The sequence below is a fragment of the Phocoena phocoena genome, chromosome 14 (assembly GCF_963924675.1).
Source record: "Phocoena phocoena chromosome 14, mPhoPho1.1, whole genome shotgun sequence".
NCBI classification, from domain to species: Eukaryota; Metazoa; Chordata; class Mammalia; order Artiodactyla; family Phocoenidae; genus Phocoena; species Phocoena phocoena.
This window is the reverse complement of record NC_089232.1, coordinates 75,072,366-75,360,723: the sequence shown is the minus strand read 5'-3', so window position 1 is coordinate 75,360,723 and position 288,358 is coordinate 75,072,366. Positions and strand designations below refer to the sequence as shown.

At 44.1% G+C, this 288,358-nt stretch overlaps 4 protein-coding genes, 1 non-coding gene and 2 pseudogenes across 6 annotated transcripts; all 7 read right to left on the bottom strand.

Moving 5' to 3' along the window:
• Window positions 1-112,430: 112,430 nt before the first annotated feature.
• Window positions 112,431-118,844, bottom strand: TTC32 (tetratricopeptide repeat domain 32). The gene is made up of 3 exons (XM_065891659.1): window positions 118,576-118,844; window positions 113,902-114,068; window positions 112,431-113,155 (listed from the first exon to the last, which is right to left on the bottom strand). Exons 1-3 carry the CDS (start codon window positions 118,725-118,727, stop codon window positions 113,028-113,030), a joined length of 447 nt encoding a protein of 148 aa, XP_065747731.1. The 5' UTR covers window positions 118,728-118,844; the 3' UTR covers window positions 112,431-113,027.
• Window positions 118,845-125,494: 6,650 nt separating this feature from the next.
• Window positions 125,495-185,889, bottom strand: WDR35 (WD repeat domain 35). Of its 2 annotated transcripts, XM_065890986.1 has the most exons (28): window positions 185,866-185,889; window positions 184,840-184,957; window positions 177,647-177,718; window positions 176,513-176,605; window positions 174,831-174,959; window positions 171,419-171,552; window positions 170,373-170,538; window positions 170,107-170,252; window positions 166,802-166,927; window positions 163,808-163,993; window positions 161,152-161,184; window positions 160,732-160,792; window positions 154,746-154,890; window positions 151,990-152,059; window positions 150,904-150,957; window positions 148,659-148,768; window positions 147,966-148,176; window positions 141,963-142,043; window positions 137,145-137,281; window positions 136,403-136,606; window positions 135,398-135,544; window positions 134,656-134,788; window positions 132,520-132,630; window positions 131,448-131,612; window positions 130,326-130,466; window positions 129,501-129,657; window positions 125,945-126,185; window positions 125,495-125,645 (listed from the first exon to the last, which is right to left on the bottom strand). In XM_065890986.1, the coding sequence occupies exons 1-28, from the start codon at window positions 185,887-185,889 to the stop codon at window positions 125,495-125,497; spliced, it is 3,546 nt and encodes a 1,181-aa protein (XP_065747058.1). The 2 variants fall into 2 exon arrangements, with proteins under 2 accessions (XP_065747058.1, XP_065747059.1); XM_065890987.1 differs by lacking the exon at window positions 161,152-161,184.
• LOC136134103 (E3 ubiquitin-protein ligase RNFT1-like) lies at window positions 179,671-184,819 on the bottom strand (annotated as a pseudogene).
• A 3,148-nt stretch (window positions 185,890-189,037) lies between the features above and the next one.
• MATN3 (matrilin 3) lies at window positions 189,038-209,324 on the bottom strand. The gene is made up of 10 exons (XM_065890857.1): window positions 209,298-209,324; window positions 208,305-208,585; window positions 207,916-208,184; window positions 203,868-204,434; window positions 200,969-201,094; window positions 200,055-200,180; window positions 198,308-198,433; window positions 195,445-195,570; window positions 190,753-190,863; window positions 189,038-189,093 (listed from the first exon to the last, which is right to left on the bottom strand). Exons 1-10 carry the CDS (start codon window positions 209,322-209,324, stop codon window positions 189,038-189,040), a joined length of 1,815 nt encoding a protein of 604 aa, XP_065746929.1.
• Window positions 209,325-219,330: 10,006 nt separating this feature from the next.
• LAPTM4A (lysosomal protein transmembrane 4 alpha) lies at window positions 219,331-238,390 on the bottom strand. Its single transcript, XM_065891092.1, has 7 exons — window positions 238,110-238,390; window positions 228,827-228,947; window positions 225,748-225,824; window positions 224,886-225,008; window positions 221,859-221,954; window positions 221,243-221,341; window positions 219,331-219,942 (listed from the first exon to the last, which is right to left on the bottom strand). The coding sequence occupies exons 1-7, from the start codon at window positions 238,218-238,220 to the stop codon at window positions 219,868-219,870; spliced, it is 702 nt and encodes a 233-aa protein (XP_065747164.1). The 5' UTR covers window positions 238,221-238,390; the 3' UTR covers window positions 219,331-219,867.
• A 3,668-nt stretch (window positions 238,391-242,058) lies between these two features.
• On the bottom strand, window positions 242,059-243,409 carry LOC136133824 (nucleosome assembly protein 1-like 1; annotated as a pseudogene).
• Window positions 243,410-275,702: 32,293 nt separating this feature from the next.
• On the bottom strand, window positions 275,703-275,775 carry TRNAR-UCU (transfer RNA arginine (anticodon UCU)). The gene has a single exon. It is a non-coding gene; the product is annotated as a tRNA-Arg (tRNA).
• Window positions 275,776-288,358: the final 12,583 nt, after the last annotated feature.

Below are 288,358 nucleotides of genomic sequence, written 5' to 3'. Positions count from 1 at the left end.
AAATAGGCTTTGCGTCATATGATTTTGTCCACCTGAAGGCTAACGTTAAGTGTTCGGAGCACATTTAAGGTAGTCAAGGCCAAGTGATGTTTGCTGGGTTAGGTGGATTAAACGCATCTTCGACTTATGATACTTTCAACTTATGATGGGTTTATCGGGACATGACCCATCATAAACCGAGGAAGATCTGTACCAGTACTGAGCTGGGTACCCTCCGGACTCACTCCCAGCAGCTTACCGGGCCAGGTCTGAAGGCCTAGTCCACGCAGAGGCCCAGACCTCTCCTCGCCTGGCCCCCTTCTCTCCAGCTCAGCTGGCCTTGCTCCACTCCCACACCAACACCCCAGGCTCACTTTAGGGAAAAGAGCGAAGTCAGAAGCATCTGCGCAACGTGGACCAGAAGAGGCGACAAGACAGAGGAGCCAGTTGTCCCGACAACGCACAAAATCCACAACATGCGACCAAATGTGCAAACCAAAGGGCTCCAAGGAGGATTTCTCTTGGCTGTGTCCAGAATGGCTGTGGATACTCAGCCCTGAGCCAGGTACCAGCCTCTCTCCTGCAGGCCTGAGGGGTCCCTTCCCAGGCAGTGGGCCTGGGCTTCTCCACTTCTGGCCACAGCGCAGGACCTGGCACTCCCGAAGTGTACCCTTCCCTTGCCCTCTCCTCCCCTCCCATGAGAGCCGCAGGATGTCAGGGCTGAGAGAGACAGGTCCGGGGTGGAGAGGGGAGACCCAGAGTGCCCCATTGCACAAAAGAACCCAAAAATGAGCATGAAAAAAGATTTGCCCAAAACACGCAGCAATCCGGTGGCTACCACCTGCCCCGACTTCCGCTCCCCCATTACTTTCCAGGTGGCCTCTTCCAAGTCTAGGCCGTTTCTGACTACAGTCTTTTCTGCCTCTCTATGTTGCTATCTCTTGTCTCCATCCACGTATCTATTATGGGAAGTGCTCGAGAACCTTCCCATGCTACAAATACTTCAGATGATATCACAGTCTCAACCTTGGCCTCCTTGCAAATCTCCGATTCCACACCTGCCATTTTTCAATGTGCATCTCACTGCTTTGAGGAGCTGCAGCTTTTAAATCGCTGTAAAAGTTGCTGACAGCCTTAACACCAGCAGAGATGGCTGTAAGAAAGGAGGCTAGAGCCACAGAGGACGGCAGCATGCACATACAGTCTAGGAAGACAGAAATCCATATCATCATCGTCGTCGTCATTGCCATCTCTCACGGTTATCGATGTTCCTGTATGTCAGGCCCTGCGCGAAGCACCTTACACACATTATCTCATTTAAATTTGACAGCAAACCAACGAGGAGGGTCTGACTATTTTCCCACTGAGCAGATGAGAGAGAAAGGCCGTGCCACAGCCTTGCCTGCTCCCCATTCCAACTTTTTCACGCCCACAAGTGTCTGACCCACATTTTTTAAACTGTGAGAAGCAACTCATTAGCGGACTTATGAAATATAGTGGGTCACAAGAAGCATTTTTAAATGAAAGAATAGAATCGAATGTTCCAAGTGCATCCTACATAGTAGGGGTAAGCATTGTCTCATGACACTTTTGCTTCAGTTATATATGTGTAAACATCGATGTATACGCATGCACACATAGGATGCAATGGGATATGATTTTAAGCATACTTCTTAATGTGAGTCACAGTCAAAAACCTCTAAAAGCCGTTGTGCTAGTCTCTCCCCCCGGCGTCTGAGTTTTCTATCCGGGTCTCCCCACTCTGCGCGCTCTGGGTGTTACCTCGCCGCCCTGCACGGCACCTGCTGCCCTGGTTTGCCGAGGAACAGCTGCTAAGTTCCACGGACGCTGCAAGCCTGTCCTGGGGGCAGACTAACGGGCGGGCTGCTGGGACAGAGTCCTAAGGATGTCTTCACCATCTGCCTCCTGCCTCAGTGAGGTGCTTCTGTCTGCCCTGCAGGATTGATGTTTCCCAAAAGAGACTTAATGGCCCCTTACTCTCTGAGCTGTCAGGTAAGTGCCTTTGTCAGAATTAGCACAGGTGCACCTGCAGGCGGGCGTCCTCATTAAACTATTTTCTGCGTCTTGATCCCATAAGGATGGTTCCAGGGGACCTTTCCAAATAAGCACTTCATTTGCAAAGCCCTCTCCAGATTGCAAAGGGTGATCCCAGTTCCATCAGCAGAGGTGGAGGGAGGCCTGGTCCCCTCTGAGTTTTCCCTGCCAGCCAACTGCAGTTGGACCAGCTCACAGAAGTGGAGAAGTCAGGAGAGGGAGGTCTCTCTGTGCCTTCTCTTTTCGTTGCAGCTCCTAACCTGTTACCTGCTAGCATAGCAGGGGTTCTCCTAGCCATAGACAAGCCCCAAAGAATAGCATGACCCTCTATTTTAGGCTACTCCTACTTGTCAGTGGGAAGAAAGATTCACTGATGGTGACACTCCAGATGGGGTATACGGTATTGGATGGAAGGTTCCTAAAATCACCCCATATCAGTGCCCACCTACTCCACTTCTGGGAACCCCCATCCCTGTTCTCTGTGCAGCTCTGGGCCCAATTTTCCCCGAGCAGCCTCTCATGATGACCAGTCCAAGGAAGAAAAGACTCCAAATATCCCCTAAGCACTTGCCAGGAACCAGGCTGAGGAGTCAGGGGGACACACTTGGGTCTTGGACTAGCGATTCACTTGCTGTTCTCCTGGGGATACAGGACCCCAAGGGGGACATCTGTCAATGACAAATTGGGAATGTTAAGAGACAATATGGAAGGTCAGAGTTAGAACCACCAAAATTCAGAGGCGAAGGCAACTTTCGGGCAGAGGAGCTATAGAAGTGCAGAATTTCCAGAAATAGGGGCTGGACTAAGGTCTTAGAAAGAAGGACATGAAGAGGGTCTGCAAGCAGTGAATTGGAGTATACCATGGAGATCATACCCCATTGCCTACAGCTGCACCCCCCCAAATCAATAAATCAGTCACCCGCACACTCTAACGTACACAAAAATATTTACTAAGTGCCCAGTCTACTGGTATTGTGCTGAGTTTTGGAATTCAGCGATGAATCAGACACCACCTCTGTACTCAAGGATCTAGTAAAGAAGACAAGCAAGTACAAATTCCATTTCAATAGAACACAATCAGAGGTAGGACAGGGGTATGTACGGGACATGATGGAAGCTCAGAGGAGGCATCTAACTCAACCTGGGGGCCACGGAAGAGTTCCCAAAAAGCTGCTAACTGAATTGAGTCTTAAAGGGAGAGGGGAAGTCAGCTGGGGAACAGGGAAAAAAGGACATTCCAGGTCAAGGGAACAGCATGTGCAAAGGCAAGGTGTCCAGGAACCATGAGAAGTGCAGAATGAACTAGAAACAGGTCAGGGCTGCTGGAGGGAAGCCAACGCTGAGGGCTGCCCTGCTGAACGGTAGAAATACGTTGGAAGGAGGGAGATGGGGGAGCAAGGGAGTCTTCCCCAGTGCCAGATCTATTCCTAAGGAAGAGAAACCCACACCCGAGCCAGGGGAAGGTGGGCATCCCTTAATGGGGGAGAGGAGCCAGGTGGAGTGGCATTGGGCCCCCAAAGGCTGGGTTTGCTGCTGACACCCCAGCTCCCCTGGAGGGTGCAGTCCCCAATGAAGGGCTCAGGCCCAAGCACGCAAGAATCCTTCCAGAAAGCTTATTCTTAGCAAAGGTTTTCCTATGACCTTTCTTGGAGAGGAAAAGACAAACACTCTTCACCAAACTGTTCCCTGTCCAGCTTTCCAAAGAACTACTCCCCTGCTGGCCTTACAAGGGGGTGAAACCCCCAGGGATCAGGGTTAGGAGAAGTAACTGCAGGAAGATTTCCAGGGAACATAGAAGAGGGATCTGATTAAAGTCTATCAACTACGAGGTTGTCCTCAGGGCCAGTGCACTTGGCAGGAACATTTCAGTTCACTTAGGTTGTTCCACTGGCAGACCCTTTTTTTAAAACAGGGAAAAAAAATAACCTCCAGAGATGGTGAAATGTAATTCATTAGGACCACCATAAAGCATGTATTGAATTTAGAGGAAAAGTGAAGAAAACCCCACCAATTTCACACACGGAAAAGCAAAAGCAGATTTATCTATATCTCTGATACCTAAGTATTTATAAAATCTAATATTTGGGGGGACAACCTTATTTTTTGACGGAAGGTATAAAATATGGGCAACATACGAATAATTAGGAGAAGTGAAAGAACAGCAGATATAAAACCAAGACTAACTCACCAGGGAAAGTGGACGCCTCAAGGGCGTGTGGTTGCCAGGTCCCGGCTCAGCTCCATCATCAGCTCCAGCAGATGCCGTGACAAGCAGCTCCGATGGGATCTGAAAGAATCACCCCCTTGTCTGAGCTCCAGAAGTCCCACTCGCTGTGACACCCTAGCCTGTGTGGCTCCTTCTCTGGTCACACATCTGTGCCCTGCTTCCCAGAGGGACAGTAAATACTTTGAGAGCAGGGGTCATGTGGAAAAATGAGTCAATGTGGGTTTCCAGCCATCTAGTCCCGACCTGGAAGCTCAGAAAGACGCATCACACAGACACACTTGACAAGCCCTGCTTCTTCTGCCAGGCCTTCTGCCTGGCCCCCAGGTCCTCCTCCCTGTGCCAACATCCTGGTGCCTGTGGAGACGGTTATATTTTCAGGTGGGATGGCATGTGTTTGCAGAGAGGAGAAACTGCAGTTCCTGCACCAGGAGGGAACTGGGCCAGCAGAGGACCCCTAAGCCCCTTCATTCCAACCTCCTGCAGGGACCTTTTGATCGGAGACCTCAGTTTTTCTAAGGATATTCCTGAAAGCTTAAACAACTCCTGCACATTAGACCTACTACTTCTGATTTTTCATTATTTTTCCCTCCCTTATTTTATTCCACAGCCCTTTCTTAAATTCAGTGTGGGAACAGAGTCATGGACACCTGCCTCCTTCCTAAGTTTATCCCAGTAAGGAAACAGACAAGGAAATGAACCCAGGTATGGACTGGGTCTCCTTCCTTGTAAATCGAAGTAAAGTGGGCACACACCCAACTGATCCACCCGTTCTGTAAAGTTCAGTGGCTTCTCTGAAGTTCCTGTGTATTCCAAGGAAAACGAACACCCTCGTGTTAGTTCATCCACCTGTGACGTCCTCCCTCCTCTGAATTCTTGTTCTTTCCTCTGTGTGTTATGACTGTTTGTTTATTTCCACCGTGGAAGAGACCCAGACATGAAGCCACCTCCGTTTCTGGATTTATACCACACACCCACACAAGTTCTTAGTGCGTAGGGTACATTTTACAGGAGGTCTGGGGAGGCGAGGGATGCTTGTATCTCAGAAATGCCTGTAACTTTGATTGAACATGAGTTACGCTGGTCTTGAAAATTCTTGGCCAGACCATCATGCTGATCATCCACCCTCTCCCGCCTGATTCCCCCAAACTGACACCTGTATTCTCACATGGTTCTTATACACAACAGTTTAGTGGTCTCTTCAGTATCCTTGCCTCCTGCTAATCCAGGTCCCCAGAGTTCCACCTTCTAAACCAAGTGGCTTGTCAAGGTATTTTCCTAAACAAATTCAATTCCTTCCTCGAGAGAAATTCTGTACCATTTATGAAGAAAAAATGCCTTCCACTGCACAGATATGCATTTACTACGGAGTGTGATCAGACGACGGTGTGGGAATGTACTGAATGCTATGAGGGCACAGAGGAGGACAGGCCTAGATTGAGGACACGGAAAAGATATCCCAAGGGAAGCGACATCTAAGCCGAGACCAGGAAAAAGGGTAGAATTAGCCAAGAGAAGAGGGCAAGGGGCAGAAGGAGAGGAAAAGCACACACAATGTCCTAGAAGCAAGAGAGAGCTTGGCACGTTCCGGGCATCACAAGAGGTTCCCAGTGGCTGTTATGGACAGGGCGGGCTGGATGGGGCAGGAAAGCCAGTCGGGAGGCTGGGCCAGGCCCATCTTATCTGTCAGGCAAAGAGGTCTGGACTTGATCCAGGAGACAGTGGGGAACCATTGAAGGCTTCAAGCAGGATACTGACAAGGCCAGATTTGCACTTTAGAAAGATGAGCTATGGCTGAAGGATAAGTCAATGATTAAGAGGCAAGCCTGGAAGGAGAGGCTGGTGAGAGTTTATGACTGTGGTCCATGTGGGAAGGATGATGGTGGCCTGGATAAGGGAGATTCTGGTGGGAAAGAAGAGGTGGACACGACTTCAAGAGATATGAAAGAGAAAAGGAGTTGCCATCTCCTGATGCAGAGCGGAAAGGTGGGTGTATTGGGCAACTCCAAGTTCTCCAAATTGGGAAGCCAGGGGGCAGGTAGTGGCGTTTGCCAAGGTGGGGAACACAGAGGAAGAGCAGGCGAATTTGGGAGAGATGCACCTGTCTCTCTCCCCTGAATGTTATGCAAGGCGCACGTGTTCCCATCTTGGCACCGCACCCAGCCCTCGGAAGACACTGGACAGAAGGGGACCAGCGAGGTCTAAACAGGAAAAAGCAGCTACATACTTTTCTCAAATACTATGGGGAAACAATGGAGGAATCTGGCGGCCATGGAGTGGGCCAGCCGAGTCCCAACACTTCCCTGGTGACCGTCTCTGGCCCCGATCCTGCAGCCTCCCTCAGAGGGGAGTTCCGGGTCCAGCCACAGCTGCCCCGAACCGGGTCTCGTGAGTTCAAAATCACACACCGCTGCTCTCCCCTGGCCTGAGAGGAGACGCCTTGTTTGTTCCCTTGCACACACACAGCCATTCATCAAGTCCAGGAAAGCCAAGCACAAAGGTAATATCACTTAGCCAGGCGGCAATTAGCAGATTAGCGGCTTGTTGCTCTTGTCCTGTGTCCCACACTATGACCTCACAAAGGCCCAGTGCGTCTCAACACTGGGCTGCTCCAGGAAAGGGCCCATCGACTTCTCTGGCAAAAAAATCCCCCAGCCTGTCACCGTGAGTTTCCCCGTTGTAGAGCTAAACTACAATTGATGTTCTGTCTCTATCAATTTCTCAGGAATGCTGGGACGTGAGCCCAGTATTAATGAAGACAGCAGAGAGGAAGGCATGAGACTGGCTCCGCTCCAGAGCTGACGGAGAGCGTGGATCCTGAGTAATTCCTGGAGACCCGGAGAGGCCCGAACGAGGCAAAACAAGCGGGCCCTGGGGTCACACACAAGGCTCGGTGGGGCAGACAGATGCCAAAAAGGCTCAGGAGAGAATTTCTGCTGGGAAAAAATAGCCTCAACCTCGTCCCTTTTATCACCACGTATCGTTTGCATCATCCGAGAAAGGCAATTTTACTCCAGATTAAAAGGACATCCTCCTAGGTAAACACATATGGTAGTACATGATCACACACACCACACACACACACACTCACACTCACATTCACACACTCTCACACACACAGTTTATACAACACATTAGAGGACCAGGGCAAAGCCAGAACTACCTTTCTCAAGAAAGGGGCTGATGCTATAACCCCATATGTTTGACCAAATCCCTCAGCACCGCCCAGAATTGCCTCTCCAATCAGAAGCCCTCCCGGGTCACGCACGAGCAGGGAAGCCTTGATTGGCATGGGAGACCACAGTGGTATCAAATTAAAAGCCAGTATACGTCTTGTCTTCATCTCAGTTTGAAAAATGAATAGAAACTGGTCCTTGGCTCCTGTTTCTCAGACAGTGTCATTTGGGGGCTTCTGGTTTCGGAACCTTTTTTTAATCACATATAATTCCTTAATCCTTCCAAACTGACCAGCTCCTTTTAAGGTTTAACTGGCTCCAGTGAAGCTGGAACAATTCAGCTAAACCATAAACCCTGTCAAACCATCTAGGATGTGGCTCTCTGAGGATGTGGAAAATACAACAGGCTCTGTGGGTGCCCAAAGTAACCCAACAGTGATGGTGGGACAGCTAGAGCATTGCAGAGAAACATACCCACCTCACAAATTCTCAGGAGAATCAAAATAAATAAATGGAAAGCGCTCCCTGTGTTTAATAAAGGAGCTCAGTAAAGGAGAGCTGGTGTTATTATAGAATAGGATCACTTTAAGACTGCCCTGAAGTGGTTGGGGGAACGGAACGTATTCATGTGCCTCAAAGTCCTCAACCCCTCCTGGAACGTATGAGCTGTGATAGAACAAAGTGCAACCACTTTTCCTACTGCAGCCCCTCCTGAACCACTCACCAGCAGTGTACAATAGACACTACATGTTCATAATAATGCAACACTTCTTATGTGTGCTCTTAAGGAATGTTCATGGGAATTTAACTCATAGCAGTTATAATAGCTGTCACACTGGTGTTGTTAGAAAGGGAAGATAGAAGGAAGAAGGAGCAGAGCTACTAAAAAAAGAGGGGAAAGGAGGAGAATGCAGAAGAGAACATAAGTCCTTACATGTAGTAAGTGCTCAACAAATATTTGAGAAGGCAAGTTAAATGAACAAACACCATGTCAGGAAAATGCACTAGACTTAGATAGAAGTGGATTTTTCTTCCTAGCTTGGCCTTTTCTACTAAACTTGCAACCTTGCAGAATACTTATGTCTTAGTCAATTTGGGCTGCTATAACAAAATACCATAAACTACGTGACTTATAAACAACAGAAATGAATTTTCTCATAGCTCTGGAAGCTGGAAGTCTGAGATCAGGGGCCCTCGTGGTCAGGTTCTGGTGAGAGCTTTCTTCCTGGTTTGCACAGGTCCACCTTCTCACTGTGTGCTCTCATGGCCTTTCCTGGGTGCATGCACACAGAGAGAAAACTCAAGCTCTCTGGCGTCTCTTCCCATAGGGGCACTAATCCCATCAGACAAGGGCCCTGCCCTCATGTCCTAATCACCTCCCAAAGGCCCTATCTCCCAATACCATCAAGTTGGGATTGGAGCTTCAGTGAATTTGGGAAGGGGGACAATTCAGTTCAATACAACTTCTTTAAGCTTCCATTACCTCATTTACAAAATGAAGCTACAAATAATTCTTACATTTGTTTAATGTATTTCCTTCTACTCCATAATCTCTCTTGTCTGGAAGCTATACATTCTGGGATGTTGCTGACAACAAATTCTGAAACTTCCTGATGGGTAAGACACCTGGATGGTATGTGCCTTCTCTGAGCATGTGTGTTCAGAAGATGCAGCCCCGCAATGGGGCTGCCAAAAGCCAGGGGGAAGCCAGCCGAGGAGGCACTGCTGCAACAAGGCTCTTCAGGCACAAGCCACTGTGAACACACCCTAAAGTCTTATGAGTGTCCAAGAATCTCTTAAGATTATTTCAAAGAGCAGAAGTGGAGATGCTGAAGTGAATGACAGGTAGCACTTAGTTATGGGAGATCACAGACTTATATTCCAGTTCCTTAGAGGAGATTTAAAAAAGCAATCTTATGTTAAAGAGATATGTAATGCCTGAAGGGACCCAGGACTATTTTCTGAGGAGTGGGGACTCGAGACGGAGAGTGGGACCACACAAAGAATTCCCGCCCTGAGCTCTCGAGGGGGCCACTTCACATGACGTTCCCGTAAGTTAGAGCTCTGTTCATCCGTGAACACTGAACCTGGGGGAGTCTGGGGTGTCTTCGTTGCCCAAAATGCTGCTCAGGCGGAAAGCTCAGGACAGTATGTGCCCTTCCCAAAAGGCCTTTCCTAGGGGAGCTCTGTGGAAAGACCACTCCCACCAGGACCCAGACCTCTGATGCCCCGCTCCTCCCTCTTTCTGTTCAAAGCACACTCACCATCATGGGGCTGATCAGCTGAATGAGGTGGCACAGGGCACCCCCTGGGCAACACTGTCAGGGAGCCTGTGGCTCTGACTACACTTTTTTTTTTAATACATTTATTTATTTATTATTTTTGGCTCCGCTGGGTCTTCGTTGCTGCGCGCGGGCTTTCTCTAGTTGCGGCGAACGGGAGCTACTCTTCATTGCGGTGCACGGGCTTCTCATTGTGGTGGTTTCTCTTGTTGCAGCATGGGCTCTAGGTGCGTGAGCTGCAGCAGATGTGGCACATGGGCTCAGTAGTTGTGGCGCACAGGTTTAGTTGCTCCGCGGGATGTGGGATCATCCCGGACCAGGGCTCAAACCTGTGTCCCCTGCATTGGCAGGCGGATTCTTAACCACTGCGCCACCAGGGAAGCCCTGGCTACACTTTTCAGCGCTCACTCTGGGCAGTGAGCTCTCCCCACCACCGTGATGAATTCCAAAGCACCTTTGCCAGCATCAGCTACACTCTATTCAGGGTCTTTTGCTGCCTAAGGCCCTGGGTGCGCTTTTCCTCTAACCCCTTCCTGAAAGAACACTGGTCGCTAGTGTGTGTAAATGCTGAAGGATGAATCCTAGTGTCTTTAACGCTTGAACTGGGGCTGGAACTGGGCGTTTCCCACATCAGCTGTATTGGTGCTATTTCTTCAGACTCCACACCGTGCCTCAGTGTGTTCTCTACTCTCATCTTGTTGGTTTTTTAAAACATGTCTCTTTGTCCCCACAAAACCATGGGCAATTGCACGGCAGAGATCAGGTCTCTCACCTCTGTATCCCATTAGGTATTATTTTCATCTTGAAAGAGTCACAATTTTGTTAAGAAAACAAAATATGCATTAACAGGATGGGGTGTGGGACTTCACCTGCTGTCTCAGAATTGTGGCTAAGGCCCAAAGTGATGGACGAAAGGTGCTGAGCAGCCCATATTCTAAATTCAGAGATGCACCGTCTCCCCTCACTGTTTGCTTCAAGGTACCAGAACCAGTTTTACCACCACAAACCACCAGCCTCAGTCAACACAAAGAGAATTGGAGAAACAAATGGGGTGGCCTACGTATTTAAAGTGCAGTGCTCAGGGAGAAATGCCATGCCCTCCTGCCGAAGCAAGGGAAGAGAAAGTCTCCAAGGATCACTTGTAAAGGTTGGAAGTTGTTAAGGGTTGAATTGTGCCCCCAAACCCCCAAAACTTCATATGTTGAAGTACTAATGCCCAGTACCTCAAAATGTGACCTTTTTGGAAATAGGGTCATTGCAGATAAAATTAGTTACAATGAGGTCATACTGGAGTAGGATGGTTCCTAGTTGAATATGACTGGTATCCTCATATAAGGAACACAACGTGAAGAGAAACAGACACACACAAGGAGAATGCCACGTGGAGGCTGGAGTTATACTGCCACAAGCCAGGGAATTACCAGAAGGTAGGAGAGACGCCCGGAACGTATCCTTCCCTGACACCTTCAGAAGGAGCGTACCGCCAGCACCCTGATTTTGGATTTCTGGCCTCCAGAGCTGTGAGACGAAATACTTCTGATGTTCTAAGACAGCTGGTTTTTGGTGCTTTGTTAGGGCCACCCTGGGAATCTAATGCAGAGGTGTCTGCAAGAACAGGAGACTTGCATCTCATTCATTTGTTTAATTCACTTTGGCATTAGACTTATTGACCTACCCCTTCGCTACCTAAGCAGGAGAAAGAAAACTGGAGAGAGCTGTATGGCAGGAAGACGGCGGGAGGAAAGGAGAGTGGCAGAAGTGTCTGCCTGATTTCCTGGGTTCCAAGGGGTACAGAAGATGCCTGCTACCCTGGGGTTGGCTGCAGGAGGTAGATGAGTTTGAGAAACACCCAATGTAGGAAGAAGAAAAATACACAATCGATGGTATGTAGCCTAACTACTGCCACCTGCAGACGGACCAGAAGTGCAGGGCCAAATCCCAGAGGGACCTCCAGGGCCTCATAGGGTCTCACAGGAATGAGCCTTTGTCAGCAGGGCTCACTGGAGCCACTCACAGTTCATGAGCTAGAAGAGCAGTTACAGCCGACCTAGAAGACCACGCCTCCCCCAGGTAAGGGAGATGCTTGTCCTCCCAGGGCCTCTTCACCCCCTCCCAAGACATCCAAGGGACTAAATGTTAACTATGTGTGCTCGCACGCATACACATTCTCTTTCACTGGAGCCAGCTAGTGGGACTAAACACTGCTGGGTAGAAAGGGAACAGCTGTGAGTCAAGTTTGAGACTGAAGGGTTTCCTTTTTCTTATTAATTATTAGGAATAAATCTTAACTCACAAAATGAGATTCTTCTGATAACCAAGTGTAACTGAAAAGTTATGACATCTGGACTAGATCTTGTTAAAGGAGCCACAACCTTGTGTGAAAAGGAGATTCCAGATGGTTCCATTGAAAGTCATGACTAGAAAACATAAAATAAAAACTGTTATTGAAGGAAAACTGAATGGGTGGAGACTTTTCAGTAAACCAGGTACTTGTATATAAGGTGATGAAAAACAATATCAAGTGGTCCTGTGAGAAGGCGATGGAGCAGGGGTCAGAGCAGGCCTCTCTGGGCGGGAGAGCCAGGAGAAACATGGCCAGGCACAGCTGGAGCTGAGCCTTATCCAACAGAAGGACGGGCCTTGGATAAGTGGAGAAGGAAGGGGGAGGATGGATTGACATCTTTCTTAATGAAGTAACTAGCAAAGGCCTGGCACTGGATGGGTGCTTGGAAAGGACCGGGGACTCCACGTTCTAGGGATGGGGATGGTGTGTGCAAAGACCCAGAGTGGGCAGGTACCAGGTGCTGAGGTGAGGGGGTCAGATATTTTGAATAAGGGAACCACGAGGAAGAGTGGGGAGAAGGGAGAAGGGGCCTCCCAGCGGAGGTTGTCAGGGCCAAGCTAAGTGGGATGGATCTAAGTCTGAGGATCTGTCCTCAGAAAACCAATTGCCTGCCTGGGCTTCCGGCATCTGAGGGCTGCCCTGTCCTCGCTCTGTTTGCTCCCCTTGCCCAGGTCTGACCACTGGTACTTTGGAGTGTCCCTGTCCTCGCTCTGTTTGCTCCCCTTGCCCAGGTCTGACCACTGGTACTTTGGAGTGTCCCTGGACTGGGTGTAGAGATACCCAGAAGGGACAGCTGGCCAGGTCTCAGGGAGCAGCCAGAAGCCCCAGCTTGGCTTTGCCAAGCACGTCAACTGCCAGAGCCCTCAGGAGGAGACTCAGAGCCGGCAGGGTGCCCACGGCCCCCACTCAGCTTGGAGGGGCAGAGCAGGCTGTTGAAGCTGATGAGACAGTGTGTTTTCTCTGGCTTCTGGCCACCAGAGAAAAACGCAACAAAGGAAAGAGAAGAAGATATGGATTATTGGCGTGGAAGGCCTAATGACAAACACATTTGCATGTATTTCCACGAAGAGACCCTGCCCTCTCTGTGGCCTATGTGGGTTTTCTCCTGTGCTCCAAAGGGCAAAGCCAGGTGCTAGTTCCAGAGAGAATGTCTCTCCTCCCAGGGCCCTTGGTTTAACATAGTTCCAGGTCTAACATAGTTCCAGGTCCCAGAATTGGGACTGCTGCCCCGCATGCCTGACCAGCCATCTCCTACATGTGGCTTCTCTGTCCACACGGAGGTTGGCTGGGCTTCCCCAGAGAGCATGGATCATACTTAATTCTGGGGTGAAAGGCACAAAAGACATATCCTTTGTTAGCACCCATGAGCCGTGTACCATGTTAAACACTCCATGTATACTGTTTCATTTGATCCTCATAAGTCTCTACAGAGTAATGGATCTTATCCCCATTTTGAAGATGAGAAAACTGAGACTCAGAGACATACTCTTTCTCCTCCCCCACGCTGCCTTCCAGTGTGAGAGGAGAGCGATGGAGATTATTAAAGCTAATGAAAATTAGGATCCATATGTCAGAGCTGAAATAAATAACCTTTCCCAATCTCCTTACCACACAGTTCATGAACCTGAGGTCAAAGGGGGAAAACTGACTTACACAGGGTTGCACAAAGCTTGGAAGAGAATGCTGTGTGTGCACTCCAGCCCCCAGCCCCATCACAGTTTGGAGACATTGTAAACAAAGGCAAGATTAAGGATAAAAGAAGGGGCTGTTCATCATCAGGGGTCTGTGCATGACTGTCTGGGGAAAATCACCCAGCTCGCTAATCCTGCATGCCCCAAACCCCTGGGCACGGGAATTTCCGTGAACATCATAAAGCTGTTGCTACTTGCGGGTGATGAGTAAACACCCTCACATGGTGTCCACACATCTGTCACATTCAGACCCTGGTTTTGTCAGCATCCTGGCAACTGAAGGCCTGACCTTTGCCCTCCTCACTCTACAATCCAACGCCAAGCACGCAGAGAGAGCACACTGGCCACAGTCAAGAAATGGAAGGACCTTGCGAAAGTTGGAATGTAAATTATAAATTAGAAACAGAGTGTCAACTTGGATAAACTCTTTTAACTTACCAGTGGACCTTGTCCACGAAGCTAATTAGGAGGAAAATAAAAGATGGCCACAGGAGAAACAGTGAGAAAAAAGGAACAGAGAAGCAGAGGGAGGAAAGATAGCATCTAAAAGCCTTCAGAAACTGTCACACAGTGATAACCTGGGTGTCTGAAGTTCAGCCAGTGGCTCTCTCCAGTGACATCCCAAACCCACCCCATCCCAGTTGGACCAGTAAACCTGGAGGGAGGGCCTTGGTGAGAAGCGGGCCCAGCAGCAATGTTTCAAGACCAGCAACACCAGATCCACCAACCCCCATCTCCCCCACTTAGATCCTAGAAGTCTACTGACACCTATCCTAAGATTCAGCCACTTCTGGTTGACCATGCCCAGGCCCGGAATCGATGAGAAACAGACTGGGCATGTATGAGGTCCCTCTACCCCACAGAAGGTGAGGCCATTCTGTCCTATGCCCAGTATCCAATTGGTCTGGTCAACTATGCGCCAGGATACAAATAACGTACATACAGGGGCTGGCACAGTGCTTGGCACACAGTGGGGCTCACGGTGTGATAGTTATGCCTGTTTACAGTCTACGCCAGGCACGGCAGAGACTGACATACTAAAACCTGTTCCTTTTCCCCTAGGCACACAGACTCTACTCCCCAGCCTCCTCTGCAGTTAGGCGTGGCCACGTTTGAGTTCTGGCCTGTGGAACGTGGGCAGAAGTGCTCTGCTCCACTTCTAGGCCTGGCGCATTAAAACCTTCCATGTGTAATCCTCCCTCTTTCCCCCATCTGTCCACCAGATACGGAAAACCCAGCAGAGCCATCCACAGTCCTCGGGGAAGACAAAATCACAGGACAGGGGAAGTAATGTCTCTAAATGAACATATCTGATGCCACTTTGGAGAGATCCCAGGAACGTCATGTTGGACTTTTGTGTGATGAGAAATAAGCCTTCTACTATAGTAAGCCACTGAGATTTGGGGATGTTTGTTACAAGCGTTAATATTACTTACGCTAACTAACATGCCTAGGTCTTACTCCTGGTTTCCTGAGAAGACTTCACAAGGACTGGAGTCCTGTTCTGTCTGACTCCCAGTTCTGATGGAGCTTTGACTTTCTGTCTAGCTCCTGGAAACGTCTCTGTGAGGTCCGGAGAGACCACTGCCAACAGTCCTTTTGCCATTGGGACAGACCCTCCTGACGTGACATCTTATCTCCTGCTAACCCAAGAGCAGTCTGCCCAAGGACAAGCTGCTGTATCGCCACCGCCCACCCCCACCCCAGCTCCACACATGGTGGGCTTAGCTGACTCCTGGGTTACAGTGACAATCCGTGTCCTTGCTCATAAGAGGCAGCAGGAAGTAATGAAAAGAATGCTAGATCCCAAATCAGTCCAAGTCAAAAGGAAAAAATGCCAAGGCCACATGTTATAATGTTAGATCGTGGAAGCACAGGTTGTGATCCTGAAGCAGAGGCGTGGACACATTCATCACACACACAGGAAGGCATCAACACCATGGAGTCGGTACACATCGCCGGGGGGTGTGGTTAATTGAGTCCCAGGTGTGTTTCGCTGTAAATTTATGCGCTTCCTTCCTTCCCTTCTCTCTCCAGCACAGGTGTTTTTAAAGCTCTGTTTTTATTACTTCTAATTAGCCTTAGTTGTTCATATATGGTTAGTCTGAGGACCAGCATGAATTGGAGAATGCAGCAAGTGGGAAAGCTTAGGACACGTGAATTCTTCTTTAAAATCCTTGTCCGCCCTTGTACCTCACACTTTATATGCACCCAATGACTGGATCTTCTACTCCTGTGACTTCTCCCTGCCCCACGGATGCTGGCGAGTGTTTGAGTGGCTACTGTGTATACCACCGTGCAAAGGATATCTCAACTGGAGTCTGTGTCCTTCTAAAGGACTCTGTTGATTCACCACCACACATCAAACTAGCATGGTCCTCAGCCCCTCCCGGGGCTTCACCCACAGCATCCATGGGCACACCATCCCGAGTCAATGTGGAACAAACGGCTGCAAGCAAAGCACTCGCATTCGGAAATCAGTCTTAACTCAGTACAGCCACCAGCAATCCCTGTATGGCGGCAGGAAGTCTCGGTTCTGGTTCAAGTAGCAGCTCTTTCACTTACCAGCTGGGGATCATGGCCAATCAGCTAACCTATCTGAGCTTTCATTTTTGTGATGTGTTACGTTATGCTTTCATGTATAAAATGGGGACACGAGTGTATCCCTTGTATGCTTAGTGGTGTTGTCTGGCGATCAGAGTAGATGAAGAGGATGTTCTCTGTAAACTCTGAAGCAGACATGCTGGGACAGTGTAGGGGTCTCATTAGGCCACTTCCAGTCTTGGTGTGCCCCTATCCACGTCCTCACAGCTACTTCTGTCTCCATCCCTTCTTCAAGGCCCAGCACAGACTAATTTCTCCCTCTTCTGTGTTAACTGTTGCCTTAATGGTCCATTTGTTTACTTCTCTCTCTAGCTTATTGGCATTGCACAGCTGTATCTCTCAAGCCCTGTTGGCTAACTGAGGGGTGTGTGTGTGTGTGTGTGCGTGTGCGTGTGTGTGTGTGTGTGTGTGTGTGTGTGGCTTGCCTTCCACACCGGCTGGCAAGAACTATGTCATACTCATCTTAGTGATTTCCCCTAGAAACTAGCATGCACAGCCTGTAACAGGGGTTCACAGAGAAAGGGCATCTACAAACACCTTTGGAGTGGGGGAAACTAGGAGACTTCAGGAAGGATGTGGCGCTTGACTTGAGTCTCAAAAGATGTAGAGACGTTAAGCAAACAAGTGATCCGCACGTGCAAAGGCCCGGAAACTCAGAACATCTCAGAGGATAACACTCGGCGAGGGTGGGACGACTAGGGTAGGCTGATAGTAGGGAAGGGTGGATCCCGCAGGTGGACAGGCGCAGGGGGGCAAGCGCTGCAGCTGCCCTTGACTCATAATGGGGACAAGATCTTCAGCATGGGCTGTGGCTTTTTTGCCACCTCTAAATCCTGTGACTCTGTGTCTTTTTGTCCCCAAGACAGTGACTCAGAAAGCCCTTAAAAACCACCCTAAGTTTTTCACATCCTGGCTCAGACACACAAGTGAGACAAACATGGGCCCGGGCAGAGGTAGGCTGCCCAGGCTGTCCAGTGTGTGCTGTCTCCCTGCCAGCCAGGGGACGGGCCCACATCATTTCAGCCCTGCCTCCTTTGTGTTCCATATTCATATTTTCTTGACACAAACCATACAAAGTTTCAACACTTGGAGACTGCAAAGTAAACCATTTGTACATACCAGGTCTGGTAACACTTTAAATAATAGGCCAGTTAGTTAATTCTGCAGTACAATAAAAATTCCCCTCCGAGTACACATTACGTCCTCATTAATGCCAAGTGAGTTCAGCATGATTAATGTTATGACAATAAATAACTGGGAGATCGTGATGACCTCCAGGCTGCTGCACCACAGTGAGGCCTCGGGCGGCCTAGGCTCCTACCATCCTCTGAGTACACTGGGCGCTGCCTGCCCCTCCATCGCACGCACCCCAGCCTGTCCAAAGCACAGCTCCAGCGGGGACGGGCCGTGCAAGGTAGCCCAAGCCTAGCCAGCCCCACACGCAGGGCCAGTCTGGTGACAGCTGGGAAGAGGGGCAAGGAGTTCATCGGAACATGGCCTTTCCTCCCAAGAAGAGACTACCTTCTGGGAGCTGGAAACCAGGCCCTCAGGTCCACAGGCAGAAAGAAGCCCTCCTTACACTACTGGAAGAGATCTGGGCCAGGAGAGCTGGGCAGCTCTAATTGTTTCAAGCACCACCATGAGAGGCTCAGGGAAATGAGTGGCTCTCTCATGGTGACAGCCAAGGCTGTGCTTAGGGAAGGGGGACTTGGTCATCACCACTCAGTGCCTGAGAGGCCCAGGAGAAAATGTGGGTCCCCCACCCTCAGGATGCCTCCATCAGAGCTGAAGAGGGAAATCCACACCATGGTCGATGAAAGAAAGGGGATGCTGTGCCCTTTCTTGGCAATTCTATGCCACGAGGGGCCTGGCCATGGGATGGGAGATCGGGGAGGGACCGTTTTGAAGGTGGAGATGCTAGGTTAGCAAATGAGGTGTTGACAACAGGGGAATGAGAGCCACTTTAGGAGGCAAGAGACCTTGACACACCATGGAAGCTGCCCTCTCAGCCCTTGGAGAATGGAGAAGACTTGGTAACCCAAAGGGCAACCCAAAGCTCCTCCTCTAGTGCTCTGGAGTTGAAGTGACTCACCCTGCAAGGCCCACCTCGCAGCCATCGCCCAGATGGTTGTGGATTCTGCTGTGGCCTGTGGAAGGCCCTAGGCTGCTGGCCCACACCAGGCCTTACTCACGTGCTGGCTTCTGGCTTGCATCCTCCTTGGCTTTGCTGGGGTGGGTCTGGCCTGGCTCGCTATGAACTCCCCTAGGCTTTAGAGCCTCTGTACTCAACAAAGTACTTGGCGTATAATAGACACTCAGGACATGGTGGAACTGACGCTGCATGGGTAGCCCGAACTCTCCATCCTCTCTTCCATGGCAGCAGCTACCACCTCCAACATCACTGGCCCTATAGTCACATCTACCCAGTGTTTTCTCAAAGCACAGGCCCTCAGGGGTGGGCATCCGGGCTGAGACTGGAGGCCTAGGTAGACATGGAGGTGAGGAAGGGTGAGCTGCCATTCCAAGTTAGGAATGACCAGCTCAGACTTTCCATTCAGGCATTAAAAGCCAATGCCATTGATTAATGGGATGCTGGATTGACCAAGAAGTAAGGACAAGAGTGGCTAGAAGTGGGTGTTGACTTTTCAAACAATCATAAATTCCATGAGGGTGACAAAAGGGCCTGTTCGGTAATTATGTTCATTATTTACACTAAAACCTAATTAAAGTCATTATGCTTTTTGCGCATTGAACAAATGACTGGCGTAGACACCAAGCCAGCGTGAGTGCTGCTGGAATCACTGTGCAAGTGGAGGGCTTCAGGTCCAGACAGAGCCCAGCACCCAACCATTCTGAGTCACATTTCTCTGGAAAGGAAGGCTCTGGCAGGAGAAACAGAACAGGACAGGGAAAGGGGACAAGGAGACCATTACAAAGCTCTCCTGCAGCCTCTGTCCTGCTTCCTCTTATGATGCAAGACCAAGATTCCTTCCTAAAGCTCCATGGCCCTGCAAGGAAACTGGGTCCAGGCCAATATGGGGACAAAGCCAGGCACTGCCAGGTATCCAGGGAAGACCAAGCCCCAAGGATAAGGATGAGTCTGTTTAACTGGTCAACATTTCCAGATGTCTCCCAGAAACAGGGCTCGGTGGGAGGCTCTGGGAAAAAAATGAGCTCTATCTATAGTCACTCACATCCTACTAGAGATCATGAGAATGTCATCTATCCATAACGCAAATTGAAAATCCTTAGAAAAATACAAGGAGATGTCACTAGAGGACCAGAGGAAGGTTGGAAGTTTCTCTGGTTGCATTCAGAACAGCTTCATAAAGAGAGTGGTTAGTGATATAAGCAACATGGCAGGGTAGCAGGCTCCCAACACCTGTCTCTTCCCAGAAACATTGAAAAGTCAGCCAGAACCTGTTAGGACCAACTTTGTCAGAACTCTGAGAAATAGTCAAAGCCTTATGGCAATCAAGCAAACACTGAATCAAGAAAAAGGCAACTTGAAAATGGTAAGAAAATCCCTACCTTACTCCATACCAAAAACTCAACTCAAAATGGATTAAAGGCTTAAACTTAAGACTTGAAACTCTGAAGCTCCTAGAAGAAAACATAGGGGGAAATCTCCTTGACATTGGTCTTGGGAATGATTCTTTGGCTCTGACACCAAAAGCATAGGAAACAAAAGTGGGACTACATCAAAGTAAAAAAATTGTGCAGAGCAAATAAAACAATCCAAAAAATATACAGGAAACCTATGGAATGAAAGAAAATATTTGTAGACCATTTATCAGGTAAGAGAATATTATTCAAAATATATAAGGAACTCTTACAACTAAATAGTAATAATAATAATAATAATCGCCCAATTTTTAAATGGGTAAAGGACCTGAAGAGATATTTTTCCAAAGAAGACATACATATGGCTAACAGGTATATGAAAAAAAAACGTTGACTAGCAAGGGTGAACGTGGGCATCCTTCTCTTGCTGATCGAAGGGGGAAGCTTTCAGTTTTGCCACTGAGTATGATGTTAGCAGTGGATTTTTCACAAGTGCCCTTTATCATGTTGAGGAAGTTCCCTTCTAGTTTTAGTTCTCTGAGTGTTTTTCAGCATTAGATTTTATCAAATGCTGTTTCTTCATCAATTGAGATGTCTCTGTGTTTTTTTTCCCTTTTGTTCTGTTAACGTGGTGTATCACATTGATTTTCTTATGTTGAACCATTTTTGCTTTCCTGGGATAAATCTCACTTGGTCATGGTGTATAATCCTTTTAATATGCTGTTGTGTTCAATTCACTAGCATTTTGTTGAGGTTTTTGCATCTTTTTTCATAAAGGATATTGGCCTGTAATTCTCTTTTCTTGTGATGTCTTTCTCTGGCATTGGTATCAGGTAATGCTGGCCTCATAGAATGAGTTAGGAAGTATTCCATCCTCTTCTATTTTGGGAAAAGTCTGAGAAGGATTGATGTTAATTTCACTTTAAATGTTTGGTAGAATTCACTAGTGAATCCATCTGGTCCTAGAATTTTCTTTGTTGGATGATTTTTAATTACTGATTAAATCTCCCCTTGTTATAGGTCTGTTCAGATTTTCCATTTTTTCTTAAATCAATTTCGGTAATTTGTGTGTTTCTAGAGACTTGTCCATTTCATCTAGGTTATCTAACTTGTCAGACATGCAATGGTTCATTGTATTCTCTTATAAATCCTTTTCATTTTGTTAAGGTCGGTAGTAATGTCCTCACATCCATTTCTGACTTTATTTATTTGCATCTTCTCTCTCTTTTTTTAATCGGTCTGTCAATTTGTTGGTATTTTCAAAGAAACAACTTTTGCTTTAATTGATTCTATTGTTTCTCTGTTTTATGTTTCCCTTATATCTGCCCTAATCTTTATTGTTTCTTTCCTTCCAATAGCTTTGCTTTTAGTTTGTTCTTCTTTTTCTATTTCCTTGAGGTTAGATTATTCATCCAGGACATTTTTTCTTTTTTAATGTAGGTATCTGCTGCTATGAATTTCCCTCTAAGCGGTGCCTTCATAGTATCCCATAAGGCTTGTTATATTATGGTTTTGTACTTACTGGAAGTTCTACCTAGAGCAATTAGGCATGAAAAAGAAAGAAAAGGCATCCAAACTCGGAAGAAGTACAACTATCTTTAATCACAAATTGCAAGATCTTACATGTAGAAAGTCCCAAAGATTTCACAAAAAAAGCTATTAGGGCTAATAAGTAAATTCAGCAAAGTTGCAGAAAACAAGATCAGCAAACGCAAAAAAAACAGTTGGCTCCAACACACCAGCAACGAACAATAAAAAAGAAAATTAAGAAAACAGTTCCATTTACAATATCATCCAAAAGAATAAAATACCTAGGAATAAAGTTAACAAAGGAAGTAAAAGACTTGAACACAGGAAACTATAAAACTTTGCTGAAGGAAACGAAAGGAGACAAATAAATGTTAAGACATCTGCGTTCATGAACTGGAAGACTTAATATTGTTTCGATGTCATTGTTACCCAGTGCAACCTGCCATCACATTCCTACAGGCCACTGGAATTTGTATAGTGAGCATCTGCTTTTCTAAATGGTTCCTGACATTCTGTCCCTGTAGGAAGCTTCTAACAAGAACCTTGATGGGCATCGATAGATTTGTTTGTGTGGTAAAGTCTGGAGGCAACAGTGAAGTTGCATCTTAAGATTAATTTCTAAAGTCAGTGTGTACCATACATGCATACAAAATGAGAGTTCTCCACATACAATTTGAGACCAAGTGAATTTGTTCCTATCTCATGTCTGTACATATCATACACAGTAGGACTTTGGCAATAGATTACAATACGCTCCCAGAGACCTTCAGCAACCCACAAATACGTGAAAGCAGACACGTTTGAACAGGCTCCTGGCTCTCGTCTGGGTTACGTTTCTGAGAAGAGCTCATACACTTGATGCCCTCTCTTCAAATCCTGGTGAACAGCCTTTTCGACTTTCACTGGAGTTTTCATCTCTCACTTGATGAGAGACAGATTTGCACGTGAGTTGGAGAACTGTTTGCAAGAGCCTCCCAAATCCCTTCTCCACTGGCCCAGATCAAGTGTGTGATGGACTCCTCCACATCACAGAGCTGAGCCAGTGCTTAGCTCAATAGTCTACCCTTCAAATGTTTTCAAAATTCCACTTTTTGGCTAAGTCAGAGCTGATATGCTCGGGGGGGCAGGTTCCTGCACTACACAGTTCTAGGGGGGCCATTCAGCTAGAATGCAACATGAGTGACCTTTGTCTCTTTGTCACGATCTCTGTCTGTCTCTCTCTCATACACACACACACACACACTTTTATACTCTTCCTCCAGGGTCACAGTGTTGTGAGAGCAGAGCCCACACTGCATGGAGATGTGGATGTCAGCAGCCAGCTCAACTCTGTGTCCGACTGTGTGGTTCTAATGGCTCAAGGTCCACTCCAGCCTCGCGGTGAGTCCCATTCAAACTCTTGTCTCCCAAAGATTATAAATGACCACATGCCTTGGACCTCTAGTCAACACTGTAACTGTTAACTCTACAAGGGCATGCTGTAATCCCAGCTGGTTCTGGCATCAATCACCCACCCCCCCTCCCTAGGGCACAAGTAAAAGCCAAGGCCAGTGAGGGCGGAGGCGCCCCCCTGTGTCGCCCCAGCCTGCTGCTCCTCCACCATCTTTGGCCTCCCCTATCCCCTCTGCTGCCACGCAGGTCCCGGTGCCTCTCTGCTCTGTCTCATGCTGGTCTGCATGTCTGGCTGCACAAACCCAGTCCGGTCCCTTCGCTGTATCACGCCTGATATAATTATTGGACTGAATCCTCAGCCCATCTGTCACTGAACTGAGTTCGGTTTTGAAAGCGCAGAACCTTTTGGCCCCACCTACCCTGCCTGATGTACTGCGTCTCGATGGGTCCAGGAGTCTGCGGCCAGGTACTGACCACCACTGACCCAGTCCGCACCAAGCAAGGAATTCTGCAGGCGTGGCTCTCCTCCGGCACAGACTCGCTCTACTCGTGCCCCTGCAAGAAAAGCTTCTGGGGATCCCATGGCCTAAAACACCCTCTCACACGATCCGGAATCCCATTTCTCCGGAACTGTTTTCCTCCTCCCTCACCGAGACATCCCTTCTCCTATTAAGAGATGCCTCAACAGGGTTTTTCTATATAATCACGCCATTTACCAATTACATAATTCTCCCTTCCCTTATAGGGGAGGAAAGCTGAAAAGGAGGCTTTCCTCCTTTGAATCCTCTGAATCCTCAGGTTCCATGATTTCTACTTCAGTCTCTTCTATCCCAACAACACTAAAGTTCTGACTTAAGGGATCCCTGGACTAGCAAAAACACCACCTGTAAATGTCACAGAGCAGTCCTCCCACTTCAGAAGCCTGATAACAGGGTGTGCACTGCAGGCTACCCTCGAGGACCAGGCGGGTGGCCCCAGCCATATGCACTGGGTCAGCTGAGAAAACCCCCCTGAGAGGACCCACCAGAGCATAAGGCCGCGCTCACAGGCCCTCTGAGTGTCATCTGTACCAAACAGCCTCACCTGAAGGCCAACACTCCTGTCCCCAGCAGCCCTCACCTCCTAGCCCCAGAGGAGCCTATCTGGGCATTGGCAGCCCTGGTTTTGTGGCCAAGCTAAGCCATGAGCAGGAAAGAAAGGGTCCCTCTGGAGACTGGTCCCTCTGGCAACCCTGGCTGCCTTGGTCCAAAGCAGAACGGACTGGCTCTGATGAGGTCTTCAGTGAAGAATCTGAGGGCTCTGAGCATACCAAGAGCCATGATGGGGCCCAAGTGTCCTCTGTGGCCATGAAAAGAGCCAACTCAGTCCCTACTTCCTGGTATGGCCTCTTCCAGGATAACTTCTGTGTACTGTTTTCCCATCACAACCACCTGAGAAGGAGGCCATGCATCCCCTAAGCCCTCCAGAGAAGAACTGAGAGCAGATCGGAAGACTTCATCTGCAAAACTATCTGTTGCTTCAGCCTAGTTGGTGGAGCCTGAGACCATGGCCTGATCCCTGGGAAGAGCATTTGGGGGGTGAGGACAGTTTTAGCTCAGGATTTTGGATTGCTGGACCCAGCCCTGCCACCTGCTAAGGGTCTAGGCCAAGTCCCTGCCCTTCCAAGACCCCGTTTCTTCAGTTCTAAAAGGAGAGGATGGTCGAAATTGGTGGTTCTTAAACAGAGAAAGCGCCAGAATCAACTCGGGAAATTTTTATATATATGTACACGCCTGACCCCACCTCCAGACAACATCAATCATCAGATCTCAGGTGGCCTAGGCATGGTAAGCAAGAAAAGTTCTCCAGCTGATTCTGATGTAGTCCAACAACCTAGAGTTCTATGAACAGAACCTAACACTCTATCCCGGGTGAAAACAAGGCCACAGCATGATGTTCTAGACCAGTCTGTTTCCTGACACGAGCCTGGTTGAGGTGCTTGGCTATGCCCAAGGCCAGCCTGCACATCAGAGGTAAAACCATTCCCCCAAGGCCAAGCATTGTGATCACTGGCCGTCCAGTTGGGCCACGGCCACCTCTGCCCAGGCCAGCACAACTCGGCTAAAGACAAAGGTGTCTTTCACCTGTCCCCTTCCAGGGCTCCCAAGGTCCCCTGTTCTATCCCTGCCCCATCCCACTGGACAGTGTATTACTGTGGCCCTTCTCCTGGTCACTCAGTGATGAAGGGGAATCCATTTGTCTTCCATTTTGATGGCACCGAGTTCCATCCCATCACCCAAATGGGAAAGCCCAGAGTCTTCTTTTTTCCTCTCCTCTTTGCCGTCTGAATCCTCAGGTTCCATGATTTCTACTTCAGTCTCTTCTATCCCAACAACACTATCTTCCTGGACCAGCTTCTCCCTTGCCTGGGATAAGACAAAAGCCCATAGGCAGGTGTCTCTCCAGCCACCCCCTGAATCTATCCTCTTGGATACATTTTTCAAACTAAAGTTCTGACTTAAGGGATCCCTGGACTAGCAATAAGACATGGTGGGGAGGAGGGTATTTGTACATTTGTACAAGCGGATCCACTACTTCCATCAGAATCTCAGTCAATTTATGGTCCAACAAAAGCGGATAGACACTGTCTACTGTGCCGCCAGCATGATTTTTCTGCACCACCACTCTGCTTTCTGACCAAGATGACCTTGTGGGCAGGAACCGTGTCTGAACAACCTCTGTTTCTCCATCATTTTCTTTGGAGTCCGGCACAGAGGAGGAAGTTCCATGCATATTGAATTGCATTACTAGCCACAGCCCAGTATGATCTCAACAGCATGGGAGCGACGCCTTGAAGAGCTCCCCCTCAGGAGCTAGAAACCCAGAGAAAACTCTTGGCTCTCTCCTAGCGAGATAACAGCCTTTAACTCTGAAAGAAACATTCCACGTGCATCAGCTTGGCCATTGAAAGCGAGCCAAGCAAAGGTGCCTCCAGCCTATGGGAGGGACTGGGGGACACAGTGCCAACTACAGCAGGTGACTCACACTCAGGCGTGACCGCACACCTAGTCACGGCCAAGCCACTGCCTAGTGAACCAACTACAGAAACGAGGTCTCCCCATTTGACTCAAGCAACCAGATCCCCACATTTCCACCAACCCCAAAGCTTTATGCCAGTCATGACTCCAGTCTTGGGCTCCCCTACAGATGTCGAGCTGTATGCGTCTTGTTCAGAGATGTTTAAAACTCAAGCTCCAGAGACAGCTTGGAGGGCTCTCGGGCTGTAATCTACTTAAGATGAAAATCCATGACATCTCCTTGGAATCCTGCAGCTTCCAGGGGGCACTGCAACCTGAACTTTGGGTGTTTGATTTTCCTGCACGTTGTGTGTCCAGGTGAGAAATCCATGAGGTAAGCCACAAGGCGACCGGACCTGCAAAAGTGCAAAACATCTATTTGCAAAGGGAAGAAACAAGGATCGTGGAATCCCACTCCTCAGATGGGTTCCAGCGGCGCAAGCCAAGTGCAGAGAGATTTACAAGGAGCCAGTGTTTGCCTCATCCACCTGGTGTCTTTCCCCCAGAAGGCAGGCAAGCGGGACCAGTTTCTTGGCCTATAGCCTGGATATTGCTTTCAGTGCCCCGGGATCCCTGAGTTCAGCTCCTCCCAGGCCACAGTGGTAAATAGCAGGGGTCCCAGCTCAAGCCTACTGGGGATCCAGACACGCTCGGGTCAAACTTCCCAGAAATCTAAGAGCATAAGAGACTGAACCGCTTTAAGGTAGAGAGTTTGTCCTAAAGCAAAACTCAACAATGTTGACCTGGATGTAAGGACTCCACACCTTAGCAAAGGAGGGGTCTGAATGGTTGTGTCCCTCCCCTGTCTAGTCCTATGGATTCATGTCTATAGTCTTTAAATTCTTTAGGACAAACTGCTGGCCAAAAAGGGCACAGACCAGGGCTCAGCTTCCACACCGCGAGGACCCTGCCCGCCAATGCCCTGCGTGGCTGGTGGGACCACAGCTCCTGATGGGAGAGGCCGGGGCAGCAGGAGTGACCAGCGGCAGGGTGTGGTGACCCACAGGTGACAGTAGTCAGAAGCCACACTCGGGCAGCATGCCAGGGCCCTGTGGTGAGAGGGACACACAGGGAGAGGGGCCTCAGTTCCTAGAAGAAGTAGAGGCACAAAGTAGCAGCCAGACAGGCTCGTGAGCACATGCCAGACATGCCGGAGGATCCAGAAATATCTGGTGGGAGCCTCGCGAGGGAGCTGTGACCCTATAAACTGTGGCGGGAAAGGAGTAACACTTCAGATTATCGCTCTTAATGTGACCTTGTTTGTGGGCATGGGTTGTGAAGCTGACAGAATCTCAAGTTATAAGAGAAAGAAAAAGCCTAGGCGATGGGCTGCTCCTTTTGCAGTCCCGGATCAGCCTCCTGTGACCTTATTTTTCTGACCCAAAGACGGGAATTGCTGTTTGAAAACCCGTGAGCCCTGGTGGATCCACTTCTCCGTAAGACACTAGGAGTGAACCTCTGAGTCACTCAGGGGATTTGGGGGATGAGGAGGGTTTGGGGTGAAAGTCCCTGGCTACTGGCTCCATCCCAGGTCACCAGCGGGGTCTCCAGGGTCCTGTGTGGGTCAGAGCCCCAGCCCTACCTGCAGAGCAGGGGCCAGGCACTTGTGAGCACTGTCCCCGGAGCCCTTGGTTCCTCCTTGCCCTGCCCACAAAATTCTGGGAGATGAGGGAAGGAGAGCGTGATCACAGACCAAGAGCAGAGCAGGGATCCTTTATTTTGTTCTTCTATTCCCACGCGGCATGCGGGATCTTAGTTCCCGACCAGGGATCGAACCCGTGCAGTGGAAGCGTGGAGTCTTAACAACTGGACCGCCAGGGAAGCCCCAGGGATCCTTTATTCAGTCCTTCAACAGTCATCAGACACCTCCACACGTCAGGTACTTTGTCAGGCACTGAGCTCAGTCAGGCAATCAAGACACATGCAGCCCCTGCCCTCAGGGAGCTTACACGCTAGTGGGGCCGACAGGCATTGAACAAGGAAGCCGTAGGAATTACAAGGCGTGGTGAGGACTTCCAAGGGAAAGAGAGGCCTCTGCGGGGAGGGCAGGGGCAGGGGCGGGGAGAGGCTGCCCTGCACTGGAGGGTCGTGGGTGCGCCCGGCGGAAACGTACCTGACCTGACGTGGAAGGTAAGCAGGGCCGGTGTGGGAGAAAGTGTGGTCGGGCAAAGGCCTTGGACAAGGCGGCGGGGCGCCAAGCCCCAGCAGGACACGCGGTGAGCACAGGCACAGCAGCAGGGGTGAGGTTGAGGAGGACGCAGGCGGGCCTGTACGAGGCCTTGGAGGTCCCCAAAGGACCGCACATCCCGTCCCGGTGCAAAGGGAAGCCAACGAGGGGCCGTGCACAGTGAGGCGCCACGCTCTGATTAATTTTGATGAAGAGCAGTCTGGCTGCCTGGGGACAGTGGATTGGACGAGGCTCTGGCAACAAGGGGATCCGTGAACTGCAGAGAAGTTCAAGGGAGAGATGATGGCAGCTAGACTAGGACAGAGTCCACAGTGAAGAAATGGATAAGTTTGAAAAAGATCTGAAGATAGAACCTACAGAACTGGTGACGAGTGAGGGAATGAGCAAGGGGGCGGGGAAGGAGGACACCTTGTTTTCCAAGTGGAGTAACTGGGTAGTCGGAGGGGCCATTTATTGTAGCCATGTATTGAGGTGGAGCAGGCGTGAGAGAGAATATTCGAGTTCTGTGCTTGGGATGCGTTTTAAGTCAGAGTCTTTGGGACTTCCAAGTGGAGATACTAAGGAGGCAATTGTGTGTGAGGCTCGAGTTCAGAAAACTGGTAAGATTTGGGGAGTTGCCGGCACATGGTTGGACTGGGGCAGGAGTGGTCAAGCTTTCTGGGCACCTGCCCACCTCACAGCACCTGAGCCTCACAGCGACCCCTGGAGGTAAGAAGGCACAGTGCCCTTGCTTTCAGCCAACATCCTTTTCTTTCCTCACATTATTCCTCTGCTTAAAGGCCTCCATGGGCTAACATGGGGAGCCCAGGGCCTGGACAGCAGCAGCTCGCCTCTCTGACTCGGTCTCCTGTCATGCTCCCTTAGTGCCAACCGTGGCAGCCCTGTCCCCTGCCTTCTCTGCCCACCTACCACCTGCCTTTCTCCATGCCCACAGCCCTCCTGGAAATGCTCCCCCAACCTCCAGCTGAGACACAGCTCTGGTCACTGGCCTCCCCAGGAAGCCTTCCCTGACCACTGCCCTCCGAGCACAAACATGCACACATACACGCACTAGAGATGAACACCCCACACGCACTATACACACAACACACGTACCACATGTATGCACAACACACACAGTGCACACAGACACACCCACACAATACACACAACACACACCGTATACTCACTGCAGCACACCATACGTTAAACATACCATACATAATACACACACACACACACACACACACTCACTCACTTCCAGGCGGCACCGATTTCCCCTTTCCCTGAAATCGCTTGGCACTGACTCTGCTGCCATCGAAATAAAACGATACGTGCAAAACACCTGGGCGGGAACCTGGCACACAGGGTCCTTCCTTCTCCCCACCAAGGCCCTGAACACAACTGGTCTGGCACCAGGATGGGCCAGAGGGACAACAAGTGCCTGCAGGGCTTTGGGCAGAGAATGAATAAACGGCCACATCCCGGGGAGCTGAGAAAACTCCCAGGAACGAGCTGCCTGAACGCGGGGGTGGCTCGCGGCCAGTGTGCGGACACCGCCACCCGCCCCTGCGTCCATGCTTCCCGCACCAGAGCCAGCACGGCCCCAACTGCTCAACAGTATTTTACGGAAGCAACAGAGAGGCAGATTCCCTAACAAAACACACAACGAAACAAACTCCGGGACCGGGAGTACGAGATTGGCTCTAAGCTGGCTCTGCCGTTAACTCCCTGAATGACCCTGGACAAATCACTTAGTGTTCCAGCCCTCAGCTGCCCCATCTGTCAAATATGGATCATCTTTGCCCAGAGCCCCTCACAGGATGGGTGTGAATCAACAACTAAGGGCTTGCAAATGAAAGTACCAGACAAATAGCCGTCTAGGAGAGACGTTGCCCTTTCCTCAACCCCTGAGAGTTGTCAATGTGGATGCCACCAACTGGACCTACTTCCCCATCTAATTCCAGGGATATGGATCCCCCAGTGCCGCAAAGAGACAGAAGGAAAAGAAATGACTTTCCCCCTCAGGACTCTGAGCTAGGCATGCAGCCAAATATTTTTACTTAATGTCAGAGGAAAAAATTCAAAGACCTCCACACTCTTCACAACAGTGTCAAGACTAGAACAGTCTTGGCGCACAAATCACTTTTACTTCCACCGTCCCTGGACATAGCCCTGCATGGGGCGTGAGGCACGTGCATGTCCAAAAACCAGAATCACGGAGCTCCTGCTTTGCCGGGGCCCTCGCAGAGATCCGGGGCCCCTAAGAGTCCTAAACACCGCCCAGCTCCCAGCGGCACAGCAGGGACTGACCACAGCCTCTGTACTCGGGGGCTGCATTGAGTGACATCTACGTCAGAGTGTCTGAGACCACAACGGCCCCTGGACGTGAGGCTGATTAAGGAGGGTTACGTGAATTGCCGAATTAAGTCGTCCAAAATTGGATAAAGCGATTGTGAAATCTGTTTTGAGTCAACCTATACATGTCTCATTGCAGGAAAATGTCTCAGTAAGAGTTCATGGAGGGGAAAAAAAAAAAAAAAACCTAGCAACTCATTGTTGGCTGACCTTCCTGGGCTCCTAATATTCGGTTCCCCAAAAGGCATCTTAGCCATGTAATTTCCAATATGGGAACGATTTGAGTTGCAATTAGGCAAATCTCAGAAGGTTCTGCCACTGATTTGTTCGTTCTCTCAATATTATTCTACAGGACACACTCAAACGCTGTGCCAGGTTCACACAGAGGGCAGCTGGGAACAGCACATGTGGGTTACGGAGGCTGGGTAAACACATCCCTGCTCAGTAGTGGTACCGCCAGACCTCCGGAGCTGGGCTCCTGGCCCTCCACCCCCAAGGGCATCTACTAATGGCCCTGCTGGGGGCAGGGCTATTAGCAACTCAGAGCTTTGCGCTGGGGTGATAGTCTGTCCAGGCTCTAGGCAGTGAGCGGGGAAGTGGTCAGGGTAGCTACCAGCTGCAGTGCAGCCCCCGGGGGCTGCAGGTGAAGGAAGAGCTGACAGACTCTGGCAGTAACAGGAGATTTTGCTACAGGCCACATCTTTCACCGAGCACCTCTGCTGTGCCAGGCCCGAGCTAGGCCCTAGGGACACTGAGATGAGAAAGACACAGCCAGCCTTGACCTCAAGGAGACTGGTGGGAGGACATACCAGCAAGCAAACCCAATTGTTTTATAAGACAAAGAGTTACAATGAAGGTATTATTTTCAGAAGTGCTGTGAAAGCACAGAAACGGAAGAGATTCAGTCTACCTGGGGTGTGAGAATAAGCTTCATAGAGAAGGGCGTATTTGAGTGGGCTGAGACGCATGGGTAAGAGTTTGGCAGAGAGGGAAGAGGCACTTCCTGAGCTGTGCAGTGCCTCCCATGGGCTAAGTCATGATTCTCTCTCTCACCAAGCAAAATAAGCTGGTCTTCAGTGTTAAACTGGTGTCTTCTTCCCTTGCCCCTGGTCTCCAGGGACAAGGAAAAGTCATTCCAGCCCTCTGGGACACTTCTGGCCTGCCCAGGATTCCTATTATGACCTGTCCTTTATCCTGAGCGGCTGGTTTGCTCCCAGTGACGAGGAACACCTTCATCTTCCTCGAAGTTCTGCAGCGGCCATCTCGCCCCCTTCCTGACCAGACCAGAGCTCACGCCTGAGACCAGATCCTGGGGGAACTCACGCTTAGGTGCAGGCAAAATCAGCCTTGACTGGGAGGCCCTGGAGGGCAAGGACTGTGTCAGCCTGATCCTTGATTCCCCTCTGTCCCCAAACCTGCTCAGGGTACAGCTCTCAAGAATGGATGAATGAGTGTGTGTGTGTGTGTGTGTGTGTGTGTGTGCCCGTGCGCACATGTGTGTGTCCGTGTCTGTGTGAACGTGCACAGGCGTGTGTGTGTGTCTGTGTGCAGGAGTGAGTGAGTGAGAAAACACAACCGATAGGCAGGGCAGTGCTTGCATATCTGAGGTAGAGCTTAAGGCTGACCCTTGGGGCCAGATTAAGGGCCGGGTCTGTTAGCAGGACAGGTGGGGAAGGTAGGACAAGAGTCACAGAGCAGGAGCTGAGAGGTGAGTTATGACAAGGCCACGTGCAGAGTGAGATTTGGGATCAATGTGGGATCCGGAAGTCAGGAAGGAGAGTGGGTTACAACCAGGCTAACGCAGCTTCCCAGAGTGAGAAAACCCTTGGGAGCATCTGGGGAGACTGAGGGGCCAGAATTTGGCCTCCCGCAGTCCTCTGTGTTAGTGCTGGCCCGCCCACTGGTGATGTCAGAGCCCAGGAAAGCAGCCCCCACGGTCCCCAGGACTTGGCGGGTAGAGTGCCCCTTGCTCCAAACACAAAGGCAGATTTAGGCAAACCCAAGCAGAGCTCCCAGAAACTGGAGTTTCCCATCCTGCACTTGAGTAAAAGGGCCTCAGGGAATCTGGGCTCCGCGTCTGGAGAGAGGTCTCCCGGCAACTCACTGTGCTGGGTAAGGTTCCTCCCCTGGGCCTCAATTTCCTATTCTCTAAAATGGGAATAATATCCCAGCCTGCCTGCCTCACAGATCTGATGCAAAAAGCAGATGAGATGAAATATGAAAGTATGTGGGAATATTAAAATATTGAACAAACAAAGGAGATGACAATGAAGTTGATTGAGAGTAGGCTATGACCCACCCCAAAACTATCTACACAGCTCATGGGTGGATCCTCCCTTCTCTGTTCCAAACCTCTGAGGCATCTTTCCAGCTCCTGAAGGAGAAAGTCAACCACCAGTGCAGCCCCTCTTTCTCCCTGTGCCACCACCGGAGCCACTGCTGCATCTCCAGCAAAGAGCAGGCCGGATTACCTGCGCCTCAGAGTCCAGGCCTGGCCTTGCAGTTTAAACGATCATTGCTCAGCTTTCTGGGTAATTGTTTTGTCTCTGCAATCAAACGTGAGCTCTGAGAAGGCAAGAGGTGTACATATACACACACGCACTCGCATGTGTACATATACACACACAAACACACACACACAATGCCAGAATCAATGCCTCTGAAACTCAGCCTCTGTGACCATTTAATTTCTCCCCCCTCACACCCGCAACCCTAGCCTAGCCTAACCAGGCCTGGAGTGGCAGACCCCACTCATTGCCGACCCAATATCCATTCTCCCCTCTTCCTCACATAAGAAACTCTGTGGTGCTCAGTGTAGGAAGCCTGCCTTTGCAACCTCCCCTACTGCTCAGGGGCCATGGGACGTAGTTCTGGCCAGCAGACCGTAGTGGAGGCCATTTGCCATCTGTGTACAAAGTTTCCTTTCCTGGGCTTCCCTGGTGGTGCAGTGGTTGAGAGTCCGCCTGCTGAGGCAGGGGACACGGGTTCGTGCCCCGGTCCAGGAAGATCCCACATGCCGCGGAGTGGCTGGGCCCGTGAGCCGTGGCCGCTGAGCCTTTGTGTCCGGAGCCTGTGCTCCGCAACGGGAGAGGCCACAGCAGTGAGAGGCCTGCGTATTGCCAAAAAAAACCCCAAAAGTTTCCTTTCCTGACACATGAGCTTCCTGCTTCTCCACAAGCTTCCTTAGGCATCTTCCTGCCTGTGATATGGATGGGAGGTCAGGCTACAGCTGCCACCCTCTGACCGTGAAAGAACCCTGAGGATCAAAGTCATGCTCTATGTACGCGGGGCAGGTGCCTGGAACACGGGTGGTATCAAAACCCCTGCAGCGGCCCTGGACTCTACCTCTGGGCTTCGTGTTTAACTGAGAAAAATAAGGCCCATTTCCCTAAATCAATCGTCCCCTTCCTGTTACACCTGGCACACAGCAGGTACTCAGTAAACGCTCCTTGGTTCTCCCAAGGAATGAATGACGCCCACATGGTGCCATTCAATTCTCAAAACGTCCCAGAGGGACCCCTTCTTCTCTCCCTCCTCTTCCTTCACACACTCATGTCTCCTCTGAGAGCAGAGGAGTTCCAATGCCTGCTACAGAATCCACCGTCTAATCCCAAGGGTACTTGTCAGGGTACCACTTAGGCCAGGATAACTTCTCCATGATGTCCTGGGAAGGACAGATCCAGGGTCTCTCAGTCACCTATGATTCCCTGGGCAAGACCTTGTACACCTCCCAGCCTTAGTCTCCTCATCTGGGAAATGGGCTGAAAGTGCTCTACCTGCCATAGACGGGAAGGAGCGCTCCGATGAGAAGCAAGGGTTTATCTCTGCTGTGGTTAGTGTTGTTTGTTTCTGGCTGAACGAAGGCCTGCTGCTTCTTAAGGATACTCCCAGCTTATGAAATCATTCTGCCAAGATAGTCATGGCTCTGTTTGGGGGCACAGCTCCCCTGAGGCAGACAGTCTGTTGTCTGCTGTCTCCTGAACCATAGCCCAACCCCAACCAGTCGGTGACTGGACCCGCCCCTTCTTAACCTGAGTGCGGACTCTCAGGGTTGGCTGAGGTCAGGACAGGAGCCTGGACCTTCTTACAGGTCTCACTGGCCAGTGCATGAACTCTCCGGGGCCTCCACAGGACTGGCCTCATAAGGAAAACACGTAACAATGGACAGAGCACAAAACTCATCTCAAGCCACCCAGATGGTGTTGGCCATTTTCAAAGGCCCACATTTGACAAGGCTGTACCCCCAGAAAGCCTAAGGATTTCAAGAAGTACCACTGCAGGATTGATAAGATCTGATTCCCACTGCCCCTAAGCTGAGTGTCCAGCCTGTGTGGATGCCTGGATTTGGGCTCAGTCCTGCCTGCAAGGAGTCCCTGTGCAGAGGGGAAGCTAGTACATAAAGGACTGGGTGCAAGGAAGAGCCTGGAAATTAGGACCAACCGTGCAGGGGAGGGGCCTAGAGCAGGGAGGCAGCACTTCTTGCAGGGAAGCAAGGAGGGCAGCCTGAATATTTCTCCAGCAAAGGTGATTCTGTAAGAGGCATCAGCATTAGCAAGAGTGGGAGACCAGGAAGGCAAGCAAGGTGGGGTGAGCCTGGCTTGTGAGAGGAGGTGGGGAAAGGGGGCTGGAGGCCAAGGGGTCCAGAGGTTGGCTTTCATCTGGAGGATGCCAACAAAGAGTTATTGATCAAAGCCAAAGCCAAAGATGGTCCTTGAGAAGACCAATCTGGTAGAGGATGGGTAGAAGGGAGGAAGCCAGAGGCAGGGAGAGCTTTGGGGTGGTCCTGGTGGGATCTGAACTAGGATGGCAGCAGCAGAAACAAGTAGGAGAGAGAATTTGTGGTGGTAGAATTGATCAGCTAGAGCTGCATTCTAGAAAAGGGGAGCAATGGAAAGAAGGCAGTCAAAGACAATGCCCAGGATTTAGCTTGGATGCCTAGGGGCACAGCGGTTCGGTGAACAAAAATCAAGAAGAGAAAATCTCAAATGGGGGGAAGATGGTGAGAGCAGCCAGACGAAGTAGCCCCCTCCCCTGCCTCCTATGGCGCCATGCTCTCCCTGACTGTGTAGAGCACCTCCTAAATGTAGGAGCTATCTGAACCCAGTCTCTTCCAGCTCTTACTCAGGGCAGCACCCCAGTTCTGGCCCAATCCTGGCACATCCTTTGGCAGGCAGTCAACTCAGGGATGCTTGATCCTTAATGGGTTGAGGTCCATGGAGTCACTGTACTTGACAGCAGCACAGATATTTGTCCCCCTCTGGCAACCAGAGCCCAACCCCCTCTCCAGGTGGGATAATGAAACACTTCTCAATGGCAGGGGGCCACCGAGCTCCACGCAATCAACCATGCTTCAAGGTCGCTACCAGCTGGCGCAGGAAACTATCTGAGAGTCTGTTTACTTACAGGCATTTGCCACAGGGATTGCTCTTGGGTCAAGAACCCAGAAACCCACGCCAGTATGATTTCCAGCTTCTTCTCACTGACGAACAAGCCCCAGGGGAGGTCATGGATGAAGTGAATGCTACCGCAGGCCCGTTAATCACAGCTCCCTCTAAGCCAAATCAGTGGCAGGTAGGGTGGCCGACTATCCCGGTTTGCCCGGGACTCTTTGGTTTTAATACTGAAAGTCTCATGTCCCAGTAAGACACTTACTCCCAAGCAAACAGGGATGGTTGGTCACCCTGGCCGCAGAAGGGTCCTCTGACATTCAGACATGGAGCAACCCTCACGGCTGCCGTGGAAACACACGCCAGAGCCAGCAGAGGCACTGCTCTCTGGGCCGCCCGGTCTCCCAACACACCTCCGGCCACCTCGGCCTCGTCATTGGTCACCACGACTTGTCCCCAACCCATGAGGTCTGGCCCGTCTTCGGCTGCCTGCCAGAGGGCTGGGTGCACGGCATGTGCTCCCTAAAGAAATGCCAATTGTCCTACAAAGTCTGTCCCTCAACCTCTCTGATCTTTGCTCTTCTCTTCTTCAGGCCAGGCTGAAGGGACTCAGGTGGGCATTTGATCCCAACAACCAAGAATTCCCAGGACAAATTCAGGTTTCTGTTTCTGATTCACTGATCCTCAGCCCACCCAAAACCAGTTTGGTCAAACATTTAATTATGAGGTTTGTATAGGATAGTTTTCTAAAAGGGACGTTTTACATCCATTTTCTAAGATGCCCTCCTGCCGTTTCCGAGTTTATCTAAGAAAATTCTGTGTTGTCACACTCCACCACCCAAAGGTGGAGGGGACCTCAAAGTTCACCTAATCCAACTACCTCGTTGTACAAATGTGAAAACGGAAACCTGTTCAGACGAGACACATCCAAGGTCACAGAGCAAGTGAGTGGCAGTGGGACAGGAACCCAGGAGTTTGGACCTCTGCTCTAGTGATCTTTCCACTATGTCATAGTTGATTGCATCATGGAGAGAACACTTATCTTTCTGTTACAAGTAGGTTAGAACATAAAGTTCCCACACAGGCACTTCTCCCATACAAATAGTACCATGAACTGTTTCTGATTTAATCACCACGCATCTCAGAATTTAACCAAACTAAACAAAACCCAGGTTGGAATAAGCACCACGTTGAACATCATACCCAGACCATCCACGGCTCCCCCTTCTCTGTGCACAGCCCAAGGCCAGACGTGGGCCTGGAATCCATAAGATAAACCTTACACGTTGGGATTATGGCTCAGTGGTATAACTGCTATTGATGTGGGAATGCAAATGACGTGTCTGCAGAGTTCTTGCGGCCTGGAGCGAAGGGGTGGCAGCCCACTGACTTAGTCTCACAACAAGCAGCCCCCGAGCTTTTGGGACCAGGGGCAGGGTCAGCAGGGTCACTGGCAGAGGCGGCAGCATCCCTCCGGGGACATCGCATGGGCCCCGGGGGTCCTTCAGGCAGCTGAAGCCGAGAGGCTCTCCTGTGAGTCTCCAGATGGCCAGCACATCTGTCTGTCTGTCCTACAAGCCTTTCTGCTACTTCCTGCATTCACCCAAGCAGTGTGGCAAGTCTGGAGGAGAGCACGCAAGCAAAGGCGGAGGCTCAGCATCCAGACCCCCTAGGCTGGGAGGGTTTGCAGCCACCTCTGTGGTACACAAGGTACCTGCACATCGTGGGAAACTACAAAGATGTTAACGTCATCGTTGAATGACTCTGAATACGTTCCACCCACGGGACTGGCGTGGTCTGGCTAATAGCTCATCCTTTGGGGAGCTTGCCGGAAGTCACACAGTGAAGAATACCATTCAGATGTTGTCATGGTAGGAACTCCTCAATGCAGGAGCACTCAGCAGACCACGTGGGCCCCACCTCGGTCCCAGCAGGGACCCTTCATGCTGAGTCTGGCAGGACTGAGGTGCACTTTTTTTTTTTTTGCGGTACACGGGCCTCGCACTGTTGTGGCCTCTCCCGTTGCGGAGCACAGGCTCCGGACGTGCAGGCTCAACGGCCATGGCTCACGGGCCCAGCTGCTCCGCGGCACGTGGGATCCTCCCGGACCGGGGCACGAACCCGTGTCCCCTGCATCGGCAGGCCGACTCTCAACCACTGCGTCACCAGGGAAGCCCCTGATGTGCACTTTGTTCTCCACATCCTGACAGACAGCTAAGCCGCAGGGCAACAGCTTCTAAAAATAGCCAACAAATTTTCCTTTCAAAGCATAGAATCCTACAAAATTCTAAAGGCTCTCCATTACCATTACAGATATCACATACATTCATTTGTAAATCTTTCTACAATCTCAGCTCAACTCACTTTTTCAGCCTGTGTCCTGTCTGCTCCCCATCATTTACTCTGTGCTACAGTCACACCAGGCTTTCCTTCCTTGCTCTTCTGCCAGGAGTTTTCTTCCTCCATCACAAGCATCTCCCTTAGCTGATGGCTGAGCTCTCACTCATCCTCCAGGCTCATCAGAAGCTTCCTCTAGGAAGTCTTCTGCGTCTCCTGATGAGTGATGATTATCTTCTCAAAACTCCCAAAGAATGCCTTCTGAATCTATCTTATGGCTCTGATGCTCAATGAACATCAAGTTGTATTAACATCAGCAATTTCCCTTAGGATCTAATTTCCCTTAGGATCTAAGCTCCAGCTTCCAGCCACATAGACAGCAGAACAGAAAGATCTGAGTCTTCAAGACCATAAGGATAAAAGACTCTCACACGCTTTTATTCACACTGTTATAATTCAGCTCCATTTTTAGTCTTAATAAAAAGCATTTGCAATGTCGCTCTTGTTCCTCTGGGCCTGTAAACATTTTTGCTCCAAACACATAAGCTGCAAAATGTTGGAGCCCCACTCGAGCTCCAAGAGTAAGAAGCCCACATATGCTTTAAGCCGACAGCCAGGAGGTGGGAGCGGAGACCCCACTCTGAACAAGCTAGCTACCCAGCTCCTGGGTGGGCATGTGAAATTCACAGGCAAAATCAAACTAGTAAAATGAGGGGGGAGGAGGGGATTGTTTTATTCTTTTAAAAAAAGTACCCCCAATGTTAAATATAAAGCCTCATGAAATATTTCACTGCTCAAATCAAGAAGTGGAAAGCACTGAGATGTTTGGACACTTCACGGCTACCACAGCCCAAAGCAGGTCACACCTCCAGCGCGCAAAGCCAAAAGTGAAACTTGGATGCCTTTCCCCAACTTAGCTGCCTGGCCGGGGAACAACTAAATTAAAAATGTAATGACTTTACGTCGGGAGGACGTTTACCCATGCCACACGTGAAAAGCAGAATCGTGATTTCACAGTCACACCTCCGGACTCCATGGGGAAGGACCAAACGCTAGCAGTTGTGTAAAGTAGGGAAGAGCCACGAGCAGATTCATGAACCGGGGTTTCTGTGTCCCAGCAGTCTTTTCCCCATTTTAAGAAGGCCTACCTTTTCTGAAGACGTTAGTATGTGAGACCCAGGAGGATTTGTGTAGATTTCAGACATACTTTACAGCAGGAACCCTCAACTACATAGGTCTCGCAAAAGTGAAAAATCATTCGCTTTGACAATCGACCTATAAACAGAAGACAGGGGAGTCGTGAATATGCTAATGGATTTTCCCTGCTATGGCCTTGCAGTATTGAGGTTTCGGCCCTAACTTGTACTTCAGTTGGTGCCAAATCTAACCTGCTTTCGATCTTCAGCAGGAATCCCTGCTTTACATGAAATAAGTAGTATGAATCACAGATGTTATGGGAGTATTTCTGAATAAGAAAAGTGTCCCTGCAGAGTTTTGCTGATTTTGTAGTTGGGGAAATGTTTTCCCTAAAAATGGAGCAGTAACCTGATAGCTGAAAGATTATGAGTACAATAGAGCCTTAAATATTTTCTAAATTAACACGTTACAGAAGGATAAATCAGCCAGCAGATATTTATGGACACTTGGAGCTTCTCGACAGGTCCTAACTTTACTGGAATGTAAGCTCCAAGAGGACAGGGCTGTGGTTTTGTCCACTGCTCTATCTGCTCTACCTAAAAAGAGGGATGGGCATATGGTGCATGTCAATAAATATCTATTGGATGAATTGGATGATTAATTAATTAAACTTCATTACTGAAAAAGAGTATCACCTCAGGGGGACCCCAGCTGTTCTAGGAAATCTGAGTCCAACAAGATACTTAGAACTTGGCTGTGCAGAAAGCCAGCAGAAATAAGACTTGTCTATCTGGTGCAGAAAACATCTACCATTGTGCATATCTTACGTATTTCCAGTACAATGACTCTGCTGAAAGCAGCAATTGTGGACAGTCAAGGTACCCCATCATTCATTCACCCACTTATCAACTGAGCACATCCTGTGTTCCCAGCCTTGGGTCAGGATGGGAACCATAGAAATGACCAGAACACCACTGAGAGAAGTGGCATCTTGAACCCATCCACATGTAATGATCTATAGAGCGCTGAGTAGATTTCCAACCTGGCTGAAGGCTAGGGAGCTGGCAAAGAAGCACAGAGCCCAGCCGTCCTGCAGGAGCTGAACATCCAGCCAAAACACAATGCAGGGACAATGCAGACACATGTGTCCCTTTGATTCCTGCTCTTTCTCACGTCCATGTGTTTTGCCCCAGGGCTGTGCAGAAACCTGAAGAGAGGGTCACAATGCAGTCCAAGAACAGAGTGTGTACGTAGCAAAGCAAAGGAAGGCGTCTTAGAAAGCTGGCGAGGAACAGGTTTCAGAGGTCCTTGGACATAGGAAGAAAAAAAGAAGGAGGCATTTTAAAACTACAAAGGACTTTAAGCAGAGTGGTTAAGAAGATCGACCTGGATCAAATCAACCTGGGTAAGAATCCAAGTTTTGCCGATTAGCGGTCATGGGATGTTGAGCAAGTTAAGCCAGTTGAACCTCAGTTTCCTTGTCCGCAAAATAGAGGTAATGCTACGAACACCTCATGGAGTGTCGGGAGCATCCACCGAGATAATGTTGAGCCCATTGCTCGGTCCCAGGAAGCTCGAAATAAACTGCAGCTACTTTATAAATGGTAGCTTGAGATCAGGGAGCTGAAGGGGCATCCACACCCTGTCTCACCCCACACACACATGATCCGATCCTACTTACATTCATGCAGGACACGCTACCTAAATCACAGGCCCTCTGTCTACCGGAATCAAGCCGTCTTCGGATGCCTTCTGCCGTGCGAAGGCTTCCTTGGTTAGCAGGACAAGGTGTGGTCGCCTCCCCTCTCTGAGAATCCATAATGCCACCTTCCTACCCCTAAAGCAATTCTGCCTCGTGCCACAGAAACCAGTGTCCTCTTTAAATCCGCCCCGTCAGACCAAAAACTCTCTGAGGGCAGAGGCAGCCCCTTTTCCCATCACGGCCCCGTCCAGGGGCCAGCCTGCCCCGTAACTGAATCCAGAACTGAGTTTCATAGGTAAGGAAACTGGACTCGAGGTCTTTCGGTCCATTGGGGTAAAAGTGGACCTGGGATCTGTCACTGGTCACTTGCTCTCTATGCGGAAACTCTGTTCCCAGGACACCGCTGTCCTCTCTGGGGACCAGGGTGGCGCTCCATGCCTATCTCTTGGTGGAATGGAGCAATGACTGCAGACCAAGCTCCGTCCAGGCAGGAAAGGAGGCTGTGGGAAAGGCCGACAGCCCCGCTGAGGTCCAAGGACAACAATGCCAAGATCCCAGCTGGTAACAGCATGTTGGCCTTGGCTGTGCCTTGGCTTTGGAAACCAGGCCAAGGAAGTCCCTCCCTGATGGCCAGCACAGGCCGGTCTGGCTGAGCCTCTCACCCCCCGGGGAGCTGGCCAGCAGCACCCAGACAGCGCTTGAGCAACCAACCCAGCTGTATCTTCCCCACCAGAGCCCCTCCCTCCGCACTGCTCCAACCACCGGCTCCGTGTGGGTGATGCTTCTCAAACACAAGTCCAGCCACTTGTCTTTACTTCCCTGGCTCCATGCTCCTGCCCTGCCCACCTTCATAGTTCCTGGAACTAAAGTAAAACACTGTGAGGATAGAAAACGGGGGTCCCCATCTGTGGTCCACGGGGATCGCTCTGTCTCTCCACACCTGGGCCTGCTTGACTCCCAGCCTGTGTCACCTGGAAACCCCTCATGCATCTGTCCACCCGGACATCGATCCATCAAACCCAGACTCGCTAGGAAGGGAACCTCAAGGATGAAAGGGTGGGAGAAATGAAAAGATGATAGATAGTATTTGAGCTGGACAACAGGAACCTGGAGTCTAGCCCTGGCTCTGTGCTAATTTTCCATGAATTTTCTTATACTGGTTCCATCTCTTTCTGACTTGTGGTTTCATGGATCTCTGCCTTCAAACGGTCACCTGGAGCCTCAACTCCCAGTACAAACCAGAGGTGTCCTCTTTGAAACGGGGGTTGGGGGAGGGCTGGTGACCACACCACACAGCCCCCTCCCTTCCTCTGAAGGTTCTAAGGACAAAGGACCAGCCAGCTTCTGCTCTGCCCATGACGGCTGTGATCATACATGACCCAGGCGCTGGTCATCAGCTCAGCTCCAAGGAGGAGGTATTTTCACAGCGGAGCAGGGGCTGTCGACTGGGCCTCTCTGACCCACCCAGCTAACCCCAACTGGCACGAATGAAGTCACTCCCACACCTACACCCTCCCAGAAAATGCATAAGGTATGCACAATTGCAGATGTTTTCTGCACCAAGCAAGGTTGCCACCTGCACCCAGCCCAGGACATCTACCCGGAAAGCAGCCCTTCTCACCTGGGCAAACGCTCTACGGGGCTCAGCCAGCTGCTTCAGCACGTCCCGCAGGCCGGGCCCGAGGTCAGGGGTTTCCCCACAGCAGGGGGAGGACAAGACGGGGAAGACCTGGCCCGGCCCCCTTGGAGCTCGTGGGCTGAGGAGGCGAGCAGACAAGACCCAAGGAGCCCAGCAGAGCGTGGCACGTGGCGTGACGGAAGGGAACAGCGGTGCTAGGGACAAGGGAGCAGACAGGCAAACTGCCGCAGAGGAGCCAGGGCAGGAACTACAAGGCGGAAGCGGCACTCACGGCTGAAATCCACCCCTGGGGCCACGGCTCCCCCGAGAACCACAGCGCCCTCTGCCTATGATGGGCTGCACAGGGGACATGCCTGCCAGAGAGGCCAAGGGCCCAGCAAACCTGCAAAGAACCCGCACCCTGAGCTTAAAATGATCAACTAATTAAAACACAATGGAAAGAGGAGACTGGTGTTTGGGTCCTGGTCATACTGGCTGTGTGACCTCAGGCAAGGCATTTGACCTCTCTGATCCTTCCTTTCCGTGTCTAATAATACGTAGTAACATCCTCTGTTTTTTAAATGTGTAGATCACAACATACCTTTACATCAACTATCTTGATTTAATTCTCACAAATCCCTGTGAGACAGCAGCTGTCTCTTCATTTCACAGATGAGGAGAAATGGGATCAGAGGTAAATCTTTCTTCAAGTAAGGGCTGGAGTCGGGTCTGGAACCAGATCTCCTAAATGGACCTTGCCGTCCTGGCTCCATCCACCTCCCTGGGACAAGCTTCCGGTCAAGGCTGCCCAAACCTCTCGTCACCCGTGGAGGCTTTCTGCCTCTCGTGACTTAAATGTCTGGTTTCCTGCGTCCTGATTTTCTGCAGCCTGGATCCCTCTGGGGCAGCTGGAGGGGACAGTCCTCTAGCTCCAGAGAAACTCACTTTTCAAAGCCCCCCACATAGAACATTGTCTTCTAGCTCAGCCAGACCAACCACTCCAGCAGCAGATTCCCCGGAGAGGAACAGGGGGAGCGGGACAAGAAGGTTGAAGGGTTCATCTAGAAGCAGATAAACTTTACAGGAAAAAAGGGGAGAGGGGCGCGACCACATCAGCAAACTCCCAAGTGGGCCGTAGCTGACAACACCAACAGCAGAAGGCATTCTGCGAGGTGCAGGGGCGGCTCCCAGGAGGACGAGGTCACACCTGGCTCTGCGGCCTGCTGGGCCCACTGCCCGCCTGGCCTCGCAGGCAGCACTGACTCACGGGGGTGCCTGAGGGGCCCAGCTCTCAGCACATCTGACTCACCATCTCCTGCCTGAGCCACTGTAGGACATTCCTTCTCCCAGAAACAACAACCATCTTTTTTTTTTTTTTTTTTTAAACTGGCAAAGGAGCTTTTTCATGTTCTTGGGACTGTAAACTGAGCATCGAATTTTCCTCAACTTTTCCTAAGAAGCATGCCTTGTGGGAAAGTGAAAAACAAGTCCATCTTAGGGCCTGAACATTTTCATAACTTTTGAGTTGCCTTTGTTTCTTCCAACGTCGTTCATCCAGGGGACGTGCAAGGTGAAAATGTTTCCAAGGGGCCACGGACCAAAGTAAGGACAAGGTCCGGTGGCCAGATGCAGTCTGATGAGTACTTAATACACAGTAAGCTTAAAAAGTCAGAATTATTACCCACATTTTACAGTCATGGAAACTGAGGCTCAGAGAGGTTAAGCAACTACCATAAAGTTAAGTGTTAGAGCCAGAATTCAGGTTCAGTTCCCAAAGCTCCCACACCTTGACTACACCACACTCTATGTCCAGGTAGAGAGCAGCCCGTTCTCCTGCAGTTCACAGGTGTGCCAAGGTGTTGCACTAAGCAGAATCCCCGGCCTCCTCCATCTCTGTGGCCAGGCTGTCTGCTCGCGCCACTCCTGCCCTCCTCCATCTCTGTGGCCGGGCTGTCTGCTCGCGCCACTCCTGCCCTCCTCCATCTCTGTGGCCAGGCTGTCTGCTCGCGCCACTCCTGCCCTCCTCCATCTCTGTGGCCGGGCTGTCTGCTCGCGCCACTCCTGCCCTCCTCCATCTCTGTGGCCGGGCTGTCTGCTCGCGCCACTCCTGCCCTCCTCCATCTCTGTGGCCGGGCTGTCTGCTCGCGCCACTCCTGCCCTCCTCCATCTCTGTGGCCAGGCTGTCTGCTCGCGCCACTCCTGCCCTCCTCCATCTCTGTGGCCGGGCTGTCTGCTCGCGCCACTCCTGCCCTTCCCAACTCCTGAGGTCAAAGCCCCCAGCTGCATCTACTGGGAAAAGGCAGAAGGTGAAAGAGGCACTGCCATCTGGTCAAGCGTCGCGTCCTCCTGGGAAATTACTGACCTCTACTGAGCTGTACCAGACTCCACTCCTCAGATCGCTACATGAGCCCACCCGGGCACAAAGCAAAGCCTTCTGCAGAAAGGCGCCTGCAGGGACACAGCTGGTCCTTGGAAGTACACCTGCGCATCGGCAGACGGGCCTACCAACATGCAGGTGGCCAGGTGGGTGCTGCCCAGATGCAGCGAGCCCACGCTGGGTATTGGGTTTGCCCCTCCAGACCCACCCTACACCCTGCTCTGTGCCCTGGAGGCTGGCCTGAGGCTGCAAAAAGGGGCTCCCTTTTCCTCTGGCTTCCAGCTGGGTTTGGCCTGTGGAAGGTGCTAGCACCAGAGCAGAGGGCAGGTCTATACCTTCAGCTGCTCCCCCCCGCTCCTTGCTCCCCACTGCCCCTTGCCCAGGCCACTTTGTCACCCCTTTCGTGGACCTTGTCCTTCTCACACTTTTTCAGTAGTCCCTTCATTAAACTCTCCCCTGCTACCTCCATCTGTTTCCTGCCAGGACCCCAACTCATTCAAAGCCATGTAGGGCAGAGTTGCTGACCTCAGTAGAAGGAAGTGCGGGGTAAGCGAGGGCTACTTCTGTGGCTTTTCTGTGGCTTTTCTGACCATCAGAGCCTGGACTTTTTTTTTTTTTTTTTTTTTGCCGTATGCGGGCCTCCCACTGCTGTGGCCTCTCCCGTTGCGGAGCACAGGCTCTGGATGTGCAGGCTCAGCGGCCATGACTCACGGGCCCAGCCGCTCCGTGGCATGTGGGATCTTCCCGGACCGGGGCACGAACCCGCGTCCCCTGCATCGGCAGGCGGACTCTCAACCACTGCGCCACCAGGGAAGCCCGAGCCTGGGCATTTTACATGCTGCTCTTAGTACTGTTCATTTAAATAATTGGATACAATCTATAAGTACCCACATTCCTGCGAGCCACAGCCTCAATCCCCTGGCAGCAAATTCCTTGAGGACTAAAGAGAGAGAGACCTTGGCCTTGGAGCCTTCCCAAGAGCCACAGGTGAGCACCCTCACACTCACTACACATGCCAGGTAACGTCATGACCCAGGGTGACATACTGCACATGGCATGGCTTTGGATTTAAATGTAACATTTTTACTGAAACCTGTTATCTTCTCTGTCTCCAATAGGATTGACTTGTTTTTAGTCAGTACAGGTTGATTCTTGGTGGGAGAGATAAAGATGCCCAAGTCCCACTTCCTACCCTCAAGGAGCTCGTAGATAAGAGAATATAACGTGTTAGGAGCTATAAGCACACAAAGGTGACCCTAACACTGTCTGGAGGTAGCAGGGAAAGATGCACATTGGAGGTGGGACCCAGATGATTTTTGAAAGGTGGTAAAGGAACTCCTCAGGTGAATCAGATGAATGAGGGCCCTCCAGGCAGCAGGAACATCGTGCGTAAGTGTAGAGAAGCAAGGAAGAGGAGGTCAGGTTCTGTGTACCATAACCAGGGCACGATGACCAGCGCTCGGCATATGTGTAGGGAGCTGATGGCCATCAAACTGGAGAGTGAGGCCAAGGCCTTGCAAACACGCTCATAATTCAGAAAGAAGTAAAAAAAACACCAGTAAACCAAACAAGAAATGACTCTGTCAGCAAAGACCCATGTGTGAGGCACTGCTAAAAGACAAAATGGTCTTCTTAACTACAAAGTACTCCATGGTCAACTCATTTCAAATGTACGCTCCAGAAAAATGAGACCTGAGAAGTAAGAAAATGCACGTCACATCTTGGAAGCTGTTTAAATACTAGCCATCGTTGAGCACATGTAGTCCATGAACTAGAGTGTATCTGTACCAGCTGGTCTTAAAGATGGAGATGTGGATGGATGGAAGGAAGGAAGGAAGGAAGGAAGGGAGGGAGGGAGAGGGGAAGGGGGAAACATGGATGAGATAGAATTAATTCATACATAAATGATATAAATACATAAATGACCAAGAGACAGGTTAAAAATAAATAGATGTTCCCCAAACACTCATCTGCTCTCCCTCCCCCGCCATCAAGCTTCATTCTAACTCAGTGAATGGGCCCTGCCTGCTGCCACAAAAACAACAATAATTTGGGAATGATGGGCTGAATTGGAAGCCAAGTTCAAAACTCCCAGAGCCTTGAGAACACACAGTGCTGACCCCTACACGATCCCACAGGAAACTGGGGAGAGGACCAGAGTGCCCATCTCTGCCTCTTATTGGCCCTGCTCCCCTGGTCTATGTGGGGATCACATGTGGGGATCCTGCGAGAGAACAGTGCTCTGGGGAACATCCCAGATTGTAAATTCCAAGGAACATTTCAACCAATTGAAGGAAACTCTTGCAATTTTGTGAGCCACAAATGGCTCCAAGGAAAGTCTGGTTCAACTTTCAGACCTGGCAATACCTTCCTTCATGGCAGAAGGACAGTGGCCATGAAACGACCAGTTTTTCCTTCCCCGTTTTCCCAAAGGAAAGGGCCCTGAGCTGGGAAGGTTGTATTTTCCCCACCTGCGGTTTTATGTTCAAGCCAAGTCAATAAACTGAAATATAGCTTGGGTTCAGATGATTCTCAAAGAGGAAAACAGCAATTTTGCCTTCAAAGGGACAGAGCTTGGAGCCAGGAAACAAGAGTTATGTTTCCGGCTGAGCTAGGGGAAATCTGGGCTGCAGGCTTTGAGAGGCCAAGCTCCCCCCAAGTCTAGGGGTGGCTGGGGATGACCAAGGCTCTGGTGATGGTGGGCATCTGTCACATAAGGAAGACAAGAGTTCATTCGTGGGCAGAGCAGACACTGAGAAGAGAGCGGTTCCTGCTGGGAAAGTCAACTGAACCAGGACACAGCTGTCCGCTGGTGCCTCTAAAAGAGGAGAGAAAATGGGGCAAAGCACCAAGGAAGGAATGGTCAGTCATACAGATGAGTGGTAGTGGAGTGAAAGGGTGGCCACGTGAGAAGCATGGAAGGCTGCCCTCAAAATCGTGAGGCTCCCATTCAAGTCTCTGCTTGACCGCAAAGTTCCTATGTGGCTTCACGCAAGTCATTCTCCATTTTCTCATCCATAAAATGGACATAAGCATATCTGCCCTGCTTATCTCAGCAGCAGGAAAGAATGTGAGACAGCCTCAAGGTTTCAGCAAAAACCACTTGATAGCATGTCCCGGAACAGGAGAACTGCCCCCAAGGGATCTTGTTATCACTGACGTTCCTGAGTCTTCTCTGGCATATAGCAAGCCAGATCACCGCCTTCCTGCTCCAATAAATGCAGCTGCACTCCTGGCCTTGCCTGATTCCCCCATAACCAGCTCCGAATGTGGGCCTTCAGCTGTCCCAGTGTCCAACCCCGGAGGATTGTATACAGTGTCGACACACCCCAACACCCAGCCGCAACTGAAACATGACAACGTGTAACACGGACCCTGTCCAATTCATCACGCCTGTATCTTCCTAGGCACAATGCTACATAGAGAGACATTTAACAGCTTTCAATACACATGGGAACCCACATTGCTCTCCACCCGGGAAAAATCTGCCAGATGCCAAGAGGTTTATTTTTCTAGGATTAACACAATGACAGGGAATCAGCCATATATATTGTTGAATATGACGAGCCAAATATTTTTCTGTAATTTCTACGATAATATGAGGAAAGCTGAAAAAGAAAAAAAAAAGCAGTCGCCGGTGTTAGGCTGGTCTTTGCAGGCGCCAGCCTCCAAAAATAACAGCCATTCCTACGAATTACCAACAAGGCTGTTTGCAAGACTGTTGCTTGATACAAGAAATGGAACGTATTAATAGGAGCTTCCCGGGAAGAAGGGGCTTAGGGAGGACAGACTGACCCAAGACAGAGGACTCTGGGGAGGGCGGGAGCTCTCAGCCACCAGTCCCTGGGATGTGCCTTCCCCGGGGCTCCGGCAAGGTCACAGAAGATGCCGCCCTACATGCATGCTGATTTAAGTACAGGCCGGGAGGAGGACCTGGGGCTGCAGCCATGGCGCGTCCTACAGCACTTTCAAACAACCTAGTAACTGAGTTTCACTCTGCAACTTTGAAACCTGATGGAGTGGTGCTGGAGGGGCAAACAGGAAACCAAAATTAAAAGAGGATCAGAAAGGAAGCTCAGTGAGAAGAGAAGCCGAGGGTGAAAGCAGACGCGTCTGCCTTGTTCACGTGGCCATGTGGTCAGGGAAGCGCCCTCACCCCAGGCTGGCAGCAAGGGCTTCTAGGGCCTCCAGGGGTGAGAAACCGGGGCAGTGGAGTAAGTGAGGTCATCGCGGGAAGGAAGAAAGAAAGCACCTCAGGCTGGGAATCCAGGGAGCAGAGGTCCAATCTCTCTGCCTCTGTGGTCTTAGACCGGCCGTCCCTGCCCCGGGCCAAGGTGTCCTCAGTTCATAAGGCTGTTATACAAACGAGGTGGGAGAGAGAGAATGATGAACAGCAGTGGGAGGCTGGAAGCCGGGGTCTGGGGCTAGGCCCCTCGGTCTTCAAACCCTACTCTCCGGAAGATCACCTGGGCAGCAAGAAGAGAGCCCTGCCTGGACCCAGCCAGGGGGGGCTCCCGCTCTGGAGGCCGCGTCCAATCGCACTCAGAGGGGTTATCTGCCACTGGCCCAGGAAGGCAGTTCCAGAGCTTATACGTTCCCAGCTTACAAAACAAGCAGATCCCAAGCTGGTAAGAAACCAAGAAGTGGAGGCTGTGTCAGCCCCAGACCCCCAAGAGCAAAGTGATGGTACTGGCGACGCGCCCTCCCTGGGAACTGGAGCCCCGGCTGATTGTTGCTTGGGTAAAGTGATGGATGGTACTTGTTCAGAGCCTCACAGGACAGAGCCAGAGGGTGCTTCCTGCAGTCAGACATCTGCGAAGTAAAAGGAAGAACTTTCTACCTGTCAGAGTCACCAACATAGCAGGTGGCTTCCTTCCCCACCCCCTCGCTGGTCCACCCAACTTTGTCCTCACCTCATAACCTCCTTTCTCCCTAGGGCCTTATTTAGCAAAAAGGGGTCTGAAATAAAGGAAAAACCTTGCAGAGGGAGCGGTTGGGGAGGGAGGAGTGGATGGCCCTGTGCTGGAGGAGCGCTCGGACTAGTGGGAGAGTTGAGGCAGATGCCAAGACGGGCTCAGATTCTGAGAGCAGCACAGACCCAATAACCAGAGGACACTGTGGCTGCTGGGGTTAAACCAGTGAGAGAGACGGAAGGGCCAGCCAAACAGGCTCCCAGCAGGAGGCCAGCAGCAAGCCTGGCGCTGGCTTCAGCTGCCCTCTCCTCCCAAGTTTTGGGAACCCAATGACATGTCGCGCAGAGAAGATGGCAAACACTCCAGGGACGGGAGACGGGGTCCTGGTACTCCCTGGATCCCCTGCATCCTCTGTTTTCTCCGCCCCAGGGCAACCCCCTCCCCCATTCTGCTCTCCTTTGCCCCACACCTGCCTGAGAAACTTGTCTGCTTTGTCCTTCCTCCGGGGTCCAGCCAGGAAGGATATGCGAGGAGCTCTGGGGCTCACTCGGCCATGCCTTGACTCTGCTCTGTTAAAGTCCCATCTGGTCACTGAGCACCTCGTGGGTGCCGCGACCTGGAGATGAGTGGGACCCTGCCAGCCCTTGGGGAACTCCTAGTCTGGGGTGGTGGGAGAGTCAGGGAAGGGAATGCAGAGTGCTGTCCACCCCGCACCTGGCCAGCAGAAAGCCGTTTCCACCAGGGAGCCAGGGATTTGAGGGAACCATGAGACGAACACCAAATGCTTTACCACTGGAATAAAACTGAAAATGTCCCCAGAACCCACTTTATCCAGAATTTCCAGGGGAGTTTGGTGCAAGTGAGTCACCAAGGACACAATGGCAGGTTCCGAGTGTCAGGACAGCTGAGCTTGGTGGATATTTAAACAGACCTTGTGGAAAAGATGGTCCAAAACACTCAGGCTGTGCCTGCCCCAAAGCCAAAAGGGTTGCCTCCGTCCTTTCCAACCCAGCCAGCTGTGGGCAGCCCTGCAGCCCTGTGCCCCTCTCCGAGGTTGGCTGAGGACAGGAGGAAACCCAGAAAGCAGAGAGGGCAATAAATCTTCACCTGCCGTGACAGTGCTCTGGCTTGCCCAGCGTTCTTTCCCTCCGTGAGGGAAAAAAAGAGGCATAATGGATAACAATCTCCACGATCGATCTGAAGATTATTAGGGAAGTTTGGTGCTACTTCCCACTCTCCTTCCCACAGATGAAACGCAGGCTTTCCGACAAGGCCTCCAGCCACTGCCTTGGGAAGCCCCCTTCTCCTTCGTGAAATGAGCACAGGACACAGGCCGGGGGGGCAGAAATCATCCTGTTCTCTTCCCCACGTGTCCGTGCCGCTGGGAAAGAAAACCCAGACCCCACGTGGGAGAAGGTGGCTTGACTTCTAAGGACAATTTCCCCTTAACAGCCCAAGAAACTGTTCCAGAAAGTGAGAATAATGATAACTGTAAGTTACCACTAAACATCACTCATGTGCCACCACTTAAGTCTGACAACAACCCCTCCAGGAAGAATTCCCATTTAACATTCTGGGCTCTGACAGACTGAGTGCCCAGTCCCAGGCAGCATCCGCAGTGAGAGGGTGAGTGCAGATTCACGCATCCAAATCCACTGCTAAAGGCCACAATCCTGTCATTTTCCTGCCCCTCATTCTTCTTGACCTCAGTAAATACCTGATACCTAACAGGAGTGAGCTCCCAAAGTGCAGAGACTGTGGAAATGGCTCTAACTTTCGGGAATCACCAGAATAGCATCTGTACAGCCTGGGTACACCTGGAAGTGGGGCTCATTCAGGCCCAGCGGCCACTGCAAAGGTAAGGATCATGATAATATGATAATAATATTATGCTGTCGTTACTATGAAGTCTTCCTTGGTACAGCAAAAACACTGGGCTTTTGGATATTCCCCTGTAGACAGAGTCCAAAACCTGACACTGAGGTCCCAACTCACACTGCGGGGAAGGCAGGATGCTTCCTTCTAGTGAGGACTTCCCCGGTGAGATGCTCTGAACAGGTAGAGAGCTCTCAGCTCCCCACAGGCCCAGGACACAGATCCACACAAGGCCTGGCCTCCTGCCCTCACCCCCTGGCCCCGGCCAGAGCCCCCCTCCTCCGGGCTCCTCCAACTGTCCCCCTGGGAGCCGAGCAACCCCCCGGAGCCCACGTAAGCAGCAGCTTCCCTGCTCAAGGGCAGGTGCTGGGCTCAGAGGTACCCCGATGCCGAGCACACCCCCGGCAGGCCTCCCTCTGAAGGGCGATGCGCAGGGTGGTCAAAAGCTCAGACAGGGTCACAGATGGGCGTGTGAGTCCTTGCCGTGGAACTCTGAGCCTCAGTCTCTTCTCCTGTAAGTTGGGAACGGTATCAGGCACCATCACAAGAACTGTTGCGAAGATTCAAACATATAAATGCCTCAAAGCTCTCAACATGGGGTCGGGTCCACAGTTGGTGCTCATTAAATTCTACCTATTCGTATGAGTATGATTAGATCCAAAGATTCAACACACGAGAAGGCTAAGGCACGTCTGCCCCAGACCATACCATTTTCTGCCGTTTTGTCCCCAACTGTCCTGAAACCCCCTCCAGGCCTCAGCCTGGCCCTCAGGTCCTCGACACATGCAGCTCCACTCAGAATGAAGCCACTCGTTCAGCCTGCCTCTGACACGGACAGGGCCTGGGGCGAGGGAACAAGTGAAAGCCTGTGGCCCACCCTCCTCCCCCATCCCGGCTCTGCTCCGTCCTACAGCGAGGGACTTCGTGAGGCTCCAGACCCAGGGCTGCCCATACTGGGGCTTGGGAGCAGGTCTCAGGGCCGTTTGGTCAGAGGTGACTGCGGGGGGAGGGTTCCTGGCACCAGGCTCCTGTTGGGAACATCGCTTTGAACTCTTATCTTCTGGGGAAGGACATGGCCAGAGGAAGACCAGGGCACACAGGGCACGTGGCCAGGACAGTTGCACTCACTTGTTTATCTAGTACATTCACGGGGCACCCTGTGCACCCCGGGAATAGAGAGACAAATAAGACCCAGGGCCTACCTGCAAGGCCCTCACAGTCTAAGAAGAGACTCTTCCTCGTACCTGCAGGAAGGTGAGCCCTGGGGGAGAGGTGTCGAAGCTGGCGGTGGGGCAGCCCCAGAGAGCGGCAAACCTGGGAGCAGAGGATGAAGGGGTGTCCCAGGGACCAAGGGAGGCCAGGGCACACCAGGAGGCGGAAGCAGGCATGAGGCTGAGAGGAGGGGAAGCGCGGGCTGTGGGGACTGGCACAGTTTGGGATGCAGATGAGGAAGAGAGGGAGATAAAGCACAGAAAGCAGAAAGGGCTGATCCTGAAAGGCTCAAGGAGCACATCCAGACTCTAAATCCCAGCGCCCACTCTACTGCCACCCGCAGTGTGACCTTCGCTCCTCCCCGCCCCCCGGGTCTCAGCTCCACCATCTACAAGGTTCGGGGGTCGGGGGGGCGCTAAGCTGATGCTGGCATGGGGCTGGCTGTTATATTACCCCCAGTCCCCGCTTTCAAGCCTCTAAGAGAAGCCAATTAGAGCACATTTCCAGACGGATCTCCAGCAACCCCAGATCCACAAAGGAACAAGTGTGTAAAGCAGTTCCAGTTCTTTCCTTCCTATAACAACCAGAGAAAAATCACTCTGGCCTCCCCATACCCCACGGCCCGTAACCTGGCCAAATCCTCCGCCTCCTGCTGGTCCCAGCTCCTCCAAGGAGCTTTTTCAGCCTGCTTCACCCACCCCTCCTGGTGCTGGGCCCCACCTATGCTCAGAGCCCAACTCAACTCAGTCCTAGGCCACGGGGACAGTGGCTGGTCTGCCCCTCCTCAGTACACAACCTTGTCCCCGCTCGGCACGGCTGGCACAGAACTGGACACACAAGGGGCATGAGCAAACGAACGTGTGCTAAAGAGAGACACACGGTGCCCCAGAGAAGTGCAACGTCCATGGAGCGCCCTGCCTAGTGTCCTCAGGCCCTGAGACTGTGGGCCCACCAGCTACTAGACATGGCACTTCCAGAGGCTGAACACAGTGGTAACAGCCAGCCCTTCTAACCCTTTTAACCTCTCCATGTCTTATCGTTGTCCCTGAATCGGCCCTGGTAACACGTGTGGACCATCAACTTCATGGAGGCCTACAGCCAAGCAACAGCAGAGCTGGGAAGATGCTCAGAGAGCAGCTGGTCCCACTTGTCACTTTGCAGCTAGGAGAACAGAGGCCCTGGGTGGTGAGGGCCTCGCCCAGTTTACTCCAGGTACTAACGGAAAACGTCCCCTTGTATCTTCTGCCCCCATGGCTCTATCCTGCCTCCCTGCTCAGTGCCAGTGTGGCACCAAGAACATCCATGTCAGCTTCAGCCACTGTACACCTGCAGCTCTGGACAACACCCAGCCCCCGCCAGCCTGGGGCTTAGGCTTGCTGAGCCGGAAGGGGCCGGGCCCAGGGCTGATCGTGGCAGCCCGGCTGGCCCCAGAGCCCTCCAGAGCCAATGCCCATCTCCTCCAGGGGCATAGTCTCATGCTACCGAGGAATCAGCTCAATCCATTAGCACCCCGTCAAAACCATTAGCACCTACTTCCCTTAGCTCAGGGAGTAACATTGTGAAACAGCAAAAGCAATTCCTCCAAAACTTGGGGAAATATCAGAACTACAGATTCAGAAATCCCTAGAATGTGGAAGGCAGAGGACACATGACCTTTTCAGGCCTAGCTTCCTGTAGCTGACGATTCCCTCAACTGGGTAAAGGGACGTCAAGACTAGGGTATAAGGAGGTGGGTAACATACTGACCACCCTCTTCCTCGAATCTGTCAACCCCAGTCCTGCTGCATATTTTTCCAAAACACCACCCTCTTCTCAGCGTACACCTACCCCCAAAATCTCCCAACCCTGTAGCACACGGCTCCTCTGACACACACTGAGGCACTCAGAGGGGTCTCCTCGCTACTCAATGCCCTGCTCATGCCTTCATAAATTCAACACATTCACTGAGGTCCCCGGGAAGGCAGTACCCTAGGTCTCAAAAAGAATCTGGTAAAGGAAGGCAACCCGAGAAGACAGACCAACATGCTCACAGGTGAGGAGATGCTCAGGGAACAGCAAGACTTGGCCCAGTGTGGCAGGGTACGGGGGAGAAGCAAAAATCAAATGAAAATAGTATTTTGAGGTCAGGTCACCAAGAGTCCCCAGTACCAGGCTGAGAATCACCCACCCCAACCCTTGCAAACCATAGGTTTGGGTTAGAATTCAAGATATACTCAGAGAGGGTAGGGGTTACCCGAGGGTATCCTCTGGAGTCCTCGGTCATGATCGCGGCCCAAGGACCAAGGCTGTCTAGGCCTAGATGACAAACATACCCTCAGCTTCCAGACCCCAGCTTAAGGGTCACCTGTTCTCTGAAGCTTTTGCCCACTAACTAGATCCTTCCTTGACCCAGTGGACCTATGTAGAGTCTGTTATAGCACCTGTGACACTTCACTGTGCTTGATGGTTGATATTTCTATCTCCTCCCACAGTTTAAGTCTTTCAAGTGAAAAGACCATGTCTTATTTATCTCTGTATCTCTAGAGCCCAGCAAAATGACTGGCATGACATACTTGGTCAAAGGATGGATGGATGGATGGATGAATGGATGGCTGGACGGATGGATGATAGAGCCTGACTTGAAGAGTCAGAATTCATAGGAAAGACCTTTATTTCCAGCAGACATAAACTCCATGAACATATCCTAAAATTACCGCTTGCCAAAACTCTACAATGGATACAAGTATTTGACCCAATTTTCTTGGTTTTCCCAGGTCCTCTTCCCTCTGTCTTTCTATCCCATTGGTGCCCAAAACCCTTGGCAGGCTCCTCACTAGAGCTGAGCTGGGGCGTCAGGCCCAGCCTCCCAAAGACATCATGGGAGAGGAAGAGCCACGACTGGATCCTGGCACCAGAACATCCCTTTAGTAATTACATGGTTCCAGACAGACATAAATAGACAGATTAGCCTTTCTGCATTTTTCTCATAAAAATAACAACAGTCCCTAAGCACACTGGCATGAGTGTGGACACTAAGCATTGCAACCTGCTGTTCTTGGCAGTCGAGGGCTGGCCTTCCTTGCTGTTCCCCCCACCACCTCCTCCTCCTCGGGGCTCTTGGAGGACTCCTCACGCCTGGCTCTGTCCACCCCTATTGCCCCAGAGCAGGTTGGCAGCCAAGCCCTGAGACTGGCTAAGGACTTTTATGAGCATCTTGTCCGTGGTTTGCTGTTCTCTTGGCTGAATCTTTATCTGCTTTTAGTCATTATGTAACTAGAAATCCTGTACACACGGTGAAATGATTACATGTCCCATTCTGTACTAGAGGAACTAAGGAGAATATTCGCTCTATTTCTGCCCTGACCTAGAAGAAGCACAGTCTCGAAGGTGAACCCTCTTGCTTTACACACACAGTTGATCTCTCCCCCTTCCCCTCTTCCTCCTCTTCCTCTCCCTTCTTCTCCTTCTTCCTCTTCTTCTTCCTCCTCTTCTCCTTCTTCTCCTTTCTTTTTCTTCTTCTTCTCCTTCTCCTACTTCTTCTTCTTCTTCTTCTCCTTCTCCTTCTCCTTCTCCTTCTCCTCCTCCTCCTCCTCCTCCTCCTCCTCCTCCTCCTCCTCCTCCTTCTTCTTCTTCTTCTTCTTCTTCTTCTTCTCCTTCTCCTTCTCCTTCTCCTCCTCCTCCTCCTCCTCCTCCTCCTCCTCCTCCTCCTCCTCCTCCTCCTCCTCCTTCTTCTTCTTCTTCTTCTTCTTCTTCTTCTTCTTCTTCTTCTTCTTCTTCTTCTTCTTCTCCTTCTTCTTCTCCTTCTTCTTCTTCTTCTTCTCCTTCTTCTTCTTCTTCTTCTTCTTCTTCTTCTTCTTCTTCTTCTTCTTCTTCTTCTTCTTCTCCTTCTTCTTCTTCTTCTCTCTCCCCCTCTCTTCTTCCCTCCCTCCCCATCTTGAGCTCACACCTCCTCATTATTTTTTACTTCCCCTCAGGTGCCCATGCTGACCTTGGATCATGACTATGACCCAAGGACCAAAGCACCTATGCCTCTGGCTTCTCTCCATCTTCCTCTCTCTTCTACACCTGACCTTGCCTCCCTCAGGCTCAGGGTTCCAGAATCAGAGACAGGATATTGGGGGCTGAAGTATTGATTCCTGGACCCTCCTCTCTAAGGTCCATGAATTCCCCAGGTGGAAAGTAGTCCCAGCCTCATTCTCCTGGCAGATACCAATCCAGCCAGGCTTCTGGCCACAGGTCAAGCATCTGGATCTGCTATCAGATGACCATGGCTCCTTCTGGAAGACAAAATATGACCGAGACTGCTTGCAGGCCACAGAGGACTTCATTTACTTTTCAATGTGATGCTACTACTCCTCCAGAAAGATCCAGAACAAGGTATCCGAGGTTGATCAGGCTACGTTCCGCACACACCCAATCAACGATGCAAGGCACCTCTCACGAGGGTCATGCCACTAAATGAGAAGAAAGGGGGATTTGAAGTCAGAGTCCTTAGGTTCAAGCTGCAGCTCCACCACTCACCAGCCGTAATATAAGGTTCTGATCATTGCCAAATGCTGGTGAAAAATAGTATCTTAGTATGATTCGCGTTACTCTTGCTTTTAGTGGATATGAGAATCTTTTCATAGTTTTGCGGCCATGTGTATTTCCTTTTCTATCTGTTTGTAATCTTTGCCCGTTGTTTTATTGAGTCACTGGATTGAGTCACAGGATCTTTACCCTGGAACTTCGGAGGGTCCATAAACCTCCCAAAATTGAGTATAAATGTTGTATAAGTAAGTGTGCATTCATCTTTCTTGAGAATGCGCTCATTGCTTTTATCCAATGCCCAAAGGGTCTGTGAAGTTTCAAAATTAACAACCTGTGGATGAGGTTGCCACCAAGAACCTTCCAGGAGTTAACAACAATTCTCATGGATCCATAAATGCATCAAAGTTTAGGCCCCGAGCGTCAGTAAACACTCATCTGTGCCCAGCACTGGCTCTATGGGGTCAGAGGATACTCGAAAGGATTAGCTTTGCAAATCTAAAATGAGTCAGCTACCCATGTTCAACTGGCAGTTGAGGTTATATTCCTAGGTGGGAGGGTGGTGCCCAAGTTATATCATTACCAATCACTTAAAAAACTATAGTTCCCATAGGTCTGGAAATTGACTGAGAGACGATGACTTTCCATTTGTGATGCCCCAATTTGGGACTTTGTTCACTAGATCTAAAATCCCTTCCAGTTACACAGATCAAGTAAAGCTCTCATTGGCTACGCACCTATTCACCCCTAGGGAGACCATGATCATTAGACAACAGTGGGATTCTGATTACCACTCCAGTTCTGCTGTGGGCTTCATTAACCACAACTGCCTTGTTTCTAGAGGTTAAATACTGACCATTGACATTTGCCACTCTGGAATTCCATTACCCCCAGTGAAATGACGAAAATATTTGCAATGGCAATCTCTGCCCCCATCAACCCCTTCCTGCGGAGAATAGTCATCACCGAGCTTTTCAAGCCTCCTGATACTTCCATCGCAGAGGTATTTCTCAATGACTTTGTGAAAAGAGTAGTGTATAGGTGACCTCTCCTATAAGGGCGGGGGGGCGGGGGGGCGGTGTGACTAGGTTGCATATGATAAACCCATTCCAACATTCCAGTCTCTTTAAGCCTTTGGATTTCTTTGTAGAAAGGAAGTTCTGATATTTCAGTTTCATTTAGCGCAGGCCACCACTGAGTCCAGGTTTAAGTCAAAAACAAAGCAAATTGCTGGAATCACTCCGAGCTGCTCAAGCTAACACATTAAATCAAGAATCTCTAGTTAGTGCATACATCTTGATAAATCTGGCCCAATCCAACACTACATAGCCTCCTCCCCTGCCTGTCACCTTGTAATTCTTCTGGTATGTATGCTTTCTCCTCCTGAGTCATACTTCGTCCTCATCCCTCTTAGGCGTGCTAGGATCTGCCTTAGTCGTGGATATGGAGGCAATGAGGGGCAATGAGGGGTGGTGGAAATATGTCTTAAGGAGATTTAGCACCACGTGGTCTTCAATCAAGTAGAAAGAAGCCCCCTCAGCCAGTGATGGAGAAGGCTGCGTCTAATGGCAAAGTAGGCACAGAGAGCCTGGGGGAGTGGGTCAAGGTCCTCTGAGCTGAATGCCCAGATGTCCCCATCTCAGTTCTCACTCTTTTTTGAACCACGTCCTCACTTTCCCATAAGAAACCTGCTGCAGCTGTGGATCCTATTGTACTATCATCTACAACCTCACGATCACTTTATGATACATTAAGCTACAAGGCAGTTAAAAAGCAATACTTTTAGGGCATTACAGAAGCACTCTGGTTCTCTGGCCATAAACTGCTCTGAGAAGGTAAAACCCTGAGATGATTCGTTTCTTTCTTTCCAGTGCAATCAGAAAGAGCCCACCCACCCCCATCCCAGCAGCTCTCACACTCTGTGTTTCCACCATAACATTCTGTAGCAGTGGCCATTTAATCTGCCAAAGCTTTGTCCTCCATAATACTTTAATTCCGGGCAACTTTAGATGATGAATTTTAAAACCATTTGTCAACATCAGCCTTGCATTATCTGTATTCCAGTTTCTATTGACAAGAAAGTCATCACCAGCTCCAAACCTAACCTGAACAGGTAACCCACCATTCTTCCCATCTTCAAAGGTCTGTTTGCTGTAAAGCTCTTGTGATGTCAGTGCTGAATCAGGCAGGAGCCAATCATGAAAACAGAAATCGCTCTAGGTATATCAAGCAGGATACAATTTCATACAAAAATGTAGACGTTTATAAAAACTGTTAAAAATACTGAAAGGAATAGGATCAGGGAAAACCACCATCAGCTCTTAGGCATACCACTAGTTTTCAGAGAGTCTGGAAGTTGTAGGAATCACAGGAAACCACAAAAGACGATCTGGGTAGGAAAATGTGCCCCGGATCTCCCTTCTACCTAGGTTCAGTGGAGTGAAAGATGAATAAACTTTCCATTCTCTGTTATGATTTTTCAACTGAAAAGTTAAAATACAATTAGGAATCTGGGCAAAGATACTAAGCTGTTTTCACATTACATACTTAAAAGGACGATATTATATATAATACTTTAGAAAAGCAAAGACGAAAACGAATTGACATGGTTATCTCAGGCTACTTTGGGCCTCAGAGCTAGGAAGCACTCAACTTTCTAAAATCTTGAAGTGCTGTTCGCTTGTCACCTACTTTGACTTTGGTTTTGGACTTTGGTTTTGTTTTCACTGTTTTCACTTGGACCCTCAACTGGCTTGTCCATGGTTCTGGGATTTCCAGCAGTTTCTCAGTCTTTCTTCCACCAAGGCCATCACTTTCCTAGAGAAAAGCTTTTATCTTTGACAATCACTTCCACTAATTCCTGAAAAAAAGTCTTTGATCTCTCTTCATAAACCCCAAATTGGGTCCATACACCAGAATGTTCTATCCTCTTGTGCATACATCACTCTGCATAACAATTCACAGAAACTAGCAATGACTTCTCCCAAAGTATCCTCAAGCATTGATACCTGCAGTCAGGTTTCTCCAGAAAAGCAGAACCAGCAGGATATGTGTATATGTAGAGAGAGATTTATTTTAAGGAATTGGCTCACACAATTGTGGAGGCTTGGCAAGTCTAAAATCTGCAGGGTAGGCCAGCAACTGGAGACCCAGGGAACAGTTACAGTTTGTGGCCAAAGACTGTCTGCTAAAAGAATTCCTTCTTGCTTCAGGGAGGTCAATCTTTTTCTATTAAGCCCTTCAAATGACTGGATGAGGCCCACCCACATCCTGGAAAGAACCTACTTTCCTCAAAATCTTCTGATTTCAATGTTAATCTCATCCAAAACTACCTTCACAGAAACATCTAAAATAACGTTTGACCAAACATCCGAGTACCATGGTCTAGCCGAGTTCACACGTAAAATTAACCATCACAACACCTCCTCCGGGAAGCCTTTCTAGGTGCTGACCCACTGAAATGCCTCAGAATGTATCCTTCCTCCCTTGCAGCATCCCCAGGCCTCCTGGGTGTTAGGGTATTTTAGAAACATGTCACATCTCACCCACTTTGAGCCTCTGAGCACCTCAAAGGCAGAATCACTTCTGTTTCATCTTTGCAGCCTACTGCCCAGCCCAAAACGAGCAGAGGTCACTCAGTAAGTGTGAAATGAAAGAGTGAACGATCTTTGCAAGAGCTGGGAGCTTACGGCCCAGTGACTGGTCCTAGCTCCTCTTTCCATAGGGTTTTGCCCTCTCGAAACATCTTTTCAACAGACATTTGAATGTACGAAGCAGAATTTCAAGGTAGACCCAGTGTGATTTCTTCGTCAGAGGTGAGACATACATGAGACCAACTGAAGATCACAGAGCACCGAGCTCACTTAATATCAAGCCGGTACCACAATCGGTGCCTTGGAAAAACCTCTGTGGGTCTTTCTGCTGATTGTCACTCGGTGGGTTGCTACGAAGGGACAGGTATGCTGGCTAAAACCGCCTGTAAGTCAGAGTGCAGACACTGTGATTGGAGTCCTCGTGCTTCTCACTCTTCTATCTGAGGATAGAAGCTGAATTCTTCCTGCAAAGTAAACGCATCAGGCCCCCAAATCACACCCCTGCCGTCAGAAGGGGCTCGTGCAGGGAGGCATTCGCCTCGGAGCTCCCACGTTTCCCAGCCCTGCCAAGTCACTGACTGGCTTCCCCAGACACTGCTCATCCCGCCAGCAGGTCCTGCTGGGAGCCGAGTCTCCTCATGTCCTGAGCCTCAGACAGACGCAGGGAGGAGAGCGTGAGCATGACACATGCAGCCATGTGGCCATCAGCCAGGGACATCCAGGGCCCAGCCTGCTCTTTTAGGGGGTGAAGACAGACATGGCGTTCATGGCAGTGGGATGCTAGATTTCCCCAGCCAAGTCCAGACCTCTTTGCCGGGAGCCTTGACAGCTCCAGGCTCCAGGGTTACTTGACAGGTGTTAGGGGTAGGACCAAGGAGCCGCAAAGCCAGGAAGGAGAGAAGGAAAGGGAGCTGGTGAGGGAATGGCCTGAGGGGGAAGGGACATCCCCCCAGATCCTGGGCTCTGACGACGGAAGGAGCAAGCATCGCCCCTCACTGGTGTGGGAGAACCAGCGCATATCTGGAGTCAGGCCTGCCTCTAATCAGCCGGGAGACTCTCAGCAGGGTCTCTGGGTGTCCTGGTCTGTGTCATGATGGAGAGAAGGCAGTCTGGCGATTAAATGATGCCTGCGTCTCTACTTCCAGGATCACGGCTCTAATTCTCATCAGGGAACTGCGTGCTACCTCTCACTCCGCACCCCAACAGTGCAAACCACGCCCAGGCCCAGGCACCCAGATCTCACCGTCAATTGCTCTTGGATGGACCAACTAAGAAAAGTCTTCCAAAGGGAAAACATGGTTTTGCATTGGCCGGTGGGTTAGTAACCTGAGGAAATCCCAGGCCCCTGAACTCTAAACCGCATCTGAAATGGGTCAGGCGCGTTCCTCAATCGTGTTCTGCTGGTAAGTTTTCTCTGGACCAGAGAACAGGGCCTATTCCGTCCTCTGCCCCACCCTCCTAGCCAAGAACAGGACCAGACACCAGCTGGGTGCTTTGTGAAGGATGGGCAGACACAGACAAATGGATGGAAAGGGAGTCCAGTCTCTGCAGATCCGCCTCGGCCCAGACTGGAATTTTCGTTCCCAATCTCCACTGCTGAGCTTCGTTTCACAGGGAGATATATTGGTGAGCTCATAGCTCCTTCACCATCAATCTCTAGGAGGCTGGCTCCCCAAGTGGCTCCATTTCCAGTTTTATCTAAAACAAAAATAGACTCTTGCAAACATTCCAGCCTCTGGGTCATCAGTTCACAGACTTCGTCCAGCCCTGGCTGGGGTTCCTCTCTCTGAGCTCACTCGGAGCACCAGGCCTGCCTGGGCACAGACGGCTAGTTTACGCTGTAGGTTGATTCCACACAGCGCGTTCTTCCTCCAGACCTTTCCAGCGGTCCTTGGATACGAAGCTATTCAGAGACACTGATGTCAACCAGCCAGACACCACCGCCAAGGGGCAGGCCCCCGGGGCCAATCACGTCCCTCTTGGGGCATGACTCAGTCATCACTTAGGAGAGAGGCCACCCTTTCTGGGGGCCATCGGGGCGTGCTATTTGTGGTCCTCCTGCATTTAACTCACTCTACTCTGTGGGTGTTTGTTTATTTATATATCTTGCCCTGTGATTGGAGTGGAAGCTTCTGGTGGGTAAGAGCCAGAACATATTCTGCTCTAGGACCTTTGCCAGAAAATATAACCAATATCCCTCTTATACAATTTTCATTCAAAGAGACCTCAAGGGACTTCCCTGGTGGTCTAGTGGTTAAGACTTCACCTTCCAATGCCGCGGGTGTGGGTTCGATCCCTGGTCAGGGAGCTAAGATCCCACATGCCTCGCGGCCAGAAAACCAAAATGTAAACAGAAGCAATATTGTAACAAATTCAATAAAGACTTAAAAAAAATGGTCCACATCAGAAAACAAACAAACAAACAAAAAACCAAAGAGACTTCAAGACAAGAGAAATATTTCTTGAAGGATTAACCAAAGAATAGGCACTGGTGCTAGAGATTCTATAGAGCTCATGCTGGATTAGACCCAGTGATCAAGAGCTACTTACCCAGGGTGCTTTGCTTAACCGTCACCCTTCCCATCAACTCCCATTAAATTTTCCTGAATTGAACAATTGCCATTATGTCCTCTGCTTGCATTGAGAACTAAGATAAGAAAGAGCCACGTGAAGCACTCTGATTTATTTATGGACGGAAAGTTGTCTAATACTGTATGTGACAAGCTGTCCCATTTTTACGTAAGGTTTTTCCCAAGCATCTTATAGGTACTGTTATACATGTAACATCACATAATACATATAGATATAAAACACTGTAACGTTTGTTGCTATATTATATGTGCTGTTACTGGTCAAATTTCCCTAGTTACCTTGGCCACTAAGATCACAGACTAAATGCCCACCCACCACTAGGAAATACACAGAAGTTCATTTCGAGTAACTTTATCTCTGACTTTATTTTTATACTCCTACTTTCCCTTTACTCAATCCCTATCTTTTTATTTTATCCTGCTGTTTATAAACTGCCCTAAGTTCTTTTAGGACAAATAGAGATATAAATCAATTAAGCAATAGATTAACTTATTTCATAGCTTTATCAATTAAGGTAGGTTAAGTTTTGCTACAATAATAAATAATCCCCCAGGTATCAGTGACTTAACACCACAAAGATCTATGTCGTATGTATGTGTGTATTTATTTCTCACACTCCCATCATTTATTTCTCACACAGCATCACTGGGAGCTGTGCTCCAGGCCATCATTGTTCAAAGTTGCAACCTGACCCATGTTCCTCCTTGACATATGCTTCCGTGATGACTACAGTGGGAGAAAGAGGAGAAATTGTGTATTGGGTCTTAACAACATCTCACCTCACTTCTGCTCACATTTCACTGGCCAAAATAAGTCACATGGTCATAATTTGTAATTTTGACTAATTACAAAAAGAGCTGGGACAGACAAAACTACCACTGGTCTGAAAGATGAAAAACCAGAATATAAATTATAAACCAGAGATAAATTTGAGAGTGAAAGAAGGAACTAAAAATAATAAAATTTACATAATTTGTAAAATATTTATATATTAAATAACAAATTGATTTTATCTTATTGATGGGCCGTAAAGTTATTTTACTCCAAAACTAATTTCAAAAATAAAATGCTTTCCCTCCCCACACATCCATCCCCAGAAAATAAAATAAAATAAAATGCTCTCTAAAACTGTAATATATATAGCTGCATACATCAAATTTAAAAACCTTTATGTTGATAATCTGAACATTAAAAAATAATGTAAGCAAAATAATTTATTCTTGGTCTATATCCACACAGTTTCTTAGACATACCACTCTTTAATATTGTATCTCTGAATTTCTCTGAAGAATGTAATTTTTTCAATACGATCTTATCATTTTCGAATTTTCCATAAAATTGTCTGCAGTTTTCTTCAGTGTTGCATGTTATGATTAATAAATTTGAAATTATTGACTCTCTCGATTGACCCTTCTTTGTAGACTACAGTTTTTTAATTGAGACAGCATTCCGCCTCCTAGTGCAGAGATATCTGGTAAGTTTGGAGAAAATTTGGCTAAATGGAGGATATTGTCAATTTCAATTATTTTTCAAATGGAAAAGAGTAAATATTTCACTTTGAATAATTTCACAGATGCTGTCCTTTTGCCTCAGAGTAGTTTTCCTTGACAAAACATGTCAAATAAGTTGTCTCTATTTATGACTCTTTTGAATGGTTCACCAGTTTTAAATGCTGCAAAATTATGGGCCGGCTCAATTTCACTCCATTGCAGAGGAGGGTAGAAATTCACTTTACTACTCTCTGAGCACCACCACAAGACTATTCCGTGAACCAAGATATCCCAGACACTCTTACAGAATTTGAATATTAGATGCTGTGCATCATTTCGGTTCTCATTATTTCATTTTTTTCATCTCCTCCTTCTCTTTCATAGAGATAAATCTCCCTCACTTTGGTAGAGATAAAGCACGCAGGTTTTGTTTTCAATCATTGCAATTCACTAAAAGATTGAAAACCTGATGTCATGAGGTGAACCCTTCATTTAATCTTGATTAAATATTTCCAGCTGGTTTTGAACAAAATGAACCAAAACTTAGAGGGTTTGTTTACACAAAACCTCAGCAAATTTTAGGACCCTCAAGTTGGTTCACAAAGGAGTTCTTTAAAAGTTCAGATACTCAAAATCTGATTAATGATAGGCAGCAAAAGGAGAAAGTCTATACTGCCATGCTGAAGTAGTATTTTGTACTCAAAATCAGTTTTGTCACAAAATTTTTGTAGTTCCGTTTCTCTGAGCATGTATAAAATGATTTCATTTTTTACAACTACAGCTTATAATTCAATTGATAGAACAACACGGTTATTAATTATGTGTACACCCAACCAATTCCAAGAACATTCCTAGTCTATAAACGTCTTAATCTAGTAAGAATATCATTTGCTCTACAATATTGTGTTCCATCAAAATTTGTATTTTTATTATCACTGAAGAAAAAAAAACCCTTCAATGTTCAACTTCTTGACAAATTCAATTGTATTCATTTCAGCTATTTCATCTTTGACAGAATTAACTTCCAAAAGCTTTACTTTGATTCCACAAATTGGGTGAAAAGTTGAACCAGTGTTAAAAATTAACTTGGTGGAGATTCTATTTGAAGCATCTGATGACACTGATATAATGCTGGCTTCATACAACTCTTGGAAAAGTTATTCTTCTGCTAGTACAGCCAACACGTCCACTACTATCACTTCACTTTCCATCCATGCCCAGGAAAACTTGGAGTTGAAACTGAGTAAAATTAACTTAGTAAAACAGGCATTTGGTCTAAATGAGTCATGAAATGATATGTAAACACACCTTTTGTAGTTATTTATCCTAATTGTCTTTGAGCACAGACTTGACTACAAACTTTTCAGAGGCATCAGTCCCTTCAACAGACTCCTTTGTGTCTTCTAGTTTCCATGTGGTCAGTGGGATAACTACACCGATGGTATCAACAAACTTTTTGCAAGTTATACATTAACCATTCACTATCCTGAAAGAAAAAAAAATTGTTCTTTATTTTGTATTAAGTATGTATTTGGGGTTTTTGAACTCATTGTTACAGAGATTATGTTCCCCCCTCCAAATTTCTAAATACCAAACGATAGAGTAAATACTTAATCGTTGACACCAAAAATAAATGACAAGACCATTCTAGAAAGAATATCCAAATGTCTTATTCACTCTACCACAGAACTTCTCAGCCTCGATTTTCTACACATTTCACGTGTAGCTAACGTATAATTTTCCTCATTTTCCAGTGACCCCACTTTGTGGCCTGGCGGTCTTTGTGTACTTGCCATATCATAACTGGCTGGTATACCAGGTAAATTTCCCCCATCACCACCCAAGACCAGGATTCCAATCATGCTCAGTTGTATCAGGAAGCAAAAGTATCCCGCACACTGCCCTTAAAAGGTAGATGTTACTTATGCTCTGTCTGGAAAGGGAGCTGGATAAATAGAAGTTTGCTATAGCAAGGGACCTACCTTTTACGTGAAATCATACATTATTAACTCGACCACTAAAGCAATAAAGCTAAAAATGCAACCGCTAAAATAATATTGCAAAGTATACAGCTAAAAGTTCAATAGTAAATAAAAATAGAATGCTAAAATATATTCAGTTAACCCAAAAGAAGGAAAGAAAGGAAGAAAAGTGGAACTTAAAACAGATGTGACAAATACAAAACAAATGGCAAAATGACATACCTAAATCCAACTATATCAATCATTACACAGAATACCAATGTATTAAACAGTACAATTAAAAGGTCAAGAGAGAGTGAATTTTTAAAGTAAGTCTCAATTATATGCTATCTACAGGAGACACACTTGAAGCAATTTATTTATAAATAGTTGAAATTAAAAGAAAAGAAAAGACAAACTACGCAAACATATATTATGAGGACCTCTAAAAGAGTTGCATTTCCAAAATCACAGGGCTAAAACACAGGAGACACACTTGGTACTTGCTCCCACCATGGATGAACTAGGTCAAGGGCCAGAGTTTCCTCACACCACTCACCTTCCTCTGAACTTCACCTTCTACAGGTATACCAAAGCCAGCAACCCCTCTCTCCCTGGATCTCTGAGAACATACTCTTCCTAAAAATGCCACTAACTGGCTGCTCTCCTGGACCACGGCATCCCAGGATGGTTTCGGGAGCCAATGGATGGGCCCACACTGGAGCAAGATCCACCTAGAAGAGTAGTTACATAATCGAGGTGGTTTGGTTTGGTTTTATTTTTTTCACTCAAAAATATATCACGAATATCTTTTTTCCCAATTGATTTGAAGACACTTTATCTTTTTGTAATGACTGCATCATTTTCCTTTGTAGTATGAGCCATACTTCCGTTAACTGGTCCCTTAATAATGGCTGTTAAGAGGCTTTTCCAGTTTTCCATCAATCAGAAATTAATGAATATTCCAGTTCATTCTAATACAACTTTCCTCACTGGAACCATCTCCTTCTTATGGTAAATTTTCCAAGCAGGGTTGCTGGGTCAAAGGATATGGGCATTTTATGTTCTGGTATTTGTCACACTGCCTTATAAACAGGTTCTACTAACTTATACTCTTCTGAACTAAGTATCTCTCAAAACCTCAACTAATACTGTTACTTTTTTTCATGCAATCTGTTCACCTTCACTAATAGGCAAAACATGATATCTCAATCATTAATTCGCTTTTTTTCATCATTACGAGGGTTGAACATCTTTTTATATGTTATGACCACTTTATTTCTTCTTTTTGTAAATTGCCTATTCAATCTATTTGTCCATTTGTCTATGTGGGTTTTCTTTTTCTTTTTCTTTTTCTTTTTTAAGGGTCTTGTAGATACTGAGCCTATTAACCCTACTGGAAATGCTGCAAATACCTTTCCCAGTTGGCCATCTGGCTTTAAATCTTAATCTGATTTTCGGAGGGCAGATGCTTTTGTTAAATGTTAAATAAAACTTACATATTAGGAACCTATAGGGTTTTCTGATTAAATGATTAAATATTTAAATTAAATCAGATCCATGTCCTCCTAAATAGCCCACAGGTAATGCAACCTTCCCTCCAGGAGCAATGATCTAAGCTCTGGGGCCAGTAAGATGTCTTCTGATGACACTGTGCTTCTTGCCTCTATACTTTTCCCTTCCCAGCCTCTTCCCCTTGACTTCCAAAGCTCTCACTGAGGCATAATAGAAGCCATCTGCATCATCATCCCCTTCCAAGGCTCCTGTTTTTTTTGTTTGTTTGTTTTTTTTGCGGTACGCGGGCCTCTCACTGTTGTGGCCTCTCCCGTTGTGGAGCGCAGGCTCCGGACGCGCAGGCTCAGCGGCCATGGCTCACGGGCCCAGCCGCTCTGCGGCATGTGGGATCCTCCCAGACCGGGGCACGAACCCGTGTCCCCTGCATCGGCAGGCGGACTCTCAACCACTGCGCCACCAGGGAAGCCCGGATCCTGCTTTTTAAAGGTGATGTACCTTCAGAAGTTTAGTCTTAGCATTGGAATCTAGCCCTCTGCCTTTGTGCATTCGTTCAAATAATCCTTAGGAATCACAGCATATGTTTGGCCTGTGTTGGATGGCAAACCCCTTGAAGTGCCTCTCCGGTCGCTAGTGGACTTGCTCGGTTCCATCCCAAAAAGGAAGAAAAGACAGGAAGATCAGCAAGGGGAAAGCCCATGGCAGGACTCTGCAGCTCAAGGTCTTACCCCAGCCTCCTTGTCATGGCTGTGGTTGAAATAGAGGTTGTCATCTGTGAACAGGCCCAGCCTTTTGTCAACAAAGCCCAGTCGTTGCCAAACCTCAACCGCCTCCAAGTGCACCGTGGCAAGGGTTTGCTCAAAGAGATGACTTCACCAGCCCAGGGTAGAGCCAAGAACCGAAATACTTTGTCTTCTGCCGTTTATTTTTAAATCATGATTATGTGTTCCCTCTTCTTTCAAGGACATCAAACATGTAGGAACATTGTGCAGGAACTTCTGGGAGGCCTGGCCACTGGCAAGAGCACAGAGGAGATGTCAGACAGGTGCAGGGAACACTGTATCCATGGAGGAGGTTCAAAGCGCTGACCACACTTGGCTAGACTTGCTATTCCATAAGTGTGTCTGGTCCCAAGGCTGTGGTCATCTGGGAAGAGTCATGGTGCACAGGGTTCTCCTCTAAGAATAATACTTCTCCCGCTGCATCCCCCAAAGGAAGCTGCTTATCTTCAAGATCAGGAGGTGAACCTGACATCTTCCTTGGTCTCAGGCTCTTCCAAAGCAACATTTCTTCACTCTGTGCAAATCCCAGCTCTCTGGAGGCTCATATCTTCAAGCAATCTACCCGTTACCACTCCCTATCACTGTTCATTCATCAGAGACCCCAGTGTCAGGTGAACAATTACCTCCACCAACCAAAGTCCCTAGTTGACCTCAACATCTGCACCCAGCACCTGGGCTGCTTTTTTTTTTTAAGTTTGTCTGTTTTATTTCCAGACCAGTATCACACACACTCACACGCACACACATACTGCATCCACTCGAACTTGGCCTGGGCTGCTTCTAACTCTCTTGACCTTCCAGTCAACAGTGGCCTTTACCTCCACCCACCTTAACCATCATTCCTTTTGTGACTCCCTAGACCTTGTCTTCATATGTGCTGCTTCACCTCTGAAATCTTGAATTCAGTCACCCTGATTTCCGACCACAGGCTGGAATTCTTTCAGCTCACTCATTTTTATGCACTATCGCTGTACAAATACGTTCCTCCTACTTTGCGCATTTTTCAGCCGTATAGGGACCTTCTGCCCTCATTTCTTTGGCCTCTTCTCCCTCTCTCCCTTCCTTCCTTCTACTCTTCACTTCCTCCCCCACCCACCTGAAATTTCATGGTTTAACATCAAAATCCCTCTTTTGTCAATACCCTCAAATCAGACCCTTGTCCCTTTGATGTTTCACCACATCCACCCAGCAGAACTGCAACCCTGGGTCATTTTGACCGATTCACTCCCTGTGCCTAAAGGTAGGCAGCTAAACCCTTCTGATGAAATTAGCTCAACCCTAGGCTTGGAGTCATTATAAATGTCTGGCCACCAACTAACCCAACACTGCTCTCGTCTTCCCAGAGAGCTGGTTCAGATCTTCTACACTCTCAAACCTCTGCCTCTGCCTCTGTGCTCTTTCACCTCTCACTCCAGGGAGATGACTCCCTCGCCTCCTTCACAGAAGAGACAGCTGCCAGTGGGCAGGAATTTGCCAGATATTTACCATCAAACCTACCAATTGTCCTCTCTGCCTCCTACCCTCCTCCCTCTCACTAAAATGCGAGATTTCCTTCTTTTGCTCAAATCTAAGCCTTCCACTATTCTTCCTCTGATCTGTTTCCACCTGAGAAGTTTCCTTCTATTGACTGTCCACTCTCGCTCTCACCTCCAAATCCTCTGTCTTGCTATTAATTCCTTGCCATCAATACTTAAACGTGCTCAAGTCTGCCTAACGTTAAACAAAGATAAAACAACCTTCCTCGACCCCAAGTACCACCTCAACCCTTCTCAGGCTCTCTTCCCCGGTCATAGTCAGTCATGTTTAACCTTCTTTATTATAAAATAAAACACAGATACAGAAACACAACGTAAACGCATAATGTAATGAATTATTGCAAAGTAAATAAGTTTGCCAAGATGTTCAAGAAATGGTATTTTTCTAGCCATCCCAGAAGCCATCCAGGCACTCCATGTCAGTCATAATTTCCCCTTTCCCAAAACGTAATCACCATTTTGACTTTCACAGTCAAACACACTCTATTACGTGTTTTTATAGTTGTATCACCATAGTTGTGTCCCTAGACACTGTAGTTTAGTTTTGCCCGTGGTTTCCTTGATACCTCTTTTGAATATCTATTATCTACATGTTCCCCCTTGATCCCTTTCTTTTCCTTTTCTTCACAATGTTTCAGTTAAAGAACCTCGGTCATCTGACCTGCAGAGTTTCTCCCAGTCTGGATTTTGCTGACTACATACTCTTGGTGAAGTTCTACATGGTCCTCTGTCCTCTGTTTTCCTGTACATTGGCCCCTGGATCTGGAGGTTTGCTCAGGCTCAATTTTGATCCGTTCGACAAGGCTATAGGTTGTGGTGTTTCTTTCATCAGGAAGTGTTTAAAGTCTGGTTGTCTTTCTTTTTAAATGTTAGCAATCATTGAGGCACAATGTCTAGACCCTAATTCTATCATTTCCTTTTGTAGCTGAAATTCTTCTGTAAAAGATGTGTCTCCTCTTTCCCAACTTGGTTACATGGTGGTATCGCTGATATGGGACAGACAGGACAAATGTTTGATTCTTTCCTTACCCAGTTGTTAAGATAATAAATTTGTTCCATAACATCCTCTCAAGATGACAAGTAGTTTTGGGGGGTTTTAAGTATTATTATGAACTCATGGATTCCTCTCTTTTGCCAGTGGAATCCTCTTCAAAATGGCTCCTTTGTCCCTTTGACATAGCTTTAGTGGTCTTTGATAGCTCCCTTGCTATCTGGTATGACAAGATGTTCCAGGCTTATCTTTTATATTTTCTATCCCAGACCCAGAAATAGCCATTTATCCAAGAAGCCTTGATTTGTCTTAATGGGAAGCGATTTTTCAAGGTCACAGTCTTGGTGAGGAGGATGCTCGTGGATACTTAGGCAGACTTCTTAAGAGAACGATCTTCATTCCTCCGTCCCCGTTTACTCCTTAGCCCATCCAGCTTAATTTCTGCCACCACCACTTCCTCAAAAATATTCTTACTAATTGCTAAATGCAACTGGCACTTCTGAGACTTTATTCATAATTGACAGAATTGACCACTCCTTTCTTCTTGAAATAGTAACATTGATATCCATGACACCACCTCTTTTTCCTCCTACCTTTTCAAGTGCTTCTTCCCATTCTCCATGGTGACCCTTGCCCAGCCCTTAAATTCTGTGGCCCTGAAAGGACTGAAAACATCTTAAAACTTTTCTCTTTTCACTGGACCTCTCTCTCTGACCTATACCACCGATCCCATGGCTGAAATTAATCTACATGTTGGTAATTCTCAAATCTCCTATCATGATCTGTCTCCAGAATATAAGGCTACACTAGCCAGCTCTTCACTTGGGTGTCCTACCCAGATACTTGTCATGTCTCCATTCCTCAGCATGGCCCTGCTGTGATGATTCTTATCTCAGTGATTAGGGGCTGCGCCTACCTAGTTCCCTGAATCAGAATCCGAGCATCCACTTTTGACTCATCTCTAACTCAATCAAAACCTGAAACTGACTCAGTCCATGCTCCCACCTAACTGTCCAGCATCTATACACTTCTCTCCACCAACACTACCCTTACTTCAGCTCATGCTGCCATCACCCAGCAGCATCTAAGCAAAAGCCTCCCTACCTGATCTCCTGCCTCTGGTGTGGCCCCTCCAGTCCATGTCCAATCCTTCTAAAACACAAACTGGATCATGTCATTCTACCATTTAAATGTCTTCACGTCGGTCTTGAAATAAAGTCCAAAATTTTTCTTAAGATATTTTTTTTACAAGACCTCTGCTCTTTTCAGAGAAGTGAGCTGATAAGTTCCCTTTCTGCTTAAGGTAGTTTGGATTGGGATTTCTGTCCCTGGTAAACAAAAGCACCAAATGGATATAATCCTATTGTGACTCAACCCACCTCAGGTCTCACCAGTCCACGGCAGACGTCTGGTCACATTAACAACAGTACGATGGCTCTTAGTTTCCACCTACTGTACAGGGAATCAGCCCCACCCTCCCAAGACTCCCTCAGTCATTTCATGGTAGCAGTTTCCCCAATGGGTGCCTCACATGTGTTCAGGAACAGTCCTGGTCATGTTCTATTATAACACACTCTTGTCAAATGACTGAGGCCAGAAGAGTGAGATAAATCAACTGACTCCATTATAATCATGGGCAGAGGTGGGAGGAGAGTGAGTGTGGTTGGCAGCCTCCACTAAAACCACTCGATCAGCATGGAGGAGAAGCCACCCCATAGAGAAGGGAGAGCTGTTATCAAAGAACAGGGGAAGGAGAGCTGAGCAGACAAGACAACGGGGACCACCAAGGGCAAGGAGGGCCAGCATCAACCACTGATGACAAAATGAAGGCCTAGGGAAGGGGAGAGATGTGCCCATGGTTATGGTCACTGGGAGAGAAAGTTGCAGAGCTCAAACTTGAGCCCCGGGATCCAGGGTGCTTCCCCTGCACACCCACTTCCTTTACAGGAGAGCTGGACACAACTTAGGAAGAGCCAGGAATATTCACGACTTCTCAGGCCAGTTCTTTCCAATCCACTGTCAAGTTTGAGCACATCCCTGAACAGTGGGGCAAAGGCATGATCTGTTTAACAGCCCAATATCTCCCCGACATGAGCACCAGGCTCCCAGGCTCTCCATGATGGAAACTGCCACGAAACGGAGGCCCAGACCACTGCAGCCTTCCTCAACTCAGAAAATGGCCATTTTATGGAGTTGAAGCTTGGCCCTTTTGCCCCAGGCTTGATCCAAATACCTCCTGACTCACACCCACTTCAGCCAACCCTGTGACTCTAAGATCCTGAAATTCTCTCACGTCTCATTAAGCAAATGATCCTGGTCCTTTAGACTTTTCTCTCTCTCCATCCTTCCAGAATTCCCTTTCCCAATTCTATAACCTAAGAGCTCTCCTTTCACTTCTTTCTCTAAGATTTTTCTCCTTTAAACCAAGCCCCAACCCAACCTCCAAATCCCAGACTCCTCAACAGAAAGAAGCCTGAATTGAGAGCAGGAACCCGGAGGGTGGAGCATGCTGGGACTGCTTCCCCGGATGAGGCCAAGCCAGTTCCTCCTCCTCTTGGACTTCAGTGTGCCCTTCCCGATGCCAAGCACACACATGCCAGGCTTTCCCCCATCTTCTGACCCACTATAAGCGTGAAAGATACCCTCTCTTCCCCCTCCCCCAGCCACAATCCTCATGACACCAAATTCTCCAGCACACACACTGGGGCTGCATTCTGCTCCCAGACTAGACCTGAATGGTGGGAAGAGATGGTCTTGGCCCTGGAGACACAGGGGTCCAGGGCTGTTTTTGTTTTAAAAATAAACCACATGACTCTTTCAGATTTGGGGAATGAAGAGCAAAGGGAAAGGGGATATAAGAGAAGCTTCAGGGCTGATTGCCAAAAATGTTTCCCAGCCCCCAATTTCTTTAACTGGGAGAATCTCACGGGGGAGCCAGCCACATGGTCTTGATTTATTACAACTTCACTCATCAGGCTGGTATCCTTTCAGGCGTATTGAACGGCCAACAGGCAAGAGCCTTTTCAAAGCCCCTTCCACTCCGTCCTGGGGCTGGCCGGTGGCCAGGAGAGAGGCCCTGAAGCAGGAGTCTTGCGCAGCCTCCCAGGAAGCTGCTTCTGCTGGATAACATCCCCCCACGGAGCCAGAAGAAAGCTCTGCAGAGGATCACGTGTGACAGAGATCACACAGGGACAAATGGTTCAAGGAGTCAAAGTCAGAATGGAAGCCGTGGGACTGGACATAGGTGTGACGGACACATGTGACCATGGGTATGAACGACAGCGTGGACAATACCACACACAACCAGCCTCCTGTGGGCATCAGCCCCTCCCCCCGCACTGGTTCACACTCACATACAAGGGCCACCGTCCCTGCCTGCTGGCGAGACACGCCCAGTGAGCTCTGTCCCTGCCTGTGGCTGGGACACCACTGACTCCCAAGCTCCCTGTGAACTGGCTGTTGAACCCGTGCACACACTCTTGCTACAGACATACACATACACGCAGACTCCCAAAGAGCCCGTCTTCAGGAAAAGCCATTTTAGCTGTGCCAGGAGTTCACTCCCCGATCTGGGTGAAGAGTAGGGATAAGTGCATCTGCTCTCCACAGCCGCCTGCAGGACACAGTCTCTTCATTGAGGCCCTGAGCTGTGATGGATCCTTGCAGCTGGCACCTGTGCCCAGGTGTGTGTCTGTGGCAACAAACATGTGCAAACATGTACAAACACCAAAGCCGTCAGACACACACAGACGAAGAGCAAGTTCCTTCTGGAGTTGGCCATTGGAGGTCAGGGGTGATCTCTGGGAAGTCAAAGAAGGGGGCACCACACAGCTCACCTGGTGGCTTTTTCTAAGCATCATCCTAAAGCCGGCAAAGGCATAAACCCAGCCCCAGTCTAGCACCAAGACGCATTTTCCCACCAAAGGATCCTTACTAGACGGTCCTTTCCCGAGAGCCAATCAGGGGCCATGTTTCCTGACTTCTGAGCAGAGCCGGGCCTGAGCGTGTCTCCTTTCCCAGCCAGGGGTGCCTGTACCCCAGATGCCCAGCCTTCACACGCTTTTTTTTTTTTTTTTTTTTTTTTTTGCGGTACGCGGGCCTCTCACTGCCGTGGCCTCTCGCACCACGGAGCACAGGCTCCAGATGAGCAGGCCCAGCGGCCATGGCTCACGGGCCCAGCCGCTCCGTGGGATGTGGGATCTTCCCGGACCGGGGCACGAACCAGTGTCCCCCGCATCGGCAGGCGGACTCTCAACCACTGTGCTACCAGGGAAGCCCCCCTTCACACGCTTTTATTCACAGGCTGCAGATAAGCCCCTCAGATCTGTCCTGGGGCCCAGCCTGGCTGGTGGAGGACTTCCGAGCTCTCTGGGGCTCAGTCTACAACCAACCAGGAGACCCACTGTGTGTGCAAAGGATGAGCCAGCCTGGGTATCCCAAAGGACAAGGTCTCCGACCCCCAGCTTAGGGAGGGGACGCGTTTTATGATTGGGAAACACACCGATGGTGACAGAGGAAAGAGTCAAGCTCAGCAGCTGGCTGTGCTATTCCCCAGACCAGGAAGTTCTAGGACATGATGTTGTCCAGTCAGGTGGCTTTGATGCTTCCCTAAGCACCTCCCAGCTACACTCAGTTTTGGGAAAACTCCAGGGTTGTTGGTCTTCACAGATGATCACAGAGGATGGCTCTGGAAGAGGATATAAACCAATACCTCATTTTCCAAATGGGAAACTGAGGCCAGAGGAGAAGACTGTCCTGTCCAAAGCAGTGCAGAGCTGGGCCGTGAAACCAGCCTGGTCCAGCAACTGAGAACACAGGCTTTGGAGATAGGAGGTCCTGAGTTCAACCCAAACCCCACTGTGGCCAAGGGCCAACACCAGCTTCTCTAGAACGAGCATCCTTGCTGGTGAAATAAGAACCCCACTAGCCCACGGAGTTAGGTGAGCACTAAACAGGACGCTAAATGGAAGAATCCAGCATGTAGTAGATGCTTTGTAAATGCAGAGTCTGCCCCTTCCTGCTTCCTCATTCTTCCACCCCTCCGAGCACAGACTTGGCTGCTTCCTGACCATTTGATCAGATGATGCTTTGGAGACCTGGCCCAAACTGAGACGACTGCCCCAGTGGATGCGAGCACATCAGCTCAGCCTCTCCCAGGGTCAAGGCCAGCTGGAGCTCAAGATTCCAGGAAGACCCCCTCCTTCCAGTGAGAGCCCAAAGCCTGCATCACCCTTCCCCTTGTGCTCCAATCCATCACAATAGTAGTACCAAGAGGGGAGACCCCTCCTCGTTTGGTGGCCCTCCCCGAGAAGGAAAGAATCCTGATTCATAGCGTCGCACAGCCCTATATGTGGCTGAGGACCCGGGCAGTGCCCTTGCCGTCCGTGGATCCTGCAGGGCTTCCCTGAGCTGGAGGAGCACACAAGCTTCGTGGCCCCAGAAGGCAGAGCCAGGACCCAGGGCAGCTACAGGCTGCTGAGAGGTCAGGGGAGTATCGTGCCTGCCACGCCTATACCACTTTCCAATATAAAAAGCATTACAACATGCTTCCTATCTATCTTCTCAACTCCGAGTATAATGGGCCCTCTCAAAACATGATGACTCTTGGGCTTCCCTGGTGGCGCAGTGGTTGAGAGTCCGCCTGCCGATGCAGGGGACGCGGGTTCGTGCCCCAGTCCGGGAAGATCCCACGTGCCGCGGAGCGGCTGGGCCCGTGAGCCATGGCCACTGAGCCTGCGCGTCCGGAGCCTGTGCTCCGCGACGGGAGAGGCCACAGCAGTGAGAGGCCCGCGTACCGCAAAAAACAAACAAAAAACCATGATGACTCCAAGATGAATCTTAGCAGGGGAGGACCATCCGCCAAAGACTATACTAGGAATTTCCCCAATGGGTAAGCGAGGAAGGAGGCGGCTTTGAGGTCCTCCCCAGAGACGCCTTCCAGGCACCAGAGGGTTCGAGTCTAGCTCCATCAAAGTTTCAGGACACTGATGGACAACCCCAGACATCACATAGTGAGAAGCTGGTTGCTTTTATGGGGCTCAAAAGGATACCTCCTAGGCCAGGTATGTCCAACAACTTAGCTGCAACTCCCCAGCCCAGAAAGGCCAAGCTAAAATGCCAGGCCTCCCTCCCCAACCCAGAAATTGGAAACTCACTTGCCACGTGAATCTAGCAGAGCAGGACCTACTGCATTGACCCAGTGAGAGAACTAGGCCACCCACTGGGGGGCTCCCTGTGATTGGTGCCTGCAGTGAAGCATTCCAGGCTGAGCCTCCCAAGACACACACTCTGTCTGTTCAGTCTCCACGCCATTAACAAGCAGAGATTTCCCTAGGCTGGTCCTCAGCAGGCTAAATGGGGAGGAGGAAGGCAGATTTCCCAGGACAAAGAAAGTCACTTTGTCCAGGAACTTGTCATAGCCAGAGTGGGCCATCTCTCCTCTCTGGATTCTAAGACCTGCCACTAAGATGTGCTAGGGGTGGTGAGAGAGAAGGGGCACTGGGGTCCAGTATAGTCCAAGCCCAGGGAGTGGAGGGAGCCCGGTGGTCCACAAAGAGTACTTCAAACCACAGAGGAGAAAGAGGAAGCTCTCATGAAGACACAGGACCCCTCAGCTCTGCCTTAATTCTTGGGGCTTATGGACACTCTGTAGCCATTTGGTTTTATTTTGTTTTGTCAAGGTAGGGATGGAGTAAGAATCAGAATGTCATCTATCACCATGTCCTTACAGGTGACCCACCCTGGTGGTTTTCAAACTATGCTTGAAGGAGCCCCAGGGTGCACAGGTCCTTTAAGGGGCGCTGGGGAGCAGACTGAAGGGGCAAGGTAGGGCCCTGCTACCCTCCACCCCACCTTAAAAGAGTAATTCCGAGCTTATCTATTCTATGTGTGGGGCTTTTCGTTTGAAAAAAGGCTCTCACGGATCCTTAAAAAAAATTTTTTTTTGGATACTTCTTGCTTTTTACAAGAGAAAATAAAACCAAGGCCCAGAGAGAGAATGGAATTGGCAAAGGCCACCGAATGGGATGTGATGATCTCCTGAGTGTCCAGCCAAAGTTCTTTTCATGCAATTCACCCAAACTTTAGCGCTACTTTAAGGGAAAAGGCACTACATAGGAATATTGAAAGTGAGAGGTGAGGGGCAATTACTCTCTAATTGTGGATCATAAGAAGTGCAAATGGATGGGTTTAGTTCCCTGGACAGAAACCACACACAATCCAGGCTTGGACAGAGCACCTGGGACCTGGGCAGGTACCCATGCTAGATTGTTCCCAGGTCAGATTGATGGCCTCCACATCATCAGGCCCAGTTTCAGGGCCATCACAAAGCCCAGTAAATGCTTCACTTTCCTGAGCCTGTCCGTGAACTTGAGCATAGAGACAATCCTAGGGGATTTACCTGGCTCAGGTATGGAATCTTTCAAAGCCCCAGACGAGAAGGCCCCAGGCAGGGCCCCAGCGGGGCTGAGTCAGTGTCAGGAGGAGACATGGTGTCAGCGTCTAGCTAATGCGCAAATAGATCATGAATAATTTGCTGGAAGCAGCTGAAGGCCATACGCATTCTACAGCCATCAAATGTAGACTGTACATTGTTTTTAAACTTATTTCATTTTCTCTTTTGCCAAAAAAGGGGGGGAAAAAAGACACAAGTTTTGGGCCATGAGATCAACCCACTTCATCTGCTCTATGTCCCTGTGTTTCTCCAGGCCTGGACTTTTATTGGTGTTTTGTCTGTAATGGGCTTTGGCTATGTAAATGCAAACAAAATGAGGTAACTCACACTTAAATCTTCTGGCTATATCGTGGCTGAAGGCTAGAGCCTCTGAGTGTCGGCAGAGATAGACAGGCAGGCAGGCACCCCAATCAAGTGGTGGCCATCAGGCCACAGATTAGGGGTTCAGACCAGTGGTCTGGGATGGGGAGGCTCGGGAAGGCAGGACAGGATGAACTTAGCTACAGCCTGCGGGGTCTGCTTCACGACACCGGGCACTGAGAGTCGCTATGTCCTGAGCTACAGTGGGGCCCCCATTCTGAGTGTAGCACCAGGGGAATTCACTGCCCTGAATGGTCCACACAACCCCTGGTAAGGAGAAATGGCCAAAAGGAGACCACAGCCCGTCCTCGCTCATCCTCGCAGAAGTGAAGCTGCGGGGTCTGCTTCACGACACCGGGCACTGAGAGTCGCTATGTCCTGAGCTACAGTGGGGCCCCCATTCTGAGTGTAGCACCAGGGGAATTCACTGCCCTGAATGGTCCACACAACCCCTGGTAAGGAGAAATGGCCAAAAGGAGACCACAGCCCGTCCTCGCTCATCCTTGCAGAAGTGAAGGAAGAGAGAAAAGCAGGAGGGGGTCGGGCACGGGGACGGGTGCAGTGGGACACAAATAAGGAGAGACATGGGACGTCCAGCGGCCAGGAGGCTGGGGACTGAGCCCAATTTGATTTAGAAAAATAAATGTGACATTTCTTATGCCCAAATGACACGGATCAAATTCACACTGGTTATACTTGTTTTAAGTGTATCAAGCTTAAAGTTTGCCAGCTGTCCACACCCACAGATACTCAGCACCCATTTTTCTATCAGCTCTTCTGCTGTGACTGCTCAGCCCCAGCAGATTCCCTACACACCGAGGCTCGCTGACACTCCAGATCCTGCAACAGGGGATGGGCAGGTTCCTTCTGCCACAAGGGAAATTTGGGGCCTGGCTGAGGCCTTTGCATTTAGAGAGCCATTGGTAAACACCTGAAATGCTCCCAGGTGAAGAGGAAACAGAACCCTCCCGTCGGGGGCAGTGGGATTTTCTCTCCCTCCATGTATTCACCTATTCAACCAAAGTTTCTGGGGCCACTTCACTAGACACATCCAGTGCTCACCAGTGTCTGTTTCTTTTCTTCTTCCTGGAAGTAGAAGACCCTCTCACAGTTAGAGGGGGCCCCGCAATTAATTCTAGCCAATGGGCTGTAAACAGAGGTGATGAGTGTCACTTCCAGGCTGGAGCGGTTGGGGGACCCTCCTTCATCCCCTTCTACCACAGCATCAAGAGAGACCATGCTCCAGACGATCTAGATGCAAGTGACAGAGCTTCCGGCAGCTTAGGACTTCGAATGACTGCATGGAACAGAGTCTCTGCCCCTGATCTGTGGTGGACAGAAAGCAAGAGCAAGAAATGAAACACTGTATTAACCCCTGAGATTTCCAGGTTAATCTGCAAGCTAACCTAACCTAGCCTGACTATGACAGTGGCCAACCCCATAAAACCTGTCCCAGAAACAGGAGTTTTGGGGGGAGGGTCAGAAATCAGCAGGATGGAGAGAGAATGGAGAACATAGGGAGAAAAGCCACGGAAAGCAGGGCCTGGGGGCTGCCAAGGGGAACTTTGCCAAGTTCATGGTCTCTGGAGGTCAATCCCGCCCTGTCCCATCTCAGCCAGCAGCTATCCTCCACCACCCGGAAACGCCCTCTGCTCTGCCCCCTCCCCAGCCCTCCCGGGTCATCCATCAGAGCTGCGTGAGGGGTGGGAGAGACCACCTGAGGGTGGAGACGTGAGCAGCTGCATAATTCAGGGCGCCCAGTGGGAACTGAAATATGAGTCCTCTTGTTCAAAAGTTAGGAAGAGTTTCAGGATGGTGATGGTGTGAAGCCCTTCTAAGCACGGACACCCATGGAGTGGGGAGGTCCCGAAACAGAGGTACAGGCGGGGGCGAGAGCCTCACACGGGGTCTCCGAGCCACTGTGGCTGAGTCACGGCACCCTGTTCCTAAAACACCCCCAGGAAAAGCAGCAGCTCCTGGAGAAGCCCAATGGGACACACAGCCAGGGCATAGCACACGTGCATCCCCCGAGGCCAGGCCTCCCCCTGCACCCCGTGTCAGATGGGATGCTGGGGGAGCTGAAGCTGTGAGCTCAGCCCCATGGAGGCCCCAGAGGTGCAGGCGTGAGGTTCAGACCCGCCACCTCCCAGGGGCTGCCGCCATCAACAGAGTGAGGAAGGATGAGTCACTGTCACATGGCCAGGCCAGGAAAGAGGCCGCCAGGGCTGAGCTCTCTGGCAATCCCTGGGTGGCACTGGGCAACCTCAGGGGAGGCACTAGGACATGTCAGCAGCAGCGGGCTCAATGCCAGGGGTGGGGGGAGGAAGTTACAGGCTGGGACGGTACCCAAGGGCTCAGAAACCTTGCCCACCCAGGAGGACCACATCCCCACAAGCTCAAGGCACATTCCCACCCCTCGCTCCCCCTCTCTTTGGTCCAAAGCCGCAACCTGAGGTAGGGAAGGAGGTCTGGTCTCAGCCCCAAAGCCAACCTACTTCATGACCCTCGGCACAGCTCCCCTCTCTCTCCCAGCTTATTTCTTCCACAGTAAAATCCAAAATTGGGTTATATGATCTCAGAGGCACTGCTGTCTCCAAAATCATGATTGTTCCTGAGAGGACTCTTCCTCGAGTGGGACAAGTCACGCTAGCCTTGGGGACTGAGTTCCAAGTCCCCCTAAGAGCAGACAGGGAGACAGGGCTGCATGACTTTACCTCCTTCCCAGCTTTTCTGGAGCCAACCTCCGTGCGGGGTCCTGGGGCCCCTCTGCTCAGCCACAGGTCGTGTGGTGTGATTTCACACCATGGGGGCACCCCAGGCTGGGGCTTTGCCGTGGAATCAGCCAGAAACTGTCGTCCAGCTGGCAATGTGTGGGATCTCGGACAAAGGCCATGTGTAAATCACCCATAAAATCTCTCTCTTGCTCCCCACCGAGCTCTAATGGACCCCACAGAATAATTTACGAAGCCCAAGTGGGGAAGACTTCATCCCTCACCCAGGGCCATAAAGCATAGGGTGTCCTCGTCCTTCCCCAACAGTTCCACGGGCCCCAGGCTGGAACAGGGGACCTCCCCTCATGCACGTGCTTCCAGTCCCAACCCAGGGGTCTATTTCGGTCCTGTGAAGGCTCGGGTGTCACGGCCTCAGAATAAGGACGTGGGCAGACGCACAGGGATCCCAGGGCTATTTATCACCATCGCTGCCCCCAGGATCTACAGCATACTCATGTGGAATTTCAGAAAATTTTTCCAGATATCTATTTCATTATTAAAATCAAGGCGATGACTATATAGAGTTAAAAAGTCAGATAGCGCAGAAACTTACACAATGAAAAGAAAAACCCCCATCTGACATTGAAATAATCATCTCATGAGTAGAATCTAGTCCCCTCTACAGATACAGAAACTGCAGGAAGAGAGATCAAGTGGCTAGTCCAGGGTCACTCCGCTGGTCTGTAATGGAGCCCAAGCCCTCCGACCACCTGAGGTGACCAGTCCCTCGGGATGGCATTTGCTACCCCTTCTGGAGCTGGGAGCTTCAAGGTGCCTCCTGTCTAATTCCTGAGCCCCACACAGACCCGGATGCACGGCCTACCCTAAAGAAAGATGGGACTGAAGCTGGTTTCTGGCCCCTCTTGTGCCCATGTGGAGTCCCTAGCTCCTCGTGAAGCTGGCTCCATCACGTCCCCGTGCACGGCTCACACTGAGAGGGTCTGAGCTAGGGCTGGAGGGACATGGGAAGCAAGAGGGAAGAATTGTCCCACCTGGCACCCGGGGGATGGGGGCCCTAACCTTCAGAGCAGACTCCAGGGGAGGGTAAAACACAGACCGGTGGCTTGAATGAAGAATAAATGAATGAGTATCTCATCTGGGGACAAATAAACTTGCAGTACCATTGGGCCCTGAGGTAAAAGTCCTGCAGGCCATGAGGAAGGCAGCCAGAGACCACCAGGGCCAGACCACCTGTTGGACGTGCAGGGCCCACCCCAGCTGTGGCAGGATGACAGTGTCCGGGGGGGCTCACATTCTGAGCAAGAAAACCTGCACCACCTGGGCCTGGCCCAGCCAGAGCTGTGTGATCTGGGACGAATCCCAGAATCATCCGAACCCCTGAAAGCACCCAGAAGTCTAGGGAACTGAATGTTAGGAGAGCCCAGGATAGAACGTTTTATGTCCTTAAACAGAATCGCAGAGAGGAGGAGAAAGTCATCTGTGATGGTAAACTTCTCCCCACCCCAGGACAGGGTCCTCTCAGCAGCCATCCTCACTCACCTTAAATACTTTCACCAAGGGCATTCACACCCCTAGAAGTCTGCTCATTCCTTGGTTCAAATTTGTATTTTTTGAAAGTTTTTTTTTTTAAATTAGACTAGAAACTGCCTTTTTGTAATTTCTGCTAACCAGCTCACGTCTAATCTCTTATAGCATATTTTTGCCACATTTTCTTCCTCCATAACATGTAACTGTTGGCCTCCAAATGTGCCTCATGGGCATTCACGCATGCGTTCATGCAACACATTTTATTGAGCATCTACTAGGTGCCAGGCACTGGAGCAGAAGAGAGCATGAAAAAGACAAAAACTCCTGCCTCACAGACCCTATATTTATTACAGTATTGCTTATAATAATAATAATTAAAATACACAGTATGTCAAATGGAGATAAGGAGAAAAAGAAACAAAGCAGGGAAGGGGGGTTAGTACTCAGGGTAAGGTTTTAGATAGAATGGTCAAGAAAGCCGCATGGAGTAAGGACCTAAAAGGGGGGAGGGAGCAAGCAAGTCATTCAGGGGGAGTGATAGGTGCAAAGGCCCTGAGGCAGCAAAGGCTGGGGCACAGATGGGCTTCAGGACAGGCACGATTCTACGGAGTCTAGGGAAAACTCCACCCTTAGCGCTCCACTCAACAAGGAAACGGGAACGCAGGGGAATGAGGAGGACGTCTCGGAGATGAACCTTGAATCCGCTCTCACTTCTTTTATAACGTACGTTAGTACTTTATTATCTGCAACAGATTATGCTGGCAACACACCTCACAATGAAGACGACCCCCCAGGGCAGTGCCACACCATGCTGAGAACGCTCTCCTAGCGACCAGCACAACCAACACGGCCCTCTCCTTGGAGAAGAGAAGGGAGCTCACATCCCTCACTGTCCTGTCACCCTCCCGGACCCCCTCCAGCCTGTCTAGGTCAATCAATCAGTCTCCATCCTTCTTTACACCACGAGCTCACAACATGAAAGATGGAGAAAAATACACACTGCGTATCCGTTCACACGCAACTCAGGTTGCCCTAACCCAGACGCGTGACCTCCATGTTGGGGAGTCCGCACGCGGGCCCGCCCTCCCCCCCGCATCCACGTCACCTCCAATACCAGAAACATGAATCACTCGGATCCTTTCCCTTTTTTTAAGATGTTCCCAGGAAAATCTGTATTTAATTTATGGGCAATTTATAATGGAAATAGACCATATAAAATGTATACAAATGTGTAGGACTGTATATAGGGCTTGGAAGGAGACAGCAATTAACGTGCAGGGTCTCTTCCCTGCTGCCAGGTAGACGTTTGGATTGCCTGTACTTTCATTAAACTTAAACCAGAAAGGGCTCAGGGGCCGAGGTCCAAACATTCCTCAACTCTACAGAGGACGTCAGGACACAGAGCCGACGACAATACATTTCACCAGGATTGCCAAAGCCCTGTTTAAGTTTAGAAGATGTCTGTATTGCATTACTTGGACAGAGAGAGCCAGCCTCTGCACCACAATCAATTTTCCGGAGAAACAAAACCATTTCCAACCAAACCAACCCCAAACCAATGTGAGGCCGCGAGGGTTTGCAAGGCAGTCAGCAGACACACGGCACACCTGTCTTCTGTCCCCACTCTGGGCTCCTTGGCCTCCAAAGGCAAGACAGCTGCTGCTCCCAGCCTAGGGCCGCCCTGCTCAAGTCAAAGAAGAGTTACAGAGAACTTCAGAGTTGCCAAAAGTTATTTCCAGGGGACTTTGATCAACTGATGCTGTAATCTCTGAAAGGAAACATACTTCATTTAGAAGGTATTCTTTGGTGTCATTCCCAAGGAGAAGGCATACTTGTTTTTGGAAGAGCAGAGCACTTTCTTTCTCTCTCTCTCTCTCTCTCTCTCTCCTTCTTCTTCTTATTCTCTCTCTCCCTCTCCTTCTCTCTCCCAGCCATGAGCACTCGAATTATGATGGTGCACAAACAACCTTGCTGAATACAGGGAAAGATCATAGAACATGCTGTCAGCCAGAAAAACATGTTTTCAACAATGCCCCATTAGGAGCCAAAATCCTAGATGGCGACAACACCATAGCCTAAGGGCCAAATCCCAGGCTCCAGCCTTTCCCGCCCACCCCCTCACTGGTCTCCTGCAGTCCCCACCCCCTGAGGATTCCTCCTCTCTGACCCCATTCAGGGTGAGACCCGAGTGTAACAGAGGCAGGCCCCCCTAGAACACATATGGGTCCCTCGAATCCCTTGGATGCCATGGTGAAGGGTGGTACATTTAAATAAGTTTTTCCTGGCATATTCTGACATGGCTTAGATCAACTACCTCATTTTTCAACAATGAAAAGATTAAACAGTTGTTAAGAGTTATAATATGATTTAGTATGCTATTAAGCAGAGATGTAAACTATCAACGTTTAAGTTTCCAGAGAGAGACTTAAATATCAATTATATTCGAATCCAGTTTGTATCCAGCTGCCCCCACGTCCCCATCCAGAAGCCCACATCAGGGGCAGCTCCCTGCCACTGCCATGGGCACACACAGCCCCTCCGAAAACAGCTTTGGAAATCCAGTTCCCGTGCGCTGGTTTCATGAGAATTTGTCGCGGCCAGGGAAACCAGGCTCAGGCTGTTCACGACACTTTTTTTCCTTTAAATGGGGAACGATATCAAGTTTGGGAGACATTCTGGGGATATGTCTCCGCACCGAATGATGGGAAAGGACCGTTAAGTACCTGATTTGAAACCAGAGTAGGACTCTTAACTTCTGAACTCTTACTGGTTCGGTGCTGACAACTTTTCAAAGTGTTTTTGTTTGTTTGTTTGTTTTTTCCAAATTACCTTGTAAGGCAAAATGCAAAAGAAAAAAAAAATTCTTTTCTTTACCTGTTTCCTCTCCTTGCATTCACGTTTAAAAATATGGGTTCTTGTCTCACTTTACTCCCCAAACCATTCAGCCTGAAAACCCGCAGCCCCTGCTGTTGACATCTTCCCGATTCGCAGAGCCCCATTTACATAATGCATCGACAGCCGTGCATCCTGCCTCAGTTCACCTCCAGGCCCCTGGACAGGTTCCGACACCGTGGGCCTCATCAGGCGGATGACTCCGTAACCCATTTTATCCATGGCAACTGCAGGATGGAAGGGAAGGCAGACCCCACTGCGGGAGGAGTTCTGGGTCAGCTTTCACAGAACACAGATGTGCCCTCACCTCCTGACTGTCTCTCTCCCTGTTCACTCCAACTAGAGCAGATCATAGCGGAACGGCACCAGCAAAGCAGGCTCTTGACACTGCCTTGTGGTCCAGCCAAGCCCCCTGTCCCGGCCAGACCCACAGGCCCCCACCTCCCTCCATCGGACCCCGGGCAGCTTTAAAGATGATAAAGAAATCTGTGCGTGGGGAGCATCACCGTCCTGCTCTTGACAAGCGTCCGGGGGAAGCGGCTGAAAGAACATGTGAGAAAATGTTTTGCAGGGTGACTATCTCCTGACCCCAAACTACTGCTGCCCAATATCCAGGAGACCAGAAAGTCCTTATCAGGGCAAGATCGTGGTTGCAATTATTTAAAAATGCACATTCCATGTTTTTCAAGGGGAAGCCAGACTCCCCAAAGTAACAGTAAATCAAAACAGAAAACCACGGCCGGGCATGAGGCAAGCACGTAGCCGCTGATGCGTCTTAGAGGAGAGACCTTCCACGGCTGCTGTGTGTGTGCCTCCACCGTCAGTGCAGCGACTCTTCCCCAGTCGCCAGGTGTGAGGCCCTTGGGGCTGGTGAGACGCAGCCCGGTGACCTGGAAGTTTCCCGCCTCTCTGCCTGCTACTCTCTCCAGCCTGCTGCAGAAGAAGAGACCCGGGGTCCATTTCTTTTATGACTTGTTTGGCTTTCCAGTTGTGCTCCTGGACAGCTTGTGATGAGCAGGGAGGGGTCTCTGACCCTTTTCCTCACGTACCCCAGCTGGCTGCACCTGCCGGGCCTCTGGCTCCAAAGGATGGGCCTGTATCTGGGTGAGAGGGAACCTCGGTGTATCAGTCACCGCGTCCCGAGCACTGTTGCCAGAGGCCAAGATGGGTTCTCGCCCTGAGTAGGTCTCCCTGCGTGTGTGTATGCACACCACACTCACACACGCACACAGCCACACACCTCCCAACAGGCACACTCACACACCTGCCGGCACACGCGTGCAGGGCTCTCTGAGTGACAGACCCTGGCACGGCTGGCGGCAGGTCACCCGCAGCCTCGGCCTCCAGAAGAACCAGGGCTCCTGCCGTGCTTCCTGGGCCGGGCGTGTGTGTGGGAGTGTAAGGGCTGGATTTGGGACCTGGATAATATAAATAACGGACCACCATACTCAGATCGTCTTGTTTCCATGCAACCACAATCCCATGACCCTCCATTACTCTCCAAGCCACTCTTGTCATATAATATATGAACTATGCATAAACATTTCTGGGTTATGATGGGTTTCCTAAAACTAAGAGAATTTCAGCCATAACACTGACATTTTGTTTCTGGAAATTAAAGCCTGGGAACAGTGGAAATAAAGTCCGTCGATTTATGAATCGTGTTTCCGCACACAGCTCAATTCCCAGCGCCTGTGGGGAAACAGAAACGCGATCTCATTTCTGATGGCGTGGCCACTGAGGCCAGCAGGCCTGACTCTGCTCGGTTTTCCACTTCATACCAGGAAGCTGGACTCTCCAAATAAGGGCCCTGCTGAAACCCAAGTGAACAAATACTTCAGGAAAGGACAAGGACACACCCAAGTAAGAGGGGCCTGTTCATTGCTCCTGGGACACGGGCATCCCCTACCACTGCCCGGCTGTGGCACGAAGGGGACAACAATTCAGAGATGCTGGGACAGGAGGCTGGGGCCGTTCATCTGGGCCGTTCCTCAGACACCAGGTCTGCACCCCGCTGTGAACCAGGCCTGGTGACATGGTGCGGGGACTGGTTGGTGTGTCAGCCTGTCCCCTGGCTGTGACCTTTTGCTGACGGCGGACACGGACCCCCGACACCCAGCAAGCTGGAGGCCCGACCAATGTTTGCAGAATGGTCACTAAGGGAGGTTTGAAAATGGCTTCAGGGAGGCAAAGAGGGAGTGGTGCCTGGCATGGAGGGAGGGCTGAGAGAAACCGGGAAGCTTAACACACAAGGTGGGATCTGGGTATGGACGCGAGGGTAGGATCTCAGCAATGCCGGCGGGAGAACAGACTAGGTGGAGGGAACCCAGGGCAAAGCTAAGGGGTGGGGCCGGGGGGGGGGGCAGAAAAGGAAGAGCGGGAACGGCGCTTTGATGAGTGCTTTGGAGATGAGAAGGGAATCAGGGATGCAGCAGTTGGGATAAAGACATCCCTGGCGATATCTAATAAACGTCCTTTATAAGATTAAGGAAGTTCTGTTATATTCCTTGTATGCTCAGGGATTTTTTATAATCATCATAAATGGTCATTTAATTGTATTATATTTTTATTAATTTATCAACATTATACTGAAGGTACTAGCTAATGCATTTAAGAAGAATAAATAAAATATGTAAGCATTAGAGGCTTCCCTGGTGGCGCAGTGGTTGAGAGTCCACCTGCCGATGCAGGGGACACGGGTTCGTGCCCCGGTCTGGGAAGATCCCACATGCCGCGGAGCGGCTGGGCCTGTGAGCCATGGCTGCTGAGCCTGTACGTCCGGAGCCTGTGCTCCGCAACGGGAGAGGCCACAACAGTGAGAGGCCCGTGTAGTACAAAAAAAAAAAAAAAAAAAAATTTAAGCATTAAAAAAAAGAGAGAGAGAGAGAGACCCATGGTGATGCTTCTGTGCTAGAAGGGCTCTGGGATGGCCTGGAGGGGCAGCCTGCCACCTGCACGTCTCACTCCCGCTCCTTCCTGGATGCTTCTGTCTGCAGGGTTTCCTCAGCCAGGATGGCCTCTCCACCCCTTCCTCTAGGATAAACCTATCCATCCCTCAAGGCCCTGCTCAAACTCCACCTCTTCCAGGAAGCTTTCCCTGAACTCCTCGGAAGGCAATAATGTTCCTCTTCCTCCCCTGTTCCTATTTCTACTGAGCACAGTCTGTTCTGCCCAAGCCAGCCATCAGTTTAGGGCCGTGACAAGGCGGAGGAAGCATTTCAGGGCTCACAGTATTGCCGCAGAGGGCAGCGCTCTACTGGAAGAAGGGCCACTTCCTACACCATCAGTTGCACCCGTGGTGTGACTTAACCCAGGCCGAGCACACAGGACTGCAGAGAGGGACCTACCAATCCTGAGGAAGACTGGCTTGGGAGGGGGTGATCCAGCCCGCCTAGCCCCTCCCCACTTCCCCATCCTGCAGGGACCCTGCCTGCCTTCCCAGCCCTTGACCCAGGAACCAGGACTTCAAGGCTCCTGTAGAAAGAGACTCCCGCACCCAGTTCAGGGGGCAGCCCTTCCTTCTGCGCCTCCCCACAGAACACCCAGCCACCCGACCTCACCAGCACTCCACAGCTAGAGACCATAGTCAGCACTCATTAAAGCCAGGCAGTGTGGCCTGCCCAGTGCCAACACTTTCTGGCCACCATCATGTCCAGCCAGCCCAGCTCCCAGGAGGCCAACTAGGCCTGCCGGCTGGCACCATCCACCCCCAGGGGCAACCTGTCTGGTCAGAGCATCTAAAAACTTCCCTAGCTCTGTGAGCAATCCCACTTTTACAAGCTGGGGGGGGGAGGGGGGAGGGGAAGGGAGGGGGAGGAGAGGGGAGGGGAGGGGGAGGAGAGGGGAGGGAGGGGGAGGGGGAGAAGAGGCAGGAGGGCGGCAAGAGCTCTGGTCTTGGTCCTTCCCACTGAGGAGGAAGGTGGGAGACTGTCCCTTGCCTCTCCTGGTGGGGTGAGGCGTGGGCCTACAACAAGGCCCCCCACCTGCGAAGAAGCCAGAGCCCGCCCCAGGCCTCTGGGTCCACAGCACAGACACAGGCCCCAGGCCTCTACCCTGGTCCTAAGGAAGACACAGAACACGTTTCATGGATTATTTACGGGGCAAACACTCACATGACGATTCTTTTTTATTCATTTTTATTGGGTGGTCGTTTTGCAGTGTTGTGCTGACCTCCACTGGCCTCCACGGCACAACAAAATGGATCAGCCATCGATGAGGATGATTATAATCTTTGTGACTTTCTGTTTGAATGAATAAAAAAAAAAAAACTTCAATTTTCTGCCTGGCAAAACTTCCCAAGTACCTAAATAATTCTAAAAAGTCTAGTAAATTACCGAAAATGTCCTGATGAGATTACACACACATATGTAAATATGCATATACATAAACATATACTACATATATAAAACTCATAGAAATATGAAAAAAAATGAATCAGCCATACACATACAGATATCCCCTCCCTTTTGGACTTCTCTGCCATCAGGTTGCCACAGTGCACTAGGTAGAGTTCCCGGTGCTGTACAGTATGTTCCCATCAGTTGTCTATTTTATACATATTATTAATAATGTCTATGTGTCAATCCCAGTCTCCCAATGCCTCCCACCCCGCCTCTTTCCCCCTTGGTATCCATACATTTGTTCTCTATGTCACATGACAAAATTATTCTTTATTCAACAAAGGGTCCTCTTAGGAAATTAACAAATTTTTCTCCAACACCTAAGCGCCCCTGGGAGAGCTAAGTAAGGCCTCACCCCAAATTCACACCACTGAGGTGTTAGTCACTCACCCCTTAGTATGAATCTTCTGCCTCTGGTAGATTTCAGCTTCCTGAAAGAATGGATTCAGTGGAGGACTGATACAGGCTGGTCATTTTGGAGCAAGGGCCACAGTATGAGGCTGGGGAGAGCAGAGGAGAGAAAGGGGACTTGTTCAGCCAGAGTGTCGAATAAGGAGATAAAAGAAGAGCCGGCATCAGTCAGAGGCCCAGCAGGAAGAAAGAGGGTCTGAAACAGCCTCTCAGATCTGGGTACTGCATTAGTGTGCTAGAGCGGCTGTGACAAAGTACCACACGCTGGAGGGCTTAAACAACAGAAATTTATCATCTGCCTGTTCTGGAGGCCAGAGTCCAAGATCAAGGTGTCTGCAGGGTTGGTTCTTTCTGGGGACTGTCAGGGAGAACCTGTTAGCCGCTGGTGGTTTGCTGGGCATTTTCGGTGTCACTGGCGTGTAGAAGCATCACCCTGACCTCTGCCTTCACCTTCACATGGCCTTCTTCCTGAGTGCTTGTCTGTGTCCAAATTTCCCCCTTTTATAAAGGACACCATCGTATTGGATCAGGGCCCCCTCTAGTCCAGTACGGCCTCATCTTAAGTAACGACATCTGTAACAGTGTATTTCTAAATAAGGTCGCATTCTGAAGTTTCTGGGGGTTAGGAATTCAACACGTGAATTTGGGGGCATGCGATTCAACCCAAAAGAGGCACCTCTACCATATGACCCAGCAATCCCACTATTGGACATATATCCAGTGAAAACCGTAGTTCAAAAAGACACGTGCATCCCAATATTCATTGCAACACTATTTACAATAGCCAAGTCATGGAAGCAACCTAAATGTCCATCAACAGACAAATGGATAAAGAAGATGTGGTACATATATACAGTGGAATATTACTCAGCCATAAAAAGGAATGAAATTGGGTCATTTTTAGAGACATGGATGGACCTAGAGACTGTCATACAGAGTGAAATAAGTCAGAAAGAGAAAAACAAACATCGTATATTAACGCATATATGTGGAATCTAGAAAAATGGTACAGATGAACTGGTTTGCAAGGCAGAAATAGAGACGTAGATGTAGAGAACAAACGTATGGACACCAAGGGGAGAAATGAAGGTGGTGGGATGAATTGGGAGATTGGGACTGACATATATACACTACTATGTATAAAATAGATAACTAATGAGAACTGCTGTATAGCACAGGCAACTCCACTTCGCTGTACAGTGGAAACTAACACAACATTGTAAAACAACTATACCCCAATTAAAAAAAAAAAAAAAAAGAGGCACCTCTTCGAGGATGGAGCTGTGGTAGAAGGGAACTCAGCCGCGACCAGCTGAGAGAACTTGAACAAGGCACTCCCCTGCCTGACCCTCAGTCTATGGTATGTGGATGGTGGGTCCCTCCCACCTGCCTCCCAGCATGTTGAGAGGGTCCATGAGGACGGGCCTGTGCTCTGCAGGCACCAGGGCAGTGTCAAGGTCTCAGCAGAGCCTCGCCTGCCTAGATCTTCGAGGCCCTTCCATCCCTCAAAGAAGGTCATGGGCCTAGCTTCCAAGATTCCCAAGCCCCTGGGATGAGGGCGCTGGGACACTGCAGGTGCAGAAGTACGGCCTGACACCAAGTGCCCTGGAGACTTCTTAAATGGGTAAGCCTCAAGGACCACAAGGCAGAGACTTCCACAGAAAAGTGTTCTATGAACAATCCCAGTAAATTCCTGATGTTGCCTGCAAACAGCTTGTGCGACCAGGAAGGAATAGCACTATCTCTGCCCAAGTCAGGCCCACCCACTGCCTTCAGAACAGAACCAGATAAGGGAACACACCGCCCCAGCCCCTACCACTGGCCAGCACCTGGTAAGCCCTTAAGGAGCCTTAGACTGCAGGACGGAAGACCCACTTGCGGAGCGAGGGCGACACCCAGTGGTCATTTAGAAAATGGCATGCTCAGGCCCAGTGGCTGGACAGGAGAGAGGGAAGCCGCCCCACCATGTTTACCCAAGCGGCTCTGCCAGATTTGCGTCCCACATCCTCCGGACTCCACGTTGAGACGCCAAGTCCTAGGAGGGACAGCAAGGTCTCCTTCACCTTCACAGGGCCATCTGACCGCCTACACAAATATTTAAAAGAACAAAACCAGGCACGAGAGTGGGGCAGCTGAGCCCTCCTATTCAGACCACTCGTGCCAGCTGTGGACAGTCGAGCTGACCCTCTAACAGGGTTCTGTTCCCCAAGGGACACCCGCAGCAGGGCTCCCAGGCACCTCCCAGCAGGCCTGGAGTAAGGGAGCAGGGGGAACTCAGCGGCGACCGAGGCTCCAGGCCTGGTTCTGCACCAGGACCCGGGAAGCCCTCATCCCCACCGGGACTCGCACATCCCATCCCTGAAGTCTGGGCGCAAAGGGGATACAGCAAAGCACCTCTGAGGGCATTTGCAGCTCATATGCCCTCTGGGTCGTTGTGAGCCACTTACTTTCAAGACCCTGAGCCTTGCTGGCGTCAGGCAGAGCTGGGTTCAAATCCTGCCTCTGCCCTTAACCAGCTCTGTGGTCTTGGGCAAGTCCCTTAACTCCTAAAAGCCCATTTCCTCTGATCTAAAATAGGCTTTTAAAAGAACTTGCCTCACAGGGTTACCAAGAAGATTCGATGATACAGTATATGGAAAGCACCCCACACTGTACCTTTCCCATAACAGGTGCTCTTAGTATTTAAAATAAGGGTTCTTTTAAATATATATATAACATGAAAATAAAATAAGGGTTCTTCTTTTAGCCTCAGCTCTACGGCACGTGTCGAAGGCAGCTCAGTATGGAATTAAGTAATGGAAGATCAGAGAAGGCATCTACTTCCTCTGCCCTTCCGCAGAGCCTCTCAGCCACAGACACCACCCAGCCCTGATCGCGCGCACTCCCACCCAACACGAGGCCCAAGACCACTCCCTGACTGCCTCAGGGCCAAGTCCACATTGATCCCGCCCTGCATTCCATCCGGGAACCCCCTTCTGATGGAGGTGGGAGAGGGGTATTCCTGTTGGGCTGAGGGTTCTGCCCCTGCCCAAGTCCAGCCTCCCTGTGTGACTGGAGACCATCCCACACCCACACCAAATGTCAGTAACAGCCCTCCGACCTCAAAGCTGGCCGCAGTGTGGGGTGAGCACAGAGGGTCTTTCAACTCAGTGATTTTAGATAAAGGAAAACAGCTGCCCAGAGCCAGTAAGTGGCAGAAGCAGGTGTAATTAAATTTAAGTGTATTTAACTTGACCTAATCTATCCAAATATGTTATCTTTTCGACCCACAGTCAACATGAAATATAATTCATGAGATGTTTTACATTATTTTATTGGTACTAAGTTTTCAAAATCTGGTATATATTTAACACAGCACATTTCAATTTGGACACTAAATTTTCATCAAAAGTACTTGATCTGTGAATCTGTTGTTCCAAACATCTTTTAAATTTTTCCAACAACTGAACTGAGTATTTTTAAAATTTAAGTTAATTCAAAGAAAATTAAATAAACAGTTCCTCAGCAGCAGCAGTGACACTTCAGGTGTTCAGCCACACATGCTAGTCTACCAAGTTGGGCAACACAGCTCTAGATCCTTGGAGTAATTCTTTTTTTTTTTTTCTTTTTCTTTTTGGCCACGCAGCTTGAGGGATCTTAGTTCCCCGACCAGAGATCGAACCTGTGCCCCCTGCACTGGAAGCCTGGAGTCCTAACCACTGGACCGCCAGGGAAGTCCCAAGTAATTCTTAAATGAATCCACACCCAGAGACACAGCCCTTCGAAGTCCATGTCTTTTCTTCTTGCTCTGCCTGGGAACTCAGTGTTTTTGACCTTCATACGTTATTGGGCTGGCTGTGTGTCCCAAATCCCTCCTGACGATCCATGGGTATGTGTAACAGTCAAAGCATCAAGATCGGTATCCATAGAATAGAAAGGAATATGGCGCAACTTCTGAGAAAGTAGCCAGTGCCCCAAAGAGTCCACGCTTGTAAAGAATCAGAGGGATAAGTCCAGTCTGCACATCTCACAGACTCGAGGGACCCGAGAGGAGGTGCCATCCAGCTGCCACGCTGCTACTCAGATAGCTGTGCAGCAATGGAAGCCCACACAGAAGGGTGACTGGTCCAGACCACAGAGGCAGTAAGTGGCAGAGCCAGCACTGGAGCCCAGGTCCTCGAATGCTCAATTCTGAGCTAATAGGTGAGACAACTTCACCAACTCCATTTCCTGCAACCTTAGGTTTCCCTAGGAAAGCCGAGTCCTCCGCCACGGGGGCACCTGGGGGCAAACGTCCCACGTGGTCTCTAGCTTGGCAGACAAGATCCCGACCCTCAGCAAGCCCTGTCCCCACTCACACTCATCATCTGTGAAAGGAGGGGTGTGTTAGTTTCCTGAGGCTGCTGGAACAAAGGACCACATACTTGGTGGCTTAAAACAACAGAAATTTATTCAGAAGTCAGAAATCAAGGTGTCAGTAGGGACCATACTTTCTCCAGTGGCTCTAGGAGAGGTTCCTCCCTTGCCTCTTCCAGCTTTTGGGGGTTCCAGAAGCTCCTTAGTTTGTAGCTTCATGACCCACCTCTCAGCCTCCATCCACATGGCCTTCTCCTCTTCTCTGTCTCAAATCTCTCTCTGCTTTCCTCTTAAAAGGACACTTATCGTTGGATTTAGGGTCCACTCAAATAATCCAGGATGCTCTCTTCATTTCAAGAGCCTTAACTTATTCACACCTGCCAAGATTCTTTTCCAAATAAGGTCATATTCATAGGTTCTGAGAGTTAGGTCTCAGGCATATTTGCAGCAGGGGGGTTCTGGACCAAATGAACTCCAGGTCTCACTCAGTTCTAAAACTCTGACACAAAAATGTCAAAGGGCAACTATTTCAATATCTCTAATGCATCCAGGTAGGCTAAAAAAAAAAAATCAACATCCCAAGAGGTAAATGGACAATTTTTACATACAATTTGGAAGATACTCCAATTAGTAAGCAGACATACACGGATGCTCTACCTTCCTAATGTCAGAGAGATGCAAACCAAGACGAGGCTTAGATGTGTTTATTCTAAGAAAATGCAAACCCAGCGCTGGCAAGGATGTCATGAAACTGGGACTTACACATGGACCCGCCATTTCTTCCCAGGGAAAGAAAGGGAGGCACGAATTAAATTGAATTGAATTGTAGGTGGGTATGTAAATTAGCAAAACTCCTTGTGGGAAAAAGCGTGGCAATATATTCCAAGAACCTTGAAAATAAAGATGTCCATTGGCTGAAAATTCCACAGCTGAGAATTCGCCCTAAGGAAATCATCCTTGGAAACAAATGTCTGTCTCACATTATTCACAAAATCTGAATATTGCAAACAACATACACTTTCAAGAGAATGGGAAGAGTTTTGCATGGACACTCTGTAGCCACAAACGCAACTTTAAAACCAGGAAAGCAGCTAAGGTGAATAAATCAGGATCACCGAGGATGAGGGAAGGGAGTCTTCAGAGATGCAAGCCTTGTTTAGTTGTGGGTGATCAAGAGCGTGATGTGTCTGCTTTATAATTATGTCATAAACTGCATCGGTTTTAAGCATTTTTATACTTAAATCACATTTTTAGGATGGATGGATGGATAGACAGATATATAGTTGTTTGGGGTTTTTTCATTTTGTTTTGTTTTGTTTTGCTTTTCCTTTTTAAGAGGTAGATCCAAGAACCGTTAGGACACCAACTGCCCCAGAAGCGGAACTCCGTCTGGGAGAGAGCCTTGAAGGGCTCCCAGAGCTGGAAGATGAATCGGCAGAGATTTCTTCGTACTTCCATGAAGTCCACAGCTGTTGACACACACGGTCCTGAGCGAGGATGAATGGAAGGAGGTCCCTAGGTTTTAGGTCCCAAGAGGTGAAAATGTCATGACCGTGACTCCCGGGCCACGCCCTTGCCTCCTAGGACGCGCCCCTCACCCTCCCGTGGGAAGCCAGGCGCGGGGAGCGGGCGTCGCTCTGCAGCCGAGGAGCCTCCCCTGACGCATCACCCCGGGGGCGGCCGCCCGGAGCTGCAAGGCCGGTGGCACGCGACACACACCTGCCCCTCCGGGCCACCCCTCCTCTCCCCGGCGATCGCCCCGCGCAGCCCACCCGGCTCACCCCAGCTGAGCGCGCAGCCCCTGCCTGCGCGGCCCTCCCACCCAGGTCAGCGTGCTCCCGGGATAGGTGGCCCCAGTTCCCCTGCCCCTTGCTCCTCGCCGCCCTCCCCACCTGCCCGCTTCTCTGCCACAGGCTGTCCTTGCTGTTCCGGACCTTCTCCCCACGGCCGGGCCCGGGAGACGCCCAAACCGACCTCTCGCTGCCCCCGGGTCAGTGAAGGAGCGAATGGAAGTGCTCGCGGGGAGTTCCCGTAGGGGCAGCCGCCGGGCCCGCCTTTTCCAGCTGACCCTGCACCGCGTCTTCCCAAGCTGCTTCCCCAGAATCTTCTGGATGAGGCTGGCCTGGGCTTTCTGAAAAACAAAGCCTACCGCTTAGAACTTATTGCTGGGGACTCCCCTGGTGCGCAGTGGTTAAGAATCCACCTGCCAATGCAGGGGACACGGGTTCGAGCCCTGGTCCGGGAAGATCCCACATGCCGCGGAATAACTAAGCCTGTGCGCCACAACTACTGAGCCTGCACTCTAGAGGCCGCGAGCCACAACTGCTGAGCCCAGTGCACCACAGCTACTGAGCTGCGTGCCTAGAGCCCTGTGCTCTGCAACAAGAGAAGCCACGCAATGAGAAGCCCGCGCACCGCAACGAAGAGTAGCCTGTGCTCACCCCAACTAGAGAAAGCTGGCATGAAACAACGAAGACCCAACGCAGCCAAAAATAAATAAAATTAAATGTTAATTTTTTTTAAAAAGCACTTATTGGTGGGAGGGGAAGAGCTCTTGCGGCTTCTTATGGCCCCATGTCCCCAGAGCAACCTCCTGTCCCCACCCCACCACCCTGACCAACAGGGTAAGACTGGCCTGGCCTGGGGCAGGGGAGGTAGTGAATTGAGGGGCCTCCCAGCAGAGCTGCCTTCCGGCATCGCCTGTCCTTCCATCTGTGGGCCCTGCCCGCCCCCCCGACATGGAGGTGAGCCACCAGGGCCTGGGAAGCGTGAGGAACGCCAGTCAGAATGCGTGTCTCCAGGCCTGAAACTACTTCATTCATTCCTTCACTCTGTGAATGTTCGGTATTTACATGGAACACAGTCCCTTCGTATTTAAGCTTTATCAGCCATGAACTAGATCCTTTCCTGGAGGCAAGCTCTGATGAGGTCAGTCTTGGGTCCTCACTCCAGGAGGGCGGCCAGTGCACCCACAGCCACTGCTCAGGGGCCTGAGCTTCAGAGACCGTGGGCGAGTTTCTCTTCATGGACACCTGTCAACAAGTAGGCTTCCTTATGTGGCAGGTACACACAAAGGGGAGCAAGGCTCTGCATCTCATGGGCCCTCCTGGCCCACAGTCAGGCATCACCTTCACTGCAGGGACTGTGCGGTCCACACACATTCCCAGGACCCAGCCCAGCCAATACCCACACCCAGTTACATCTTCCAGAGCAGGGCATCTGCCCAAGGCCACGGGTCCACCATAGGAATGGCCTTTCTTGTTGGGACCTAGATTCTCTTGAGACATCCTCAGGTCTAAGGGCCTGGTTGGGGCACCGGCTTTGACCCCACCTCTGTGCCCCAGGCAACAGCAGGGCACCACCTGGCGGTAGTGACTGCATACAGCCTACCAACCTGCAGGCCTGGGTTCCTGCCATCTAACCCCTAGACCTAGACCGAAGTGGCTTCCAGATCCCAGGCCCCCAGGCTAGCAGACGACTCTAGAGGTCCAGGGCCCGACATGCACGAGTTACCAAATCTGCCTCTTCCAGTAAGGAAGCTGAACCCAGCCGTGGGGTGAGTCCCAGAACCTTTCCCTGCGGAGGACGCAAGCCCAGTTTGAGGTGGCTCTGAAGAAGGCTCCAGAAACCTCTCACAGAGTGTGTTCACCCCTCTTCAGGCTTCATTCATGAGTAGCCAGGCCTCTGGGCTCTCCAGTCACGTGGCCCCCTGCTCGGTGCTTCAGTCACGTGTGGCCCCCTGCTCGGTGCTTCACGAGGGCTCCTTGGCCTCCAGCAGCCTTGTGTCCTGTCTTCCCCGTGATCTCTGCCTGCCTCATTCCACCTTCCAGCCCCGTCTTAGGCCTCCTGCTGGCTCGAATCTAAAGCCACAGCATCTGCTTCCGTCCTGAGTAAAGAAGACCTTGAGCGTCTGCCTTGGTGGAATCCCTTTCCAGACTCACTGATTTCTCACTTCCTCTGTGGAAGATGACTGAGACGGTCACAGCTCAAACTCACCTCCTGTCACTTCCACACCTTCGTGAAAATCATCCCATCTCTTCCTATGTGAGTTCTCAGGCTTCAGAGTGCATTTCAAATGCTGCCTCTTCCACAAAGCCTTTCTGGTTCTCCCTTCCCTCTCCCCCAAGCCTCCTTCCTTTTAATTCTTATGATCAGAGTCATAATTATATTCTGCCTTGCATGGTCATTTGTCCCTTATTGTTTGTCCTTAATTTCCTTTCTAAATGGATTTCCTTGAAAGCAAGACCCATGATCTTTGCCTCTGGTAGCATTCAGGCTTGACAGTCAACTCCTAAAATGTATGTGAAAATGAGTAAATTCTAATATTTGTCCACTCATCCTAGGTCAATGCTATTCTGCTGCTACTTGGGTAAAGAAACACTAACCCAGGTGGGCAGGCGTGGGGACAGGCCAAGGAGAAAGCTGTTCTGCCACCAGGAGATGGCTCAGTGGCGTTGCAGACCCAGATTAGAGGTCAGTGGGGGACCGAGGGAGAACGTTCCTTAAGTATTTCTACCTGGTTGCTCTAGGCTTGGCATTCTCACTCAGTAGGGCCTATGAGGGGGCAGACAGACACTGGAGATGCAGACAAGTATGGCTAAAGGTGAGGCTATTCCAGGGTGTATTCTGGGGGAAGGAGGGCAGAGGAGAAAATTCTCCCTGAGTTCACCAAATGCTTCCCCTCCTAAGATGAATCCTTCACTGAGCTCTACATTGGGAAAATGACCACCGTGAGTCAGACGTCAGAGTCGGGGGTCCTTTGAGATGGAACTGATGTGCTTGGTGGATATCACAGCAGAATTACTTCCAGGCAAGTGCTGGGTGTCAGTGTCAGCGGGATTTGATGCTGGAACACAGTGAAACATCACTGTAAATGGCGAGTGCCCTCAGACAACTTCTGCCCACGAACAGCTTCATCTTTCCCCTCCGTTGCCCAAGATGAGCCTGGCCTTCTGACGACTGCCTCAAGGCCTGACCAACCACAAACTCGCCTTTCTGTCGAGCTCTCTGAACAGCACGCTGTGAATCACGGCTCCGTCTCAGCCGGGCCCATTTTGTTCACTCAGCCCAAGGAAGAGGCTTTGTCTACAGATCTGTGTGAGTTCTAAAGACTCTGGCCCAAACCACCTGGCCCTCACCCACCAGGCTTTTCTAGTGTCTGGCTATGCTCATTTTCAGGCATTTTATGAGACGTTTAACAAGTCTGGTTATCCTTCTAGAAGAAGGTGGTCCTGGAAGAAAGTCCACATGAGCCAAGAAACCTTAGTTTTCCCTGCCTCGGTGACGTCCCCTCTCTGCACGCACCTTGAACTTGGGCCAGGAAAGTGTACTTAACCTTATGGCCTGGATTCTCAGTCAGGATCTTCCCCTGACTTGCTAGCAGTTCCCTCCAGCCCCACGCAGGCTTCCTCGTGTGTAACAAGGGGCCGGAAAGGGCTGTAGGCAGATGTCGATGGACGTAAGTTTCTATGGGGCCAGAAAGTCAAGATCTGAGAGGGACCCTCGGAACACATGTCACCTGCGACCCTACCTTCTTCCTCCTCAGAGGGTGGCACCCAAAGTTCCCGGCTGTGGTTCTGCCCGGCTGTCTGCTTCCTCGTCACGGAGGTAGCCACCGTGCCCGCACCAACCAGGATGACCTGTAAGTCATTCCATAAATGTCAGCAGGTTTCAAACTCCAAACGCCCTTAACCAAGGGTGCGTCAGCCCCGCTGCCCTGACACTGGTGTTCCAGTTCAGGGATCTTGCACCCTTCCTTAAAACAGGGAGAATTCTCAGCGCGCCGCGGCAGGGGCCCTCCAAGTTTGTTACCTTAGAATGTGTTTTATGACATGAGATGAATGACCTCATCCCGGTTGTCTGGTTTCCTGTCGGCAAAGAAAAAGCATTAGAGACAAGGATAATCACCACCTGCAGAGTCTTTTTGTGGAGGAGAAGAGCTGCTCAGTAACTAAGTTCTCCACAAGCATTTTCAACAGCTCCAGTCGGTCTGTCCCCACTTTCTCACATGTCCTAACCTGTTAGGAGCAGTTGTGGTCTCCATAGCAGCACGTGTGAGGCCCGGTTGCCCACTTCTCCAGGTAAGAGTGTTTTCCAGTGATGACCATGTGACTGTCTTCACCCCCGGGGACCAGTATTAACCCCACTGTGGGAGTTCACGGAACACAGTCTGACTTTGGAGGTCATCTTTGGCATGGCTCTTTCTTCCTCCACGTGTGATCTAATGGCCTCAGATGTAGGCCTACAGTTGTGGAGCCCTTCCTGGCCAGTCCTGCAGCAGTCTCTGAGGAGGGCAGCAAGAATGCTTCCCCTGGGCCCAGTTATGGAGCTTGTCTCCTCTCCAGAACATGCCGTAATGGACTGAGCCCTCAGCTTGGCCCATTCTCCCCTTCCTGGCCCCCGTAACGGTCTCAGGTGGGCAATGTTTCTCACTGTAAAAATGGGAGGTCCGTCCTGTTAACCTAGCTGAATGTTATGGGTTGGCTAGCTATAACGGCCAGGGTGGTGTGAGTGAGTGTAGTTCTTGGCTTTGGTGATAAACAGCCCTGGCCGCAGAGTCCCTGCTGGTGGCCGGACCCCTGCTGGGCCACAGGCGCTGACTCAAGATGCTGGCTTCTCCCCGCTGAGGACCTTAGGCCCCCAATTCATTATGAGGATTTTAGAAACACCAAGAGCATCAAAGAAAAGGAAGAACACAGTTTAAGTGTAAGTATTGGCTCACATAAAGGAGATCCTTAAAGGGCCCCTAAGAAGACAGGATTTGCATGTAACCACTGACTAAAACTTGAACTGCTTTAGAAAGCAAAAGCCCCTAAGTAGTGTGTATAAACTGATGGGCGTAAGTATTCAGAGAAGGGACAACAGCTCCGAGGAGAGTGAGAAAGTCTTCAGGAAGGAAGTGGCAACCCTTCTTGGAAGGGGAAAGGGCTCTGAACTTGAAGAGCAGAGGGTGTAATGTGCCCGTAGGGTGGATGGTGGCCGTGAGCCAAGGCTGTTGCATCTGGACTATTGGGAGAGAGAGGAAAGGCTTATTCCCCACTCCTGATGCCTCCTTCCGTGTGGGAAGAGCTCTAAGAGCAGTGACACACAACATTTCTCCACCCCCTTACCCCCTCCTCCCCAACCTGGGGTAAAGTGATTCCCCTTCTTAGTGGGAAAAAGAACCAAACTGCACAGCTGTGGCCTCCCTTCCCTTCCTTCCTCTCCTGGGAGTAGCCTGGGTTTCAGAGTCTGTGTTTCTCTGGTTTCCTCCTGGCCATAAAGTCTTCCCTGGGCCGCAGCAGCAACCCACGTCTTCCCCAACGATGTGGCAGAGCAGCGGCGGGTTGAATAAATTGTCCTAATTCTAAGTCACTGGTTGGAGGACACAGCCTACACTCTCTGTAAGCCCTATATACTGGGCTTCCCAGAGAAGCCCAGCATCCCCCCTAAATATGCCTGTCTACACTACCAGTTGGTTCAAAGCCCAGTGCTATTCCCTTGGGCCCTCAAGACTGGGGGCAGCTGGCAAGGGGTGGCCACTCCCATCCTCCCTCCTCCCCAAGAGCCCATGTGAAGCTCATTCTTGGATCCCATGAAACTTGTATCCTTAAAATAAAGTCCCTTTTGACATGAGTTGAATCTGAATAAGTTTTTGATCCTTGCACCTAAATTTGTCCCAAGGTGGAAATGGCAGGGATTGGCTTCCTCAGTGGCTGAGCCACTAGTCTTCCTGTTTGTCATCCTCTCAGTCTGGGCTGAAGCAGAACCAGGTGGATAGCGCCTCCTGCTGGCCAGTGCTCCACAGTGAACTGCAGCCTGACAGGGGTTGGCGGAGAAGCCAGCTTGGGGCCATGGACCCTCTCCTACCTCCATCCCAAAGCAGGGATCTTCTTGCCCAGCTGATGGGCACCTGGCAGGACAGGCCAGGCTCAGGCCCTGTGGTGCCAGGATGGCTCCTGCCAAGATGCCTGTTGCCTGGGGACAAAAAGAGGGAGAGGGCTTCCCTGGTGGCGCAGTGGTTGAGAGTCTGCCTGCCAATGCAGGGGACGCGGTTTCGTGCCCCGGTCCGGGAAGATCCCACATGCCGCGGAGCGGCTGGACCCGTGAGCCATGGCCGCTGAGCCTGTGCTCCGCGACGGGAAAGGCCACAACAGTGAGAGTCCTGCGTACCGCAAAAAAAAAAAAAAAAAAAAAAAAAAAATGATAGGCCCATTAGGCAATTCAAAAGGAATTATGTCTAGAAATTTGATAGCCAGCAGCCAGCCTGAGGAGGAAGAGCACTTAAGGAAACATTCTGGGACATTCTGCTCCCCCCCGGGACTGTTGGCTGTGGTGGTAATTGATGGTGATGGGACACAGCAGTGTTTTATGAGAGCCCAGGAGTAGTGAGCCCAAGAAGGCTATACATTAGTCATGTCTGAAAATCCTTCTCGCTGATACTGTGTGCCAGAAGAGCTAGCCACCGCCACTTGCCCAGATGAGGGACTTAACTGATCCAGGGAAAGGAGCCTTCAGCCAGCATTGTTCTACTTGCTCAATGGCTATGACTTTTTCCAGGGAGGAAAACCCACATAAAACTGTTGGAAGTAGAATTCTGGATCCAGTCAGGCCCTGATGTGTTATTAACCCATTATGCACAATTACATGGTATCCATTTGGTCTCCAATTTGAGAGAAGAAGCTTAATGCCCTCCCCCCCGCAAACTAAAATCCTAGAGAAACTCAGGAGAACAAAGGGAAATCTCCCTGCATCTTCCCTTTCACCCTCTGGCCTCCTCTCCAGTCCCCACACTCTTGAATAGAGACACTGGTCAGTTACTCTGGACGTCAGTCATCCCATGCTTAGACCTGAGCTAAGTGCCAGAGAGACGTACAAACACTGCTCCTGTCCTGAGTGTCCCCAGCTTGAGGGGAAGGACAAACACACAGGAAGGGAAAGAGCATAATTAGATGCTGGACTGAATGATACAGACGAGCAGTTCGCAAATTCGAGTGTGCATCAGAGCCCCCTGGAGAAGGCTGGGCCCTACTCCCAGGGAGTCAGGTTCAGCGGGTCTGGGCTGGGGCCCAGATGTTACGTACTGACAAGTTCTTAGGTTATGCTGGCACTGCTGGTCCAGAAACCACACTCTGAGAACCAGCGAAACAGACCACCTTACACCTTGCTCCCTACACCTTAGTGTCCAGCCGAAGCACGTGGGGAGCTCATGAAAATGTAAATTCTGAGTCCGTAGGTCTAGCATAAGGCCTAGAATCTGCGCTACTAACAAGCTTCTAGGTGATGCCAATGCTGCTGGCCTGTGGACCACATCCAGTGGCAAAGGTGCTCTGTCTAGACCATCACGGAAAATGGGAGAACAAGGAGATGAGTTTGGGGTGATCTTGGCAGGGAAGGGTTAATGGTATTTGCTGGGACTTGAAGGAGGGACAGGATTTAAATAAATGAGGGCAAGAGAGCATTCTGGGAGAGAATGCCGGAGTAGAAGCAGGGAGGTGGGAGTGAGAATAACCAGGGTAGATAAGTGGCCCCTGGCCACTGTCACGTGCTGGCATCAGTGACAGATGGAGGCTTGGGGCTCCGCAAGAAGGCGCCTCGCTCCATTCACCCTCCACCCCACCCTCCGCATCCAAGAGGCTGTCCCTGTTGCAATAAGCCTACCAGCAGCTGGTCTTCATAATGGAAACGATTATTGTTCTGAAGGCCCCACTGACAGCTCCCAGTCCTGCCAGCTTGGCCAACTTGGATGCCTGTCACCTGGCTTGTTGTAATGGCTTGTTGTTTGGCAGCCTGAAGGAACTCCCACTTTTCTTTTCCATTCTTGAGCCAGAGGAGGCTCTGTCCTCCAAGAGCTGAGTGTCTCAAAGGCACAGCGGGTGGTTAGGAACTTCTCAGCAGGCAGCCGGAGCAAACCAGCCTGTTTCTGTAGGGAGCTTACTCCTGGGTCCCTCTCCTGATTCAGTCAAGGTCATGACCAAATAAGGAAATAAGAGCCCTCTCTTTCCTCCCCTCCCTTGTTCTAACAAAATGTTCACCCTGTTCCCACAGAGCTGCATTTTGTGGGTGCAGGAACACGAAGGCATACGTGTAAAAAGTTTGGAAACGGAGCTAACGTTTACTGGGTAGTCTTTTAATTTTCCCAGGGCTGCCATAACCAAGTACCACAAACTGGATGGCTTATAAGAAATTTTTTCTCTTACCGTTCTGGACACTAAAAGTCTGAAATCCAGATGTCGGCAGGGCCATGCTCCCTCCAAAGCCTCCTGGGGCGGATCCTTCCTTGCCTCTTCCGGTTCTGGTAGCTGCAGGAGATCCTTGACTTGTGGCAGCATCACTCCCGTCTCCGTCTCCATCTTCACATGGCCTTCTCCTCTGTGTCTGTCTGCATCCAAACCTCCTTCTTACAAGGACACCAGTCATACTGGATTAAGTGCCCACCCCTCTCCAGTATGACCTCATCTTAACTAATTACATTGCAAAACCCCAAATGGGGTCATATTCTGAGGTGCCAGTGCTTAAGACTTCAACATATCTTTGGGGCAGGGGGGACACAATTCAGCCCATAACAAGAAGCCCCTGTTACAAAAGCCATATTAAACCATGAAGTCCTTGCAGAATTTGACCTTGTCTTTTAGAGAGCTTTGGTCCTCTAAGTTAAACTAGAACTATAAGCTGTTTTAAATGAAAACAACTATAAATCAGGCCCTTTCTCAAGAACAATGTTGAAACAAGAGGTCAAACACCTGTGCACCCCATACCTAATAGCCAGGGATGAATCTGCAAGATCTAGACAGCAAGTCAACTGGCAGATTAGGATCACGAATTCATCTATCCGTTCAACATATTGGAGGCCCTTCTGTGTGCCAGGCACTGTTCTAGGCGCTGATGATACAGCAGCCAACGAAACAGACAAAAAGCTCGGCCCTGGTACAGCTTACCTGCCGGGGGGCGAGAAGACAAGCAGACCAAATCAACAAAAAGGCGGCATATGGGTTGAGAGGGGAAAATAAAGTGAAATGAGGATTGGGATTTGCATTTTAAGCGGGGTGGTCAGGGGAGGCGACAAGCAAGCAAAGGCCTGAAGGACACGAGGCTCTGGCCTTGGGGCGAGGGGTACAGACAGGAAACAGCAAGTACAAAGGTCCTCAACAGAAGATTTTGTGAGAACTCTGCTTCTTACTCTGTGATGAGCCACTGCATGCTTTCAAACACTCACATGACAAGTGTTTACTTAACTGAAGAACCAGAGACCCACCAGGATGAGAGCCTTTGAGGCACTGAGTAGTTATAGTCAATGAGGAAGGTCCCAATTTTACCTGGGAATAAAGTTACTGGGTTAAAATCAAAACTGGTTAATGTCCTCCGGGCCATAAAAACCATAAAATTTGGGGTTATCATTTCTACCAGGTTAAAATCATTTGCATCTCCCCTGGACAAAAATCTTCAAGTTAGGGCTTCCCTGGTGGCGCAGTGGTTGAGAGTCCGCCTGCCGATGCAGGGGACGTGGGTTCGTGCCCCGGTCCGGGAGGATCCCACATGCCACGGAGCGGCTGGGCCCGTGAGCCATGGCCGCTGAGCCTGCGCGTCCGGAGCCTGTGCTCCGCAACGGGAGAGGCCACAACGGCGAGAGGCCCGCGTACCGCAAAAAAGAAAAAAAATCTTCAAGTTATGTGTAATCTCACAGGATCCAGGCCCTAATCAAGAGTAAATAGGAAATAAAAGAAAGACGCAACCCTGGAGAATTTAAACAGATCGTGTGTAGGTCTGTTAGGCTGTGCTCAGTATGAAACTGAAAGGCTATGCAGTCCTCCTTTTGCCTTCTTCATAAGTGTTGGACCCTTTTTCTTAACATAAGACACAAATTTACATATTGGCAGCTGTGGCTTTCCATTTTCCAAATGCAGTGTGCTATTAATATTAATCTGCTTTTCACCATCTTCTGTGTCTGTTTTCAGTCAGGCAGGAAAATTAACAACAAGCAATTCTAGAATTACAATAATGCTCCATTATAAAAACGAAGTATATTTTAATACTCTTTTGATACTCACCTTTATGGATACTAAAACATTTTATGAGCGATTTAAATTTTGTATCAGGACCAAAGAAATATACACATATCTGCTTTGAGTTGAAGCCAGCAACAAAAAAACTAATTGACACTAACTGAACTGCGGTTTTGAATTTTATATGGAATTTCGGCTTAACTTTGGGCAAGTTACTGAATTTCTCAGCCTCAGCTTCCTCCTCTGAAAAATAAAACCTTCGTCACTTCACTGTTGTCCATGTGATTTTGCTGACAGACACAGAGCTGGGATTACGCTGCTGTGTTCGTTTTCACTCTGTTAAATGCATATTCACAGGTCATAATTTCTGCTCTTTGGGCTTTATTGTAGGTTTCTTCTTTTTATCATGTCTTTTGCTACACGGATGTGTCCTTTCATCTTCTGGTGATTGTAAAAAGTAAAATTCAGGTTTTTTAATCTTACCAATTGCTTTTTTTTTCCCCAAGGGAAAAAAAAGTTTTACTCGTATTTCTCATCCTTCTTTCCTTTTGTAAAGAATGAAATGGTGTTTTCTGAAGTACCCTTAGCATTAGATATGAAATTCAACAAATCTCAATCTCTCTCAATCTCCTCTCCGTCTCTCTCTAAATGCCATTTTTAACTGGAATCCCTTTCCCATAATTGAGTGTCCCATTTTTGAGAAATACAGAAAACAACACAACGTGCATTTATCTAGAAGCTGTTAAAATTACACACTTAGCTCATGTACCAACTGTTCTGTTAGCTCTTCACTAGGTTCTTGGAAAGTTACACCATATGTTTGTCAATAATTAGTTTTTTAAAATAACAACCTGTTCACCCAAACACATTAAATAAATATGCCATAAAAGTGAAAGTTCCACATCACGGCTTCAGGCAGAGATGCACCTCCCGTTTACTCCACACAAGTTTCTTGTCAGAGAACATCACATGAGCCAAATTGGAATCATGCTACTTATTTGGATGGAAGCAGAAGAGGCAGCAGTTTTTAGGACTCTTGCATCTGTGTTGTGTGTGTGCTACTAGGTGTTTAGAAACACTCTCATGTTTAGCCTTTAATTTGCCCAAAAGTGCTTTTCTGTGTTATAACTTCATTAAGTGCATTTTGCATGCCAGAAGACCATGAGACCCGAAAAGCTTGAAAAAGTTAAGAATGGTACAGAAACTCTGAATATACTTAAAAACCACTGAATTGCACACTCTGTATCTCAATAAAACTGTTTTTTTTTTAATGGTACAGAAAAAATAATGAGTAAAGGAAGCATTCATGCCATTACAGTTTATGTAACTGTTGTAATTATGTAATTCCAAATTATTACTTATATAAACTTGTCTTTATCAGTCAATTGATATATATATATATATTTTAATTTTTATTGGAGTATAGTTGATTTACAATGTTGCGTTAGTTTCAAGTGTACAGCAAAGTGAATCATTTATACGTATACTTATATCCACTATTTTTTAGATTCCTTTCCCATATAGGCCATTATAGAGTAGAGTTCCCTGTGCTATACAGTAGGTCCTTATTAGTTACCTATTTTATATGTAGTAGTGTGTATATGTCAATCCCAATCTCCTAATTTATCCCTCCCTCCCCTTACACCCTGGTAATCATAAGTTTGTTTTTACATCTGTAACTCTATTTCCGTTTTGTAAATAAGTTCATTCGTACCCTTTTTTTAGATTCCACATATAAGCGATTTTCATATATTTGTCTTTCTCTGTCTGACTTACTTCACTCAGTGCAACAATCTCTAGGTCCATCCATGTTGCTGCAAACGGCATTATTTCGTGATATATTTTTCTATCTGCAGAAAGTATTTGGGTATCTTGGGCTAAGATGGAATTTGTAATTTTTCCAATTAAAATGAATGTAAAATGTTTTCATTTGATGGCTTTTCACTTAGCAGAAGCATTTTCAAGGATAAATTAAAGTTGTTAGGCAAGATAGGGGTTTAATTATTTGAAGCTTAGAGTTAGATGTTTAAGGGGGATTAGACTTGGCAGAGATGGAGATATTGAGATGTGTTGCTGTATGCTGGATTGATCTGTGCTGAGTGGCAGGGCGGAAACATATTCTGCCCATTGAGGAAGACGAAGACCTGCGAAACGGCGGAAGGCTAAGACTGTATAGCGTTGTGGGAGGAAGGGGTAGAGAGGCCAGTGAAAGGCAGAAAAACCAGAAAAAAATCTAGAAAAGGGCAAACAGATAATGATTAAAAGCTGACTTGGAAATTTCATTTGCTCATCCAGCAGCTGGGCTGTGGTTTGTTATCATAAAGGAAGTCCACATGCTTCATTCAGTTCCAGATTTCAGACAAAAAAAAAAAAAAAAAAAGCTCTGTGCTTAAGAGTTAAAAGTTATTTTCTAAGCTCAAAAGTAATTTATATCCATTTATTCTCTCTTACCTTACTTTGTAAAGGACAAACCTTAAAACAAACGCCAATTTTCTGCCTTGTTTGTAGAGAGAAAAAAACTGGAAAACAATATAGTTTGGGCACTTTTCTAGTAGAAAAAGAGCTCAACAAATACTGAAATGTGGGAAATATAAACAACAGCAAACATAAAATAACGTCTTTTTTAAAAGGTACATAGCAGGACTTCCCTGGTGGTCCAGTGGTTAAGACTTCGCCTTCCAATGCAGGGGCTGCGGGTTTGATCCCTGGTCGGGGAGCTCAGATCTCACATGCCTCGCCGCCAAAAAACCAAAACATAAAACAGAAGCGATACTGTAACAAATTCAATAAAGACTTTAAAAATGGTCCACATCAAAAACATCTTTAAAAAAAGGCAGATAGCAAAGGTATTAGTCAATCAGAAATTTAGAATCTGAATGTGTAATGTCGGAAGTTTTGAAGAAAATACATGAGGAAAATATATTATTCTTTAGTTATTTCCGGTAACTTGAGAAAAGTAAGTAAGTGTCTGGGTTCCAAATCAGCAACTGCTGATTCTGAACTTGAGTGACTTTTTTCTGATAAAGGATGAAGAAACGTTGAATAATAAAACCCTACAAAACCAAATTAAATTTTTAATAAGCTTTTTTTCATATTACATCTGATCCCAGTCAAGAGTAAAGAAAAGAGAACATAAGCCAAGAGAAAATAAAGTTATCGAAGCATTTTTTAAGTATTTGATTTTCAGGATAGACTGGCTTTAAACCTTCCCAAGGTCTACGGACTTTGCTTTTTATTTTATTTTTTTAGTAAGTTGTAAAATAAGTTTTTAAAACAAGTTATCTTAAGAGGAATTTTTCTACATTTTAATGCAACCTTATAAATTCTTTCAAAGACATTTCCAACATAAGATAAGTCATACTGGAAAATGTGAATCATTCCAGAAATAGAGATTTTAGTTTCCTTTCAAACTTCATTTCCTTTTAATATTCATTCACCTGCAGCCCAAATTCTTCATGTATTTTGCCAGATATTATTTATGAACTACAAACGAGGCAATTACGTCCTCTGCTTTATGAGATCACTTAAACTCAAACAAAACAAAACAGAACAAAACACCCTTTTAAGGGTGATGATGGTGATTGCATCTGAGAAGGTCACAGTAGTTATGCTGAGCCCTCCTCTGGAGACACTGGGCAAACATACTCTTTTCTCCTGATTAGGGCAATTTCCACCCCAGAACAGTTTTTGCCACAGCAATAATAAACTAGTTTGGGAGATCCCCAGATACAGGCTCTGAATCTTTGAAAGCCAAACCTCAACAATAAACATACACACACACAAATGTAGGTGAGACATGGTGTCTCTGGCTCGTTTTCCCTTCAGATCCTTCCCAGCTCTCGAAAGCTTCATCATAGCCTAATCGAGCGTTGCAGCACCCAAATAAAATAGATTTTTTAAAAGCCTTCTATTTACTAAGTGCTTTCTGTCAGTTTCTCACCTCTCTCATCACCCCCATTCCACTCACAATTTATTATATAGAGTGTGAACAGTTCTTGGCTTATAGCGAGTATTCAGTAAATGTTGATGATGGGAGTATTAGTGTCATTATCCAGAGACAAACGATGCTCGATATTTAAATCTTAACTGCCTTATCAATGATTACTAGAGAAAATCAAGTGTAAGTTGAATTCTTTCAAATTGCTCTCATGCAAGACATGTGTTTATTTTTAAGCCCAAATGTTATGTCTCTCTAGCCTAGCTACATAAAATAGCTTTGCTCTCAAAGTGAATACCATGGGGAGAAAATGGCCAGGGGACTATTGTAGATTAAAAGAACACAAAGAGACTTAACAACAAAATGCAGTGTAACTTGATTGACTCCAGATCCAGAAATAAAAATCTACACGAGACATTTTGGAAACAATTGGGGAATTCGAATATGGGCTGGGTATGGATGATATTATAGAATTATTAGTTTTATTAGGTATTATAACGGTATTGTGGCTATAAAGAAGGCTGTCTCTATTCTTAGAAAATGCAGGCTGAAATACTTAGGAGTAAAGTATTATGATATCTGTGCAACTTATTTTCAAGTGGCTCAGCAAAAAGTTATATATTTAAGTAAAGAGGAAAAGCAAATGCGACACAATGTTAACAACTGGTGAACCTCAGTGAAAAGTTTATGTGTTTATGGTACTATACTTCCAATTTTCTGCAGAGGTAAGATTTTTTTAATAAAAAGTTGGGAATAAAAAATAGCAAAATAAATAGTTTTACTGAAGAAAATACCACACATTTCTTTAAATATTTTACTGTAATAATATACAATTATACATTCTTTGTACTTATTTACACTTCATAAAAGCATACCCACTCAACATAGTTACTCAATCTGAAATTAACTACCTTAAGTACATCATTTAACTTTCAGTGATGATGCATGAATCTCTTTATCTTAAATATAAATCAAAATAGCTTAACACCAGCTTTAAATTAAAGACAATGAGATGCCAGGTGGATCATGAGTTAGTATTCCAACTAAGTTAAAATTTTCAATAATTTCTTTTTTGCTTTTCTTTTTTGTCTAGAATAGTCTGTTTTAAGCTCAAAATAGCATCTTGAAATCCAGGATTTAAGTCTAATACTTTCTTGAAATCTTCCAAAGCATCATCAAAGTATCCTGTACCGGAACCCAAAAAAATGGAAAAGAAAAAACACTGAGTATTTCTATATATTATTCATAGCAAAGTTTGGATACATATACTTTTGCTCTTATATTTACAAGCTTTCAACCACTCCTACTAAAGGAATATTTTCCTCTTGATAATGATGTAGGGATGTTTGAATCACAGTAACTTTGTGTACCCTTACAGATCAATACACTTAAAATTAGTTATGGGTTTACGTACTGGCATTTAACAGGTACATAGCCTAAATCATCACAAAATTTCAACAAAATCGTATCACCTATTTTATATAATTACAGTAAAATTAAGAAACAGGAAATTAATATTCTTTTTAACACTTTAATGAAAAACGATCCTAACAGTCCCTTTAGTCCAAGAATCTAAAGCCCCTTCACTTTATATTGTCTTGTATGCCTTCAAAGATTTTAACTCAGAAAAGTTTCCCAGGGGATCAGAAGCATTACCCTCATTTCGCAGCTGGGGATGCAGAGGCACAAAGTAATGGGATCACTCTCACTCCGGTGCCCAGGTCCAATTCCCACCCCAGTGCCCCGCTGTGGTCTGTAACACCTACTGAAAGCCTAAAATAAATTCAGGTAGGCTTCCTTCGCTCCAGGCTCTAAACCTAAATTTCACACCACTTTCACACTGGATGATTGCTACATTAGTTTTACAACATTTGAGAGTTCTGAATTCACAGAATACAGTCAAAGACAAAAGGGGGGAAAAAGATTCTTACCCAGCCTATATAATATCAACCCTCTGTTGTAATATGGAACTTCAAAATTGGGTTGGACTTCTATGGCAGATGTGTAGTCATCCATGGCTTCATGAAAATCCACCCTGAAGTACTTGATTTGCCCCCTGTTGTTATATGCAGTAGCCAAATCCTCAGGGCTGCATTTGCTTTAAACAAAAAGTTCACATTAAAAACACAGCGTTGCCAAATTCCTCTTGCTTCCCCTTTCATTCTCTTTTGGGTGTTGTCAAACTCATAGCCTATAACATGCAGTATCTACACTGAAAAACCAAGCGGAAGAAACAAAGTGCAAGGAAATAAAGCAGTGGAGTCAATTTTTGTTTAATCCTGGTTTCTACATTTGCAAGGTTATATAGCACTGCAATGTCAATCTGAAAAGCACATTCATTTTACTGTGTGTTCAAAGCCCCTGTTCATTGTCAACTTGTTTTGTTGAATATAATATGAAAATGTTTATTTTCTAAAGCACATGCCAGTGAGGCAAAGAAGACAGCTCAGAACTGAATGAAGCAAGGAGGGAAAGCCAGCCCAAAGTTCAAGTGTGCTACGGACATGTCATAAAGTGAATCAGTTTTATCCTCAAATTTTTAAATGATCTCAAAACACTGAGATTTTAACTCATTTTCCACCAGTAAAGAAACAGAGGTTAACTCTAAGTGAAAAATCAACATGCTGATCCCTAGGGAGTGCTCTCTGGGGATAGAATCGCCCTCCCTCCAGCCTCAGCAGGTATCCTTCCCAAGGCCAGACTGGCTTCCTGCTAGTGGGACATCATGGCTCTGGTCCACACTGGGGGTCCTGTGTGCAGAAACGGCACCGCATCTGAGGGCTCCAGAGGTGGTCCAAGGAGCTTTGAGTGAGCAGCCTCCTGTGAGTGGTTAGACAGACACCCAGGCAGCTCTGACCAGCCACCAGCTCAACAGGACACACACACACACACACACACACACACACACACACACACACACCAGCCTCTGCTGGACAAATCTTCTACACAGAGAATATCAGTGGGCTCTGCTCCATGTCAGAGATGATTCTGTTTTCCTTTCTTTTTTTTCAAAGAGGATTCTCAAATTTGAACCAAACAGGGAAGATGCAGGCTAAACTCAGCTGTCATTCTTCGTTATACTCCACAGTTCAAAGCCTAGTTCTCAGAAAATATTTGTGACTGCAGTCAGTGTTATTAAAAGTTACTTCTCTTAACCTCTTGATCCTTGAGATCTCAGACAGGGGCTGTAATTACTGCTGTTAGGAGCGGTACTCACAGCCTAGGGGTCTCCTTCAAGTTTAAGTTTCCTAACAATGGAAAGGAATCACTGCAACTTTAGAAAATGTCTGTTTCTGTGAGCTAGGACTGAGAGAGACTGGGTACATGGACACTTCTAGATGCCGCTAGCACCACCGTTAAATCCTAGTGAACAAGAAGGGACACTCCGTTTATCTCTCTCTGTTATGATATAGCTGAACTGCTGCCCAGTAAAGAGTATGAAGAAAAATGCAGCCTCAGGACTCGGTAAGGCTTTAGTCATTAAATTTCTAAGCTTCAAAACTTTGTTATAAGTGTCTTATTATCAGAGGATCATCAAATGTTTGATTTAGAATCAGATCTCATTACAACAAATTCTAAAAGCCTACTCTCCATATGGAAATCGTTTCATATTTTAAAGACATGGGCTAACAGCTAAAGCCGAATTTTTTTAATACTGAGAATTTTGTAATGATAGTGTTTACTTGGATGGAATATAACCAAGTCACCTAATCCAAAAGATTTTTTTTTCTTTGCACTTACTAACTTTAGCAAAGAAAAAAATATATTTGGAAATTAGGTTTATGGCTAAGGCTGCACTTTTGGATGTTAAAAGAAAACGTTATAAACCATTCAGAGTGGCAGGCATACAAAGACTGTGAATACTGTTTCAAAATGATTCACTGACCCATTGTTTTAAAAATAAACGAACCCTAAAAGATATATTTAAGGAAGAAAGTTGAAATGACAGAATTCAGTTTAACCATGAGTTCCTAGAAGAATTTCAGAACTATAAGGAAATTAGAAGGTCCATGCAGGTGTGCTGAGCAACCTTCTGCTAAACCTCCACAGATTTTCTTTCCAATGCTGGTAAGGGGCAGAAATTACATTTGCCACATAACAGATTTGTGCTCTCAGGCTGAGATGAAAAAAGGAGGAGGAGTAACAAGACTAGAGGCATCGATGCCTGTTGCTGACGAATCCTTTTTGAAACCTACTAGATAAGTCTAAAAAATATAACAAACTAGTGCATATAACAAACAAGAAGCAGATTCATAGATATAGAGAACAAACTAGTGGTTACCAGTGGGGAAGGGGGAAGGGGCAATACAGGGGTGGGGTATTAAGAGGTACAAAATATTCGGTATAAAATAAGCTACAAGGGGGCTTCCCTGGTGGCGCAGTGGTTGAGAGTCCGCCTGCCGATGATGCAGGGGACACGGGTTTGTGCCCCCGTCTGGTAGGATCCCACATGCCGCGGAGCAGCTGGGCCCGTGAGCCATGGCCTCTGAGCCTGGGCGTCCGGAGCCTGGGCTCCGCAACGGGAGAGGCCACAACAGTGAGAGGCCCGCGTACCGAAAAAAAAAAAAAAAAGCTACAAGGATATATTGTACAACACGGGGTATATAACCAATATTTTATAATAGCTATACATGGAGTATAACCTTTAAAAATTGTGAATCACTATACTGTATACCTGTAACATATATTGTACAGCAACTATACTTCAATAAAAAATAAAAAAAATTTAACCTACTAGATAAGTCTATGCTTAGAGCTTGAAACAAGAATAGAAAACTACATTTTCTATGATTACTAACTTTGGGAGGGGTGGGTACCATCTTATTGCTTGTCCCAAAACTTCTATTAACTATTAGTCTGGTGTATGACTGAAATAAGAAAGCCACTAAATGTTTCTGATTTAATTCCGTGGGAGTTTAACAAACAGGAGAAGAATCATAAGCCTCATACAAATAAGACTAGCGGGCATCCTGTCAAGAAAAATCAAATCCTTGAGGGGAGAGGAGGGTGATCGTGCAGACAGCTCAAAACTGTCAAAAAGCCTGCTCATTCAGCTGCCCTTTCTTTTCTCATCCTGGACCACTCAACACGATCAACAAGAACAACAAAGGCAAAACCTGGAGTACAGCACATGCTACACACTCAAGAATAAATCCAAGATGCTTTGAGAGAGTAGGTATTAGCAGGTGAGGTTGAGACAAGCTGGGACCCGGGACCCTTTGCTGCAGTGCTTGCACCTGGACAAACATCTCCTTGAGCAACAAAATACAAAGAAACTATACGGGACTAAAAAGTTGGTGCAAATTATGGACAAGGTACAAGACCAAAAACAAAAACAAACGCCAACTGCCATTTCTGAAGAGCCGGGAGCAAAAACAAGGTGTCGGGAGCAAAAGCAGGGCACCGCGCATGCCCCCTGCACTCAACGCCCCCAAAGGGGTGGGCAGACCGCCTAAGCCACCCCTCCGGCCAGCCGGACCCCGGACACACCCCCTCCCCTCACCCCTTATAAGGAACCAGCTCGCCCCTCCTCGGGGAGCAAGGGAATCTGTTACTTGTGTTTGCTCCCTCCGGCTGCAGCAGGGGCCCCAAGAAAGCCTTGCCTGAATTTCTTGTCTAGTCTCATCAGTTTCTATTGATTGGGGAAGGCCAAGAACCCTAGTCGGTATCAAGACTGCTAACATCACAAAAAAAAAGACATTACATGTTCTCTGACAGGACACAACACCACCTACAATAGTGTTCTCACCATAATTCTGGATCTGAATTGGATCAAAACAAACCTCAAGATTTAACTACCAACTCACAAGAAATGTAGGAGACAGAGGACCATATTAAATTACATCAGGGGGATGAATTCAGCAAATCCAAAATACGGGAAACTCTCAGGACACATGACCCGGTTTCCTCACCAAATGAACTGCAAGGCAAAAAAATGAAGGGGAGCCTTAAAGGCTAAAAGACTTGACGTGCAACCCGACTTTAACCAACTGCTAAAAACCAACCAAACAAACAAACAAAACGAAACAACCTTTATTGATCAACCAGGAAAATTCCAAAACTTGACATTAGCAATTATGTGCTAATGATACTGTGGTTACACCTTTTTAAATCCTTAATATCTAGAAATGCACTCTGAAACATCAATGGATGAATAATATGCCCTGGATGAACTGATAATGCTTAAGCCCTGTGATGGTTACCTGGAGGTTCATTACACCATTTCCATATATTTAAATTTTTCACAGTGAAAAACAAAACACCTGCTGTGATGTCGCGGAGCTGCGGTACTGTGTGCTAGCGTGGCCCCCACGGCACCTCGCCCTCACCAGGTCTCGCTCTAAGACTCTGGATCAGAGTAACATAGAATGGGGACGGACACTCGAGGTGAAAGGCAGCCGGCGCCCCGGTGTCCAGACACCTTCATGGGTGTCCCAGAGGAACGCGCAGAGGGCTGCGCTCTAGGATGCTCCCTCACTGCCTTTCTGGAAAGACAAACGTCTGCCCGCTGCGCCGGTGAGCTCGGGTAGCCGAAAACCAGACTAGACGGACCCTGCCGCCCACCTTGCAGAGGTCCCGCTGTGTCCACTTCTCGCGATACTTACCTCCCGGACGCCTCTCCCTCGGAGGCCGCACAGGCGTACTGGCGAACGTAAGCGGAGTACAGCGCTTCGGCCTCCGCGTACTCGCCCTTCTGGAAATGAGCTTGGGCAAGCGCTAGGGTCGTGAGCTTTTCTTGCCCTTGCTGCCCTTCCATAGCGGTCGGAGGCCTGGCTTTCCGTGTAGAACTGGGGTTGATTTCTGAGCGATTACAGGCGGCACGACAAAGCTACTTCCGCACCCCGGAATTTAACTTGACGGCAAAAACCTGGGCTCTAGAAAAGGGGGAATTTTGTGCCTTCCGCGGACCCGTCGTCTCGCGGGATTAATGACGCTGCTGGTGGCGAGCGCAGGTGCTTCAGGAAAGCTTGGGCAGACAGACCCCTGTGAGGTGCAGTTCTCTTGTTACTGCTGGTCTCGCCTGCCTGTCTCCAGAAAAGCAGTAGATCGACTCCCAAACTGGTTTCCAAGTCCGTGGTTACGTGTCGCAAGGAGTTTGCCCTTTGTTACAGTGAATGGTGGGGGCAGGGGGGCGGTGCCGGAAGCGGAAAAGATGTAGGTTTGTTTTATGAATGGCTAAAGGACCCACGGATTTGTTGTAGCACTTTTCCGGTTCCTGCGTCCACCTGCTAGAGGTTGTTCTAAGTAGGCTGTGGTTACACTGAGACATTTTATGTCGAAATCCCATGAGCTTAGTTGTCACATGGACCTGAGTCCAGTTTCAAACACTACCATTTATTAACTCCAAGGCTCTAGACTGCAAACTTATCAACCTTTTTGAACTTCTAGAATAGTGTAAGGATTAATTGAATAGTATTTTGTGTTAATAGTCTGGGGTCGAGGACGTCAGTTTGCATTGCCAGGCCCTTTATGCCAAAGGGAAACCCATGTAGTAATGTATTAAGCACAATATGTTTAATCCAAGTAAGAATTACGTAAAATGAACAGTCCTGAGAGAACAATTCCATTTAACATAGCATTAAAAAGAATAAAATACTTAGGAATTAACCAAGGAGATGAAAGACTTGGTTAGATGAAAACTACAAAACATTGATGAAACAAAGCCATAGACAAACCATGTTCGTACTAAAGCAATCTACAGATTCAATGGAATCCCTATCAAAATCCCAATGATGTTCTTACAGAAATATAAAACTCCATCCTAGAAATCATAAGAAATTTCAAGGGATTCCAAATAGCCAAAACTATCTTGAAAAATAACAAAGCTGGAGGACTTACACATCCTGATTTCAAAACTTACTAAAGCACAGTAATCAAAACAGTGTGGTATTGGCATAAAGACAGTCTTTTCCATAAATGGTGGTGGGAAAACTGGATATATCCACATGCAGAAGAACGAAGTGGGACCTAAATAGCATATTAGAAAATTCACTCAAAATGGACTAAAGACCTAAACGTAAGAGCTAAAGATTAAAAATTCTTAGAAGAAAACATAAAGCAAAAGCTTCATGACATTGGATTTGGCAATGATTGGATTTGGCTATGACACCAAAGAGACAGGCAACAAAAGAAAAAATAAACTGGACTTCATGAAAAGTAAAAACTTTTGTGCATTAAAAGACTATCAACAAAGTGAATAACCCAGAGAGTAAGAGAAAATATCTGCAAATCATGTATCTGATATGGGTGTGAAATGCAAAGATGGAGGTTCTGTGGAGCAGGTTTGGGCTGGTGTGTCCATCTACTCACAGGACGAAGGGATCTGACATGGCGTCTCCATCACACTTGGGAAGCTCTGGTCTACAGGACACTGGAGGGCCCTGCCCCGTGACTGAGCTGCTGGGCCCAGGCTCAGTTGCTGTCCCTCTCCGACTCTCTTGCCCGGCTTCCACACAGTCCACCTGCACTCGGTGCTTTGCCTGCAGGGTGGCATCATCAAGACTTCCCTCAGCCAGCTCAGCCAGCAATACAACTATAAGATGATCTGCTGAAAGCGTCATGCTTGCCTTTAACCCCACACTGTCATCTGCCTCAAGAAGTGTGGCCACAACAACAGCCTGTGCCCTGAGAAGAAAGTCAAATAAGACTCCTCCACGAGTTCCTACTTCCTCTGCAGGGCAGCCCCCTGCCTGAGCCCCATGGCTAGGGGCCTCAGTAAGGTTTCCCTGTCACTGACTGGGATAGTAAAAATAAATAATAAATAAATAAAATTTAAAAATATGTGTATACACACACATACACTATACATATATATAGAGAACTTCTAAAACTCAACTTTTCCAGAGTGGGTGTACTACTCTGCATTTCCCCCAGCAATGTATGAGGGTTTCAATTACTCCATATCTTCACCAACATTTGTCAGTTTCAATTCTAGCTATTATAGTGGGTATGTAGAGGTTTCTCATTTTTCTCTAAATTCCTCTATATTTTACTAACTGGAAATTTAAACTGTGCCAAATAAGAAATGAGTAAATAAAATAGAAACTCTAATGTCTACTTTTTCTTTTAATTTTTGAGAAATCTCTTAAAAACAAAGAGCTCTTATTATGAAGAAAACTTACAGAACAGCAATTTCTTCAGTTTCACCTCTTTTTTTTTTTTCTGGCCACACAGCGGCGCTTGCGGGATTTTAGTTCCCCTACCAGGGATCGAGCCTGCACCCTTGACAGTGAAAGCGTGGAGTCCTAACCACTGGATCACAAGGGAATTCCCATTTCACCTCATTTTTTTCTTCTCCTAAATTCAACTGAAATATAAATTAATGCCTTTTATTTTTAAAAAGGTTATTAAGACTATTTTTACTTTCTCATCTATACTCTTTATGTACTTTTGAAATTTTCTCACATGAACATATGTTAGTTTTACACTCAAAAACCAGTAAGTGGGACTTCCCTGGTGGCACAGTGGTTAAGAATTCACCTGCCAATGCAGGGGACACGGGTTCCAGCCCTGGTCCACGAAGATCCCACATGCTGCGGAGCAACTAAGCCCATGCGCCACAACTACTGAGCCTGCGCTCTAGAGCCTGTGAGCCACAACTACTGAGCCCACGTGCCACAACTACTGAAGCCCGCACGCCTAGAGCCCGTGCTCCACAACGAGAAGCCACCGCAATGAGAAGCCCGTGCACCGCAACGAAGAGTAGCCCCCACTCGCTGCAACTAGAGAAAGCCCGCGTGCAGCAACGAAGGCCCAATGCAGCCAATAAATAAATAAATAATTTTTTTTTTAAAAAAAACAGTGTTAATGTCTTTTAAAAAACGAACTGAGAAAATGATAAGAATAGGCAGTAGGGGGCAACGTAATATTGCTATTTTTCATTTTAGAAACTCCGTAGCAATATTTTGGAGCTATAACATCATCAAATTAGGTATTCTTGATTTTCCATTAAAAATCTGGGAACAATGTTTCCCCATTTCTAAATGTGAACTCTGTATGATCTCTAAGGAGTAATTCACTGCAGCCTCCAGTCATCAGACATTTGCCTAGTATCTTTAATAAATTGTTGTTGTTTTCCTGTAGGTAGCAAAAGTGATATTGTACAACTACTGTACCTCCTGTCCCTATCTCCCCTTATCCACTCTGGAGCCCAATGCCCTTCGACCCAACCCCCACCAAAATATTTACATCAAAACAAGACAAATACCATGTTAGCATGAGTTATAGATAAAGAAAACAGGATAAATACAATTTTTACCTCAACATTTATTATTTTTATGTTTTTTCACTAATACCACATAAAACCTAAGATCTCAGCTCTTAGAATACAAAAAGATAATTTCAAGTGTATGTTAGCAAAAACACGTATGTAATATATATATAATACATATATAAAATAAAATCCGCACTTGTGCACGACAGCAGGTCAACAATGCTATGCTGCTTGTTCGCACGCTGTTTATTTGTATGGCTTTATCAATCAGCTCGATCATCTCAATAGTTTGGCCTACCGTGCTACTTTGAACCTTAACATAATTCAGGCCCAATTTTACGATAAAGAAAAGCATTACTTAAAGGGAGTCAGCTCATGTTTATTACAAGAAGAGAACCACCTTTATTATAATGTCTTCAATATACTGCCTCATTCCGTCTATCCAAATTCTCTCCAAGTGTTTGTTGTATATAGACAATTTTGCTTCTCACTGCCCCTTTAATCAGGGGAGAATCTGTTGGTGGTGTTATCCTGAAATTTCCTTCATGTTGAATAAAACCAATTTTCAAGCAGGACAAAGGTCTGTCCCCAAGACATTACGGCAGATCCCTAAAACATTCACAGATATAAATCCCAAATAGTCATAAGCTTTTACAGTAGTTGGAAAGATATGTCTGTGTGTGTACATATATATATATATATATATATATACACACACATATATATATGTGTATATGCATGTGGGTATATGTATGTGTATAAGTATATATACATACATACACACATATACATATGTGATAATCTAGGTCTACAAGGTATGAGAGGTTGTTTTTAGAGATTTTGGTTTCTTGATTAAACTGAACAAGAAGTAGTGACAACAACTCGGGATCTATCTGAAATAATTAGTTGGAGGAAAAATTCTAGCGCTTAGGTAGCAAGGAATTAGTGGCAAATGAGAAGGCTCCAGAAGAGAGTTCCCATAAGATACGTTAGGAAAAGTCTGAGGAGTCAACAGCTGATCTGGGAATTGAAGCAAATGGGAGTGTAATCAACAAGCAACAGTAAGGGCTAGAGAATGGCAATCTAACTTTGAGTTCTCAGCTGATTTCTGGGATGAGAAAGGAAAGAAGAGATATTCAGGCATCAGACCATGGACCAAGAATCACAACTCTGAACAGGCAGTCCTGCAGGAATTCCTAAACCTACATCCCTGAAAACCTCTCTCTCATTGATGAAGCAGAGAATAGTTTCATTCCTGAAAAGAGAAAGTCTTGTGGGAAGATGTAATTAAGTTCAACAGGAGATATATTCCCTAGGGCTGATATCTTAGTTAGGATGTTGTTTTCTGATTTGGGGGAATACTGCATTCTGTTACAGACAAAAACAAATGAGATAGATGAAATTCACTGTCTTAAACTTAGATAAGTTAGAAACTTATGAGACATGTTAGACAAAGTAAATAGAGCATATATGTGTGACTATACCTAATATTGACAAGGCACTAAAAATACAAAAGGCAACCAAGGCACTAAATATTCACGGCACACTAGGTATGCATAAGACTTATCAAGAGCTCAATATGCGGGAGGTCTTAATTCAATTACCCACTGATGACACTTATTCTGGTCTGTCCTCCGCCCAGGAAATACAACTGAACCCACAACTGCTCAGCAGGCTCACTGGCACCTACAGCTATGACCAGGTAAAACTGCCTTTTCTATTGAGCAAATGTGCCTCACTGGCCTCGGGCACACTCCACTTGATCGGTCCCCCGGCTCAAATCTCAGCTCTGGTCCTCTTCCTAGCCACACTATCAGGGGGAAGGCGATGAGGCAGAGTAAGAGTCAGGGCATAAGAACAGATTACAACTCAGGAATCAGGAACTGTGCTCTCTCTACCTGACTGGCATCCTATACTAATAGTGTTAATCTATCCCATCACTCTCTCCTTGTTCTTCACTGTATACTTCAAGTTGATTCAATAAACCATGTGATTTGCGCTTGTAACCCTTTCTGGTCCGTGACCTCTGGAATGGCTTGCTTGGTGGTGTATTTGGAGGCTACCGTTATATCAAGGCAACTTCCCAAAAGGCACGAGAACACAGTCAGAGACTTCGAAGATTTCTGGTCTTCTCATTTTATTTACGCACAGGAGCCTGCTATCTATGACGAGCTCATTTAAGCTCTAAACCTCTTCTCATAGCTCACTATTCTCCATCTGCATCAGGCTTAACTTGGATCTAAAGGACCAGAAACATATCACATTGAGAGAGTTAACTAACCTAAGTATTGAAGCTGCAATAACAACCTTGCATATTTCTCTTTGCTGCCTCTGCTAAATATCAACCAAACTTTCAGCAAATAATCTTGACGGAATAGTGCTTAAGTCTGGCCTGAAACCGTAAAATGAGAGGAAGTAAGATCGTGAGAAATGGAGAATATTATTAGCTACATAAAACAGGTAAGAAATTACCCATTACTGATTACAATTTTTTTTTTTTAATTAATGACAGTAAGTCAAAACAGATGCATATTGAGAATCACTCCCCACAACCCAAGAGTTGTTTAAAGAAAGGATCCAGCTTGGTGACAATGTTTCAAGTAAAACTACAGCTACAAACTAGATGTTTTTGTATAAATGTATATCATTATAAATACAGCTAAGTGTTTGGCACAACAATATGAAGAGTAAAATGCCAAATGTCATCTCTTAGATGAAACTAAAAGGGTAGATTAAAAAGGACAAGCTATGTAAAAATTAAGCTATTAGAAACAGTTCAAATTGTAAAAAACTATTATGTCTTAAAATGCCTTCTCTTCACTTCTGAAAATAAAATAGAAAAGACTTTCAATGCTTATTTAATTAAACACAGCTAGAGACAGTGCTCATTTTGGTATTACAACTGTTTAACCTCCGTCTAATACAGGTTATGTCAGTTCCCTAAAATCAACTTTGCCCCATTCCCATGTTTCCCCCATCCCTCCCTGCTAGTAACCGTGACACTGTGAGAAAAATTTTCTTATTTGGAATATTTCCATAGTATCATATAACCAATCACAAGATAGATAAATAGATAGATAGATAAATAAGACAGGCAGATAATATGGTCCATTGCCATACATTTATATGACAATCAGCATCATTATTTCATGGCTGTATTTTTACACAAAATTTTATATATGTATATATTATGTATTTTATATATAGAGAGAAATTTTTTATAAAAATACAACTGAAATAATGATGCTTATTTACATAAAGTCAACATTGTTATGTAAACACTCCTATTATATATGCAGTTTGTCATTTCTTCATCCCACTGCGCTATGGCATAAGGGACAGAAGTTATAGTTACTTATTTCCTGAGCCAGGACACAGTGCTTGCACACACTGCATGTCCAGAATTGATATTCAGTGACCGGGTTTCCTGTGGCAACACAGGTTGGCAGCTTCCCTTCTCCTCTGTAAAATAAGAGGGGACAATTATACTTTGAAACTTCTAATTCCTTAAAACTTCATTACACTACAAAAACTGAAGAATGAAAAGCATTTCAAGATAAGTTTCAAATAAAAAACTTTCCTTACAATGAGAAAATCAAGTATTAATAAACTTATAAGACTAAATTAAATAGGGTATAATGTTAAGGTAGATTACTTCAAGATTTAGTGCTTTAATTATTATATTACACTATTTAGATATAAAAATCCAAGCTTCTGGTAAGGTGTTATAGAATGACATCTACTAGTTACATGTAGCCTACCCTTCAAGAAGGCTGTCCAATTCAGATTTTCTGTTATCTTTTGGAGTATGTTTGGTGAAGATTTCTAGAGCAAGATTTTCATATTGCTGTTTCTGTTCCAAACTGAGGGTCTCTAAAGATTCAAGTTTAATAAAAGCTTTTGAACAAGTGCCAAAAGCCCTACTGGCACATGCACAGAGTGCTAACAGAGAGTAGATCTCAACGGCAGGGATAATGTCTTCATAGTCTCTCAGGTGAAGAGCTAGGAAAGAGAAGACAATTTGGATTTTTTAAAGCAATCATGATATCTTGAACATGCATGGGAAAAAATCTACGTTAAGCTGTTTCAGTTTAACCTACAGGAACTTTAGCAAGCTTAAAGAAAACAATGGTACGTGCCCAGAGAACAAGTAGGAGGAAGGAGGCTCCAGGATCTCCACATTCTGTAACTCCAGCTAACAGCTCAGGGCCTATAAAAATAACCATCATCGAAGGATGCACATGGCTGTGCCACTTAGAAATATATACACAGACCAAAAATAATTGGTGTCAAAACACCCATCTTTTGTTGCATATAAATATGTTAGAATTTCTGTGGATTCTCAAGATATCATGTTTCTTTTTGTTAAAAAAGCAAAGCATGAAATCATATGTTTTCTCTTTGTGTTTCTTTGAACAGATTATTGCTTTTGTTTGTCTTACTGAAACAACAGAACTTTGAGAAAAAAAGAAGTGAAAATGAGACTGCAAGTTGTCAGTTCAGACAATTTATTTTGCCAGCTACCATACCTTATTTTCAATTTTTCTATGCTGGAGATATAATCTCTTTCTTTAAAATGCACTGCACAATTAATATCAGATTGGTAACCAAATTGTATCTTTTTATTCTCTAGACCTTGCAATCTTAAAAATATCTTGTTATAGTATGATATTGGAAATTTCACAAAACAATTTAAAACAACATAATCATGTATTTTACAACTAGATTCCTATAAACTGGTGTTGGGGTCAAGTGTTTACAACAAAGTTCAGGGGAAGAAATTTACAAAAAGGAAATTCATTGAGTTACAATAAAGCATACCCTCTAATTTCACAGGTTCACAGGCAATAATTTACAGAGTACACATTGTTTCAGATCATTTTATCGCTGAACGACAACCATATTAAAGCATATGGATATCTTCACCCAGTAGGTAAAGAATCTCAAGTTAAAAGTCCAACTGATCTTGTAATATAGTAAGTCTAGATACTGTGCATAAATTATATAAAATACAACTATTTTAAACAGTGCATAACTTATATCACATATTAATCAGTTAAAATTCAATGAAGGTAAGTTATAAACATACAAAAATAAAAATGATTCCTATGTATAGCTGATAATCAATTAGAAAAAAAGGTACATTCCCCAGTGCTAACAATGACAAAAACAGGAATCAGCTACAAAAGAAATGTACAGAACATACAACAAAACTACAGAACTTTAGAGAGAAACACAGCTATATAAAATGTTTTTAAAAGTTGATGTTTCTGGATGAGAAAACTCAATATTATAAATATATCAATGATCCCAATATTAATACATTAAATTAATGCAATTCTAATTCAAAATCCACTAGGACTTCACTGAAACTCTTCCCACCTTCAAAAAGATTCTAAAGTTAATCTGAACGAACAAATGCAAGCAAATACCCAAAATGTTTTTCATAAAAGAAGAGGAATGAAGGATAACCGATATTCCAGATATTAAAATGTAAAAGTAAGGTAAATAAGAGAAAGTACAGACACAGAGGTCCATGTCTAGAAAATAACAGCCTAGGGAAGAGATTAACAAAATGTGTGAATTTAGTTTCATAAAGGTAGAATTTCAAATCCGTGAGGGATGAATAAGTTTTTAATAAATGGTTTTGGAATAACTAAGAAGTTAAAATAAAATACAATATTTAATAACCTTGAAGTGAAGGACTTCCTCAGCATGACCCCATCAAGACTGATTGATAGGACTATGTAAAAAGCCACTGTCAATATCATCATCATGACTACCACTTCTCGAGGGCTCACAATATCCAGGCACTATAATAAGTAAATTTTCTTTTCATAAATTTCTCACTTAATCCTCAAAACAACCCTATGAAGAAGATCCTATTATCCCTACTTTTCACAAAAAGAAACTGAAGCTTAGAGAGGTTAAGTAATTGTAACTTATAAGTGCCAGGGAAAATCAACAGATATGACAGAGGGTTACTATATATAATTTCTAAAGAGCTCTTACAAAAATAATGAATAAAGAAAAAGAAAAGTCATCACTATAGAATTCCAGAAACATTCAAATAAAAGAATTTCTCTAAGAAGGTTTCTTTGAAAGATGATGCCGTTGTACTATAGATTGATGATGTATTGGGGTATGATGTGTGCCGGTGATGGCTATTTCACAGTGGCCCAACCAATGTGACCCAGGGTGGGTGGTGACAGTGCCGGCAATGCTGTCATGGCCCATCTGAAAGCGCTGTAACGATTTAGTCATTCATATGCTTTGGTTTATAACATAATTCTCATAACTATGCTCTTTTGGAGTTAACCTATCTAAACTTGAAGATATTGTTAATCCAGAAATGAAGATCCTGATACTACCTGTAAATAACCTTCTATAAATTACAGTACATAAATACGATGGCACATTATATAGGTATTAAAAATGACAACATAGATCGACATTTATCGACGTAGAAAGATAACTGCAATATACTGTTGAGGGTAAAAATCAAACTCAGGAGCAACATACATTGTGTGATATTATTTTAAATAAAACTGTACACAATTTTATAGGCTTGGAAAAAATGTCTAAAAGGAGGTTCACCCAAATGTTAGCAATGATTGTCTCTGAATTATAAGATTATTTTACCTTTTTTGTATTTTTTTCTGTTTTGGTTGAAATTGTTATGTAAGTATCAATTTTACAAAAAACATTTAACACACAGTTAAATGCTATAGAAATCTATCTACTAATATCGAAATATTTTACAACATATCATTATGTTTTTTTAAAAGTACACAAAAGTATGGTTTATTATACTCTCAATATTTTAAAAAAACAAATTAGTTCTAAATATACTTATTTTAATTTAAATATATATTTTATATAATTATTATACATAATGTAATACATATTACAGATATTAAATATGTAAATATTTATAGTTTATATATTTTATATATATATATATATATATATATATATATATACATACACACACACACACACACACACAAGGATATGAACTGGGCTATTAAGTGTTTAAGTGATAGTGAATGCTATAAATGTTCTTTTTGCTTACCTCAAACTTCTGGTTTTTCTGTGAACCGTATATATTTCTTTCCATGTATTAAAAAATAAAAAGAACTTCAAAAAGGGAGTGTGAAAAACAGATCATAAACAGCAAATCTCAAATATATGAAAATAAATCCACAGAAAAAAAGTGTTATTGAAATTAATATAAGGGCAACTTGAAGGAGCTAGCCCTTCATCTATAATTTATGATTTTTTAGACATGTTATATACATTAGGTAACATGCCCACCTGTCTTCAATGCATTGTCAACATAGCCCTCGTAGAGCTGCCTCTGCGCCAGTATGAAGAAGTGGTAAGCCTCAGCCCCTCTCCAAGCATTATCTGTGAAACGACTAGTTGTAGACAGAACTTCTTCTTCCAGCAAACCAGCCAAAGCAGAAGTGGCCTACAAGTAAAGCAGACCCACTTTTTCTGTCAGCACAACCCTAACAATGGTCCTTCCAATAGAGATGATTTCTGAAACTGGTATATCAATACATTAAAATAGCTCAGTTAGCAGATTTTATCATTATAAAACTGTCACTACAGACTTAATGTCTCCATTATAATTCACATTTTGTTAAATTGATATGATCGAATTTTTTCTTCAGTTTTATTGAGGTATAATTGACAAATCAAATTGTAAGATATTTAAAGTGTACTTCGTGGTGATTTGTATACGGGTACATTGTGAAAGAACTCTCCTCCCCATAGTAACATCAAATTTTTAAATAGAATTGATTAAACTTTAAGTTAATGTAAGGCTTATCTGCACATTAAAATAATATATATATTCTAGGAAAGTTTTTAAAACTCACTGATTAGAAAGGATTTACCAAGTAAGGAATTTAAGCAAAGATTACAGATTAGTAAAAAAATATAATTTTCAATATTTCCAAGTTGAAATGTCTAAATGTGAGCAGTAATTCCAAATCAGTCATTCCTTTTCCTCATATCATTTAAGAAAATAAATGCAAACAAGTAAATTAAATGGCCTGTCCATAAAGAGAAGTTTGATAGCTCTTTTTTCCTTAAACACTTCAGATGGCTTAATGTTACTTAATGTTACCTTACCTCTGAGCTCTTTCCTTTAACTTTTCCTCGCTGGGCATTTTTCATTTGCTCATGGTACTGCTCTATAAGTAAAGCTGATAGTACATAGAGCTTCTTAACACGTAAAGGTTTAGTTCTTTTCTTTGCCTCTTCATCTGCAATCTTTAAACATTTAAAGAATTGGGGGAAAATATTTCTTAATCTATACTTGTACAAATATTATCATTTCTGAAATACGATTCTCTAAAAACAGGAGGGAAGTCAGTATGGTGGAATATAAATACCACCCATTTTCTTTTCCATAGTACTGATAAGTACTTAGTTCTTTCCTTAGTATTTAGCCATTAGAGCTATAACTCAAAACAATTTAAGAAAACAACAGATGCTGGTAAATAATTAAATCAAAATGAAGAAAGCTTTCATAGAGTGGCTAGTATTTTATATAACAAAGAGATTTTTAAAATAATGTTCCAAGTACCCAGAGATAAGATGGCTTTAACATGGTACATCCTTCAGAAATTTAAATTTTTTTAAATGATTCGGAGGGAAATTTTTCCTTTGTCATTAAATCAAATGGGAAAAGTATAGACTAGAATGTAAAATTTGCATACATTAATACTGTTACTAGTCACGTTCCCTCCAAATGCATACTATGAAAAGTGTAACGTCGAGATTGGGATTGACATATATACACTAATATGTATAAAATAGATAACTAATAAGAACCTGCTGTATAAAAAAAAAAGTGATATATAATAAAATCTTTCTTAAATAAAAAAAAAGTGTAATGTCTTTAAAACTTGCACATTTAAAAGGACTTAAAGTTTTGTTATCATCAGGATTTAAATTCCAGTTAAGGGAATTTGTACTTTATGGTCCCTGAAAATTCTATAATTCCCTGTTAACCTTGGTATTAAGTAAATATAAAACTGCTTAAGCATCAATAAGGTGCTAAAAGTAATAAACAGCCTTTTTAGTAAAATGTAATAATACTAAGATAACACATAGTTATAGCAGTAATAAATGAGAGGGATTTTGCTATAACAAATAATTGTTTCCAAAAAACGGAAAATGTATCCTTGAGTTATAAGAAAACATTGGTAACTAGAACAAGCCAAATACTCACCAAGATTATTACATTACCTTAAACATCAGCTTAGCAGCATCATAAAAGTAACTGGCTTTCCGATAGAGTTCTATGGCATCAAGAATTTTATTCTTTTCCAATAAATGAGATGCATACCTCGCTAACAGGGAACCAATTTCTTTCATATTATGACTTTTAGCCAATTCAACAGCTTTGTTCCACTGGGTAAACAATATATATAGCATACAATTACCCAAGCATTTATAGTCAGATATGTCTTAAAATACATACAATAAAGCTTTAAGTTTATAATAATAAATAACACTACATCAAAATAAAAAACTGGTATATGTTTTTAAAAATCACTTAAAATCAGAGCAATTATAAATTTTAGGAGTCAAACATGTCAAAATAATCAAATGATCTAAGACTGATTTGCTTAAGAAGTACATCTGAAAAAGAAAGCGTCAAAGTTTATAATCACATTAATCTTATAATTCTAATTTTGCACAAACTATGAGCAAGAAAAAGATACATTTGTTTATAGAAAAAAAATACACAATTTCAGTTAAGAAAATGTCCTATCAGATTTAACATTTAAAAGTTATTTTTATAAAGCAAATGGAGCTTTATAAAATACTTCAAGAAAATACTTAAAAGAATACATTGATAGTCAACAATTCTGCATTTTAATTTTAGTTAAATTCGAGCTCTTAAAAGTATCAAATATGTGTTTTCTATAAGGGGAAAGGAAAATAGATTTGCCAAAATAAATTCTGATAAAGTAACTCAATTCCTTCCTCTTGCAATGACCATTAACTGGTCCTTCTTTGGAAACAAAACCCAAGCCTAATAAAATGCAGAAAATCATGAAATTACTTCCAGACGAAAACTTGCCAGACTAAAAGCACAGGGTTTGTTCAGGTTCCCATACTGAGTTAGTTATGAGAGGGTCTCCCTTAATGGTAGCATTTCAAGAGGTAAATGCAAATTCCAACATTTTCTCAGTCCTCAACTAAGTAAGAGACTATCTGGCTCCTTTCACAAAATCCATCTCAAGCTCTCCAACCCTTACAGGCAACAGTCTTTAAAGCATCACTATGGTGACTTTACTTTTCAGTTCCTTACTCGGTTGAGATGTACACAGGTATCCACTGCTGCCTTTGGTTGATTACATTTCAAAAACGCAGTCACTGCTTGTTCGCACATTCCAGCTCTCACAAACATTTGTGCTATTTCCTGTGGACAAGATAATACTATCGATCGCATAGAACAAGGAAATCACTTATATTTTAACTTGTAAAACTCCATAGGGACATAAGAATATTAAATTTTCTGGTGGCTACAGTAATTTTTCTTTTAAATGGACGTAGGGGCAGGGGCTACACACCAGAAGAGATGCTAAAGCATCACTTTCTATAAAATCTGGGCTTCACTGGCTCACAGCACGGATCTTATTTTCAACCAGGTTCTGAAGATACTGCACTCTTACCTTCTCTCAGTGCAGTAGCTAGCTTACAGAAATACCAAGCTCCAAAACAAACCCCACGCTAGCAAGTAAAAAAAACCCTTTAAGGCAATTGATGTTATACTCAATGTCGATCATTAATTAGAGGTTTAAGGGAAACCTGACACTCAGAGGGCTCTCAAATCCCTCTGTAAAGCAATGCCCCAGACAAGTTGGCCATTCATCAGTTCAGGAAGCTGGACCAAAAACAGAGGAGGAGAACCACAACAACCACTGATCACTCCCCTTGGGCTGTACTTCCCATCTTCAGAATATCACTTTTTTTTCTTTCTTAATATCTAATTGGTCAGAGTTTTCTCTCCCCATCCCTACTCCTAAAATATTTTGGGATATATCATAAAAGTACAATTTTGTACCCAACTATCTTTTTCAAAGTAATGCTTATATTTTCCTGATTATAAAGTAATACATTCTTATGGTAAAAAAAATTAGAAAATATGAAAAAATAAAGGTACACATGATCTTATTCCCATAAGAAACCTCTCTCTCTATTCTGGTGTAATTTCCTAATATCTGTATCCTGTGAATATATATGTATATGTGTGTTTGTGACTATATCGTAATCATATTATATATAGTTTTGTATCCTGTGTTCCTCACTTAAATATTTTGTACATTTTCCCATATTATTAAAAAATCCTCCCAAACTTGATTTAAAATTTGCAGTACTACTGAAATTTTAAAATTATTTTAAATATTTAATTATTATAGCTATAATTACTTAGTACTTAATCAGTAATATTACTGCTCTGGATACCGTACAGCAACATTTTTTTCTGCATCATCAGACACACCTAACAGATGACAGTATAATGTCAGATACACAGTCCCTAATCCCAGGGTTGTAAGTAATTTCAGTTTTCCTACTCAAATGAACATATAAGATTGAGAATAAGGGTGTGTAAAAATGCCATTATTACAGGGATAATTGCTCTAAAACACAATAGAGAAAAGAACTGAATTAACAGAATTCTATACTCATCTATTAAGTAACCGACAAAATTTTGTAGCAGAACCCACAACTGATATACGTCCAGACCCTGCAGTTGAGAGCTACTACCTCTCCAGGTCTTATACAACTCAGTGATTTACCTTTCTGATAAAACAAATAAAATACAAGCCCACTTACATTATTCAACAATTAATTTAAAGAGCCTTAAAAAGAAAATTTAGAACAAAGTTATAGAGAGCTCTGCTTTTAGTTTCTCTTTTTTTCAACATTAAATCCTTTATTGTTAATGTAACCTAATAAAAGTCAAGCTATCTTGACCTTTATTGCTAATATAACCTAATAAAAGTTTATTGTGAACCTAATAAAAGTTTAAGCTATCTTAAACTTTTCTTATAGCAAATTTCCAACATACATATGCACACACTACTCCCCAGACCCACCTCAAATCATTTTGAAGTGAATCTCTGACATGTCATTTCATCTGTAAATATTTCACGTGTTCAGCTAATTTTTTAAAGCAAGTTTACAAAACTGACAAGCCTACACAAGACCGTGATCATGTTAAAATAGTAGGAATATGACTGATTTCTTCCTCTCCGGTTTCAAGCATTCTGTAATACTGGTAAATTGTTTTAATAACTAAAGCATCATTCCGTGCCTAAGAAACTGTAAAGTTTTAGTTAATTTTTAATTTTCTATATTGCAGAGGACATTTCCAGACTACGACATAAAAACCTTATAAAGTAACCTAACAACTCCAAAAACTGAAATTTATAATACCTACTGGAAGCAACTTGTGGTTTTCTGGAAGTGAATTGGCAAGATTCTCCAATCCCTCGTAATCCTCTAACATATAATAACACTCGGCTAAGCGTTCCTGGTTCCGGCCTTGCACATAATATTGTACAGCATTCAACCTATGGGAAGAAAAAAAAAAACCTTTTAAAACTAATGTGAATCTCCTCATAAATAAGCACTTTTACTAAAAATGTTCTTTCATTAGAATGCCAGCACTAGTATTATTCCAATCATCTTTAGTTACAGCATGTCTTTGAAGCATATAAATTGAACAAAAAGCAAAACTAAAGACTGCATAGCATATTTGAGTTACAACATGCTTTGAATGTTCTTAAGAAATATGTTTTCATCTGATATACAGTTGTATTTCCAAACACTGACATAAATAAATGAGCATACTGATCAAAATAACTTAAGAATAAAAGTCAGTGATTTCTGAAAATAATCTATAATAACAAAAGAAAATATAAACCGTGGCCTCGAACAGTAGAAAGCTGCCTGGAACTACAGTTTACGCCTTCTGGGTTTTGAAACTCCAAAGTCTTACCGTGCTTACCTGACAGCTTGAAGGATCTCTTGCTCCTCAATGTGTATCCAGAGCTATGTGAATTTTGGGATCTGGAAGGATGGTCTTCATTTCCCTAGCATTATTTCATAGGGAAGTACTCAGGCGGTTACAATTTTAAGTGCCAAATGAACGGATGAGGGGGTCCAGATAGGTTACCTACCACTTTTGCCGATCAGCAAAGTAGTCTCCGATGGCATTGTGGGCCTGTTCAAGGAGACTGTCATCCGCATCACCAGATCCAGTTTTCAGGAGTTGGAGTACTCGAAACCAATCTCCCAACTTCAGCCGGAGGCCAATAGCCAGATCTCTACAAAAAAATGACATTCATTCATTCATTCACCAAGTATCTATCAAGCACCTACTATGTGCTAGGTTCAGTTCTAGGGTACTGAGAATACACAACAATGAAGAGACAGATAAGGTAACTCCAAACATTTTAGAAATTTAGCCTCACCAGGTAAGAGGCAATGGAGAGAACCTGCAAAAGGAAAGAGGAAACAATTTCCTGCCTCTTATTTTCCTAGACTTTCAATTTACTTGGCAAAATAATGACTTAAATAATAATTACTTCTTTTCATCAATTTCTTAAGACATAATCAGACTTATTTCATGTTTACATGTTTGGTTTTATATTTCTTTTCAGGGCTTGAGTTGTATTAGCAACCTCCTGAAAGTACAAATAATAAAAATTAGATATAATGTTCACAGCTGAAATGAAGTTCATCAGTATTTTATATAAATAAAAATGAAATATAAAGAATAAAACTCAATCCCTAAATACCTCTGATTTTTATTTCATGCTCCTTGACAACTGAAAATTAAATAATGGCCTAAACCAAAAAAGAGAACCCAAATAATGAGTGGTATAATAAATGATAAAGCCTCCAGTCTCTGCAGTCATATGAATTTATTTCCTACCAAGTGAAAAAAGTCTCCCATGGCCAGTCATTAATATTACATAAAAACAGAGAAGAAAGCTGCCCCCAAATTACAAAGCATAAATTAATGAAGGTCATGTAGACTATCTAGGTTGTAATGCAAACTGAAATTATTTTCTGAAAGAGATGGTATGATACATTTAGTCTATTTTACAATCCTCATTTGTGAAAAAAAAAAAATCACAAATTCTGGAATTAGTCCGGATGCCTGCACCTTTATCACTTACCTTCTGTCCATATCGAGATACATCCTTTCAGCCTCTTCGAACCTGCCGAAGTAGGCAGCCACTTCCGCCTGCTTCATGGACTCACTCTGCAGGTTACCCAGGCACTTCACAAACTTAATGCCTTGGTAATCTTTGCAACGCACAAACGCTTGCTCTGCAGTGTGCAAATCCAGTTTCTGAAGAGCTGCTTCAGCCAGTAGGCGCCTTTATTAAAAAGAGAAACAGAAAAGCCAATGGCGAATTAAGGATAAACAAGTCTTGAATCAGAATTCAATTATTACACCTACTGTTTCTAGTGAAACATGGTGGGAAGTGATTATTATTATTTTTTTTTTGCGGTATGCGGGCCCCTCACTGTTGTGGCCTCTCCCGTTGCGGAGCACAGGCTCCGGACGTACAGGCTCAGCGGCCATGGCTCACGGGCCCAGCCGCTCCGCGGCATGTGGGATCTTCCCGGACCGGGGCACGAACCCGTGTCCCCTGCATCGGCAGGCGGACTCTCAACCACTGCACCACCAGGGAAGCCCAAAAGTGATTATTTTAACACATTTATACGTTTCATATAATATTATGCTTATGTTGAATACTTCTGAATCTAAAATAAATTTCTATACTTTAAATCTAAAAAGGATAAGAACAGAAGCCGATTCCCATCAGGAGCCTCGTACGAGAGCTGGGGACAACAGAGCTGAGACTTTACACCTGAAAATTTGAGAGGCTTTATTTATTTATTTTTAAATACCAAAGTCGGGGGTGTGGATTATCCTCTATGAACTGAGATGCATCCTCAATTCCAACCTTCTCAATCAGTGCTCGGCTATCTCTCAGGGACCGAATCTCAAAGTTAATGATATAATCCTTGTCTGGATATTCTGGATTCTAAAAGTAAAGATGAAAAGAAAGAAATTCAAATAGTTGCCTTTAGAGTATGTTGTGTTTTTTTTTTGCAGTAAAAATAGCAAACAAACAACTGCATCGTATTATGAGCAACACTGGGAAAAAGAGAAATTGCCATGTGTGGGTCTTTTGAATTATCTGGAAAACACCCACAGTCCACAAGTGAAGTCCCTCCTGAGGCAATCAGGGGAAAAGGGGACAGTCGTCAAAGGGGTCCCTTACAATCATGCAGCCTTGTCTCCCTGGGCTCAAAATGTCTTTCCCCAGGAGCTACTCTCTTCCCGTCCCAAGTGCCGCCAGCCTCCACTGGAGCGGAAAACACCATGTGCAGGGCCTCTACCCCTCACTCCTTAATCTACTCTTTTTTTCTATTATTGAAAAAAAAATTATAAATAGCAGTTGCCCTGAGGGTGGGTATGGACAGATTTACTGGGAAGAGGCATGAGGGAACTTTCTAGCATGATAGTAATGTTCTGTATCTTGACAGGGGTTTGAATTGCACAATTGTATGCATTTGTCATAACTCACTGACTGGTACACTTAAGATCTGTGCATTTCATTGTATGCAAATTTTATTTCAAGTGAAAGAAAACTATAAGCAAATACTGAACTTGAATTAGTGAACTTTAATTAATGATATGCATGCTAAAGTATATGTGTACTAACTCTGAAATATATTAAAAAACAGGACTGATTAATGGGCAGATAGACAGATGGACAGAAATATGACACAGCAAGTATAGTAAAATGCTAAATAGAATTTAAGTGCTGCCCACATGCTGTTGGGCAGCAGACAAATTTTTTTTTAAAAAAAAAAGAAAAAGGGCTGGTTTTCATCACTACTTTCCTTTTATAATTTAGCAGCCTGACAAAGAAAAAAAATTTAAAGGCCAGTCTTGCAGCAAAGAACTAGCTAACAGCCAGAGAAAGAAAACAGTTATAACGATCTCACCAATATTCTACATATTCTAAGTAACGAAAAAGTGAAGCATACAAGAAAATTAGAGCCCCCATGTGTAAAAGAGTAATGGCTCCCATGGACCAGAGTTCTCTGAAAAGGTTAACTGAGCCACACATACCCTTTCCCCACCCTGCAACTGAACCCCTGTATCTATAAACTGAAAAGTTCTTAGGGAACTACCGTGCAAAGTAGGATGGAAAGAGCATGAGGTTTGGACTCCAACAGTCCTTAGCTCAAATCCTAATTCCATCCCTTGCTGGTTACGTGGCAGCTCCTTCTAGAACCTGCCCTACCCCACTCCCTACCCACCCAGGAAGCCAGGGCCATCTTCCCCAAATATAAACCTAATCATGTCATTCTCCTGCATTACTCCGCCACCGACTCCAGGATCAAGTCTAAACTCCACAGCAAGGCATACGAGGTCACTTATGACCTGGGCTCCCTACCCCATTACCTCTCCCCAGCCTCAATTCTGCCAGCACTACAGTTACACACACCAGCTTTGAAGCCAGAAAGCTTGGAGTCAAACCATGCTTTTGCCTACTGTTAACCGGGTATCACTGGCAAATCAGCTTATTTCTCCAAGCCTCAGATTCTTCCTCTGAAAAAATGGAATAGTAATCAAACTTACTTCCTAGCATTGGGAGGATTAAGTATCAAACACTGAGCACAATGCCTAGCCGTGTTATTCACATTATTCACATTATTCACCGTCTCAGAACTGACCCAATGCTCTCTTGCTTCAGACCTTTGAAGAGATACACCTACTGACTGAACCACAGCACCCCTGCCCCTCTTCCAGTTGCTGAAGTTCTTGTCTATCTCCCCAACTCCTCTACTTGAAGCCAGGAACTGTCTTACTGGCTCTCAATAAATATTTGCTGAGTCAATGAACAGATGAACTTTGGGTAAATCATTTTCAGCCACTAAGAGCCTTCCTCACCTAAAAATGAGGTCTGTGTAATATCTACCAGGTACAGCTGTAATCACAAACAAACATCTCATACAAAGGAACTTTAGAGAACTGTTAATTCCCGTCCTTTTCCTTCTGCACTCCTTCTTCTCTAGTCCTCCAAGAAATTTCTCATGTTATTTCTTTTTCCTATTTTATTGAAATATAATTGGCATGTAACATTGTATTAGTTTTAGGTGTACAACACTCATGTGGTTTCTTCAAACTGTATGCTTGAAGGAATCCACAGTTCAGCTAAATATTTCCTGGGTCAACAAGACCTCAGAGGGAACTAAGGTATGACAATACTCTTTTCTTTACGGCTTTTTGTGTAGTAAGTCAGACAGATAACAAACTTGTCACACAGAACCTGGTTTTCCCTCACAGTTTAACAACGCCTGCCAGTAAACCGGGCAACAGTACTGTAGTTATTCTTTTTTTTTTTTTAACATCTTTATTGGAGTATAATTGCTTTACAATGGTGTGTTAGTTTCTGCTTTATAACAAAGTGAATCAGTTATACATATACATATGTTCCCATATGTCTTCCCTCTTGGGTCTCCCTCCCTCCCACCCTCCCTATCCACCCCCCCCAAGGTGGTCACAAAGCACCGAGTTGATCTCCCTGTGCTATGCGGCTGCTTCCCACTAGCTATCTACCTTACGTTTGGTAGTGTATATATGTCCATGCCTCTCTCTCGCTTTGTCACTGCTTACCATTCCCCCTCCCCATATCCTCAAGTCCATTCTCTAGTAGGTCTGTGTCTTTATTCCCGTCTTACCCCTAGCTTCTTCATGACATTTTTTTTTCTTAGATTCCGTATATATGTGTTAGCATACGGTATTTGTCTTTCTCTTCCTGACTTTCTTTATCCTAGCATTAGATATGCACAAAATGTGTATCAAGAATTTTAAAGTACATCTAACCAGTTTAAATATGTTTTAAAAAATTCTTCATAAAAGTCAATATAATCATCAGAGCAACACATCACAGGCATTTTTAAGCATTCCAGAATTTAAGGCAATCAGCAACAATGAGCCTTTCTTGAAAAAAATTATAATGATGAAATCCAACCAACTAAAAGATTAATCAAAATTAAGAACTCATGTACAGAGAAAATGTAGAAAAAGACTGGTAATAGCTTCCATTTAAATATAAGACTACATATGTGGAAAATTAGGGTTACAAAACAAAATGTAAATGTTCTAAATCTTGACAACATAAAAATAACAATGTGCCTAACAAAAAGAAGAGAGAAAGAGCGAGAAAATGTAAAAACACTGTCTTTTAGAGTGACAATCGATACTATTAAAAATTAAGATGTAGTTTAAAAGCAATAACCTCTTAGTTCTTCAGTTTTTTTCTTAACCCAGAAAAACTGGATCATTTGTGGTGAAAAAAAATTAATGTTCTACAATTCCTTCAGATTCACTGTCACATTATTGAATTAAAATTAAACACTAAACAAGTAGATTGTACAGTGATGTCATTTTTATAAAATTACTTCTGTTTATTTATCTAATCTATCAAATCTATCTTTCCACATACTGGTTACAGCTATACAGAATAATGTTCTTATGTTTATCTAATGTTAATCATTAAGAGATCTAGACTGTAACAGAACTTCAGACCTTCCTTTTTGACTTTGACTGCTGATAGCTTTTAAGCCTCACCCTTCCCCCTTCCCCTTCTGCCTCACATCTGGACAAGATGATAAGAAAGCATAAGCGTTCCATCCTTTGGTGACGCAGGAGTTTCAAACCACACATATCTCTACCTACCCATGGGAACCCTCACCCTAGGCCCACCCTCTAACTGCCCAAAAAGCCCAAGCCAGTCTCCTTTCCCTGCTCTCAAACCAATTTTGGAGCAGCTTGGGAAGCCTATCCTTTCTCCCCTAAAAACTCATTAAGTTTGTAAGACCGTTTTACACCCTTTTGGTGTATCTGTGGTGTCATCACTCTTTACACGCAAACCAAATTTAGGGTGGGGGCCATTCCTGCTGCGGCAAGGTGGTCATGACACAGAAAACAACTGGTTCCCAATAAAAGAGCTGCAATTTACATGTCAAACCAAAATATGAAAACATGTTACAAAATGCAACTGACTTCTGGAAATTTAAAATCCACTATTCCAATTCCAAAAAACACATGTAGTCCATAGAAAAATGAATATTTTGGATAAAAGGAAGGTAAACTTTCAATACATTCTTAGAGAAAAAAATTTTCAAAGAATGTTCAATGAAGGCCAAAGTAGGGATTAAAAAATTATCTGGAATTAGAAATAGATTATTTTATAAAACCTGAAAAATAAAATAGGAGAACAGTGGACCTCCAAATAAAAAAGTTACTCAAATATCCTAGAACAAGCGAAAGACTAAAGAAAATTATCAAATATTTCTTCAGTATCTCTGTTATTAATATAAAAATAATGAAAACAACTAACTACCATTTATGAGCTCTTGGTCATAGCACTGTGCTGTTTTTCACTCATTATCTTATAAAATAACAATCCGGTAAGACAGGTACTATTACTATCCACATTTTATAGAGGTAAAAACAGGCTCATAAACAGGAAAGGAAAAATGAAACTTTAAAAGATGAAGGAACCTGTCTAAAGGTTGTATAAGTGACAGGGCAGGGCTGGAACTCCTCACTGCATACTCCTAACCAGGACACTACACTGTCTGGTACAAAAATGAATCCCAGTCAAGCCAGCAACAGAAATATAATTGTTTTTTAATAAGTACCTTTAATATCTCATCCAAAAGAACAGATTTAATTTCTAAATCCTCAAAATTACAAATATATCCAGAAGTCTGAATGGGTTCCTTTAAAGACAAAAACAAATGTTATGTTTAACTGTACAAAATTTTCCTTCTTTACCATATCATGATTTTAACTTTTATTATCAAAATTTTCAAAACAACAAAAAAGGAGAGAGAATGTCATTAACACCCATATATACATCACCTAAATAATTATTCACATTTTAGAAATATGCTTCAATATTTTTGGCTAAGGTATTTTAAAGTAAAATAAATTTAGACGTGACATTTCACCCCTAACTATTTCATATCTCTAACATAAGGAGGTTCTCTTACATGGCCACATTACTATTATCATACCTTAACATAATCAGTATTCATTCCCTAATAGGATCCAGTATCAGTTCAAATTTTCTGAATTAATCCAAAAATGGTTTATACAGTTTGATAATTCTTATTCATTCCATGCAACATTAGATTTAATGAAACTGACAAACACTATATTTGTATCTAAGCACATATATCAAAGTCCCATACCATACTGAAAAGTATGTTCTCTGTAACATTAGCCAGAGGCCATCCTTGATAGATTCATTTCCTACATAAGAAGATTTAATTTGCCAACATGGAAACACATTAGCCTGCTATATGTCTGTTTCTTGTCCTAGCGTTATACAAGCTTGTAGAAATAAAGTATGGTAAATGCATATTATAATGTAAAGTAGTTGTCCTAAATCCCTACTAAAAGAAATAACACTCCCAATATACTTAACACCTCCAAGAACACTGTAAAAAGAATAAGATAACGTTGTCTGATGATGAACATAACTCCAGAATGCAATTTTTTAAAATATGTGTGTGATGTCATAGTGAAATAGAAAGTAACCTAAATCCAAATGAAATAACATATCAAATTTATAACTCTGAAAGTTAGTGCTTCATATATAATAGAAACCACAAAAATTATTATCATGGTAAGACACTAAAAAGATGAAAATAAGAAGTAAATATTGAATCATACTTAGTTTGCATTTAATATGTCTAAGTTTAATAATGAGGCTCTTGTAGGCACATTATATGTGTTTATTGGGTTTTAAAATGTATATTTTCTTTAAAAGGTAGAAATTGACTAAAATTATATGAGAAAATTTTATAAAATCCCTAAATTTCCTCAAAAAAATTATATTACATATAGGCAAACAGTATGCTTTTATGAACCGAAAAAATAAGAATAAAATTTAATTCACAAAAAAAGCACATGTAACAAAATATTTCTTATAAATTATAGGGGCCTTTCATATACTTTATTTTGGTACTACATGTAAACTAAGTGTACCCTTATAAAAAGGTTAATCACTAGAAAATTTTTTATTTTTAGCTAGATAATTTAACAAAGCAAGAGGGTCAAAAGATAAAGTCACAAAAGATGATCTGTGGATAAAAAATGATACAAAAACAAAGAGAAAAGGAGAAATAGAAGGATAAGGAGAGAGATCAGGCAGCACCAAGATGGCACAGGGAGACCCTGAGCTCAGTTCCTCCCACAAACACACCAAAACTACACCTACATATAGAACAGCTCTCTGTGAGGATGACTTGAAGACTAGCAGGATGGCTCTTCTACAACCAAGGCTGCAGAAAGATAAAACACACCGAGTCTGGTAGGAGGGGAGGGGAAGTGATCTAGCCGAGACCCACACCCCTAGCAGGCAACCTAGAGACGGAAGGGCTTATCACAAGCATGGGGATCTTCCCTAAGGAGCAAGGGGTTCACACCCCACACTGAGCACCCCAGCCCTGGGGTCCAGCACTGGGAAGACAAGCTCCCTTGGCTGATTTTTGAAACCAGTGGGGCTTACCAGAGGGCTGTATGAAACTGAGACTCTGCTCTTAAAGGGTGCAAGCACAGTCTTGCTTGCAGAGGCAGCAGATTGAAAAGTGCCTGGAACCCTGACCTGCCTGCCAAGACTGCACCAGCACAGTCTCCCAGCCTGCACTGGGCTGCAGCTCTAGCACCCCCCACAGAGGTGGCAACCACCACTGCACCACGGGAGAAGACGCAGCATGCACTGGGCCCTGGCTGTAGCCCTTCCGGCTCCAGCCCCACCTTCTGCCAAGGCAGCAGCCCCAGAAAGTCCCGGGAGAAGCCCCCACCTATGCTGGGTTCCAGTTCTAGCCCCCTACTCCCCTCCCCAGATCCAGCCCAGCCCTCCAAGGCAACGGCCCCAGCACACCCTAGAAAAAGTCCCGGCCTACACTCACTTCAGAAGCAGCTCTCCCACCAAAGCCACTGGGCACACACAGACTGCATACAGATGTTCTCACATAAGGACACACCTTAAAGGATGGGATAGGTAATTGTTTCACCTAATTTCATAGAGACAAAAAGAGAAAGTAAAACAAAATGAGAAGATAGAGGAATATGTTCCAAATGAACGAACAACATAAAATCCCAGGGAAGAACCCTCATGAAACAGAAACAAGTAATTTACCTGATAAAAGAGTTCAAAACAATGGTCTTAAGAGAGCTCACCGAACATGGGAAAAGAATAGAGGAAGATAGTGAGAACTTCAACAAAGAATTAGAAAATATGAAAAAGAACCAATCAGAACTGAAGAACGCAATAACTGAAATGAAAACTACAGGAGAAGGAATCAACAACAGAGTAGATGATATAGAAGTATGCATGAGCAACCTGGAAGACAGAATAGTGAAAATCACCAAGAACTAAGAAAATATAGGAAGGGAAAAAAAAACTCACTGGTAAAGGCAAATATATAGAATAGCCAGTGGATCAATCACTTTAAAAAGCTAGTATGAAGGTTAAAAAACAAAACATTGTAAAGTCAACTATAACTACAATAAACAGTTAAGGGATATACATAAATATGTAAAATATCCAAAACATAAAACGTGGGGGGAGGGGGTGTGAAAAAATGTAGACCTTTCAAAGTGCAATTGAACTTAAATGACTATCAGTTTAAAACAAATAGATATATGGACATATAAATATAGATATAGATATAGAAATGTCATATATATGAACTTCACGGCAGCCACAAACCAAAAACCTACAATAGATACACAAAAACAAAGAGACAGGAGCCCAAATATAACACTAAAGAAGATCATCAGACCAAAAGGAAAGGGACTAAAAGAAGAAGTAAAGAACAGAGAAGAACTACAAAAACAACCAGAAAACAAGTAACAAAATGGCAATAAGTACTGCACATATCTATCAATAAGCACTTTAACTGTAAATGGACTAAATGCTCTAATCGAAAGACACAGTGTGGCTGAATGGATTAAAAAAAACCAAGACCCATCTATATGCTGCCTACAAGAGACTCACTTCAGAGCTAAAGACACACACAGACTGAAAGTGAAGGGATGGAAAAAGATATTACATGCATAAAAATTAAAAGAAAGCTGGGGTAGCAATACTCATATCAGACAAAATAGACTTTAAAACAAAGTCTATAACAAAAGACAAGGAAGGGCATTATATAATGATAAAAGGGTCAATCCAAGAAGAGGATATAACGTTCATAAACATATATGCACCTAACATAGGATCACCTAAATATATAAAGCAAGTATTAACAGACATAAAGGGAGAAATTGACAGTAATACAATAATATTAGGGAACTTTATTCCCTACTTACATCAATGGAAAGATCATTCAGACAGAAAATCAATTAGAAAACAGTGGCCTTAAATGACATATTAGACCAAATGGACTTAAAAGCTATCTACAGGACACAAACACAGCAGAATATACATTATTTTCAAGTGCTCATGGAACATTCTCCAGGATAGATCACATGCCAGGCCATAAAACAAATCTCAATAAATGTTAAAAGACTGAAAAGATATCAAGCATCTTTTCTGACCACAACAGTATAGAACTAGAGATCAATTATAGTAAGAAAACTGGAAATAAAACAAACACATGGAAACTAAACAACATCTAAACTAAACTAAAAAAAATCAATGGGTCAACAAAGAAATCGAAGAATCAGTACCTTCAGAGGGTCACTGGAGATGAAAATGATCAAGCAGGGAATATCAACATTAAATACTCACTTCCTAATTCTCAAGGAAAATACGCTTTATCAATGAATTAGAATTTTAAACACAAATGGCACCCTTTTCTCACACATAATCTGAAGAAAGGTCTACAATTTAAGGAAGGGTATGAAACTAGAATTCATAATAACACTCAAACGTATAAAAATGTATTCGGTATTAACCATCTAACAACAGTTTATCTCCCTAATAATAACACAGAATACTATGTCCTAAAGGAGTTCTAGTAAGTTCAGTTTTGAGGAGTATGACCTCACATGCTAGAGGAGTGACTAGCAGAGTAACTAACCAAACAGGGACCACAGGCAGGGTCCTCACGAATGAAAAGAACAGCACACCATGGTTTATAAAGAAATCCAGCCAATGGTAATGTTATATGAAATTCACCTACCTGTAAATCTAATAGAAATGGAAGTACTTGCCAAGCCAGACAACAAACTCCAAAAATAAATAAATAAAAGGTTGTTCTTTTAAAACTACTTAAGAAACACTTTCCACCAGGCAAAGATTTCCCTTGGTGCTAGACTGACCATGTGTGACCATTATGCCAGGCATAATCCTCTCACTTCTCCAGGCATATGATTTTGGAATTAATACAAGTAGGGCCAAGGATGGAAAAAGGACCCTAACACTCAAAACGTATTTTACTTCCATCCTCAAGTTTATCCCATGGTTACCTGTCAAATTTCCACACTTGTTTTGTACCAAGGGTCAAATTTTCTTTGAACCCTTGAAAGAAGTCCATGCTTATATAGGTCAAATGCAGCAGCCCTGAATGCCCTTCCTTTGAGCCATTACTCAGGGCCTGAAAATTACAAAGATCCTTAAGACTCCTAAAAGCTTTAACAAAGTCTTTGAGAACAATTTACATCAGGTCATTGACCAAAAGATCCTGAGTAGGGCTCAAACGGGGAAATGTAAAAATAATTTAGGGTATTAAAGATGTTTAGTTTACCACTAAATAATTACAGAAGATCTTCAGTAGCTCAGGGGACCCAGCATGTAATTTCTTCCCAAGAAGGAAACTACAGGTCCAAACAAACATCAATTAATGACATAAAGCAATTATCAAGTCACCTCTTATTATTTCCACTAGTGGAGTATAACAGGAGTATTGAAAATTCCAAATTGAAAATCCACTGATAATTCGAAAATTGTTTAAAAGATTTATCTTCTTAATGATGTTTTGATTAGGCTACCACTCAAATTATTTTGAATTTCCAAACACAACAGCTAACAGTTGATACACAGCAGACTGACAGGAAAATTCTGAGCCTAAAAATTAGCTGATGTGAGCCACAAGTAGAAAATAAAAATATAACTTTAAAATCAGTGAGAAAGCAGCTTTCTGACACCCCAGAGAGAGCAGATTATTAATCACAGTCCACATTTGCCTGTTCGTAAGATTATCAGGATGATAAAGAACACGGATTACTAGGTGACAAAGTTCATGTAAATATACATAAGGCAAAGGTAAGCACAGAATAAGCACAGAACAGGCAAAAGAGAATGAAAGGGCGAGGCAATTCCAAAACCACATTTTTTTGGCTGGTGGTTTTAAGCAATTTTGGTAATAAGACTATTTTATTTGTTTTAAACTTTGACAAGGAAAGAAATAAAGACTATATAGTTAGTGAGCATGGTTCCATCTTTTAAAAAGAATAGATAGATGCTTAGAAAGTGCCTTTCAGTGAAAGTGGAGAATATTTAAAGGATAAATATTAATCCCACTTAAGACCAAATATTTTTAAATTCCACAGAAATGTTTCTATTTATTTTCAGAATTCATGCAGCCAACACCAACAAACTTCTTGAAGAAACAAAGGGGAAATGTCCAGGTTTTGGTATTTGGCTCATTATTTATGTACTGTTAATGCTTATTTCTTGTTTTTACCTCAGGATCCAAGTTTCTGAAAACATACATTCTTGTCTTCTCCATCATTGCAAACAAATCAGGATTATCTTTGGCCCACTTCATATCCCAGACATCTTTTCGCTCCAATTTTAACAACTCGCCAATAACTTGCTGTCCTGTGCTGTCTGTTACCCGAGCATCCAAGTCAAAGAAGGTCAGAACTCCTGAGATGTCTATGATAGCAAGACGACTACAAATAATGAAATTGGAGAAGGGGGAAAAAAACTGTAAAAGTACTATCTGCGTTCATGAATATAATTACTTATCACCATTCTTCAAAATAAGTTCATCAGAACCCGGGAATGAGGTAGAAATGGCTTTAAATAAATAACTGGCTTTAAACTAACATTTGTAAATTTGATAGAAGACATGGGCTGCTTTCCATTTTGCTTCCTTGTGAAAAAAGTATCCAAAGGATTAAAGCAACTGGTATGCAGATAATTTTTTTTTAATTACACTAGAGTTTCTATATTTTGCCCAATGAGAGAAAACATCTAGACACAGTATAGTAAATATAATATTTAAATACAAATATACTATAGTAAAACCACACTGAACTGTAAAGACAAGTTTAAAACAAACACAAGTCTTTGCATTTATTACATAAATACAACAATCCTAATGGATGACTTCTAAGTCTAACATGTATGTGAGGAAAGTTTTCAGACTTACCTGGAGTTGCAATTCAAGGATAACTGGTACGCTCGACAATTAAGGGAGTATTTTTGAATCAAACCAACATTAGGAAGACTGTATCTCTGAATGGTGCCAGATTCACGACTCTACAGAAAGTATTTTTGATTACTAAAGCATATTTACCATAATGATATTAAATCACAACTACAGGTCTCTCTATATGTTCATACATTTGTTTCAAAACCAAAGTGATGGTGTCATAGTGAATTCTCAGTTCTGATCCTGATCGTGTTCTGAGTACAAATTTACCTCATAATTTAATTAAAACCTTTTTAAAGTGGCTGAAGGGGATCTAATTTTTTTTTCATGTAATATTCAAGAAAGAAGTCAGAAACCTAGCTCTTTAATAATACATAAAGTCTTACATCACAAGGAAGATGTATCTAGGGTTATTTACAGTTGTCTACGTTAACAGTCAGGGTACATTAAAGGCTAAAATATAAAGCACTTATTGAACTAAATTTCATATATGTGAAAAATCAATATAAGATCACCATAGGAAACAGCTGTTACTGAAAGTCTATGTTTTTATCCTATAGCCATCTATGTGATACCAGTTTGTGGCAAAGGGAGATGATCAGAAAGCAGTGATACAATGAGTATTAGTTTAAATGTGCTTAAAAATAAAACAGAATATAAGTTTCTATGCAACTCTGTGCAAGCCTTAAGGCTGACAGATCAACAGTTAGAGCAACAGACAGGAGAGAGCTGTGATTTTCAAACCCTGCTGTGCCTCTGGCCATAGCCATGGGGAAAAAAGCAGAAGGCTGCACTCAGCCCATCATTCCCTATCCTCTTTCTAATGGGAGCAGCTCTGCCCTCCCAGCATGCTTCTCCACAGAGGCCTAACAGAAAGGCTGGGGAGGGCAAGAGAGTGGTGAGGAGGGCAGATATTTTTTAATGTACAAAAAGGAGGTATAGGCTTTAAAAGATTATACTGAAGTACCCAATAAGATTTTGTTTTTGAAAGAGTGGGTCCTGTGGCTTTAAAAGTTTGAAAAAGGCAAGGTTCTAAAAGCTGTTTATATTTCAACAGTGGAAAGTTTTTTTTTTGTTTTTTTTTTTTTTTTTTTTTTTTTTATTTTTATTTTGCGGTACATGGGCCTCTCACTGTTGTGGCCTCTCCCGTTGCGGAGCACAGGCTCCGGACGCGCAGGCTCAGCGGCCATGGCTCACGGGCCTTAGCCGCTCCGCGGCATGTGGGATCCTCCCGGACCGGGGCACGAACCCGTGTCCCCTGCATCGGCAGGCAGACTCAACCACTGCGCCACCAGGGAAGCCCTCAACAGTGGAAAGTTTTAAACGCAGAAGATACCTTTTCCATTAAAATTTTTGGCTGATATTAAAACTATTTTGAGTGTTTCTTATAGGTAGACTCTCATTTAGGAATTAAGTCAATTTTTGTGACTGATCTGACTTGCATGTTTTTTTAATTTTTCCTGCAAATGTCAGAAACACAACTAACACAACCAAAAACCTGCTGTATAGCAAAGAATCTAAAAAGAAAACCTGACCTGACTGTAAGACAAACTGCCTTAAAACATATACCAAATTTATCTGGTGAGGAAAAATGAATACTATGTTCTTAAGATTTTTTTCGCCCATAAACTTAGCTAATGTCTAAAGAATGTAACTAGAACTGGAAATATACACACGCAAGGATCTATTTACATAATTCGAATTTAATGACTCTACCAGCATTACTATATTAAACATTTATTTCTAAAATTAATATTTTCAAATGTCAGAGCTCAAGAAAAGGCACAACCACATTGATTTTATTTGAAAAATTTGCCACAGCATTCTTTATTTTACTGGCTACCAAGCACACTACCTCTTCATTCTAATTCTTATGGAAGCAGCTGAGCCGAAGCACTTTCTCCAATATGAAAAAGCAGGCCACACAGAGGAGGAAACTTTCCAAGACCTACTACCACCATCCATCTGCTCCACATCTGCCAACCTTTATAGGGCTCATTCAACCCAGCCTCAAACTCTCCCCAGCTGGCCATGATTCTACCACTTTCACAAAGTTATTTTTGGCAAATGATTAACAATGTGTGAGGCAATCTTTAAAACTTTCTTATTTCTTTTGTTGGACCTAGTAAAACCTGAGGTGCCCGCAAGATGATATCCAAATCCAAAACATGTTGCTTTATTCTATTTTTAACAAGTTAAGCGATTATTATTCATAGAATAAGTTTTTCTTTTAACAACTTACCACAATCAATGTCTTATCAGATGCAGTTATGGCACAAATTGGATCCCTTGTGCCCTAAAATAAATCAGCATTACTCTTTAACAAATATTCATTGACTGGCTAATCTGGTACAAGATAGTATACAATTCACTAAGAAGAATACCGTAACTATATATTTATTAACTTAACCAACATTTACTTACTGAGCACCTACTATATGCCAGACATTGAACTAAGCACTGGAGATACTCGGATAAAATCTTTGCCCTCGGGGATTACTCAGAAGTCTACTGGGAAAGCCAGTGGAACCAACACCTGACAGTACAGTATGATCACAGTAGAGGTAAACCACAGGAGTTATAAGTGCACAGAGGGAAGAGCATAAACTTATACCAAAATGCGAAGAGAGACAAAAACTTGAGCTTAGCTGTAGAAGATGAACATTCAGCAAAAGGACCAGCGCGTGCCAGAATAAAGAAGGGGGCAAATGGCATGGCACTGCTACAACCTGGATGGATTATTTTTTTAAGCCAGTCTCAAAAGATGACATGCTATTACATGCTGTATGACTCCATTCGTAAAACATTCTCAGAGTGACAAAACTATAGAGATGGAAACAGATGAGTGATTGCCAGAGGATAAGGATGGGGGTGGAGAGTGGGTGTGAAAATGAAGAAGTAGCACGAGGCAATTCCTTTACGGTGATGAAGTTACATAAAACTACATGTAAAAACTAGTGAAAACTGAATAGGAATTGGGTCGTAGTCTAGTTCACAGCATCATTACCGATGTCAATTCCCTGATTTTGATATTACACTATAGTTATGTAAGATGTCACCATTGAGGGAAGCTGGGTAAAGAGGCTCTATGTGCTATTTTTGCAACTTCCTGTGGGCCTATGATCATGTCAAAATAAACTTTTTTTCAAAATCAAAAGAAGAAAAAACGGATCTAGAAAAATTTGAATTAGAATAGAAATTTTTAAAAGAATTACTAGAGTAAAACGCTATTCGTTGGAAACAAATTATTTTCAGGTCTCAAAATAAAATTACAGTATTTCCACATCTATGGATATTAACATTTGCTGGCAATAATAAAATCACTTACTTGAATGGCTTTAGTATAATCAAGCACACCATCCACTGATCCAGAAGGAGTATCATCAACATGATAAATTCTGAAAAAAAAAAATTTAATTTCAATGATAGTATAAGTAAGGTTTATACTATTTCATGATCTCTAGAACAATTAAAGGATTGGATGACACCAAAGAATACTGTTATTTAATATTACTGTCCTGATTATTTTAAAGAGTTCTTGACACAGCTCAATCTTACAAAGTCAGAAACTACCTACCATGTGTTTACTAGTTATGCAAGTGCCGTGCTCCTGAGAGCTATGCCAAAAATATATTTGGACACTGAATCATATATTTCCAGTGAATTTCGGTAGAAGCCCCGAGAGGTATCTTCCCTTACTCCCCCAATGAACATCGGTCAGGAACAACTTCTAAAGCATCAAGTTTCTCTGTTGTTTCTCCATAATTTCCCTTCTAACGATATGCTTAATAAAGGTAAAACGTAAGTGCATTTGGGAAGCTCTAACTAATGGAATTCTTGTTCTGAAGTAAAGAACCCTCCCCTATGCCTACTGTGTTATGAAGATGCACCACTTCTGGTGTACCATCTCTCGGATACCTTTACTGTAACACTTATTCACACCACAGTATTGCTGCTAGTTTCCTTGTCTCTCCCACTAGACGGTGATTTTCCTAGAGGCAAAGACTACATCTCCAGTACCTGCCACACACACATTGTCAGGCGCTCTATAATGTCTGCTGAAGAAAACATTAAAATGAATGGAGGTGAACAGAGAAGACACATCATTGAGTAGCTATGAGGCCCTGGGCAAGTTATTTAACTTCTCTGAGCCTCAATTTCTTCATCTGTAAAAGAAGGCTAGCAATTCCCCCTTTGCAGGATTTTTGAGAGGCATAAATAAAACGATGCTTGTAAAGCACACATGTACAGAGCCTGACACATAAAAGGAGTTCAAGACATTGCAGCTGTAATATAATCACAGGAAAATTAAGCCATTTTCCATCTTTAAAATATCATGAAATTTTATCATTGTTAAATTGAAGTCATATTTGTACTTTCACCAATATAATAAGGGATCAAATGTTAAATAAATTTAAAGAAATGTATTAAAAACAGAAAGGTATACTAATTTAGAGGTACCATGTTTCTGCTTTCTAATACATTTTTATTAAGTACATACAGTCAATATTTCTACTTAGTTATCACAAAATATAAGTCAAAGGTTAGAATAGGAGGTCTCTCAAGAGATCATTTGACCCAAATCCCTTTCTTAAAACAAGTAGGGTACTACAAGAAAGGCCAATCTGAGGAAAGTGGCTCAGAGCCAGATAAACCTGGCATTGTGTCCCATCTCCTTTTATCAGCTGGGAACCTCTGGCAAATAATTTACGCTGTGTGTCTCAGTTTCCTCTCTGTGAAACAGGAATAATACGAGTACTGACTAGACTTCCCAGTGTCTGGCACACAAGAAGTAGTACTCCATCGATGCTGGTTCCTATCAGCGTCACCAACGGTATTTTACAGATGACGAGACTGAAGTTCAGAGAGAACTGGCCCAAAGTCATTAAAACTAGGAAGTATACAGAAATATAAGGAAATGATGCCTTCTTTATTTAAACACAAGCCAGAATCTCTTTAGCTGGTTCACAGAGCACAGTCACTCCATGGAGAGGCTAGACTATTCTGCCCCAACCTTGTCCTAAGATCCACCTTCTTCCCACAGACCGCAGGTCTCTTGTTACTAGCGCTAGTAACAAAGAGGCCAAAGGTTCTTCCCACTGGGTCTTTCAGAACTACAGAGAATACAAGATATAGTATTTTTCCACTTCTTTTTTTTCCTGCTTCCACATGAATTCAGGTATGCAAAATACTTTTACTGGGGTTATATCACCTACCTTAGTACACGAGTGAGTCTTAAAGGGAAGGGAAGATTGCATTAAGATCTCAAGTATGTGTGAAGGAAAATGATTTGAAAAAAGCAACCTGAGATTTCTGACATGACTTCCCGCTGCCCACCACCACCAACACAGGCCTGTGCCCTCATTAACAATCATTAGGTTAAAATTACTCAACCAAATGCTTTGCTTAAAGCCTTAGGATAACAACAAAAGGGCAGCAAACATGGAATATCACTAACAGAGACAATATAACTTACGAAACACAGTAAATGCACTGCTATACTTATTAGAAAGAATCCCTCCATCCTGGCTCCTAATTTCTCCACGTGGTAGAGTCATCTTTACCCCCAGTTATCAGAAATAGTTCCAACCCCAAAACCCCTGGAATCTAGGGCAAGAGAAAGAAGGCAAGTGACCGATTCTCCCCACCTAGAGACCTCCTCCATATCTGTGTCTAAGGACCTGCCTCTCCTGTGATGATTATGATACTAGAATCACCCCACCGTCCTGGAAAGACCTCTACCTCTAACCCATAGGAATTAAGTATTGGGTAGACAATCATATGTCAGTGCAGCATTATAACTCTAATACGGCAAGAGTAGATAAGTGAGAATAGCCATCCCTTATAAAAACATAGGTTTCCAGTCTTTAACTCTAAAGGCTTTTCTTTTGTTACACCATGCTACCTCTCTTTTATTCTGATAAATTTAAACACATAAATCTGCAAGATATTCAAATTAATGGAAAATTATTTCTAGTAATCAAAACAATTTACAGTTCTCAAGCATGACAATTTGTAAATAGCTACGTCCGGTTTAAATGTGATATGGTTGAGCTACTAAAAAATGTTCATCAAAAGATATACCTTTCTCTCCCTTCTTTTCGAGACCGGGTGATCTGATTAATTTCCAATGCTGTGAGCTTCTTTGCCACACGATACTGCCAGGTATAAAATGCTTCTTTTGAAGCTGCTATCACATGGGTTTTGGTCATTGTAACAAACAATGGTACTATTAAAAAGAACATTAAGGCAATTGGGTTACAATTAGACAGAACCACAAAATGTGCTGCAAAAGACTTCTGTGATCACTGGGTCCAGCCTCGCATCTTATAGACAATATACCCTAAAAACAGTCTGAGAACTCAGAAGAGTCAAAAGTTTGTAGGACCATACAGAAATATCAACTCAAAATGAATCAGACATAAGTATAGAACTCTTAGAAGAAAACTTATGTGTAAATCTATGGGACATTGGGTTAGGCAATGATTTCTTAAATATGACACCAAAACCACAAGCAAGAAAAGAAAAAGTAGATAAACTGGACTTCATCAAAATTAAAAACATTTGTGCTTCAAATGACACCAGCAAAAAAGTGAAAACACAATCCACAAATGGAAGAAAATATTTGAAAATCATATACATGATAGGGAATTACATCTAGAATGTATAAAGAACTCTTGTAACTCAATAATAAAAAGACAAATAGCACAATTTAAAATTGGGCAAAGCATCTGAGCAGACATTTTTCCAATGAAGATGTACAAATGGCTACTAAGCAAATGAAAAGATGCTCAACATTATTAGCCACCAGGCAAATCAAATTCACAATGAGATAACACTTCACACCTACTAGCATGGCTAGAATCAAGAAGTCAGACAATAATGAGTATTTGCAAAAAAAATGTGGAGAAATGGTAGGAATGTAAAGTGGTGCATCCACTTTGAAAAACAGCTCGGTAGTTCTTCAAAATGTTAAATATATCAATAGAATTACCACATGCCCTAGCAATTCCACTCCTAGGTATATACCCAAGAGAAATGAAAACATATGTCTACACAAAAACTCATACACAGGGGTCTCCCTGGTGGCGCAGTGGTTGGCAGTCCGCCTGCCGATTCAGGGGACACAGGTTCGTGCCCCGGACAGGGAGGATCCCACGTGCCGCGGAGCGGCTGGGCCCGTGAGCCATGGCCGCTGAGCCTGCGCGTCCGGAGCCTGTGCTCCGCAACCGGAGAGGCAGCGGCAGTGAGAGGCCCGCGTACAGCAAAGACAAACAAACAAACAAAAAAAAAAACAAAAAAAACTCATACACAAATATTAATAACTGCATTCATAAGAGTCAAAAAAATAGAAACAGCCCAAATGGATAAATAAAATCCCACTCCTTCCTCCCATCCCCACTACCATTACTGCTTGGTTCAGGCCTTTATCCTTCCCTCTGATCTCATATGTGTTATATTTCCTCATTAATTTAGAAAATGAAATTCTCCAAATTTAGGAATATAGTCTCTTAAACATTTTTTTCATCTGTTCCATTTCTTAGAGAATATTTAATTAAATTCCTACTGTGTACCCTTTGATGAAGTAGTCTCATCAAATCCATCTTACAGATACAGAGGATTAAAGATGTAAAATAACTTGCCCAAGGTCACAAACAAAATAAACAATATAAAATTAAACACACACATTCACAAAAAAATAGAAAAACAAAAAACTCTTTCATAAAAGATCATTTTAGTAGCTAATTTCTAAATTCACAATTAAAATGGTACAAAACATACTGCTCTCTTCAAAACTACTGTACCAAGTAATCATTAATACAGTCAGAATAAAGGAACAGTGTTAAAAACAGCTACCATTTATGGAGTTCTTGCCACAGTCCAAATAAAGGACATTTAGGGCAGTAAGAGACTTAGGAACTAAACAAAGAATTAGAAACTAGATTGATGGTATAGTGTTAACTGAACAGATTAACAAGTCGAGATTCAAACGCAAGAATTTTTATATGCTAAATAAATAACTAGTATAGTTGAATCATATTAAAAAGTTTTTTTTTAATTAGAGTTGTCAAGATTTCTCTATTCAAAATGTGTACCACTACCAAACTCTAGAGGGAGTGAGAAGCCTTCCTGTAGGGAACAGCTGGTTGGAAGGCAGTCCTGAGAATGGTGGCAGAGCCCGATTCAGGGGCAGCCCTAAGTGGGACAAATGAGCAGGCCAGGCCTAGGCTTTGCTGAGCTTTTGCTGATCCCATCTGCACTAAATCATAAGACATTTGCTAAATATTCAGTAAATTCTACCACAGGTACTTTGATGCCGGTAACTATTATGCCTTTAGTGTGATGTGAAGTAAGTTCACAAACCTTAACTGCTTTCTAATAAAATAGTTTTTCCTAAGCATATAAAAGCATTTTTCTAACCAATGTTTAGCTACAATTATAAATTATACTCATGTTTCCTTTTTTTTGATACATCCTAAATAATCACAAGTTTATTATCAGCCTAATTAATTCAAAATTAAAAAGTGGTTCATAGCAAGTCAGACTTCTTGGATTTATATCACAGGCACTTGCTAACTCCGTGGCCTTAGATAAATTACTTATTCTCTCTGAACCTCTGTTTGCTTACTGTAAATTGAAGATAATAATAATATTACAAACCTTATAGAGCTACTTTAAGGATTAAGAGAGATAACAAATATCAACCATAGTACAGTGCCTGGCATAGAATAAATGCTTAATAATAATAATTTTAAATGCCAATATTTATTGAATTTTTAAAATTATATGTCAGGCATTTTAATATAATTATATAGTTATGATATATAATTATATTAATATATAATTAATGTATTACATACATAACTCACACCTACCCTATAAGGCAGGCACTATTATTACCCCCATTTAGCAGATGAAGAAACTGAAGGACGGAATGGTTAAATAACTCACTGAAGTTGCACAGCTAGAAAGCGGTAGAAGCTGGGACACAAACACAGTCAATCTGGTTCCAGAATCTGTGCTCTTAACCACTATGGCAGACTGATTCTCATTAAGGGTTAATAACTGTTAGGTGAGGTTGCTATTATTTTTTGCTTTTTATAATAAAACGATATATAAATTCACGAGTCAATACAAAAAACAAATACAATATATACGAAACATGTTCTTTTGAATCAGCATGGCAGTAATTTTGGCAAATTCATATGGGCAGATAATCCTATCGACATAAATTATGCTAGATCATTATTTATTATCTATCCCATCCAGGTGGTTTAGTTCTTAGTTTGCTAGAACTAAGCCTCTAGGAAAAAGTTAGAAGACCAAATTTTAACAGACTGAATATTTTAGGAAAAAAATATAACCAGGAAAAAAGCAGTCCATGTCCTTCTCAACTATTCAGTATCCAGAAAGAAAAAATTTGAAATATCTAGAAAGATCATTGGGAAAAAATTGTAAAGAAAGTAATTATGCTTCCATTAATTGAAATTTGTAACACTAATAGGTAATAGTTACTAGCTAAGCAAGGATGTAAAATAATTTAGGACAATCTAGGAATTCACATATAAGTAAAACCTGCTTGTAATATTTTAATGCTGAGGCCTGAAATAAATGTCTACATCTGTAATGTTCCCCCACGTTTCTACCTACTTCTCAGCCCTTTAAAGAGCTGCTAAACTGAAATTGCACTGAACTGTTTTCATCACATCACCTCTCTCTGGCCTATATAGAAGACGTAGTGCAAATGCTACCGGCCACCATTAGAAAGCTCCTACGTGCTCCCCACAAAATGGCTGCAGCACAGGCACCTGGTACTTTTCAGGCACTTTTCACGCCTTCATTCCTCTGCAAATGCTGTTTCCTCTCCTTAAAGTGTTACCTGAAGAAATACTTATCCTTCAGAACTCAGCTCAAATGAAACCTTCTCTAAGTAGAAAAAATGTCCCTGACATCCTTATGCACCGGTATCTACTTATCTAGCACCTAGCACCAAAACCTAGCACACAGCAGGGGAGCAAATGTCCTTGTTCAATAGACTACCTATATTTTAATTATCTGTTTAGACATTCTACAGGAAATGTCAGAGTTAATTTCTTATCACTCCCAGTACCCAGTACAGTACCTGAAACAGTATATACTCATTGATGGTTTGCTAAAGAAATAGATTTTATTTTAAATATTTTCATACATTCAATAAACATTTGTTACGGGGCAAGCACAGCATTAGGCAGTGGGGATACAGAAATGAATAAACATGGTTAGATCTTTAAGAAGCTCAAAATCTTGGAGGGAAGGTAGATAAGAAAATCAATAATCACAGGGCAGAGTAAGTACTTTGGATAGAAGCACACCAAAGGTATACTGAGGGCTCGAAGGAAGAGGCCCCAAAAATGGTACCTAACTCTTACATGTACAGTACAACAGAGCCTCACAAACTAAACTTCTGTAATAATACATAATGTTCTTTTTAAAAGTTTCTCTAGAGATTTTCAGGAAGAGCAGATGACAAATCACATTTCCTAGAACAATATCAGTTATATACTTTTTTTGCTTTAGCCTCTAGTCCTCATGAAAATTTGGCATAGAAACTTAAAAAAGGAATTTCACAGGATATGTGTGAAGCAAAAATGTTGAATTTTTGGCTGAGTTTACTGCAGACCAGTGAAAGAACTGTTTGTTAAAATTTCAGCCAGTGAGACCGCAAAAAAGTTTCAAGACTCAAAAATACAAATAATCATGCCCTCAAGCATTTGCCATTTTATGAAGGTAAAGGATTCACAACTGGCTTTATTAAAACATAGACTGCACGTGATTAAAATACTTTGAGGCTAACCCTATCATCATTATGATATTATGTTAAAACTTTTGATACTAAAAGAAAAAGCATATAATCTGAAGACTGATAGAATTCATCCCTTAGATTTAAGACTATTATATTTCTAATAAATAGAAGATATTCATGTGATAAGTATAATAATTTTAAGCTAAGGAATATTAACATTAACAAAGAACACTAACATTTATGTACATATATAAATATATAGAGAGAAACATATAAGCATACCTAACACTGAACATAAGACAAGAAGTTGAAAAGTTTCAATGTTTAAAAGTTACCAAGACCCTAAACATAGAGTTTAAAATCTTTGAGGCCAGTAAGTATTCTTCACATTTGCTTGTATCACCCAAATACCTTAGCAAAATACTTAGAAGGCACACTTTAACATTTAATTGTTAAGGCTGAATGTGAAATCTAAAAACAAAAAAGACTAGTCCTCAGATTCAGAAGATAATTCAATGGGTCTTCAATTTTTGAAACCTACTATTTTTTCTAACACCATATCCAATAAACTAATATACACTTTAAAAGAAAATCATTCTTTTGGAAGTTATAGTGAAATTGGCAACAAAATATTTGGTAACAACTTTTGACAAAATACTAAGAATAAGATTTGGAATTTTTTATGGTTACTTTCATAGCCATTGGATAGAGGGAAGGGTAAATCTAAAGAAACAAATGTCTTCTGAAAACAAAAAAGTCAGAAATTTTTTTAAGTTGTCCCTATTAATAAACTAATTTCATCAGAAAAATCTGGACAATGCAAACTCACTTTAACAAGCAGCTAAAGTGTTTTTTATGGAAGAGAGGTACTTGGCAGTTTATTAATAATAAAAGTGGTTTCATGGCAGAATTCTTTCTATAATCCTCAGTGTATTACATACTAATCATTACACTGGATACCAATTCTCATACAATTATATTTCCCATTTAAAGCAATTGATGGCAGTATAGCAGTCGTGAGATTCTTGTGAATTTTAGATAGAGTGAACTTAAAAGTTATTGTATTAAGCAGGATCCTTCTGAGAGTGAAATGGGGCATTACTAATAATTTTACCATGACAACAGGCATAGACTGGTACTGAACCTGAACCTGGCAAACCAGGAAGTATGTTCATCCTTGTTTTAGAGAATACCGTTCTAATTAATAGTAATACCATTGTTACATTTTAAAATTAGTTTACAAATAAGACTTGATTAAAGAGGGAGTAAATATTAACATTTCCTTACCAAGATCAATGTATTTGGGATCCAGAGGTGTGCCAATAGAATTACAAAGAACTAGCACAAACTGTGAACAAATAAAACAGAAAGTATCAAAACTCCTGCTTATGTATTGTAAAAGAAATAATGCTTAACATACCATGCTTATCTCTTTTTCAAGTATCACTAACATGGAAAGAATTGATAAAATTAAATACAAAGAACAGCAAAGATAATCTACAGGACAAAAGTAAAGAAATATGCACTAAAATTAAACTAAGGCTGATTTCTCAATATAGTGGAACACTGGTTTTTAAGAGACCATTTAAGAAACACAAGTACACTGGCTACTTTTCATTTTTATACTTCTAAAATTCCTGGTCAGCTATAACCTCAAAACTCATTTTTGTCCTATAACCAGCTATGTAAGAGCCAACAATTTGTTACCGTTGCACCAAATGTTTCCATCTCGTTCTCCTCCTTTGAAGCAATATATAAATGACATGAGAAATTCAGAAAAATTCAGTTAATTCAGAAAAAAACATACCCCAACCCAATGAAAATAACTTAAAATGCCCAGTGGTTAACACATACACAATTATCAATGATTAATATTAGGAAAAATAATCGAACATAATGCACACTTTACATCAGATTATTCTAATGGTAATTTCAATTTTTTTGCTGTTAGTCACCTTCTCTATATCTAGTACTAAGAATAATATTTTACATAGATGTTTTCTTGATTAGAATAATAATTTCAAATAAACCAATGCTCAACGTACTATTTACACAGACTTCTTTTCTCAGTATCTCAAGTAAAACTTGTTTAATTTCATAAACGTAAACTAAATGATAAAAAAATACAGTAAAATATCATAATTTACTCTTCCACTACTTAAAACAAGCTTATTTACTGCCACAAAATATAAATGTTTTCCATAATTATTATTCACATGCTCATAGCTTAAAGAATCAAATGAGACATCTTACTAAAAACAGAAGTCCCCCAACTTCCCATTTCTTGCTCCCTAGAGTAATTACTTTCAGCTCCTGTAATGCATTCTTTTGCTATTCACCTCCACAAATGTAAGTAACATGTTTACAATGCTACTTCTTGTTCTGTTTTGTTTCAGTTCAGGACATCATGTAAGCATTACTTTCACCCCTCCTTCCCAGCCCCCCATTACACAGGAGCACACTCCCATCACTCCATCTTTCCACTACAGTCTTGTTAAATCGGAATTTAAGTTTTAAAATGTTATTATAGTTCAATTTTTAAACAATTTTATTTTTTTAAAAAATCTAGTGAATACATCATTTTGACTCTAAATGCTATTCAGTGAAGCTGAGGCAAGTATAACATGATTTGTTTTCCTTTCAAGCATGTTTTAAAGCTTTCCCTGGTGTGGATAATTGCCTTTATTTTTTTCTCTTTGCTTAGTTTTCTCTGTGTTTATTACTAACTCAAGTCCCCAGCTGTCTCCCGGTTATCTATGTGTCCCCTCAGGCGGTCAACCACATTAACTATTCTACTAATTTCATCTTGAATTTCTTTTGGAGCCACCTGGGCTGCTCTCATTTGATGACTCACTCCCTAGGCGTGTGCACAACTGCCAGCTGGTACCAGTCCACGCCACTGTTGTCAGGTTACCTGGTTTCTTCCTCTTTCTTAGTTTATTCTTCGTTTTGGTAAACCATATCCCAAAGTAACCTCCTAAGTTAAGAAAGCTCGGAAGGTAAATTTTTGGTGATCTCGTACATCTAAAAATGTCTTTATTCTACCCTCATATTTAATGAGTAGTTTGCTTAAGGTATGGAATTCAAGGTGGGAAATGATTTTCCCTCAGAATTTTGAAAGCAATTCTCCAAAGTACTGAGGTTGACAAGTCAAATGCCATTATGATACCTGATCCCATGAAATCTGTTCTGGAACCAAGTGGGAAATGAAGACTGCGGTAACATTAATCTAACTGCCCTGTTTTCAGCAAGAGTTCCACCACCCTTCCCTGTGCTTGGTGCCCTTCAGTGCAGGGACTCCGTATCCTCTCTGGAGGGTAAACCAGTCTCCCTCGTGGTTAGAAGGGCAGCTGCCCACAGGCTCAGTAGTGGGAGGGGATCTAGAAATCTGCTCCTTTATATGACCCTTTTTCTTTTTCCCAAAGTATTCTCCTGCCTGCATAATCTCTGGTACTTCCAAATCGCTTTTCTGTTCAATTCTTTCTCCTACCAGGTACCACCACCAAGTCCTGTGTTTGTGGGATTCTGTGATGTAAACTCGTTGCTTCTTTCCTTTCTCCACTGATGGCTGAGGGTTCCATTTTCTTGGGTCTGCTAAGGTAATTACCACTAATCTCCCTACTCTCTAAACTCCAAAATTATGTTGCTTTTTCCTCTCCCTTTCTGATTCCTATGGGCTTATAGCTTTTTAAAAAATACCTTTCCTGTTGTTTCAGTCAGTTTCAGGAGAGAACAGAGCCAAATGTGGCTGTTCAATGGCCACCTTAAACTAAAAATTCTATACTTTTTAATGGGATGAAATAATTTATAACACAGCCAAAGACATTGGTAGTCCTTTCTTGAAAAATTTGCATACTTCCGCAAATATTTAAATTGTTAGCAGACTTTTTTAAAGGGTATTATTTATTTATTGTATGTTATGAGACACTGTCTTTTAAAGCAATATAAGTCCACATAAAAGTACATTTCTGAATGTCAAAACTACCCAAATTGTTATAAATGGCCATTGTTACATAATTTCTTGAGCATTTGTACTAGACATCTGGTTATTCATTTCTACTTATGGAATTTTAAATTGGAAAAGAATTGTGGTGTTTTAAATGTATTTCAGAGACAAAAAGCTTCAGTACAGGTCAATATAAACTGCCAATGGATTAACTAATTGGAGAAAAAAATCAGGGGACACAGAACCAATAGAGTCATATAACTTTCCAAACAGAGGTCTAGATAGACATGGCCAATAGACCCAATACTTTGCTGTACCTGTCAGTACAGAGGCCATGCTTGAGAAGACAGAGAACTATAGCCCAACTCCACCAAGTAGTTAACCCATCTAAGTTTTAAGATATCAAGGAACACCTACCTGAGGATGATTTTCATCAGCTTTTGTAGCCAAAATGCAGAAATCTCCACAAGTAGTAATAGAAATGAGACTCTTCACATACTTAACATATTTCTCGTTGTTTTTTGTATCCCAAAATATAACACAGTACTCTGGACGATCAGGTCTGGTATAAGCATAAACTACAGTGTTTGAGCAATAACCCCACTAGGAAGAAAGGAAGAAGGAAAGGGAGGGAACAGAAGGAGGGAAGGAAGAGAGAGAGAGGAAGGAAGGAAGCAAGGAAGGAAGGAAGGGAGGGAGGGAGGAAGTAAGTTAGGAAGGAAGGAAGGAAGGAGGAGAGAGAGAGAAAGAAAGAAAGAGAAATAAAAAGCAAGCAATTAACATTGGGAAAGTCATATTATTATATTTTTATATTTTTCCTCTAGAAATACTGCAGATACGTGGTTTATCGGTGCTGACAAAACAAATTCTTTAGAAATGGAAGAGAGAAGGACTGAATATTCAGCTTAATCTCTTTTCTCACTAAAATAACAAATCTAAAAGTAATAAAGACAGTTAAAAAAAGGTACCACAAAAATAAATTTGGTTTAACTTTCCTTATTTTAGTTTGTAAGATTTAAGCTTCAGTGGTGAAAATTTCAGACTTTTCAATAGTCAATAACAGTTGTTTGGGGGACAACAGCAAGAGAGATCCCTGCCAAAGTTCAATCCTGAGTCCTGAAGCCAAAATTCAGAAATAGCGGCTTTGCCTTTTTTCTCCCGTCCACATTTTTTAATATTTGTTTTTGTCAGAGTAACATATGCACATAGTTTATAGTCAAATAATTCTACATGGCTTATTTAACACAAAAACAAAATGCAGGAGCCCCCTGCCTAATTTCCTCCTTGGGGTAGCCATTTACAACTATTTTAGCTGTAACTGTTTTGGTATTGATTTCCATATCACATGTGGATTGATTACAGAACTTAGAGCTTTCCCTCTCCCAACAAATTTATACGTAATTTTGAATAAATCAATATTCAGTGTCTACATTATTAACACTGTGTTTACTCTTCTTTCTTGCGGGGGGGAGGGGCCGTGCTGTGGGGCATGTGAGATCCCAGTTCCCCGACCAGGGATCGAACCCACGCCCTGCCCCAGTGGAAGCAGAGTCCCAACCCCTGGACCACCAGGGAAGTCTCCAGTGTTTACTATTCAAAGTAATATGGTGATTACTTTCTAAAATAAACTTGTTAACTCTAAAATAATTTTAGATTTATACAAAAGTTGCAAAACTAATACAGTGTACCCTAACCCTTTACTCATTCTCCCCTGTTGTTAACATCTTACATTACCACAGTACATTTGTCACAACTAAGAAACCAACACTGATACATTACTATTAACAGAACTCCAAACTCAATCTGGGCTTCATTCGCTTTTCCCTAATGTCCTTTTTCTAACCCAGAATCCCCTTTGGAACACATTATTACATTCAGTCGTCATGTCTCCTTAGGCTCCTCTGGGCTATGATGGTTTCTCAGCCTCTCCAGGTTTTTGACGATATTGACAGTGTTGAGGAGTCCTGGTCAGGTAGTATGTAGAATGTGCCTCAATTCATGTTAGTCTGATGTTTTTCTCAGGCTTAGACTGGGGTTACCAGTTTTTAGGAAGATCACCCCACAGGTGAAGACCTCTTCTCATCACATCACATCAGGGGGTAGTGATAGCCATGTGACGTCACTGATGGTGCTAACCTCGATCGCCTGGACAAGGTGGTGTTCTCCAGGTTTCTCCACTGTAAAGTCACTTTCTTTTTTCCCCCTTTTTTTCCATACTCCACTCTTTGGAAGTAAGGCACTAAAGGCAGCCCACACTCAAGTTGGGGGAACGAGGTAGGGGACTTTGCTCCACCTGCTGGCAGGGTGGTGTCTAGTAAATTAGAATACTTCTGTAAGGAAGATTTGTTTCTTCTCCCCCATTTGTTTATTTAAATAATTTATTGATATCAGTTTGTACTCATGGACATTTGTTGTATAATTTGGGTTACAATCCAATGTTACATCATTTATTTTGTTGCTCCGATTGCTCCAGCCTTGGCCACTGTGAGCTCTTTCAGGCTGGCTCCCTTGTCCCTTTGGCGTACCCCATCCTTTTGTTTTTTGAGCACTTCCTTACTTTCTGGCACTATAAGATGCTCCAGGCTTATCTTGCATTTTCCCTGCCCTAGTCCTAGAATCAGTCATTTCTCCAAGGTGCTTGACCTTTAAAAATTAGATATATAAGCCTTCTCACAACAAGTATCCTTAGTAGTTTACCAGCTCAGTCTCATACTTCACAGCTTGTTATGGGTCAAATGTTAAATTTAAGGTAAAATATTGATTAGTCATTATGCTGCTTGGCCTCATTTTCCCCTTCTGATCCATTCTCCGCCATCCTCTGCCCTGCTCCGTGCCCTGGAGGCTGACTTCTATGAAATCCATTACCAGGACTACCTTGCCTTCTGCTTTCCAGTTGGGCTTGGCCAACAGAAGGCACCAGCAGGTGGTGAGATGGGCTGAATTATTTACTCCCCAAGGCTGTCTCTGCCCGGCCAGCTAGCAGTGGCTGTGCCCCTATGGAGTAGATCCTCTTGCCTAGCCACAGAGCTGGTGGGTTCCAGGAACAATACTTCCTTCTCTTGCCCACTGTTGCTAGTCTCTGGGTGCTTGCTTTGTCATCCCGTTCTGGTCCCCTTAACTCTGCTCACCCCTCTGTAATAAACCCTTCATCAATCTCTCTTCAGTTACTCCTTTGTGCCATCTGTTTCCTGCTGAGACCCTGACACTGTTGGAGTAATTTTACTAATTAAATATAGTATTCCAGGAACATTTACCAGTTCTAAGGCCTTCACACTGAAAAAAGCCTCCTTTCAACTGGTTTATAAAACAATGTGGCTATGAATATATGCAAGAAACACACATTATACTTTCAGCTATAACAAAATTATATCATAAAAAACATTTTTTTTTACATTTGCTCTTAATACTCACCTTATAATCGGGTCGAATATTTGCAAAATATATAAAAGAATCAACAGCTAGTGCAACTTTCAGTCCACCTCCCTCCCAAGATAGTGCAGACATCTGCTTTCCAGGAACCTTCAAAGTACCCAGATGCTGAAAAAAGTAATTATATTTAACCTAAAGTATCACAATTAAATAAAATACCACCAATCACTTCACAGAGATCAAAAGTGGTACAAAAATTATTTTATGAAAGGTTGCTACGAACTTCAAATCATTTCCCTTCAATTTTTATAATGTAAAGCAAACATATGAGAGGAGAAATTCACAAACTATAGCCAAAGAATTCAGTATCAAATTTCATCAAATCTAAGATGCCAGAGATTTAAATACGCATCTTTATTTTTATGTACAACTTAGGAAAGAAAAACACACTGCTAGCTAAAAATAGGACAACTTTGATTTTAAGATGCATCCCAATTTAGAGTTGTAAAGAATTGTGCTTCTTAGAATCAATGAAATATTGGAATAATAAACTCAATCCTTGAAGTCTTTCCTCTCGTTCATGCCCCATCCCACCCCCAACAGCCAACCAGATGCCAAGCGTTTTGCTTTCACTCCTTTCTATCCTCCACTACAACTGCCTTCTTTCTTGACTGAACTATGGTGACAGCCTCCTAACAGCAATTTTTACCTTTTGTCTCTTTTCTCATTCCTGCCCTTCCAATTCAATCTCCACTCTACTGCCATGATTATCATTCTAGAAGACATATCTAATCATGTCCTACTCTGCTTTTAAAAAATGTTTAATAATTTTTAAAAATCAATAGCTCCCCACCAGTACATTCTCTAGAATAGTATACAGTGACTTTCCCCACCTGCCCAAAACTCTGTGGTTCAACACCTTACGAGTTAGCTGTAATTACTGTGTTCTCCTCATGAGGGAATTACTGTGCCTCCATTCCTTTGGCCCATATAATATCTCTTCTGCCTGAAATCCTTCTTTCCTTTTCCCCAAGACTCCCTCATCCTACTACTCCTTGTCCTGCAGGAGTACTCCTATTCATCCGTCAAGAAACAACTTAAATATTACTTCCTGCCTTCTTCCCTTCCTCTACGGTTCCAGAGAATTTAGACAATGAGCTACTTGAGAGCACTAACTTTATCATATTCACATTTATTACCCTATCCCTTAATAGATTCCTTGGTAAACAAGTACTCAAAAGAATATCAAGTAAATAAATGTATCATGCCTTCAAGTGAACTTCTTCATATACTAACAGTTATATTTAATGGCTAAATTAGCAAATGAATACAAAGACTTTTTTAATGTGGACAAAGAAAGAAAACATTTTTCATCTATGTTTATTTGACAAAACAGTATAATCCCAAGAATTTTAATAAATTATACTGGTATCCCTCGTTCTTAAGCAGATATGCTCTAAAATCAAATTTAATATATTAAACTCCACTTTGCCAGGGAAACCAATGGGGAAAAAAAAAGTTGTAACCTAGGAGGGTCCACTCTATCTGTCCTGCTGCCTGTACGAAACCAGAAGGAAAAAGCAGGGTCTCACAACATCACTCTTGGTACTGACAATCCATACTAGGAGGAGAACGAGGCCATCTTCTAACTCTGAGAAACACGCCAGGCGGTGGCAGCAGCGGGGAAAGAACACTGTAGACATGTCCCCAGAGTTAACTCCTTTGATTTTTACAACAGTGCCATGAGATGTTACCTTTATTTCAGGAAATACGTTAACCGAGTCTCAGAGGTTAAATAACTTCTCTAAGTGAAACCACACTGTAGAAACGGAATTCAAAGCCAAAGCCAGGTCAACCAGACTACAAACCCCATGCTCTGTCATCCCCTCCCATGGCTAAGCCCACACTGAGAAAACTAGAAGAGCCCAGCCCTCAGAACCAAAAGTAAATTCTTCCCTGAGGTTTTCCTTAAGTTTCAATCTTTAGTTAATTTCTTCCCAAGTTCTTTCTAATAACATAGATCCAAAAATAAATACCCCATATATTCACTCATTCAAAAAATACTATGACTAAATACCCCGAGGACCTATGCTAGATACCTTTAATTACAACTATACCAAAACCACTTACAGTTTTCAATTTAACACATAACAGTTGATTTGCAAGATAAAGCAAACAGGCCTTTGAATGCATGTTTTTATACTTGGAGAAGACTGAACTAACAAAAATAAGCTGATAAGATAATATAATGATAAATAAGCCAATGGCAACAAACAAAAATAACGAATAAAGAACACGAATTTAAAAGAAAGCTATAAACATTGAGATAACTAGAATTCAGGTTTTTAATTATTTAGGAATCTTGAGAACTATACTTTTGTTTTTTCTTAGCTTTTACATCTACCAGAAATATTATTAGTTGACAAAGTACAGAGACTACGTACTCTCCAGAGCACATTCTGCTCGGTAACTTTCAGCATCAGCTGACACCATTACTTACCCTAACAGAATTTATTAAAATATATTCAAAAGTATTAACATAGTGAAACTGGTATAGGCTTTTGTGTAGCCAAAAATAAATATTATTGAAGTCTAAGGTGAATTTATAAAAACCAACAGGATATTCAAAAGAGACTGAATATAGTCTAAAGTAAGAAAATAAAATAGGTAAAAATTATTAAGCTTAGTTACTAATAAGTTCTCATTTTCTAAATTTCTAAAATGCACAACATGTTAATTCTCCTATTTTATATTTTCCACTGCTGCTTCAAGAAAATTCTCTTCAAAAATTAAATTTATTAATAATACTATTGAGAAGGATACCATGTTATTTATGAAAAAATGTTTATATTTTAATGTAGCATCACCTAAGATTAATTATAAAGAGATTTTCTTAAAATAATCTATTATTCCACAACAAATTGAAACAACTAGAAGTTTGGGAAAAGGATAGACAGCACATTTAATTTATCATATTAAAACCCCCCCAGATTAATCTGAAACAGCTAAATTACACTAAAAACAACTCAAAAATCAGCTGTAAAGAGATGCATATTCAGATCACAGAGAAAATACTCTCAGTAACTACTCCCTAATGATTTCTTATATGAAACATCTGGTTTTCTAAATGTAAAGATTATAAAATAAATTCCACGATAAAATGAAGGCTTATAATATAAGGATATTATTCAAAGACATACACCTGATAGTTCATCATTTTCACTTAAAATGTCCATTTTTAAAAATGTGACAAGTTTATACCCCCTTCCTCCATCCTTCTTTCCCCTACCTTATTCACTGCATATTTAAATGGAACGAAAGAAAGACAAAACCTTTAATACATTTACCTCACCAAATGGAGTGTAAAACTGCACAGTGTTTACATCTTTGTCCTGGGTGATGGCCTTCTGGGAGCCTGCCACAGCTAACACGCTGCCAGTGTGGTTCCACTGGATACCTACTACATACATGCCACTATCAATTAAAACAGGATCTAGTCAACAAAAAAAAAGTAACTGTGGTAAAATATTTAGTCTAGAGAACTTTATAAGCTTAAGAATAATTTTAAAATATTTTTTTAATTCTCCACATTAAAAAAAGAAAAGTTACATACTTTGGTCATTCTCATGTCTCATTATTTGGCATCTGCCATTGTCAAAACAAATCGCAAGGCAGGGGCAGTGTGGCTCCACATAGCCTTCTGTGCCATGGTACCAGTGAATTCCAGCGATACTGACTGCTCCAGTGACATTCACCAAACAATTCAGTTTCATTTTCATCTAAATAAAATCAGTTAGTTAGTATTGTATATTTTAAAACAGGGATTAGTATGAATAGAGTATTATGGAAAGACACTGAAAATGGGATTTAAAAATCTGGTTTTGAATACAAGCTCCATCACTTACTGCTTTACCCAACCATGGACAAATCACTTCACCTGAGTTTCAGTTTTCCCCATTTGTAAAATGAGGATTTCAAAAAAGCTCATAGAGTTTTTATGAGACTCAAATGATCAAAGGTATACAAAATTACTCTGAAAATAGCAAAGTGCATGTAAAAGTTGGTTACTATCACTTCCACCAACGAGTGGGTTCATGTGACGTCTTAACCCTCACTAAAAATAAAACTGGCCCATAAGTAAGATCAGAGATCTATCATAGCTAGATCTCACAAAGCTAGAGTTTTTCTTGAGATTCTGCTACCTAAGCCTATTCTATTTTGCCTTCTTTCCAGGACGTGATTTTTGTCCCTTACTGTTTAAATCTTCCATCCTTTTTATAATCTAGTACCTTGCTACAAAAATATCTTTGGTATCTCATGTCACCTTTGGCTTCAGGTATTTGAACACACAAAGATCAAACTGCACATCATCCTACCCATCATCCCTCAGCTTCAATACACTGAAGCCTTGTATTGAAAAGCCTTGTCCTTCCCAGCTACCAGGAAATCAGAACTAAGAGCATTAATTTACCTTGAAGCAACCCAGAAGGTTTTTTTTAATAAAATGAATTTTTAGACAACTGGAAAAAAAACCCTGAATTGAAGACTTTCTTGATTACGCAAACTATCATAATAAATGAATGTGTATACATATATGAATGATATGTAAAATAATCATACAAAGTTGTGTAAATAAAAGTAAGGAATATATGTACTTACTATAAAATTCCCTTGATTATCATAAATGTGTATTTCTCCATTTGCCATTCCAAAAAGTAAGATTTTACTATCTGCGGACCATGCTACATGACATAACTGTATACCCTTCAGGTCTTTTCCCCAAATGCGATTCCCTAAAACAAACATAAAACATAATTATTTCCTTAAAAGTTCAGGGTCATGATTCTCTAACAACTGTTCTAGAAATCTCCGTTTCCCTAAAGAGCTCTCACATTCTTCACAGTATTCATGCATTTGTTCAATTTATTCAGTCATTAAACATTTACTGAGCACCTACTATGTGCCAAACACACACTAAGCATTTGAAATAGCAGCTGTTTCCAACTTTCTCCCTTCTCTTCTAAATTCTCACTCAGGACCTCACTCCCAAATAGCAGATGAATTCATCTTTTACTTTGGAAAGAAAATTAAAGCTTTCAGAAAAGAAATCCCCCATTCCCACTTTCTAACATTCAGAACATAACTGATCCCACACTTATCCTTTCTGCTTTGCCCCCTAATACAAAGGAAGAGGTATGTCCCCAACCAGACACCAATCTAAAGCTAATCCCTCTACCTATTCTCTGATCTAATCCCTTCAGAGCTTTGTAAAGATCTCCCTCTACTGATTATTCACATTTTCTCTCTCTCTCTGTATTTTTTTGGTTTTGGTTTTGGTTTTTTTTGGCCCCTCAGCGCGGCTTGTGGGATTTTAGTTCCCCGACCAGGGATTGAATCCAGGCCTGGCAGTGAAAGCACCCGGTCCTAACCACTGGACCGCCAGGGAATTCCCCTTCTCTTTCTCTTTAAACTCCTCTCCAGGCCCTTTCTTATAAGCATTTAAACATACTCAGATCTATTCCTCTTCAAAACTACCACCTCAGATAAAAACAAACAAACAAAAACCTCTTCCTTCAACCTTAAGTTCCCTTCTAACTACCGCCCTATTTCTACCATTCCTTTCCCAGCCAAACTTCTTGAAAGAGTTATCCACACTGTAATCTTTGCTCCCTCACCTCGCACTCAACCCTCAACCCAACACAGTCTGGCTTCTGCCCCATAACTCCACTGTGGGGAAAGTGAAACTGCCCTCGTGGAGATCACTGATGGCCTCTTGATAAATCCAACGGATGCTCTTTTCTTTCCTTTTTTTTTAAGTACTTAAATTATTCTATTTCATGTTTTTACTTTTTTTATTGGAGTCTAATTGCTTTACAATGTTGTGTTAGTTTCTGCTGTAGAACAAAGTAAATCAGCTATATGTGTACATATATCCCCTCTCTCTTGAGCCTCCCTCCCACCCCCCTCCCTGTCTTTTTGTTTTGACCACCTCTTCCTTCCTTCTTGGTTTCTATGACATCTCCAAGACTTCTACTTTTCAGTATCCTTTATGGAATTCTCTTCTCCTATCCATCCATTAAATGTGCTAGTTCTCACTCTACAGATGGCCCCTGGGCTTTTCATCTATTCCAATGGTTTAAATTACCATCCCTATGCTGGTGATTCCCAAAATTATGCCTTCAATCCAGATATTTCTAAGCTGCAGGCGTATATAACTAACTGTGGTCTAGACATATGTACTTGGATGTCCTATGGGATGAAAAACTCAACATGTTGAAAACTGAAATCTCCCCTCAAAACCAGTCTTTTCCCACATCCCTTATTTCAATGATAGGTACCACCATCCATCCAGTGGCAAAGCTAAGAACCTGGATATCACTCTAGACACTTCCATCCTCTCATCCCCAACCCAATCAATAACAAGGTCCTATCTGTTCTACTATCTAAGTATCTCTAGAATATGTCTACTTACTTTCATCTTCTTTGTCATCACCCTGGTTCAGGTTACCATCCACTACGATCTATCACCTGAATTACCATAGTAATTTCCTAACTGGTACACCTGCCCCCATCTTTCTTCCCTTTCTCCTTTCTTCATATTGCAAACATAGAGATGTTCCTAAAGAACAAATCTGACCACATTGCTCCCACTCTTAAAACCTTTCATTGGACAAAAAACAAAACAAAACAAAAACAAAATCTTTCATTGGCTTCCCAATGCTCTTAGAGTTAAGTCCAAACTCCTTGTATAACTTATAATCTGCATGATCTGCCTTCTGCTAATCTTTCTAATTTCATCACATACAGCTCTTCTTCCTTTAGCATTATACCATACTGATTCTCAAAATTGTTTCAATATCCCAAAACATGGCTAAGTTCAACTCCTCTGGACCTCGTCAAATGCTATCTCTTAGGCCTAGGACATTCTACACGCCAACCTTCTTTGTGGCTAATGCCTCAGCACAGCTATCATTTCCTTTAGGATGCCTTCCCTGGTCCCTCTATGTCTAGGTTACATAATTCTTCTACATGTTGCTGTCTTTTCCCTGTCTTAGTACCTATCACAACGCATTGTAATTGCTTGGTTACTTATCCATCTCTCCTGATCTAGATCTGGAATATTTTTTTTTGTTGTATCTAGTGCCTAAAACTACAGCTGTCACTTTGCAGACTCTCAGAAACAGAATTTTTTCATACCCAAAAAAATTTTTTAATAAATTACTTCTTTAATAGAGAGAACTTCACACTAAAACAAAGGTACAGACTCTCAGAAGGCCCAGTGTTATCTACGAACTAGAATTTTAAAGACATAGGTTTGAAGGCTACAAAACACAACAAACAATGACATGCTCAGTTCTATTAAAAAAAGACTAGATCATTTCACAATATGAAATGAAATAATATTTCATTTCACAATAAAAATACTGAATCATTATGTTGTACACCTGAAACTAATGTTATATGTCAATTTTATCTCAACTTTTAAAAAGTGATAGATCTCTATATACTTTTTTTTTTTTTTTTTTGCTGTACACGGGCCTCTCACTGTTGTGGCCTCTCCCGTTGTGGAGCACAGGCTCTGGACGTGCAGGCTCAGTGGCCATGGCTCACGGGCCCAGCCGGTCCGTGGCATGTGGGATCTTCCCAGACCGGGACACGAACCCGTGTCCCGAACCCGTGTCCCCTGCATCGGCAGGCGGACTCTCAACCACTGCGCCACAAGGGAAGCCCTCTATATACTTTTTGAAACTAAAATCTACATATTTACAATACAGTCTAACAAGTGTAAAGATAAATCATATAATTAGGTAGACATATTTAAAATAACTCTGAGAAATTAATTCATTTTTTTCCAGTCCTACTGTAGAAAAAAATTTTTTAACAGATTTTTTACTTGAATATACTTAAAAATAAGTAATTCTTAAATGTCATCAAATTGTACAGTAACTATTTTCTCATTGATGTTTATTTTTCTGTCAGAATGCTAACATATGATAATTAATTTAAACCTCTAAAGATTAAAAATGTCAGCTAAATCTTGATCTTAGCTCTGGGTGCAAAAATGCATTACCATCCACTGAACCAACTATCACAGCCCCATCCTCGTATACAATGCAGATCTTCTGTCCATCAGCATTCCAGCTCATGCTTCGAACCACTGATTTATTTCTATTGTTGATCATCTCCTCATACCAAGAGCCTGTTTTCACAAAGAAAAACAAATGACAAGTCAAAACTTTCACATCTAATAAATGGTACTTCAGAGTTGAAACATTCCATAAAATACACTGTGGGATAAATAACTGCAAAGCTTTCTACAACCTGAGACATTAAACTATGAAATCTTCAAATCCAACAGAACAAGATGAAAAAATAACTTAGGCCTTGACTAATAATTGCTTCAAAGATTATCACAGAAAACACAATAAATGCCCATCTTTTTTTTCCTCTCTCTCTCTTTCTTGCTTTTTTTTCTTCCATTTTTTCTGTCAATTAAAAAACAAAACTTCATTTGCTTCTGAAGGCTGAAACAATTGATTTTTCTCAAAGTCTGACTTTTCCCACTTGAGTACACCTCAGATAATAACCAAGGAAAGAAGAAAATAACCACAATTACTTCATAAGTATGCACAAACTCTCCAATGATTAATTATAGGCATATTAAATATAAGCATATGATGTAAAAGCTCTAAGACTGCTTGAAAAAAATTTTCAACAGTTCATATCACATTAGTGATATCACATCACTAATGCTGAGTGACAAAAACGTTCTTGTACATGGGGTTGGAGTGAGATGTGACTTGTCTCAAGGTGTAACCAAATGTGAGGCAAATCACAGGGCTATTCTGTTCTCTTTTTGTTTTTTAAAAGGCTTTACTACATTCTGGTACAGGGAATTCTGGCCTGAAGCCAAGCAAGTAATCATGTAACATGGAATAACTAGTCAGAGCAGGGTATTATCCATCAAGACTGAGGCTCAGAGAAGACCTACTTTGGCAAAAGACAAAGTTTAATCTCCTATATTTTCACATTCTACTCACTACACACATATACACAGACATAAACTTTAAAAATAAATAAATGAGTTTGTGTACTACAGCATGTTTTAATTAAGAATTTTTAAAAGGTATACACCGTAAATGTTTTTAAAACAAAACACATAAACTAAGGTACACTGTTCTTTTAAAGATGATGGCTACAGGCCCCAAGAGAACATGTTTTATGAGTTATTTTTCTGGTAATGGTGATGCACCTAAATTAATCCCTCTCTTATTCTCTCTTGTGGGCAAAAGACACAAATTGTGAGCCAGTAGTCAGAGCTGAGATAAAATCTATATCCAAGAAGGAAAAGGAAGTTAACTGACTCATTAAAGGAAATTAATTATTGCCTTTGACATCTTCATAAATGTGTTTTTATCTGCTGAACTAACTCCAGCCACTGACCACAGAGAAACTAATCTTACTGGAAACCTGAAAAAAAGAGCTATGTCAAGGAGAAACGATTCTGCCAGGAGCCTAAGTTCAGTTTGAAGATAACCAACAGTCACATAATTCACTTTCTGAACGCAAGGTCACAGTTCAAAAGAAGTAAGGTTAAAGGGAGAAGTAGGAAGCCATAAACCCAGAAATATCACCCCTGTGAACTCCTACTGCCAGTTAAAAAGGGTCTATTTCAAAGATGTTATTTCCCCATTCAAATACTGTAATCCAGACTCCAATTTGGGAAAGATTAAATCAGCTCTCCTAAGATACCTTTATATAACATCCAAACAATGATAAGACCATTTTGATCACTGGTAGTCAACTTCTGATATTGTTCATTCCATGTTACAACTTGAACAGAACCTAAAAAATTATAAGACAGTTTAGAAACTAAAAAAGAGCTACAATTAATTTCAAATTTATATTTTTATAATAAACACTAAGAGCATGTTAAAATCAATACTGCTCCTGGGCAAAAAACAGCAATTAAGAGTCTTTAATATTACTCCGAAATGTTCATAGGATGCAGTTACTATTATCACTCATTTCTACAATAGTGCATAATACTAATTTTCATGTTTATTCCTATTTCGTGCCAGCTACGGTACCAATTACCATCAGCTGCAAGAGCTGATGACCGAAACAAACCTAAGTAAGATTTACCCAATTTGCCTGACTCCCCAAGATTATTATGCCCAAAGGACATCATACTAAGTACTTGTTTTTTGGGGGAGGCGGTATTTGTTTGTCATTAATATGTCCCCTAATCTCTCCCCCTGCACCACACCTTGTTTTCCATTCTAGTAGTAACACACTCTTGAGCAGCTCTTAAACCTCTGGGTTATAGGTACAAATGGTTTTATTTTAGTTTTTTTAATCCTTAAATACTTTATTGTATATTTCCTAAGAACAAGGACATTCTCTTTCAAAACTATTTTACAAATTAGAAATTTTAACACTGATACATTATTATCTCCAACCCACAGTCCACATTTAAGTTTTATCAATTGTCCAAATAATGTCCTTTATAGATACTTGTTTTTCTCATTTCAAGATCCAGTCTAGGATCATCTAGTACATTCAGTTGTCAGGTCTCTTTAGTCTACTTTTATCTGGGACTATAAAACAGACTCTAAAAAAGGATTATATCCTATCCATAGACAGATAACAGTATTTTTAATATTTAAAATTACAGCTACTTTTTTTCATAACTATTGAAGACGTTACTTAATCATGTGAAAGTTGTTGAATGATTCTAGGCTGTGTTCATTATGGCTAAATAAAAATGATTACTTTAAATATTACCATCATTTAAAATGATGACATTTTTGCATTAAGTAGATGGCTTCTAAATACCTAAAGATAATACTATTCAAATATGATTTAAAAATGTACATGACTCACCACTATGACCTTCAAGAGTCTGATTCATAGAAAGGTTACTAGGGGCTGCAAGACCCCTCAATTTTGCATCATCTAGAACAAAAACAAAAACAAAAATACTATGGAAAATATATAAAAGTGACAGATTATAAGATTTTGATATTTCTTGCTTTTTTTGAAAGGAGTTCCTATTCCTGGACAATATTAGAAAGTTTTTTTTTTTTTTTTTTTTCCGGTACGCGGGCCTCTCACTGCTGTGGCCTCTCTCGTTGTGGAGCACAGGCTCCAGATGCGCAGGCTCAGCCAGGGCTCACGGGCCCAACCGCTCCGCGGTATGTGGGATCTTCCCGGACCGGGGCACGAACCCGTGTCCCCGGCATCGGCAGGCGGACTCTCAACCACTGCACCACCAGAGAAGCCCCTAGAAAGATTTTTTTAAAGCATGCTTTATCCTGATCTGTTTTTCTTAACATGGACAATAACACCTACCCCCTTGCAAAGATGTTATTCTGGCAAAATAAAGCAAAATGTATAAAAGAACACTGTTTATTCAGTATACTGAATATATTAGTAAATATTATTGCTACTTATTCCTTGCCAAAAGATAACAAATAGAAGTATTTATGACATATAGATTGAGAATTCTAAAGCATAAGAGGGATCAAAAAGCAAAGACTTTGGGGCTTCCCTGGTGGCGCAGTGGTTGAGAGTCCAACTGCCGATACAGGGGATACGGGTTCGTGCACCGGTCCGGGAAGATCCCTCATGTCGCGGAGTGGCTGGGCCCGTGAGCCATGGCCACTGAGCCTGTGCGTCCGGAGCCTGGAAACTAGTTTTTACTAGATTTTGCAGAATCTTATATTCATTCATTCATTCAACAAATATTTATTGAATGTCTACACTCTTCTATGCACTGTGGAAGACTCTGAAAATAAATGATGAACAAAAGCTCTCTGCCCTCAGAGAGCTTTTAGTCTACTAAGGGGACAGATATTAAATACACACACACCCACAAAAATATACATGCATATATATAAAAGTATAAACTGGGGAAGTAAAGGCATAATAGGAGACAGTAACAGAAGGGGATTAATTTAGACTGAAGGGAGAACCAGGGAAGGATTTCTGAAGAAACGATATCTAAACTGAGACTGAAGGAGAAACTGGGAAAAGCCAAGCCAGGTAGTGGGGAAAGTATTCCAGGCTAGGAAGGCCCCTGGGTAGAAGTATAGAGCCTTTGGCAAACTGAAAGAAGGCCTATGTGGTTGAATTACTGGAGAATGGCATAGGATAAGGCAGAAGTGATAGGCACAGAAAAAATTATAAAGTCTTTGCAGGAAGTGATAAAAATTTTAGATTTTATCCAAAGTGCAATGTAAGCCTTTAGAGACTGTTTTTTATTTGAAGTGACTTATTCTCCTTGATTACTAATCATACTATAGAGAAGAATACAATAATATAAAATGTCATCTCAGTAAATGAATCTTCACTTAGAAAATCTGATTGTTACATGTAAAATATAACATTTAAAACATTCATTTAAAAATACAAATTTATGAAAATCTTAAGAATTTGTGAGAGTGGGAATTATAAAAGTTGATGCTGAAGAAAATTCTCCTTTCAGATAACATGTATCTTTAAAAATTATGAAAAATATTCTTTATTCTGAAAACAATCTCAGGGAAAGAAAAATACCTGAGTTCCTCTAAAACCATTAGTTCTAATTATCCAGTTACTGTCTTGGTAACATTAACAATAATACACATATATAACGTCACAATCATCTGTCAAACAATTAGGATAGAATAAATGTTGTTGACATACATTTTAGGTTGAACATTATTTTTTTAACAGAGGGTTCTTTCACTCATTGACTCTTTTAAAGATTGTACTACACACTTAAGCCTTATTCTACTCTTCTAAAAAAAATTTGATACAAACATTCTTCTTAACTTATAGCACTGAAAATCCATTCTAATGCCTATAGTCATAGTCACTGTAACCAAGTAAAATTAGTGATATATGATTCCAAGGGTTTGCAGGACCTAACATATTTGAAAGTGTGAGGAAGTAGTTCCATCTTTCCATTTGTTTATATGGTCTGAATTCACAATTCTGCATAGCGGGTATGTCTTCTCTTTGTTAAACCACAAAGTACAGGACTCTTGACAAAATATATTCTGACAGATGACAATAAGTTTTTGAAATTCTACTTGACATGGTGAACAAACAGCATCCACATCTGAACACTGTCTTTTGCTGGCAGCAACTCCAGAACTTGATCGTGCAGAAAATGTCTGCAAAACCTACCTGAAAATTCTGATGTCCAAAAAAAAAAAGTCAGAAGTTTTCAGTGAGGTGGAGTAAAGCCACCAAGATCCCAAGACTCCACTGAGTTACATTAAACTCCCCATGGCCAATAAACAAACCAAACTGGCATGGTATGTGCTTCTAAAAGCACATACCAATAACCCTTGGAATTAAAAGGCATGATGAAAGGAGGCACCAAAAAAAGAAGGCATTTGAAACCCATGAAGAGGGATTTCGGAATGAAATCAGTAATTCCAACCATCCAAAGTATCCCCCAGAAGCTCAAAAAGTCCAAAGGATTTAAAAAGATTAAACTGGGGGCTTCCCTGGTGGCGCAGTGATTGAGAGTCCGCCTGCCGATGCAGGGGACATGGGTTTGTGCCCCGGTCCGGGAAGATCCCACGTGCCGCGAAGTGGCTGGGTCCGTGAGCCATGGCCGCTGGGCCTGCGCGTCCAGAGCCTGTGCTCCGCAACAGGAGAGGCCACAGCAGTGAGAGGCCCGCGTACCGCAAAAAAAAAAAAAAAAAAAAAAAGATTAAACTGTCATAAAGTGACTGAGAATGAGAGATACAACAAAGGAGAACAGAAGACCCTGCTCAGAACACCAGTAACCAAGCACACTAAATCTCTGAGCAGCTTTATCTTAGGAAAACCCGGCTGACGTTCATAAATATCTGTTTTTACATTTTGCATTCATAAAACTTGTTAGCTTTTATTTGCATCCATAAAAGTTGTTAGCAACCCAATTCCAAAAGAAATTCCTGTTATGTGCTGCATAGTAAGTTTTACAAGCAGGATCAAAATATATGGAAGACATTTTGGTAACACTTGAAGAGAGGGTGGGGTTCTGAGAAGGAGCTGCTATGGGTTCTCCAGACTCCCTGGCAGGATCACCTGACTGCCTTGCTTCTCTGCGTGATGGGCTACAAGTGACTATGTGCACATCCATGGGTACAGCTATGGACACCTGACCTGGTATTTCTGGAGCTTGGATTTTCAGCACATTCTTTAGGTACGCAGTTGGTGTGGATTATGGACATCTCTAGAACAAAGGCAAGAAGCTTCGCGCGTCCGTCTCGCTACATGGGCACGTCAGAAGGCCGAGGCACTCCCGCTGCCTGCAGTTCCTGAAGGACTATGCAGGTGGCTACAGTTGGCTTGCATGGTCTTGGAACACTTTTTCTCTGACCCGAATGTTTGCTTTAGGGTGATACGTCTTCTAATGAAGACGAGTAGACTGCACCCTCTGCGGCAGTGGCAGGAAGAGCAAGAGATGCCTAGTCGGGGCCATTGCCCTCAAACCCCACCACAAGCAACTCTGGCCCAAGATGGCAGCCCTTTAGATACTTTTAGCAGGGAAATAACATGATCTGGTTCCTTTTTTTTTTTTTAAGATCACAACAGCTGGAGTGTGAAGAGTAGACTAGAAAAGAGGCAAGAAACAATGCAGGGAGGGAAGCTGATCCTCACAACAGTCTAGGTGAGAGCTGATAGTGGCTGGGACTAGAGAGGTAGCACGGGACAAAGGAAAAGGATGGATTCAGATACTCTTTGGAGATAGAAGCATAGGGTTGTTGATGAAGGTGATGTTAAGTGGGAAGAAGGGGGCTTCTAGCTTGAGCAAATGGGTGAAATTTAAGATATTTACTGAAATGGAGAGAAATGAAAGAAGATATATGGGAGGTCAAGAGTTCAGTTTTAAACAAAGTAAGTATGAGATGCCTGTGAAAGATTCTTGTGGAGATGTCCAAGTCTGAAAAATCAGAACTGGGCTACAGATATATATTTAGGAATCGTCACCCCATAGATGGCATTTAAAGCTAAGGGAATGAAAGAACAAGTCTAAAGAGAAAGTAAAACGAAGACAGCCCAGAACCAAGTTCTCAGGAATTCGTACAGTTAGAGGAGAATCTAGTAAAGAGACTGAGAACTTACCAGAAAGGAAAGGAGGGGAAAGCCATATGTATAAATATAACAATAATTTAAAACATTTCTATTCTCCTTTTGTCTTGAAAAATAATGGTTCAAGACAGAAGGAAAGGTCAAATGCTGATAAGAACCCAAAAAAGCCGTCCATGAGATTTGGAAAATGAAAGTCACTGGTGAGGGAGAAAAAAGAGGGAGAGAGCAGACTAATACTCCAAGAATAGAGAGAGGATAAAAAAGTGATGAGGTCCCTGAGAAGGTGAGAGGAGGTGGGCTCCAGCAAAACCTGTGGAAGTTGGCCTGTGAGAGAAGAAGGATACTGCCTCCCCATCTTAACCTGATGTAAGAAGCTGGGGCAAACGCTGATTCTAGTTCCTTTCCTTCTAAGGCAAGGGAGTGAAAACTGGGAATGCCACCACAGGGGATGCAAAGTAGTGCTTCAAATGTACTCAGCATATGCAGTATCTGGTGATTGTTACTGGAGGGATCTGTTGCATCACAACTATTATTATGAAATACAATAGACTGACCTTTTAAGAATCATCCAACAATATTTCTCATGTTTATCTCTTTCAACATGACTTACACTCATTAAGTTCCAAAACAAATAATTTACTCCATATTCCAAGGCTCTCAAGAAACTATTTTCCATCTCGCTCACTAATTTCAAAGAATATTCTAACCACACTTCATCAAAAATGCAGAACAGGGACTTCCCTGGTGGCGCGGTGGATAAGACTATGTGTTCCCAGTGCATGGGGCCAGGGTTCGATCCCTGGTCAGGGAACTAGATCCCACATGCATGCCGCAACAAAGAGTTCGCGTGCCACAACTAAGGAGCCCGCGTGCTGCAACTAAGGACCCGGCGAGCCACAACTAAGGAGCCTGTGAGCCACAACTAAGAAGCCCGCCTGCTGCGACTAAGACCTGGTGCAACCAAATAAATAAATAAATAAAATACCAATTTAAAAAGCACATATATATATTTTTTAAGTGCAGAACAGGAAATGAAGTAATTTTTTTCTTGAAAAGCCTTCAATATTAAACATAATGCATTTCTTAACGTAACTAAAACTTCCCACATATTTTAAGGCAAAAAATATGTATATGTACATATACTTACATATATTTGAGAAATATAACAGAGACAAAAATTTTCTTTCAACACAGTTAAGAAAACTAAAGTGTTGAGAGATTAAATTACTAAACATCAGAAGCCAAACTCTGATTGGTACATAAGTATCTACCTTCCAAATTTGCCTTTTATTTCATAAAGTTAATCTAGCACATCAAAACAATTATTCTCTCTTTGCTTAGGCTGCCATGAGCCCTCCACATAGTGGGTAAAAATGAGGCTTTGAAAGTGAAACAAACTAAGTTTTGATGGAAGAAATGTTCACATATTGAGGTATGGCGAAGTCATTCTGGCTTACATATTATTTAGCTTAAACTTTATGCTAATTAGAACAGTCTGTTTTTTAGCCTATCACACATATCTTCTATATGTGCTTTAGCCATTAAAGAAAAGTGTGCATCGTCCAGAAGTAAAGAATGTCCATTCTGGAGACAGAGATCAATGTCTCCCTTCCTGGGACCTCAATGCTTGTACTCCTTCGATGATAAGGCTCCCTTCCCAGGTGCCAAAGCCATACTGACTTGCTGTGTAGGAAGCAAATATATTCCTTGAAGGAGTGTACCCCTGTCATGTTTGATGTTCTTTGCTCTGACAAGAGATAAAACCATGCTGAAAACCATCTTCTTCGGAATAGTTCCTCAGAGATGTCTGAGAGGCTGCCTCCCCAGCTATAGTCCTCAGTTTGGCTCAAATAAAATTCTTTTCTATTCCTATTACTTCAAATCTTAGCTGTGTCACTTATTTCCTGTGTGATCTTGGACAAGTTATTAACTGATCAGCACCTAGTTTTCTCATCTGGAATACCTACCTCTCAAGATTATTGTGAAGTCAAATTAGATAGTGAAGGTTAAACACCCCAGACATAGAAAGTGCTCAATAAATATTTATAACTACCACTTCAAAGCTGTAGAGCAGTGTTACTCAAAGTGCGGTCTGAGATTCAGCAACACCAGCACCACTAGAAATGCAAATTCTCAGACCAAATTCCAGATCTACTCTGGGGCTTGGGTCCAGAAATCTGTTTCAACAAACTCTTCAGATGATTCTTATGCCTGATAAAGCTTGAGAAGCAATGCTGTAAGGAATCCAAAATGTAATTTAGTTCAACCCTTCATTTTACAAAAGACTGAACTTAAAACCCAGATGTACTCAGCAACTTGCTGAAAGACACTCAGGAGTCTTATGGCAGAGCTGAGGTTCCAACTCCAATCTCCTTATCTAAATCTCCAATTTAGACTGGAAATTGTCTAGCTCTCCGACCTAGAGCAATATTAGATAATAAAAAAATGTGAAACTGTTTGCTATGATTCCAGAGAACTAGAAAAAGAGAAATCAAGCTGTAAAACACAAGAGACTTATTACTAAAAATGGTTTTTTTAATCCCATTTTCTGTTCTTGGGAACTAGGTGCATAATTATTAACACATCTGAAAAGTGGAAAGGACAACATAGGCCTGTAAATAGTCTACCAAAACGTGAGATTTTTGTGACCTTACTGAAATGCTGATTCACATCATTTTTATTTTATTTTATTTATTTTAGACTCCTATTTATATAGCACAACCAATACACATAGCATAAAACAACATAATGACTTAGTTTTCATTCTTCATTCATTTTCATTTGCCATCAATAATTTCAGCAAAAGCCATCTGATGTTTACATTCAATATTTTCTGAACTTTGTTACAAAAATACTCTAGAAGAACACCCCAAAATGTTTGGGGTTTTGTTCTTTTTCCTTTTGAAAGAATTAGAATTGCATACTGACAAATACCATGGGCAAATCTCTCTGACCAAATGATTTTCCATCAAGTTCAAACATTTGGGCTTGCATTCATTTACCTGTCTGTGTCTCTAATTTCAAAACCTTCAGTAATCCATCTTCACCACCACATGCTATGAATCCTTGGTCCTTGTTCCAAGATATACATTTCAGCTTCACATTATTGGGAATGGCAATCTGAAAAGCAACCACACCCACTCTCACAGCTTTTCACCAAGGGGTTGGGAATGAGTCTACAGGACACGAAGCCTGAAGAAGAAAAACGGCCAGCCTTGCAGAAATGTGAGCCGTTATGAAAATGAGCATAGTCCCCTGAACTGCCCTGGGCCCATTTGGGAAAGAAAGGACTGCCCACAAAGAGAAGGGCAGTGACTGCAAAGGAACCCAATGGGGAGTGACCTGATGGATTTTTAAAAGGGGGGAGGGGGACTTCCCTGGTGATCCAGTGGTTAAGACTCCCCACTCCCAATTCAGGGGGCCTGAGTTCAATCCCTGGACAAGGAACTAGATCCCACATGCCACACTAAAGATCCTGCATGCCGCAACCAAAAGATCCCACAGGCATCAATGAAGATCCCGCGTGCTGCAACTGAGACCCTGTGCAGCCAAATAAATAAATAAATATTTTTTAAAAAAATAAATAAAAGGGGGTAGGGATAACGGAAGTATAAATCTATTATCATCAATTCATATTCCCTTTCCGCATACACTTTGGCTACCTTTTTATTACTTTTCTCCTGCCCAGAGGCCTGTGATGATCCAAAGAGTTTAAATCACCTGGATAAGCAACAGGTGAAGGAGGAAAGATAGGGAAACACGAAGTGATCAGCCCTGCAGGCCCCCCAAAAGGACCTAACCAGGGGCAGGAATGGGAAAGAATCATGCGAGAGGGCTGCTGTCTCCGCCAAGGATTATTTGGGTCTTGGAGACCATCAGACGGAGGTTCGAGGCTGGACCATGCAGGAAGGTGGGCGGAGGGACGTCGAAGCCGGGATCACCACTCATGGCCCTTCCGGCAGGATGCGGGAATCGCCCGCAGGTCGAGAGACCAGAGGAGGAGCGAGGGCGAACCCCGGGAAACTCACTTTCTTGCTCAAGTAAAAGAACATTCTGGGAACCCCGAGAGGACGACGACAGCAGATAAAGCCCGACACAGGAAACTTCTTCTAAGCCGCCAATCGCTAGTACCCGCGGCTCTTGGAAGCTCCGGTCGCCCTGGCAACCGCCGCCGCTGGGTCGCATCCGGGGCGCCGAGGGACACTTCCGGCGTCGTCCTCGTCTCGCCGGGCGTCGTACGCCTGCGCGGACGTCGCGGGGCCGGTAGACCCGCTGTCGCGGTTAGGACCTGGTCGCTCTGCTTCTGGGCTTTTCTGCCCAGCGCCCTGGCTCGTAGCCTCAGCTGCCCTCCGACTGGGCGGGCTTCGAGGACCGGCCACACCTCGGATGGTCGCGGCGGAACTCGACTGAGGTGTCAGTACCAAGTCAGTAAGGGCGCCCATTAAAATGAGGTCGTAAAGATGAGGTGTTCTGTAAGCCCCGAAGTCCCAATATTGTGAAAGGAAAAAGTTATTTACTGTATTTGGTAGACTGGCGCCGTTGGCCAAATGAAGGTACAAACGTGCATTTTCAGAGCGTGCAAACCTTCCTTTGTGCCTTTGGGGATGGGAGAGCCCCCTGGAGCAATTTGGGGGTAGGAGATTTTGTTAATTCTGTTTGTTTTAGTACTTTTTAACAACTTGTTTAAGCTGTTACTGCAGCCCAAGGGTCCTTATAAAAAGAATAAGTGTGTACACTTGAAACTAACACAACATTGTAAATTACATACACTTCAATTTTTTTTTAATTTTTAAAAAGAAAAAAATATGTGTGAGCTGTGGGCTGTTACAGAATATAATTGCCATTGGGGCATAGCCTCCCATTTTTAAGTACTTGAGGTGTTTAGTATTTTCTTGCCTGTGGTCCACTGTATTCTTTTTCTACCTTATTTCTTTCTTCAATTCTCCTTGTCCTTTCTGAATGCTTGGAGAGTTACACACCACCACAATTTTAGACATAGCGCAGAAACTCCTATGAAATTATTCAGTCTCATCTGTTTTTTTAATTTGTCTCTGGTTTTACCTTTTACCATATTTGCGGCTACGCCTGTTGATTTGTATAATCTAGTGTGTACTTTATGCAACGGTAGCTAATTTCCCCACCTAATTTCCCCAGCTAATTTCCCCATCTCAGGCAAATAACGTTCAAATCCTTTGACCCAAGTCTCTTGCCTCACCCAGCGTACGTGAAAACTGACAATGGTACTAGCCTTTCCTATTAAATCTAAACCCAAGCTAAAATCAGATCTTCCTTCGGTCTTAAAATGTTTTTACTTTGGTGCCCCCACTTTAAGCAAGCCAGTATGCTTTTTTTAATCCCACTATTCCTGTGTGCTTCCAAGGTCATTTTATATATCCTATGACGTTCCTGCTTCCTTGGCCAATTGCGCCTAGCCAAACGCACACATCAGGTCTCCCTGAGAAATCCTTCCCAAACTTAAGCCCGATCCCATTCAGATAATTTGTTTGTTTTCAAATGAATGTGTATCTTTTTCAGCACCAACTACATCCCTAAGATATGTTTGTTGGCACCGGATCACGGGCTCCCTATACTGGACTCAAGAAAAAAATCAATTATCTAAGCCAGGGGATTCCAGTCAACTGGTTAAGCTTAAGACATGATTAGTTCAAGCTATTGATGGTCACACTCTTGAAAATTTGTCTCTCTTTAAATACCTTTCCCTAGTTCTTGCACATGAGCTCTCATTCCTCCTATAACACCATTTCTTTGTGATATATTAATATAACTGATTTGTGCTCAAGTAAGTTTGGAAAATAATACTTGCTCTATGTCAGGTGCTTTCAAAAATGTTGAGCAATAACAATAAAGGTTTCATATAATATTTACTGCCTTTGATGTGTTCATTTTTCATGTCTTCCCTTTACAGTTTATATTTTAGATTTTTTACTGTTTCTGGGTTTGCACCTGTAGGTTATATTTTCTTTTCAAGTGCATATATTAATGTACCCTCATCATTATTTTATCTGAATTTATGTAATTTTGTTTTATTCCCTCTCCCACAACAATCTTGATTAAAGCCTTTCTGTTTAACCTGAGCTTAAATTTTTAATTTTAAGAGCATGAGATTAAATTATAGGAGGAGTCACAGTGTTGTGTCCTTTGACAAGAAACTGTTTCATTCAAAATAATTGTAATTCAGCTTAATTTAAGAAAATATGTTAATAGGCAAAGTTGATATAAGAGTTACCCAAAAAAAGCATGACAATAATATATAAAGATATTGACATTTTTATTATACTAAACACAACATAAACCAAGAAAAGAATGAGTAGTATACAATTTAAAGAACTATTTTTTTCTAAAAGTTATAAGCATAAAAGCGGAAAAAAAATTTATCAAATATGTAAGTGAAAAAAAAGAGTTAGGCTTATCATTAACATTTTAAAAGACATTAGGTTTTGTTACTTATTATACCAGTATTTATAAATATATAATTTTATTGACTGGATCCTAGAGTAAAACAGTAAAGTAAATTTAGGGTTTTTTGTCCTTGGTAAAAAGTTTAACACTTAATTCACAACTAGTTGTGTGTTTCTTTCTAACATCAGAATGAATTGAAAATGACATATAACAGTTCACTTAATCTGTATTAACTATACTTAAGCATGTGTATTACAATCTCCTGATCACAGCTTCAACAATACTCTGGCAAAAATGAGAAAAAAACAAAAAGTGATGAAGATATAGTTCTAAATCGTATTCATCTCAATTCAATTATATGAACTTTTTATGTGTAAATACCCTGTACAATTTACACTCTAAAGTAACAAGACTGGTTTACACTATAAATACTATCAAGAAAACAGATCAAAAGTTCGCATTTTAAGCCTGTTTATCTTATTAATATAGACATTAAAAAATTAAATGGCTCAATTAGTAAAGAAAGAAAGAAATTATGAAACTTTTCACTCTGTTTCCTACCATTTCACAGTCATAGCTTAGAGACACTAAAATTTGCTCTGAATAAGGGACATTTATTTCCTTAGAAAAATGATACAGATTCTCCAGAAGATCCTCATACTACTTATCCAGTAACATTAAAGCATTGGTAATGGCAGATTACTAGCAGGAACACTGGAGTATGCCAAAGTATTAAATACACCAAATGCTTCATATTTCCAGGTAAAAAATTTGAGGAATTTAACGATGTATTTGTCCATATTCATTTGCTTGCAACTTCTCCAAAATGTCATCAAGTGGCTAAGTTGTTAAGGCTAACACCGTATATTTTTAAACATTAGAAAATGCAAACACACTTTCAAACACTTCAATACAAGATTATATATATATATATATATATATATATATATATATTTAAGTTCTATTTTGAACAAAAAGAGTGAAATTGTTTTCTCACCAAAAATCTATCTAAAACTCAGATATTCTGTTCTTTAGCGAGCATGATGTAAAGCAGTGGTCTTCAAACATTTTTTTGTTCATATGTCCCCTAAAATAATTTTGACAAATAAGTGAATCTTGTGCCTATTTAGATTACATGAAAATTTTCATCATCAGTTTTAGTTGCAAATATGCAATTTCTGCTATATTATAAATATTGATGCTTTAAAACAAAATTTAAGTCAGTCTTCTAAATGTATCCCATGTAATATTAATACCATACTGAATTGTTACTACTGTTGTTCTTCTAAAATAAAATATTTCCTTGAATTTGTATTTCCTTTCTACTTCCTCCACAATTTTATTCTACTTTGAATCTTGGAAATCTGTTCTTTATCACTCTATTATACTTCTCTGGTGTAAACAATACAAACGACAAGCACATACACATTTATATTGAAATTACCTTTGAATTAATTTTCTTTGACCATAAGGTGCTAAGTTTTTTTAATCGTCTCAGTTGAGCTACCATTACAACTATTATGGGGACACAGTTGATCCAAACAGCGAATAAGTCACAATTTTGACATAAAAATCATTAAAAATAAAAGGTGAATTGTAATTAGAAAGGTATCTCCTAATGGGATGAATTGGGGGAGATGTGTTTATGAAGGCTTAATTTAAAAGCTCTCTGGAGAGTTTACCTTTCCAAGAAATTCACCTTAGTAAAGTTCAGGGTAAGTAAGAGGTATGCCTTTCTTGTATAAATTTAAGAGAATGGTGACACTGAAGTGAGAGATGGGAAAAGAGAATGCCAACTGACCCCAAGTTGCATTGTAGGCAGATCGATTTAAGGAAGTGAAGGATTTGGAAATTGATTCCTTTAAAATGTTCTGTGTCCCCACATACCCCTGGAAAGTCTCTGCATACCCCTAGGGTATCCCTATCACAGTCTGAATACCATGCCTCTAAGATCCCTAGGAAAGGTGTTGTTAACTTGAACTACGCTAAGAAAAAGTACTTTTCCTGAATTACTCCTTTGGCTAAAAAACTGATTTTGAAAGTTTCTGAGGTAGTACCGTGTTACATTTTGAAATCTGCTTTTTGACCACTTGGCTAGACAAAGCACACAGCTATGTGTCGTCTGAACTATCACACTCCATTAATCAGCTGACTCGTTTTGTACATGTACAGATTCTGAATAAGAAAGTCATACTAAGGAATCAGGGTAATAGCACTGTCAAATAGAGTGCAATTAGGAGCTTATACTGCTATGGAGAAGCACTAGAAAAATAAATAATTACACAGCTCTTACATGTAAATAAGAATGGGTGTAACGGTCTTAAAACATTTTAAAAGAACTCTAAAGTAAAGAAATTAAAGCTGTGTATTACTATGGCTCATCTTAAAACTTAATGAATAAGGCACTTGTCCTGTGGAATGTCCTAAAATGTCAACTCAATTGTAGTACCTAGGCTGGCTTCAAGCAGAAGCAGAAAACCTTCCAGAAAGGATATGCTTGGTGTTCAGTCTCTGCAGATATGAGCTGACCTTATCCTGGAATGCCAGTGTGGCCCCACACGCACACGCATCTTCTGTGGAGGTGAGTCTTCGTGCTTCTGCAATGGCTGAAGACAATGACAATACACAAAATGTTATAGCTAATTAGAAATCATAGCAAATCAGGAAATCTGTGATTCAATACTTCCTTTTTTTTTTTTTTTTTTGCGGTATGCGGGCCTCTCACTGTTGTGGCCTCTCCGCTCCAGACGCCCAGGCTCAGCGGCCATGGCTCACGGGCCCAGCCGCTCCGCGGCATGTGGGATCCTCCCAGGCCGGGGCACGAACCCGTGTCCCCTGCATCGGCAGGCGGACTCTCAACCACTGCGCCACCAGGGAAGTCCAATACTTCTGTTTTTAATTCTTACCTAGATGCATTTTCTAGGAGATAAAAGAATATAAGAGCACATGGAAAGAGGAGGAAGTACTGTGGACTTTGTCACCAAAGAAACTGAGTTAGAGATGTTGAGGAAAAGTTTACAATTGTCAAAGCTGGGTGATGGTTATATGAGAGTTCATTCTATTGTTCTCTATACTTTTGTAATTGTCTGAAATTTTCCATGATATAAAGTAAATATTTAAGTTGATGCAGGGAGAAGCCAAGAATGCAGAGATAAGACAATCCCTTGTGATACTGTGTACTCATTACGAAATGAAAATGTTCGCTATGGAGAACAGTGTGAGGTTCCTTTAAAAACCAAAAATAGACCTACCATATGATCCTGCAATCCCACTTCTGGGCAAATATCTGGAGAAAACCCTAATTTGAAAAGATACATGCACCCCAATATTCATAGCAGCACTATTCACAATAGCCAAGACATAGAAACAACCTAAATGTCCATCGACAGATGAATGGATAAAGAAGATGTGGTACATATATACAATGGAATACTATTCAGCCATAAAAAGAATGAAATAATGCCATTTGCAGCAACATGGATGGACCTAGAGATTGTCATACTAAGTAAAGTAAGTCAGACAGAGAAAGACAAATATCATATATCACTTACATGTAGAATCTAAAAAAGCGATACAAATGAACTTATTTACAAAACAGAAATAGACTCACAGACATAGAAAACAGACTTATGGTTTCCAAAGGGGATTGGGGGAAGGCAGAAGATAAATTAGGAGTTTGGGATTAAGACATATCCGTACTATATATAAAATAGTTAAACAACAAGGACCTACTGTATAGTACAGGGAACTATACTCAGTATCTTGTAATAACCTATAATGTAAGAGAATCTGAAAAGTTATATATGTATATATTACTGAATCACTTTGCTGTATACTTGACACTAACACAACATTGTAAATTAACTATACTTCAATTTTAAAAAATGAAAATGAGGAAAACAGTCCTCTATTTGTGTGGCCAAAACATTTCAAGGTTTAAAACTAGGTAATTCCTGATTTCCTACACAGACTATTATTCTACTGAATGGTTTGAACTGAAAATTCTACTTACCCATAAATACTTTGGAACTAAAAATTCAGGTTTGTATTGACATTTAAGCAAAGAACGTGGGAGAATGATGATTCTAACTCCAATTGCTTTCTGTAATTCAGTGAGGCGGCTATTCCTACTCAATATCATAGCCCCTAAAGTTGCCTAAGAGAAATAAGAGTAACTTCCAGATCTAAAGACTGATGAATAAGCTTCCAACTGAGTAGTAGTACTGCTTGGAGACAAAGAGTAGTCCTTTGCTCTTGCATTTTCTCCCACATTCTATCCGTAAAATGTTACAGAAAAACCCGAACGAACTTTTTGGTCAACCCAATACAAAGATAAGATACAGGGCTGGAGGACCATAAATTTACTTGATTAATCTATCTAGCTGTCTAAATCCTATTGAAACTTTCAGGGACAGCCAGCTCAAATTCCCATCTCGATCAGTAAATTAATTAGTAAGCCAAAAAGTATCTACTGAATATCAAGTACATGCCCATCATACCTGTACAGAGTATAAAATTGGTACCTATGATACTTTTCCAGTATACCTTGCCTGATAGCCTATAAGCTCTGTGAGGGTAGGGGCTCAGTGTAATATTCTCATTAAAACACCCCATAGAAAACTGGGATGTTGCACAATTGAAAGTTGAGAGATGGATCCATTCACACTGGCAGCAAAAAGAATAAAATATTTAGGAATAAATGTAACAAAAGTAGTGCAAAGACTTGTACAGTGCAAACCACAAAACGTTAATCTGTCTCCAGTTACTTCCTCGGGATGTAACACAGTACTAGATAAAGAACAGAAGTTCCATGAATACTTGCTGAACAAATAAATAGGTGAATGGCTAAAGAAATGAGGTCAGAGCCTAAGCCATTATAAACCATTCTGGAATCCTCACCTTCCAGGAGAAGAAAAAGTGCCCAAGACTGATTTTTCTGAAGATTAAACACTTAAGATAGGAAGACAGCACCCAGAAATACTCAAATTCTACAAGCAAGCTGCTCCTTATTAACCCTCACCCTCCCCAAGAAACTGATCCACACTTTACTTCAAATGAAGAAGTGTCTGCTGAGTAACTGTCACGTGTTATGGTAGATGCTAAGAGTACAGACAAAATCTACTACCCGTGGTCCTTGGGGTCTACAGGAGCATAAAACCACAAGTCCAAAACTTGCATTTTCTTCCCCAAATCTGCTTCACTCTCAGTCCCCTCAGTAAAGATACCCCCTCCTTCCAGCTGCTCAAGTGGAATAGGAAAGCCATCCTACTCCACCCCCATCCTATCCCCACATCCAGTTTGTCACCAAGCCCCGTTCATCCTACCTTCAAAACATGTCTGGAATCAGTTTATTTCTACCACATTGTCACCATCCTAGCCCAACTGCAATAGCCCCCGAACTGGTCGTCTTCTGCTCTTCATCCCCTTCAACCCGCTGTTCACACAGCAGCTAGAGTGACTTTTAAAAATATAAACAGCATTGCGCTGCTCCACTGCTACAAACCCTCCGTGACTTCCCATTTCTCATAGAATTTCCCATGCCCCAGAGCAGCAGCATGATTTGACCCCGCCTAACTCTCCAAACTGCCTTACCCCACACTTATCCCTGGCTGGTCATGCTTCCGTCACACGGGTGGCCTTTCACCTCCTCTCCCCACTAAAGCCACCACTCAGGACCTGGCGTTGCTCTCCCTCCTTCCGCCAGCATTCCAGTCTCAACCTACCTGCCGCTGATCCTCAGCATTCAAATGCCACTTCCTCAGAGAGACCCTCCCAACCTGAAATAGGTTCCCCAACCCCCATTCTGTTCTCTTCCATCACTGCTCTTAATTTATAAATGTGTTATGTACTTGTCTTTTCCCCCTAGACTGTTACCAAAGACCATACCTGTTTTGTTCATGATTGTATACCTAGTGCCTAGAACATAGCAGACGCTATATTTATTGATTGGATGAAGGAAGGATTGAAGGAACACACAAGTAACCTCAACACAAGGCATCCAGTGCTGAAAAAGAGGACACAGTTCAATGGAAGAATAAGGGGAATTCTGGTAGAGGGGGTAAAAACTGAGCTAGTCCTGGAAATTAAACAAACAGACATTATTTTGTAACATTTGATTCACAAAAAGTAATTTATAGGACACTGATGTAAGTTAAGATGCATAATAAAGACAAATGCCTCATAATGCATAAAAATGAATGCATGATAAACCCACTGCACAACTTAAGAATTAAAACATAACGAATGCTGTTGCAGAGACGTCATTTAAGAAGTGGAAATATAAATACAGTCTAGGAGAAGATATTTGCAACACATAAAAACAACGAATTTATATCCAGACATGTGAAGAGTTGTTATGATAAGTAAGAAAAATATAAATAACCCAATAGAAAAATAAAGGCATAAATAGCTTTTCCAGATAAGAGACTGAAGTGACAAATAAATATAAGAAGAGAAGCTTAGCCTCTTTTGTAACCAGGAAATGGGGAAAAGAAAGACTACAGGGAGATACTTCTTTACATCTACCAGACTGACAAAAGTTTAATCCAACAAAACCAAACGTTGGCAAGGATGTGGTTCTTGGATTTTGACAAGCAGAAGAGGCAAGGGAAGCAGATTACAGTAAAGGATGGAGACAGGTGAGTACAGGGCATGCTCCAGGAATATCAAACAGTCCATGTGGCTGGATCACAGGTCTTGGAGAGAAGGAGTGAATCTGGGGCCAAATGTAGTGACAAGATGAAAAAGAGTGGTTACCATGGGTAGGGAGAGTGGAATGGGGAGTTTTTGTTTAATGGGTACAGAGCTTTAGCTTGGGTTGATAAAAAAAAGTTCTGGAGATGGACAGTGGGATAGTTACACAACAATGTGAATGTACTTAACACCACTGGACTACACTTAAAATGGTTAACATGCTAGATTTTATGTCATGTATATTTTACTGTAATTAAAAAAGAACCTGGACTTAGGGAGAGACTTTAATTAGGAAAAAAAAATGGAATCAGACCATGGAGGGTAGGATGCCTGGTGGAAAGGTAGAATTATTGCATTGTGAAGACGTTTGGGAACCACTGGAGAATTCTGACCAAGGAGCAAGACACAGAAGCGTGCTTCAGACTTGGAGACAGGAAAGCTCACTCCTAAGACTGTCCTAGCACATGAATTAGGCTTAAAGGGACAGTCTTTACCTGAACATGTCTTCTTGTCTTCATTCAAGGTGTAGCCAGTATAACAATCGCAGTGGTAAGACGCGGCCCCATCATTCACACAGATGTGCTGGCACCCATGAGAGCCCAGTGCACACTGGTTACGAACTGACCAGGAATGGGTCAGGAAAGAGAATATTCACAAATTACAACTGGAAACTAAACACAGACTTCCGGGAGAAAGAAGCTTTCGTTCGGTGCCAACAAGTGCAGCAAATGAATCCTACAGTCGTCAGCAATGCGTCTCCCATGTTTCAGAAGGAGAGAGCCTCTTTTCCCGTTCCCTATCCCACACCCCTTTCCTTGTTCCTTGTTCCTTGTTATCTCTTGCAGCTATCTCGGTGCCTTCTCTTTTTTGCTATCTGCAGTCCTGGGGCTGCACTGAGTCTTGATTCTATTCCAGAACTTATCTCCAGCCTTTCCTGATGACCATGAATGCCTCCAACCTCTCCAGCTATACACAGATCATCTTCACCATCACCAAAAATAAATTATTAGGGACCTACCTGCACATGGAGTTACATTTGATGCTACACAAAAACTATGTTGACCAAGGGCCTGCCCTTGATGCTTAAAGTGGGACAGAAAACACTGGCCTTCACACACACACACACACACACAGAAAAAATAATAACAATGATGATGATGATGATGGTGATGGTGTGTATGACTGGACAGGGAAGTATTTGTGTCTGTCACAAGTAAATACATTACAAGGAACAAGGGCTTCCTGGGATACATAGGTTCTTCCTCGGCCATTGCAGAAGCCAAACTACTTTATTTGTTCTCCTCTAACTCTCCTCTTAAGTGTCATTTTATGCTCACAAACCTTCCATGGCTCACTATTGCCTATAAAACAGCTGTTCATGAAGCGTAAGGCCCTAGGTAATCTATCCATAGTGTCTTTCCAACTTTCACACTGATATTCCCCTTCACTACTACAATTCAGATGTTTCCAGCAAAATGCCTACTAGCAGAACATTTTGTTTTCCCCTCAGCCCAGCTTAGCAGCGACTCTAGCGATAACAAGTGGATGTGCCTCCAGCCCCTGACCCGTGATCTGGGGCTCCACATTTAATTTACAGGCCTTGCCACTGCCCAGCAAGGGGAAGGCAGGCCATTAGAGGGGATCTGACCCAGTTTTAGAATGGCATCCATTATTGCTGTAAAATATATAAATACCAGCTTCTCACCATCTCGTCTTTTTCTTCTATCTCCTTTTGCTGTCCTGTGCTTTGCACCATGAGACGTGTAGCTTAGTGTTTGAGAGCATATGTAACCACCAGAGCAAGTGCCTGGGTTCAGATCCTGGCTCTGCTACTCACTAGGCAAGTGACCATAGGCAAGTTACTTTGTCTGTGCCTCAGTTTCCTTGTAAAGTTGCTGTGAGTAAAGTTGCTGTGAGCAGTAAATGTGTGACTGTGCCTAAAATGCCTAGAACCGTGCATGGTACCCAGTAGGCACTGAAGAATGTTGGCAAACCGTTATCTGGAAGTGTTGCCTGGAGTAGTCTGCCTTAACTGAAAATCTCCTTTGATTTCTTTTCTTAATAAAATGGTCCATTTTATGCCATAACATCTGTTAGTTTACATGTAAATGTGTTTTTGTTTCCTCTTCCCAGGTCTTCAGATTAAAGGTCCTGCTTAAAGTACCAAGAGGGATACTTGTAACTGTTTGAGAAGTGCAGCCTTGACTCCTTTCCATCCAACTGACTTAGTCCCACCCCCTGAACAAACCAGTGCAAGCCACTCCCCTTGCCCTTGCCCTCTCCACTCCTTCATCTAAGCCTTATCCGCCCTCCTGCCGAGGCCCACCTCCAGTCCCAGCCCTCTGTGTTCATCCCAGACCTCCTGCCTCCCAGCCCCTCCCGCCCTTAGTCACTCTCCCTGGCTAAGAGTCCCTGCTTTCTTAAGGAGCTGTTTCTCCTTGCACCCAGCCTGTACGTAGCTCAGAGGCAGAAGCTGATGCTTCCTTACATCCCCACAGTGCTTAGCAGAGTCCTGGGAACAAAATAGGTGCTCAGAACTCTTTTATTGATCTCATTTTTTTAAAAAAAGGGGAATTAGTTATATGCCACTTCCTTTAATCTCTCTTGAAAAGGTCACACATCACATCTCAAGGAAGAGGAAAGCATACATAAAATCTAAAAAAATATTGAATATGCCCAAACTAAACACCACCCTGAGAGCTAGGAATTTCTCTTAGGAGTGGTTTTACATTACAAATGCCACTCTGTTCTGTCAGTGAGTTTAAATCAAATTAATGAGGATTAGCAGTTCCGGCAAGGGCTTCCTCGCCAAGTTATAAGTCTCACATTCACCCAAGACTGATCATCTAGAAACTGTCAGGGAGGGACTTGCTTCAGACTTACTGGAAGATCTGTGTGGGTCTAATTCAGTCAGTTACAAAGCCTCCTTTACTAAAACGATCTGGCTTTAAGATTAACGCTACAGAAAAGTTCCAGGCCAAGTTTTAATTGGAAAAAGACCAGTTCAGCCTATCACACCAAATACTTACTGTCCAGCTGACTTCCTCTAAAGTTTCCTATTTGCTTTACAGAGCTATAAAATTTTCCTGGATTAGGACCGTACATTCAATTAGCTTTTCTTATATCCCCCACTCCCTACCCATTACCCAGTAATTTTCTGAAGTGAGCTATGTTTGCAAAACCTAGTGAGCTCACTGCCTCCTGAGCAATGTTTACCTTGGTCTGAAAAGCATGGTAGAATGTCTGAAGCCCGATTCCTTACATTACCTTTAAGAATCTCTCCCTTGGTGAAATGCAAGTTGGTTTCACTGCAGTAGAAAGAGCCCCGGATGAAAGAAGTTACTGAGTGGACCTTACCTGAACACGTTTTTTTATCTTCATTCAGAGTGTAGCCCTCGTAGCATTCACAGTGATGAGACCCAGCTCTGTCATTCACACAAATGTGCTGACAGTCGTGTGTGCCCAAAGCACACTGATCTTGAGCTGCCCAACAGAAGTCCAGAAGAAAAGATGTTAAACGTGGAAAAGTCTTTTATCAGCCATATATAGAAATCTTCTTATTTGCAGCTAGCAATGCAGAGAGGCAAACTTATTAGAAACCACTCAAAGTCATCAGTAATATCTGTTCTCACTAGGAATTAGCTGAGTAAAACAAACTCCTACACACACAATACTTATGCTTCTATTTTTCCCCACCCCTTTTCAGAATCATCTATACTGAGCTTTTTTTTTTTTTTTTGGCGGTACGCGGGCCTCGCACTGTTGTGGCCTCTCCCGTGGAGCACAGGCTCCGGACGCGCAGGCTCAGCAGCCATGGCTCATGGGCCCAGCCGCTCCGCGGCATGTGGGATCTTCCCAGACCGGGGCACGGACCCGCGTCCCCTGCATCGGGAGGTGGACTCTCAACCACTGCGCCACCAAGGAAGCCCTATACTGAGCTCTTATAATCGAAGTATCTCATGAATACTTTCTAAAGCGTTCCTTTTAGATTTGTTGTATTTATGCTGAATCAGAGGGATTCTAACAGCTGTGGGACGAATTATACTAGAATCAGAAAGACATAGAATTAGAGTTTGAAGAAACTGTAGCTCGACCCTCTCCTGTAATAAATGAGGAAACTGAGTCCAAAGTAGACCAAATGATTCAGAACAGCATCAGAACTCAAGACCCAAATTGCTACTCAATGTATTTTTCTCTGTACTGACATGATATTTTTTAACTTTTTTTTTTTTAATCTTTGAGCTTTTTGTTTTGAAATCACTTCAGGCTTATAAAAAAGTTTCAAAAATAGTGAAAAAAATCCAGTACTTCACCCCATTTCCCCAAATGTTAACATCCTATATAAGCACAGTGTAATTACCAAAACCAGGAAACTAATACTGATACAATGCCATTAACTATTCAATGCCATTAATTATTCAAATTTTGCCAATGGTTCCACCACTAATGTCCTTTTTCTGGTCCAGGATCCAATCCAGGATCACACATTGCATTAAGTTGTCACATCTCCTTAGTTTCCGCCAATCTGGGACATTTCTTTAGTCTGTCTTTGCCTTTCATGACTGTGACACTTTTGAAAATTACTGGAAAATTAGTTTGTAGAATGTCTCTCAATTTGGGTTTGTCTGAGGTTTCCTCATGACTCTGAATTTTTAGCAAGAATACCACAGAAGTGCTATTGTGCCCTCAGAACCTCATGTCAGGAGATGCATGACGTCACTGTGTGTTATTGCTGTGATGTTAACTCTGATGTCTTGGTTGACGTGGTGTCTGCCAGGTTTCTCCACTATGGAATGACTGCTTTTCTTTCTGTAAGTAGTAAGTTCCTTGTGGGCTGTTATTTGATTTTCACATACTAAATTGTCTTTAGATTCTGGAAAGGACTCTTAGGGCTGGGTACAGAGAAGGAAATAACACACTCACACATGTGGGTCATGAGACACACATGCTGCCATTTATAACTTTCCTAATAAGAAAGGGGAAAAGCCCAAGATGGCAAGAGAGGAAAAGAGACCGAGCTCCCCGTGGATGTGACCCCCGCCAAACACTGACTAGGGAGATAGGTAAACAGGGAGGCAACAGTAAAGCCTCTGCCCCCACTTACCCGAACACGTTTTCCTGTCTTCTTTTAAGGTATAACCTTCATAGCACTCACAATGATAAGAGCCAGTTCTGTCGTTCACACAGATGTGTTCACAGCCGTGAGTGTTAAGAGCACACTTATTAATAACTATCAAAAGATGATCAGGACAAATGTCAACACATGGAAAACACGGCAAATAAATAACTACGGGCCACACACACACACACACACACACAACAGTGCTAATGAAATGGGACAGCTTGGCACGAGAGGAAGCCTGCTGGACTGGGTGGGAACCCACTTCGCCTTGACTCTTTCACTAACAGACCCCATGACATGGGTAGGTAAGTCTTCTCCCTTCTTGTGGAGGTCTCAGTTTCATTTTCTATTAAATGAGCAGGTTGAATTAAATGATCTCTAAGTTTTCTTCCTCTCTAAAACTTTTTTCTAGGATTTAACAAACTGGACCTAATTCCCACTCTTCATTGATTGTACGTGAGTATTCATAGAGCAGATGAGTGAGAACCTCCCTAGATTTTCTTCCACTTCTAGATTCCATGAATCTTCTACGGTCACAGACAGGTAAGAGGAGCTTGTATTTAATGAAATAAAACCCAGGAAAAAAAAAATCCAAAACCTCAAAAGGACGAAGAGTTTTAGCCCCCTTCCTCACTAGCCCTTTTCCCTACTAACCCTTCTCTCTAAACCTAGTAATAAGTACTATAACAGGTACTTATACTATTACATTACTTACAGTATTACATACTGTTTTAGGTATTACCTCACTTTTCTCCTCATGTTCCTTTTCAAGAAAAGTCATTGATAACAGTAAATCCACCACAGGGCAGTTAGGAGAAAAGCATAATGCCAGTCCAAAGCCTGGGGTGAGTCCCCAGGTAAGTTTCCATCAACCACCGCCCCTTAAGCAGCCTCACCTGAACACGTCTTCTTATCGGCATTCAAGGAATATCCTTGGCTGCACTCACAGTGGTGCTTGCCTTCCCCGTCACTGACACACACATGCTGGCACTGGTGTGTGCCCAGCGCACATGGGTCCAGAGCTGTGCAAAGGAAATTTACAACAGTCAGCGCCGACAGGTAAGAAGCATTTCAGATACTTCCGCCTGTGTCAAAACAAATCACTCTCCAGGTTCCTCTCTGATTCTACCTTTAGTTCACTCTAAAAATTGGCTACTTGTTTCCTGCCCCTGGTTTATTATAAACACCACTCTCCGTAATGTTTATATTGTAACTAATTTAAAATCATAGATCTTGTGGTTGACTTTCTCAAAAAAGAAAGGGAATTTTGAATTTGGAGCTGAAGCCAAACACTTTACATGAATCAGGCAATTCGATATTTTATTCAATGTATCCACCTAGCCAGAAAAAAAGACTTTTGCTTCCCAACAGAAAGAAGGGAACAGTAATGTCATTCCTGAAGTTCTATGAGCTAGGGGTCCCACTGCCACCAGAACCCAGTTTCCAAGGGTTCTAGAGTTTGTGTCTAAACAGAATTCACACCCAGGCTTTCCTCTAGGCCTGGAACCCACTCACTCTTGGGCAGCAATACATGTTTGAAATTGCAAATGGTGGAGGGCAACATAGCTAACTGCCTTCCGAATAGGCGGCATGAGTCCCTAAGCCCAAATGTATACGCACGCGACTCTCATATCTGCCAGGAGAATAAACTTACATGCTATATACAAACCAGTAAAAAGAAAAGGAAGAAAACAACAAATTAGATTACATTAGCTAAACTGCATCCTCATCTTTTTGCTCCTGGAGCCATTTTTAACCTCAGATTTTTTTCCCCCAGTGACGTGTTTTGATAAAAGAATCAATGAATTTAGTCATTTCTGAGAAACCAAGGAGGCCTGTTGCAGGAGGCTGGCACCCCTGTGGCAGGTCACCCAGCCTCCACTATTTTGGCAACAGGACAGGTTAATATTTTCCCAAGAAGGGCCTTCTCATGGAATAATCTTTCCAGCTCGTTGACTACAGCAGCTACCTCTCAGTCTTTTTTCCATAGAGAGGGTATTTTCCCCCCAGAACAAGCAGATCTTTCATACCAGAATGAAAAGATGACCACTCACCACTTGTTACTTTATGTTCTTCAAGCCCAACCCCAGGTGCTATCTTTGAGACCCAGCCTTGCCATAGACCAGCATCTTTATGGAAAAGTTCTCACCCACAAACACAGGGGGGTTTTCTGGGAGAAAGAAAGCTATTTTCTTTTGGGAAACCAATGAATGCTGAGTCAATGCCACCAAAGCCAAGGACAGCTTGTGAAGACCCAGTGTCCTAGGGCAGGAAAGATAAAGGGTCCCCGGCCAGGTCTGGTTGAGATGAGGTCAGACCAAGACTTCGTCTCTCATTTCCTGACAAATTGTTGATTGCTGAGTTTCACATTCATTTATATATAAAGTCTCCTTGAAATTTACAATTGTAATTATTGGTTCACTTGTTTGTCTCATCCCCAGCCGCAGACTGTTGCTTGACGGTAGGGAGGGACTACCTTATCTTTGTATCATCAGTGATCAATAAACATGTGTTGAAAAAACAAATGTGAAATCGATTATATAGCAAAAGGTATCTACATTTTAAAATTCACCTGAACTAGAAATTTGTCCACACCTGCTTAGATAATTCCACAGAGGGCTTTGAAAGATTATCTCCAAATGATAAAAAATAAGGCATGACTATAAAAAGAAAGAAACAAAGGAAGACAGAAATTTTTAAATGAAAAATAAAAATAAATTTTAAAGTAAAAATTAAAAAGTTTGAGTCCCACAGATTCATAATTCTGGTCAGTGACTACAGATAAACCCGAGCCTTGAATGGATTCATATTCATGGGTTTGGCTGATTCATGCTAAAACTTCTAATTAAATCAGCATGCATGGATTTAAGCTCCAACCTAAAGGAAGAAAGGAGAAGAACAGTAACAGAATAATTTAAAAAATTTTTTTAAAAAACACAAAAAATACCCTGCTTCTTGCTATCTCACAAGTGAGCTGAAATCCTAATCTTCCTGGTCCCTAAGCCTCTCCCTCCACAAGGAATGATCAGACACCGAGCTGAATCTGAAAACTGGAGTATTCACTAAGTGTACACACTGACTGACAGTTACACTGGAATAGAAGCCAGCTGATCTTTCCACAGACAGACACAGTCCCCGTCTTCTGCCCAAAAACAAGCAGAGTTCTGTTAAATCTAGAGATGGAAAAACTAAAGAAAATATCTGGAAAAAATGTGGTGGGCAGAGGGGAGAAGAGAGGTGTCTGGAGATTTTTGTATTTGTATTTTTTTCTGACCCCATCAGGGAATAGCAGGATCATGTACCCTGGATATTTCCAGAATTTCACATTTCTAATGCAAACACAAAGATTTTTATGAGCAAACCAAGTTATATATAAGGCAGCTCTATATTTCTAAACCAACAAAGTATGTTTAAGTTGCTAAAAATAAAATAAAATAAAATAAAGGTCTTCCCTGGTGGCACAGTGGTTGGGAGTCCGCCTGCCGATTCAGGGGACGTGGGTTCGTGTCCCGGTCTGGGAGGTGCCCTCACACCGCAGAGGGGCTGGGCCCGTGGGCCATGGCCGCTGGGCCTGCGCGTCCGAGGCCTGTGCTCCGCGATGGGAGAGGCAGCAGCGGTGAGAGGCCCGCATACCGCCAAAAAAAAAGAAGAAAAAAGAAATACACACATATGAAAAAGCATTGCTTATATTTAAGTTTTCCATAAATTTCCACCAAAAAAGAAGAAATCTCTTTTTTTTCGGATACACAATGTCTGACTATATAACATCTTTTCTAGTTGGAAGCAAAGACTTACCACAAAAGGTTTCCTGGAATCTAGAGGAAAGTTTCTCAATGACCCCATAGGTCTCCACATAGAAAACGTGCTCGTCCAGGGGCTCACTGGCCATCATCCTGAGGGACTCCATGTCTGCCCGGTCCACGCCCACGGCGTACAGCTCAATACCGGACGCCTGGGCCCGAGCCGCCACTTCATTCACCTGATCCTGGGGCCGCCCATCTGTCACAATGATGGCCACCTTAGGGATGTTGGAAGCGGGTCCCCGAGCTCCTGCCTCCACTGTGAAAGCTTCGTCCATCGCTGTCTGGATGGCCAGGCCCGACATGGTCCCTGTGGACAAGGGTGTGATCCGCGCTACGGCCTGTTTCAGGGACTGCTTATCCGAGTGGGTCTGGAGATGGAACTCGATCTTCACGGTGCTGGCGTAGTTCACCACTGCCACCCGCGTGTCTGCCGGCCCGATGTCCAGAGTGTCAATTACCCGCGAGACAAAGGTTTTTACTTTGGTGAACTCCAGAGGCCGTACACTACGAGAACTATCAATGATAAACACCAAGTCCAAGGGCATGCTCTTGCAAACACCTGCAAAGAAGGGTGTGAGAAACAGACATGACTAAGCGATGAGCAGACCACAGTCAGAAATGGGGCAGTTCTGGGACTTCCTTGACAGTCCAGTGGTTAGGACTCCACGCTTCCACTGCAGGGGCCGAGGGTTGATCCCTGGTCCGGGAACTAAGATCCCACATGCCCGTGTGGCCAGGCCAACACAAAAAAAAAACAAGAAAGAAAGGGGGTCAGTTCTCCCACCCAGAGAGCTCTGGCCAGCATCCCTTGATCCCAAATACCCCACTGTCTGCTGTCTTCCCCAAGACCACCCTCCCTTTGGATGTTGAAAGCACTGAGGCCTTCAGGATTCCCTAGTGAGAATTCACATAGAGGTGTGACATTTCCCCAAATATCTCCCCTACAGGCTGGCTGAGTCTTGAAATTTCACTGGGAACCGTATCCTTCTGCTTAAAGTTTTGTTCAAAGGTTCCTCTAGACTCCCAGGAATGAATGGATTCCAGACCTCTCTTGGGCTTCTTGGCCATCAGAGGCAATGGGACAGTGACCCTGAATCGTGTGAAAGGTGAACTCAGGGCACCCTCACTGTGCCCTCCCCTGCCTGCCCGGGCCTCAGAGCCCCTCGGGCAATGGCAGAGTGTGAGGTAAGGCACACTGGTGCTCTCGTGCTGGCCTCCTTCTTTTACTCCACTTCCAAGGCGGTGAAAACTGCTCCAGAGTAGCCCTAAATTCTCCCTCCATCTGGTCATTCACTCATGTTTAGTGAACTTTGAGGTCCAACTAGCCCTGAGTTACAGTTTGAAAGTGGAAAGAAGGATAACAACTTAATCTGGTCCCTGTTGACTTCCATCTTTGTCAGCATGTCTTGTTTTAAGAAGCAGAGATTTTGACCTAGTATCTGTCCTACTGCCCCCACCAAAGTGTCTCAGTCACCTCTCTTCCATTTTTTTCATTCACCAAATATATTTTTTTGAGAGCCTACCATGTATTAAGCCATGGGGCTACAAAAGCAAATAAGCCAGATTCCCTGCCCTCAAGAAACTTGCATCGTTCCCACACAAAAGTACCTGGCACATTACAGCAACACAATACATTTCTGTTTTCAGCACATCCTTCTTATCCTTTTTTCCTCTAATCTCGTTCTATACTCCTCCCTCTCCTAGCCACCCAAATCAAATCCAAAAGTCAGGACTAGCTAAGAAAGAAGCCATTCCTCTTCTTTCAACACACACACACACACACACACACACACACACACACACGCACGCACACACACACGCACACACACACCAAGCCCTGAATGGAAATGAGATCCTTGGGCATGAAGTGTCATTCAGGGTTCTTTTCTTTCCTAATAGGGGGCTGGAAATTGATGCAACTCTAAGAAGGCAATTTACTCAGTGTGTAGGGGGAAAAGGTGTAGGTATTTATTCATTCAAAATAAATTCCTAGGCTAAGCAGTTGATGACAGAAAAAGCCCAGTCTGGAGCAGGAATTATGCCTCTGTATAGTTTTCTTTTAAAAACTGTAAAGTATCCTCTTGGTTTTAGCCTGATTCCTAGAGGTATTAACTAAAACAATAAATAATATCCTACTTTCAATACCACTGAGGGATCACAGGATTCCAACACAACAATCCTGTGAAGTTAGAGATGCAGAGATTGTTTTTATACCCATTTTACAGGCGAGAAAACTGAGTCTCAGGAAGCTGTAAGACCTAGAAAGTGGTAGAAAATAGCGGTAGATTGCACTCCAGGTTTCCTGACTCCCAGCCCAAAGGGACCTTTCATTTCATGGTTGCCTCTCTCTGAAGGAACATTTTCTACTACCAAAATTAACACTACCTCATGTACCTAGTAAACATCCTGCTTGGTGACTTTGAGCCACCAGCCTGAAATATGCTGTGCGTCATGTATTTAGCTAGGTCAAAAGGAATTAATTCTTTAAAAAAAAAAAAACCCTCCAGAATTTCATTTCATCCCTAATTACCATGCATCGAAAGCAAAGAAGAAGAAAATCCTTCCAGGAGTTGGATCTGGACGTTTTTGCATAATTTGAGTAAAGGGAAAACTACATGTGATACAAACCCATATCTGACAATGCTGTCACTAACACCCAAGTGGTGTCCTTACTAATATCAAGGCTATGTTCTTGTAAGTAAACATGCAGGATTCCTTGCTTCTTCACTTGATTTTTCACATGGAATCATCTATGGGAGGTCACAGGAGTGTGGTGGGCAGGAATAATGCCCCCCAAAGATGTCCATGTCCTAATCCCCAGAACCTGTAATTAAGTTAATTTACATGGTAAAGGAGACTTTGCATGTGTGATTAAGTTAAAGGCTTGAGATTGAGGATGTTGTCCTGGATTATTCTGGTGGGTCCAATGTAATTACAACAGCTCCCAGAATGGAAGAGAGAGGCAGAAGAGGAGATCTGAGAGATGACATGTGAGGACTCATCCTGCCTTTGGCGGCTTTGAAAATGGAGGGAAAAGGCCACGAGCCAAGGAATGGGGGTGGTCTCTACAAGCTGAAAAAGGCAAAGAAACGGATTCTCCTCTAAGATCTTTCCAAAAGGAACATGTCCCTGCTGACACCTTAATTTTAGTCCAGTGAGACTAGTGTCAGACTTTGCGCTCTTCCTCAACATTATCCAGAAAGGTGCAGGAGGGGTAGACAACACAAATCAACCTGGGCCATGAAGCATCACTGGCCAGATGAGACTGGACATCCAGAAAATGGTTTGATGCAGCCTCTCTTTAAAGCAGGACTTTAACAAGTCTGATGCTGGACTTTTTGGTAATGAAGATAAAACCTTATGTAAACCATATTGACAGCTTGGTAGCTTGAAGCAGTGGAAAGTTCCATGCTTGAGTTATCTGAGCCCTGAGTTTTATTCTGGGCTCTGACACTGATTTGCTGTGTCCCCTCCCCTTGACGAGCCTCAGTTTCCCTATATGTGCTGTCAGGGGCTGTGTCAGATGATCTTCCCTCTCTGCTGCTCTAGGAGCTTTGCTCAACCAGAGAACTAAAAGCAGAATCTCTGGAAAGGTTTACTGAGCTGAACCAGAGGTGGGTCTAGGACAGAGAGCTGAGAGGCGCCTGGTGTTCCCACGGCTGCCCCATCCTCCCTGCCCAAATCTCAGGGGGCAGTTGCTGGAGTTTGACCTTCAGGAGACCCAAAGTCTAGCCCTGACTATGAGTGACCTTGGGCATCTCTCTCTTCCCTTCTCTGGACCTCAGTATCCCCACAAGATTCATCGGGGAGGGGATCTTTCTCCTGCACCACAGTCTGGCTCCGGCTGGGATGGAGGGAATACCTGGTGGATGACGGAGGCTCTTCCTCCTCATTCAACGCCTGATGCCCCTGCCCACCCAACCATCCCGCCCGGCCCCGGCCGGGGATCTCCCTCCTTCCTGGAGGGTGTCCCTCCCTGAGGCCCTCTCAGGTCCCTCTCGGCCTGGGGTCCCTCTCCCGTCCTCGCCCAGGCCGTGTACCTGCGCCGCGGGCCCCGCCGTGCTGGCCGGCCCCAGAATAGGGCGTGCCGGTGGGGGCGGCCGGAGCGGGACGGCGTCCGGGGCTGCCCCCTGGGCCGCGGGTCCCCAACCTCAGGAAGCCGGGGCGGTCCAGGGGGCCGGGGACGGCGGGGGGTGGCAGCAGCAGCAGCTGCCAGAGCAGCAGGAGCAGTCCCGGCAGATGGCGCAGCATCGTGGGCTTGGCGCTGCTGCCCGTGTCCGTCGGGGGGGGGTCGTCGCTCCCTCGCTGGCTGGGTCAGTCGTGGGCCCGTGCGCCGCTCCCGGGCGGCCAATTTAAAGGTCCCGCGGCCGTGGGCCCCGCCCCGCAGCCTTCGGTCCCGCCCCTCGGCCGTAGGCCCCGCCCAGCGAACCCGTCCGGGGCCGCGCGCCGCCTGCTCAGTGCATTCCCGCGGCTGGCGTGGAATGTCTGGGGCCTCTCGGCCGGCGGCGCGGTGTCCGACTCCGGCCCGCCGCCGCCGCCCCTCCCGCCCCTGCCCTGCGCCGGCCCGGTCTCGTCTGGGTGGTCTCGGCCCGGTGCCTCCCGGCCGGGCTCTGCCTCCCTCCAAACTTCTGCCTCGCTGTACACCCGGGGCCTGGTCGACCCCACTCGTCTGGCCAGGGCCCCAGGCTCCCGGTTCAGGAGGCCGGAGCTCTGCCGTCCAGCTCCGTTCAGGTTTGCCTGCCTCAAGGTTTCACCTCCATCCTCACACTACATTCCTTTCCCCTACCAAGTAACCCAGGTTTTTCTGTGGGGTCTCTGTAAAAAAAATTAAAACTAAAAAAGGCTCATAGATTCTACCAGCATGAATAGACATGCTTTCATCGCAGCTTCAAAAATCCATAAACATTTGAACTTATATTACCAGGACTAGAAAGTCAAACATATGTTCCCCAGAGAGCCCCCTGTGAGCTGGAAGGACAGCCTGTACCACAGGCTTCGAAGGCTCTCCCTTTATCCCACTTCCTCCCCCAGAAGAATGATGGTGGCAGCTCAGAACTGGAGGCTGCCCAGGGGACCCTCCAGGAACTCAGTCTACTGGCAGAGAAAGATGCATAAATGATATACCTGTCTAAGGGAAGAAAACACACTGAATTCAAGGAGAGACTGGCTCTGCCTGAGGAAACCAGTAAGGCTTCTAAAGTAGCTTTTAAAAGCTACACTCCACACAGTAACCTTAAAATCACTTCTCTTCTTAAACCTTGCAATGTCACTTCCAGTAAAATCCGAGCTCCTTTTCATGGCCACCTCATCTACTGAACTGACCACATCTGGGACTGTACTCTGCTCTCCATGCGTCAACCACACTACCCTTCCCTCTGTCCTGGAGGACACCAAGCTTGTTCCCACCTTGTGGCCTTGGCACCTGGTTGTCCCACTTCCCATCTGCCATCTTCTCCCCCCACCCTAACACACCCGTCTCCCTCTCATCACCTCAGAGCAGTGGTTCTCAAACAATTTCTCATCTCATCAAACCTCACAGAATCTACACACTCCATCAGTATCCATGGGAGCAGCTTATTAGGACATTGAGAGTCATAAGGAGGGAAAACATCTCTCAGCTCCCAGTGAGAATTCAATTTCAAAGAATCTTAGAAGAAGCTAGAATGTTATCATAATGGGAAAGGGACAGTAAGAAGATTGAAAGAAATTATGCCAAGGTGAGAAGGGCTTGCCAAACACAATGTCTGCCAGCTCTATGGACATATGTCATTTGTCGGTCATCATACTCTTTGGATGATTCTCAGAGCCTTTGAACACTCTTACGAAACTTGAGGATTCCAACTTTATGAGTCAGCACCTCCCCAAGTAGAATCCAGCAACTTGCTTCCCAGCGTCTCTTGCAGCTATATATGCAAGGGACCCAGACTTCACTGACCAGATGAGCTCGGCTATTCTGTTTCAGCAGCTAGTGGTGAAAAGAAGCAAGCACTTTGTAGACTTCATTCTGACAAGGGTGGGGAGACAGCTAGCTTTCAAAGCAGCCATGGAGAGGGTAGAGCTGGATTCAGTGCCTGGGGAAAGCAGGGTGAGCTCTTGTCTGTACCCAGCAGCAGTAGCTGTAGATGTCCCCTAGAACTGACCTGCAATATCATCTGGGAGTGTTTCATGACTGTGTGATCATGATTCTATTAAGTCTTTGAGAATAAGCAGAAAATGTGGGAATTAAGTTTAAACTTTATGTTCTAATGTCTGTGCAGTTTTTAATGCCAGCTTCCTTGCTACATGAGAGTTGGTTGAAGGCCATGTTGGCTGCTCTGGAAAAGAAGAGAACTACTTTTGAAACTTAGGTAGCACATTTGTATCATTGCCAATAAGTTCTGAAGAGGTCTTTTAATGACCTACTGCTATTAATTAACATTTAGAACTCAAGATGTATTTCTATTCAAAACAATTGAATTAATATTTGAAAAGAGCAACTCACGGCAATTTTGATTCCTTTAATAAAAGACTGGCATTGATTTTTGTTGTTTCTTTTTTTGTTGTTTTGTTTTGGTTTGGTTTTTTGCGGTACGCGGGCCTCTCACTGTTGTGGCCTCTCCCGTTGCAGAGCACAGGCTCCGGACACGCAGGCTCAGCGGCCATGGCTCACGGGCCCAGCTGCTCCGCGGCATGTGGGATCTTCCCGGATCGGGGCACGAACCCACGTCCCCTGCATCGGCAGGCGGACTCTCAACCACCGCGCCACCAGGGAAGCCCTACTGTTTCATTTTATAGATATAAGCATGAGTATTAAGTTCCATTACTTAATAAAAAAAAATGTCAACCAATTCATTAGTCATCAATGTAATGTCTTCCTCTTCAGAGCAGTCTTTCCTGAGGCCATATCTTAGTTTTTTCAAGCTTATTTTTACCACTATCTACTATAACAACTACATTTTATATCATGAATCAGGTGCTACATAAGTATACAATAGGGATATATACAACAGAAGTAGTAATTTCCTGAAACAAGTTACCCTTACCACATATGACATACTCTAATGTCTTCTGTTTTATTCATGTCCATTCGGTTCTATTTCATTTTTTTAAAAAAATCTGGTCATCAACATCTAAACAGAGTTCATGATTCACTAATGTTTCTCAGTCAGCATTTTGAAAACTGTTTTAAATATTCTTTCCTAGTGTCTCTTCCTTTCCAATCTATTACAGTATCCTGTGTGTTTCTTTTATAGATTTTTAACAAATATTAAATGTATTTATTTCTATACCCCACTAGACTGAAGGCTCTGGGAGCGCAGACCTGACGCCTGTGTTGTCCGCTGCTGAATTCCTGTAAATTCTCCCTCACTGTGTGCAGGTTCACGGTCTATGGTGGGACCAGGATTTCAGGAAATGAAAGCTCATAGAACAGGGCTGATATTTAGCTGTGCCTTGGCAGGACAGTAAACAGGCATGACAGATTGTTTGTAGAAGAAATTAATTGGCATTACTTTTCCAAGAGTCAAATGATGCTGAGGAAATGGCTTTTCTCAGATTCACTCCACTGCCTGACAAGAGCCGGCTCTGTGCTGGGCATGGGCCCCGCAGACAGGCCCTTCCTCTGGCCTCCTCTAGCGGGGCGGGGTTGGTGCTCCTCTACCACAGGCTCTTTCTCTGAAGAAATTCAGGGGGAGACGCAACATGAAGCATAATGGTCTGTTTCAGCACATTCGCATGTAGGCACATGTAGAAATCAAGACCCTTTCGGTTTTGATAAAGAGGTCTAAACTGTTTCGGCTAGTGAATAAATTATGGGTAACTCTTTAAAAATTCGTCAATACTGCGATGTTGTTTGTACAATCCTAAAAGACTGTTTCTTTATCATTCAGCTCTAGCTAGGTTATGCTCTGATAACTAATGACTCCAAAATCTTGGGGTCTTATAGCAAAAAAGATTTACTTCTTGCTCTGTTATGTGTCTTTCATATGGCTACATCTTCATTCTGGCACACAGACTTAAGGGGCAGCCTCAATCTGGAATATACTGGTCTTGTGACAAAGGGAAGAAATGAGAGATGGCAGAACCAGATGACAGATCTCAACGTTTTTGCAAGGAAGTGGCTTCTGTTAATTCCACTCACATGTTACCCCAAGTTAATGAACCCCAAACCAAAACCCCATCATGTGGGCAAGCCTGATGTCAGCGGGTGGGGAATATAAGCCTTTTACAAGAGGTATACCAAATTGCTAAAAGCCATAATGCGATCTAGCACAATGTCTTTATACATCTAATGTGATGGATGGGTACCCCTTGGGGTTTCCTCTCTTGGTTCAGTAAGAACTTTTGGGTTTTTTATCCAGATCAGTCTCTCATCAAGAGGCCCCTGGCTTGGTCTGATCTAACCACTTTCTAACAGCTTTTCGGCTCCAGAGTGAGAGAGCCTCCATGGATTGGTCTCCATGTTCTTGCTGCTTGGTGACTGGTCAGTAAGGGAGCTGCACCAGCTCCCCCGCCCAGGCCAGTTGGCAAATCAACTGAAAGCCTTGTCATCACTCCCAGGAGCCAAGCCCTCTCCTTCTGGTCGTGTGCTGCTGCCCAGCTTCAAAGGCTCCCAGGACACATGCAAGGCTGTGGTGTCGGCTGGACTCCGAGATATTTTCTCCATATTCTGGACTTACTGATTTATGACAAAAATGCCCAGTTGTGCTATTTAGAGAAATTCCCAGGTTCAGTCATCTCTGACTCTGCTGGAAACCTAGAGAAGTAGGCCTGTTGAACACACAACCTAACCCATGCATAAGAATCACTCGGGAGACTTTTAAAGGCAGAGTCCTGGGTCCCCCACCCCAGATATTCTGATTCAGATGGTTTGGGAATCAGCCAGGAATCTGCATTTAACAACCTCTGGAGGCAACTGCCACAGAGGGAGTCTGCAACATGGTGGTTCTAAAGATCTTGGCAACAAGCCTGGACGGAGACCCACTGCAGGGGCAGGGGCAAGAAAATAGCCACCCAGCATGGAGGGTGCATGGTGGGACCGCGTTCCCACACCAAAGGGGCCTTGCCGAGGGACCAGCTCTGTGGTCATGAGACATCTTGGACCAGGGAGTGACTGCCCTCTCTCCTCCTTCTCTCCACACTTCTCAAGAGCAGTCACTGATGATTGGATCACCAAATGCAAAGGCCCCTTGGGAGAGTTCAGACAGTTCCACTTTGGCTGATGCTCCAGTTTCAGCCCCTTCCTGCCGGGCTGGGGTATGACCCCGATTCTGTACCAAGTGTCTATTTCCTTTGCCACTTCCTTTTCTGCCTTCCACACTCTATACGGTCTGGAAATCCACAGGCTTTTTTCTAGGTACTTTTAAAAAATTATAACAGGTGTTTTTCCTTGTTGTAAAAGTTATATAACACTGTATAGAATCTAGGAAATGTAGGTAAGCAAAAATAAGAAAAAAAATATCCATGACACTACCACCCCAAAGATACACTATGGGATATTATCTCTTTTTCTCTGCTTATATATTCATCTATTTTATTTAAAATGAGATCATACTGTATATTGTGGTCTTGTAACTTGCTTTCTGTACTTAATGCATTGCAAACAATGTTCCATTACAATTATTCTTCTAAGACATTTTTAATGGCTATACTGTATTCCATCGTATATTCCATTTATTTAACCAATTCTCCATTGTGGAACATTTAGTTTCTACTTGTTTTTAAATTATAAATGGTGCTTCAATGAATCTCCTTTTATGAATTGTGAATTACTGTTCCTTCCCTAGAACAAATTGCTGGAAGTGGAAAGTCTGAATGACCAGGGCTTCTTTGGTTCTTTGTGTACCATCTCTGTCAGGAATTTCATCTGATGTGGTTTCAGCTACCACTCCTCTGCTGGTAATTACAAAATCTGGGTCTCTTGTCCCAATCCTGCTCCTGGACAGTAGACCTCCATTAATAACCCTGCCAGTTGTACTCTCTATTCACAGGTCACAAAAGCACTCCAAGCTCAAGCATTTCCAAGGGTGAACTCAACCTCTTCCTCTTTAATGAACTCCCTCTCCTTTATTCTCATTTCTGCCAGTGGTACCAGTATTCTCTCAGCCACACAGGCATGAAGTCGGTGTCCTCTTTCCTCTCTCGAGGCCTTTATATTAAATAACTTACCAATGGGAATTCCCTGGCGGTCCAGTGGTTAGGACTCCATGCTTTCACTGCCGAAGGCCTGGGTTCAATCCCTGGTCAAGGAGCTAAGATCCCACAAGCTGTTTAGCTCGGCCAAAAAATTTTAATAAATAAATAAAGTTACCAAGTCTTCTACCCACATCTTCACCTGTTCAGATCTGTCCAATTCTCAAGGCTTATCTCTAATCACCTAATTGTAGGAAGTATATTCTTATCTTTCCAGCCAGACATGAGCCCCAAAGGAGAGGAAGGGGAAGACAAGAAGAAATATTTGAAGAAATAATGGCTGAAAACATTTCCAAACCTGATGAAACCTATAAATCCACAGATCCGAGGTCAATGAACCCCAGCCACAAGAAACACACAAACACAGAACATAAAAATGTACATAATGTAAAAACTGTACAAATCAAAATGTACAATCAAGGAACATCATAAAAAACTGCTCGAAACCAGTGATAGAGAAAAACTTTTAATCACCTGGAAGAAAAAAAACAAGAATTTCCATACAGAAGAACGAAATTAAGCAAGACAGCAAATTTCTCAATGTAAACAATGTGTGCAGAAAAACAGTAAAGCAACATCTTTAAAGTACTGATGAAAAAAAACCTGACAACCTAGAATACCATATCCTGGGGAAATATCTTTTGAAAACAAAGGTAAATTAAAGACATTTTCAGACATGCAAAAGCCAAAAGAATCCAGTAACAGCAGAACCGCACTGCAAAAAAATGTTAAAACACGTCCTCTGACTTAAAACACTATATTAGAATTACCATATGACCCAGTAATCCCACTACTGGGCATGTACCCAGAGAAAACCATAATTCAAAAAGACACATGCACCCCAATGTTCATTGCAGCACTATTTACAATAGCCAGGTCACGGAAGCAACCTAAATGCCCACTGACAGATGAATAGATAAAGAAGATGTGGCACATATATACAATGGAATATTACTCAGCCATAAAAAGGAATGAAATTGGGTCATTTGTAGAGACGTGGATGGATCTAGAGACTGTCATACAGAGTGAAGTAAGTCAGAAAAACAAATATCGTATATTAACGCATATATGTAGAACCTAGAAAAATGGTACAGATGAACCAGTGTGCAGGGCAGAAATTGACACAGATGTAGAGAACAAACATACGGACACCAAGGGGGGAAGTGGCGGTGGTGGTGGTGATGTGATGAATTGGGAGATTGGGATTGACATGTATACACTGATATGTATAAAATGGATGACTAATAAGAACCTGCTGTAAAAAAAATAAAATTCAAAAATTCAAAAAACCCCCAAAAAACCGTCCTCTGGCTGAAAAATGTTAACAGATGGAAATGTGGATCTCCAAGAGGAATGAAAGCACCAGAAATGGTAGCTAAATGTAGGTTTTTATAAATTTATTTATTTATTATTGGCTACATTGGGTCTTCACTGATGCGTGTGGCTCTCTCCAGTTACGGTGAGGAGGAGCCACTCCTCGTTGCGGTGCGTGGGCCTCTCATTGCGGCAGCCTCTCCCGTTGCGGAGCTCGGGCTCTAGGTGCGCGGGCTTCAGTAGTTGTGGCACGCAGGCTCAGTAGTTGTGGCTCATGGGATCTAGAGCACAGGCACAGTAGTTGTGGCGCATGGGCTTAGTTGCTCCACGGCATGTGGGATCTTCCCAGACCAGGGCTCGAGCCCGTGTCCCCTGCATTGGCAGGTGGATTCTTAACCACTGCGCCACCAGGGAAGCCCTAGGTTTTTAAATTATTTTTCTCTTTAAAAGATAATTAACTGTTTAACCAAAAATAAGAGTCACAGAAGGTCAGAGGAAGAAGGAATCTTGGCAGCCACTTGTTTGCAGAGTTATTTACTAATATCATTCAACTGATGGGAGGGCCAGGAATATAAATTAGGTTTCCTGATGCCTTGTCCAGATTTTCAGCTACCTAACTGAATGATGACAGATACAAAGCTCCTTTCCAACAGACCAGAAAACAGTTACTCTTTTTCTGGTTTCCAGGTCAAATACTTTTCTTCTTCCTTTTCAGACCTTCCTCTAGCCATTCTTGCTCACACACCCCCTCATGATAATATTTGCATAGGGCTTTATAGCTGCCAACCCTCCCACGTCTGCTCCCTCACTTGATCCTAAAAACAACTCCAAGAAGTCTGCAGGCCAGGAATTTGCATCTTCTGGATTTTACAGATGAAGAAACTGAAGCTCAGACCCCAGTGAAATTTCCCAAGATGAGGGAATAATATCTTGGTGAAATTAGGAATTGAATTTCAATCTTCTGTCTCCAGGTCTTGTGCTCATTCCACCAGCGCCATTCTGCCTCCCTCATGTGCCCGAATTTCATGTTATTTGGCAACATTCACCTTGCTCTTATTTTCTCATACTTGAAGTCATGACTTTTCTAGAAAAACAAAGCAACCTCAGAAAAGCAAAGGCACAACTTTTTCTTTCAGTCAACTCTTGAGCTTATTTATAACATATGCCTTCTGTGAAAGGAAAAGGAGACCTGAAAATGGCACACATAGCATTTGCCTACAAGGAACACTGGAACAAACGGACTTAGAACAAACTAAGTTCCACAATGACTGAACAAATTAGCCTGGAAAACAGAGCGATTAGTACACCATCAAACAGAAGGAACAAAATGTATAGTTTAACAATGGAAAGTCTCTTGGTTTCATATTGTAAGACCCTTTAAATGTAGGTGTGCTGTACTCCACATTTAGATAACCCAACTTATACTGAAAATAATCTATTAGCAGTGAAAATTTTGTGGCGACTAATTGTTACATTCAGTAAACATTTACTACTCCCGACCCCACGCCCCCGGTTTGCATAGGTCATTGAACTAAATGCTGTGGATGGAAAAAAAAGAGGCCCTTCTTTCCAAGTTGTCCACTAACAGGGACACAGATACAATATAACATGAGCTATAATGGAGGTAGGTGCTGGAGAGGAAAGGAAGCAGCCCAATTCACTAAATCATTCTCCAAAGCCAATTCATAGAAAGTCCATTTGTCAAATGATCAGAGGAGAGAATGACCAATGTACAGAATTTACCACTTAGTAAAATCTTCTTTTAAGTAGTATTTTAAAAATATTTCAGTATATAAAAATGTATTCTTCTGAGTACTTACTACAAGTCTGCCCTTGTGCTAAACACTGTACACACTGGCTTCATCTTAGGAAGTTATTGTACGAATTAAAGCTCACAGAAGTTAAATAACTTGGCCACACTTACATGGTAAATCAGTGGCAAAACTGGGGTTTAAAACCAACTTTATCTGAATCCATCATGTGATTTCTCAGCAACTCCCTATACAGTCTTACAGCAGCTACTGATTTTCGGTTATGTACTAGGCACTGTACTAAGGTAGGTACATGAATTACAGCATTTATTTACAACTCTGTGAATTATGAGTCCTTTTCCAGATGAGAGACTCCAAGAAGCTGTATAATTCATTTCAGGACTCTCATCTGTTTGAAACCCGTAGCTTACCGTCCACTAAAAGACAGTCATCAGGGACTTCCCTGGTGCTGCAGTGGTTAAAAATCCACCTGCCAATGCAGGGGACACGGGTTCCATCCCTGGTCCGGGAAGATCCCACATGCCGCGGAGCAACTAAACCCGTGCATCACAGCTCCTGAGCCTGCGCTCTAGAGCCCGCGAGCCACAACTACTGAGCCTGCGCACCTAGAGCCCGTGCTCTGCAACAAGAAGCCACCACGATGAGAAGCCCACGCACCGCCAACGAAGGGTAGCCCCCGCTCGCAAAAACTAGAGAAAGCCAGCACACAGCAACGAAGACCCAACACAAAAATAAATAAAGACAGTCATCATAATGACCTACAATGGCCAATTCAAAACCTCTCTGCACTGTCTCCCATCATTCCCCACTCTCCTCCCTCTCCACTCACCAAGCTACTTTTTGAACATACCTGGCGTGCTCCTGCAGGTCCCTTGGCCTGGGATATTCCTCCTTCCTCATTCTCCAGGTCTTACTCACATGTCACCTTCAAAGTGTGGCCTTTCCTGACACCATTTAAAACTGCACTCTCCCCCCCCCACCAACTTTCCTTGTTTCTTTTTTTTTTCTCCATAGATCTATCACTATACAGGTTATTTTAAATCATCTGCCTCTCCCCACTAAAATAAGACCAGGGATTTTTTTTTTTTTTTACATTTTGCCCATCCCTACATTTCTTGCACCTGGAACAAAGTACATGCTCAAAACTTATTGAATTGCATTAAACTTTTGCTCAAGATTAAATAGAAGTGAGAACTGGGTATTGAACCCAATAGAGGATGCCAGAGAGAATGTATATCCTGGTGAGCTCAATTTTGGGAACATGGGACCCTTGAGTTGACAGATCTCGGAAACACCTGGAACTTTACAGAGCTTTTGCAGCTACACAGTGTTAAGTAAAAGTTGAGAAAGTGAAGCAAGATAGCCAAAGCCACAATACAGAGTGGCATGGACAAGTGTAGATGTGGGTGAAGAAAGCTAGAGAAAGAAACTGAGTAATTAAAAAGATAGGCAAACCTCCATACAATATTTTGAAGGCCAAGAGAAGAGTGACTTTGAAGGTTAGGTAGTTGGTAACACTGAATGATTAAAAAAAAATGAAGTTAGAAAGGATAACAGAATTTTGTGATTTAGGAGGGCATCAGCATCTCATGAGACATTTTTGTGGGAATGCGAAGAGAGTATCAAACTTATGAGTCAGAATGGTGAAATGTATGAGCTACTCATGGTGAAGCTGCTTATTTTAAAAAACAGGGCTAAGCATTTATCTTTCAGTGCTACCTCTATCTGAATTTCAGAATCAAATATACTAAGTAACCTAGTTTTTCTCTAGCACTAGCAGTAGGAAAAAAATTAACTTTTAAAGGCAAACAGTTTGGGTATATTTACTAGGATATTTAACTGTTATGTGACAACAGATTTCCCTCTGATGGAAAATGACCCCTTAACAATAACAACATTTTCCCCTTCCTTGGTGGAAATAATTGGGATTAACATATTATGACTGTTCTCCAGTTAAAAAGTGTAAGGCCTGTGTCCTTTCCCAGAAGACAAACCTGCTTCGAATGAAGTAGTGATCAGAAGCTGTGATGGTCCACATATCCACTCCAGGGACAGGAACAGTGCCCAGTTGGGTCCACCGAGCTTGGCTATGGCTATTCTCAAAGTACTAAAAAACCCTGGCAGTCTGAGTTTATTGTAATAGAAAATGTTGGGTTTCACCTATCAAAAAAGGATAACAGATTTAAAAAAAAAACAATAAATATTTCAGAGATTTATTAAAGCATCTTATCACAAAGATGGAAACACATACAAAATTAGAAACATGCAACCATCATCTTCCACAGTCAAGTTAAAATGTTATATATTTTTCCTGTTTTCAGAGCTGAAAATCTCAGATCTTATACCGAACTCGCTCACCCTGAATATTTCATTCATTCTTCCTGGAAGTATCCAGGGCAGCAAATAACCAAAATGCGAACTATTATATAAAGAAAGTGCAGTTAGAAAAGAATATGCGTAGAGAATGCCCGCTTCCCACCCACCCCCCAATCAAAGGCAAACAATGGCACTTTGCTCTTGCTTAACCTAGACTGTCTTCAAAAACTATTAAAATGTAATACACTTAACAACAACAAAATCTGACTTTTAATAACTATCCAAAAAGCTTGTTAGTGTTTAAACAAAGGAAAATGTACTTTATATCCAACAAGTTTGAAGAGCCCTGTGTTGCAGCATTTTGTAAAATAAACAAGACAAAAAGCTGGTATAGGGTTTATTGACAAAGGCAGAATTTCTTCAGGCAGGTATGTAAGGAGGTGGTGGTTCCTTCTCAGGCATCTTCACTGCCATTTCATAGGTTGGCAAAACATACTGAAGAGAGACAAAAAATTATATTAGACTTAATTCTCCTTTAAAATTCTACCTGAATAATTCAGCTTTCAGAATTAATACCTTTAATAGGGGTAGATAAACCTACGGAAGAGCTGAAGAAACCATTAGCTAAGTACACTTCACCCTTGGGTACACCTGACCCTTGAGCGATGTGGGCATTAGGGGCGCCGACACTCTGCACAGTTGAAAATCCACATATAACTTATAGATGGCCCTCTGTATCACATCTGAGGATTCAACGCAGACTGTACAGTATTGTAGTATTTACTACTGAAAAACATCTACATATTAGTGGACCCTCACAGTTCAAACCCATGTTGTCCAAGGGTCAATTATAGCTCCTGAGAGTAGAGATGACTAATAACCTGGAGCTTTTACACGCACGTGAGATGTCTGATCCAAGATCACTAGAGATGGATGATGGAAGGAGGGAGGGCAGAAAAAATTTTGCTTCTGAACTGACCCTGAGGCCACCAGGACACCTTGACAGGCGGTATGTGCCGCCACCCTCCCCTCGCTCCACTGTGACTGATAAAGCAGCAGTGCTAAGTGCACCTGAGGAACTTAGGATCTTGGTGAAGCGTCCCGCTGAACCACGCTAAAGGAACGAACGCTCCATCATGAGGCTCTATTTCATCAGAATCTGTGGGCAAAAGATCAAGTACTTGTGTCTTCTGCTCTAAGGTAAAGGGCACATCTATGTAGAAGAGTGGCATTTTTAATCTAAGTGACTCCAATGTGACAGGCTGGCCCTACAGGTGTCACATATACTCTACATGCTGGAAACCTGGGAAAACAGTACAGCAGCAACTAGAGGGCCTGAGAGGTAGGCCTCCCAACAGACTCATGGAATCCACTGCATTCATCTCCCCACAGGAAAATCAGCTTCCCTTTGGATCATATGAATGTTTTCGGAAAGCAACACAAGCTTCAGCTGATGGTACCCTATCCTTAGAAGTTCCAGAAGCCAAGAGCCTGGCTCGCCCACACTGCGGTTCCCTGTCTGATCTCCCCCTCAAAATGTAACACTTGGAGACCGATTACGAATCAAACCTATCGGCCAAACAGAATGAGATGAGCAGTGCAGGGTGCCTCTAGCCCATGTACCCAGGATTCCAAGTGGGAAAGGCTGAAACTTGTAGATACAAGCTATCCACAAGTTTAGGATTATCCCTAAACCATAGTTATGGCATTGAAGAGAAAGTCAAGATACAGGGTCTTCTCTTTGGAATAACTGATAAAGGCTAGTGAAGATTTAATACCGTAAAGGATCATTCACCTGTGGAGGTGCTTCAAAGGCAGGGTACACAGCAATCTCTGGCATGTTTCTGTTGTTGATATATTTATAACAGTTCCAAACACAGTTGATTAGATAAGCCTAAAAGAATATAAACAAAATTTACATATGCTCGAAACTCAATAGACCACCTGCTCTAAAATGAAGGTGACTTATAATGCTCTCCCCACTTTTCTCCACAGAGAAGGAAACCGGCATCCACTTGGACCCAGCACAGGCCAGGTGCTTTCCCTACCAGCCCTCACTTAAATGTCACAGGTTTTATTACCACTGTTCTACAGAGAAACCAGAGTTTGGGATTCCAATTCAAGTGTGACAACCATTGTGCTGCAGAAGAAATTCTATTTCTGAACCTTGGGAATTTTAACAGATTTTCAATCCAAATCATGAACCACATCCAAAAACACAATGATGTTCCTTAGGAAGAATCCTGGCGCTTCCAACCACTGCCTGGAAACAAGAGGGAGGACGTTCCCTGGAAGCTGTCTCTACCACTACATCAGAATAGGAGAACTGTAAGGAGACACAGCAACAAGAAGGTTTAGATGGACAGTGTCACAGTCCAAATGGCCCCCCAAATATTTAGTGAGCAACTCACCTTAAAAATGATGAACAAGGCAAAGAATACAAGAACAATGAACAGGAGGCAGCTGGAGTCCAAAGCCAGGAGGTCATCTTTATAGGGAAAATCAGGCTGTAAAAAAAAAAAGGGGGGTGGGGGTGGGGGATGAATAGGCAGAGCAGAAAGGATTTTTAGAGCAGGGAAACTATTCTGTTATGATATCACAATGGTGAGTACACGTCATTGTACACTTGTCCAAATCCCCAGAATGCACAACACCGAAAGTGACCTCTAATGTAAACCACGGACTTCGAGTGATAATGATGCATCAGTGCAGGTGCATCAACTGGAACAAATATCCACTGCGGCTCAGAATACGGACTGTGAGGGAGGCTGGGTGGGCAGGAGCGGGTATATGGGAACTCTGTACTTTCTGTTCAATTTTTCTATGAACCTAAAACTGCTCTACAACTAAAGTTTATTAATTAAACATATACACACACACTTATAATTCAGCCATGGCACCTGTATTTTGTGATAACCTAGAAAGCATCTTAAGAATACAAAACAAAAGGCACCCAAATCAGAACTGATATTCTAATAAAAACTTATAAACAGAATTTAACTCAAAGTGCTTTTTAAGCCTCAGCATCATTAATGCATGCTATTGATCACTTAAAATATATGTTTGAACACTCAGAATACTCCTAAGAGTCTACACTGAGCTCATTTTACATCTTCCTGGCCTTTGGGAACACACTATCTCCTGTACATGACCCCAGATTTGTCCCTGGGTCACTAAGTCAGGAGGTACTGAGATTTACCTAAGTTTCTTGGGCCATTCAGTCCTACATGGGGAAAATGATTTTTTAAAAGCCAAGTGTCAGCAATTCCCTGGTGGTCCACTGGTTAGAACTCCGTGCTTCCACTGCGGTAGCCGGGGTTCCATTCCTGGTCGGAGAACTAAGATCCCACAAGCCTCATGGTGTGGCCAAAAAAAAAAAAGCCAATTGTCAGTCTCAATGCTCATCAGAAAGGGGCCAAAAGGCGGCACGTCCCTGGTTATGAAGCCAGGCAAGCTTATACTATTTACTGGACACATAAAATGTTCTGCTGAGAAAGATCAGCTGTATTTTTTTTAAATTAATTTATTTATTTTTGGCTGTGTTGGGTCTTCGTTTCTGTGCGAGGGCTTTCTCTATTTGTGGCGAGTGGGGGCCACTCTTCACCACGGTGCGCGGGCCTCTCTTGTTGCGGAGCACAGGCTCCAGACGCGCAGGCTCAGTAGTTGTGGCTCACGGGCCTAGTTGCTCCGCGGCACGTGGGATTTTCCCAGACCAGGGCTCGAACCTGTGTCCCCTGCATTGGCAGGCAGATTCTCAACCACTGCACCACCAGGGAAGCCCAGATCAGCTGCATTTACTCAAATATTTCTTTAGCATTTACTGTGTGCAAGGCAATGAGCTAGGTTCGGGGAGAAAGGCATTACAAAGTAATTTAGGATTTACAAGCTGGCCAACAGAGAAAGCATCTTCCAGTCTGGGACACCAAGTGAATAACAGAACAGAGAAACCACTGGGGTTCTGCCAAAGGAATAGTAAATTCCTTTTGATGTTCTTCTATAAAGTTCATTTAATCCTTTAAAACTTCTAACTGTTTTTAATGGAAACATCAACACAAAGGCCCAAATAATTTTACATTTTCATAAAAAAAGCACACAGAAATCCCAAGGACCAGAAGAAAATAGTATCCACACACCAACCCCAAACCCTAGCTACAAAGTGTCTCCTTGGAACAAAACTGTTCTTTAAGCCTTCATCTATAAATAAGAAAAGGACAAAAACTCAATGGGACCGGCTCCAGGGGGAACGCTGTAAATTTTATTCAGAAGCCTTGCAAATTTTCAGCCAAGGACTACGTGATCAGGGAGAACTATGCCCAGGAAGCCGCTGACCAGGCCAGCAGGCCCTGCCCCGGGCCACCTCTCTCCAGCCCCATCACAGGCTGCTCCCACCACGTCTGCCGGGCCACCACGGTCACCTCTGAGTTCCCTGACTATGCCACGTTCCTTCCTGCATCAAGGTGTCTCTTTTACCTGGAACTTTCTTCTGTACTTTTCCTATCTCAAGTCCTACTCAGACTCTTGAGTGCAATTCAAAGCTCACTTCCCACCCCAGGTGTGGTATCTGTGTGATACCCACTCACAAAGCAACCGACACTTTTACTTCACCGTTTTTATCACAATTTTAATTCAATAATCGTCAACTTCCCAATTCACTAGAAAGTAAGTTTTAACTGATGTAGCCCTAGGACTGAGCAGAGTGCCCTGCACATAGGAAGCCATCAACAAATGTTTTTTGAATGAATGAATAATAAATTTGTGGTATGCAAAATGGACTATCTGAAGTGGGTTTCAAGAAAATTCCCCAAAAGACAGCATTTGTTAAATAAACTTCCATTCATCTGGATCCTACACCTCCATCCAGACCTTACTTCAGCCCACAGTGTCCCCTGCCTCTCCATCCCATGTCATTAACTTATGCTCATTTACTGCTGTCATGGGACAGCCCTAGCTTATTATCACAAATGAGATCTTCATGTCTTGACTCCCCAAATACATGCTTTGCTCCTCGAAGAGAAGGAAGTTATGTTCTATTTATACCATTCACTAACAGTTTGCCTAGAATAGAGTGAAGGCTATAGAAGGCATCAAATATTTGCTACAGATGCTTGCAAAGGCAGAAAGCTACAACTCCAATGAGTGCTAAATACAGTCGAATTATTATATTTTTCATATACCCAAAACAAAAGATGAACTACTCCTGAAGTTCTATGATATCCATCTTTAGGGACTTTTAATATTGGATTATCCATGTGGTATGGCAAGAAGATATTCTATTTTCATCTTTTTGGTTTCAACATGGTCATTAAGAGTAGTAATGATCATTGCTTTAAAACATTTTAAAAAAGAAACAGGGGAGGTTAAAATAAAAATAGTGCCCAAAAGCTGACTCTGAATTTCAATGAATGAAAAAAAAAAGTTTAATTAGCATACACACTTACTAACTGATCCAGATATTCTTTGATTCTTGGCAAGTAAGTGAGAGAACTGATAGCAACCAGGCAGCTGAGAACGAAGTCAAAAAGCCGGTAACAGAAGAACGGAATCAGCCAACCCACTTGATACTGAAGGAAAGAAACAGCAACCACAACATCACATCACGTATATTCAACGACTGGGTACCATTCAGTAAAACTCAGAACACACCATTGTAAAGCAATTATACTCCAATAAAGATGGTAAAAAAAAAAAAAAAAAAGATGTGGCACATATATACAATGGAATATTACTCAGCCATAAAAAGAAACGAAATTGAGCTATTTGTAATGAGGTGGATGGACCTAGAGTCTGTCATACAGAGTGAAGTCAGAAAGTCTAGTACCGTATGCTAAAACATATATATGGAATTTAAGAAAAAAATAATGTCATGAAGAAACCTAGGGGTAAGACAGGAATAAAGACACAGAACCTACTAGAGAATGGACTTGAGGTTATGGGGAGGGGGAAGGGTGAGCTGTGACAAAGCGTGAGAGTGGCATGGACATATGTACACTACCAAACGTAAAATAGATAGCTAGTGGGAAGAAGCCGCACAGCACAGGGAGATCAGCTTGGTGCTTTGTGAACCCCTAGAGGGGTGGGACAGGGAGGGTGGGAGGGAGGGAGACGCAAGAGGGAAGAGATATGGGAACATATGTATATATATAACTGATTCACTTTGTTATAAAGCAGAAACTAACACAACATTGTAAAGCAATTATACTCCAATAAAGATGTAAAAAACAATACAAAATAAATTTTTTAAAGAAAATAAAAAAATAAACAGCAAAAAACAAAAAAAAGTTAAAATCATAGAATACTTACAGAAATTGCTCCGTATACCAGCATTGAACTGATGATAAACATAAGAACAGAGACGGCAAAAAGAACACAGGCATTATCTAAGAAAACAAAAACAAGAATTTAATTAAGCTACTTATATAACAAAAAGAATAAAACTCTTTATGACAAAATAATGTTATTAAGTAATGAAGTTTGAGAAATCCGTGCCTTTTTCTTACTTATTAAACGGCCACAATTCACTGCCACTTATTTAGGATGGCACATGAAGCAGGTACTCTGCCAGCGACAGATCTCTGCTCAGAGTCTAACTTCTGAAGATGTGAAATAGATAATTATAATTCAGTGTGGCAAGTGCTACAACAGAAGCAGAAACGATTAGTTTTGCCTGTAGAATCAGGGAAAAAATATGAAAGAAATGGTACAAGTTGGGTCTTGTGAGATAAGCAGGGTTTGACTGGAGCAAAAGGCTGGTATCTGCTTAAGAGACAGATGTATTAAACACAGTTATACAGATGCCCCCAACTGCCTTAGATAAAATACACAGCCTGAAATTCAAGGTTCTCCCTTAATCCCCCACCCCCATTTCAACACCCGAAATCCCTGCTCCGCATCCCTTCAACCATGGCTTGTCTGCTACATCCTGGTCTATTTTCTTCTTTGTTCCTCAACCCTTCCTCAGATTGCTGCCTTTCTCTACATTAATCCATGTTCACTAAATGTTCTCACAAAGCACTCATGTAATCTCAAACAAAACAAAAACAAACCAAAAGAGCACCCACACTTGACCTGATGAGCTTCTCAGCACAAATCTAAAGCTGATTCTCTGACTCTGGCCAGTTAAGAACCTGAAAGGCACTAATAATGCTGAATGATTAGACTAACTGCTGAATGTTCACACTACTGGATAAACGTTATGTATCATCTTGTCACTTGGCAATGCACACAGCATCAATATCTGGCACTAAACTAAGTAAGAACAGCCCTCTTTAAATTTTCCTAGAGGACACAGGATAGCTAAACGTTAAGGACTTAAAGAACCTCCCTGCTGTAGCACGCAAAGTGGCACTCAAAGGGAAGAATTCAAATATAAACAAACTTGAAAGCAAAATTTATCATTCAAACAATCAGCTTTCAAAACTCTGTTACTGGAAGACGAGGAGTTGATTTTGACTTCTTAAAGTATCGGAATAATTAAAGTGAAGTTCAAGGTCTTTCGCTGGAGCAACAAAAAGCAAAACAGGAGAGATGGGGTGGTGGGTGGGAAACACATTTCATGCCTGGAACAAGGGAAACTCCAGTATGTATGAATCAATAAGGCAAACAAAATATGAGAGGCTAGATGCCAGAGAAGAACCTCAGGTTCCCAGCCACCACTACATTCAGCACCTCCTTTGGAGGCCCCAAGTGTCCACCCATCTCCAAAGTGAGTTTATAAGGATAAATTCATATTTGAAAAACAGCTTGCATATGCTGCAGAAGTATTTCCTATAAACTGAGTGTCACATCCTATTTGGCTGATTAAAAATAACTAATCACAAACCTCATTTTAAAAAATCAGTTATCAGGCCAATGATTAGAAATTAACTTACCTTTGCAATACTGGGTTTGTGGGAAAGTAAAATCTTACCTTCCAAAGAAACACCAACTACCGTATGACCAAGAACTATGTATTTTTTTTTATATTTGCTCAATAACAGGGCTTTGGGTAGAATATAATCAACAAACATATGATAATGAATAGATCTGATTTTCTCTATAGCAGTGACAACACTCACACAACATGCAATGAATGTGTGACTTCTTCCCTGCAGCTCTAACAAAAGAGTCAGCTGTACAGACCTACGAGACTCTCAATAACCATAAATCTTCTTCTACACCTCAATTTTAAGAGAAACACACGTGACAAGGGAAAACGCTGACATTAGCAGGTTCAGTAAAATTTTACAGCCTAAAGTAAAATATTATAAATGCCAAAAAACTGTCACTGGAAGCTAAAGTTTTATTTATTGTTCTATTCTGGCTTTTAAATAAAAACAGATTACTCAGAAGAAAAAAATCAAATGCCAGAAAGTATGTTTCTGTATGTTCTTGGTATTTCTGCTATTCATTTGACAATAAAATTAAAGGATTATACTGTATTTGGAAATACAATCAGGAAACTCATTAAAAAAAAAACACAGTATGAACAACTGTTAGTGTTATCATACTACAATGTATAACAGATGGCCAGAAAACTCTACTTGGCTCCTTAAAATAGGTTAGCCCTGAGGACAATGAATCATTTGAATTAATAACCAAATTTTTTTTTTAAAAACTTCATTAATGGATCAGAGAAGATCATAATGTACAGAAGTACAGAACTTTATGATAAAAGCTAATCTAAAAAAGATCCTACAATATAAATACAACACACATGTGAACTGGGAACATTTTTCTGAAATGAAATTTTTCTGAAGAAGAAATTGTTCACACTAAAAAGTCTGAAGCATAATTTTCTGTTCAAATATTAAATGTTTACCATAATTTTAATACAAAATTAAACCTGTATGTTAGAGAAAGATAAATAATGAAAAATACTGCTATCAGGGAATAAATAGGTTTAAAAAGGTAATTTCCATGAACATTCATTCCATGAATGTTCTAGGAGTACTCTATTTTTAACGCCAATGTCAAATCTTCATCTAAACAATAAAAATATATTAAGAATTGAGACCCTGGGCAAAAGATACCACCAAATATTCCAAATAATTCACATTTTACACTTTACTGTAAGATTTTTGCTCCATGAGCAAATCCATCCTCTACTACAACTTTGTCAGCTGACCCTCAAAGGCTCAGTCTTGTTTGTAATTCCTTCTCCCCTCCTCTCTCCACAGTACCCCAATGTATACAATACACATTTCTCAAAAATCTTCTAGCAGCCTATTACATTTTCTGGCTACAAATGCTCAATTATAATTCTCAATTATAATTTTTTTAAAAACCTACAAAAACATTTTGTGCCTCGGCAAGTATAATAACAAACATAATTTAATCAATCCTCCTCTAAGTTAACTGTATGTGTGTAATTAGCAGGAGATATTTTCAACTAAAAACATACCAGCCATTCTCTCAGATGAATAGTAATTGCCAATGACTTCATACTGAATGTTGACAGCGGGCATTGAGTTTGGATGTGTTACTTCCACAGTCAGCAAAATTGCCATCAACAGGTTGACCACCTGTGAAAGATAACATTTTATCAATTATACTACTAGCCAGGGAGTGAGCAGTCCTCAGCACAATCTTTAGATGTCTTCCCCTATTTAACACTGTTTTCCCTGAAGTAACAGAGACACAAAAAGGGGACTACCTGTGAGACAAAATACACAATACCATTTTAAGAATACTTTAAAGTCGGGAGCTTCCTTGGTGGCGCAGTGGTTGAGGGTCCGCCTGCCGATGCAGGGGACACGGGTTCGTGCCCTGGTCCGGGAGGATCCCACATGCCGCGGAGTGGCTGGGCCCGTGAGCCATGGCTGCTGAGCCTGCGCGTCCGGAGCCTGTGCTCCGCAACGGGAGAGGCCACAACAGTGAGAGGCCCGCGTACGCAAAAAAAAAAAGAATACTTTAAAGTAAATATTTCATAAAGTGAAAGTACAAACTTAATCATTTCAGAGAAAAGATGTTTGACTGATCCTGTGTCAATATAATAGAATAAGAAGGCACAACAATGAAAAATGAGAGATCCTCACAAATTGTTCATTTGAATCACATATTTATTCATATCCCAGTCTCAGAATTTCCAGATTTGAAGAAGCTAATCTATCAGATAAATATAATTTCAATGGGCTAAGTATGTAATGATCCATCAGATAAGCCTAAAGCCCCTCCACAGTTATCTCCTGTCCAGCGATAGGTAACTACAAACTCTTGAGCTACACTCAAATGCTTAAAAAGATTTTGACTGTGCCATTTAACTTTCACCTATTGGTCTTAATTCTACAGTTTGAGATCATTTGCTACCCCTTCTGAATAAGTGCTCCTCTGACACATAAGGGCAGCCAACATATGCCTCCAAATATTGTCTTTTCTAGAATAAACGCTCAGGTACTTAAACCAGTTTTCTAACCAGCATATTTTCCAGCTAGCTCACTAGTTCCTCTTTGCTCCCCTCCATACACACATTCCAGTTTGTTCAACATACTATTAAAATGAGAGAAGATCAGCCTGATCACAACACATCGGGATCTCAGTTCCCATATCCTAGGCTAACAAATTTCAATTAACGCAGCCTGAAATGGCACTGGCTGCATAAATCTTTTAAATGTCACATGAGTGACTCCCTAAAACTCCCAGTTCTTTTTCACATTTGATCCTGCTAAGCTACCACCTATATCTACCTGTAGAGTTGGATTCAGAGGCCCACACATAAGCGCTTATATATATTTGCAATCAAATTTCATCTTATTAACATTCTTGCCTATCAAGATTTTCTCCATCTAGATTCTGACACCCTGCGGATAGACTTACTCTCAGCTGCCTGCATTTGAAAATATGATCATCATATAATGAGAATCTCCAACTAAGTCATAAGCAAAAGAACAGGGCTGATGACAAAGCCGCCAGACAGAGGCTGTTCTCTTCCCATCAGTCAGCAACCTCTGAATAAAAGTCTTTATCTAGTCCAGAGAAACATCTTGAGACTTTGTCAAACATCTTGCTGAAATCCCATCACCGGTATCTGGTGAATTTTCTTAGTCTACCAGGGTGTAACTCCAATTCAAAAAGGAAATTCTCTAGGCCTCTAGTTGTTAGTGAATTGTACAGTTATCCCAGGAAGCACCACTTCCTTTAAGTGATCAAAACAACACTAATGATGTGAGGATTGGAGTAGGCTTCCCTATCTAGAGTTCACAGAATCTGTCTTCCTTCCCTTTGTGAACATTTGACACTTTCAAGGGATATGGGAGCTTTACCAACAGTGTTTTAAACAATCTCTATTATGTAGCTCTCTCCTGTCCACCCTGAGTAACACAGCTTATCAGCTGAAGGTATTTCACATTCTATAAGACATGCGGCCCAAGTTTTATCTTTAAATAAGATAAACAATGTCACAATACCTAATTCAGAATCAATTGATATTTCTGACTATATACTATAAATAAGTAAATTCATCTATATTACTTCACTTATTCCTCACAACAATCTTGTTTAGTAAATATTACTTACGCCCATTTGCAGATGGGTAAACTAAGGCTCAGCAAAGTGAAATAACCTGTGTTAAGTTCACTGAGCTGAAGAGCTAGGACACAAATCTGGTTCTTTTTAAGGCATCCTTCTTACCACTATAGGATTACTTATAACCGTTCCTAAGCAACCCTTGTTTTGAGATCTTTCCAAAATAAGCCATTATTTAAGGCTATAAAATGTTTATACTTTACCCTCTAAATAAATATGTTCAGTAACGTGCCTTTTTTCTTGCACTGCTCAAAAGCAAGGTATTTCATCCTTCAATGCTTGAAAGGTCTTACAAGGGACAATCATATTTGCAAGGTGACTCTCCAGTTGAAGGCTGACTTTTTTTTTTTTTTTTGCCCATTTTTATTGCAATGGGTTTTGGACAGTATATGTGGTGTATGAGTATGAGTTAATACAATCACGTGAATTAATTACTGAACAATCAGACATATCTACTAAAACACTGTATATTCTGTGTATGGAAATGAGTTAGAAATCAATTCACCAAACTCTACTTTGCTAAGCACAATGCGGTCACAGTTTAAAAGCTCTGCACCGCACAGAAAAACATGCAAACTCAATTACTAAGTGAAGGAAATGACACAACAAAAATATTCAGGAGTTTAATTTTCCCTTCTTAAATATTTGTATCACATGTAGGATTTATAAAAACCTCTTTCCTTCTCTTCCATGGGTAAGTCACAGACTCACCCATTATTATCTTCTAGTATTAGTGACACTTCAAATTTCTTTTCACTGTGAGTCATACCCCCGAATATTAAACAAAATAAATACAGGTCTAATCAAAAGGACCAAGAAATGGTAAAATAAATTCAGCACTATTTCATTAAATGCTCAATTTTTCAAATCTTCACTGAATTAACTATATTTCATTAGCACCCCAACTTAACATTTTAAAGTACTAATCTGGAAAACCCATCCTTGTGATCTTAAAAGATACATCACTGAGCACCTATCCTGTGCTCATATGCAGGCCCTATCCTATTTACTTTTGATTACAGTTGATATTTCTACTAAGTTCCATGTAGCGTTTTTCAAAACACACATAAAACTTAATAGTTTTGTAATATAAAATTTCTATGAAGAGAGCAACTATATACAAACAATTCCAGAATATTTATTCCTGATTCATTTTTCCCTTTTACTGCATTCACGAAAGAAAATTAGTAAAAATGTAATTAAAATAATGGTCAACTTCTAAACCTAGTAATATGGAGGGATATAGAATGCAGCAAATATGTCAACAGCATGGGCAATGGACACACCGATGTAGGAGCAGTACTGTATTCAGTGAGATAAACAATGTGGTTTGTGTTATAAGCCTAGTGCACACTTTATATAAGTAAACATACAGCAACTGAAGACCAGATGTGTTAGATTTCACTTGTTTCAAAGGAATAGTATCAGATCCTTGGAAGCACTCAGCCTGGGGAGAGTAATTCCTCTTTGCTTCTCATTTCATCGCCACACCCATCCCAGAAGACCCTTGAGGACCGGTTTTGTTTCTGTTTTATTTTTTAATCATTATTCTTTAGTTTTCCCACAGCGTACTTTGCCACAACCTAATATCTGCGAAGACTATAATTAGAACAGTGTTTTAGGGCAACCTGATGGGGTCTCAAGCAAGTCAGAGAGCCGTCATCAGATAGAGACCGAAATGGACTATCTTTAAAAATGTTGTTCAATGTATATATAGTTAAATGTATGTATACAGTTGTTGTTTACCATTACGTGCAGTTACAAATGAGTTATTCCTACTATTTTTGGAGGAGATAATTCATTTAATAAATGTCTAATAAGTACTTCAAATGCTCTAATAAGTTACTATTAAACACACAGTTTATAGAGAATGGCATACCATCTTCCTCCCTCAAGGAGGACATATTGCTGTAGGGGGTAAAAAATTTTAAAAAGATAATCATACTAATGTGTAATTAGTACTATTTAGTAAGTACTTACAAGTAAGTAAGTAACTTTTCCAGGTACACAGTGAGGAAACCAGATCCCTCTGGCTGGGAGTCAAGGAAGCTTCATCAAGAAAACAACTGAACTATTACAAAACTAACTGTATAGGAAAACGTAGGAAGAACACTCTTTGACATAAATCACAGCAAGATCTTTTCTGACCCACCTCCTAGAGTAACGGAAATAAAAACAAACAAATGGGACCTAATGAAACTTAGAAGGTTTTGCAGAGCAAAGGAAACTAAAAACAAGATGAGGGCTTCCCTGGTGGTGCAGTGGTTGGGAGCCTGCCTGCCGTTGCAGGGGACGCGGGTTCGTGCCCCAGTCCGGGAAGATCCCACATGCCGCAGAGCGGCTGGGCCTGTGAGCCATGGCCACTGAGCCTGCGCGTCCGGAGCCTGTGCTCCGCAACGGGAGAGGCCACAACAGTGAGAAGCCCGCGTACCACAAAAAAAAAAAAAAACAAGATGAAAAGACAACCCTCAGAATGGGAGAAAATATTTGCAAACGAATCAACAGACAAAGGATTAATCTCCAAAATATATAAACAGCTCATGCAGCTCAATATTAAAAAAAAAAAACCCAATCCAAAAATGAGCAGAAGACCTAAACAGACATTTCTCCAAAGAAAACATACAGATGGCCAAGAAACACATGAAAAGATGCTCAACATCACTAATTATGAGAGAAATGCAATCAAAACTACAATGAGGTATCACCTCACATTGGTTAGAATGGGAATCATCAGAAAATCTACAAACAATAAATGCTGGAGAGGGTGTGGAGAAAAGGGAACCCTCTTGCACTGTTGGTGGGAATGTAAATTGGTACAGCCACTATGGAGAACAGTATGGAGGTTCCTCAAAAAACTAAAAATAGAATTACCATATGACCCAGCAATCCCACTACTAGGCATATACCCTGAGAAAACTATAATTCAAAATGACACATGCACCCCAATGTTCATTGCAGCACTATTTACAATAGCCAGGTCATGGAAGCAACCTAAACGCCCACTGACAGACAAATGGATAAAGAAGATGTGGCACATATATACAATGGAGTATTAATCAGCCATAAAAAGGACTGAAATTGGGCCATTTGCGGAGACAGGGATGGACCTAGAGACTGTCATACAGAGTGAAGTAAGTCAGAAAGAGAAAAACAAATATTATATATTAACGCACATATGTGGAATCTAGAAAAATGGCACAGATGAACCAGTCTACAAGGCAGAAATGGAGACACAGGTGTAGAAAACAAATATATGGACACCAAGGGGGGAAAGTGGGGGGGGTTGGGGGTGGGATGAATCAGGAGATTGGGATTGACATATATACACTAATGTGTATAAAACAGATAACTAATAAGAACATGCTGTATAGCACAGGGGACTCCACTTCACTGTACAGTAGAAACTAACACAACATTGTAAAACAACTATACCCCAATTAAAAAAATAATAAATAACTGGAATTGGCAAAATGGTTGTTAATGGTTGAAGCTGTATGATAAGTAAATGAAAGGTTTTTATACTATTTCATTATTTTTGTGTATTTGAGATTTTTCTCAATAAAGTTTTTAAAAAGTGACTTGGGGGAGAGCATTTTGGAGAGCATATTCAAAGGCACTGAGGCAAAAAAAAAAAAAGGTATTTGAGGAAAGATACTAACTTTGAAATATACACAAGCTATCCTTATTTAAAGGAGTCGGGGGTGAGGATTGGAAAGGAACACAGCTTGAGGGAGCCTGTCTTCACTTCTACCTCAGCTACCTACCTTTTAGGAGTCGGGGGTGAGGATTGGAAAGGAACACAGCTTGAGGGAGCCTGTCTTCACTTCTACCTCAGCTACCTACCTTTTAGACTGTTTATGGTGAAGACACTCATGAAAAATTAGCCATATATTAAATCTTTCCAAGACCTAAAATTATAACAAATGCTCAAAATGTCTTCTTGTAGTACACCATTAACCATGAAAGAGGACACCCCTGCAGCAAACTTTTAAGCTCATTTTCAATCGTTCAATAAGCATCTGAACTTATACCACATAAGAAACTGTTGTTTAAAATCACATGGCTTCAAATTTTTCAATAAATGATAGAAAAAACAATGTATGAACGTCAGAGTTTAAACTGGAGCTTATTCTGAGATTTCATATTACTTAAACCAGGTATTAAGCCAGGCATGCTTCTTTCAACTGGCTCTGGCTTCTCTGTGTCCTACTGCACTACTTAATACCATACAATTAATCCTTTACTATCCGGTGTGCAATCGCCTAACGTGCGACCAGTAGAGGCAGTTCTAGAAGGCAATGACACTATATCAGATACAAAGTCGTTGCTACAGTGTCTGCACCCGGCAGGAGGGAAGACTGAACCCCTAGGTTCCAAACAGCACAGGGCAATCTAAAGAGAATCATATTCTCCCAGCTGGAACAGAAGAGGAAGAGTATCCCGACAAGGTACTTGGAGAGGGAAGTGACATTCCAGTTCACCCACCCACTCCCATATTATTTCTCTTAGTAAAGAAGCTTCTGGCAAAAAAAATGTACTGTTCAGACAACTCCTCTTCGTTTTGTGTCTTGGTGATCTTGCTTTCTGAATGTTACATGTCTCCCCAACTAGACAGATATTGTGTCTTTGTATTGCCAGGATGCTGAAGCCACACTTTTTAAAGTCACCAATACAATTACAATACTGTAATCCACAAAACCAATGGCCTTTTCCAGTTCTTAACGTAATTTGAATCTGATATTACTGATCACCTTCTCCTTCTCCCTTGACACTGTACCGTTAAGTTTCACTTTTGTATCTTTGCTCCAAAGTTCTTTGCAGTACCATCAGTATCTTAATGGCAGATGCCATGGCCAAGACAAGAAACACTTCAGAGCCTCTGTGTGGCAGCTAATAGGAACACAAAAGACGAATAACACGTCTCTGTGATTTACTCTTTTTGTATGTGCACCACAGCCATTTACACTGTAGATAATCAATATATGTCTTAAAACAGATTAACTGATGTAAGCAGCTTAAATATTCTACTAACCAGAGAAATCCATGCAAAGAAAGAACAGCTACGGCATCTTTTTATAAAACTAAAGCACGCAAAAAGGATGCTGCTATGCAAAATGTTTTCACATCAAGTCCTTCCAGTGGGAAACAGATTTACAACTCCCTGTTCCCTATTTTGGGAGAATAAATGCCCTTACTAAAGTTCTTCTCTCTGCATTTTGAGTTTCATGGTTTATAACTCCTAATTTTCCTTGCTATTCCCTTAATTTTTATGAGCTGAGCCCATAGCATCAAAAAAACATCTGCCTTGGAAAGAAATACAGCCAATTACATTCGGATGGTTGAAACTGAGATGGTGCTTATTTTCTCCTTGAGGAGTTAGAAATCCTTTGTTCTGTGAATGGAGGGAAGGATATGAGAAGAAACAGGAAGAGTAAGTTTGCAGGTTGAGTTCCAGGCTGCTGAGCTCTTTCTCAATTAAGTAGGAGGGAAGGTCATCTTCTAGGGATGAGGGAAGCAGGGTTGACTAAGAGGCCTGAGGACCCTAAAGATTTGAATTATTCATTTAGGGAAGGCAGACTAAGGACAAACAAAAGAAACTGAAGACCCAGACCCTAAGCAAAATGAAGAAATAAAAAGTTAGAAATACAAGGCTGCTGTTGCCCTGATCTGATCAATGTCCAGTTTTACAAATCAGTTAAAATACAAAGGGGGGGCGGTCTTCGTGGGGAAATGTGATATAATTATAGCAATGATGTTTCTGAATATAAAAACAATGGAAATATTAAAATAAGCTTAGAAACAACCCAATAAGCCTACACATTCAAGTTTTGTTGTTTTTAATGTGCATTCATGAAGCAAGACTGTAAATAACAACATGGCAATTAGGAATAAAGTAGAGTTCCAATAGTCCTCTGCGGGTGGGGCATGAAACTGTATCTGCCTAACTGAAGATGATTCTCATCTGGTGTTTGCCAAATGGTGATGGTTTCGATCAAACCTCTGGGTTGGGAAGAAATGAGAACAGAGAAAGGCAAAAAGATATGCCTGTGATAAAGCTTTTCCTTTTTCACAGTTCACAGATGTTATCAGAAACTCCAGTTAGCACTAATGCCACAACCTCCCAAACCAAAAACAAAAACTAAAAAAATCACAAAGTCATTAGCGAACATGACCGAGTCGGCAATATGAGAACTTTGTCACATCTTCTGTAAAGTCATCATAACCTAAAACTACCTAAACAGAAGCACATATTTACAAGTCACAAATTAGATTCAATGTATATGGATACTGGAGATGGTGGTAAGAAATCACAAAGGTATTACTAGTGAACCACCAATCAAAAACACTGTCAACTTGGTTCTGACATAGAATTACATAGATCTTGGCCCCCAGGGAATGCCAGCATATGTGACCAAAACGGAGTAAGCCCTCAACAAAGGTCTCAAAACCGGAATAGGTCTTTTATGAAAAGCGTCTCATGAGCACGGGATGGGGGAGTGAGGGGATCTACTGCATTAGGAAAAGGCAAATCGAGTGTATGTAAATCCTGGCAAATGGTATTATCTCCAAGCGTACTTCCAGACTCACAACAGAGGCCTTTCTGCCTACATCACAAACACACTGTAACATCACAAACACACTGTAACAAATAAGGTCCAGGAACCACAGACAACTGCGTTAAAAATGGATATGTCGCCTTCCCTTCAAGCAAGAAGTAATGTTAAAACTAGGCTGCATCTATCAAGGTGCATTCCTAATTGTTTCGCTGGGAAAAAAAAAAAAAATTCCAGGAAGCACTGGGGGAAGGGAGAGTTCTTTCAGGTCACGGAAGCACACAAAAAGATCCCGAAACCTGGTCATTTCCAGAACTCCCCAAACCAAAACCTAGCACCCTCATCCCGCCCCCCAAGCCCCCCTGCTTTTCCCAGTCCCGCTTTCCTCCTCTTACTCTCACCCAAAAACCATCTCCCTATTCCCAACTACCACCACTCCGATTCCAGGACACAAGTCTGCCCCCTCAAAGTTAAAGGCCCCTAAAAAGGTCCCCCACGCCTTCCCGCCCCACCCCCTCCCAGTGGCTCCTCCCTTTCGGACCACCCCCCACTTCCCGCTCCTGCCGCATTCCCCGCAGCGCCGTGCCCTCCCGCCTCGCCAGCCCTTACCATGTACCAGGTCCCCAGGATGATCGTCCCGGTGCGGACATGGCAACAGCCGCAGCACCGGGTGCTGTAGAACCGGTCGCTGCGGCTCCGCTTGAAAGTCATGGACACCATTGGGAATCTGGCGGGCCTCGTTCTTGGCCGGGGCCCTGACAAACGCCTTCTGCCCAGCGGTTGAACCCAGATAACTCCGTCACTGTCCAAAATCAAACGACGCGTTTTCTAGCCCGCCCCCGGCCCGGGCCCCAGCCTGACTCTTCGCACCTGCGCACTGAAGACCCAGCGCTGCTCTCGCGCGAGCTCGGTTTACCCTTTTCCTCCACCTTCCCCGCACACAGGCCAATGGAAGAGCGGAAAGCTAGGTGGACCCGGCCCTTGATTGGAAAAACTTGGAGATTGACAAGATCTCACGCCCAATCAGAACCGCAACTCGCCTTAGCGCTAATGGATCCCTGCCTCTTACTTGAGGGAGATGGGTGACTCATAGGCCTAGGGTAGTTCGGGTTGAGGGGAGGCGGGTGGTTCAGCATCCCCGAGATGAGAGCGGCAAGAAGAGAGGCATTTAATGGGGAAAAAAAGAGGGTCGAGATGGAGTAGGTGGCAGAAACCGGGAACGAAGGACTTTCCTGAGTGACATCTGCCACGTACTGCTTCGGAGGCGACACGGGACCACGACTACTCACGTGACTTTTGCGCGTAGCTCAATTATGGGGCTGGCCAGGGGCGGGGCCCGAGGGAAAGGGGGCGGGGCTAATCCCTGCTCTGGGGACTTCCGGCTAAGGGAATCGGGGATTTACTGGAGGGGGAAAGGGTTAGCTTCCCACTCTCACTCACTCTGACGCCTCTTTGGTGGGAGCAAAGAAATACCATCCAGCCCTGCCAAAGGCAAGTATGAAGCAAAAGGGTTGACGAAAATGGAAGCAAAAAGGTTGACGAAAATGGAAGCAAAAAGTTTGATGAAAATGAAAGCAAAGTAAAGCGGAAGAACTGCTTAGCTGCTGAGTGTTTACAGGTAGAGTGATTTTTATAGGGAAAAATTGTGAAACACGATGCAATGGACTAGAAGATTCCCGGGTGTTTTCAATGAAAAACCAGCCATAGTCTGGCTCACCTTTCAGGGTATTCTGAATCCATAGGAGCTCTCCATCTTTCTTTGTGGAGCTAGGTGTGGACAAAGAATGTAACCTGCTATTTCAGTAAACAAAGGCTATTGTGGCCGTGGAGCCAATCAGCCTCTGCAGCCACCACAAGTGGTGCATCCTGAGGGGATTCAGGATGGAGAAAAATAGGTTACTGGCCCTAGATGGTTATGGTGCATATCAAAGGAATAATTTTAATAAGCCCAGACCCTTGCATCTTCTCATATGTGGAAAAACACTAAATTCATTGACCTGAGATATCTGGTTTTCTTTAATTAACAGTAATCATTTGATGTTCTGACTACCTGGAATTTTTTTTGAAAAAAACTCCTGTATCTCCTGGCTCCTCTGTTACCTTTTTGGAACAGGCCTTCAGAGCTATCTGAGAGGATGTCTCCTGGGTTTAAACCCTCAATAAGTACAACAAATAAAACATAATTCTCAACTTACAGCTTATGTGTATTTTTTTCAGTCAACATCTGTTCAACTCTAAATGTAGGTAACAGATAGCAAGAAGTACTCGTGTCCATCGAACTTCATATTGAATCCCCCTCCTTGGAAAACGCCATTTTGCAGCTATTTGTAAATCCATTTCCCAATCCTGATTTGAACAATGTAAGTGGGTACATTACAATGTGCTTTAAACCAGTTCTAAGATTTTACTGGTCCCGTCGTTAATTAATGAGTAAACAAAATCTTTGACACATGTTCATTTTGTATTTGTATGAGACATGACTTTTACCTTTTTAAGAAAATATATCGTTTCACTCTTTGGAGAGTACTCTTCCTTTTAGGGAACAGAAATGCCTTCCTCTTTGCCATTCTTAGCTGAAAACCACAGTGAATTCAGTGTAAAGTTTATTGCATTGGTATGGCTTCAATGAACACTGCCTGAAATTATATATTGATTTGTTGATTATTTATCTCCCCCACTAAAATATAAATTCTAGAAGAGCAGAGACTTTGTTTATTTCTGCAACACTGAAGGGATTGTCTGTGGACAATTATCCTGGTTTGGATAATACTCTCAAACTATCTAGGAGGCCATAGTTAAGCCAAGCTACACTGAAGAATGGAATGGGGTGGTAGAAGTTTAACTCAGAATGAATTATGATGTTTCTCCACTTGGTAGGGAGAAGACTAATAATACCCACACACACACCAAAAAAAAAAAAAAAAAAATTCCGTAGCCTTTACTGTGTTTTATGCATGGACCCCATCACTTTATTTTGAATCATTTCATCCTTAAAACAACTCTATAAGGCAACCACTTTTACATAATTTAACTCCACAAAGAAGTTAAATTACATGTCCAAGGTTAGAAGGCCAGTATGTGTCAGAACTTAGATTAAAACCTACCACACCGATGGTTTCCAATCTTGTGGCACACTAGAATCACCTAAGGATCTTTAGAAACCACTGCTACCTAGCTACTACCCCCAGACATTATGATTTAATTGTTATGGGGTCAGACCTGGGCATTCAAACTCCCCAGGTGATTTTTTTTTTTCCACTGAAGAATTTACTGGGGCTCTTTGACCTGTGAATATAAGTCTGAGCTTACAGAGCAATGTGGGGTTTCCTCGCTCACTGAGCGTGAGCTTTCCTACACAGTCATCAGGATGTACAGCACTGGGGGTGATGACCAACACTGGACAGATGTGGACCCCCTGCCCAGGTGCAGTTGCCTCTCCCTGCTCTCTCTGCCCAACCAGCTATCCCTGGGGCGGAAGACAGCTCTGTGTGCCTCCAGTCATTCTGGAGGCTAACTCTGGGTATGTCCAGGTATGTCTGTGTGTCCTCTGGGACCTGCCAATTGGTAATAACATCTTCCCTGTCCATGCCTTGTTTGCAGTCACCAGCCCTACCTTGGGGTAGCACAAGAATGGACTTGCCTTTCAGAGTGAAGATGACAGAACCAGCTAAAAGTTCTTTTTTTAAATTTTTTTTTAAATTGAGGTATAGTTTCACAATGTCGTGTTAGTTTCTACTGTACAGTGAAGTGAATCAGCTATATGTATACATATATCCCCTCTTTTTTTGGATTTCCTTCCCATTTAGGTCACCACAAAAGCTCTCCAGGGGATTCTAATGACCAGCATTATGTTATTCTGTCTTGGTATAAAATGTGGCAGACAAAAATAAATACACTACAATCAAACAAAAATAATAAGATAGAATAGAAACATAAGATGGGGGAAAGTTACCTGGTTTATCTAGATGAGCCAAAATCAATCCATATTCCAAATTAAATATATTTAACATGGCATCACATCAGCTCTTAAGGTCTGCTTTCCCTGTGCTAGGACTCTGTGTAATGGACCATGAGATGGTGGCTAAGTGTCAATCACCAGAGAACATACATACTGTTGATTAAGGGGGAAAAATATGATTATGGAAGTTTTGTCTGAATAATTTTTATCTAATATGCACACCATTTTGGAGGAGAAAATAATTTTAAGGTATTATTAGCAGCTTATCTTTTTTTTTGGTTATTTCTGGGAGAAAATCATATAGAAACATCCACAGTATAAGAAATTAGGGCAAATTTGGAGCCCTTCAAATAGCAAAGTTTAACCTACTTTTCTCTTTTAAATAATGGCTTCAGCTTATTCACATGCCTTTAGCACATTTATTTTTTTGGGTTTTGCAATTTATCGAAACCTCATACATACATTGTTTGGCTGTAGAATTCTAAAATCATATTTTTTTCCAAAAACGTTTTTATCCCATATCACCGAGTAATGATTTATAGCAAAGGGATACACAAGTCACTCAATTTGCTTCTCAGTGTGTTATACAGAATTATTTGCTCATTTGGTAAACATTACCTCATCTACTTCTTCACCTTCTTCATCATCATCATCATCATCGTCTTCAATAGCTTCTCCAGTAAAGTCTAACACTGATTTTAGGATCATACGCTCACGTAAAAAGTGACCAATTTCAAAGTCCGCAGCAAGGATAGCTTCAGCAGCAGCGTCCAGGTCTCTACTCTCAGGAACTTCAGGAGGAGCAAAAAAATTAAAGAGTCACTAGAAACTGTTTTGGTCACAGTACGAACTGTTCCACGTCCCTTGTGTTTCTGCTTCTTCTTAATGGTTTCCAAAGTGACATTCTTCCCTTTTTTCCTATCTGTCTGGCACCCTGTACAACCCATCATTTCTGGTCTATCAAAAGAAAAAGGATGAGAATCCTCTGGTTCTGACCTCATCCTATATGTCTTTGTCAACACTTCATTTGTGAATTACTCTTTGGGTTCAAAGTGAAATTCTAAGACAAAACTCATAGGCTGACCAGCATCTGAGAACTTCATTTTAATATCTTTCAAGTGCTTCAGAATAGGTTCATCATGTTCCTGAACCATATCGCTGAGCAATTCTTAAAAACGGTCAACCAAAAGTCAGGAATTCCCTTGGGGTCTTCTTTTTCTTTATCCTTTTTCTCATCTTCAATCTTGGCCTTTTCTTTTAGCTTCTCTGAAATTTCATCTTCCTCATCTGGTTTCCATTCATGTTCTTCTTCTTTAGGTTCATAAATGGCATTAATGATCTCAAATCTCTTATCAAATAGAGGCTGATAGAGAACAGCATACTTTTTTTTAACATCTTTATTGGAGTATAATTGCTTTACAATGGTGTGTTAGTTTCTGCTGTATAACAAAGTGAATCAGCTATACATTTACATATATCCCCATATCTCCTCCCTCTTGCCTCTCCCTCCCACCCTCCCTATCCCACCCCTCTAGGGGTTCACAAAGCACCAAGCTGATCTCCCTGTGCTATGCGGCTGCTTCTCACTAGCTAGCTATTTTACATTTGACAGTGTATATATGTCCATGAGAACAGCATACTTTCTTTCAAGATCATGAACTTCCTCATAGAACTTGGCTTCTATCTGTGCCCATTTAACTTGAAGGTTTTTGAGAGCATTCATGCATCTTTTAACTACCCTGGGCAAACTTTCAATGTATCCTGTTGGTGTTTCTACCAGACCATCAGGTCTTTCTTGAAGGGCTGCAAGAATCTGAGGATTTTGCATCACCTGAACAGTCAGCTAACGCGCTTTGATTTTTGTTTCTTCACCAGTTTCTTCTACTTCTTCAACATCATCCAAATCTTGACCAAGTTCAGACTGTTCTTTGTTGTCGATGTCTGCCATGTTGTATGAATGCCAAAAAGATTAGCAGCTTATCTTTTGCGTGGTACCGGGAAGGGTGAGGGCGGGAGGGGGGTGGTGGGGGTGGGGGGCCAGCCATCTGGTCCCGGCTCGCAGCATCCTGACGGCGAGCGCTCCTTAGTCCCCGACCCTGTCACGGCTTGATTCCTGCAGCTCTCCGGTCCCCAGTAACCATTTTCTCTCCCCGCCCATTTTTTCCCCCTCAGAACAACAGTTCTTTCCTCTGATGCGACTTTAGCACATCTTTATTGATATACCATGTGACGGGGATACGAGAATGAACAAGGCAAACAATGTGCCTTCCCCCGTAGTTTTTTATAGTCTGCAGGGGAAAAGATAGATAGTCGTCCATCATGGTCACTATGGTAGACACGCTATCTGCTATCACAGGGTAATAAAGGGTGTTATGGGAGCACGGAACAAGAATACCTAACCTATCAGGATGGGTTTCCCAGGGGAAGTGATACCTAAGCTGATAGTAGGAGGAAACTCGGCTGGGGACAGAGGAAGCCTGAACCAAGTCAGAGGCAACACTGTGGAAAAAGTGTGGCGGAGAGAGAGGGAGCACAGAGTAGGGGGTGCCTGTGCAGCGGGAATGGTGTCTGCCCTGCCAGGGGCTACGTCACCTAGCATCCGTTTTCCAGCATCCCTTCTGTCAAGGTGGCTGGCTGAATAGTTATTACCAACGGAATATGAGCAGAAATGACGTGAGTCAAGCAGGACCAGGGCTTTTAAGGAGGGTGGGATAGTTCCCCCCATAATATCTTTGCTATCCTTTTCCCTCTTTCTCCGCTGGCTGAATTCAGAGAACTCTGAGGCTCTGGGGCACGGCAGAGTCACCAGATAGAGCCTGCGCACTTGAATCGCCAAATAAGGGGAAGCCACAAGATGACACTGGATGGTAACGCAAATAAGAAGTAAATGTTAATGGGATAAATCAATACTGTTCGGGAGTTTGTTTTTTTATAGCAGCTAGCGTATCCCAATCTGAAAGAAATTTGGTACAATCAGAGAAATGTGGGGTTGGGAGAGGAATGGGAAGAGAAGGGGTCAGACAGGAAAGTTTGAACCAGATCAAGAAGACCTGAAAAGTGTAGGGGAAAGTTGGGAAAGGTTTTGGCATGGACCCAAAAGCCAACTGGGTACACTGTCTAACTCACCTTTCTGGATTATCTGATTCTAAAGTCTCTGTGCTTTTCTTTGTCTTTGGAGCTATTTAAACCTCATAAATTATAGGTAACTGTTAGTTATTTTTATTCAGTAGATATGATTGACAGAGTTGATGACAGAAGGGTTGAGACTGGGAAACAGAGAGAGGAGTCAAAAATGGCTTCTAGAGTTCTGGCTTGAGCAACTGATTAGGTGCATACTAGCTGGGGTCTGGGAGTGGAAGACAAGATGTAACTAGGGAATGGGCATGTTGAATTTGTTATGGTTAAAGGCTCTCCAAGAGTCTTGTCAACTTAGCAACAGGATAAGTGGGCTTAAAGCTCAAGAGTGAGATCTGAGCTGGTGATATTTATGGGAGAGTCATTTTGTAAATGTCACAGTTGGGAGAAGGTAAAATGAGAAAAGAAAAGGGTCGGTCACAGAACCCTGAAAAACACCAACATTTATGAGATGGACAGTGGCAGAGAGAACTTCAGAGGAGAATGAGGCGGAGCTGCTAGAGAATACACAGAAAACAAGAGGAGGTGGTTAATTGGAAGCCAGGAAAGAATTTCTAGCGCTAAGAACAATTAACGTATAAAATGCTGTAAGAGGTGAGATGGAGGCTGAAAATGCTCGTTGAAATGAACAAGATCTTGGATATCTAGTTAAGAGCAATTTTAGTGGAGAGGTAAGGACTGAAGCCAAGCTGCAGTTGACTGAAGAGTAGGTAGTTAGCGGAGACAACGAGGAGAGACCACATTCTCAGGACGTTTTGTCAAGGAAGGGGGTAAAGGATGAGAGCTGGAGGGAATTCGAGTCCAGAAAGTTCGTTTTATTTTTCTTTTCCTTTAACATGATGGAAACTTGACTGTAGTATATGCTGATGGGAAGGTGCCAGTAGAGAGGGAGAGTTTACAGACAGCAAAGAGAGAGAATACTTTCGAAAGAGTTTAAAGGAAACCTACATCAATGGGAAGACATCCTTGTTAGTGGATTAGAAAACGATATTGTTGAAATGGAAATACTCCCCAAATTGATGTACAGATTCAGTGCCATTGCAATCTAAATCTCACCTGTGTTTTTCTAGAGAAATTGGCAGGCTAATTCTAAAATGCATATAGAAATGCAAAGGGGGAGGGATAATTGGGAGACTGGGATTGACATATACATACTACTCTATATAAAATAGATTACCAATAAGGACCTACTCTATAGCACAGGGAACTCTACTCAATGTTCTATAATGGCCTATATGGGAAAGGAATCTAAAAAAGAGTGGATATAGGTATATGTATAACTGATTCACTTTGCTGTACACCTGAAACTAACACAATATTGTAAATCAACTATACTCCAATAAAAATTATATTTTAAAAAAAAGAAAGAATAAAAATGCAAGGGACTCAGAATAGCCAAAACACTCTTGCAAAAGAGCAGGGTTAGTGGAGTTCCAGTTTTCACATTTTACTACAAAGCTATATAGTCAAGAGGGTGTGGCACTGGTATAAGGCTAGACATGTGGGTCAATAGAATAGAATTGCAAGTTCAGAAGTAAACCTTTATATTTATGGTCAACTGATCTTTGCTAAAGAAGCCAAGATGTTTTATTTATTTTTTTTTTTGGCCGCGCCGTGCAGCTTGTGGGGAGCCCGACCTGGGATTGAACCTGCACCCTCAGCAGTGAAAGCAAAGAGCAGAGTCCTAACCACTGGACCTCCAGGGAACTCCCAAGAAGCCAAGATATTTCAATGGGTTAAAAGAGTTTTTTGAACAAGTAATACAGGAACAACTGGACATCTACATGCAAAACTATGAATTTGGACTTCTGCCTCATACCATATACAGAAATTAAATCAAAATTGATAAAACTCTTGAGTATTTTAAAGAGAAAACTGGCAAATTAGAAGACTGCAATGATAAATTGAACAAGTACCCAGCACAAAAGAGAGAAAAAATAAGCAGTGATGACATGGAAGGCAGATTAACAAGATATAGGAGCAGATTCCAATTCCTATAAAATGGACTATAAAACAGAGATGATAATAATACTTTTCTGGTGGGTACTGTGAGGATTTCATGAGTTTATTCACATGAAGGCTTTCAACAGGGCCTAGTGTCAGCATTCAATAAATATTAGCTATAATTGATTTGAAATTTATTTGTGTAAGTAGTATGAGGTAGAAAGTAATGATATTTTTAATATAGACTGTTTAAATTATATTAGCGCCTGGAAAAAGATTTCTTACATCTGTTCTAAGTTTCCTGGCAGATTTTTTTTCCCTTGTTTTAATATTTCCCTGCAGATATTTATAATCCCATTTCTACCTCCTCCCTACTCCCACCCCAACTAATATTATTTCATTACATGTTATTTTTTTAACATCTTTATTGGAGTATAATTGCTTTACAATGTTGTGTTGGTTTCTGCTGTATAACAAAATGAATCAGCTGTATGCATACATATATCCCCACAGCCCTTGCCTCTTGCATCTCCCTCCCACCCTCCATATCCCACCCCTCTAGGTGGTCACAAAGCACGGAGCTGATCTCCCTGTGCTATGCAGCTGCTTCCCACTAGCTATCTATTTTACATTTGGTGGTGTATATGTGTCAATGTTACTCTCTCACTTCGTCCAAGCTTACCCTTCCACCTCCCCATGTCCTCAAGTCCATTCTCTATGTCTCTATCTTTATTCCTGTCCTGCCACTAGGTTCATCAGAACCATTTGTCTTTTTTAAGATTCCACATATATGTGTTAGCATACGGTGTTTGTTTTTCTCTTTCTGACTTACTTCACTCTGTATGACAGATTCTAGGTCCATCCACATCACTACAAATAACTCAATTTCGTTTCTTTTTAGGGCTGAGTAATATTCCATTGTATATATATGCCACATCTTCTTTATCCATTCATCTGTCGATGGACACTTAGGTTGCTTCCATATCCTGACTATTATAAATAGTGCTGCAGTGAACATTGTGGTACATGTCTGGGTTTTTTTTTCGTTTTTTTTTTTTTTTTTTTTTTTGTGGTACGCTGGCCTCTCACTGTTGCGGCCTCTCCCGTTGCGGAGCACAGGCTCCGGACACGCAGGCTCAGCGGCCATGGCTCACGGGCCCAGGCGATCTGCGGCATGTGGGATCTTCCCGGACCGGGGCACAAACCCACGTCCCCTGCATCGGCAGACGGACTCTCAACCACTGCGTCACCAGGGAAGCCCTACATGTCTGTTTTTGAATTATGGTTTGCTCAGAATATATGTCCAGTAGTGGGATTGCTGGGTCATATGGTAGTTCTATTTTTAGTATTTTAAGGGACCTCCATACTGTTCTCCATAGTGGCTGTATCAATTTACATTCCCATGAACAGTGCAAGAGGGTTCCCCTTTCTCCACACCCACTCCAGCATTTACTGTTTATAGATATTTTGATGATGGCCATTCTGACTGGTGTGAGGTGATACCTCATTGTAGTTTTGATTTGCATTTCTCTAATGATTAGTGATGTTGAGCATCCTTTCATGTGTTTGTTGGCCATCTATATATCTTCTTTGGAGAAATGTCTTTTTAGGTCTTCTGACCATTTTTCGATTGGGTTGTTTGTTTTTTTGATATTGAGCTGCATGAGCTGCTTGTGTATTTTGGGGATTAATCCTTTGTCAGTTGATTCGTTTGCAAATATTTTCTCCCATTCTGAGGATTGTCTTTTTGTCTTTTTTATGATTTCCTTTGCTGTGCAAAAGCTTTTAAGTTTCATTAGGTCCCATTTGTTTATTTTTGTTTTTATTTCCATTTCTCTAGCAGGTGGGTCAAAAAGGATCTTTCTGTGATTTATGTCATAGAGTGTTCTGCCTATGTTTTCCTCTGAGAGTTTTATAGTGTCTGGCCTTACATTTAGATCTCTAATCTATTTTGAGTTTATTTTTGTGTATGGTGTTAGGAAGTGTTCTAATTTCATTCTTCTACATGTAGCTGTCCAGTTTCCCCAGCACCACTTATTGAAGAGGCTGTCTTTTCTCCATTGTATATTCTTGCCTCCTTTATCAAAGATAAGGTGACCATATGTGTGAGGGTTTACTTCTGAGCTTTCTATCCTGTTCCATTGATCTGTATTTCCGTTTTTGTGCCAATACCATACTATCTTGATTACTGTAGCTTTGTAGTATAGTCTGAAGTCAGGGAGCCTGACTCAAGATTGCTTTGGCTATTCCGGGTCTTCTGTGTTTCCATACAAATTGTGAAATTTATTGTTCTAGTTCTGTGAAAAATGCTATTGGTAGTTTGATAGGGATTGTATTGAATCTGTAGATTGCTTTGGGTAGTATAGTCGTTTTCACAATGTTGATTCTTCCAATCCAAGAACATGGTATATCTCTCCATCTGTTTGTATCATCTTTAATTTCTTTCATCAGTGTCTTAGTTTTCTGCATATAGATCTTTTGTCTCCTTAGGTAGGTTTATTCCTAGGTATTTTATTCCTTTTGTTGCAATGGTAAATGGGAGTGTTTCCTTAATTTCTCTTTCAGATTTTTCATCCTTAATGTATAGGAATGCAAAGATTTCTGTGCATTAATTTTGTATCCTGCTACTTTACCAAATTCACTGATTAGCTTTAGTAGTTTTCTGGTAGCATCTTTAGGATTCTCTGTGTATAATATCACGTCATCTGCAAACAGTGACAGTTTTATTTCTTCTTTTCCAATTTGGGTTCCTTTTATTTCTTTTTCTTCTCTGATTGCTGTGGCTTAAACTTCCAAAACTATGTTGAATAATAGTGGTGAGAGTGGGCAACCTTGTCTTGTTCCTGATCTTAGAGGAAATGGTTTCAGTTTTTCAGCATTGAGAGCAATGTTGGCTGTGGGTTTGTCATATATGGCCTTTATTATGTTGAGGTAGGCTCTATGCCCACTTTCTGGAGTGTTTTTATCATAAATGGGTGTTGAATATTGTTGAATGCTTTTTCTGCATCTATTGAGATTATCATATGATTTTTATCCTTCAATTTGTTAATATGGTGTATCACATTGATTGGGTTGCATATATCAAAGAATCCTTGCATTCCTGGGATAAACCCCACTTGATCATGGTGTATGATCCTTTTAATGTGCTGTTAGATTCTGTTTGCTAGTATTTTGTTGAGGATTTTTGCATCTATGTTCATCAGTGATATTGGCCTGTAGTTTTCTTTTTTTGTGACATCTTCGTCTGGCTTTGGTATCAGGGTGATGGTGGCCTCGTAGAATGATTTTGGGAGTGTTCCTCCCTCTGCTATATTTTGGAAGAGTATGAGAAAGATAGGTGTTAGCTCTTCTCTAAATGTTTGATAGAATTCGCCTGTGAAACCATCTGGTCCTGGGCTTTTGTTTGTTAGAAGATTTTTAATCACAGTTGTGATTGGTCTGTTTATATTTTCTGTTTCTTCCTGGTTCAGTCTTGAAGGTTGTGCTTTTCTAAGAATTTGTCCATGTCTTCCAGGTTGTCCATTTTATTGGCATATAGTTGTTTGTAGTAGTCTTTTATAATCCTTTGTGTTTCTGCAGTGTCAGTCATTACTTCTCCTTTTTCATTTCTACTTCTGTTGACTTGAGTCTTCTCCCTTTTCTTCTTGATAGGTCTGGCTAATGGTTTATCAATTTTGTTTATCTTCTCCGAGAGCCAGCTTTTAGTTTTATTGATCTTTGCTATTGTTTCCTTCATTTCTTTTTCATTGATTTCTGATCTGATCTTTATGATTTCTTTCCTTCTGCTAACTTTAAGGTATTTTCTTCTTTCTCTAATTGCTTTAGGTATAAGGTTAGGTTGTTTATTTGAGATTTTTCTTGTTTTTTGAGGTAGGATTGTATTGCTATAAACTTCCCTCTTAGAACTGCTTTTAACTTTTGCTTGTCTGTAAAGGTTTTAATTTCTCCCTCGAATCTGAATGAGATCCTTTCTGGGTAGAGTAATCTTGGTTGTAGGTTTTTCCCTTTCATCCCTTTAAATATGTCCTGCCACTCCCTTCTGGCTTGCAGAGTTTCTGCTGAAAGACCAGCTGTTAACCTTATGGAGATTCCCTTGTATGTTTTTTGTTGCTTTTCCCTTGCTGCTTTTAATATTTTTTGTTTGTATTTAATTTTTGATAGTTTGATTAATATGTGTCTTGGCATGTATCTCCTTGGATTTATCCTGTATGGGACTCTCTGTGCTTCCTGGACTTGACTGACTATTTCCTTTCCCATGTTAGGGAAGTTTTCAACTATAATCTCTTCAAATATTTTCTCAGACCCTTTCTTTTTCTCTTCTTCTTCTGGGACCCCTATAATTCGAATGTTGGTACGTTTAATGTTGTCCCAGAGGTCTCTGAGACTGTCCTCAATTCTTTTAATTCTTTATTCTGTTCTGTGGTAGTTATTTCCACTATTTTATCTTTCCGGTCACTTATCTGTTCTTCCGCCTCAGTTATTCTGCTATTGATTCCTTCTAGAGAATTTTAAATTTCATTTATTGTGTTGTTCATCATTGTTTGTTTGTTCTTTAGTTCTTCTAGGTCCTTGTTAAACGTTTCTTGTATTTTCTCCATTCTATTTCCACGATTTGGGATCATCTTTACTATCATTACTCTGAATTCTTTTTCAGGTAGACTGCCTATTTCCTCTTCATTTGTTTGGTCTGGTGGATTTTTACCTTGCTCCTTCATCTGTTGCATATTTCTCTGTCTTCTCATTTTATTTAACTTACTGTGTTTGGGGTCTCCTTTTCGCAGGCTGCAGGTTCATCGTTCCCATTGTTTTTGGTGTCTGCCCCCAGTGGGTGATGTTGGTTCAGTGGCTTGTGTAGACTTCCTGGTGGAGGGGACTGGTGCCTGTGTTCTGGAGGGTGGGACTGGATCTTGTCTTTCTGGTGGGCCACACCGCATCTGGTGGTGTATTTTGGGGTGTCTGTGAACTTAGTATGATTTTAGGCAGCCTCTCTGCTAATGCATGGGGTTGTGTTCCTGTCTTGCTAGTTGTTTGGCATGGGGTGTCCAGCACCGGAGCTTGCTGACTGTTGGATGGAGCTGGGTCTCAGTGTTGAGCTGGAGATCTCTGGGAGAGCTCTCGCCGATTGATATTACATGGGGCTGGGAGGTCTGTGGTGGTCCAATGTCCTGAACTTGGCTCTGCCACCTTGGAGGCTCATACCTGACACCAGGCCTGAGCACCAAGACCCTGTCAGCCACATGGCTCAGAAGAAAAAGGAGAAAAAAAGAAAGAAAAAAAAATTTTTAATCAAAAATTTAAAATAAAATATTAAAATAAAAATTAAATAAAATAAAAAAAGAAGGGAGCAACCAAACCAATAAACAGATCAACCAGTGCTAACAAGTGCTAAAAACTGAACTGAGATAAACATAAAAATCATTACATGTTATTTTAATTTGACCTTTCACACCATAATTTATGGTTAAAATGTGGTCTTCTATATTATACTTCTTTATCAACTTTAACATAGCATTCTTGAAGGGAATAATTTTTAAAGACTTCTACCAAGGAAAATCTGACTGTCAATAAAAGCATTTAGGGCTTCCCTGGTGGCGCAGTGGTTGAGAGTCTGCCTGCCGATGCAGGGGACGCGGGTTCGTGCCCCGGTCCGGGGGGATCCCACATGCCGCGGAGCGGCTGGGCCCGTGAGCCATGGCCGCTGAGCCTGCGCGTCCGGAGCCCGTGCTCCGCAACGGGAGAGGCCACAACAGTGAGAGGCCCGCGTACCGCAAAAAAAAAAAAAAAAAAAAAAAAGCATTTAGAGCAGATGACTGAATCTGTAATATGATGTATTCATTACTTCCCAGAAATAAAAGGATTAGTGAAACATCAATTCAAATCCTTACTAGACTCCTCATTAGACTATCTTATCAGTTCTGAGACATCTGGAAACTATGGCTGGAATATTCAAGATAGTCTGTCCACACATCCTCTTCATAAAGCAAACATTGTTTTGGCTGGAAATACTCCGTAATAAAATAGAAACCAGCTGCTTTCCTTTATTATTCTATTGAAATATTTCAAAAAGAACTTCATTTCATTTTCTCAAATCATTCCCATAACCATCGCCTCAAATGTTTTTTTTCTTATAAATTCTTGATGGCATGTGAATCTTTAAAAAGTCCCACTTGGCACATTTTGTGGTTTTGTTGAAATGTTTGCCTTTTAATCACACAGGATGGAGGCTTCAAAACAACACAACTACTTTATAGAAATAATTAGTGGTCTGCCCAAAGCCTGCAGTTCCATAGAATTGTTATTCCCTTAATATGTATAGTACTTAAGGAATTTATTATATACCTGAAAGAAGTTTAACGGAGATAAAGAAATTTGGAAATTTGTTTTTGTTTTTTGGCCATGCTGTGCAGCTTGTGGGATCTTAGTTCCCCAACCAGGGGTTGAACCCAGGCCCCAGCAGTGAAAGCACCAAGTCCTAACCACTGGACCACTAGGGAATTCCCAGAAATCTGGAAATTTGAATTCTGCTTCATAGAGGAGTTTATTAGTAAAAGTCAGTAGAACATTTAAGCTATGTTATAAATTAATTTCTTTTCCCCTCCTCCCCAAAATTGTGCTTTGGAATAAGGAAAAATACGAAAGAAAATGCACTAACTAAGGGCAAACAACAGTGGGAAATAATCTATAACAAACTGAATGATATCTTTGCTATCAAAATGTATCACAGAAATTCAGGGACTTCCCTGACGGTCCAGTGGTTAAGACTCTGCGCTTCCCCTGCAGGGGACACTGGTTCGATCTCTGGTTGGGGAACTAAGACCCTGCATACCCTGCATGCCTCCCCCCCAAAAAAAGGAAAATCACAGAAATTCATAAGTAAATGTAAAACAATGCCAATCTTCTTGATAATTTTTTATTTTGAAAAATATAGTTATTTTTCATAAAATTATGTTGTCTATGTTAACATCTAATGGATTTATTATTGTTATTTTTAAATCAATGTATAAATATTTTATTTTTTAATTTTTAAAATAAATTTATTTATTTTTATTTATTTATTTTTTGCTGCATTGGGTCTTCGTTGCTGCACGCAGGCTTTCCCTAGTTGTGGCAAGCGGGGGCTACTCTTCATTGCGGTGCACGGGCTTCTCATTGAGTTGGCTTCTCACTGCAGTGGCTTCTCTTGTTGTGGAGCACAGGTTCTAGGTGCACAGGCTCAGTAGTTGTGGTGCCCAGGATTTGTTACTCTGTGGCATGTGGGATCTTCCCGTACCAGGGCTTGAACCCTTGTCCCCTGCATTGGCAGGCGGATTCTCAACCACTGGGCGACCAGGGAAGTCCCCCTAATGAAGCTTCAATCTCTTTACTCTCATGAAAACAGAAGGCAATCAGGCCTTGAAATATTTCTACCGCGATTTAATTATTCACCTCCAGTCCCTCAAGGTATTCCTTGTCTCCTAATATTGGTAATTATCTCCTTTAGCCAAATAAAAATGTGTGATTTTTATTTGTAATTGCTCCAGGTATTAGAAGGAGTAATTGTTAAGTGTTGCCCAAGTACCGTGAAGATGAAAGATGCTATGTAATTATCACCGTGGGAAAATGACTTTCCATGCACTTAGCTGAAATCACTACCTGGGCTTATGGAGTTAAATCTGAACCTTCAGGACTTCTGGGATGAACACGGTGACGTAGGTTTAGCATCTGTCTGGTTTTTCTCAAGTCATGCAAAAGCATCAAGAAAGATGGCCAAATCAATGGACTTTTGTTCAGCAAAATTGGGAGCAGATCCACAGCCTTCAAAATATGAATCGGGGGCTTCCCTGGTGGCGCAGTGGTTGAGAGTCCGCCTGCCGATGCAGGGGACACGGGTTCGTGCCCCAGTCCGGGAAGATCCCACATGCCGCGGAGCGGCTGGGCCCGTGAGCCATGGCCGCTGAGCCTGCGCGTCCGGAGCCTGTGCTCCGCAACGGGAGAGGCCACAGCAGTGAGAGGCCCGAGTACCGCAAAAAAAAAAAAAAAAAAAAAAAAAAAAAAAAATATGAATCGGAGCTGCTAAGAGCAGCTGAGATCAGACAGAAGCCAGAACGAAGGAGGTGGTGATGCGATGGGAGGCCCAATCAGCAGCAGCATAGTCCAGGAAGCATCAGCAAACATAAGCCTCCGAAGATGAGGGCGTCACCTTGAAGAGAAGGTGTGCGTCTCCTCTTATCCATGGACTTGGGTAGCAGGACTGGAGGTAGGAGTCCTCCCGGAACCTGATTTATTTCAGAGTAGAAGAGGAAGGGGTCTACACAAATAATTAAACAGAGAAGCCATAGGCATTAGTCTGCTAGGGCTGCCGTAACAAAGTACCACAAACTGAGTGGCTTAAACAACAGAAATTTATTGTCTCATGGGTCTGGTGGCCAGAGGTCTGAAATCGAGGTGTCTGGAGGGCTGGTTCCTTCCGAGGGCTACGAGGGAGAATCTGTTCCGTGCCTCTTGCCTAGTTGCTTGTGATTGCTGGCGATCTTTTGGACACAGGGCAGTGGGCTTCTCAGGAGATACACTTTCCAGCAGAGCACAGAGCAGGCAGACCCAAGGAGGGGACCACTGGCCCTTCCTGGAGACCCAGTTTCTATTGATGCAGCAAAGCTGAACAGACAATTCACACCAAGGTAATAGCAACTTAAGTACCCTCACCTCCTTGTTGGCCTTTCAAAAAAAGGAAGCCAGGGTGGGTGCTACTTAACTCCATTGGAATTAAGCTACCATGGTAAAATTTTAGTACAAGTTTTAGATAAATCTTCCCCTCTGGAAAGGCATCAGGGGAGGTACTTGGAAAAGCTGTCACTACTTTGGTCCCTTACATCACATAATTGGTCAGAGAAATGGGAAGTGGCAAGCGGCCCCGGTAAGCATGGTGGAGAGCCAGCTCCAGTGAGCCTGCTGGACGGCACTTGCAAGGGGCCAGCCGGCCGTGACGGAGTGATGCAGCGGAAGATGCCAAGGGAATCTGCATGAATGCTGAACGTGGCTTTCCTGTCATGCTGGTGCCCTCCTTCTTCAGGCGCTTCACCAGGCCCGTCACCAGCCTTCCTACCCTCTGTCACTGGCAATAGGCCCAGCCAGTGACTGCCAGCAGTAGAGAGGAAGGGGAGGGATATGGGTATTGAACAGCCATCCTCCCCGGCCGGCCCAGCCCACTGGGATCTACTCCTCTGAGCTCCCCTGCCTTGACCACCGTGGCCAGGGCTTCCATGACGCACAACTCCAGAGGACGCCACTCACTTGCAGACCCAGGCTGGTTTTGTTCAGTATCTATGTATGAGTTTGTCTTACCACCTCGGCCAGACAGCTCCAGGTGGGCCAGGACAGATTTCTAAATCTTTTTATACACCTAACCACCTAGCGCTAAGCCCAGCCCGATAAATATTTGCTGATGGATGGGCAATCCAGAAAAGGGGTCGTTGACCCTGAATCACAGATAAATGCACGGTTTAGTCTTGTAAGAGCATCTATTTTAGAGCTCTGCAAACCTGATTCTGCCCAGCTTTGGCATCTGGTACAGCTATTAGTCATTCAGAAATGTGACCTTTCCTGACACAGGGTGTCTCCGAGCAGGAGTGTGACTTGACGCACAGCGGCTTTCTGCCCATGCTAAGGTCAGTTTCCTCTTCCCTAAAAGGGTTCAGTTTTGAGCAGGGATTTCACGAGCCACAGGGAGAGCTGACGCACTCTGCAAAGCTCTGAGTGGGGTTTGGATTAGTCATGGTCATAACCGCTGTTTATGCAACCTTGGAGCAGGCCCAGGCTCACATTTCTCCCAGAGGCCCATGGTACTTCTCCCTGTGATTTTTTTTCTCTATTTTTTTGAAGCATGGGACCTCAAAACCACACTTGAATACTTGTCCTCTAATGTAAGAGTTTGAGCAGCTAAATGATACCTTATTGGGCCCTTTCAAGCCTGCCCACCTTCCATCGGGCAACGAACACACAGTAAAAACACTTTCAGACACTTTCACAGCACTGTGTGCTGGGCTGCCCTGCTGGAATCAATTGTAAGTGGGTGAAAAACAATGGGAAAAAAACAAACAAACAAAAGCAAAGATGCTGAACTGAGAATTAGAGGGCCGGTGTTTTAGTCAGTAGCTTGTTGCACGGCCTTGAGCCGATTACTCCCCTGTGCTCCACGTTTCCATTTGCACGGTGGAGCACAGAGGAGCGTGCTCCGCCCCGCCATCCACAGGGCGCCTGTTCTGAGCCATGTGTCCCTCTGGGAATGAGAAGTAGGAGGGTGGGACGGGGCAGGCCAGCACCAAGCCCCCTAGCCCTTCCCTGGTGCCTTTGGCATGCATGACTGGGGGTGGGGATGTCATCTGTGGCCACAGGACAGAGGTGGCTATGTTTTTCCAGGTCAGAGACTGAGTTTGGGATTGTTCTCATGACACAGTCCCCAAGCTCTCTGGTTCCTAAACTAATTATTAAGACCAATAAATTGATTCTTCTTTTCTAAGAATGCCAGTCTCCAAATGCCCAAGGGTGAGAGGGCAGCCTTTAGTGGCTCCAGCTGCCTGGGAGGGCAGCAGGGACCCAGCACCATCCCAGGAGACATGGGCTTGGCTTGGGTTCCAGTTATACCCTCAACTCACAGAGTGACCTTGAGGGAGTTCCTTCCCCTCCTAGGGCCTCAGTTTTCCCATCAGTGCAATGAGGGGGTGGACTGTGGGAACCCCAGGGTTTCTTTTGACTCGGAGGTTTAAGGATCTGTTTGCCTTTCCTTCTCCATCAGGCCTTTTTTCTTCCTTGCTTCTCCATCTTCTCAGTCTTCTAATTCCTTTCCCCATTCTTGCTGGAGATCTTTTTCTGGCTGATCTTGGCTGTTTCACTGATATGGGCCTGTTTCCTCAGTGGGCAATGAGAGTTTGACTAAGAGGCTCTAAAGGCTCACCCAGCTCTGATGCTCTGGTCATCCTGGGATCCCATGGTGTAAAGTCCCATCTGGTGCACAGCCGGGATGGTGCTGGATAATCTGTGCTGGGCCCCTCCATTCACCCGTCGCAGGAAGACTCATCCCTCAGATGCCCCAGCTGCTACCTCACCTACTGGTCCAGACTTCTCAGGAGGACTCCATGGACATGTCTTAGATTGAGGCCAACAGGCAGACTCTGTTGTGATTACTTTTTTACCTGTCAGCTTGATTTATAGTCTCCACTTATTCAGTCAAACACTAACCTAGGTGTTGCAGTGAAGACATTTTATAGATGTGATTAAGGTCCATAATCAGTGGACTTTAAGTACGATAGATTATCCTCGATAATCTGGGTGGGCCTGAGTCAATTGCTCAAAAAGCCTCAAATGCAGAGCTGAGGCTTCCTGGGGAAGAAGAAATTCTACCTGTAGACAGTAGCTTCCATCCATGCCCCTGAATTCCACCTGCCCTTCTTAATGACCTTCCGTATAGATTTCAGTTTTGCCCAGCGGTGGCTTCTCTTGTTGCAGAGCACAGGCTCTAGGTGCGCGAGCTTCAGTAGTTGCAGCACGTGAGCTCAGTAGTTGCAGCACTCAGGCCCCAGAGTGCACGGGCTTCAGTAGTTGTGGCACACAGGCTCAGTAGTTGTGTCTCGTGAGCTCTAGAGTCCAGGCTCAGTAGTTGTGGCGCACGGGCTTAACTGCTCCGCGGTATGTGGGATCTTCCCAGGGCAGGGATCGAATCCGTGTTCCCTGCATTGGCAGGCGGATTCTTAACCACTGCACCACAAGGGAAGTCCCTGCTGTGACTTTTACTGGTAGAACCTTCTAAATATATCTTGCTGAGAATGGAATATTCTACCACCCTCACTACTCAATTTAACAGCTATTCTTGAATATCTAAAATGAAGACAAACAGCCAAGCATAACCAAGCATATGAGGCTCCAGGGAATACAAGGATCCTGGGTCTGTGAGCTAAAACAATCCTGCAAATTAGGAGAATCTATGGAATCAGGGACTGGAAAGGGATCTTGGGCAATTGAAACTCAAGTACCCAGAGTTCTTTGCCTTTTTGTTTTCAAGATCTGAGCTCTTAAGCATCTCTCTCTTTATCCTACAAACACAAACTTACCAAATACCTGAAGTATAATTTTTAAAAGTAATAAACAATGCAGATTCCATTAATGTTTGTCCCTGTTGGGTGAGCAGGACAGGTCGACCGTTTTTTGTACAGTTTATAAAATGGAGAATATTGTCCTCTGAAGTCCAAGAGAAACACAATGCACCTAGCAGATCCTTCTGTTAGGGGCTGAGGGGCTAGGAGTGGGCTGGGATGGGGAGTGACGGGGTCCCTACGACAACAATGGATGTCAGTGAAAATTACATAGAAGACAAGCCAAGTTTCCCAGAATCTTCTTCTGCTCTCAGACAATCCCAGGCCATGGGGTTGAGGGCTTGCTGAGCTACAGTGAGCAGAAGACTTTGAAAAGGCTACTGGACCTCCCTGGTGTGCAGCCTTGAAGCAGGGCGGGACAGCTAGTGTCGAACCTTCTCAGCCCTCACCTGGAGCATGCCGCTCTTCCTCCTTCACTTGTGCATCCATTTTCTTCTTGCTTCGGGCCAGTGCCGACACGCAGAAGGGACTGGCTGCTTCATAACCGGAGCTTCCGATTGCTCAGCCGGCACCCCGCCCTATATCTGGGGCAGCTGTTGAGGGCTTGCCTGGGCCAGGCAGGTGGGCATCAGCACAGGCTGTCAAGCATGAGGCGTGCCCCAGCTGCTCAGCTGGCCTCTTGCAGGCTGCGATGGGGGCACTGACTCATCCTTCTCCTCCCACAGCTTGCAGCCAGGCAAGGAGAGCTCAGCTCAGAGCAAGGAGGGGCATCAGCCCCTTGGGCCTCCTTTCTGCCTTCAAGGCTGGCAGTGAGCTCCTGCTCTGAACACTTCGCAGCTGGTCTCAGCTTTGCCCTCTGGACGAGTCACAGTGACCTCAGCTGGTGGATCTGGGGAGCCGAAGCTTCAGTGTGATGCAGCTTACCTGGCCTTTTGGGTGTGCTGGGAGATGAGCAGGGGGTGGCGTAGGGGGCATACTCGCAATTTAAACGTGTAACTCACTGGGGGTGATATTTCGGAAAAATATTAATGTGCTTTTCCCTTTCTGAGTGTGTATATTTTCTAATTTTCCTGAGGCATTCATTTACACGGATGAGATGAAGATTGTTCTAGAAGGAATGCCGAAAGGAAGAAAGCATTAATATTTACTTTTTGACACTCAAGATCTTCATAGCCTTGTTAAAATATTGAAATACAATAACTGTACATATTCAAAGTGTACAATTTGATGAGTTTTGACCTACATACACATCTGTGAAGTGGTCATCACAATCAAGGTAGCGAACTGATTCATCATCCCCAAAAGTTTCCTTGCTCTCCCACCAATTTTCTTTCTGTCACTATAGATTTGCATTTTCTAGAAATTTACATACATGGAGTCATAGTACTTACACCTGTTTTGTCTGTTTTCTTTCATTCTGCATAATTCTTTTGGCACTCATCCCTGTCATTGTATGAATCGGTAGGTCATTCTTCTTCACTGCTGAGTAATATTCCATTGTATGACTATCCCACAATATGTTTATTTACCCCTTGATGAACATTTGATTGTTTCCAGTGTGTGGCTATTATAAATAAAGCTCCCGTGAACGTGTGTGTATAAGTCCTTGTGGGCTATATGCTTGCATGCCTCTTGGGAAAGTTCCTATGAATGGAACGGCTGGGTCGTATCATCAGTCAGTGTATTTTCATCTCTTTAAGAAACTGCCAAGCTGTTTTACGAAGTAGTTGTAATTTTTTCTACTCCTGCCAACAAGGTAGAAGAGGTCCAGTGCCTTCACATTCTCACCAAGTCTTACTCTGCTCAGTCTTTATCATTTTAGCCATTCTAGTCCATGCTAATGGGTACAAAGGGGTATTTAATTATGCTTGCAATTTGCACTACCTTAATGACTAATGACGTTCGGAGTAAGATTTGTAGCGAGACATTACTCCAGCTAGCCTGGCTATTGCTTGGGAGGATTTTCTACATTCTTTTATACTGAAGCAAAAGACCACTGGTGGCTAAAACATGGGTGTGGCGTGTGCATAATGACATACATACACGGATATTCATTGCAGCATTCTTTGTAATAACAGAACAATGAAAAAGCTAAGTGTCCATTAATAGAGGCCTGGTTAAATAGATTATAGTATTAGGTTCTCCAGAGAATTAGAACCATAGGATGTGGGTATATGTAGAAAGAGATTTATTGTAAGGAATTGGCTCACATGATTGTGGAGGTTTGGTGAGTCCAAAATCTGATGAAGGAGGCTGGCAAGCTGGAAACTCAGGAAAGTTGCAGTTCAAGTCCAAAGGCCGTCAGGCTGGAAACACAGGAAGGAGTCAATGTTGCAGTTCAAGTTCGAAAGCAGTCTGCTTGTAGATTCTCTCTTGCTCAGGAGAGGCCAGCTTTTTGTTCTTTTCAGGCCTTCAACCAACTGGATGAGGCCCACCCACATTATGGAAGGCAATCTGCTTACTCAAAGTATACCATTTTAAATGTAAATCCCATCCAAAACCACCCTCAGGGAAACATCCAGAATAATGTTTGACCAAATATCAGGTCGCCCCATGGCCCACCCAAATTGACACATAAAATTAACCATCACAGGTATGAATGGAATACTATGTAGCCATTAAAAAGGAAAGGTAGGGCTTCCCTGGTGGTGCAGTGGTTGAGAGTCCACCTGCCGATGCAGGGGATATGGGTTCGTGCCCCGGTCTGGGAAGATCCCACATGCCGCAGAGCGGCTGGGCCCGTGAGCCATGGCCACTGAGCCTGCGCATCCAGAGCCTGTGCTCCGCAATGGGAGAGGCCACAATAGTGAGAGGCCCACATACTGCAAAAAAAAAAAAAAAAAAAAGGAAAGGTAGCTCTATAGGTACTAAAATGAGTATATCTCCAAGACAAATTACTAAGTGAAAAAAGAAAACAGCTGCAGACAGTAAGTAAAATATGCTACTATTATTTAAAAAATTTTAAATAATGTGTGTGGTTATGATTATAGATGCATAGTACATATCTTAAAGGACATACAAGACATTATTATGGGGGAGAAGGCAGTTGCCTCCAAAGAGAGGAACTGAGTAGGGAATAGGAAAGAAATAGACTAATTTTTAAAATTTCATCTACATCTTTTGTAGTTTTGAAATTTTATGGCGTGTACAGAAGCCTTTGCTTTAAAGCCCAGCTCCATAGATCAGAGATGTGTCTCAGCCTTTCCTCCCAGAGGGCTGCAGGCACAGGGGCCGCCACTTTAGAGCAAAAGTGATGACAAGGGGGGATGGGTGGGGATGGAGACCAGAGTATGCTCCGGAGCAGCGTGGACAGGATTCAAGAATGCAGCTCACCCGTTTGCTCTGGGGTGGACAGCTCAGGCCAGGGGCTGGGGAAGGCGGGCCTGGAGCTTGGAGCAGCGGGGACAGGATGCTACAAGAGCCGGGATGAGGTTGAGTTGGCCAAGGAGCACAATGGCTCCACCAAGCATTACTTTTCACTTTGCAGTGAAGTCTGGCCTTTTCACTTCTCAGTCCAAGGATGGGAAAGATGACATAGGTCCCACAGGCCTTTAAACCCACCCAGAGGAAATCTCTTTCTAAACTAGACTCTCCCCAACATTTTGGGTTTGTAAATATATGTAGAGACCCTCCCTCCTGACAGGAGGCCTGCAGAGGAAATCCCTGAACAGGGTGGACTGGTGAACCCTCTGCTTTATAAGCTCTTTAAGGTTTGGACTCCACAATAATAGGGCTTTGCTCAAAAAACAAACAAACAAAAAAAGCCAGCCTGTGTTGCAACTTGATGGTCAGCATATGGTAGTGGTTAATGGCGTGCTGTCAATGTGCTGTGCGATTCCAAATTCCTCCAGCCCTCTTCCCGCTTTCCCACGCTCCTCCCTCCCTATTCCCTTCTCCCATGTCCCCTAATTTCCCCCAAACCCTGGACTGACTTGATTCCCTACTTCCCCATCTCATCTTGACCACCCCACACCCTCCTTTGTCAGATGTTTTCAGAGCAGTGAACAGAACCCCAGTCCCACTGCCACTCACTCAACCAACACCCACCCCACACAAACATTTTAAAGCAGACCTTTAGTTTTTCTGCTATTTTGTTGGAGTTTCTTCAGGGAAGAGGGGGAAGGGAGTTCCTTTTTTTTTCGGCTGCGTTGGGTCTTTGTTGCTGTGCACAGGCTTCTCATTGCATTGGCTTCTCTTGTTGCGGAGCATGGGCTCTAGGGGCGTGGGCTTCAGTAATTGTGGCTCGCGGGCTCTAGAGCGCAGGCTCAGTAGTTGTGGCACACGGGCTTAGTTGCTCCACAGCATGTGGGATCTTCCCAGACCAGGGATCAAGCCCGTGTCCCCTGAATTGGCAGGAAGATTCTTTTTTTTTTTTTTTGGCGTTATGCAGGCCTCTCACTGCTGCGGCCTCTCCCGTTGCGGAGCACAGGCTCCGGACGCGCAGGCTCAGCGGCCCTGGCTCACGGGCCCAGCCGCTCCGCGGCATGTGGGATCCTCCTGGACCGGGGCACGAACCCGTGTCCCCTGCATCGGCAGGCAGACTCTCAACCACTGCATGGCTCAGGACTCAGTAAAGAACCAACTGCTAAGTCCGACTAAATCAGAAGGAAAAAGTTAAAAACAGAGTTTTCCCACTGGTCTAGCTGTATTTTAAAATGTTTCTCCTTTCTTTGTAACATGTAATTGAAATGTTGTTTATTTCCTGAACTCTTTTAAGAGGTTTGAGTGCATTTGGTGCATTTTTGAGAAAAGTACAGCTTGTATCTTCACTATCTTGCATCATGTGTCCAGCGCCGCATTCCACAAGACAAATATAACCAAGGCCTCTTAGAGCTTCCAAGATATGAAACTGCCCGTGGCAGCTCATTCACGTTGCTGTAACCGCCACCCTCATGTGACAGAGCTGTCCCTTGGATGGACAGCCCAGTTCCACACCCCCTGCCAGAGCTTTCACATTTGAGGCAGAAATACAGGGCCTGCTATACATTCTTGTCTGGTGTGTGGTCACATGCCCCGAGTCTCCAAATCAGAAGTTATTTATACCAAATGCTCAAACCAAAAGGATTACTTAAGCCGCCGTGATCCTTGAGTCCTTCTGTCCTCTCATCTCCCACCTGCAGTAGTATGTACCATTGGTCTTATCACCAAAATATGTTTTACAAGCGTCCCTTTCTCTCCATCCCCACTGCCATCACTCTAATCCAAGCTACCATCTCTGTCTCCTAGAATATACAATAGCTTCCTAACTTGTCTCTCTGCTTTCACTCATGGCAGAAAAAATTTACTGAAAAGTCCTCTATTTCCCTTCTTTGTTTCATTCCCCTGCCCTGCATTTCATTTTTCAAGCAGATAGACAGACTTTATAATCCCACGGTCCTGGAATCATAGGAAAGCTGTAAAGCAGTCTAACGATGTCTGTACTTGTGGAGCCTGAATCACAGATGCTTCTTTGCTAGAGGTTCTGGAGGATAGAGAGTGTGTCTGGATCCAGCAGCAGAGCCAGAGATGAGATTCTCTCAGACTGGGAAAGGAGACAGTTGATTGGCATCTGAGAGCAGTGAGGAGCCCAGCCAAGGCTCCAGGGAACGAGGTCACCAGATCAGATAACTTGGCAGCCTGGGGTGCCAAGGGGGACTTGTGGGGCAGAGGCATTGAAGGGACTACCCTTGTCTTGAACAGTTAGGGTACCTGCTGTAACCATGACAACTAGAGGCCCTGGCCCAGTTTTCTGAGCACCTAATAAGGATTCCCTCATGGTCCTGAAAGGGGAAGAAATCTCAATAATGACCTGTCCAGAAGGAAGGACCTTAAGGCAGAATAAGGCAAGATCTGGATGTGAACCAAGATTCGCAGCTACTATATACTTGCCATGACCAGTCTTCCCAGTTTTCTCTGTCCTGACAGATTTCCTTGGACATGGGACTTTTAATCCCAAAAGGCAGTCTAGGATGAGTTGTTTACCTTGTTCAAAGTTCTTTCTACAAAATGGTAAATTTTTTAAAGATAAGATCATGTTACGTCTCTTATTCAAATCCAGGTTCCTTACCATGGCCTCCAAGCCCTTTGTGAGCTGGATCCCACCTCCTTCCGAAGTTATCTCCAAGTGCACCTAGACTACTCCTGGCCTCACTCCTTTCCATCAGCCACCCTACCTCTGTTCTGTCTTGGACAGCCCAAGTTAATTTTTTGGTTCCTTTTTTTTTTTTTTGGCTGCGCCATGCACATACAGGATCATAGTTTCCTTGGAATCTCACTTCCCTGACCAGGGATCGAACCCATGCCCCCTGCAGTGGAAGTGCAGAGTCTTAACCTCTGGACCGCCAGGGAAGTCCCAGGCCGAGTTTATTTTTATCTCAGTCTGTGACCTACTGTTCCCACTGCCTGGACCACCTTCACCTCTTCCTCCTGACCCTTTCCAAGGCTGTCTCCTCCGCTCCGGCACATCTCAGCCCAGAGGAACTGTCTCTTGCCATCCCCTTTAAAGTAGTTTCCCCCCCACCGGGTCCCAGCGCCTCTCGCTAAAGCACTCTCTTTAACGTGCTGCTGATCACATGTGGAAATAGCGGGTCTGTGTCTTTGTCTGTTGTCTGTCTCCCCCTTAGCTTGGAAGCTCCCAAACTCTGGCTCAGAGCTTTACACAAAGCCAGTGCTTAATGAATAGTCGTCGCCTGGCTGACTGCAATTTTAATTTTTTCACTTCTCTTTTCTTTTTCTTATTTTACTAAACAAGAGCAGTGAATAAGCAGATGTCAGCGTTTTGAGACTACCATGTATTTGGGTGGATCAAGTGAAAACCAGTCACTTAGCCTGCTTGGTGTTGGGGTTTATTAGAATAAGCATTGTTTTCTCTGGCGAATATCGCAGGCTATTTCCCTTTCTTCAATCCTCCTTGGGGATTTTCTTTCTAATCCCTATGACGTATATAAAGAAGCCATCAAAGGTAATACGGGAAGGGGGAAAAAAACAACAATGGGGCACAAAGTAAGATGGTTAAAAACAAATCCAAATGCATCAAAAAGCGCAATAAATGTATTCTTAATTTTCCATTTAAAAGATTGTGATTATCAACTTGGATTAAAAAAATCAGCTATATGCTTTTTACATGGGACACACCTGGGAATAAGGGTACAAAAAAGTTGAAAATCAAAGAATGGGAAAATAGGTCAGGCAAATAGTAACCAAAAGAAAGTTGACAGCGGCCAAAAATGATTTTCAAACCAAAAACATTAGCAGGGAAAAAGAAGATCATGACATAGCGGCAAAATGTTCAATTTACCAGGAAGATACAGCAGTTCTAAACCCGTATACCACCTATTTAAGTAGCCTCAAAATACATACTTAAAAAAACGATAGAATTACAGGGAGAAATGAACAAACTCGCCATAATGATGAGCGATTTTGACACACTGCCATCAGGTATTGATATGTCAAGCACAAAGAATGCTAGAGATTTGAAAAAGTAATTAACCAGCGTGACTTAATATATTCACTAGTATTTGGGAAACGATTCTCCATTGGTCTCTCGTGCTTCTCCAAGTCTTGTGAGTGCAGATTTTGTTCTGCACATCTGTTCAAGGATGGCTGTGTAGTGGACAGCCTTGGAGTACAGAGACAGTGTCTCCCTCCAGAGCAGTTCACTGTCTAGTAGAGTAAAGGTTAATGTCTCCCTCCAGGACAAGATTTGAGCTGGTTTGCTTGCAGCCTATAATAAAAAATTGGAGCTTCCTAAACTTGTGGCTCCTCAGCTGTGAAACAAACCCACTGCATGTCCAGCATCCACAGGATTGCCCTCGAGGGGTAAGAAAAATCGGCATAAGCATGAAACTCAGGCTGCCTGCTCTGCCCTGACTAATAATGTCTTTGTCTCCGATCCAGGAGTCTCGTGTCTCCTGTCAGCATCCGTGACCCTGTAGCAGGCTAAGTTACTGGACTGCAAGTAAGATAAAATAAATATGAGACCCTTCACAGTTCTTGATATGTGGACCCTTGCACCCAACCGTGGACAATACACCATCTTCCTTGAGCAATGCACATGGAACATGGACAATTTACCTAGCACAGTGCCTGCCGCCTGAAAGACAGTCGATGAATGTTAGTTCTCACTTGCCTCTAGCACTACTGTTCCTCTCACTTCCTTAAGCAGTCAGCAGCCAAAGGGAAGAAATGAATTATGTGAACAGAAATCATAGAGTGTTAAAACCGTCTGAGAGATGGAGATAAGTGGGCACGCAGGGTAGAACAACCCCTTCTGCGTTGGCCTACATTGTGGCTTCATTATTTGATTCGAGGCAAGACCATTCCCAGGAACACAAATATTGGATTTCTTTTTATTAGGCCACACCGCACAGCTGATGGGATCTTTAGTTCCCCAACCAGGGATTGAACCCAGGCCATGGCAGCGAAAGCGCTGAGTCCTAATCACTGGACTGCCAGGGAATTCCCAGATATTGGGTATTTATATTTGATTGTCAAGACACTTTCCCAAGGTCCTATGGAAATTAAATCTATATTAACCATTTTCTTATCACTCAGATCAGCAATAACCTAGCTTATTAAACCATTATGAGCTCATGCTTTTAAGGGCCTTCTGAGAATGTGAATTTCTTTCTTCTTTCCTTTTTTTTTTTTTTCTGGCTGTGCCGTGGCTTGCAGGACCTTAGTTCCCCAACCAGGGATCGAACCCAGGCCCTCAGCAATGAGAGCTCAGAGTCCTAACCACTGGACAGCCAGGGAATTCCCAGAAAGGGAATTTCTTCATCCTGCCTCCTCCTAGAGCTACAAATGCTTAACTCATCTTGGATGAGCTTTTTTTTTTTTTTTTTTTTTCTGAAACTGGCTTCTTTTCTTTCTGTAGCAATTTTTGCCACCTACACTCAGATACGGAGGAATTGCACGTGTTAAGTCTCAATCCTATACCTAGAGGTAGGGTGGCTGATGGAAAGGAGTGAGGCCAGGAGTAGTCTAGGTGCACTTGGAGATAACTTCGGAAGGAGGTGGGATCCAGTTCACAAAGGGCTTGGAGGCCATGGTAAGGAACCTGGATTTGAATAAGAGACGTAACATGATCTTATCTTCAATCCTATACCTAGAAGCTCACTCTTAACTGACTGGGCAGAATCTCCTGTGTATAAGAGTCTAGGTGTCTGCAAGAAAACTCGAGGTCCGACCCCTACGCTGTAGCCATGCTCCAGGGAGGAGGGGTGTCGAATGGTCCAGGCTTTGAAACCATGGCGGGAGGGCTGTTATGCTTCTCTGTTACATGCCTCTTATACTCCTTTCCAAATCATCCCAGCCTCATGTAGTCCAATGTGACTAGGGCTTTGGGGACAGTCGTGATCTTCATCACATTTCCCTTGTGGCCAGTCTCAGCTCATCACTGTAGCCCCTTAAATAGCATATCCACTGCCAAGACACTGATGCCTAGGGTAAGTCTTACTGAGGATCTCCTGGCAAAGAGGAGATGTTATTCTGCATGTACTCCGAGACACCTGCTATAAATCTATTCTTCCCCCAAGTTCTTCTCCCCAGAGCAGCTCTTCCTTCCTTCTCTCTCTCTCTGCCTCCCAAATCTCCTCCTTTTTCCTCTCCAACCAATCTGCTCCAGCGAGCACTCTGTACAATTCCTCCTTCTCTAAACCTGGGGCTGTGTACTCCACTCAGCAAATCCAAAGCCCAACGAAATAGTCCATCTACCGTTTTGCCAGACACCTTCCTGGGGGGCCACCACTCCCTTCTATCTGTGTGTGGGATTTGCAACACTAGGACTCACCTAGCTGGACTCCCGCCCTTATAACGTTTCCTTATGGGGCCAGGTTCTCCACATCCATTCTTGTATTCAGTTCTTCTTGCAGATGAAGAGACTGAGAGGCGAGAGCTGAAGTCAGTTGCTGAGGGTTACCCAGGGACAAGCAGTGGAGCCTGGATTTCAGTCAATGCCCCCTGACTCGAGGCCAGATGCTTCTTCTACTTATTAACCTCAGCAAAGGAGACACCTGTGAAGTGAGCTCATTTTCCAACCATTGAAAATCCTAGGGGGGTTTCCCTGGCGGTCCAGTGGTTAGGACTCCGCACTTCCACCGCAGGGGGTGAGGGTTCGATCCCTGGTCGGGGAGCTAAGATCTAAGATGTTTCTGTTTTTCTGTTTCCCACTGGTCTTCAGGGAAGGCAAATGAAACTGTCTGGATGAATTTCTTGGATTTGATCCTGTGCAAATTAAATTTGAGGCATGTTTTGTGATACATACTCAGTGAACATCTAGAAAATGTTGACTTGCCTGATCCAAGTCCTGATTGAGCGGACGGAGGGCAGCAGGCAAAGCAGTAACTAACACAATGTGATGTGTCCCCAGACACTGCGGGGCACAATCCAGCATTGATTGTGCTGAGGAAAGGAGACCTCGCAGGGGAGGTGACATTAGAGAACTCGGCTGGGTCTAGAATAATTCTGTCAGGTGGAAAGTGAGCAAACTCTCAGCTTCCAGTTTGCAGGTGTCTAAGGTGTGAAGTTCCCTTGGTTGTTCTGGAGCCCCGTTTACCCAAACCTCTGCCACATGTGACCCAAATTTGACCTCAGTGCTATTCTGGTCATGTTTTTGAGGTAGTGACTACGATGGTGATGGTCAAGGTGGTGCCATATCTTCCCAGGGTCCTCAGATAGATCCAGTGGGTTGGTCTCCTAGAAAGCTTACAATGATCTTGCCAAAGCATTCAGTGACTAGAAAAGTCTTAGAATTAGAGGGAAGGTGATCGCTGTGTGCAGACAGGCCCAGGCAGAGGTAGCAGCTTCCAAACCTTCTCAGATAATCAGACTCCAGAGGTCCGGGGGGAGGGGAATCTGAGAAATGCAGTTGATAACATCAACATTGCCCAACAGCTGAGACCCAGTCTTTAGCCTGGGGCTTTTCCTAAACGATTATAGAGACCCTGGGGTGTCCAGTGTGTTAGAAGGGCAGTGAGGGCCTCTCTGAGGCTGCCTTCCTGGCAGGAACTCGCAAAGGTTTAACTGCAAAGAATTAGAGGACCGGTCAGACGTGTGGGCGGAGTTAAGAGAGCCAAAGGGATGTCAAAGTCCCTAGAGCCATACACACTACGATACACAAAATAGATAACAAGGACCTACTGTAGAGCGCAGGGAGCTCTACTTAATATTCTGTAATAACCTAAATGGGAAAAGAACCTGAAAAAGAATAGATATATGTATATGTATAACTGAATCACTTTGTTATACACCTGAAACTAACACAACATTGTAAATCAACTATACTCCAAAAAAAAAAGCCCCTAGAACCAGCATAAGAGGAAGTGTGAATGGTTCTAGGCTGAAGGGACCAGAGGAAGGAACTGTGTCACCTGCAAAGAGGGTGTGTGTGGGTGTGTGTGTGTGTAAGGTGGGGATGAATACCTAGTTCTTTCTCTCCTCCTGCCCTGCTATCTTATGTTAGTACCTCCCAAACGTGAGCAGAACGAGGGAGCAGGGGCACATGGGTGATGCAGTCCTATCTGTCAGCCTCCCAGGGGAGATCAGGCAAAGAAGGGGTGGCAAGTGGAATATGTAAAAAATTAATAAACAGAAATCTCAACTAATAGAGTTGGGAGAATGGAAGGGGGAGCTCTCACATCCTGAGACTGTAGCAGAGCCCAACAGGAAGAAGAAAGGTTCCTCCTCTTCCCTGGCAAGGACTCAGCCAATGAAAAGCCATGGATTCTTTGCTTACTAGAGCCCTCCCACCTTCCTTTCCCCTCTATAAAAGCGTTCTCCTTCCCTTGCTGTGCAGGGACTTGCACATGGCTGGCCTGGTTGCAGATCCCAAGTTGCAATTCTCTGCTGATCCCGAATAAACCCATTTTTGCTGACAGTCTATTTCTTTCAGGTCATCAGATATAACCAGCACCACCGATGCAAGAGAATGGGGAGGGTAGGAGGAACAGCCACTGCTGAGTGAGAGAGCTCCTAAATTGGCAGGGGAGAGGCAGACTGCATGATCTCCAAGGGCTGTGCGAGGGTCCTTGCCATCCTTTGAAAAAGGATGAAACATGTCACTCGAAGATCCCACCAGACACCCAAATGGGTCCAGGATGACGCATTTCAGGGAGACGGTTGGGTGTGGGGGGCTATTTCAACCATGGTCAGCAGAACCCCCTCCAGCCCTCCAGCAGGTCTATAACCACACACAGCTGCCCTCAGAGCTGTAGCCACCTGAAGTCACACCCTGAGCTCAGGTCCTCTGGCCCCTGACATGTGGCCACAGAGAGACAACTTGTTGCTAAAATAACCAAACAAAGAGAACTCAAAAGATCTCTACGTCATGGCTCAAGTTCACTTTATAACAGATGTAAGAGTATGCTACCCTGGACACCAGCCTGGGAAGTGTCCTCAAAACGCCCTTGGTTCCCTCGGTGCCTATATGAGGCACCATTTGCCTCTCCATTTGCCACAGGGTCCCAAATTGATCCACACCACAACTCAGACTTGCAAAGAAAACAGGTTTTTAAATTTCATAGAGGGTAGATTCAATCTTCCCAATAAGCTACCACCCACGGGACAGAAAGAAAAGCAAAACATCTTTAGTCCATTCCAGAGACTCCATCTGATGCCTAAGTTTAAATTGCTGCTCCAGATGACGGCACCTGGGCAGCTTACTCTCAGCTTTCCATCCCCTCGTCCTGCCTCCCTGCAGAAGGGCATGTGGGATGCGGATGGGGGCGGGGCTCCGGCTTGTGGCCCCATAGCAGAGGGATGGGCCCTCCAATCTTCCAGATGGTTCCGATTCTCCCTGGTCTCCACTGGTTTGCCTCTGTCCTGGCCTGACGTGGCCCCAAGCATTGAATTTAGTGAGATGTGGGCCTGGGGAGCCCCGGAGGTCTGAGGCCAGGAGGGGTCTGGCCCTGTGTGGCCAGGTGTTGCCGACTGTGTTTATTTTGCAAAGACCAGATGAAGCCTGTGCTGGGTGGCCCGTGATGGAGCCCACACCCAGCCTGACGTCAAACCAGGAGTCAGCTGGCCCAGCGGTAGAACTAGGGTCCTCAGAAGCCCCATTGTCACCTAAAAGGAGGGGTTTCTGTGCTGTACCTCCGGGCTCCGTAAATGGACCTCTTTCACCTTATATAATCTACCTCCTGGGCTCCTGGCCCAGGGCATCCGAGAACGGGTGAGCAGGCTGTGAGCCAGGGGAAACCAGCCGCGATCAGGCTGGTCCTGCCAAGCTGCGGCCCTGGAGGGGAGTCCTGGCTCTCGCCAGGAGCGGGAGGTCCCAGGCTACGCGAGGGCCTGACTGCTGTCTGTCAGGAGGTCTCCTGCCCCAGAAATGCCCTGCCCCAGTCCCAGCTCCCACTACCAGATCACGTAATACGTAGCTAAAGCTTACACTTAATGCAGCCACAAAGCTGGATCACATGCACAGAAAAGCTGGGGGAGGGGGTCCTGACAGCTGGGAAAAAATCATGCAAATGATCGCGCTAACTCTGTTCTTCACGCTCAGGGCTCAGGGCCTCGGCAAGTCTGGATCTGGCCCTGATAATGAGCTCTCCCGCCCAGAAGCTCAGCTCAGAGGAAGCGCATTCTCTTGATCGTTCTGAGACTTTTGTCAGAGGGTGAACGCAGCCCGACTCCTGCTTCTGTGACATTTCCAAGCCCTGCCCTCGGCTGGGCCCTGGGCAGACGCTGAGAAGACAGGATTCCGGGCCTTGAGTGTTCACAGCCTCACAGGGGAGACAGACCTATAGGATGAACGATATTTACAAATAATTTCTAGTTCTGAAATGCCCTCCACGTGCCAAGATTTTTACGTACATATTCTTCCCGACCACCCTAGGGGTGAGTATATCTCCAAGTTAGCGATGGGGAAACACACTCAGAGCAGCGGTCAGGGCCACCCAGCCCGAAATTCGCATCTATGGCTTCAGGGCTGCTCCGCTGCCTTGTGCCACCTTCAGCCATGATGCTTCGGGCATCCTGAGGGTCTCCTCCCAGACATCCGGGACTGCAGGGCAGGCTAAGTCTGTTCAGCTGACCTCCTCAGGTACAGGCAGATCGGGCTCAGCCCCATGAAGGGAGCCCCGCCTCTTGATTGACATGAGGGTCCCTCAGGGCCTCCACACATCATGCATTGTGGGAGGAGGGAGTGTGTGCTCGCTGACCTGGGCTCGGGGGGCTGGGACTGGCAGAGCCCCGCCGTCAGTGAGGGCAGGACCTGCTGCTCCTGCAGCAACACCCAGAGCCTCAGTGGAAAGCGGACGGCTGTGTGTGAGTCAGAAATGGCAGGAAACGGAAGACCCCAACAAAGGTTTAATGAAGGGTCCAGTACAGCCTGTGGGCGGGATCAGGGGGATTCCAACGCCAGATTTAGCACATTAAAATACAGGATGTCCGGTTGAATTTGAATTTCATCTAAACAGCAAATGATTTGTTTTAAGGATGAATACTTGTATCTCTAATATTGGGGACACACGCTAAAAAATTATTTGCTGTGTAAGCAGATAGGGTAGGGGGTCCCCCCCAAAAGAGAACTAAGCCTCACTTTCTTGACCTAAGAGAAGCCATTTCAGCCTAAGCCATTTTGTGAGCTAAGCCTGGCCACAATGCTTGTCCTGGAACAGGTCTCAGTAATAATGATCTTAAGAAAACAAAAGGACAAACTTATCAGGTGAGAGAAGTAACCATAGCAAAGATAACACATCAGTTGTAAAGACTCCCAGTTCTATTTCAATGGTAAAGACTAGCCTGAAGCGCTGTCTTGAGCTGTTTTGCAGAATTTAAATCCCCCTGGGCGCTCAACCACCAGATCAATAGGACCTAAGGGATAATAATGTCGACCTTTCCTGACCCTCAGGACTTCAATCAACTAATGCTTGGACTCTGCCCACTGCCCAGGCTCCTTCATGAATATACATGTACTCTTAGTTTAAAACTGCCCCAATTTTGCTGTTCCGGGAAACACTGCTTTGGGAAAGATCTCCGCGTTCTCCTTGCTTTGCTGCCAAGTAATAATACATCTTTCCTTCTCCCGATCTTTGGCTCAGTTGTGTCTTTTGACTCAACACCCACCAAGAGGCAAACCACAGTTTTCGGGTAATAGTTATTTCTCTGAAATTCAAATCTAATGGGGAATCCTGTTTTTTTGTTTCGTTTTGTTTTGTTTTGGGGTTTTTTTGGCAATACAAAGTTAAGGACATCCAAGGAATAGCTACAGCAGGCAGCTGGGCGGGGAGGGTGATGGGAGAGACGGTGGGAGGGAAATACCCGCCAGGAACCTGGTGGAGCTGGAGGTCCCCAGAGCCAGAGCTCAGCAAGGCAGGAGGGAATGGGCAGAGGGGGTGGCAAGAGGAGGAGTAATTAAATGTATGACTACCTCCCTCCTCTAGGACCTACACTTACTACTCTCACTGCCTACAGCACCAAGTTCCATGCTTTAGCATTAGGGAGTCTTTCCCCTCTAATCTCCTGAGACACACCCACTGCTCCGAGCAGGCAGTACTCCTGGGTGAACCATCAATTCACTGTGGCTCAATCCAGCCTCAGGGCCTTTGCTTATGCTGTCCCCTTGGGCAGTCTTGGAATTTAGAGTTGGAACGGTCCTCAGAGGAATCTGTTCTCGCCCCCTTATAGGCCAGAGAGGAAACATCAGGCTTGGCAGGTTGAAAGGACACACGTAAAGTCACTTCTTTTCCAGCCAACCAGCTCTCCTTGGCCTTTAAGGTCCCACCCCCGTCTCTGCCAGGAAGCCATCAAGGTTCTGCCGGGCCTGCCCTTAGACAAGTAGCTATATGGCTCTCTCCCTTTCATCACAGGCTGTTCTGTCCTACTTGCTGCCTGTCTCTGTGTCCCTTTTCCCTGACTGGAGTATAAAGTTCTTTTTCTAAGCCTTTCCTCAGCACAGCGCTGGGAATGTAAATGCAATGATTTTCTTTTTAAATTATACCCTTTGATTATAGTTCAACAATGTAATCATAGTTATTAAATCATTAAAGATCTGCCTAATTTGGTACTTGTGGTAAATGGGGAAAAAAAATCAGGGTTTGGAATCAGATAACCTGGGTTTGTTTACTTTTTTTTTTTTCGATAAATGTTTGCTGAATCTACTCTGGTGAAAGAAATTCTTATTGCAACTGGCATTGTCACACAGGATGGGGGAATCCCATGTCCTGTCCTGGTAGAATGAGGACCTTTCTGATGGCTGTTTAAACTCCTGCTTTCTTCACCACATCGAGGACGTGACAGCATTTGAACAAGATTAACGTTTCAACATAAAGTTTAATCTTTAAATTAAAACCAAGAGTACCAAACATTGTTTTCATTTATTTTCTTACAAGGATTGTTGATGCAAATGATTTGTGATGATTTTTCCATGGAGAAAGAATTTACTCTGGCTTTTTCTTTTCTTTCTTTTTTTAGATGTGCTGATTTTTTAAAAATTATTTTAGCGAAGTTAGTTGACTTACAATGTTGTGTTAATTTTTGCTGTGTAACAAAGTGATTCAGTTATACATATATACACATTCTTTTTCATATTCTTTTCCATTATGGTTTATCACAGGATATTGAATACAGTTCCCTATGCTATACAGTAGGACCTTGTTGTTTATCTGTTCTACCAATATATATAGTAGTTTGCATCTGCTAATCCCAAACTCCCAATCCATCCCTTCCCCACTGCCCTCTCCTTGGCAGCCACAAGTCCGTTCTCTATGTCTGTTTCTGTTTCATAGATAAGTTCATTTGTGTGTCATATTTTAGGTTCCACATGTAAGTGATATCATATGATATTTGTCTTTGTCTGACTTACTTCACTTAGTATGATAATCTCTCGGTCCATCCATATTGCCGCAAATGGCATTATTTCATTCCTTTTTATGGCTGAGTAGTATTCCATTGTATATATGTAATACATCTTCTTTACCTATTCATCTGTTGATGGACATTTAGGTTGTTTCCATGTTTTGGCTATTGTGAATAGTGCTGCTGTGAACATCGGGGTGCATGTATCTTTTTTAATTAGAGTTTTGCCAGATATATGCCCAGGAGTGGGATTGCAGGATCACATGGTAACTCTATTTTTAGTTTTTTGGTTTTTTTGGCCACACTGTGCAGCATGCAAGATCTTAGTTCCCTGACCAGGGATGGAACCTGTGCTCGCTGCAGTAGAAGTGCAGAGTCCTAACCACTGGACCACCAGGGAATTCCCTATCTTTCGTTTTTTGAGGAACTTTCATCCTGTTCTCCATAGTGGCTGCACCAACGTACATTCCCACCAACAGTGCAAGAGGGTTCCCTCTTCTCCACACCCTCTCCAGCATTTGTTGTTTGTAGACTTTTTAATGATGGACATTCTGACCGGTGTGAGGTGGTACCTCGTTGTAGTTTTGATTTTTCTAATAATTAGCAATGTTGAGCATCTTTTCATGTGCCTACTGGCCGTCTGTATGTCTTCTTTGGAGAAATGTCTATTAAGATCTTCTGCCCATTTTTTTTTTTTTTTTTTTGGCTACACCATGAGGCTTGCAGAATCTCAGTTCCCCGAACAGGGATTGAACCCAGGCCATGGCAGTGAAAGCCCAGAATCCTAACCACTAGGCCACCGGGGAACTCCCGTCTTCTGCGCATTTTTCGATTGGGCTGTTTTTTTTTGTTGTTGTTGAGTTGTATGAGCTGTTTGTATGTTTTCTTTTGTTTTTTGGCCACAACACGCAGCTTGTGGGGTCTTAGTTCCCCGACTAGGGATCGAACCCTTGCCCCTGCCGTGGAAGTGGGGATTCTTAATCACTGGACCTCCAGGGAAGTCCCAGAGCTGTTTGTATAGTTTGGAAATTAAGCCCTTGTAGGTCACATGATTTGCAAATATTTTCTCCCAATCCGTAGGTTGTCCTTTTGTTTTGTTTATGGTTTCCTTTGCGGTACAAAAGCTTGTAAGTTTGATTAGGTCCCATTTGTTTATTTTTGCTTTTATTTCTATTGTCTTGGGAGACTGACCTAAGAAAACATTGGTATGACTTATGTCAGAGCATGTTTTGCCTATGTTCTCTTCTAGGAATTTTATGGTGCCATGTCTTATATTTAAGTCTTTAAGCCATTTTGAGTTTATTTTTGTGTTAGCTTTTGCTTTTCTTAACTTGGGGGTTCCCTGGATGAGTTTCAAGGAGTCTAGGAACTCTTTTAAATAGTGTAGAGAACGCTGTTCTTTGGTGTTCCCAGCAGCCCCCTCGGCCTCTTCCCGCTTCTCATCCTGCACGCCCCTGGGAGCCCTCTCCACGTAGGGTGGCCAGCTGTCACCACACACGTGCAGAGCACCGGCCTGGGGAGGAGTTAAATGCACAGCGTTTATTGACAATATATCCTCACACATATCAACTATGAATTCATGCTTGCTGATACAGCAACTTGTATAATATTTTTATTTTTCAGAAACAGTTCTTTTAATTCAAAACAATGTTATTGGGCTTCCCTGGTGGCGCAGTGGTTGAGAGTGCGCCTGCCGATGCAGGGGACACGGGTTCGTGCCCCGGTCCGGGAAGATGCCACATGACGCGGAGCGGCTGGGCCTGTGAGCCATGGCCGCTGAGCCTGCGCGTCCGGAGCCTGTGCTCCGCAACGGGAGAGGCCGCAACAGTGAGAGGCCCGCGTACCACAAACAAACAAAATTCCCTGAGGCTCGTAACAGGGAGGAGAAAGCACTGAGAGAACACATATTAGTGTCTCAGGGAATTGTCCCTCTGCCTTTTCTGAGGAAATCTGCCTCTTCCTGTACCAACCTGCCTTAGGTTTGTGCCTAGTGGGAAGGGCTGTCTCTGATCATAGGGGCACAGGGACTGGGCTGTGAGCGGGAGTGTTGGGATTGGCCAGTGGGTGGGGGCGGAGCTTGCTGACCAGTCCAGCAGGGGGAGGAGGGGCAGGAGGGCACAGTCAGACCCGCCAAGGCCAGGGTTTGGCTTTCCGGAGCTCCTGGGACCACCATGTATATATGCGTCTGGCTCTGATGCAGAGAGCTGAGATCCAACAAGTCCAGCGGGGGCCAGACGCAGTGTGCTGGGCCCTGTAGGAGAGATTGACAAGGCTCTGGCTCGTTCAGGATCCCGCGGCCTGGTGGGGAGGCAGCCTCAGGCACTGACACGCAGACTGTGGAGAGAGAGGCCTGACCTCTGTGCACCTGAAAAGTTGATTCCTGTTTGGGGGGCGGGGGTGGGGTCTATGGAATCTTAAAAGGCTTCTCAGATGGATGAGGTTGGGCTTAAGGTGACCTTTGTTAGGGAGCTGACAGGAGTCCGAAGTGGGCTGGGGTGGGGGGAATGGGGGAATGCATTTTAGACAGAGGTGACCGCTTCTGGGTGGCAGATATAATCAGTGGTATGTGGGGAGGGGGAGGGCCATGGAAATAAGCTTGTGGCCAAATCACAAAGAGGACTGAATGGGGAAGGGGGGGACGGTGGGGGTGGGGGGGGCGGCAGGGGGTGTATTTAACTTCAGTTTGAATTGTTATCACCCTCACGGTTTAAAGGCCCTTGTCCCCAGGCCCAGCTCTCACCTTTTCCTCCCCTCCAAGTTTTTAGCCAGTTCTTTCAGTATTTACCACCATAGGTCTAAATATTACATATATATTACTCCTGCTTGATTTTCCGATTTTAAATGCCATTCATTGAATCTTCACAGTAAAAGATGATTTCACTCCTTCCCACTATACAGAAACATATTTCCTAGCCCTTCAAATATAGTTACACTATAATTCTAGTTAGAAACATATTTTGCGTTTACGTTATTACTGTATCAGTGATATTCAAGCTGAATTACACAGTGTACCGTGGTAACTTTTCCTTTCTCGCTTATTTTTATGCTTTTCCTGAAATTCATCATTGTCTTTGTTTTGTGTTGTTTAAATTTCTAAGTACTCATCACTAATTAAACTCCAAACTTTGTGTCAAGTATCTAAATCTCTGTTCAAGATGTTCAGAAGCCTGTGGTGACCTACCAATTCAGTCTTCCCGGGAAGCCCCTGCTCCCGTCTGTAAAGCTCCCCCAGAAACCCATGCACAGCCATCACTGGGAGATTCCCGTCACCTCTCTCCTGGGTCAATGTCCCCTGGTCTTCTTCTTTCTTGTTTGACCCCATATTTTGGTGGGGCACATCCCCCAATAGCTTCCTGAGACAAGGTGCATTAGAGGTAAATTTTTTGACACTTGGAGATCTGGAAAACTCTTCATTCTATCCTTGCACTTGATTGTTTGGCTGGATAAGGAATTCTTGATTGAAAAACGTTTTCCTTTAGAATTTTGAAAATATTGCTCCACTGCCTTAAAAAGTTGCTATTGAAAAACTGGGAAACATTTTGATCTCTATTTCCTTTGTCTGCAACAGAATTTTTCTTTTAAATCTTTTCTCTTTGTCCCCAATTGTTTTGAAATTTCACAATGACCTGCCTTGATGTGGGTATCTTTTCATCTACTTTGTTGCAATGGTCCCTTGCAATATGGAAACTTTCCCCTCAGGTCTGGGAAAGTTTCTTGAAATATTTCATTGATGATTTCCTCTGACAATAGGGTTTTGTTTTGTTTTGCTTTCCTTTTTCCAGTTTTATTGACATACAGCACTATATAAGTTTCAGGTGACTTACATACATCATGAAATGATTACCATAGTAAGTTTAGTGAGCATCCGTCATCTCGTATGGATACAAAATAAAAGAAATAGAAAAAAAATGTTTTTTCCATACAGCAGTGTTAAAAAACTATTTATCATATCATATATTACATCCCTAGTACTAATTTATAACTGGAAATAAGTACCTTTCGACTGCTTCCGTCCAATTCCTCCACCCCACGCCTCACCTCTGGTAACCACAAATCTGATCTCCTTTTCTGTGAGTTTGTTTGTTTTGAAGTATAACTGACCTACAGCACTATGTTAGCTCCTGGTGCATAGTATTACGATTCGATATTTCTGTACATTTCAAAATGATCACTCCCATACTAATACCATCTTTGTTTTAAGTTTTGAATTTTATTTTATTTATTTTTTATACAGCAGGTTCTTATTAGTTATCTATTTTATACATATCAGAGTATACATGTCAATCCCAATCTCCCAATTCATCCCACCACTACCCCGCCACTTTCCCCCCTTGGTGTCCATACGTTTGTTCTCTACATCTGTGTCACAATTTCTCCCCTGCAGACTGGTTCATCTGTACCATTTTTCTAGGTTCCACATATATGCGTTAATATACGATATTTGTTTTTCTCTTTCTGACTTACTTCACTTTGTATGACCGTCTCTAGATCCATCCACGTCTCTACAAATGAGGGATTTTGTGTTTTTTTTTTACACCCTCTGACTATAGGTGTAAATACCGTTTCTCCCAGAATGTAACCAGATCTTGTGGTCCTAGAATATAATCAGGGAAGTATGTACTGGGAGAAAAATAACCAAAGACACCCCGTTAAGTCTGTCTGGAGTAGGAATCAAGGCGTCCACTGACTTTGGAAAGGGAGTTCTGTGGTCCCCTTTCAGTCCTTCCTGAGGTCCTTCATGTCAGCCCGATGCCTGGAAGCTTGGGAGTCCCACCTTGCAAGGTTTTCTCTGGGCAGCCCATCTAGGATAACACCTTGTCTTAGTCTCTTCAGGTTGCTATAACAAAATACATAAAAACTGGGTGGCTTATACACAACATTTATTTCTCACAGGCTGAAAGTCCAAGATCACGATGCCGGTGGGTTCTGGTGGGAGCCTTCTGGTGGGGTTCTGGGTTGCATATTGCTGCCTTCTCCCTATGTCCTCACATGGTAGGAGAAGCCAGAGTGCTCTCTGAGGTCCCTTTTATAAGAGCATTAATCCCATTCATGAGGCCTCCACTCTCATGACTCCAGCACCTCCCAAAGACCCCACCTTCTAATACCATCACATTGGGGGTTAGGATTTCAACATATGTATCTGGGGGGAAACACAAATATTTAGACCATAGCGCATGCCATCCATCAATCCTTGGCATCTTACTTTGCTTGATTCTATTAACTGCATGGTAGGTGCTCAATGTCTGTTGAATTAGGTTAAGTTGGATTATCTGGGCTACAATTTCTCCATCTTTTTTTTCTTTATTTCTTTGGCTGCGTCGGGTCTTAGTGGCAGCACGCAGGCTCTCTAGTTGAGACGCATGAGCTCAGTAGTTGTGACCAGCAGGCTTAGTTGCCCCTTGGCATGTGGGATCTTAGTTCCTCGACCAGGGATCGAACCCACGTCCCCTGCATTGGAAGGCTGATTCTGTACTACTGGTACCACCAGGGAAGTCCCAATTTCTCTATCTTTAAAATGAGGGGTTAGACTAGAATTCTTAGGGTCCTACCTACTCTAATGTCCCTGGGTTGTCCCTATGGGAACAATAGTATCTGTAAATGTGTTTGCTTACATTTAATGAATTATTTAGCCCGATGTTTATGGGAGCGTGTGTCCATCACATAAAGCCACAAAGCCTGCACCACCTTCAGCAGCGGGGCAAACCCAGAGAGGCTGGAGCCAGTGAGAAAATTGACCTCCATCTCCAAGAATGTGTCACTCCTTCCCCTCCAGACACCCTGGGAGTTGTCCCAGGTTATTCCTGTTCGGAACTCCTTCCCCGCTACCATCTAATCAGTTACCAGGCCTCCTCCATTCTGCTTCTGACGTTTCTTACCCTCCTGCCCCCGTGCCCTCCATCCCTGGTACCTGCTTAGGATGGCTTTCATCACCTCTCACCTAGCCACTAATAACTGCTTCCTAACTCATGTCCCTCCACCTGTACTGTCCTCCAAAAGAACCTCCCACCAGCTACCAGAGAAATCTAAGCCACAAGACAGGCTATGCCTTTTCCCTACTAAGAACTCGTCATGCCCACCACCTCCCACCACAAAGTGGGAGAGATAAGAGAATTCCATAAATACCCACTCTTTATACATTAGTATCTTTTTTTTTGGCCGCACTGCGCAGCTTGCGGGATCTCGGTTCCCTGACCAGGTATTGAACCCAGGCCACGGCAATGAAAGCCCGGAATCCTAACCACGAGGCCACCAGGGAACTCCCATGTATATTAGTAGCTTAAGGTTGACGACGCCCATTGCACTGATGTGCCATCTGATTCCCATACGGCCCTCTGACCCCAGCAGGAGGAACCCTTTGAAAAGTGAAAACCTGTGACCCAGGGCACTCCAGAAGGCATGTCTGGACGCTAGATCCCTGACCCCAGCCAGTCCTCTTTCTGATGCTGCTTCCCTCCAAAGACTAGGTCTAATTAGTTGCTATGAACCAGTCTCCCATGTGGATATATCCACAAGGATAGGACAGAGGCAAACCCCACGGAAAACAGCCTGTGACATCACAAAGCTAAGTGCTGGATGTCACCCTGACAGGGGTGGCCCACCACAGCACTGTGGCTTCTAGGGGACTTCCTGTAGTAGAAGTGTCCTTCCATCCTCACCAGGACTCCAGGGGAGACTGGAGTTTCAGCAGCCACTTCAGGAGGTACAGAGTCAGATGCATGATGTCGTGCCTCCCTGACTAGTAATCCCAGCAACATGTAAACCCAGTGCAACATGAAATCTGCTGGCTGGTAAGGGCGCCCTCACGTGTTACGATGGGGTAATGTCAACTTGGTCTTCGCAGCGACAACAGGATTCCCCTTGGCATCTCTCGCCTTCCTGCATCTCTCTCTTCCCTGTGTTTCTCTCCTCCCTGCGTTCGTCTCTTTCTCGCTTGCCTGTCAGACCACTTCATGTGCTCGGAGAAGAAACACAGGCCGGGCTTCTGAGTGTGACCCCTCTAGCCAGACTGAACGTTTCGTCCCTTCATACTCTACACATATTTACGTAAAAATGATTGAGGATCCCAGTATGTGTATGTGAGTTTTTATTTAATGATTTATACTGTATGAGAAACTAAAACTTAAAATTATTTATTAATTCATTTAAAATAGCAACAACAAACCCATATTAACACGACATTTTAGTGAAAAATAACTAGGCTTTGAAAAGCAAACACAAAAGAGTGAAAAGCATGGCACTGTTTGATACTTTTGCAAATCTCTCGAATGTCTGGCTTAGTAAAAAATAGCCACATTCCTATATCTGCTTCTGCGTTCAGTCTGTAGCCACGTCACATGTCATGTAGCCTCTGGAAAACTCCACTGTACACTCGTGAGAGAATGAGTGAAAAGGGCAACTAATGTGTTAGTATTTTTACGAAAACAGTTTTGACCCCAGCACCCCCTGAGAGGGTCTTGGGAACCCCGAAGGGGCCCCAGACCACTCTGAGAACTGATGAATTAAGAATATGGTCACATGAGCCACAGGCCTGGGTATGGATCTGGAATCTAAAAAAAAATTTATGGCTTTTTTTTTTTGTTGTTTTTTGCGGTACGCGGGCCTCTCACTGTTGTGGCCTCTCCCATTGCGGAGCACAGGCTCCGGACGCACAGGCTCAGCGGCCATGGCTCACGGGCCCAGCCGCTCCGCGGCATGTGGGATCCTTCCGGACCAGGGCATGAACCCATGTCTCCTGCATCGGCAGGCGGACTCTCAACCACTGCGCCACCAGGGAAGCCCCTATGGCTATTTTTGACGTTCAGGTTCCCTTTGCTTTGCTATCTGAATAACCTAGGTTGCACTGAGAGGGGCGAGGTTCGTCATGCTCCTGCGATGTTCTGGGTTCTCTGCTTTCTGCTTCCCTGGGCTGCCTAGTCAAGGCCTTGAACCCTAAACTTCATCAGGATTTAATCACTCTTTTCACATAATGGCCTGCAATGCCCTACCCCTCAGAGAATCTCTAGTGATGGGGATTTCAGACACGTGCAAGAGCCACCAAAGGGGACTTCTTAGGGCAGGAGATTTGGGGTGTGTTCACAGAAGTCTTTGCCCCCTGGGGCTGGCCCCGTGACAGTGTCAACTGAGATTTCTGGGGAGGAGGTGGTCGGTAGTGATACGCCGGGGGCCTTGGCACGGGGGCTCTGGAGTCTGGCTGGTGTGGTTCTGAGACAAACGCTTACTAGCTGGGTGACCTTGGGAAGGTCTCTTTGTCTTTCTCCACTTTGGTTTCTTCATCTATGAAACAGGACTCTTTTTACCCACCTCCCTGGTTGTGGTAAGACCTACAGATAATGTATGCAAAGCACTGCGGTGTTGGCCAGGAAATCAGTAGCCGTGGAGCCCCAGCCATATCATTTCCTAATTGCTTTCAGGAGGACTCGACCTTCAAAATGTTTCTAGTCTCTGAGCGCCTCTCACGTCGGTTCTGTTATCGCCCTTGCCCCAGCCATCATCATCTTTTGTCTGGATTAATGCAGGAGCCTCTTAACCCATCTCTCTGCTTCCACTCCAGCCCTCAACCGTGATCTACTGTCCATGTAGTGACCAGAATTAATTTCTCAGTCAGATTATGTGATGGCTCTGCTTAAAACCCTCTAATGGCTTCCCCTCTCACTCAGAACCAAACTCAAGTCTTACAGGGGCCTTCTAGACTCTACAGGGTGTGCCCTGTCCCCTCCCTGACCTCACCTCCTGCCTCTCACCACTGTATGTCTCAGCCACACTGGTCGCTTCCTGTTTCTTCAACATGCCAGACATCCTCTGACCTCAGGACATTTGCACTCACTTCCCTCTGCCTGGAATCTCTCCCCCAAATATCACATGATTTTTTTCTCATTTCCTTCAGACCTTTGCTCTAAAGTCCCCTTTCAGAGAGGCTTCCTCTGGACACCCTATTTAAAATAACACCCCATCCATCAGTCCCTGGCATCTTACTCGGCTTGATTTTACTCACCACATGGTAGGTGCTCAGTGTTTGTTGAATTGGGTTGAATTGGATTATCCGGGCTATAACTTCTCCATCTTTATTTTTACTTTATTTTTTATTTCTTAGCCGCGCCACATGGCGTGTGGGATCCAAGTTTCCCCACCAGGAATTGAACCCGTGCCCCCTGCACTGGAAGTGTGAAATCCTAAACACTGGACCACCAGGGAATTCCCCACTTCTCCATCTTTAAAATGAGAGGGTTGGACTAGAATTCTCAGGGTCCTACTAACTCTAACATCCCATACTTTTGTTTATATCCCTGTGTTGGAAAATGACTTGTGAGTGAGAACCAAATTGTATCTATAAATACGTTTTTCTGGTTACATTTAATTAATTATTTAACACAGTGAGTAACAGGCCTGTTACAGTCTCCTGATTCAGCAGACATCACAGGAACAGAACCCCTGCCCATCTCAGTGCAGGGTAAGTTCTTTGGGTGAACAGAGAAAAGGGAACCTGAACTCCAGTATAACCATCACAATTTTTTTTTTTTTAGGTTCTAGATCTGTTCCCAGGTCTGTGGCTCACATGACCATATTCTTAATTCAGCAGTTCTCGAAGTGGTCTGGGCCCTCTTGGGGTTTCCAAGACCTTTTCAGGGAGCCCCAAGGTCAAAACAGAGGACCTGGCAACAGCCCAGCTCCTTTCCTGGACTCCTGGCTCTTCTCTTCCATTGGAGCAGCCAGAGTGACCTGTATCCAGTGCCACCTGACCTCCTCCCTTCCAGGTACTTCCCAGGGCTTTCCCAGCATTTCTACAGACATACTGTCAGGGCAGGTGGACAGAATGGTGTCCTCATACCTGGGGGCACATCCTGAAGCAGCCCACCACAGCTCAAATGCAATGGAAGTCTCCTGTTTCTGCATTTTGCATTATTGGTTCCATAAGATAACCATTTTTTTGTTGTTGTTGTTGTTTTTTTTGTTTGTTTGGTTTTTTGCGGTACACGGGCCTCTCACTCTTGTGGCCTCTCCCGTTGCGGAGCACAGGCTCCGGACGCGCAGGCTCAGCGGCCATGGCTCACGGGCCCAGCCGCTTTGCGGCATGTGGGATCTTCCCGGACCGGGGTACGAACCCGTGTCCCCTGCATCGGCAGGCGGACTCTCAACCACTGCGCCACACGGGAAGCCCGATAACCATTTTTAAACAGATAAATTTATGTATTTAATTATGTGACTCTCAAGCAAACTCAAGAAAGACAAGTCCCATTTATCTTGTGACTTCGGGATTTCCTTGCATATTATCAAATGCCTCCTGAAGCAGGGGTGCCGCCCCTCTTTCCTTTGAGAAAGGCTAATATCCAGGAAAAGTCCTCAGTGGGGCGCTGGCGGGCCTCCCTGCCCCCACTCCCCCACCCCCCCTGCTGGTGACCCTTCCCTGGAGCCTGGGGCCTCGCCCCTCCGACCTTTGCCACATTCTGGCTCGTCTCTCCCCCTGCAAGTCCCCTGTCCCCTGGGGTAGGTCCTCCTGGGTCTCTGATGTCATTCCCTCCCGAATACTCCTCTCCTGCCCCTGCCTCTATTTGGCATCGGTCGCTCCACTGTCCATTCTGTCACTTCGCTCGGAGTTTGCGCCCTTCACGGAGGGCGCACCGCGTAAAGTAAGCGGATTCTTTCCACCCGTGAAGATCAGGCCTGTGGAGTCGGGAGGTCCGCGGTCGGGGGCGCCGCCGGGCCTGGCGGGGCGGGTGAGGGACAAGGGTCCGGTCGCCCCGTGCCCGCAGTTCCCGCTCGGGCCGCACGGTGGAGCGCGCTGGGCGAGAACAAGCGGCCCGCGCCACCTCTGCACCCCGGCCCCGCCGGGTGCTCCGCGCTTTCCCGCCTCGCTCTGGGCGCCTCCCTCCGGGAAGGGACGACTTGGGCGAGCAGGATACCGGGAGGAGGCAGAGCCTCTGGGGTGGGACCCAGCTGGGGACGTGCGGGTTGACCGGGGGCCCTCACATCTTGTTGACGCCTTCTGGAATGCAAACAGTGATAATTGCCATCGCTGTCCCCCGACGGCCTCCGCATGTCATCTTGGGCCTGAAACCTGCAGTGAGTGTGCTTTGCCACTTAGCAGCTGTGCGACCCCGAGGGAGTGACTGCGCGGGTCTAGGCCTGGGTGGCCTCGTGTGAACAAAGTAGAGATGCGACTGTCTACCAAGAGGACTTAATAGAAGGCCAAGGGTGTTCTGGGTGCCATGTGGGCACACCGTTCCTCCTGTTCTACTCCTGGGGTCTCTGGAACAACAGCCAGAACTCCACGTGGGCGCTACCCTCGCCAGAACCCCCGTGGGGACCAAGCCCGTGCAAGTGCTTTGTCTTTCCTCTTAGGCCCTCAGAGCACTGTGGGCCGGGAGCCAGGCACGCGGGGCGAGGCCAGGCCTCCTGGGCATGGATGGTGCACTGATCATCTGAGTTCCAGCAACGTCAGGGGAAGCACAAGGAACGTCCTGCAAACTTTCCAGAGCCTTCCTTGGGACCTCTGAGCACCTGGGTCGTCTCTGACCTGTAACCAGTGTGCTTTGTTGGGGGAGGGCGGATCACGGAGGTGGGAGGAGGACCTGCCTCCCAGCTCTCCCTGTTCGTGTGCCAGTGTGCTCACTACCGCCTGTAAATTTGCAAAAGGAAACTCATTTGTTGAGCAGTGTGGGAGGTGTGGGAGGGAGGAAGTGTTAATACTGTTTGAAACCAATTTGGATGTGATTGAATGAGAGGCTTCCTGTTTACATTTCTCTTTGATAATTGCCTATTAACAACAGGCTAGAGTGACCGGGCACCCCAGCCAGAGCCTTGGCTGTTGGCAGGTTCCCCTAGCTTTGAACTAGCTCTGTCTGAGCTCAGCCTGGGATGCTGGGGGAGCTCCGGCATCCCTCCTGCGGCGGGCAGGTGACATCTCAGCCCCCTCCTGACCTCCCGTGCTGCCTTCACGCATGGCTCCCCCAGCCTGGACTTTGACTTCCTGTCTCCCGCCCTTCCTCGCCCTGCCTCTGCTCAGATGCCTTCTGCTCGTGGTTGTTTCCTGGTTTTCTCCCCATCCCAACCGCAACCCCAGATCTCCCAGAGGGAGGCCCCCAAGTTCTCCATCAGCCAGTCCTGAGGGGCTCCAACCATGCTTCCTGACCTATCCACCCCTCACTTCTCTCAGGGAACCCTGACCACACCGCAGACCTGCCAGCATTCTTTGGAACCTGAGCACTGCTCGGGATTAGCTGTCCTTCCAGCACGTGGCATTGCAGGCCTCCCCACAGCCTTCCTTGAAACTCCCAGCAGCCTTCCTCCTGACTGCCTATGGCACTAACCCACCCAACTGCATGGGGCCACAGCCAGCCAGTCTCTACTTCTGGCCTTCCTGTGTGTTCCCTAACTGGTTCCGTGTGTGGACCTTGGTTCCTCAGCCAGACAGAGAGCTCCTGGAAGGCAGGCCATGGCTCAAGCTGCTCCAACACTCCCACTGAGTGCCTGGCTGGGTGCTGGGCATAGAGGGGCACTTAGAAGACCTTGCCAGGTATAACCTAAGGAGGCTGGGTCGAGGTTGGGGAGGGAGGCATGGACTGATGCTGCGGGACTGAAGGAGTAGTGGTGGCCCTGAAGTTTTGGTAAATCACAACAAACACCAATTGCAGGAGGGAAAAGAAAGAGTTCTATAGTTTAAAAAATAATAATAATAATAACAATAGAGAACTAAATCAAAGAGAATCACTGACAGGTCACTAGCTACAGTAACACCTGGCTGACCTGGAGCATCTGGAGCCGTTGAAATTCACAAAGGGAGCATCAGGTGTCCCTGAACAGTCAAGATCGATGTCATGAACTCCTGGGCACTGATGCCCACACGCTTTACCCTGAGTTGAACCCCTCGGTACCCCGCACTTAGGAATCCCTGCTTTTATGAACACTTGTAATAAATGTGGGCATCTGGCTTGTAAATCACAACAGATTAGGAGCACAAGTCAAAGTGTCATTAACCGGCTTTGGGC

What these genes read in the sequence shown, in the direction of transcription:
- LAPTM4A (XM_065891092.1), bottom strand. Translation starts at nt 238,220, where the DNA reads ATGGTGTCCATGACTTTCAAGCGGAGCCGCAGCGACCGGTTCTACAGC. An exon ending in TCCTGGGGACCTGGTACATG is followed by an intron (nt 228,948 to 238,109) that starts GTAAGGGCTGGC and finishes TATCTTTCACAG; the next exon opens with GTGGTCAACCTGTTGATGGC. An exon ending in CCTTTGAAGCACCTCCACAG is followed by an intron (nt 219,943 to 221,242) that starts GTGAATGATCCT and finishes GTCTCTCTTCAG; the next exon opens with TATGTTTTGCCAACCTATGA.
- WDR35 (XM_065890986.1), bottom strand. Translation starts at nt 185,889, where the DNA reads ATGTTCTTTTACTTGAGCAAGAAA. An exon ending in TCTTTTACTTGAGCAAGAAA is followed by an intron (nt 184,958 to 185,865) that starts GTGAGTTTCCCG and finishes GTTGCTTTTCAG; the next exon opens with ATTGCCATTCCCAATAATGT. An exon ending in GATAGTTGGTTCAGTGGATG is followed by an intron (nt 171,553 to 174,830) that starts GTAATGCATTTT and finishes TGTTTGTTTTAG; the next exon opens with GGAATCGCATTTGGGGAAAA.
- MATN3 (XM_065890857.1), bottom strand. Translation starts at nt 209,324, where the DNA reads ATGGCAGATGGGAAGTGGGACAACCAG. An exon ending in AGACAGGAAAACGTGTTCGG is followed by an intron (nt 198,434 to 200,054) that starts GTAAGTGGGGGC and finishes TCTGTTGGGCAG; the next exon opens with CTCAAGATCAGTGTGCTTTG. An exon ending in AGACAAGAAGACATGTTCAG is followed by an intron (nt 190,864 to 195,444) that starts GTAAAGACTGTC and finishes CATTGTCTTCAG; the next exon opens with CCATTGCAGAAGCACGAAGA.
- TTC32 (XM_065891659.1), bottom strand. Translation starts at nt 118,727, where the DNA reads ATGGAAGGGCAGCAAGGGCAAGAAAAGCTCACGACCCTAGCGCTTGCC. An exon ending in GAGGGAGAGGCGTCCGGGAG is followed by an intron (nt 114,069 to 118,575) that starts GTAAGTATCGCG and finishes TTTTGTTTAAAG; the next exon opens with CAAATGCAGCCCTGAGGATT. An exon ending in GTTGATATTATATAGGCTGG is followed by an intron (nt 113,156 to 113,901) that starts GTAAGAATCTTT and finishes GTTCCGGTACAG; the next exon opens with GATACTTTGATGATGCTTTG.